Source organism: Bactrocera oleae, chromosome 2 (genome assembly GCF_042242935.1).
Source record: "Bactrocera oleae isolate idBacOlea1 chromosome 2, idBacOlea1, whole genome shotgun sequence".
Lineage (NCBI taxonomy): Eukaryota > Metazoa > Arthropoda > Insecta > Diptera > Tephritidae > Bactrocera > Bactrocera oleae.
In genome coordinates, this window is record NC_091536.1 from 16,208,021 (window position 1) to 16,496,378 (window position 288,358).

General features: G+C 34.4%; 1 protein-coding gene and 1 long non-coding RNA gene across 2 annotated transcripts; both read right to left on the minus strand.

The window, feature by feature from the left end:
• Positions 1-22,816: 22,816 nt before the first annotated feature.
• On the minus strand, positions 22,817-204,726 carry dpr11 (defective proboscis extension response 11). The gene is made up of 8 exons (XM_036378037.2): positions 204,589-204,726; positions 126,302-128,253; positions 81,267-81,466; positions 69,625-69,695; positions 53,221-53,381; positions 44,185-44,393; positions 40,647-40,752; positions 22,817-28,344 (listed from the first exon to the last, which is right to left on the minus strand). Exons 2-8 carry the CDS (start codon positions 126,381-126,383, stop codon positions 28,232-28,234), a joined length of 942 nt encoding a protein of 313 aa, XP_036233930.1. The 5' UTR covers positions 126,384-128,253; positions 204,589-204,726; the 3' UTR covers positions 22,817-28,231.
• Positions 204,727-274,153: 69,427 nt separating this feature from the next.
• LOC138857780 (uncharacterized) lies at positions 274,154-275,125 on the minus strand. The gene is made up of 3 exons (XR_011396963.1): positions 274,827-275,125; positions 274,455-274,739; positions 274,154-274,389 (listed from the first exon to the last, which is right to left on the minus strand). It is a non-coding gene; the product is annotated as an uncharacterized lncRNA (long non-coding RNA).
• Between the last annotated feature and the right edge of the window lie 13,233 nt (positions 275,126-288,358).

Below are 288,358 nucleotides of genomic sequence, written 5' to 3' on the forward strand. Positions count from 1 at the left end.
TTTTTACACTCTGAATATATTAAATTTGCACCGAATTTTATAGCACCCAGAAGGTAATGTCGGACCCTCATAAAATATGTATAGAAATTATCAGGGATGAGTGGATTTAACCATGTCCGTCTGGTTGTATATACGAGTACGCGAATAATTCCCTCAGTTTTTGAGGTATTGATCTGACATTTAGCACACTTTCTTTTCTCCCCGAGAATTAACTGCTTTGTCAAAACTGTCGATTTCGGATCACTATAAGATATAGTTGCCATAGAAACTAAACGATAAAAATCAAGTTGTATGGAAAATTTGTTTGTTTGACAAGTTATCTTCAGGAAATTTGACATGGATATTTGAAGAAATCGCTTAGATTGAATTTCGATAACATATAGCTGCCATACAAACTGAAAGATCAGGCTTTTATATGGAAACTTCTTTATTTGTGAAGGGTATTTGAGCTTCGTTGTAAGAGAAGTTAACATTTTTTTTTTGTTTTTGTAACTGTTGTTAACGAAATAAGTACATGTGTTACCGTTAAATTAAATATGCAGCTTAAAAGTTTACAATTTTATGGTTCAATTTTAATATTCTCCGTGCATGAGCTTTAATAGATATCTTCTGAAATCTCATACAGTTTTATGGTGTACCTTGCAGAGAAGTCATCTTCTTCTTCCATATGAACGAAATTACTCAAGATCTCAGATCGTTTCTTTTCTTTCTAAAGTTGGCAACACGTGGAATTATCCAATTGCTTTTCATTAACCATTCCCACGTCGGAGAGGTCTCTTTATTCACTACAACGATGGGTTCGGATTATATTAATAGCTTTACTAATACATATTTTTCTTCAACTCTCGAGGACACCACTTGTCCAAATGTCTTGCAATACATTTATCGCATAGCATATTCTAAAAGACGCCAACAGTCTTAAACGTGATGACGTGACGTAAATTAAACGTGGTCGCTCAACGGGTTTCGATAAGCCACACCCAAGTACCCGGCAAACGTTTACCACAGTAGCCGATGCAGTAATGATGGATACAGTCACCGACGCAAAACTGTAGACCGAATCAGCTTATACGACCCATATTATGAAAGCGTAAATGTAAATGATCACTCACCACCGGATATCCGCTGAAATTGGACTTTTCCCGTAGCAACGAGAGAGCTGATTGCTCTCTTAAACACCGGTTTGCCAACCTCGATATTTTGTAGTAACTAAAAAATAAACTTAAATGTACCTGAAATATTCTTAAACTAACTCTAAATTGGTGTCGAATACAATATTTTATTAAAAAGTAGAATATTTTTAATAATTGGATATTAGTTTTGATGTTTTACATTATGAAAAATTATAACTTAAAAGCTAGATGTATGCAAAACAATGTATACATATAGAACAATGGCAACATTGGTCAAATGAAAACATAACAGAACAACTGATTTCTACGTTGCCACTACGGGCATAACTTTTGACAAATTTTGTTTAATACGGACGGTAAGTACGGAAGTGCGGAACGTCGGTGACTGTTTCTAGCATAAGCATTAAAAACGACCACGTGGGTCATATTCTGAAGATGCAATGGTTTTGGAAGAATTTGAAAGGTGAAGTGTACTCACATGAACTTTTCCATCCATGTATCGAAGAGAACGATCCTCGGAAAGGTATTTATGATGAAAGCATAAGCTGAGGATTTCTTTTTTCCAGAAACTGAAATAAGAGTGATATAAAATCAACAGCGTTAGCACAGGTTTGCAATTAGCCAAATAGTATCAGCAATTAGTCGAATCAACTGTGAAATCCTCAAATTGACGAAAACTGATAAGTCTACAGACAAATGTTTTTATACGTTTGTATTTTCTACAAATCAAAGATATGTTTAAAAGAGATATATGAGAGCCATCACGATCCAAAGCCATTTATATACGAGTACACACATGCGCAGTGATTTACATTGTAAATCGCTAAAAAATCAGGAAATTACTTAATTAGTATAAACACTTTTTGGAAATAAATGCGTAAATAAACAAAAGAGTAATTAGCATTACAGAGTGTGGCTGAGCGAATAAAACAAAGAGTCGAGCGAAAACGTTAAGCCAGCCAAACGATAACAAAAAAAGCGAACAAACTTCAGTTCAGTCTATACAAATTCGTTTTACTCGCCAACCATTGTACTCACTCCAATACTCTCGTTCAGCAAGTAAGGACTTGAGTTATCGCCTCCCTTCCGGTAGCCACAAAAAATATTGCTTAAAATTTGTGAATTTTAATTATTTCTCCGTAAAACTTTCGCTGTTCGGCTGGCGAAAGTGTGCTCATTTATATTTGTGTGATTGTGTGTGTATATGTATATTTCTAATCGTTATTTTATGTAACCGCAAAAGTGGCCATGCTGCAGCGGTTGAATTTATACGCCGCCCTGTAGGCAGTGAAACAGAGGCGTGCGCTTTGACGTGTAATACGAGTATGTATGTAAGTTAATACGTTTGAGTACGTTTAAATGTATATGTGTGCCCTGATGTTTCGGACGAACTGCCGCAAAACAATGAGAATGACCAATGAAATTCGTGAATCTCGTTAAAACTTTTCATTCTAATTATAAAGCGGAAATTTGCTAATAGCCGTCGGTGTGGAAAGGGGTGTACTCACGGGTATTAGATAATCGCCGAAAAGAGCGAGAAACGCGAAAATACGACTGTGAAAATAACACAAACAAATTATTTCAAGTAAAACTGTTTTTCAGCTCTGTCACTTTGTCAGTGTGTGTGTGTCTGTATTTGTGTGCGTTCACGTTCTGTTTTGCGCTCCTTTGCTTTACTTCCAGGGATAATTGTTGACCCAGAATGCAAATACGCGAATGAAAACGAAACCGGCTGTGTCCCATTAACCGTCCGTTCTCACTTTTTTCTCGAGTTTCGTGCTCATTTAGTTGCCTTCATTGTGTCTTGCGTACACTGCTATGCAGCTTTTTGTTCAATTTATTAATTTTATACCCTGAACAGGGTATATTAACTTTGCCACTAAGTTTGTAGCAGCTGGAAGAAAATGGCGGAGACCGTATAAAATATATATATATATATATATAAATGATCGGCATGATGAGCGGATTTGATTGAGCCATGTCCGTCTAGTCCCTTAGTTTTTGAGATCTTAGAGTTTGCACCCGTCCTTTTCTCAGCAAGAATCAGCCACATTGGTTTCAACCGTTGATATCGGACCACTATAGCAGGTAGCTGTCTTAGAAAGTGACCGATCGAAATCAAGTTTTTGTATGCAATATTTTTTGTTTGTGAAGGGTATTATAGGTTTGATGCAACCAAAATTAACGTGTTTTTTTTGTTAATTTTTTTGCTGAAAACTACTACTTTTCCACAATGTTTTTATTCAATTTGAAACTTTATTCCATTCTTTTGGTGTTATTTGTTTTTTTCGGCTTAGCTTTTGGTTCTGTGTGTTTTAAGTAGGGTGCCGCAACACCCCTGCAACATATGATGGAATTTCCCTTTTGCGCTTCAGTGAATTTGTAATTAGATAACGGTTTGTGTTGAAATCTGTGTGTCCATCTGTCACCGCTTCCGGATGCGTTGCATGTGGCGGAGGCCAGTCGAATTTGGTGCGAATGTGACGCCTGTTATTCATCCACTAACAAACTGCTACTGCACAACATTTGTGCATTGTATTCTATAATAATAGTGATTCTGGTAATTATTTCTGTAAGCTTATGTGCGTCAGTTAAAATTTTAAACTATTTATGACATTCAAAAAGAGTTCGGGTTTTAATATTCAATGCGAAAAGATAATTAATTTTGATATGTTATTATATTCCATGTAATTTTTTTGTATTTTACGAGTGATTTTTGATTACTTTGAATCGCTGCATAATGGCTTTCATGAGACAAACTCCTTTTGGCTTCCATTGTCGGAAAACTCTTTGACCCAGAAAACGATGCATTTGAAATTACTTTCTGAATATTAAAGTAGGGTATGCTCTGATTTATTCCAACTACGTAATGAGTATTTGCGTTATAATAACTACCTTTTCTGTACCTCGCAAACTATATGATCTGTGAGCCAACATTTTCGATATACACCAATGCTAGAGCCCACCATTACCACCAACCATAACCACACTGAAACCTTACAGCTAGACAAGATTTATATATCCACTACAGAACAAAAACAAAAACCTCTTATTGCGCCGAATTCTATAAAATTTAACTGGATCAGCTTATTATCAAGCATAACCGATTGTAGATCGACTTTAGATCTTTTGCTAAAATTCATGTATGGTAGATAACGGATGGTTTGGGGCTTTTATAGTTCAATACTGAACTTCTGTATTATAATGATTAAGACTAAATCCTAAAACTTATTAAATAGCAACACAGCTTTAAACAAAAAATTTATTTTCCTCATAAAAAGATGGCGCTTCGGAGTCATTAAAGAAAGTAGCATAAATTTATGATTTTTTTACATTTACCACTAAATTAGTGACTGTCATTAATGTAAGCAGAGCAGTGAAAGCGTTGACGTGAAAGCTTTTGTAGAAAAACGAAGTGAAAGCTTTAGTTGAAAATGTAAGCTTTAGTGTAAAATGCCAAGCCTTCGTTACATGTTTATATGAAAGCTTCTGTAGAAAACCCATGAGAAAAATTATGTATAATATTTATGTATTCTTTACATATAACACCGAAAATATTAGAAAGCAGGCAGTTTAAATTGTATCACGGAAAAAAAATCAAAGTGAAAGCTTTAATTTATTAAAAGTTCTGTAGAAAGTTTCTGTATAATACATATGTAATCTTTGTAAATATATATTTAAGCTCTGGTAGATATCGCAAGTTTTTGAAGAATAATGTAGTTACAATAGTATCTAGCACTATATTTAGCAGTGAAATGATGAGATGACTTAGAACGCCGAAAATATTAGAAAGAAAAATCAAGTTATGTCACAGAAAGTTCAAAAAATCGAAAGTTTGTTAAATCTTAATTGAATGTCTGTACTTTACTGCAGTTTCGTCAAGTTTTGCCATTTAATTTTCCGATATGAGATATATTCTGAATCTTATCCAACAATGTTTGCGCATGTTTCAAATGGCTCAAGAATATAAGCGAGAGGCTTGAGAATATTTGCTGAGTGACGACTGTTGTGAATAAACCAGTTTTTGCGGTACTTTTGAAGTAAAATAACGATAAAAAGAAATATTTTTTTTTAAAAAGTTCACCAACGAAATTAGGTCTACTCCTTTGAAGGCTTAATTGCAGCAAATGCTTTGTTGGCAAGAAGTGAAAAAAAAATTAAACTACCATAACGCCAAGCAATGCCTTCATTTTTCTTTAAGTTATACATACATAACTTTTATTAAGAACGTCACAGCAAATGCCACACATTCAGCGCTACTTGAGCTCAACATGACCCATCCTCATAATGGTTTGAAAGTCGATACTGGACAGTCCCACTAACAGCCTATGTATGTAGGTAGGCCGATGGAAGGCGTTGGCATGTTTGCGTCATAAGAAGAAATTCTCAGTACAGAAGCTGACAATCATAGAGGTGATTCCACATGCATACACTTTCATTCTAATTTGTGCAACTAATTGCACTCCATTGGTTTGCTTTCTGAGTCACTTACTTGACTTTGTGTGCAGTAAATTGAGAGAGAACAGCAGCAGCAACAACACTACGGCAGTTGGCGACAATTCAATTGCCAAAGCAACTATTTTCCTTATGCCGTTGCAAGTGAAAGCATAAAAGAGTTGCAGTAAACACAAATACGAATATAAGGCAACACGAATGTCAGCAATGCAAGAGCAATAAGAGTATAATGAGTATACTCTCAAAGTCACTTTTGCTGTCTGTGAGAAGCTGCGACACTTATACGCCATGTTGACCTTTTAGTACATGCCTGCTCCCTAATGCAATGCCATTGCAAATTTTGTTGTTGTTGGTTTTTGTAAATTTTTGTTTTTTGTCAATTTCGGTTTCGCTTGGCTAGCGTGTGGCAAGAGGACAGAAGGCAATATAATTCGATATGTTACGATAAGACTTTTTCGATGTTGCCGCCTGGGCACAAACACACCCTACCATAAGTAGTTAAGGCCATAGATATTGACTGTAAACAGTTCCTATTTTTGCTCACTCTCCGGGGAGCTAACGTAGCAGGGTTTTACCGTTGTTGTTGGAATGAAAATTCACTCGGCGTGTACTATTTTCATTTGATGCATGGTGTTGTTGGTGATTTCTTGTGGAAAATGGCTGTGACATCATTAACTTTTAACTGAAATGCAATTGAAAGCCAACCAACAAGCTCCAGCTCTGAAGCTCAACTGGTTGGCGTTGCAAAAAGGCAGAAACCAGATTGTCAAAGTGTCGAACTGTATGTGGTCGAGTGGTGCTCATCACAAATGGTTTCAAAGTAGTGGCGATCGAGTGGTTTGTCATTATAAACTATCCAAGAAAGTCTTCTAGTTGCTGATACAAATACACTAGGGTCGTTGCAAATATCATTGCATTGAACATATAAAAACAGCAATGAAATATAAAAGATTGTTTTACACTAGTATAACTTTTTTCGAATGACGTGCGTTGCTTGAGCCAGATATGAACGCCTTAATTGATGATACTATATACTTAAACCACTTAAATACTGCTGATCAGTTAAATATCTATGAGTATAGCGAGGTATTTCACAAGTAATTTTTCCCTATGCTTCACTTGCTGGATCTTACGTGTACAGAAATATATGCCGATCACCCTAGTAATTACTTGCTATACTTATGAATGTGTTTGCCTGTCTTTGAGTGTATAAATCTATTAAATACTTAGAACTCGATTTTTGTGTGCAATGCAAAGCAAATCCGAAAATTGGTCAATTAAATTCTTTTACTTTTATTTCCTTTTGCTTATTGTAAAGGATTGAATAAAGCCAGATTTATGGTTTTCAATTTCTGCAGAAAAATAATGAAATCAAAAACCGCAAATCCACTGAGTGTTTGGTCTTTTCTTTCTAAGCAATAATAATTACTTTTCACATAGTATTAATTGGAAATGAAATTCAGATATTTTGCTATTATTTTTATTTTACATAACGAATTCTTGGAAAGATGTACTGAAAATTCGTATAGCTAAAAATGAAAAACAATTTTTTTTTTGGTAAAATTTAATTTTATTATGCAAAATAGATGTTGACGATGGTGTTACACCGATTACCGCTTTCTGGTGAGCACTCTCTTGAGAACAGAAAAATGTCAGTGGGATATCCAGAGAATACTTTAGATGCAATTTGAAAATTATGTGTGCTATGAACTTTCATTGTGTTGTAAATGAAAAGCTTTTCAATGAATTAAAAAGAAAACATACATGCCATGAACGATTCTCAAACCAACGCCATTTTATTGAAAATACTGATTAAATTGAAAATTTTTCCTTCGAAATTTAGTTCCAACTAACCTATGTATGCAATTAAAAGTTATGCAATTTAATTACATAGTGTTCACCTAAAAGGCAACACACAAGAGAGGTGATAAACAAATTTCAGAAGTAACGTAATGCTAAATACAAACTCAGTAAAATTATAGCAGAAAAACTAAAATAAAAGATAAAAAATAGCAAAAAATTATCTGTTCGATATTTGCACAAATACTAGAGGCGGTAAACGACAAAATATGAAATGAGAATTTCTACAAGTAAGAAAGGGCTAAGTTCGGGTGTAACCGCACATTTAATACTCTTGCCACTTGCAACGAACAAAGGCGGAATAACACCTACACGTTTTGGCAAAACTTAATATCAATCAATATATATATATAAATATTTATATATAACACGATAGCTATCTCGATTAGTTTTAGGTAATACAAACAACCGTTAGGTGAACCAAACTATTATACTCTGTAGCATACTCTGTATTATACTCTGTAGCAATGTGTTGCAAGAGTATAAAAATCTATGAAATGAAAATGTTAACAGTCAACCATTAAACCACAGCAAGCAATGAAGGTTGTTGTAGTTGTTGTAAATTAACTTACAACACACACTCTTACACATATGCTTAAGATAAATATGTGCAAACTAAATCAATCTTTCTCCTCTAGCCTTCCGCTCTGCAGCGTTTCATTAATGCATGGTTTGATAGTAAAACTTGAGCTACATCCATGCAAGTGAGGACAATTGACATTCTGCACTTTAAAGTAGCATTCAAGAGACAGTCAACATACTGAAGCATTTAAGCAGATACTCGTCGGTAAACGGGCACACAGGTACCTACAGAGTTTGAGAATTTTGATGGGATGGAGATAGTGACCTATTGAGCGCAATGCACGACATTTAGTTGGCTCAACCAAAGCTATGCAATGCGAGTAATATTATTGATTTAGCTCAGGATTGTTGGTTTAACACTGACGTGTTCACACATAGAGTGAAACTCTTGGTTAATAACTAATACTTAATAATAACTTATAACCAATAACCAATAACTTATACTTATACTTATACTTATACTTATACTTATACTTATACTTATACTTATACTTATACTTATACTTATACTTATACTTATACTTATACTTATACTTATACTTATACTTATACTTATACTTATACTTATACTTATACTTATACTTATACTTATACTTATACTTATACTTATACTTATACTTATACTTATACTTATATTTATACTTATACTTATACTTATACTTATACTTATATTTATACTTATACTTATACTTATACTTATACTAAGTAAGCTAATCTTGAGCTATGGTTAAATATAACACATGGCAAGGTATATTTTTACGTAATCCAAATTTTCACAGGCCATAGCTGTTTTAAAGCCTATTTGAAACGATTCAGTGACGAGAGTAATAACATACCTATGTAATATAATATAATTGATGTGAAAGTGAAGATAGAGCGTACATATGTATATGATTTAGTTATAAGCAACAAAGGCGATATCTGAAAAAAAAGTATTTGGTATAGACCGCAACTCTGAAAATATACTGAATCAATAGATATGCGAAAAGGTGTGTGCTAATCTGGAAACTAGGACACGGCCATATATTGAATATATAAACAAGTAAGAAAGTGATAAGTTCGGATGTAATCGAACATTTTATACGCTTGCAAATTGCAAAGGCCTAAGCAGGGAAAATACCTTTAGGCGTTAAGAAAACTTTATATTAAAAAATGTTGCGAAACAATTTAACATTCATTATTAGATGAAATTGTAAATGGATTACAAATAAATTTGGTATTTTATTAGGTTATATTGCAGGTAACAGACTCACTTAGGTTTGTTACTATATTTTATTTCACGTCAGCTAAAATTGTATTAAAATCAATTTTAAATGCGATATATGGGATATAAACTCAACTGAAGAAGCTAAATTTAATATAATGAGTTGATGTGAACGTCAACCAGAGGATCGCAATTCATTATTTTAGAGGTATAAGGATTTGGACCAATGTTTACACCAATTTCATTCATATTCCCACATAATTTTTAAGACAGCTTTTCGTTTCAAGGACTATGTGTACCAAGTTTCATCAAGATATCTTAGTTTGTGCTCAAGTTACAGCTTTCACAAGCAGAAGGACATATAGACAGACATCCGTATGTCAACTCTCCTGGTCATCCTGATAATTATATTGTATATATTATATATATACTTGTATATATATAACCCTGTGTTTGCCTAGTACATTTATCCAGTATATTTGCCCGCAGGATTATTTGCTCTTCACATTCATACTAAATTCCAATAACAATTGCTAATACGAGTTTATCTGCTTAAATTCGAAATGTCGTCGTATCACTAACGGGCAATGTGGCAGACATCAAATAAAGCCCGTAACATATATTATGTTTTATGCATGCAAATTTATGAAGATTTATGTGTATGGACTTATGAGAAGTCAATATAATTCATTACCAATACAACAGTATGAACCACTAAATAATAACAACAGATGTGTCTTTAAAGTGGTGCGACAGACTGCTGGAGAGGAGTGATGGCGGCCGATTGACGATGGATATGAAAATGATAGATGACATTGGCAGTTGTAGCATAATATCAGCAATCACAACAACAAGCAAAAACAACAGATTGAATAGCAGCAATGAAGTCGACATGACTGGATGTCATCATCAATTGTGCATTCAGTTGAGGAACAATGCACAATCACTGGCATACCACAGTCCACGACCAATAACAACAACAAGAACGGGTGGCTACAAGTCAGCCACAATGCAGCGTCGACAACCGCAACAGCGCAACATCCGACTGCCAATGCGACGACGGACAGACTTAACGGCTTGACGGGGCTTATACTAGTGTATGTATATGGGAGTGTGTGTGTGTGTGTGTGCTTGTTCCTACGCGGCTAGGAGTGAGAGTGTCGCTTCAGCTCAATCGCTTGCTGCTGCAGACTGTCAAAGTTGATGAAGCGCAAGTTATGTGGTAGCAAACTCAAATGTGTTTGTGTACTTACAGACACACACACACGTGCATACTTATTATAATATAATATACACGTATACATATAGATATACACATAATTGCTACTGAGTAGGCAGTTCTTTAAATATGTATGTTTACAGTCTGTTCTCACAACTGAATTATTATGCATCAAACTTTTACTTGTCAAAGTAGGCTGGGCGAGGCGTGGCAATTGACAACAACACACAGCGAATATGAGAAACATCGGCAAATGAGTTTGCGTGTTGCAAATATTGTCATATCATAAAGTTATTAATTGTATGGCGAATAACAGTATGATGCAACAACAACAAAAACAAAAATAACAACTATTTACTCAAAGGACTTTAAGGCCTTAAATATTATCGACTTTAATTACTGACACTGCGCACATACACAAAAACCAACGACTGCCTTTAAAATGCATTACACACACTGTCACACATACATACAAACGCAATATATGTATTTATTTGATTTTTTGAAGCTGTGGTCTACCCTGACGTTGGCTAAACGTAAGTTGTATGGTATGCTGCATGGGATCATTTGTCTTTTGTCACGTACCGTTAAATTCGCTTCGGCAACTGGAATGAGCGACAACAACAACAACAGAAACGCATATACTAACAATATACAGACACAATTTGTGAGCAAGACCGGTGCGTCATCGGCTACGCCGTGGGTTCGTATGGCTGTGCTGCTGGAGTTCAGCGTGAATGCAATTAAGTTTACAGACAGTAATCCGGGTAGATTAGTCAGCGATTACAGCGCACAATCTGCTAGCGATTTATGAGACAAAATGGTTGAGATTCGCAAAAATATTGAAAACTAGATGTAAACGTTAAGGTGCCCACATGCCGGCATGATATGCTGCACTACACACACACACAAACACACAAACAGGTATTTGCATGTGAAGCGTTGGCGCTCCGTTGGCGCTCCGTTTGCTGTGAGTGGACACTGCACTGGCAATTAATTCACAAGTGATCCGAAAATATTGCTATTTGCTCTTAATTTGGAGCGTCTGCAGTTGGCTAAGACTTTCGGCAAACAATGCGTTGAATTGCTGCAGCAAACAATGGACTTTTTGCAGTGCAAAGTGCAGTTGGCCCTCATTTACTATTCGTATTTATAAAGAATTTCTAGCTGGTAGGAATAACGGTATGAGTGAAGGACTTTACTTTGTTGAACTCGAAATGTTAGCATATACAATTTTGCTATGTTAGAACTTCTTATTGATTAATTGAAAAGAGACGGACATTTGGAATGAATTCAAGCTGCATTAAGAGGAATATATGTATAAAGATAGGATTATAGTTTTACTTTATGGTTGCGCACTTGCTCATATTTCCTTGTTATCGTCGGTGTAAGGACAGAAATATTTTTCAACTAATTGTCTTCAAATAAAAATTCAAGCTTACGAAAATCGAATTGTTTTCGGTGAAGCAGGTATTGTTGGCCCATTGGTGGAGAGATATGGTACTCGAATGTTGATTGCGATATTTGGACAGCGAAGCGAGCAGCAGCAGCTTAATCAATCGTTGCTGTTCAGCTTGAAAATCTTTTGAGTTCTAAAGTTTGGGTTCAAGTAGTTATCTAGCGCTGTATGCTTTAATTAAATATGTTAAGGATATTAAGGATATATTCGTGTCCTTTATAATAGGTATTTAGTATTTATTAGACCGATTTGTTTTATAGCTAGCGCAGCTTGTGAAGTCATTTTTGTTTACGCAGCAAACGTAAGTTCTATTCGCTTTATAAGTTATGATTCGATTATATTTTCCGCGAAATTTCACAACTTTTCATCACCCGCTTTGAATATTGTGGCTATTAATATTTTGGTTATTGATTTTTTCTGTCTTCTTCGGTCGTGGAGTGAAGTATAACGTTCAACGTATTGCAATAATTGGTAATAATCAATAAAGTGATTTTGTAGAACTCGACTATTTTGTGTATGAAGAAGCAATTAAAAATTATGCTTAACTTCATTTTTTCCGGAGTGTTAAATTTTTTCTGCCTGTTCTGTATATACTTGTAGTGTTTTATAATTTCTGATTTCATCAAGAATCGTACTTTGGTGTGGCAAAACTGACTAAAATTTTGGGTAAAATTTAATTTGTAAATTTTTGATTTTTTTTTAACTTCTAGTCTAAATTTTGCTTTAAGTTTTAACCACAGAGAAGGCCAAAATCACTACAGCAGTCAAGGAGCTTTTTGGCGCGCCATCAAAAATCGCATGTAGCTCGAAGATAATTAAATTTTTTCCTTCAAAATGTTTACTCTGTGTTGCCAGTATTTTTAATACATACGTACATTTTTAATTTTTTCTTTTAAGTATTTATATAGTATATTTTTTTTAAATTTTTAAAGTAGTTTTTTTTAATCCTAAAAGCTGCGCTGTTTTATGCTGTCGGACTAGGTTTACCCGTTTAAAGGTTGTAAATATTCAATGTGGATAAGTGAACAACAGAAGTCACGCTAGATGAAATTTGTTCTGATTTAGCTGGTATTTTATACTCTGGTCTTTCTTGCATCCGGTTTTGAATAACTAAAACTGTCATCATGTTAGAAACTTTGTAAGAAAGAATATCAGTATTTAAAAAAACCCCTGCCTTTGCAGAAAAATCACAATATTTATTTATATAAAAAAACACACCTACGCGTGTGCAAATGTATATGAAGGTAGCATGTTGTGTACTAAAAAAGCGCATTGCAGGAAATATAATATATGCGCGCTCATTTACATATGCATTAATGCACGTGCGCTTGTACCTACATTAGGCTGTCCGTTCTTTACTAAGTTGATTTTTTGTTTTTGCAAACACCTACTTGATTTTTCCATATACTTTACATGTGGATTTTTATCGTTAGCATTAAATTATTAAATAAACCTACAACTTTAAAACAATGATTTTTTAATACAAAACTTTTCGCTCTATAAAAAAAGTTTTAGTCCTTTTTTTTCATAAAACAATATTTTAAAAGTATTAAACAGTTAAAGTTATGTATCAAATGCACTGTATTCACAGAGTACACCATGTCGTATGAGTAACACAGAATGTATAAATCACTTGTATGGATGCTCAAGCCATTTGATGTATAACTTTAACTGCGTACAACTTTTAAGGAAATCTGCTTATGAAAAACATCACAAGTAGTTTTTTAGCAGAGCAGAAAATTTTAAATTGGAATAACACTTTTTTAAATTTTTAGATTCACTTGCTTAAGGGGGAAGAAGGTTTTAAAATTTTTTTTAATAATTTAATAACTTCAAAACTACTGCACCGATCGAGCTATTTCAAAACTAGTAAAAAAATTTTATTTTAAAAATTAATCGATTTGAAGTCGCGATTTTTCCTTCAAAGTGTTCCTAAAAAATGGAAAATAGAAACTTTACAAAATGCTTTTATTTTTTGGTTTCGAATGATCCAGCACCGAGTTATGAGGAACGCCGCAACCCCCTTTTTTTGGAGATAATACTTAAGGCACCGTTTAAGTTGAAAATAAAGATCTTGTCTGAACTGGATCATTCTTTTTGAGACAAAAACTGAAAAGGAGGTATTTGCAAAAAACAAAAACAATCAACTTGAGAAATAACGGACACCCTAATCTGTATATAGGTAAACAAACATATGTAAACGCGTTTTTCGTTCGTAGTTCGAGTAGTTCGAAGGTGCAGGTGCGATGCTGCCAACTTCAGGTCAAATGCGACTGAGAAATTGCACTAATTTCCAAGCCGCACTCGCATTAACCCCGAAAATCAGAAAATATCGCAACTGCAACAACAAGCGCGCAACCAAAAGCGCACACAATTCACGGTTTGGTACAAAGAAATACTAGAACAACAACTACAACAAAAATTTAACAACAGCGTGAGCAACGCCAACATGCTTTACGCGACAGCGGCAATAGCGTTTGCATGTATGTTGCACACTTTTAGGGTCACGATAATGTATGCGGGGTACAAACACAAAAAGATCGAGTCAGATTTGGAAGTGTACGCTGATCATAAGTGTCTTTATGTGTGTTTGGTTAAACTACTGGAGGGGTTGTGGAAGAAGCGGCGCTAATTTTGTAACGTACGCAGCTGGCGTTAGGAACTTGCTGCAGCACTTATAGTACAAGGATAACAGCGTATTACATTGGCGTTGTTGTTGCTGCTAACTGCATTGCACGGCTATTGTAGTGTTAACCTCAATGTGCAACGACAGCGAAAAGTGAAAGGCGAAACCGCACACAGCAGCAGCAACAACTTTACCCACCTAATGACAGTCAAGAAACAGGAGCAATACGAAACGTTCCGTTGACATTGGTTGCGCTGCGGTTGTTGTTTTTGTCATCTTGTCGTTCACCACCATGCATCGCATTGCTAACGCATGTGAACCGACTGAGGCCCAGCAACATCGCAATGCCGCTGCTGTGCCGTACATTATGACAATTGAAATTAGAGAGCAAGTGTAGTCCTGACGCTTTGCTGTGCAAATTGTATGTTGTCGGTGTAAAGTGTTGCACGTTGTGAGCCCGATGTGCGTTTGGAAACGCATTGCAAAAGTTTCTCACGTTGCATGCATGGTGTATGCAAAATGTGTTGTTGTTGTTGTTTAGGGATATTTCTGTGCTTTCGGCCGATGTCAGTTGCACATGTGTAAGTTAGTCCACCCCTCTCTCTCTCTTCGTCTCTTTCACCGTCAAGTTGCTTTGTGCCATTAAGCAACCTCTTTGCCTGCTGCGCGCTGTGCGTTTCGTGTGCTTCGTTACAAGTTCAAAATCAAGTTTTCTGTGGTCTCTCCACCGCCGCTGAAGGCAGCACTGACATGTGGGCGTATTTATGTATGTTTACAAGTATGTATTTGTATATGTTCGCTAGCTCATCCATAAGCACAACATTTCTACTTGCCATTCTTGAGCGGCTCTCATAAGCAAGGTGGGGGACCTGCATGTATTCACCGTTGTCCTTGTGTGCCCCCCTCTATTTGTACATGCAACTTTGCTTTGTGCACTTCTCTTGTGCGATTGTTGTGCTTGCTGTGGTGTTCACCTTTCATCCAGGAAATTGTGCAAAATATTTTCAATTGCCGAGTGCGCGTATGTGTATGTGGAATAAGAGGAGTGCTCAGACAATGCTTGGCCAGATGTCATATAGTGTTTCCGCCCTCATAAGATTGCACCACTTACAGTTATAAACTTTCGAACTTTGTATTCTCCTAATAGGCTTATCAAACTTTTGAACTGTCAAATATTCAACCGAATTCTGGCTCAATTCATTATTTCAAAATTCAGATTATACATAATAAAATACAGAATTATTAACTAATATCTGCATAGTCATGGCAAAGTTCAGAGCAATTTCTATACATAGCATGATGTGAATAATAGGATAATATAAAGCGTAACTATGTCAACCACAACCGGTGCCGGCGGCATTGAGAGTACCAAGTTTGATTCAGTTTGGCAAAGTGGAAATCGAGAAGCATACTAATTTGAATAACAAATTCAACAAAGTTTTTTTAACTTATATGTGTTCACCAAGGTGGCTGTCAAGTGTTTTCAGGTCTCTATTAGTCTTTGCTTTTAATTTTAACTTTTATTTCCGTATTGTTTTTGTTGTTGCAAACTCTTTGAAATATTATATTGGAGATTATAGCCAGTCTAGTCTAGAAAAATAATCAATAAAAATTTTTGTGAAGATATCTCGTCCAATAAGAAAGTTTTTCATACCAGAACTTGATTTCGACCGATCAGTGTGTATGACAGCTATATATATATAAATATATCCTATAGTAATCCGATGCTCCGATGCACAGCTTTTTGAAATGAAAAGTGTTTGTGAAAAATTTCGGATTGTTATCTCAAAAACTCAGTGACTAATTCGCATATATACAGACGGACTGAGGGATAGATGGACTAATAGACATGGCGATATCGACACGTTGATCATTTATATATATATAGGTGCCTTTTAGGTTCCCCGCTGTTTCTTTTCGAGTGTTAGAAATTTCGTGGCAAACTTAATATATCCTGGTCAGGATATAACAATAACAAATGAATAGCCTAGATATGTTCTTAAAGGGAGAAGTAGGGTTACATCGATTAGTATGAGTACCCGTTTTCGTATGGATGTTTTGATAGAAATGTAGCGAAAGGGTTTAAATTCATTGTGCGACGAAGCCGTGAATATAATACAATTAAATTTGGTATTTTGATCAATTATATTATTGGTTATAGACTCAATTATTATACTCTAGCAACCTGTTGCTACAGAGTATAATAGTTTTGTTCACCTAACGGTTGTTTGTATCACCTAAAACTAATCGAGTTATATATATATAAATATCAGGATGAAGATACGAGTTGAAATCCGGGAGACTGTCTGTCCGTCCGTCCGTCCGTCCGTCCGTGCAAGCTCTAACTTGAGTAAAAATTGAGATATCTTTATGAAACTTGGTAGACATGTTTCTTGTTACCGTGAGACGGTTGGTATTGCAGCTGGGCGTAATCGCACCACTGCCACGCCCACAAAACGCCATTAATAAAAAACAAATAAATTGCCATAACTAAGCTCCGCAATAAGATACAAAACTTAAGTGGGCTTGGTCCCGCCTCTAATAGGTTTAATGTGCATATCTCCGAAACCGCTAATGCTATATTAACAAAATTCACTGTAAGCAAATGTTTTTAGCACTTCTATTGACGGTGTGAAAAAAGTTGAAATCGGGTGGCAACTCCGCCCACTCCCCATATAACGGTACTGTTAAAAGCTACTAAAAGCGCGATAAATCAAGCACTAAACACGCCAGAGACATTAAATTTTATCTCTGGGATGGTATGAGATGACTTTATAGGAACCGAGTTCAAAATTAGACAGTGGGCGTGGCACAGCCCACTTTTAGGTGAAAACCCATATCTTGAGATCTGCTTAACCGATTTCAACCAAATTAAGTGAATAACGTTCTTTTCATATTTCTATGTTATATTGCGAAAATGGCCTAAATCGGACTACAGACACGCCTATTTCCCATTGAACACCATTTTCAATTCCATCTGATTCTTTCACTTTCCACTATGCATATCAAGCAACAATGATTATATCGAAGTAAAACTTTGCGTGAATAATACGTTTAAAGTATGCCACCTTGTGGCCAAAAATTGTCTAAATCGAACCAAAACTGTTCAAGCCCCCAAAGTACTAAATATGTGGACCCCAGTGCCTATAGTTGACCTTCTACCGAAAATAGCAGTCAATCCACAAAAAAATCTCAAACGAGTATACTATTTGACTTTGCGAGTGTATAAAATGTTCGGTTACATTCGAACTTAGCCCTTCTTTACTTGTTTTATAACTATATTTTATTTCCCGTCAGCGAAAATTATATTGAAATCATCCTCAAATGAGATATACATACGTACAGGTTAAATTTAATATATTGAGTTGATGTCAACCAAAAGTTCGGAGTTCATTATACTAGGTAAAGTTTATATGAGATAAAGACCTATGTCTAGCTCAATTCCATTCATGTTCAGCGCAAAAGCATTAATATAATAAATTTTGTTAGAATAACAGAAACTATTATATGTAATATTATACGAGTATAGTTTCATATATTTTCGGCATTCAACTAAAGTATATCCAATAATATACATAGGTATATTTTGTTATGATATCTTCCATATTAACAGATATATATGGTTTAAGACAACCGGAAGTTTGAAAATATTTTATTAGGTATATGGGAGTTGGGTGTAATATTGGCCTGATATTATTTGTTTTGGCATCACTAACATATATAATACTAACAAAAAAACCTGCTTTCTGTGTTTTATTAAGATACATTATACCCCATTACCAATATATGTGGAGTAACGTCAACAAGATGTTGGAATATCCTGACATTATTCATAAGGGGCGAGGGCAAGTTTTCATCCAATTTTATCAATTTTAAGCGCAGAGATGCACCGTTAAGAGAAAAACACGCTCACTCACACTTAAGAGAGAGAAGAGAGCTCACAAATTGGCCGTTATATATTATTAGGTATTTGGGAGTTTAGGGAAATATTAACCTGATTCAACTCATTTTTGAAGTAGGAATATTCTATTATCAGGAAAGAATTCTCTCCTAATTTTTATTATATATTTCACATAGTTGACCGATATTTTCGGCAAAAAGCTCTGGGGTCCATATTTCCGATATCTGGGCGCTTGCATAGTTGAGTTCGAGTAAGTCCGGATATATGTGTTTTTTTGTGTAAATGTGAGCGATGCCACGGCCGTCATCCAATTTTAACACTTTTCTATAAAGCTCTCTTGTGCCATACTGGAGTTTAATTTAATGTTTCTCATGCATTTAGTTATTGATTTAGCGCACCCTTAGTTGTTTTTAATAAAACCGTTATATGGGGAGAGGGCGTGGTTAGCATCCGATTTCAAATATTTTTACGCTGTCGTAACTGGAGTCAAAACTATTTGTCCTTTGTTAACGTGCTAAGGAACATGTGTACGAAGTTCCATCAAGATATGTTATCTTAATTTTTACTCAAATTACAGTTTGAACGGACGGACGGATATCCAGTCACCCGGATTTCAATTGTTTAGTTTCAGTTGATACATAACTATTATATTACTTTGTAGCAACATGTTGTTAAGTCAACAGAGAAAGAAGTGACAACAGAACAACACAACACAACAGAAGTGATCTTCATCAAGCTGTAAACGTTAAACGCATACAAGTCTTGGTAAACTTTGAGCTTTTTATAACCAGAAAAAATGGAAGAGCACACTTTAAGTGACTTACATAAAAGGCATAATCGCCTATGAGAACAAGTAGTAAAAGCAAAAATGAATTGCAAAGACTTGCAAGTACTGTTAGGCGTAGCATGGCTTCCCAGGCACACATACAAACGCACACTAACAGTAATGAAGTGATGACATACACACACAAATGCATTGAAGTGGAATGTCACGCCATTATTGAATGGACAGATTTTGCAGAAGGTGTATTACTGTATAACGGTAAATAAGTTGATAAAAGCAGGAGACAAGAGAAGGTGCAAGATTTTGCAGAAGGAAACTATAAGCCACAACACAACAAGGAAATACAGGAGAATTGCCAGAAGGACGAAACAGATGCACTGAATATGAATATAAATGAAAAGCAAAAGAATAACAAAGTCAACAAAAGAGAAACTGCCAGGAAATAAACGAGCAAAGCCTGCACATGGTAAGCCTGAACAAGAACCGTTCACCAAAATGTAAAAAAATAAATAGATGTGACGATGGAAAATAACCGCAGCAACAGTATCCGAGTGCAATGTAATCACCTGCGGCAAGATTTTCTTGCACGACAGCACAGCAGAGGCTGCAGTTACAGCAAACAGCAATGGCATGAAAAAAAAATAACCAGAAAAGCTCAATGCAAACGCTGTTGCAAGCAAATAGCCGCAACAACCGTTTCAACGATGGCAGCGTACAGCTTCTCGCTGCGACTGTACACAGCGGCGCACACGTACGCATTTGCAACTTCCGCAATATTTCGAGCACAATCAGCACTTGCAGCAACAACTGCCAACAGCATGATGCATGCCGCAATTGCCCCACTCGAAAAATATTCGCGTAAATGCTGGTGTACTGTGGCATGCGCTCGTCAGCATCATTATCGGCCATCCTCCGCCCGAGCGCATCCGCAGCACGCAGCGCAGTAATCAGCCTCCTCGACAGCCAACATCAACTTCAGTGGCGCTGATGATCTTCTTGCATTGCCGCTACCCATCAGCCGTGTTGCACGTGTAGTGCCAAGCGATTGGGCTAAGTGCATGTGTGTGTTTGAGTTTTGGTGCTGCACTCAATTTTCGGGTGTCGCTAGTTTAGACGCCTTTTGGTTGCCACTTAAATGCTGTGGCTGTGATGCGTGTATATGTGTCCGTGTGTGGGTGTATGGACGGCGGCTTTGGTCGAGTTCGACTGGGATTTGTAGCGATTACGTGCAGTTTCCTTGAGTGATGATTATGACGCGAGTGCACACGTGGTAAAGCGCTTCTGCTGATGAAGTAGCTTTTGATAATATTTCTATTGCCATTTCTACTACTTTTGCTGTCATTTCCGTTTGCCGGTGTGAGTTAAAGCACTTAATGTTGCTAGATTTTGAACTTACTGAGATTCTTGGTCATAATGATTGCCATTAGGTGGCATAAGAACTCAACGGTTTAAGCTAGTCGGAACGCTCACGAAAAATGATTTAAGCTAAATGGGTTTCAATCCAAAAATCTTTAATACCAGAAATGTATGATGTTGTTCGTTGTTTTTTTTTTTTATCTCACAAAAAAAAAGAATTAAGTTTAGTTGAAACATTTAACACTATACATTGTGAAAAGTGAGTGAACGTGGTTAATAGCCGTGATAGCATGAAAACACCGAAAGCGTTAAATTTGACGTAAAAGGCGTACGTTTGGCTTGCCCGTGTGTCAGTGTAAATATTGAACAATTTGCCTGGCACCAGCCACCACCTGCAGCCATATCATATGTTATCCCAAAACCTACTTCTACCAAGCTCAGTACTTACTTTTCCCTTGTTGTTCTTGTGTTATAAATACAGTTGCACCCTTTCAACTACCAGTTGCCGAGTATAAGCTGCTCGTTGCGTGGAATGGTAAGTTTTTGCTTGACGAACTGCACACTTGACCTTTAAATTGACTTTGCGCTATTGACAATAACGTTGACTCCACCTCCGGTTTTAAAAAAGAGAGCAAGAGAAATGTCTACGCTTTAGAAATGCCGTTTCAATGTAAGCTTTTGAATGCTTGTTTGTCTGAGCATATTTAACAACATGGTTGAGCATTTTTTATTTCAAAAATTTTGGATTTCAAATCATTTGGATTTTCATTTAAAAATATACAAAAAAAATTTAAAAATTTAAAAAACCTTAAAGATTTAAAAGAAAAAAAGAAAATTAAAAAAAAAAATAAAGCTGTATTAGATTTTAATTTTTTAATCCCGAATTTGGAAAGTGTTACCAAAAAAAACCCTCTATTGAAATGAAAGTCACTCACACTGTGTTACACTTTAAATATGATTGAGCGTTAATATACATATGTATGAGTTTAAGTCAATGTTAATGGCTTTATGTGACATACGCTCTCGCCTTGTATTAATACTCTTAAAGTTGAAATACAACAAAAAAACAAGAAAACATCGATAATTTTTTCAGAGATTGTAGCGTTGCATCGATAAGTACGGCTGCTCAAAATTCCAAGAAGATTTTTCTGTAGAACTTGTACTTGAAAACAATCAGCATCTTCGTAAATTAATAGTAAATTATCGTTTAAATTTTTGTTGTGAAAATGCTTCTTACAATAAAGCTTTGAGCTTCGGAGGGGGAACAGATAAAGGCTTTTGTTTTTTATTGCCTAGGGAGATGAAAAAACCGATAGGCTTGAAGCCTTTATACCTGCATGCGTCTAAAATATGTAGTCCGGAGGTCATTCACACATTATCCTTCCCTCATCTAAATGTGGTAAAAACCAGTTTTGGTTGTCTCTGATATAAACTTTTTTCCAGTATACTAAGTGCGCGCAGCCGGCTATAAATAGTGCTGCCTATTCAGACCTCCGAGGCAGATTTATAGCGATCATTACATGTGATGGGCTCAAAATATCAATTTTGTTTCAATAAATTGCTTTCTTAGCATGTCTAGAATACGATAGTAAAGTGAGATGAAGAGGGCAGTTAGAAGAAGGAGCTGACGGTGTCCGTTAAATGCATATTTCTCGAAAATGTGTTTTTCAAGTTTTTCTTAGATCGTATCTCCAAAACGGTTTTACGGAATGATTTGAAATTTGGAGGATGGGCTGAGTGTAGCACAGGTAAATGCATAGAATGAACTGTTTTCAAACAAAAATTGTAAAAAACACGCGAAATTCGCAATTTTTTTTCCAAATGTCTATCAAAATTTGATTTTTTTGGTTTCAAATAAGCCAAGCACCCGGAAAAGTGGAGGAATTGCGAGCCCACGGTGGTGTTCAGAGTGCTCTAGCTCTTGTTCTACAATTTTTCTTAGCTTAAAATGTTTATCTACATATGCTGTTGAAATATATGTTAATTAATGTTAATAAAATGATAATAAACCTAAAGCTCTATCTATTTACTGGTCGTAGAAAAATAATCCTATAAAATCCCTAAAAAACAGGCTGTCACATGAGTTGACCCGTTTAACCACATGTTTTATCACAGAATGCTAACAAAGGCTTACAAATTTATGCCAATATGTAGGGAATTTTCTTAAATATGAATACCTAATCAATAGCTAAGTAAATAGCACATATACATATGCAGTGAAAAAAAAAATGCCATAGTAGTTTTTATATTGATTCAATTTAATTGCATCATTTATTTAATTTATTGAATGTTTTATTGGAATTGTACATACATACCATACACTTATGTATTCTTTATTTATTATATTATATATTTGATTTTCTTTTACTCGACCATGAAATTTAGCCACACAGTTCATACATAATAGTTTTTGTTGTTGCCTGCTGTTTTTCATTTTGTTTTATATTTACAGTATTTTAAAGTTTCACCAATAGTAGTTTTTTATATTATATATAAATAGTATATGTAGTGGTACATACATATGCATTTATTGTAAAATTCTCTCAATATTTCGTGAATATGTTAAAGACTTGCGCTTGGCTATTTACCGTAACTATACTTATATACGCAAATAATACAGCAGTATTAAATAAATAGAGAAATACATACATTCATATATATACGTAGTTAATATTTGTGCTATTTACTGCACATTTCACTTAGGCGGCGTTTAGCTTTTATTGCACTGAAGCGTTGCCTCCGTTTGAGCTGCAGATCCATTATTGATTTTGACTAAGTAGTAATTTAGCAAGCAGCTAAGTCTTCAACACTATCAGGAGATTTTTCAAACCAGTTTTTTATATATAGCTTACTGTTTATTTATAATCTTTTGATTTTATATTCCTGCGCAACTTAGATCTACAAATTCATGATTTTTACAGTTAATGTTCAATTTGTATTTGTTTCCCGAAATATGAGGTAATATATAATTTTTTCACATATATTTCGATTAATAAAAAATTTTGTAGTCAGACCATTGGTGTACTGCATAAAATAACTTAGCGCACACTGACTTAAAAAAGGAAATTATTACAGCAAAATTATTTGTTTGAGTAGAAAGAAATTGCAAAAACTAGCTGCAATTTTTTGGCACCTCTCAATCAAACCTTGCGGGAAAAACATTGAAGTTTCACTTCGTTAAAAGACAGAGAGCTTCGATTTTTAGATTTTTCGAATGAAAATTTAATCTGTATTAAATTATATTCAGTTTTAAGCGATGAAGGTGTGCAAGAGGCAAAGTCGAACTATTTCAAGGACACATGAAACTATTTTTTAAAGCTTATGAAACAAAATAGTTGTAAGATGGGGAGAAACTATATCAATATTTACTTTTGCACCTTTTTCCATACATTTAAAAAAATTATCTCGCATATATTCTTATTTATAGTAAGAAATCATAGAAATGAATTTTGAACGCCTTGGCGTATGAGTAACATTTTTAATTTAAAAATATATAATTTAAAAGTTCTACTAATACCACAAAATTCTGCAAAAGATTGATTAGTTTAACAGCATGTCGGTACAGCACAAAATGTTTGTAAATAATATAGTCGTTGTTGTCTCTTTTAACACTGAGCTGTTTCAACTCAACTACAGCGTTGCAATGTCAGCACAAATTTTTCACTTTAGCAAACCTTATTGCCTCTGCTTCAATATTCGTTTCAATAAAGTGTGAAAAATTCACATCGTACCTCATTCCCCGAGCAAATGTTTTACAGCTAAATACTTATTTGGATGTATTAGTAGTTCTAAAATTATTTTACAATCAATTGTTTTAGTTAAAATTATTATTATTATTCAATTTATCTCTAGTTATTTTGTGGTAAATATATGTGGAATAAGTTTTTTTTCCATTTTTATGACTTTTCTCTGTATTTTTCTATTGAGAAAATATGCGGCATTTCATTTTGGCTAGGTTGGTGGCATTATACCATATTTTGTTAAAGAATTTACTGTCACGAGAGAATTTCTATGTACACAAATATTTTTTTTTTGGTTATTTTCATTTATTTTTCAACATATTTGGTTGTTTGTAGTTTTTTTTTTTTAACAAAATTTTTGATGTTAAAAATTTATTTGGAAATACAAAACTAAATGACAAAGGAAGGTAAAATTCCATGGCGTTTCAGAGCAGCTTTGTGTGGCCTATTTGCTCTCTATAGTTTAAAATACAAAATTTGCGAAACTAAAAAATGTGTGCAATTTGTCAAATGCCAGGTATGTACCTGGTATGCGTGGTTGAATATGTATGTAAGCATATATATATATACCTATATATGTCACATACGAACGAAGGGTCGGAAAGTTAAGAATACATACATATATTCACTTTTACTTTAGCAAACTTTACACAAGCTCTATATGCAATAGGTGTATTTTATTTCTCAAGTGATTTGTTTTTTGAATATTCTTACAAGTGATTTCTACATTCAGTGTTGGTCATACTATAGGAATGCAGCGCATTTGATGCATATAGTGTCTGAAACTTCAGGGGGCGTTTGAAAAAAAAATCAACTTGGGAAATAACGAACACCCTATTATACATATACTTGTGCCTATAACACAGCAACATAAAAGCAAACACACTTTTGCTGAATTAGTTAAATAATTGCTGTTAATTTGTCTTGCTTGTGTTGTGTAACCGCACATTGTATGAATACACATATGCGTGTCGAATCATTGATTTATAATTTCGCTTCATTTAAAATTCAAACGCTTTGTTTGAGAGTTAAAGCTTACTTTAGAATAAAATTAATATATTTATGTCAAGCTCTTCTAGCAAATTTGTTTCAAGTTATTCACATTGAAGCAAGTGGAAATATAATAAAGTACTGTTAACCAAAAGTACATTGGGAAAGGAGGAATATATCAAAATATTTAATTTCCCCACTTAAACTACCTTTCGTTGACCTAAAAAGGTTAGCTCGCCCATCTGTGGGCCAACAAAAGCTGAAACATTAAGTGTCTCTGAATAAAGTTGTCTCGTTTTACTGTTAGGGTAGAAGATAGGGCGAGACACACAGAGAGAGACAGATAGGTAGAGATAATATAATTTCGAAGTAGTCAAAACCATAAAAAAAGTATCAATGACTTAGTTATATTATTCATTACTTATCTTGGAATGGCTAGATTTTTAACTATTCTGTTCCAGTTTAAAGCAATAAAAAAAATATTAAGAATGAGACGACTATACCATGAGATCATAGCAGTAAGTACAAATACTGTAATTGAAGAAAGATAAAGTTTATGTCATTATATTTATTTCAAAATAATTTTTTTTGCAAAAATTAAAATTTTTATGTCATGAGATAAGTATTATATCAGCAGTATGTTTAATAATTCTGTGTTTTCCTTATTACGTTTTTGTTGAATGGAATATTTAGCTTGAATAGAATTTTTTTCTTACGGGGGAAAAATTATGAACTTTGAAATTTTATTTATAATTATATTTTAAACGATCTCACCAGTTTTCAGTTTGCTGTGAATTTATGTAATTTTTAGCAAATATAAGAAAATTTATGTCATGCGATAAATATTTTGACAATAGTTCCTACAAAAAATAATTCTATAGTTTAATTTTAGCCGAAAATAAAATAGTTTTAGCAGTTAATAAAATTGTATATGTCATGCAATAAAAAATATGTTATAAGTTTGTAAAAAGAAAGATTTTAATATTTTCAAATTAAATTATTTGTATATGTTCATTTTCTCATACTTTAGTGTGCTGCAGGCAAATATGAGACTTCGCATGTGCCTTTGTATTTGTAGGTGAGGGAATTAGGGAGAGTATACTATACCGCGGAGAACAACTCATTAAGGTAGAGTGTACATTGCAGATACAACTATTTGCTTGCATCTTATATAATATATCCATCCATATATTAATCCATCCAATTTTTAATACATTTTTATAATTTCGCTTACTATTTTATTAAAATTACGCATATTTACACAATTGCGGCATTTTTTAATATGTTAAATGAAATTTGTCTATGCATTCAAAGGTTAATGCCACTTTTAAGTAGCCTTTATTTATTTACTCGCTTACTTACTAACATGTATGTCCAATTTTTATAAGTATGTATATGCATATTTAATTTTATATTTGAGTGAAGTAATAGTATTATTCACTTTTTTTCTTAGCAACGTTTTTCATGATTTTGAACTTACTTTAATAATGTTTTTATGTTTTATAGTAAGTTGCAAGTTATTTTTGTTTTTGTAAACTTACCTAAGTCTGAAATAGAAGTATCTTAATTACACTTTTTTCTTTTGTTTTGTTTATTATTATTTTACTTGTTTTTTGTTGATTCCATATTATAAATTTAGCACAGTGATTTCTGCATAGAAAATCTATAAAACTAAATTTACATATGTATGTTTGTAATTAAAGTTAAATGCAATACAATACAATCATATACAAAAAATCGACCGCTGCCAAAATGAAGATTTCCTTGCGAAATCCAGCAAAATTTGCCGCAACTGCCGAAAAAAACCCAGTTAGTTCTTACAATGCTGAACACATACATACACACATAAATTTGTGAGTCTTTTTTTTTACTGTTAACACATTTGCACATACTTAGTTGTATACTTACATTTACCTAGCTTAGTTAACTTTTGCTAATGTTATGCTTAGAGCTTTTGGATTTTTTTCTAACTGTTTGTTGCTTGCTTTTCTATTGTGTTGTTGTGTGTGTGTGGTTGTATGCGAGATTTCCAATGTTTGTTAGTGTCTGTCATTGCGGCTTGTTGTTGTGGGCTGTAAACGCTTAACGGTATATGACAGCAGCACGCTTGTAAGATAACATGCCGCACGCACGTGTCAGCAGGTGTTTGCTGTATGGAATCTACGCGTCGTATGAATAACACTAATTCTCAGGCCGTATCGCACGCAAACAAGTGTAACAGTATAGCTGTAAATATGTGCACCTCTTACGTTTCAATTGCCACTACATTTGTTTATGACATTGTATGAGCGTTTGCCTGTATGTGCGGTATACTTGTATGGCATATAGGCATATACATAAATGTGTGTTTGTCAGTATATTTGTGTGTATGTGTGTTGCTGTTGCTTGAGTGTTGTTTGTTCGTGGCTATATCCTGTTGCTGTTGGCATATTTTTCCAGCTGTTTCGTGTTTGTGGGTTTTTTTTTTTACTTACCGCAACAACAACAATCACTACACCAAATACAGCTACGTTCTTAGCCTGTTTATTACTTTTACTGCTTGAAGGTGTGTTTTGTTGTTGTTGTTGTTTGCTTTGACGCTGCTTGTAGAACACATAAATCAATGTGTTGTTGTTTTTGTTATTGTATCTAATATCCATGAATACGGCTGTCTATATAAACTTATACGTTAAAGAAGAAATGTTTTTTAGTTTTTTATTTGCCGTATTAATGTACAGCTCCGTTCAATTTTGGTTGTTGTTGCTGTTGCTGCGATGTTTCTTTTATTTTAGTCGAGTGTTGTTGTGCGCACGAATTTCTCTTTGTGCCGCTTTTCATCTTCTTTTTGGATAGTACAATCTGTATTGATTTATTTTGCCTTATGCGCTTTTGTTTCTCATCTTCTTGTTGTTGCTGCTTTTGTTGTTTTTGTAAATTAACATGTCATGTGTTGTGTCCGCCAATTATAACGATACTGAAGAGCATGGCCAGTATGCAGGCTGTGTACGCTTTTCGTACTGGAGCGGATGAAGTGACAGCTGATGCGGATGACTCACCTGGGAAAGGGAGAGAACGAGAAGAGTAGAAGAAAAATGAAGAAAACTAGAAAAACCTTTAATCGGCAAAACTAAAGCTAAAATAGCCTTCACGTGCACATTTCTTATAACCAAGAAAAGTATAAAAAGAACTTTAACTCGATGTTGATCGGTCTGTTTGTATGACCGCTATATGCTATAGTCCGATCTAAAGAAACGTTGCTTTGGTTAATTATTCACCTTAAATATAAGAAAGATATTTCGTCAAATATAATAGTTTTCCATTTTAGAATTTCATGTTGTGGGGTATGTTTGTATGACAGCTATATGCCACAATAGTCCGATCTCAATAATATGTTCGGAGATTGTAACGTTGCTATGGATAACGATTTTAGTCAAATTCCATGAAGATATCTTGTCAAATAAAAAAGTTTTCCATCTATATGCCTAGAGTTTCATTGTCGGTAGTTCCGACAAATGCTTCTTGAAGAGAAAAGGACGTGTTTAAAACTTTAGAACGATATCTGAAAACAGAGGAACTAGTGCGCTTCTATACCGACAGACGAACAGACGGGCATTCCTAAATTTTCTTAGCTCAATATGCAGATCTTTTATATATATATATATATTTTATAGATTGTCCGACGTTTCTGGGTGTTTAAAACTGCGTTGCAAATTTACCATAATATACACTGTTCAGGGAATAATACAAGACTTAATACTTGTAAGATGAACGTAGTCATTTTTTGATATTCTTATGTCGGGGTAGTTATATAATCAGCTCTGAGAGAACTACAAGTGATACATATACATAAGTGATAGAAATAGATGCAACTCAATTATAGTCGATAGTCAAGTCTGCTCCCAAGATTTTTTTATGCTACTAAGCAAAAACAACTTATACATTTACATTATGCAGACGATATGTAGAAGATATTTCTTTAGAAATAGACTAGAGTCTAGACTGCGTTGCATTAACAAGAAAACACTATCTGATGTGGTTGGCATGTCTAAGGCATTACAGCTCCCTAATTTCTTTAAACTAACGATGGTTCTAAACTTGTGAGGATACATCAAGCAATAGACATAAAATAGATAGATGTAAGCACTAATTTATTGAGACGACATTTTCTTTCCAAACCTATAATAAAAATGGGCCTGTCATTTGGCCAGCTAGTTCAAGTAATTTAACTCCATTATAATGCTCTTTGAGTTGTTTCAATGCTAATAAACTAGTTTCTACCACAGAACAGTTGAAAATTAAAATTTGACAATTTATAGTAGAGATAGGGTTGCGTAACTGTTCGAAGACAAAATGCCGTAAATTTTTCAAGCTAATAAATATAAAAACTTGACTATTTCCTAAGTTTTTATTTGATAGAAATTGCTGTATCTCTAATAGAGAAAATATACACTTTACGTATTGATCTTTCTATGCTGTCTCTCTTACATGCCTTAAGCTCTAGTAAACTCTTTTTTTCGTTCATGCGATTCAGAAGCCAATTGCATCGGTCTTATGTGTAATAATTATTTACTCTATTAACAATAAACTTGGTGCCCATGCTAGGTGGATTATAAAGTTAAAAGTGTTAAAAGCGCTTCAAACGTTAATATTTTTAAATTCTAGCTGACAAAGTAGCAGAGGAGGACTATAAGCATTCAAGTGAGAGCGAAAAAATTATGATTTGAACACTAAACTTAAAGCCATTAATAATTGAGAGGCTTCTTTGAATGATAAATAGATTTTCGAATTTTACTTAATAATTTAACTAAAAATAATTGAAATATAATGATAAAAACAATTCAAATTGCATTTGTCAACCAAAAAGCTTATCAAAAACTATTTTCTTTTCTATAAACGAATTTATTATGACTTCATTTGAATTTATGAAGCATTTTTCTATTTAATTTTCAATTTACTAACCGCTGAATACTCAAAGCCCGCTAATATTTGACAATTTCAGTGATAAAACGTGCAATTTAGGTTTAATTGAAAACATAATGAAATGTGGCAATGCGCTATGAGATTTCAATGAATAAATATTGACAGCGACCACATTTTACAGTGTAATTGACAGCTAACGAAATGGTTAGCCACACGTGGCGCAAAAAAAAAATCGTGGAATTTCAAATAAATTACGATAAATTCATGCAGAACTAAATTAATAGTGAAGCATGAGTGCATAAATATTTGCATATAGGTATGTATAAAGTCAAGTAGATAGTAACAAATCGCATGTTGCAAGTAATTGAATGCGTAACGTGTGTGGAAGAAGAAATTAAATAAATAATTTATGTATTATGGTTAACCCATTGAAATATTTCTAAAATACGGCATGTGTAAAAATGCTGATTTGCTAATTGAATGCGGTGAGTTCAAATGTAGTGACTCTAGATCAAATCTGAGTTGACATTAAAATTAATTACATTTTAAATCGATCAGAGGCATATTGAGTACTATGACGCCGCTCCGAACCGATATGTTAGCACCACTACAATGGCGAATGAATGGATTTTCTAATTTTTTCGACGAAATTGCATAAAATTAAACGTGCTTCATTAACTAGTATGGTCTTTAAAAAAGAAAAGTACAGAGAGAGAAATTGGAAGATAGAAAATAGCAGACACAAGAATTGAGCAACCGAACGAGACAAAACGACAGATAACTGTTATACTATAATGGTGTCGCTGAAAAAGAAAAACGGAACACAAATGTTTGCTATGTTCATTATCAGCTCAATTCATCGCTAATTAACTGTAATTGTTGGCAATTTCGTTTTCTCTCAGTTTCACAAAAATAGCAAAGACATACTCACACATACACATGTTAACATATGAAAACGTATGTATGTATGCGTTTTCAGGAAAACGAGAGGAAAATTGGCTAACCATTAGAAGCGGAAAAAGCCAACTTCAATGGATTTTTTTTATTATTACAATTACTTCACCAACAACCGAATATCGTGGTTGTTAACCTACTTTTTGCGCATACTGTATGTAATTTAGTCTGTAGTTTGAGTAGCATCGCCACGAAAGTAATTTCGGCATTAGAGAAACACCACTTCAGGGACGATTCAATTGATAACGAAGCTAGTCCCATCAGAATTTGTATACGGAAACAGTATATGAAATAACATGTAACAACTATGAAAACGAAATTGTGCTTGATAACTAAGACTCCACGCTGAAAGAGTACTACTTATTAGTACACGTACCACTGGCTTCGGCTATGAGAGCGTGCTACGGGACGCCACACACCAAATTTTGTTATATACTTGTATATAGACCGAGATATAGAATTTAACCTAAAAGTGGGCGGTGTTACGACCCCTGACCAATTTTTACACCGGCTCCTATGAAGCCCCTCTCTGCCATCTTGGTTGCGAAATACAATGCTTGTGGCGAATTTACTTAGTGAGTTATTGCACTTTTATTAGTTTTCAACATAACCGTTATAAGGGGAGTGGGCGTAGTTATTATCTGATTTTACACAGAGTTTGAAGAGGCGCTCAAATAGAGGCGCTATATTAACCATGCTTGGTTTATATTGCTTAAACGGTGTGGAAGATATGTACATTAAATAATTACGGGGCGGGGCCATGTCCACTACAAGAATTTGGTGTTGATCGGACAGTTTGTATGGCAGCTTTATGCTATAGTGGTCCGATATCGGCGATTCCGACCAGTTAAAAGCTTCTTGGGAAAAAATGACCATAGGCGAATTTTCAGATTGATATCTCGAAAACTGAAGGACTTAAAATTTAGTTATAAATTATTTTTTTAGACGTATGGTTTTCAAAAATAAATAAAACACATGCGTCTGAAAAGAAACGAAAATAAGTTGCCATTTCGTCACTTTTGAGTGGCGTAACTACTTAATCAGTAAGTTATCGCACAACTTCCCCTTAACCTTTTGCTATTTGATTTTCTTAATACTTAACAAGTATTGTTTACTCTACAGCTGCTCGGGTTCAGCAGTTGCCCGCTACAAAAAAGATATCAGCGTCATTTGGCAAGCCGTATTTAGCTTAGGGAGACAAGTTTACGTTTCTATTGTAAATTCAAGAAGCCTACATCTTTGGAGAAATATGAAACTTTTTTGGAATACTCGTAAATATAAATTTTAGTGACCTACATTAACTCATATGCGGAGTGAATACAAAAATTTATTGCCATTTAGTTCTGTCAATTAAGTGCTTATAAAGCCGTGAAATCGATGTATTAAATTGTAAGTAGTGCTTATTATTATTTCTACGCTAATTGCTTAACTTAATTTGAATTTAATTGCTACGTTCTTTCTCAACATGGAAAGCTTCGTGTATTTTTCTCGACAAAACTCCTGAAACTCACTCCATTTGACCGACTTTAAAGCAAAATGTACACAGTGGAATCCTGAAGCGAAACATGTTGAAGCACTTCAATTAGAGAAACTTTGCTCTGCATTGAAATATTTAGTAGAAACTATTTCTATTGTGATTGCCTAAATGAATTGAATTCCAAGTAAGAATTAGCTGAAGCTTGAAAAAAGCTAATTACGTAAGCCAGCACAAACACATACATAAGAATTTTCAAATAAATACAACATTTGTACCAGCATAAATACACAAAAACATACATATGCACAGCGCAGCAGCAATCAGACCTGGCAGTTAGCGTCTACAGGGAGCTGCTCAGTTGACAGCTCGTAGAGTAGCTGGCAGCCAGTGATTTGCAAAAGATTTTACCACAGGTGTGCGCTAACACACACACACATCAAATCAAATCAGCGTTTCGGGCTTGCGAGGCTTTAGCGCTTACATTTGCCGACTGGCACACCATGTCGTATGAGTAACTTCGATGCCAGCATTTCAATTGGCAGGTAAAACGTAATCGTATACGTATGAGGGCAGACGGCTCTAGCAGAGAGGTAATATGTTGTAGCACACTCAATAGTACATTCAACGATGCCATAAGCGATGTTTGCGACGTTTACAAATAGGCAAACAAATTAAAATATATATTATGCACATTTTATTAATTGAGGTAAAGTAGTCGCAATTTTTCTTCTCAATTGCATTTGAAAGAAATCCACGCTGAATGGCGCAAGTCGAGAGTTGGCTTACATGCATATATAGTTGTACTTATATATATGCAAATATGTAAGTACATATGTACGTACTTCTATTAAGTGCCTGCATTTAGCTTGGGCTTGTGCAAACATTTAGCACAAATTGAGCGACAGTCGTCGTTAGCTTGGCTTGATTGCATAAATATGCTAGTACTTGCTGGTTAATTAGTTGTGATTTTACACATCGCTTTTCGACATTTATTTTCACTATACATTCATTTATTTTTCGAGTTTATTTATTCTGTTTTTTTCTTGTTTTTTGTTGCGTGTGACAAACAAGCATTTTCTGAGCTGAGCAATTAGTCTATATCTGTGGCAATTTCCCGTACTAAACTCTGCGGGATAAGTGTTTTCATTCATTCGCTCATTCATTCATTCGCTTCCTTGTGCAATTATCCCAGAGTATTTACAGGTGAATAGCATTACAAGCAATTCAGCAAGCAGCCAGTATATACATATACATATGTACTTGCAAAACAATCACAATACCCTCTATATAAAGCTTCCACACATACATATAGTTATTTATATTTGTATTTGCACGCAGCAGCTACAGCTTTTTGACTCGATTTTGGCGAAGTTCTTTGTGCGCCAGCTACCAGCCGGTTCTGTGTACTCTTTCAGTTGAGTGCATTTGCCCAATTTGTAATAGTAAAATTTAAAATTTCAAATGGCAACAGTTCCATACAATTAAATGCTTCCTGAAATATTTAGCCTGTTTGGTAACCAATATTTTTCTATATCCTTAAGCGGGAGAATTTTATAATTATTTGGGTTTTAGATAAATTCAAAATGAGTTTTTTCGGTTAATTTCCAAACGCTGGGTTTTGATGAGAACGTGACATACCTATATGAAATTAGAGATTGTGTCGATGGAAGGTTTAGGAGTACTAAATTCATACTTCATTTATTCAAATTTGTCATTTTTGATGTTATATATACTAAGAACGTTTTGACATACAAGCGCCAATTGTGTTGTTTACAGTAACATAAAATATTCATCTGGGTCATCAAAAACCTATCGTGAGGTTTAAACAACTATAGGCATTAGTAGGACTAGCACAAATTGAATATTGCATAACCATTTGAATGTAAAAAAAAATTGTTGACGTTGGATCACACACAATTTGTCAATCGCTCGAAACAAGGCTTGTGTCGTTTGGTCGAGAGAAATGTAAAGAATACGATAGCCGTGCTTCAAAACACGTCTATGTAATCGTAACAGATGGTAAGTCGTTAATTTATGCGTATGAGTAAAGTAAACAGTAGTTGACTGTATGTAAATTTCACGATGAGCCGAATCCAACAAAATTTTTTCGCGCACGAAGCAATTCCAAGCAAATGGTTGCATGTTTTTTTAGAAAAACTGGACATATCGCAACCGTACCATTAGAAAAATGCTAAACAGTAAATTCTGAGTGCTACACAACCATTTGTTTGCCAACTGTCTTTCAAGAAAAACCAACCGCCGAAAACGAATCACTGTTCACATTGTCGAGCTTTCACATATCGACTGAAACAACTACATTCTTGAGCAATCAAAACATCGATTTGATGAGTGATTCACCGTATGGCACGGAATGACTTCGTTTTAGCCCCGTACGTAAAAAATAAACTAAGAGGTCAACATTTTTCTAGTTCTGAAGAGACGGTTGAGGCGTACAGAACGCATGTTTTGGAAATACCTCAACCATAGTAGCAAAAGTGCTTCGTCAATGCTCTCGTCGCTGCTTCAATTTGCGAACAGTTTTTATTAGTATGTTCCCTTAGTTCTTTTCGATTTTTCAATGGACTGTAGCTCCAGTACAAGGTCTTCGATATATGAAACACTTGCTTTAGAAAATAAACTTGGTCTAACGGACTAACGTTGTGTTTAATATCTTTAGCTTAATGGAAAATCATACAAAATCATCACCGGGCAATGCTGCTTCAGTTTGAAAATACTACAACGTTTACCAAAAGGGATGACGTGATTTTGACATCTCGTGCTGGTCATGTTTGTTTACGGATTTTTGCAAATTTTGTCATTTTATCGTGTCACGTTTCACTTTTAAACAACGCTTAGAAATTGTCCAAGATTTTTATGCAAATTCACGTTCACCGGTTGCTGTTGTAAGTGCCCTTCGCGCAAAATACGGTCTTCTCAGACGAAGCATATTTCTGGCTTAATGGCTTTGTCAAAAAACAAACTTGTCGCTATTGGTGTGAGTTCCTCGCAGGGTTCAGGAAACGCAATTGCAGCCACAAAATTGACCGTTTAATGCGGATTGTCGTCTCATGTTTCACGTCTAAACATGGACACATTGCGTGGAAAGTTTGGCGACTTGTTAATTTCGGGAAATGGCACAGATTAGTTTCTCTGGGGATATGTTAAATCAATAGCTTACGCTAATTAACCAGCAACGCTCGAGAAACGCGAAGACAACATGATGGTGAAGATATACAACCGGAGCCGTGACATACATACAAATTTCTATATAACAAAGAAAAAAACAGAACCTATTTTAACCGAATTTGAGTGTTTAATTTCAATTTAACATCACGTTATTCATGTTGGTAAACCCTTTACTTTTGTCATCGAACGATCATATATCTGTCATGAGAACAAAGTAAAGTAAATTCTCCTTTTAAAAATTGTTAATCGAATCTGTTTCTTACAGTTGCCATTGAATTATTAATCGATTTAAAGTTCCAAGCTGAACACTTTCAAGACACAAACCTACCACGCATATCATTCAACCACACATGACTGCTGCTGTGCCCACATACTATTACCAGATTTATTACAAAATGTCATTAAAAAATTTAGCTGGATTTCTAAATAATCCGCAAGTGGAAAATTAAAAGAGAATGTTTAAAATTCAATTTGAAAAATATATTTAAATGTATTGCACTCTAAAGAATTGAAAAGTGAAAGCAGCAAATAAAATTTTCTAAATGTAATCAAAATCCTTTACTCACTCAACAATGCGACCTTAAATGTAATGAGATTTCTGTGGAGTACCGATTTTCATTTCTAACTAACCAATTTTTATTGACATTTTTAAATGAAATCTGTCAAATGTAAAGTGAAAATGTACACCAAAAATTTCAGCTATACAAAGAGGAATGAGAGAATTAGAAAACTGTTAAATCGGAGAGCTTTGCAAATGAATGTGGTGCAGAAATTTGCGAAATTGCAGAGATAAGCATGACTTCATGCAAACACTCGAATTAAAACAAGAAGTTTAAAAAATTAAGAGTGCTTGTCAACAGGATGAATTTTGGGTGCGACATTCTAAGCAAGCAGCAAATTTTGTTGCAAGCAGGTCACAATATATTTTGTAGCACGTAATACTTGTATGTTCAAGCATGTACATATGTATATACTTGTAGGTATCATATGTGGGTGTTTTTGCAAGGTAGCAAATTAAAATAGGACAATTTCGAGAATAGATCTATTGAGAACGGTACAATGAGCATTCATTCAATTCAGTTATTTGTGGAAAGGAAAATTAAATTAATTTTCATACCATTGTAAATTTATTTACATCATCCATACATGTGAACAGATACGCTTCAAAAATCTTTTATATTATATACATATGGCATTAGTGTATATATTGTATATATGCATGTATATCGAGAATATTTCAAAGCTGGTATCTTTGTGTGTGCTGACAGCTGGCTTTCGACATTTTGCGTTTTCAGTTGTCAAACAATGAATTTGCAAGTTTACCAAGCATATTGATTGTGTTTTTTACTCACACATGTATATATGTGCATATAAGGAAATACATGCGTTCATATGTAAATATCTAAATGTGTCATTGATGATGAAAAATTTGGATTGTGGCGCTGTGATTGACGATTTCTAAAACTTTTGAAGTTTGAGCCAAACTGAAATCAAACCAATTTCCTCGAAACGATATTAAAATAAAAACAAGAAAAAACATTAACTTCAACTGGACCGAAGCTCTAATACCATTCAGGCTCTTTACAAGAACTTGCTGCCGATCATTCAGTTTGCATGGCAGCTATATGCTATAGTAATCCTGAACTGAACAATCCTTTCATAGATTGTTGCTTTAGTTAATGATCCATGCTAAATTTCGTGAAGATATCTCGCCAAATAAAAAAGTTTTCCACACAAACACTTGATACCGATTGCTCAGTTTGTGTGGCAGATACTATAGTGGTCCGATATCGGCGGTATTGACAAATTGACAGCTTCTTCTCTCTATCTCTCTGCCTCTCTCTCTCGCTCTCTGTTTCTCTCTCTCTGTATTTACAATCACAACTAAATATGTTTATGTATATATGTTATGTAATAAACGTAAGTGAAGTGCTCGCTAATAAAATGTACTCGAACTCACTACGCATTTAAAGAACTTGAGTTGAGTTGAGTTGAGTTTTCGAAGAGAAGAACGAAATGAATTTGATTATATTTACCTCAGTATCATAAGCTACCGGATGTCTATTCAAAGATTCAGCTCCAAATGGTTTAGGAATAATAATTCTACCTAATAATACTAATAACTTAATAATGCAGCAATCGGGTTGCTCGACGTCGACTAATATTCTTATCAATCTGGCAAGTAATATCTATACAGCTTCCTACAAGCCGATGCTCATGTGCATGTAGCGCTGCCACATTCGGGCTTCACAGTTATCTAAAATGATCTTTCGTTTATCTTCATTTATAATATGTATTAATTTATGCAACCCCTTACACAACCTTACACAAGGGTATGTACAGTGTTCGGTTCCTTTTCATTCGTTTTAATGGGCTTAATCTGTCTTTTATGTTAATACGCTTTCATAACTGGCACGTAAACATTTCACCAGATCGTAATAGCCCGTAGCCTGGAGCGCACACAACACCCGCTGCCCAGTGCAGACGTCTAACAGTAGTTTTATCATAGTGAAAATTTTGATTATACCAACAACGCACTATTTTTATTGCTTTGTGTATGCGTAAGTCTATATTTAACTATATATACGCGTAACTGTCTATATAAATGCTAGTTTGCTAGCAGCTACTGCCACTCCCAGCGCCTTAGCTACTTCCGCCTTGCTGTAATGAATGCAAAGAATTAATCATTAATGTTCACCAGGCAAACAAGTTCCTAATTTAAGCGCAAATGTTTGTACATTCTAGGCAGCTTCAATGCCAGTCACCACATAGATAGCGGACACTACTATCGCACACACAAACATACATACATACGTACTTTATAAGGGATTACATTCATCAGCTAAATCCTTACTGATTTGCTGGATCAAGAGTATACACACAAGCACTGGCATAACTACTCATTCGTATACGCACCTAGAGCGGAGCCATGCATCAGTGGGAGTGGAAGGCCTTTGCTGGTAAACATAACCTTAGGACTTGTTGTTATAGCCTTCATCGCGTTCGTAGAACTCACGCTAAATTGTCATTACTGTGATGTTGATTTTTTACCACTTCAGGCTCTAATCTAAGTTACTAGCGCCCCGAGAGCACTGCAGATGCGCGCAACGCAAGTGTTGAAATAAATTGCGCGAATATTATCACAGTATTAACAATATGACGACTTAGTGTGCGGCGCAGAAAGCAAATAGATATGCAGATGATAAAAAGTATAAAGTGATAACACAACAAATACAAAAGTATACAAACGAATGTACAATAATATTTATCTGGATTGATGAGGCATTCTATTAAAGTAATTGCATGGCTGCTGAGTGAAATTGTAAACCGGAAGTCGTAACAAATCAGAATAGCAAAGAGAGGGAGCGAAATTAAACGAGCTTTTAATTTTAAACTCAAAAGGCAACTGTTGTACTTAGTTTACAAAATTTATTGCAATTTTTCAATCGAACCCACCAAATATAAAAATCTGTTGAAGAAAACCAGTTCGGTATTGCTGTAGCTCGCAACACTGCAACTTTTTATTCAAAATATTTGAAATTATAGCCAGGTTATTGTTTATGAACGCTATCACATGAAATAGCAAACGATTCACGACGACACTTACTCGATGCTTATAATTTTAGTATGTATTTAGTAAATCGTATACTTTAATTGAAGCAGACACTTTTTAAAAATCAGTTTAATTTTCTTCATTGTAGTGTCTCGTTATGAACTAAGAGTCATTAGCTTATGCATCTGTCAAGAGTCTAATACCATTCATAAAATGAAAATTAGAGAATAATTTGTATGGAAATGGTTCTCTGTAATCTTTAGTTTGATTCAAGTTGCTGCAGATGAGCTAAGCTAATTGGATATTTAAGTAAATCCTGCCTCAAGCAACTAATGTGTATTAGTTCAGACTTTCGGAATAATTAAGCTGTGCGTTTGGCAGAGAACGAGACGTCAAACACCCTGCTTGTGTTTACTTGTGAAATAATAAGAGATACGTCACCATTCTAGTATACTAAATTCTTGCGCCAGGTAACTCAACTTTTTCTGGCCACCACAAAAATGTTTGAAATACGAGCAAAAAGTTGGTGATCAAAAAAATGGTGAGAATAATATGGTAAATATATAATATTACAAGTATTTCTTCTATCTTCCTTAGAGTTTACTACTCTTGGTGTAGTACTATATATCTTTTAAATACAAGTTTATTACATTCGATGATTAGCAGCTCGAGTCGAAAGACGCAATATACAATTTTAAATAAATTTTTCTAATGACATTTGTTCTCCAATAAGCATCGATTCACCATCTAGAATAATTCTTAAATGAACGAAAAAACCATTCTAAGACAAATTAAAAAGAGAAGATGGAAAATGTGGCCAAACTTTTTGTAAAGATGTCAGCGTAAATTTGTAAATGGAAACGAACATTAAAGCTCTCATGCTCTGAAGCTCTTGCTATATAAAAAAAAAATGTTGAAAGATCTTGAAAATCGAACATCGGTTAAACAATACCTCTCTCTCACTCTTGCAATGATTGCGTGCCGGTTTTAAATCACTCTAAAAATCTATTACTTATACTTGTAGAACATGCTAAGACACTAAAATGTTATCTGTTGTAAAGATTTCGTGACTAAGAACTGCAAAAATCACCGCTCACAAGCGCAAGAGTTGCTTCACTATCGTTAAAGGATTAGCAATCAAGTATGCGAGCAACATAAAATACATATATATTTTTGTAACTAAAGCAGAAAAAGTATTCATTTATATTTTGTATGCTTGCTGACTTTTGCTGATTCACTTTTACATTTAACCATCCCTACGTACTCACCATTTATAACGTTGAGCATCACAGTCACACTGGGGCTATTTGACGGGCTACATGTGTAATTGCCATTATCACGTTTTTTAGCTGATTCAATGATTAATGAGCCGGTCTGCATGTGTCAGTTGAATATCAACCATGTAAAGTGGCAGCGTCGGTGTCGGTGTCGCAGGAGGCGGCGGAGTAGGTGGCGGCATCATTGAAAAACAAAGGCAACATGACAAATCCACCAGCAACGATGAAGAAAGCCAGTCGAACGCGTGAATGTCAATGACAAGCCACATATTATCCGACAAACGTTGTTTTTTTTGATTGTCAAGCCATTTGTTGTTGAACATGTTGAAGAAAAAAGAAATTATTATGAAATAAGGTTTATTTAGAAATGTGTTATTTTGTTAAATAGATGCCTATCACTTAGACCTTTTCGAAAACTTTTTATGTATCTAGAAATAATCACTACATGTATTTGTAAGAACTTCGAGTCATATAAATGGGTATAACGGTAAAATCGAATATGCAAAGATTGATGTGTCAAAGCATATTGGTGCTCGCATAGATTGATTCTGTGATTCATAGTGACTGATCTCAGTGCTATAATATTATGTAAGCTTTTCTAGGTACTTAGTATAGTAGGAAAATAGTAAAGGGTAAAATAATAAAATAAAATATTATATTATATTCAACACTTTTCTTGTTTTAAATTTTTTTAAGAATACGGCATTGAACAATTTCGTATTAAAATATTCAAAATCAAAGCTTTAAACTGTATAAAGAAGGTTTGAGCTATGAAGCCGAAATGAGCGCAATATATAAACATAACAGTAATGTTAACAAGCTGCAGTCAATTTTTGTGGAATCCAGCGAATACAGCTTTTCAATAACTCGATACAAAAAAATGCATTCTAATTTAAACTTTAAATATATAAAAAACTATTCTACAACTAACTACTATTTTTTCACAAAACTTATTTCTTCGTAGTGCTATTAAATGCATTCCTGTGAAATGTTATATCAAAAACCTTTTCGGGTGCTCTTAGAATTACAAAGAACATAACTATATGTATATATATATATAGTATATATTTATATAGTATATATATATATATATACAATAGTATATTTAGTCAAGTTTATTTATTGACTTTTAACTAAACTTATCAGTTTAATATATTGTTGAGTACTAATAACTAGTACTTCTAAGGTAAAATTTTAGGTTTGACGTATGGAAAACTTAGTAAGACAGTAGTTGTCGAATAGGGACTGTATGATGCCTCATCATATATTTGATGTTTTCGGCTTAAGAACTATACCTGTTTGACTAGAAGAACCTTAACAATGTTAATGTGTTACATTTATTCTTCTTATATTGTATATTGTTGCCAGAGCAACTATCGTTACATTAGTACCCGATATTAAGTTGATTTACCACCAGACGAGAATTTCAGTGTGTAGTAGCCTGCTGTGGCGGAATATAAGTTAGCAAAATATGCAGAGGTAAAAAAGTTATTTTAAATGCAGATCAAAAATCTAACGCCAAGCATTCAATTCTGTTAATGCAAATGTTTATTGAGCAGCGCTCGTGTAAACATCAAAAGCTGAATTGAATTTAATAACGTCCCCGCTTATTGCTTCAATGCTGACTTCAAGTGCTAAGTTGCACCAAGTTATAACGGAATAAAATCAAAGCTTTGCACGAATTCAGATTATTTTCACCCCCCAAAGCGATATTCCAAAATCTTGCATTGCAAAATTTAATAATAAAATGTAAAAAAAAAATTGCTTTGTTTGTTTTAACGCTTGGATTTAGCTTAACTTTATTACACATTCTGCCACAGCAGTCATTCGATATACCCTAATTGCTTGTCATAGCTGATGTTGACAGTCGTGCTGCTGTTGGTAAATAATAAATATGGATTAAATGCGGCTGATATGCGACAAAGAAACAGGTGACTCGGCATTTGCATTAAGTCGATGATCAAACAAAAATATTTGGTCATTAAGACGAGCAATTTATGGCAACACGGCTGTATGTGTGTAGTTGGATAAGCACATAATTTAATGTTCAATATGTATATATTGTATACATGTTCTTGTGAAATCACGGAGGGACTTACAAATACTTATATACATATATGCGTGTGAGTGTGCAATGCGTCTGACGGTAAAGCTAGCTTATTTTGGGTACATTTTGGATAAATGTAAATTGAAGAGCCTTTAATGCAACCCTTAAAGCGAGGAATGGAAGACATAATAAGTGAAATCCAATTGCTTTTACCACTTAAATGATAACTTTTATTGTCGGCGTAATGAGCGACCTCTTCACAATCAATCAATAGCAATGCTGCTGTATTATATACTCGAGAATATTATGAGAAACAAATAGAGATCTATCTTTATTGGTAAAAAACAATAATAATTTAGATAAATTAAATTATGGTATATTTTTTGGATACGATGCTGGATATAGCTGTAGTTATCAATGGCTGGCTTCATTCAGAAGGTTGCAGAAGGGATTCTTTCATATATGTAAGCATAATTTTTTAATTTCTGAAGAAAACAAGCATTATTTCTATTACAGCACTTGAAGTGAAACCGATCATAGCGAATAAGTTCAAAAACACCCTTAATTTTATTATTTCGGGGTCACATGAATCCAATAATATCTCTCCTGCAGTGACATGTGCAAGAGAAATGTAGCCTTAATGCTCACATTCGTCAAGTTGCTCTCTGAGAACAAGCATGTGATGCAATTAGTCGTTTTTTTGCTGAACTAAGATGAGAACTCGCGAGACTCTGAAGAATCACTATGCTCAACAAAAGTTAGTTTCGAATAAATATCTCTCTCAACACCAAACGAAAACCAAAATGGCGTTATTTTACACAACCGCTTTAGTAGTTGCCTCGAAAGCATGTAGATATTACGCTAGCAATGAGTTCCAAAACTCTTTCAGTAATGTTTTAAACAACCATCAAGGCGAGTTAGGGTTACTTGATAAAGAGTGGCAGTTAGATGCTTTAGTAGTTCGATCTGAACAATTTGTTCCGGTATTGTTGTGTTGGCTTGGATAATAATCCGTGCCAAATTTCTTGAAGATATCACGTCGAATGAGAACTTTTTTTCACATAAGCACTTGAATCCGATCGTTCTGTTTGTGTGACAGTTAGATACTATAGTGATCTGATATCGGCGGTTTGACAAATGAACGGCTACTTGAGGAGCAAAGCATGTACGCAAAATTTCATATTGATATCTCAAAAACTGAGGGGCTAATTCGCGTATATATAGACAGACAGACAGACTTTGCTAAGTCGACTCAGCTCATCACGCTAATCATTTATGTATATGCTGTATAGGATCTCCGATATTTCTTTCGAGTATTAGAAAACTTCATGGATATGGATATAATTTTATAGAGATTTGTATAGAGATTTATAAAAAACTAACACTTCAGAAATATACTTAAAATTTTGTCGATCTCGAACTCACTTTTACTTTACTTAAATATAATTTATTGTTTAATGGTCTCGCTAGTACTTCACTTACCGTACTATGGGCATCGCCTTCGATTTCGGGTATATTTCGGTCAACTTGTGTGCGATAACGTTTTGAATCGCTGGTGATTTGCTCCGTACTATGATACCACATTATAAAGGTGGGCGGCTCCAGGGCACCACGTACGATGCAGCGCAACACAACAGTGCTGCCAGCCTTGACCAAGCGTTCTGGTCCACCGACAATTTCGGTGCGTGGCACTAGAAATAGAATCACATGGGAATATTGTAAATATGAGTACGCAATGCTGAGGAGAATAATTTTGTGAAAAATACAGGTAAAGCAGCAGCAGCATGAGCGGCAGCGACAGCAGCTTGTCACACTTATAACAAATGAATGCGAAGCAATAAACTAAATTAACAACTGCCTGGCACGTAGGACACGTACGACGACCACACAAATACACACATGTAATATGTATGTATGTGGGTGTGTACACGCACACAAATGCAAGGCCACATGTTCGATGAGGTGTTACATGTGAATTTTTAAAACTTTTTTGCCACCACACACTTGTCGAATAAATAAATATATTATGTGTTGTTGTTGTGTATGTGTGTGTGTGTGTTGTAACTCAATTGCGAGAAATAAAAATGGGTGAAGATTTGGAAGATTTCACATTTGCAATGTGGCTGTAGCAATCAGTTGGCATTACGTTAAGGTAGCGTAGCGCAGCTGCTACGAATGCGCAAGTGAAATCTTTTACGGAACATAGCAGCTGTGGCATTAGCACGTACTAACAAAATGTAGCGGGAAGCGTGAATGCAAAATTTGCCGTGATGACGTGAGCAACAACAAATCGTTATACATATGTACAAATATATGCGTTTATATGCGGATTCAACTCGTATCTATATATTGCCTTGGTTATAGTTTATATCAATCTGCTTGCGCACACTTGTGCCATAAGCACGAGTGTGGATAAGTAGATGTATACAGGGTGTTTCATGTGGTGGTTTCCGTTTCCTTAATATGTTATTTTAACAATGACGGCTAGTGACAACGCTCTCCCGCTGGAAATCTTGACAGATGATGCGTATCAAAGCTCAGTGGCACAATTTTAGAATTTATTCAAAAAATTGTTACCAAGCTCATGGAACGAGCTGCTTAAAAATATTGTCCAAAAGTTTAAAGAGTGGCAGTTTATTGGACATTTAAGGCCGCCGCAATCGTTGGTTAGTACAAAACGCTCCCTGATGTAACACTTCAACTAATGGTTAAGGCTACAGTTCAGCACATAATTTTTTTGGTCTATGAGCGCAACTGAGCTTCGATTTTAGTGAGACGACTATGCATATCGCACAACCCATGCTAAACGTGATAAACATACAATATTGCAGCCAAGCTGGGTTAACACAACATTTGCCAGACTGGCAAGGTCAGCTAACCGTCACAGAACACGGTTAACACACAGATTTAATACTTCTTCGTGAGATGTTAGCGGGAATATCAATTCAAGATCAAAATAACACAAGTCGAAGGTGAAATTGATGCTAAAATCGAAATTTATAAAAATGTGCTGCTGTATTGCCAGCTATGTTAAATCTATAAGAAAAGTTGATTGCTTTTTGAAAACTAAAACAGTACATGTACCCCCTGCCTTTGAACACACATTTCTCTAACGGCTCTTTTATTTTTTATCAAATATATTGCTGTGAAATCCCGTGCGAACTATGTAACAAAATATTTTTTTTTTCACGATTTTCATTTCAAGCAAAAGTAGGCATTTTATGTATATTTTCCAGTTGCACATTGTTAGTATGTGAGCTTTTCGTTTACTTTTCACCCTGCGTAATGATTTAAAGCGTCTTTAACGGCTGGTTAAAAGTATTTATATATTTTATTCTACACATATTTTTTATACCTATAACTTCTTTTTCTTCATTTCAAAGTGAAAACCAAAAAATATTTTCAATAATTTATTTTTTATTTAACGTGGTTCGTGAAAAGAAGTTGCGCCGCGCAGCTTAATTCGCATAATCACTTCACATTTCCGACATACAAATTGAATTTCCGCTTTGTCCTTTTTTCACCCAATGTCATATGATTGTTATTCAGAGCCACATAGCCTGTAGTCATTATCATATTTGCATTTTTTTTTAGCATTGTCTCTGGAGTATCGCACATGTTGTGCGTAGAAAAAATACCATTATGCCTCTTGCCGCCATTTACAACGACATAAAGCTTGTCGCAACGACCACACGCTGTTTGCTTTTCAACTATTTAACATACACATATATACTCTTGTATAATAGTTTAAGTAGAATGTGTGTTCTGGCATTATCTCCAGCATTAATTTGTATATGAGAGCACAGAACGACTGCGGAAGTCACCAGAGCAAGCAGGTAAGAGAGAATATCTATATAAAGTACCCCATAGGAAAACGTTTTTCTTCAGTTTGATGCGTTTTGTTTGGTATCTTAGCAGCATATTTTAAGAGAATATAGTCCGCTGAAGGAAAGAACTATATCTGATCTTTACCGACTTGTCTTTTGAGTGCTATTAGGTTTATGTGCTGAAAAAAAATGAAAGCCTGCAACCTCGGGCAGTCACATAAATATAAAGCCTACATAAACTTGAACAACAAAGTTAGGCGACAATCTCAATAGCTTGTACTTGAAAAATTAGCCAGCGCAACTATTATTGTAAAAGGCCAAGTACAAAGTGTTTGGAATAAATTTTTTGCGAAAGTGAGACTAAAATTATTTTGTTTAAAAATACTTAGCTCACAATTGCATATGAAAATGTTTCCAGTAGGTCTTTATGTGCTAAAAAACTAATAATGTTTCACCCTTAACAGTCAATTGGTCACAGCAGCTCATTTTCCTTTCAATAAAATTAACTGTCTAGCTATCGTGTGCAATTTAACAAAAATTACCTTATTATATTTTTGCGCAAACCTCCTGCCGTGGTCTGTATTTACAATTCTTTTTGACAATATAGTATATAAAAGCCTTGCAGCCTCAATTACAGTTATACCTTATAATGATTTTTCAACGATAAATATCCACATGACTTTTTGAAAATAAAATAGCAAATTAAGTTAATTAATTAATTAATTTTGAGTTGACTTTTATGTGTGTGTACTCTTACTAAGTGTTGTGATTAAAAATTTCAAATACTATAATGAAGCATGGGGTTGAGGAATCCTTTCTTATACTATGATGTCTTAAGAATCGATTTTGGTATGTCAAATAAAAATTACTTATCTAAAAGGTCTTCAAACTCGTAAATGAATATGAATTTTTTTAGGAAATATAAAACGACAATTAGCCTTTAGAGAGTTTCAAAAGGTTTAGTTATGATTGTATATTTACGCATTTCCCAGGGACAATTCGGGAAGACCAATGTCTACCTGTGTTCGAACACAAATCGGATCGGATAGTCGCAAGACAGCTTTTGACAGCACTGGAGGTCATGTTTTAACTGACAGCAGAAGGGTTTGGCAGTGGGAAGGTATTCTCGTACCAACAAATCAAGACCCTACACTCGGCTCGAAAAAGTCGGGAGGAATTGCCGCGTACCAAACTCTCCATACCTATGGGAAGTTTTCCGAGCATCTTCCAAGCAGAAATCGCTGCTATAAGTCGGGGTCTAGAGATAAACCTTCAACGCAACTATCGCAACTAAATACGCAGCGATAGCCAAGCAGCACTTATGAGATTAAATCGCTACTGGTGCAGGAGTGCATAGAACAGCTGTATAGCGTATCAGATCGTTACCATGTGCACCTTATTTGGGTGCCAGGTCAGAAGGCTATAGCTGGAAATGAACGGCCGACGATCTTGCCCGCTCTGCAGTTCCCCTAGAATGGTATGACCGGAACCCTGTATTGCTGGGCTGCTATGTGAGTCGTTGTGACAGAGGGGAGGGCAGAATAGACCTTAGTTCGCGGTGCAAACATCAAATAATATCTATCTATCTATCTATGTTTACCAATACAAGGCATTGTTTTCAAGTAACTAGACTAATTAAACGGTGCTTTGATAGACATGAAATATGGCAGTAGTCCCTCAATTCTTTAGATTATTGTATTATTGCTGTGAGTAAAGGAAAACAAACGAACATACATACATATCAATATTTAAAAATTTGAACCACTCCTATATCAACACTCACTGCTATAGACTTTCCGCGGTCGCCAAGCAGGTGGCGGGCAATTTGCATTTATTGCCTTCGTTTTGTCAGTGGGACCCTCCTTTTGTGTGTTTCACTATTTTCACTTGTACGCCTTGCTGTATTCACTCGTTTTGTTGTTGTTGTTGTTGAGGGAGCAATGTTAAATCTGGTATTTCCGCTCGATTTCTTTTGCCAATAAATACATACATACATATATGCACATGTTTGTTTTTCTTTTCTTTCTTTCCAGTGGGTGGTTGGCTTTCGGTAGGGTTGATTTTCGGCCGGCTAACGTGCTTTCTCTGCCTCATTTGTGTACAAATTGCCTAAGTATTTGTGTTTATGTCATTTGCAGCATATTTTCCTCGGCTCATTTGTTTCGCTTACAAACAAAGGTGTCTAAAGCCCTTGTGAATTTTTTTCAGTCATATACATATTGCCATAAATGGGGGAAATGTATTACGTGACCAGAAATATATATGAGAATGCATTGAATAAAAGTAATTAAAATAATATGTTATGAATTAAAATGAAGTAGAATAAAAAATATATAAATGATAAAATTAAAAGTAAATAAAATTTAAAACATTATTTACTTTATTGAACAATTAAATTAAGTTCAATAAAGTAAACTAAAACAAGCAAGTAAAGGGTAAGTTCAGGTGTAGCCAAATAATACATAAGCTACAAAGACGAAATATTCTTTACAAGAACTTGATTTTGATCGGTCGGTTTCATGTCAAATTTGGTAGAGATATCTCGTCAAACGAAAAAGTTGTCCATACAACCGTTTCATTCCGATCCTTTAGCCTACTTGTATATGGCAGCTATGTGTTATACTGATCCGATATCGGCGCTTCTGACAAATAAGCATCTTTTAGGGGAGAAAATGGCGCGTAAAAAATTTCAGATCGATATCTCACAGATACAGAGAAACAGGCGGACATACAAATGAGTATGGCTAAATTGACTACGCTCGTCGTGCTCGTTTACATATATATTTTATAGGGTCTCCGAAGTTTCTTTTTGGATGTTACAAACATCGTAGTAAAAATACTGCTCAGGGTATAATTATACGGAGAAAAGTCAACAGATGAGTAGGATGTCTGCATGTCCATCTGTTTGCGTAAGCTAGTACTTGAGTAAAAATTGAGATATTCTAATAACACTTGGTACAAGTATTTCTTGGCAAAAGGTGAGAACGAGTTCCTAGATGGACACAATCGGACCACTGCCATGCCCACCAAATGTAATTAAACGAAAATCAATAAAGTGCCATAACTAAGCACTAGATTAAGGTGTAGACTGTAATTTGGCACAGAGAATCACAGCAGGAAGAGGCACCTGTGGGCTAAAATTTTTTTCAAAATGGACATGGCTCCGTCCTCTAAAAAGTTTAATGTAAATCTGCTAAACCACTTAAGGTACAACAACCAAATATGCTCAACACAAATCCCTTAACATTGTAAAAATGGACGAAATCGGTTAAAAACTACTATAAGCGCGATAAAGCAATAAATGAATACGCCAGAGACATTTATTTGTATACCTAGGATGATACAAGAAGACTTTATAGGAGCCGGGATCGAAATTGGATGATGGGCGTGACGCCGCTCACATTTCGTTGAGAACTCATAACTCAGGACCTATTCGACCGATACCGACCAAATTGGGTAACCTTTACATTCCTTTGTTTCAGTGAAAAAATTGGCGATATCGGACTACAACCACGCCTACTTCCCACATAACACAATTTTTAATTCCATATGATTCTTTTATTTTCTAGTATGCAAATCAAGCACCAATGAATGTATCGCCATAAAACTTTGCACGAAAAGTGCCTTTGAGGTTCGCCACCTTATTACCAAAAATTGTAAATCGAACTAAAACTATTCCAGTCCGCAGATACCGAATATGTATACCCCAGCTCCTACAGCGAACATTTTATCGAAAATATGGGTCAATCTATGAGATGTGTTATAGAAACTCGAAGATAATTTTTTTCTAATAATAATATGCCTATATGTCAAAATGGGTTGTAACGGGTCAATAAATTTCGTTAGCACCAATACACTAATAGAAAGATTTTCGAACTACTCGCAATTTATGTATATCGCATATATCGGCAAATAAGTTAGATACCTCAGCGAAGTTGACTGAACGTATTATATTGGTTATAATATAGTTTAATGCTAAAAATTTGTGAAATTGGTTCACAAATTACACAAACTACCTTATACTACATATACCTAGTAATTTCTGTTGTTCTAACAAACCTTATGCACCTGAAGGCTTATTCTTGGCTTTGATCCTGGCAAGTTGCAAGAGTATGAAATTTTCGGTTACAGCCGAACATAGCTCTTCCTTACTAGTTTCGACATGTTTTTTAGAGAGTTATCGTACTTTAAATATGGTATCGTACCTTTGTATGAAGAGTGGATGTGATTGCTATCCGACTTTACCAATTCTTACATCGCATACTGAAAAACTAGAATGAAATGTTTCGCTAATATTGATTTTTATGGCATTAGCAGTTTGTAGGATATGTACAGTAAACTTATTAGGGGGCCGCGTGTTGCGAGAAAATAACAATTTTTATTGGTTTGGATTTACATATATTTTCCTAAAATTATTATTTTATACTGAATTGTGGATAACTGTGATGTCACATGTCTGTAATAGAATATATAATTATGAGTTGAAAGCTAGCTTCCGGCACATTTAACGCACACGCATGTAATTTAATATTTACCAATAAAATGCTTTCAAAACTATTTCGTCCACACACATACAAGCACATATACATTTAACAAAATCTCAGTAATTTTGAAATTCTACAAAAGACCACTAAAAGTCAATTATCGGAATAACTACTGACAGCAACACACCCACTTTAAGCATTGCCCGGAGAAATATTTAAGAAACTTTGAAGCGTTCAACACTTACACTTTTCACACATGACCAAATATTAGTTGGAAGTTGAAAGTTGAGATTTCATTCATTTTCGTATTTTTTTTTTATTTATATATGTTGTTGCTTACTTTTGTTATATTGTTATTACATAACGGCGAAATTGAGTCAACAGCATCTGGCGAAGGACCCGAAGACACATTTGTGTTTGTGTATTTTTACCGACACCCACTCACACACACATGCGCACACGCAAACATATGCATGTGACACATGCAAGTGGCGACTTCTACGGAAGCAGAACTAAATAAGACATTCTTGGATGTACCATTAAATTCCTAACCGTTCCGAGTGGCGAAAAGTTTTCCTGTTAAAAGCTTTTGGCTATGCAAAAGTTCCCTTGTCATGACCGTTAGGCAGTTGGACTTTGACTTTTCAATAGATTCTAGCCACAATTAAAATTAAATTCTCAAAGTAAATTTTAATGCATGGCACCGCAGTGCCGGCGTATTTAAGTTTCTGAATAAATAAATGTGGCAGCATGTGTGCGAGTTTGGCGCTGCTGCTGGTTCACACATATGTGTGTGGAAAAATAGTGAAATCACAAGAAAGCACTAAAATTTAAATGAAAAAAGTAAACCCGCCAGGAAATTGAAGTCATAGGCGGTATTAAACAAAAACTACTTTACTTTCGAAGATTCAAATGTTTTCACGTATAAGCATACATACATATACTTTTCGAAAATTAGCCAATAGAAAAATATTAAAAATACTGCGACCTCAGCACCACAAGTTAGAGTGGTAGTGGAGACCATGTATTACGATAAAAAATTTACACTAGTTATATAATCTTGGGTTAAACTATGCTCTTTTGATTTGTATGTACCAACGAAACCCTAGAATATACAATACTCAGCATCGTAGGTAGCCAATTCGTTTCCGTTTAGGTTTGAAAGGGTTTACTAGAGAGTGCCGACTTAGGGTCGGAACCAGGAAAACATAGCATAAGCCCTTAGATTGTTAACTGCTTTTAAAGATCTCATTAACAAGTGCTTCAAATAGTTTCCTCTGAGCCAAACTATCTCAGCTATAAAAATAGAATAAAATACACAAACCTTACAGGTGTAAAAAAATATGTTACAGTCCAGACCATTTGTGCCGTTCTTCAATAGCCATCATATAAGTTATGTTACAAGCGGAAGTCGAAATTTAGGCGCTGGAACTCAGTATTTTTTTTTTTCAGACGTGTCACATGTAATAGTTTATATACATAAATGCTTCCCGAAAAAGATCTAAGCTTTTCAGGTACATACTATAGATCTGAATAACAACTTTAAGGCAAATACCTCAACTCAAAATCATATTTCTAAATAGTTAACACTACTCTAAAAACTAAATCGTTAAATTTGTTTATTTCGAATATTTTTCTACTAAAAATATGGTATTTGCTGTGGTGGAGTCAAATTGAGCTACACTGGATTTGCTACGACGCATAGAGAGCTAACTGAGTTAATGGCACTCTGCTACTCCATCAACTATAACTAAATAAAATTAACGGCACTCTGCCACTCCAGCAACTACAACTAAAAAAATTAACTGTACATAACTAAAATCAGTACTGTCCTGCCTAGTGACTGAGTTTTGAACTGGTTGCAAAACTTATGTGATTAACTCCAGAAAAATGTGAACATATGACGTGACATAATATACAGAAACAAATCGCTTGTGACAAAAGAAAAATGAAAGCAATAACATACTTGTACATCACGCCACACACATACACTATTAAACATGTGCTTGTGTGTTGACACCACACTTAAGTTTTCCTAGAATGCCTCGTTTGCTTAGAATTGACTTAGACTCGATGGTTACAGCCGCAAGCTGGAAGCAGAACTTTCTTTTGCTTTCACTTATTTAATTGCATAAGTTTTAGCTGCCGCTGCCAACACCGCCACCGTTGCTGCTGCTGCAATAAAATGAAAGTTGTTTGCAACTTACCAACCACTTGCAAGTGCACTCGGGCGCTAACTTTTGGCTCCGTTGACACTTGACATTCGTAGGCGCCCGCATCTCTTGCTTGTACATATTTTATTTGCAGCGTCCAGAATTTGTCCGGTTGCTTAAGCGCAAGAAATCTTTGGTCTGCAATGAAGACAGCTCTGCAAATACAAAGAAAAGTGCAAATAGAATGAGTTGTAGTTTATGTTTTTCTTATTTATTTATTTGACGAATTATTTACAAGATGCTATGTCAAGTAAATCGAAAGCACATTGTTCAAAATAATATATGGCGAAGAAAGTATTGCTCTTTCAGGCTAAACTGAAAGTTCTTTGTAACTGAGTTAGAATTCAAATAACAAACAAATTAAAAGCTTTAAGAACAATCCAAGCTAAATTAGGTTAGCTTAAGCTACAATTTGGCGGACGTTCTATGCACCAATTTCAGATATATTTGACTTGGGCGCTGCCAATCTAGAGAAGACTACAATAAAAAGTTCAAAAGAAGCTGTTACTGATGAATTATATTTGATCGAAATAGCTGTTTTTCTTATCATACTAAAAGAACGTATTGTGCAAAATGCGTGTAGACGATAAAAAAATATATATTCAACGAAGTTAGTTGCCAGCGACTTTTTTCTATTATCAGCCCTTCAGAGAGTGTTCACTGAGTGGACAGTTGCTGCATTAATTTTCTGTAGCTGTCGATTAACTCTTTTTAATTTTCCAAGCAGTTATGTGTCACAATGCTGCCTGAAAATTTTTCAAACTTCTGCTTGAAAAGAATCTTAACTTACCAACTCTATTTTACATTTGTAAATTCAAATTCTGCTGAAAAGAGAGTTTTTATCAATAGAATGAGGGAGGAATATTTCTAAGATAAAGTAGTTCATGATTTTTTTTAATCAGTTATTGGAGATTTTGTCATAGTTAATCATTCCTTATAAAGTTTAAGAGAATACTTCTAGTCAACATGGAAGCATGACTTGTGGAAGAAGGATGTCCTTGCTCAAATTCAAATTTGCGTTGGTTGCTGATAAGCAGATCAAAATGTCCACTGGCAATGTCTAAAATATTCTCATTAAGCAGATATAACATTTTTTAGACATCATAGTACATACATATTTACCAAGTTAATGATTCAACATCTGTACTTTATCACTATTGGAAGAAGTCGCATTTGCTTATTTGTCGCTATCAAAGCATCTACAGTTAAGCGTTTATAGTACTCATTTACATGCATTTGTAAAAGAAATGCTCTGGGAAGGGTTTAATGCTGAAAAATGTAGCATGTTGGTAAGGAAACCCTGGTCAAAAAGAGCTAAAAGCAATGTCTGTATGCTTTTTGATGGATCTTTTTTGGGGCAATGGTGCTAAACAGCAATTGTTAGATAGTTTTTGGAAAGATTTATAACCTTTCTATAGAACGAAAATAGTATATCTATTATGATTTTAGTAAGAGTCGGTTGTCTTCTTTCTTATGTACTTCCTATATTTTAGAACTAGCCATAAATAGTAAATAATTCAGCTCATATTAAGCACACTTTTTTGCCACCAACAATGTGTCTATTGTACCTACGCAGGTCTTTACTTAGTTTACTTTGAAGAATTTCCCAGGGTGTATCACAGCTAACTATTTGTGGGGTGCACTTTGATATTTACCAAAAAAAAAAAATGGTTGATCGATTTTATGGCTGCTTTTTCATGTCAGATGACTTAAGCTTGAAAGTGTCTTAATAAAACATATAATTTCCTTGTTTTCTTGGGAGTACAACATAATTTACTGGTAGTCATAAAAGTTTTCCGGTCATTAAAGCACCTGCTCTAATTTCGAACTAAACTGCTTGCGAAATCTAAATGTATGTGTGTGTGTGTGCATGATATTCATATGTGTTATAAAACTTTTCCAACTACTTTTGCTAATGCTTGAAGGCGTGAGCAATGAAATGCAAGCGACTAAGTGGAGAGAGATTATAAATTGCCCGCACATTCGAATATCCAACGTAGTCAAACTTTTTTATGCTTATTAAAAAGCAAGAAGTATACAAGTAAGAAATTTGTGCAACTTTTTGCCAGCAATTTTCAAAGTTTATCGGTTATGCCACAATAGCGGTGGCACTGAGCAGGTGTGTAGGCATGTAAAATGCATGAAAATACAAAAAAAAATAATAAAGAAACCGCTCCACAAAACTTATGTGAGAAATCTGGCAATATTCTTGTGCTTACACAATTCTCTCATTTTGACGATGAAAAACTTTAGAAATTACTATAAAAATTGTTGAGGGAATTCAAAAATAAATAAAAATAAAAACAAAACACGATCAGCAGAAATAGAATACACCAAAGAGTATGTAAAAAGTTGTACAGCGCAAGTAAAATTAAAGAGAACAAAATGCGAATGCAGGAGTACAACGAGTATGAAAGCTTGAATACTCGAAAGCTTGAATGCCATGGGCAAAGCAGTCGCCGCAAATGTTGCAGGAAAACATGTGAAATATGTTTTTTGATGCAACTTTTGGTGGGATTTTATTTCGCTTTGTTGTGGCAGCATGAATCTAGATAAGAAATTGCAGCAAAAAAAGAAGAAAGCAGAGAAAAAACATTTCAAGAAGCAGCGAAATGAAATTGCAAGTCAACTAGAACAGCAAAAGCCAGCAGGCGAATATTTTGCCATCGTTATTGTTGCTTGTGTGAAGCGACATTTATGCTGTTGCTATTTGCTATCACATGCATATGCTTGTATGTATGTGTGTGTGTTGTTGTTGTTATGTATTGTTGTCGTGGCGTACAAGTTGTAAGAAGGAAATGGCAAAAGTCATAAAATCTCAAGTTTTATGAGCGCAAAAGGTCTAATCTCAGCAGGCGTTAAACTTGTTAGAACGCCATCAACCCCTTCCGTTAGACTTTAAGGGTTTATAACAAACATGCATGTAACTTACCTAATTGTGGTGAATGGATACAAACCATGTATGTGGACATTATTTGCATAAATATTGGCAAAGTGTTCAGATTTACGATTGAACGGTATGTGTATATACACATGTGTTTGTGTGTGTTTCCAGAAAGTTAGCACTTCTCGATGGAGCAGTTTTACCAATTAAAATGGAATTGACTGTTGAAGCATCACGGTAAATTGAGAAACCCACTTTCTATACCGTATGCAAGCTTGTGTTTGCTCTTTATAAACACCATGAGGAGATTCGATTTTTTTTCAGCAGCGCAGTGAGTGGTGAAGTAAATGCGATTGAGAGTTAGACAAACTAAGTAGTGACTGCGTTAGACTTTTAAGAAGAAAAAAACTGCTTGACATAATATTTGTTAAATTAACCGCTTACTTCAATACCCCTGAGGGTATAAAAATTTCAAAGAAAATCTTTCGGCAAACGATGCAACATTCCAAATACTCGTGGATATTGATCTTTCCTCAACAACCGAGCAAAAGCTTTTACCATGAAGCAATAATAATTATAGGATCGGACTTTAAATAGTGTTTTAGGCGGATACTGCTGGCAGGCAATCTATGGTAAGCATTTCCAGTATATTTCTTGTATCTTTCGTGTACAATTGTAAGATTATTTGTCATAAATGTCGAAACTCCTATAACCACACCAACAATTAACACATTCTAAAATCCCGAAAGCGCTCCAAATACGAATAAACATAAAAACATTTACAACAATTGTAAAGTTTAAATCAAGAATTGTAAATCACGTCAAATCATAAAAGGTACATTCTTTTACATCTTTGCATACATGAAAAGCAGAGGACACAAAGTCAGCAAGCGTACAACAGTCATATCTACACAATACAATTCGTGCTCTGAATAAATATGTTACGATTCAATATAAAACTTAAAAGTGCTACAAGCAAATGCATAAAAATTCCTGCCAATATGCAGTCATACAAGTGTGCAAGCACGTATGTATATGTGTGAGCACGTGTGTGTGTGTGCGTGCAATTTAGCGGAAATGTTGCAAGGCAAACAAGCGGCTTAAGCGAAATTACATTCAGGCATATGTAAGCGATTTTCCACACTTAAGCGCAAACAGTAAAAATCGCATAAATTCACAACAACAATTGCCCGTATAAAAGTTCGAAATAAATAGCTTTGAAATCGCGTGTACAAGCAATAAAAGAAATTCCGATAGGACTCTCAGCACTTATGCACCGGTATTGTTTGTTGGTGTTTTGTAAACATGTCCGGACTACACTCTTGCTTATACAAGTATGTACATGCACTATGTGCATGTGTGGTGTATGCATATGTATATATATATATATATATATATATATTCGCTTGACAAACACCTGCGCATTTCAATTTTGATTGAAAACTAATAGATGCGGCAGATCGCGTTGTGTACAATACATTGATTGAACAGCTTTAACGATCCTTATTGCATTTTCGCTCGTATTGCAAGGTTGCGTACATGTGCTATTGACACTGTTTAGCCCTGAAAATAATACGTGCTTATGAGGTTCCTGATCAAGGATTGAGTTTATAGTGCAACAAATTTACTACATAACACTCTCCAGTTCCAGCGTGGCTCTCTTGGTTCAATTGCTTATTCCAAAGCGCAGAAAAAACTCATACGTCTACATTAATTTAAAAGTACGCCCCGTTTGTCTGGGTCGATATATCAATTAATATTTGATTTGGCATTATTTCGCGATATATAATATTGTGTCTCAAGTGATCTAGTGACGGCGAGGGATTTTGAAATATCGCGGAGTCTTAGCAATTTTACGGCAAGCTTTTGAAAATAGACGGTAGTGAAAGATGAGCTCAATAGAAAGAAAGCTAAGTTAAAAGATTAAAAACATCATATCCATATATTGAGCGGCGATATGCAAATAATTGAATAATATTGATTGCGAGATAGAGTGTTATCGCCATTTTGGGCATAACTGGGGTAAAGAAAGAAACGAAAGTCCTTTTGGCCAAATTAATCTCTCTTTTTATCATATAATATAATATATAATATATGTAGTGGTGCTTTCTTGAAGGAATATAATCTGTTTTTATTTATTTTTTTTCTAAATATGAGTTTAATCTGCGAAAAATGTAATTTGAAACCAAAACCGCACAATAAATGGCTTACATTTGCGTGTGCTGATTTTAAGTTACTAAATAGAAAAATTACTACTAGATATAAAATCATATTAGCTATAAAGTTGTTTTTTTTTTAATTATTCCAAATATGTCCAGATTTCATCTCCAACCGGAAAAAATGTTTTTTCGGCTCAGATTAAAACCAAAAAGCAATAAAAATTTGATACAAATCTAGAAACCTTTACAATATCCAATTTCTTTGCCTACAAATAAACAAAAAAAAATTTATAATCTATAAAAGTGAATATTGTGCCAATATATATGTTAGCATATGTGTATGTATGTGGACAACAGTGTTGGTCAGTATAATAGAAGCATGGAGCAAGCTATTACGAAATTGTATATAAATTTAGTACAGAATATCTTCGCACTACTCTGCTCTCAATGCGTTTTGTTGGGAGAGCGTGAGAGAGGGAGAGAGAGAGAGAAAGTTTATAGTGCAAATAAGAACACTTTGTTGAATGAAACATAAGATAGCAAGAGAATGCCAGAGATATCTACCAACTACTAGGTTGATACTAACATCTTTCTTATCTCTTATCTTCGAGATGGTTTAAACGAAACACCGTAAGAGACCATTTTTTAATGGATTAAATTTTCTAAAAAATCTAACAAACGAGCTAATTTTTCAAGTAGTTGGAAGCCAGATATGATTTTTTCCAACTGATAATAAGAAAAATTTTTACAAATACAAACGTTTCTTACAAGAACTTGATTCCAATCGTTCAATTTTTATGGCAGATATATATGATATAATGATCTGATCTAAACAATTTCTTCGAAGAATACGTTGTTGCCTTAAATAATAACTCGTTCATAATTTCGTGAAGATATCTCGTCAAATGAAAGAGTTTTCCATACAAGCACTTGATTCCGAAAGTTCAGTTTGTATGGCAGCTATATGCTATAGTGGTCGGTTATCGAGGGAAAGAACAGGTGGCAAAATCGATATCGATAGCTTAAAAACTGAGGGACTATTTTGCATATATACAGACAGACGGTCATGGCTAAAAATACCCAGCTAATCATGCTGATCATTTATGTATATATTTTATTATATTTATATATAAATTGTAAAGCGGAGGACCTTCCCCTTATAATTAAGAGCTCATACTTGGAGAGATTTTTGAAGAGGTGTCTAAGAACCTAGTTTTCAGAGTACCAAAAAAATATTCGTTATTTTACCCACCCAAATATACGAGTACATATGTATACGTACACATAACAATCGAGCTCTCAGTAGGTAAAATAGTAGAAATTATAGTATTTTATTAAAAAATTCTAAAATTATTCAATATTCCTTATACAAACACTGCTATTTTTTTTGAACGTGCACGTAAAACGAATCACTATGAATTTATGCCAACTTGGAAAATATTACGCATATATAGCTGTGCATGTACAATATAATAGTAAATACTAGGTCAGATAACAACCAACTTACACTCAGAAATATTTTCATATACAATGCAAAGTATAAATCTGATAAAGCTGGTGTATTTGGTGAACGTAGCATAGCCTTTGGGCAAAAGTTGATGCAGCTTGCTTTTCGGTGTTGTAGCACATGTACTCATATGGCGTGTTGTTATTATGCGTGTTGTCCCGTTGCCCAGGCGACGAACAAAATGAAATAGCATAGAGTAAGGGGCGCAAGGACGGCACAACTTCGTTTGCTGCATTTACATTATCCCGTTGCAGTTTCATATGCAGATTATAGCCCGAAGCTTTACAAGCTCAGATTCTCGACTTGTTCAACTTGCACAGCAACTGTGTGTGTAGCAGCCAACCGAAACGTTGATAATCTCGCTGGCAGAGATTTCTCTGTGGTATACATTTTGGAAAACTTGGAAAGTATATAAGATTTGTTCTGTTTTCAGTGAGATTTCGAAATCGTGTTATTTGCTTTGCAAAGCCACAAACAACCGTTGGCGAATTTTGCAACTGCACATGTGCAAATAAGCAATCATGTTTGTTGGCATGCATAAATATGTATGTACATATATAGATATTTATGAGGCAACATATCTCTCACAGCTTGCTTACGCACAGCCTGTGACCTTTAAATGTGTGTGCTTTTGCCGCTGTTTCGGTGAGCCAGTTGAAAATTCAAATAAAATGTTGGCCAAAGGGAAAAACTACGCACCACATGATTTTCATTGCCACGATGAATATGCACCTCCATGTGTGTGTGTGAGTTGTAGTTTGTGAAAGTGTTTCCTTTTACTTTTGTTGATTGCAACATGTTGTGCTTGTGTAGCGAAAGCCATGGTCGAGCGGTCTTCTGGCGCATCATCTAGTTTGTGCGTTTTGAAAAGATATTGTACAGTAGAGAGCTATCACCTTGAAAAAGTACTTTAGAAAACTGGTTAGTTCGCCATTTCGTTGCTCTCATAATAATAAATTTACAAACAGCAAAAACAAAGTTAGTGAGCTGAATTCGATGCTAATTATTGGTCCGTGATATAACCGCTTCCTTCAATGCTATTATATTTTGGACCAACTTTATCAACGTATATGGCTAAAATGACACGAAGTTTGCTCGAAACCAAAACAGATATCGAATGTGGCAATCGCTAACTCGCTAACGCTTGACTACTGTGTAGGAACTTTAGACGTGGTTTCGCTGTAGAAAACTTGAATATAATGCCAACCAAAAAACGATTTTGGAGGACACGCCACAGGCCCACGAAATAAGATAATGCGTTCACCAAAAGTTTCCTTCAATTAATTGATTGTTCCGCTGACTGTGTGACATGTAGCGCCTTCTTGTTGAAATCAAAAGTCGTCCACATCAACATTCTCCAATTCAGGCACGAAATGCGACAATTTTGTTTATTGACATATCCATTCAACCGAAACTGAGCTATATCGCTGAACAAGATTTTCTTGTGAAAATCGAGATCGGTGGCCATCGCGTGTTGGGCCCATTCACCGAGCGTGCGACGCGCTTTATGATCGCTCGGCTTTAATTCTTGCACAATTTGAATTTTGTTAGCCCGCAAGCCACGATACGTTCCGGAGTAGGTGTATTCATTATGAAATGGCAAACCAAACTGAGTGTAAGTCAAGTAATAGCTGAAATAAAGACCAATTCCGAAAAAGATGTTGCCTTATTGAAAACCTCACGTCTAAAAAAAACACCCGTTATATATTCACAATATAAATACACCTATACCGTATACCATACGCATGCTTCCACATTCGCCAAAGCCCATATAATTATGTCTATCTTAGAATATATGAAAATATACCTATGCACACAAGAATCTCTTTCTACCTCTCGATTGATTTTGCACGAACAAGGCAGGAAAATCAATTTCAACACTTTTATAAACTATTTGAAGTAAAATGCTTCGCCCGACTTTTATTTATTTTTTGCAGCGGCTCATTTTCAACTAACAGACGATGTGTCATTGATAGCGGATATCACTGGATAGTTGAGAAAACTTCAAGTTAAGACACACATAAGAGTATAACACAGTTTGACATTCATAGCGGTTGCCAAGAAGTGACAGTAAAAGAGCGAGTGCATAAAAATACATACATATGTAAGTCTGCAAGTTTAAGTAAGAGTTAACTAATACCGGGGTAACATTTATATATGCGAAAAAGTGCAGATGTTCGTGTGGGCTTGTGTTAGAATTTTTTTTTTATTAGAATGAAGTTTAGTATTTTTTCCTGAAATCGGATCCATTTCGAAATTCTGCAAGTTTTGTGATAACTAAGTACAAGTATAGTAAATTTTGATATGAAAAGCAGTGAAAATATCAAATTTAAGGAAAACTCATTTAAAACAGAAAACAAAAAAAGTTGTCGTTACTTTTGGCTTTTAAAGCAGCGAGACAAACAAATTTAATTAGGAGTAGAAGAACCGTTGACACAATATGCTGATTGTAAAGAGGTATTACAGTTATGGCAAAACCACGATTTACCACTATGAATTTACTGACTGGCTGACTAATTTTGATATTTTTATTTCCGCCGCTATATCTCAGGCTCTTTCAGATAAAAAATTTCTTCTTTGAACTTTCTTTTTGTCAATCTCATTTTTTCTCTCTCAGCAACATATTTCGAAATAATCTATATAAAATGTATGTCACAACCGCTCTACGATTCTTGAATAATCTCAAAAGGCTCACAAGAGATTTCATCTTAATCGTTACCTACAAGAAAGCTTACGCTGTGCTACAAAATTCACATACTTTCAAGTCCATAATTTTAAAAGCATATTAATTTTGCCACGATGTTTGTAACACTCAAATGGAAGTGGTCTCCAAGACCAGATAAAGTATATATTATAGTATTAAAGTATATAAAATTGATCAGCGCGACGAGCTGAGTCGATTTGTACACGATACAGTTCCTAGAGATTTTGACCACCTGAAATTTTACACACGTTCTTTTCTTACGCAGAAACTGCATATTTGTCGGAACCGCCGATATCGGACTACTATAACATATATCTAACTGCCATACGAGGTTTGTTTAAAAAGTATCGCGAATTTTGTACTCCTTAAGATAGTGCTTTTTTGTAAATTAATATCTATTTTGTCACCCTTCAAAGTAATCACCCCTCAATATGATAATGCACTCTCGCTATTAGGTAAGTAGATATCGTTGAAGATGCGATACACGATTAAACCAACCTCGTATAAACTGACCAATCCATTTAAGTTATGAATTTTTTTTTTACTTAATAAAGTATCTGAGGCATTGGTTCAATCTCCAAAGAAATGGTTTAGATCGGACCACTATAATATATAGCTGACATACAAACTGACCCATAAAAATAATATTAAGATCGTTTTATACTCCTTTGTGCTATAAAAACAATACACCTATGAAGGGTATTATAGCTTCGGTGTAGCCGAAGTTAACTTTTTATTTTCTCTAACATACATACATACACACACTCTCGCGCATAAGTACAATTGCCGGTATCCATTTAAGGTCATCATGCCAATTTTTTCGCTTTCCACTATTTCATTTATCAACTACTTACATTACGCTCTAATATACTTACAATCGGCGGAGAGAGGAAGAAACAGACGTTTGGTGCATGAGTGTTGGCGCCAGTGTGTGCCGAAGTGCAAGAAGAACCAATGAACCTGTCACATTATGAACAGTTAACCGAGCAAATGTGAGTAAAGTGCACAGCTTGCAAGCGCGGGTAAATATATCTACATATGTACCTATGTGTATGGTACCATAAGTATGTGTTGTTGCGATTGTTTGCTCGTTGCTGGCTGCCATCTGCCCAATACAAATGAAATGAAGCCCATACGCACACATGTGTGCACAACATCAGTGACATGGCAAACAATCAGCAACAATGCGAAAAAAATGTGAGAACTTACAAACAGTAGAAAAAGATAAGGACAATAGCTGAATTTGTTGACCGATAACATTCTTTATTACATAAATATGGTATACACATATGGTACATACACACTCATCTATGTAAACGCACACATATGTATATACATATAAAACATTGTTTGTACCATATATGTGTATGTGTGTTGGTAAACCCTTTTGGCATATTATATTTATATAACATAGTCTGGCCTTCTAGAGCACAACATCCTTGCTTGCTCCCACACATATTCGCAGACACATACACAGGCAGACGCAAACACATACAGAGACACTCACAGATCAACACACAGCAACTTACAGTCGCACACTGACACTTATTGCCTTCGCCTCGCCTGTGTAGCAGCATGTTGCAACTTCAAGGCTGCAATTTACTTCCGCTGTCAGTTGATTGTCTCAAGTTTAGCTCGCATTGTCTGCTTGCTGCACATCTGTCCTTTCCTTTGCCGTTATATTGCGCTTTTCTTGCTGTGTTTGTGCACATACAATGTCTGTTTGTCCTTTCCAACTGTCAGTTTGTGCAGTCAGTGCCGCAACTCTGCGTAAATAAATATGGACTCGTATGTGTGTTGCAAGTCCTTGTCCGTCTTATTGTTCAGATTTTGTTGCCGCCTTTATTCGCATGTGCTGTGCTGGATTTCTTATCACATAGTCGTATAAGTCTTACTAAATTGTTTTCTTGGCTGCTAACATAAGTGCACACACACACACACATCCATATTTACTTATATTTATATATACATTAGGATGGGCTGTATTTCCGTTAACTTGCTGTAAAATCGTGTGCCATTTCTGCTTCCTTATGAAATGGTCCATCCTGACGCCATGTAGCGACACATTCTCCTTTTCATAGAAATATTTATGTATTGTATTTGTGTTGGTAAATATATTTTAATGCCGTTCTTAGTGTCATTTCCTGGTATATGGTACTACACTCATGCATAAAGTGCTTACTGCGACATTAGTAATGTGATCGTCTAGTGGTTTGTTTAATAGTGATTACTTGCGTTTGCAATATATATAACAGTAAACTCATAAAAATACACAAACCATTTAGAAATACATATATACCTATAAGTACACTATGACAGATTCAACAAGTAAATATTCCGTATTTAAAGAGACTTAAAATTTTACTTAGCCGGCATACATTGAGGCACAACGTACACATAAATTTAGTTCGTTCGAAAGTGTTTAAAATTTTCATACTAGTTTCCTTTATTACTATACTTTTGTTTTACGTTATTGTGTAATATGAATAATTAAAAGCTTAGATATACATAATCGTTAATAAATCAAGTTTCTGTTATTAAATTTTCAATTTAAAGCCCGTCAGCAATATGATATTATATTGGTCATTTAGTGGTAGATTTTAATTTTCAAACGACACCTTAATTACTGTTCTTGGTTTCTTAGACCTACTACTAGAAAAATACCTGAAACATTTTTCACCAACAGCAATACTTCATTGCTGTTGTGACAAAATCAATACAATTTAGAAAATTATTTGCTTGAATTGTTTATATCTCAGCTTCAAAAGTATCACCAAGGTTAACAAAAATACATTGACTTTCACATGAGAGTGGGTAAAAAAACCGAATATTTTTTTTCCTTGATACACTGAAAAATAGGTTCTTAGACTCCTCTAAGAAAGCCTCTCTAAGTATGAGCTCTTATTTGAACGGAAAGACTCTCCGCTTTACCATTTTAAATTTTTTTCGTATTATCAGATAGAAAAACTCATAACTCGCTTCAAACTACTTGAAAAATATCTCGTTTCATGGATTTTGTTGGAAATTGAATGCTCTACAAAATGGTCTTATACGATTTTTTCCTAAATCTAACTATTTAAAAGATATTAACGGTTAAAATTTGATTAAATTAAAGCAATTTTATTTTTTTATTTTTTAATAACGCAATGAAAAAATTCCATTATAAATCGGAAAGATATAGTTCATCATAGTTTTGTAGGAAATTTACTGCCCTACAAGAAAGGCCTCGTAAAATTTTTCAATTAAGTTAAGCGTTTACGAGATATTCGTCGACAAACATTAATGTATATCATATATGTCTATACATATATTTTTTTTTGGGCGGTGTTTTCTTAATTATAAGAAACCATTGGTTGATTGAAAACTCGGTTGCGTTTTCGTTTTTGGTTGGTTAACCAATATAAAGGGTGTTTTTTTTTAGAGGTATAGAACTTTAAATTGCAATAAAACAACGATGGATTATTCGATTGACATGAAATTTTATTTATCCGAAAGATAATCTTGTGGCATTACAGTTTAAATATGATTTCTGACATATGACCGCCACGACTGGCTCGGATGTAAGCCAATCTGGACGTCCAATTTTCGATGACTTTTTCCAACATTTTTTCTTCCAAATAGTTAAGCGTTAGTGGCTTATGCGCATAGACCAATGACTTCACATAACCCCACAGAAAATAGTCGGCCGAACAGGTTCAAAACGTGAAATTAGGCGGTTACCAAACGTGTCTTTGAATAAATCGATGTTGGCACGAGCTGTGTCGTCTTGTTGGAACAGCTCCTGGACATCATGGTTGTTCAATTCAGGAATGAAAAAGTTAGTAATCATGACTCTATATCGATCACCATTGACTGTAACGTTCTGGCCATCATCGTTTTTGAAGAAGTACGGACCATTGATAAAGCGTACCAAATAGTCAGTTTTTCTGGATGTAACGGAAAGAAAACACCTGATATATATTATATTATGTTTTTTTTGCATCAGTTGTTTCCTATTTAATATAACATAGTGTACAGTTATATTACATACATTTCATCTGAGTTGAGTTGCGGGAAGACGATTTCTAAAAAATTAGTCCTTTTACAAAAAAGTGTTATGTCGATACAAGAAGAGGGTTTTTCTGACGGTGTTAAACATGCAAAAACCTCCTTTAAGATTATATAATTTTAGATTTTAATGCTGAACACTTGCTGCTTAGGCTATTAATTTTGATTGCAGGTAGTTCGTTAGTATGGTTGTGAGTTCAAACGTGTTTTAATCTTAGTCTTGCATGACCTGAACTGCCAGAAGTTAGTGCTTAGTTGATCTTAACTCGCCTGCTGCAAAAAAGTTTTCAAAAATCAAAATATGGTTTCATGCCTCACAGCATGGCTTTTGAGCACTGAACAACGACCGCTCAAAACCGCTACAACTGAGGAACTAACCCTGCTTTTGTTTTGAAAACACAAAAAACCAATAAAAAGTAGTAGCTCAGTTAAATATTAAGCAAAATTGTAATTGTTTTTACATTATTAGTAAACTATTATACGATTTCTGTTATAATTAAGATTACATGCCAAAGTCAGGATGTCAAAGCAAGCACGTATGCGTATACTCATACTCTAATACTACTTGTAGTTTAACCAAAATAATTGTGAGTTTTTAGCCGACTAAATCTAACCTAACTGACATAATCCATAGATTTTATATAAAATATACATATATATATAAATACATAAATATATGTATAAAGGTGTGTGACAATGTGTCATATACTTCAAATGTACAGTAAATTAAGCAGAAATACTGTAGGATTGAACAACGGATGCACGACAGGCGCAAGACTCATTTGGTTAACATACTCATACATCAACACCAGCAGCGTCATTGTGAAAATTATATGCTAACTGACACTGCATTTTACTGCAATGTTGGCTCGTGTATGTGCAAAATTGCTAAGCACACGCAACACCTATAATATATTGATTCGTATATACATACATACATAAACATGTACGTATAGATATATATTATATTTATAAAGCAAGCGCGTGCTCTTGATGTGCGACTAAGACGAGAAATTGCAGAAAAATTAAATTAATATGGCAAAGTGCTTTACTTCCAGTGTAATAAACAATCTGGTTGCTATGGCTGAATGATTGAATTCTAGATAATTTCTATCAATAGTTTCCGTATTGTAGTAAACATACAAATATACATAATAATATATAATTAATACGATTATATTGTAATATACCATACATACATATGTGTAGTATAATTATAAGCACTTTACTAGGCGAATTCCTAGAAGCAATTACTAATTAATGTTTCCATTATAAGCTTTTAAATGCACAATAAGACATTAAATAAGTGTAAGTATATACACATATGTTCTACATATATATATACATTTCATCACTATTCACCTAAATATTAGGCTCAACAACTTAATATTTTATATGCCGTTCTCATTATAAATATTTTAACAATATATATCAACTTGTAACGAAAAACTTTTAATAACTGAGACGAAACCAGTATTTAACTTAAATAATTAAATATGCATATACCTACAGATATGTATGTCTGGTACATAAAGTAAACTCTTCCATGCGTTTTTGTGGCGCTCTGATAACCTTTACACACTATATTTGGTGTAACTAAGTCTTTCACATACATATATGGTATATCCTTTTATATACATACGCGTATATATTAGGGTGAGTAAAAAAAAAATTTTAAAATTTTTTGCTTGGGAAAGCAGTAAATTTCGTACAAAACTATGAGCTTTCCGATTTATAACTTTTTTTCCTTGAGTTATAAAATTCAAAAAAAAAAATGTTTGTCTTAAAAAGTCGTAAGAGAAGTTTTTGTAGAGCAATTTATTTTCATACAAAATCAATGTAACGAGATATTTTTCCAATAGCTGAAAGCGCGATATGAAATTGTCTATCTGCTAATGAGAAAACAATGGAAAACTGTTCAGCGGAGGACCTTCCCGTTGCAGTGAAGAGTTCATAATTGGAGAGACTTTCTTAAAGGTGTCTAAGAACATATTTTACAGTGTACCAAGCGAAAAAAATAAATTTATGCTTTTAGACACACCCTAATATATATATTGATACATATATACCACAGTAAATGTATACAGATTGTTTTTTTTTCTAATTTGCTATATGTATCGGCAATGCTGCTCTCTAGCTTACTTACACAAACTCAAGTTTATTAGAAATTTTTTTTTTTATTTTGCATTAAACCCTATTTTAAAACTGGGTGGCCAGAAAAATAAATTTAAAACACGACGATTTCATACTGCCTTTATTCTTTATTAAAAACATATAAATGTAAATATATAAAAAATAAATTTACTCGCAGTAATGAGTATTTTGTGAGCAAATTTGATTTGGTCACACACTTCACTAAAGGATTGTATATATTAATTGCAAGTGTATTTATAAAATTATGCAAAGTAATTCTAGTGAAATCTAAACAATTCCGATTGCTATTTTATTCGTATAATACTATGGAAATACATATAGCAAATTGTTGATCTCTATTAAAAACAGTTTATAAATTAGTTGTAAATACAATTATATTATTGTGTTTAAATAGTAAACTTAAAATTAAACGTTAATCTATTAAGCCTAAATATTTAAGTAGCATTTTCGAAATAAGTGTCTGATTAACAATTGATTGTTGATGAACAATCGATTGCACTACGATGAATGTGAAACTGATGTATGAAGCCATGTAAATTTAAATACATTCCAACACCATGAAAATTTATTACACTTAAGCTAAATGCATTGTGGTAATTAAGTGTTTACTGAGCTAATAGTTTCCAATTAATCCATTAAATGCTTCAAAATCAAATCATATGGAATTGGACGGTTCTATGTGTGTATTCTGCCTTAAATTTATTATGTAGCGTATTTGAAATAGTTCAATATGAGATTAACATCCTTTCTAGCTCTCAAATTGGGGATCAAATCAGCCAGCTTAAAGGCTTCGGTTTATAATATACTTTGTATATGCATGTAAATACATAAAGTCATGCCACATATAACATATATTCTATACAAACGTCTCCACAAGTATATATAAACTTAGATTTATTGACTATACTTAGCTAGTCCGGCGAATTGTTAAGATTTTAATTACCTGTCAACAGTGAGTATATGACCATCACGCACGCGCACCCAGGACACTGATTTGTTGCCGAGCTGCTTCACCTTAAGGCAATGCAATGAAAAAGAAAGGTAATTGGAAAACATGTTAGTTCATATGACTGTCAATTTGGGCTGTGGGAAAATAATAAATATAGTGCTGTTAAAGGTAGAAAAGCTTAAGTTTAAATTATAAGTTTTTCATTGGAAACAATGAACCTTCGTTTATGCTGGCAAACATTATAAGAACATGTTTCGTAGCAAGCCAATAAATTTTTTTTAACAAAGTCCAGCGGTAATTTTTCTTAGACTTTTAAATAAATAACGTTTTAACAAATAAATTTGTGTCTCTATTTAATCATCTATCTTTTCTTCAGAATGAAAAACGCTTAAAACTTTTTATATATTAATTTCTATACCCTAAACGTATTAAGTATCGTATTAAGTTTGCCACGAAGTTTGTAATACCCATAAGGTAACGCCGGCGACGCTATAAAATCTATCTGTCCGTATATACGCGCATAAGTCCTTGAGTTTTTGAGATATCGAACTAAAATATTGCACACGTTCTTTACTCTCCAGGAAACTGATCATGTGTAGATGTAGATCTGATGTGTCAGAACGGCCGATATCGGATCGTTATAGCAAATAGCTGCCATACAAACTGAACGATCAGAATCAAGTGCTGTATGGAAAACTTTTGGATTTGATTGGATCACTACGGCATAGAACTGCCATACAAGTTGAACAATCGGAATCAATGTCATGTAGGAGTCTTTTACGTTTACTTGTTTTATTTTTTTTTTATTTATCGACAAGTTCATCATTTTGTACAAAAATTCACATTTGTTTTAATTTTTAAATCTTTGAATCGGATAAACAATAAATTATATAATTATACTTTAGTTTAACTCTTGTCTCTCTCTCCCTTATTACAAGTACCAGTTGAAGGAGATTATAAAATAGTTGACGCACAAGAAACTTATTTCCGTACAAAATATTATCACTATCATTAACATTTTGTGCTTTTTTAATACAAAGAAATTGTAACAAAATTCTCGTTAAATAATTCTTTTTACCTGTGGTTCAAAGTCACCTCCGAACGAGTATTACGGATAGCAGCTCTCATGTTAGAAATGGAAAAGTAAGTGTGATATTAACTACCGAGGATTGACTGTCGAAAAAAAAACTTTCTTTTACGTGTGGACTTTGGACCTTGAGTTGAATCTACTGTCAATGGCGTGCTAATAATGCACTCAGGCCACTTAAATACAGTATCGTCGTTGTATTATCAAATAAAAGTCATTACTACATACTTGTATGAAATATTACACAAGTCAACTTAAGCGCTTTTCAATTTTAACTCAAATTTCTGACTAAAATATGCTCAACACCAGTACAATTTATACATACTACTTCGCCTATTTAAGCATTATATTATAGTGCAGGGTTTGTTTTACGCTCAACACTTTTACACTAACAAAGCAGTAATTTCGAAATAATTTTCGTGCCAATCACGCCCACTCTACACAAGTATGTATGTACATGTGCATGTGTAATGGATATACAGCGTTGTTTTTAATGGACCGTTGACTTCACAAGAGTTTACTGGACACTCAATTAACCGGCTGTTGACTAAAGCCGTCTATATATTATGTATGCATGTCAACCCATGAGCGAGCCACACCTGCGCACATATATGTAAGCATAATTATATACATGTGTATGTATGTGTGGGTGCCGTCGCTTGTGTAGTTCTATGTTATTGTGTGTTATTTCTAAATTATTGCAGGTGCTGTTGCATATGTTATAATTCACACACACACAACAACAAAAACAACTACAACAATAATAAGAGCGGCAATATCCCCTGCATCGACTTTGCCTAGTTGGCCTACTCCTTATATCGATTCATTATTTTCTGCCAGCGAGCCCATAATTTACAATAGCTCTCCACCTCTCATGTTGTTGTAAACCAACATATAATAATCTATACCATATATACCATGCTATATATATACACGCCTATTGAAGTTAATCTGCTTTGACTTAACTCAACTTTGATCCCTGTTTTGTACATTTGACATCGGAGTAAATTACTGGCTTCGGATTTTGAATAATGAGTCAACGTGCGTAACAGTGATTTACTGTTATCCGAGTTCAGTGGGCCTAAGGCCGAAATGAAATGGCCAACATTGATAGGTTAAACTTTTTCTTTCATATAATTATTATATGCACAAGCATAATACAAGCGTATTACATAACTGAATTAAAATTGAGCTGAAATTACTGTAAATACAAAAGGCAGATTATTTATTGTAATTAGTGTTCATAAAGATGTGACAATAATAATGAGATGCCATTATTTCACGATTAAACTCTTACTTCCACTTAAAGCGAGCAAAAGTCATTACAATATTGTACATACATTTACTTATATTTATTTATAATAAGTAATATAAATGTTAATATTGTGTGAGTAATGTGCGCCAGTGTCATGCTATTTTACGATATAAGGACCTTAGAACATTAAACAAAACCTAGTTTCAATTTTTCGATTCGCTTTTAAGCATTTCCGCTCGTTTAAATATAAATAGCTGTAACGCACTTTGAAATGCACACAACAAACACAGAAGAACTGTAAGGTAAACCAACATGAAAATGCAATTAAAAGCCACGAAGTTTTAACAACCAGAAGGAAACCTGAGAAATCATATAAAGTATGTATGTGGTATGTATAAATGATGAGCCTGACGAGCTTAGTGATTTTAGTCACATCTGTCTGTTCGTCTATTTGCAGTATATACACGAACTAGCTTTTGAGGTTTTTGAGATCACGATCTCAAATTTGGCACACGTACTTTTCTTGCCAATAAGCCGCTCATTTATTGGAAGCGTTTTTGTAATTGTCTGAAAATTATCAGAATGTTTTTATTTTTTTTTTATTTTTATTTATTTATTTAAAGGTATTACCTTTTTAAGTAATCTAAAGAAATATTATCTATCTATCTATCTATCCTATCTATGCCATACCTCTCACTACTATATTTCTCTTTGATGCTTGTATTGTAATTCCAGTAGGTCACGCTTGCCAACAATGCCTAGAAGGGCACAACTTGAAAACAAGCGCTTGCACGAGTCTATCAAATTTAAGTTCCGAGCAAGAGATATATATAGGTATGTATTTTCCTAACTCACTACGCAATTAAACAATCACTGCTACCGCATGCAAGTTTTCCCCAGCACCACCTCCGCAACAACCAAGCCATAAAGCGTTTGAAGTTTGCTGAATGTTCCTACTCATGGTAAGCCTGAAATTAAATATGCCTATTTGTTGTTGCAACTGCACAGCGTGCTTACACATTTACATACATATACATACATACAAATATTCATACGAGTAAAAACGTAGCAGTGAACGAGTGGTTTCTGCCTGGTTGCTGTGATGCTTGCGCATACAGCACTTGCAGCGAATCACTTGCCATTGTAATCACTTTGTCTAATTAGCGGCTGCAAAAGTGGCTAAAATTGTTAATTTGAATAATACTAATCGAAATTAGCCTATACTATCGTGAACGAATGAATATTCAATGTCGGCTTGATAGGGCCGTTCGTCGGTGGTGTGCCCGGCAAGGCTTGCACTAACAACCGTTACTAACACAGTTACGACAAACATAACCACATTTGAGAATTGGCTTAATTGATGTAGATTTGTATGCGTTGAAGTGGTCTCATTTAGCCTCATTCGAATTCTAGCGCAAATGATGGTCTTTAAATTGGAAATGTTGAGCGCTTAATTATTGAGGCATATTCTTTGTTAGAGCTATTCGAACAATTGCATAGCAGAAGCAATTTAACAGTTACATTGTGTAGAATTAAATGATATTAGGGTTGGTTTTTGTTGCAAAGTAACGTGGAATGTTCGATAATTGTGTTTAAGAAGTACAAAGTGAAAGTGTTTTGGTTGTTTAGTGGATTATAGAATTTGCTGATAATACAAAAGGCCAAAGTTTTGGCATTTTCTCTCGAAGAACTTCTTCTTCTTTCTTAATACATAAATATTATTTCATATACCTTGGTACTCTTTTAAATAATCAGGTTAAACAGTTGTTTGGTATATGTTTTTTTGTGTTTGCCGTAATCTTCGGCCAATGGAGAGTTTGTGTAGTTTAAATTCCACATAAATCGTTAGAAAATATTTTGGAGAACGGAATCAGCGAAATTATTTATAAATGCTCGGTTGTATATTTCTAACTATCCTGAGTGTCGGCTCGTCAACTGAAAATGTTTAGCGTCTGTTTCGAACTTATAATATTTCATATTACCATTACTGTATTACGCAAAGACGTTCGTAGATTCAGATCCCGCGTTTGTATTGCACAGCTTTAAGCTTTTGACAACGAGACCCAATAGCCTGCTTAAAGGTCAATGAAATAATTTGAAACATAATCAACTAAACAAAAATGAAAATATGACCTAAAGTATAATGTTTTCCAACTGTCCTCACCGAAAAGTAGTTCAAACTCGAAATATACAATATATTTATACTCTCGCAACATATTGCTGCATAGTTTATAACAAGCCAAGCAGGCGATATCTTGAGCAAAATTAAGATATCTTGACGAAGCAAGGAACACGTATGCCTTGCCACCAAAAAGGGGTCGGCAGGCGGAATCGAACTATTGCCACAGCCCTCAAAATGCCTTCAGCGAAAACATATAAAGGGCTTTAACTAAGCTGCAAATTACGATACAAAATCGTCGTTTAGTACAAGATATTACAGTAGAAAGGGGCATTCGTGGGCTGAAAATTTCTAAAAAGTGGGCATGGTCTCTCTGCTAATAGGTTTAATGAGCATATCTCACAAACCACTCAAACGATTTCAACAAAACGTACTGAAAAGAATTCGTCGGCAAACTTTTTTTTGTACAGTAAAAATGGGTTAAATCAGATAATAAGCATGCCAATTCATCATATAACGGTTATGTTGAAAACTACTCAAAGGACGATAACCTTAAAATTATTGCATCAGAAATATTTCACTTTACACCCGTGATGGTACGGAAAGGCCTCATAGGAGTTGATAAAAGAATGGATAATGGTTGTGGCATGGCCCACTCTTAGATGAAATTCTATTTCTATGAGCATAACATTATTTCGGCATTTGTATGTTGCGTTGTATAAATGCGCGAAATCGGAAAAGAACCACGCCTACTTCTCATATACAAATATATATATAAACATTTAAAAAAGGTAATGGGAATAAAATTTTAAGCAAATAGTGCTTTTGAGGTATGTTACACAGTCCACAGACACCGAACATGTGGACCTCAGTGTCTATATCTGAGTTTATACTAAAAGCATCAGTAAAACTCTTAGCTATACGTGTGATTGAAATACAGAGCGAATCTACAATAATACATAATGATTTTCGTATATAATACAAATATATAATAGTATTTTTTCTTAAGCACGGTTGCGATTTTTTTATTCAAAAATTTGAGATTAAAAATTAAATTTTAATTTTTTAAACCATGATTTTTGAGATTAAAAATTGAAAATTGAAACGCGAAAAAATTTTAATTCTAAAGCAAATTATTTTATTGAATCTTAATTATATGCTTAAGATTAAAATTTTTCTTTTTTATTTTTCATTCCTCTAGTTGTGATAAAATTTTTTTTGTTTTTAATGCGGTATGCGCGATTCATTTTTTTTTTTAATTTTAATCACGTAATTGGGGTTACAAAATAAAAAAATATTTAATTCAAATGTTATTTCAATTATTATTTTAATGCAATATTTGCAATTCTGATCTTGATGATACTTGAGTATTGTGAAAAGTTAATGGAATCAGTGAATAACTTCCCCTGGCCCCTAATATCTTCACGAAATTTGGTATGAGTAATTATCTAGAGTAACAATTTAATCTCTGAAGAAATTGCTTAGGTCGGATCACTAAAGCTTATAGCTGCCATACAAACTGAACGAACGAACAAATAATTGTTTGACCTTTGCTCTATATTTTGCCACCAAATACATCGAAATAATTTCATTTAATATTTAAATCATTTCAAAATAATCATTTAAAAATGCATGAATAGAATCCAATTAATGAAATCATCTACATTATAACATATTAAATCACTTCCACACAAACACGTCGTCACACTGCTTCACGCTTAGACCTTGTTTTCAAATATAAACTTGCACTTCCCGCTTGACCCCTTTGTAAACACATCGCTGTGATAATAACTGCTGCCGCTTGTCAGATAAATTTACACAAATTGAAATTTCGACAAATTGGAACGCATGTTTTTAATTAAGAACTTTTCGAAAATCGAATCGATTTCACTAATACCACCAAATAAACCAAAAAGAAGGAAAGAGATGCTGCTATTAAAACAAATCCCCAAGTTGTTTGCATGTACAGAAACATACAAATATATAAATGTGAGAGTGAATCGGTACAGTAGTTGGAGTTGTTGTTGTAGTTGCTGCGATGCGACAGTCCAATTACGCGAACAAAAGGATATGCAAATCACCTGCTACGCTGAACTTAGTACGAATGACAGTAGTGTAGGGGAAATGTTGTTAGTAACTATAGGTAGCAGCCGTTAGCAGCTACAAATTTCATTAATTAAGTCGGCGTCTCCGTGCGACAGACAACACACACATACAAACATATACAGTAGTTACACACAATAACCATTCACCGAAAATTAACAACGCTGTGGGTGCAAGCAGCAGCTGACGCAAGACACAACCGAATTTGGCGTTAAATGTAAATGAGTTTTTGAATACAAAGACTAGCTTTCAATGGTTTCAATGGGCGAGGTGAAATGCATTGAAAGCAGATATTTAGCTAGAATGAATGTCGATTTGAAATTTAAGATTTGATAGCAGTAATTTGATAATAAACAGTTCTCAAAGAATCTACGCTCTGGTTCTACTGAATCGAATTGAAAACTTTGGATAGCGCTTTGAAGTCAAAAAGCTTTCATCGCTATATACTTGTACAATATTAGGGTTCGTGAAATTATTAAATTTAAATTCCACTGCTTCAACTTAGCGTTAAAAAGTTGTCAACAGAAAATTGAAAAATAAAAAAATTTAAATCATTTTCGTTATTTAATGACCTGCTAGAGATCACATAGTTACTTTTTGCCATTATGAAAGCTTAGTTATTCATTATTTCTACCATTGAAGACATGCAAAGCTTGCCACATATTTCTTTGTTGTTAATATCTTTCTATCTAATGCAATGCGAGATTAATAATTCATACAAGTTTTACAATTTGACTATGTACAACGCACTCTACATAGCATTACCATATTATATATAACATATATATGTATATATATATACATATACCATATATATATACACTTCTACGTATTTGAAAGCAGCGCTGTTGACTTTATGCCGTTAATACCCGGCAATAATCTTTTGTAATTATGAAACTCATCATCCGGTAATCCGAGCGCTTAAACGTGGTCTTATTAATTTTCCACGCTACACTACAACAACAAGCGCTCTCGGTTTCATTCCCAATGGCATACGCTTTGGCATCCTCATAGCTACTGTAAAGGCCACTTCTGCCTAATTAAATTTGTTTAACTTGTCTACGATGCCACGGCAACATTACATCACCTACTGATACACCAATTTTTTTTTTTTTTCATCTCACGTTTTACCGTTATTTTCATCTTGCTTGTGCATTGTGACAACCTCGTTAGCTGCAAAAATATTGTTTTTAGTTTTATTTCCTCTTTAGCTTCGCTAACCTTAGTTGGGTATTTCATTATTTTTTAGCAGCAACCAAATGACACTTAAGCTTTCATTTTCGTGATTTTTACTTTCAGTTTTTTCAACTGTAAATAATTTTTATACCCTGGGCATATATTTATAATGAATTTAGTCGGCGTTGGGACGGGTAAAATAAATTAAAGCACAACAAAAAAGCAAAGACGAGAGCAGTTGTTGCTTTAGTGACGTCATTTTAGCGCAAAAATGTTGCAATATGATTACATGACACTTTACTTGCGACCGTAGATGACAGCATAAGTGTTTGCACAGTACAGGTAAATATTTTTAGTTAAGAAAATATAATATTCCATAGTCAGCAGTCCTTTACATTTTTTGTATTTTGTTTGGTTATGGATTCCTTTAAAATCATATCTTTTATATCATAAAACTAGTCTACGAAATTTCGAACGTAAAGTTATCTATAACACGCCTTGCGTACATCTACTTGCATTGCATGGAAAAACTGTAATTTTTGCAGGGGTGCTGTGGAATCGCAGACATAATTGTCAGGATTACAAAAGATTTCTGGCTTTCAATGGTGTCACAAAGTCTGATTGGATTTTCGTCTTTTCGAACATACGTAAAACCAATATTCGAATCAGCTGTTTACTTATGTGACAAAAAAAAAAAATTAAAAAATTTGAAAGTGTTTGCTAAATTTATAGTACTGAATAAAGTCTATTAAAGTTTATAATGAGTTCCGCTATTTAAGCTTTTATTTTATTGAAAGAAATAAGTAACGAAAATATTAAAAGGAAGATATTAAGAGATCACCGTACTCAACTTGCAACACATGTGAAATTGGGCTTGCAATAACTTGTATGCTTGTATGCATGCTTACTTTACAATATCACATTATTGACTGAATTAAGACGCATTTGGGTGTTTAATAACGTTTGCTATATTTTGTAAATCTTCTTAAAATATCTGCATTTTTTATTTTTATTCTTATGTTTTCCACTTTAAAAAAATTAATTTCCTCTTGCCTTGTTTCTGATAACAAAATCGATCAAATTGGTATCCGTGACACCCAAAACCGATACAATTTATGTTTCGAACGTCAAACCAATAATATCTGAATTCATGACACCTACTACATTTTTTTACCGTTTTCAATTCTAATTCCAACAACTATCAGAATCTACAACACCCCTGATTATAAGATTCACCTTGACATTGTTTCTAATTAAGAGCAATTCATGTGCGCTGTTTTTATTTTATTGCCGTAATTTGAAACTGTTAATGCTATATGCTATTTAAGATGTTTCACGGTGAAATGCCAAGTCTGTGCTCACAAATGGGCACTGCTTTGATGTTATGATCTGATATCACTCCTGTCAATAAAAAATATTTGTTGCTCTTGAGCTTTAAATTTCAGTTTAGTTTTTTTACAGTTAATTTATTTTGTTTTCGTTTTACACAAAAAGAATTAATTTCGTAGTGTGTTTTGAAATACTTCTTCCATATATATTATTAGACTAACAACAACTGCTAAAGTAGTAGAGTCGAGAGAGATTGTTTTGCTATCGTTCCCACGACAGTCGGGTCTACGTAACCGGAACGGACCCGGATTTATTCCGGCCAAGGACTGTCAACTCGGCAGAATTCTGCCGCTACAACAACAACAACAGCATAGTTTTGCTTTACTCACGAATTTAATACGGGATGTATGCCTATTTACACCTAAATCCAAAATTTAAAAATAGTATATGTTACATTATAACCTTGTTACCATAGTCATAGCTGAATGGGGGAGGCGAAACAAGTAAATAATCACTAAAGATCCATTCAGCCTTTCTCTCTCATTAAAATGGCGGCGACTGGTGCTTGTTCAGCATAAATTGGGAGCCTTAAAGAATAAAATAATTTATGTTCTGAACAAAAGACACAACTCACAAAATAAATTATAGGAAAGGACATATTATACATACCTTATATCCTTATGCAAAACAAAACGGATCTTTCGAAGAAATATTTTTTGTTTTTATAATTTTTCCAAATTTTCAAAAACTCAGATTTTAAGTTACTTTATGATTCTACTATAAACTCCTACACTTTTTTTTTCTCTGTTGCTTAAAAAGTAATCAGAATTGCAAATAATGCATTAAAAAATCATTTATTTAACATTTTAATTATAGTTTTTTTTTATTATAATCCCAAATACGAGATATGGGTACAAAGAAACATAAAAAATGTAATCTCGCATACCTGATAGATAAATATAAAAAAAATTCAATCCCAAAAATCCTGTTAAAAAGTAAATTAAAAATTTGAATCCAAGAAACCGGATTCAAAATTTATTTTAATCTCAAGCATAAAATAAAGAATTACAAAAAAATGGTTTAAAAATTGATATTTTTCGCGTTCATTGAAAAAAATATTTATATATGTATATTCAATTTTCCTTTATTAATACAACTATCTCGGATTAAAATATTTTAATTTAAATTTTCATCCCAACATCAGCATTAGAATATTAAAATTTAATTTTTAGTTCAAAATTTTTTATATAAAAAATTCGGAACGCTGCTGGTAATACATAAATACAAATATTCTACTTTGTTGTCAATCAGGCAGATTTGTTTGACGTCAGTGTCCGAAATTAGAAATTTTTCAAACACTTACACACCTAAAAGCGCATATAAATAAATTTTCCAAGCATCCATTTAGGCTAGTCTCACGCTTCAGCTGTTCTCTAACATGGAATACATTCGAAGTTATAAATAACTAGACAAAGGAACTCCTACACACTTGAGTTTGTATATGCGTGAGTTTAATTGATTCCATTTTGTATTGGAAATAAAAATATTCGGTTAACTAGCACGCAGCGAATATAAATGTAGAAATAAAAGGCACAAACAGATCAAAACCAAATAAAGAAAAAGATTAAATGAAAAATGCTGCAACAAGAATGCGAGTAAATATTAAAGGTAAATATCTCTCGGCGGGTGGCAAGCGGTTCAGCAAAAGCTAAGCGCCTAAGAAACCACAAAAAAAAAATTTAAATAAAAAAATAAAAACAAGTAGCGAAGGGCGAAGTTCGGGTATAAGTCATGGAAACTTTAGGTGTCATGGAAACTTTATATTAAGAAATGTTGCGAAACAATTCAACATTCATTATTCGATGAAATTGTAAATGAATTACAATCAAATTTAGTATTTAATTAAGTTATATTATAGATCCTAGACTTACTTAGTTTCATTACTATGCACATTTTATTTTCCGTCAACTAGAACTGTATTAAAATCAATTTAAATTAGATTTCCGTTTGGGATATAAACTCAATTGAGGAAGCTTAATTTAATATAATTATTTAATATGAAAACGTCAACCAATTCTAGTTGGTGCTTTATTTTATACTGAAATTTGAAAGAGTCAGGGGAATTTAAAATTGTGTTATATGGGAAGTAGGCGTGATTGTGATTCGATTTTCTCCATTTCTTAATTAAATACGTTGTGCCAAATTTGAGTTCTGTATCTAAAGTAACGGTTTAGTTATGTCACTTTAAGGGTTTTCATTTGATACCAACCCCACTTGAGTGCCAGTGAATTAGTTTATCAATATCATGATATCTTAATTTTTACTCTAGTTATTGCTTGCGCGGACAGACTCTCCATATCTATCTCGATTAGTTTTAGGTGATAGAAACAACCATTAGGTGAACAAAACTATTACACTCTGTGCCATATGTTGCGAGAGTATAAAAAAGTATAGGGAGAAATTTCTTTTACTTCCGCAAGGAAGTGCTGCCTCGCACAGCCGTACGAGTAACCTGTGCATAAATACTTATTTTGCTACTAATTGTTTTTTTTTTTTTTAACACTTACCCGACATGGCAAATACGCGTGCGTACCGATCTGTGCGGTTACGTTTGTTGAGGCGTAGCCCTCCAAGTAGGGTTCCACGAAAGCCGACACTGTTGCCGCAGATGTGACACCCACTGTGACGCTGCTGCTGCTGCTGGTTAAGACGGAGGGTGAAGCGCTGTATTGTGGCGTCATATCGACAACTTCGGCATGGAGGGGTACTGTAATGTGAAAATAAATGCAAATGAAACATAATAGTTTAAAAAATGTAAAAGTTTCAGTTGAGAATTTCTATTTAAAAAACACGTTGTTGTATGATTGTGTGTGTGTACTGCTTTACTGCCGCCTTCAACAACTTTGCAACTTTTTAATTGTGTTACTCAAAACCGAAAATTGCAACCATCCATCAAACTGGCAGCAGCATGTTGCTGTCAATATCATGCTTAGCCGCAAATAACACTTTGTCGTGGCATTTTGCAACAAGCGTTAAATCATATACCCACACCCAAGGTTGTTCTACTAATACAAGCAAAATCGCAATTTCAAATCTCCATAGATGCTTGACTAATGACATACACACACTTAAACCTTTGTGAAATTTAATTTATGCCATAAGTGGTAACAAAGAATGACAGTTTGAAAATTCGTTCGAGCATAAACGCACAAGAAGTTTCCACTTTTATGAGCTTTCAGCTCATTCTGTAGGTTTTGTAATGACTTGGCAATTAGCTTCTTTCTCTAAGGGCATACAAGTGAGTTGTTTATAATTTTAAGACTACTAAATGATTATAGTATATTCAGCTAAGAAAAAAAATTTCTTCAACGCCAAAGCTTTCCATTTCCATGTTCATGTCTGGTGATTTCAGGATTTTATCTCATAAAAGCAGCTTTCTAGGATATTTTTACTCCAATTATGGTATCAAAACTGCTCTAAATAATTTTAATTTTGCGGCGTTTAAATAACTCGATGATTTCAAATCTGTTCACAGAGGGGAAAATTAAAATTTCTTTAGTCGAATTATAAATTGGTCAAAGGAATACCAATTACTCCTTATCCAACAAGACAATTGCCTCTCAGGCAGCAGTAATAACGAAAACTCTTTAACCTATAAAAACATGTAATTGCGGGGCAGAGTATTTTGTATTGTGTAAGATTGCCGTGAAGTTTTTACGGCAAACAAAAACAGTCGGAGACGCTACAAAGCATATATATAATTGATTAGCGTGACGAACTGAGACAATTTAGCCAAGTCCGTCCGTCTGTATATATGCAAACTAGACCCTCAGTTTTTGAGATATCGACCAAAAATTTAGCACGCGTTCTTTTTGCATCAAGACGCTGTTCATATGGCTGAACGGGCGATATCGGCCCACTATAGCACTATAGCTGCCATATAAAATGAACGATTGGATTCAAGTGCTTGTATGGAAATCTCTGTCATTTGATGTGATATCTTCAAGTAATTTGACATGGCTTACTCTCTAAAGAAGGAATGCAATATCCGAAGAAATTGTTCAGATCAGACTACTATGGCATAGAGCTGCAATAATAATTGACCGATCAATTATATTCAATGAGGCAACACTTTTTTCGGAGTTGGTACTTTGGACCGCTGTTACTTGATTTATTCTCAGTTTGGTATGCCATTTCATAATAGATAGACTTACTGAGGAATATCGTTTGCAAATCGAACAAATCTATTTTTCCGATCCGATTTTTGCAAGAAAATTTTGTTCAGCGTTGAAGGTCTTACTCTCGGTTCAAGTCATTATTGAGACGCCGTTACATTCTTAAAAATGTGCTGTATGAGCATATCATTGATTCAATCAATGGACAACGCTAAAGAGTACACTATTTAATTACTTTTCCATGTCTGAATTGGTGTATGTTGTTGTGGGGGAACTTTGGTCCCTACAATACGTCGTTTCATGTCATACAACTGACGAAACAATTAATTTATTAAAGTCAACTTTTGGTAAACACATTAACTCCCGTACGTGTGGCTCTCGGGGACTGCCGTGGTAAAGCTATTGCATAGCATTTTTTATCAACTTACGCAATTATGTTATAATTATTTATTTATTTTTTATGCAGTATTTTTTTTCTTTGATATTAATTCTAGTTCAAAAACATTGAATGTTACTTGTGTTTTCGAACGCACCTTTGGATTATGATTGGAAGTGTCTCAAATAAACCCTAGGCCGCAATATTCAATATTTCTTTCGAAAACATGAATAAAACCATAAAGCAACATGAAAAGTCCAAATAGCCCTAATCCTATGGCTTTTTGAGACATTTAAATAAAAAGCTATATAAATTAGCCGTTAAAACTTAGGCAAAAGAAAACTAAGAAGATCGTTGCTGAACCGGTTAACTTAAAAAAAAAATTAATACGGATTTGCTACTTAAATAGAAAGTTTTCTAATTAATATTCTTGTATAAAATTGTGCCAAATAGCCCCACCTTATGGTTATTCAATCAAAAAATTTGAACAAAAAGAACGATATTAAGTGTTTGATCATCGAAATTCGCCTCCATTTGTGATAATAATAAAATGTATACTTGTATATATAGAGTATTTTCTTTTACATTTTACGCGTACTCGCCGAACATGCGTTTACCTACAAGCCTCTTTTCACGACGATGGCACTAAAAATCATAAGTAGAACAACTTTCTGACGTTCCCTCTGGAAAGGAAAAGTGTCAACCCCGCAAACCCGCAAACACAAATATGGCATCATAGTTTTATTTAAAATACTTTACAATTCAAAAATATTTTTCCATGACTCGCAAAATCTGCGTCGATATATAATATAATTTATATTTCGCATGAATCAATTAGTTGCATGTAGACAGATATACAAACATTTACGGAAATTTTTTGATTCGGTCGCGGCGCTCAAAGCCTGCGCTTGAAGCTATGCAATAGCTTAAAAACATTCCACTGCTAACGATTTGGGAACCGACGACTCCATTTTTATTTATTTGAAAGTGGAGCAAGCTTTAAAAGTTAGCTATAGTCCAGAACTCTCGCGGCATAATTGGGAGATACATTCAAACGGGGATTCCATTTTGTTTATGTATCAACCATTTCCGTGGAAACAGTGGCATTCAAACGACTCGTGAAACCTCGCATATGATTTTTTGTCTATTGCAGCTGATCACAGTAAATATATTTTCTTCCCCACGCGTACTTTGAAATTTTTACTCATTTTACAAATTTTTGACACTGGTATTTACAAATCTTTTATAACAAAGTTTATCACTATATTCAACATCCTACTTTCATCTGCTGCTTTGAACTTTGGACTCCAACGTTTGATCTCTGATGTCAAAAAGAAAAATTATAAAAAACATGCCAATTTCTTAAGTTTATCATACAAGTTATAAATAGAAACGAAAGCAAAATCAAAGTGCGTAATTTTTCTACGCCCCGCTCTACCTCGCTATAGCAACGATTCATAGTTTGTATGACTACAATTACGCATTAAAATCTATTGTTATAAAATACTGCGCAATCATCATTAGAAATTGTATACTGATTGGGAATTTTTGACAGTCGTAAGTTGAGTGGGATGATTCCAACTATATTCGACACTCACCAACAGCTCAACGCATCTACATACATACATATATATTTTGTCAACTGCGCGGCAAATAAAATCCATGTAAGTATGTCGGAGAACGATAAATATCAAATAAATTCAAAGAAGCTATGTAACTTGCTAAGTAATTTTAATATCACTTTAAATACATATATACTGCACAATATTTCACCATAATATTTCACTGCCGGATATTCATATGCTCATTATAACGGGTTATCCATTTCGAGTTTTCCTACAGAAAATTAAAATTTGATGGAGAATGTTTATTATCATTCGAAAGACCATTCTTTGGCATTTATTTTTTAAAGATTATCTCTTTCAAATGTTGGCCGCGGCTACGTCCCAGATGGTCCATCCGTTGAGTCCAATTTACGATGACTCGTTCGAGCATGTCGACTGGTAACTGGCGAATGACGCGCGTGATGTTTTGCTCTAAGACCTGAATCGAAGCGGGATTGTCTGCATAGACCTTAGGCTTTACATATCCCCATAGGAAAAAGTCTAACGGTGTGATAACAAACGATCTTGGTGGCCAATCGACCGGTCCAAAACATGAAATTAACTGCTCACCGAAGTGTACTCTCAATAACTCCATTTATTAATGCGATGTGTGGAAAGTGGCGCCGTTTTGTTGAAACCAAAAGTCACCGAGATCACGAGCTTCAATTTCAGGCATCAAACAGTCGGTTATCATGGCGCGATAACGGTCGCCATTGACGGTTACGTTCTCACCGGCATCATTTTTGAAGAAATATGGACCAATGATTCCAACGGCCCACAAACCACACCAAACCGTTGTTTTTTCTGAATGAATTGGCAGTTCTTGAATCTCTTCAGGTTGCTCTTCGTCCAGAATGTGGCAATTTTGCTTGTTTACATACCCATTGAGCCAGAAATGGGCCTCATCGCTGAACAAAATTTGGCTCGAAATACATTCTTTACAGAACGTGAATTTTCGTAATAAAGTTAAACAATTTGTAAACGTTGTTCAAGCGTAAATCTTTTCATGATTAAATGCCAAACAATACTAAATAGAAAAAAGATGACAACTTGACACGACTCACGCATGATCTGTCAAAAATAGGCTATTGAAAAAGGTACCTCTTCCTAGATCACCCGTTATTTATGAACAACCTTAATTAGTCAAATGTTTATTAGTTGAGTCCATGATTAGGAAGTCACACAAATACATATTTAATTACATATGTACACACATACATATATGACCGACATACACATATAATTCTCTAATTATACTGTTCAATAATGATATGGTTCCATTACATAATTGCATCTTACTACGCTCCTTTGAATTCATACTAATTTTGTAATATCATGGTACATGGATTCAAATTAACAATGTGTGGTAATTAAATTAAGCACTTATTCAATGGATATTGTGCTGCAAGAAAGAGCTTGTATATTAGGAATAAAATTTACAATTAAAATGAAATTTTAACAAAATAACTGTTATTGGTTTTGCTATTAAACAATAGCACTTAAATATGCACAGATAATAATAGCCACGTGCTTGTAATTTAATATGGTATTTTTGTAACATTTATTAATTGCACTAAAAATTCATGTTAAATGATTGATTTATCAGAATAAAGCTTCTGCTTTTTTGTAAAAGATTTATGTAAATAAAAAACCATAGACATTATTTAAATTTTTCACATACGTTTTGAGAGTGAGGTGAAAAAAGTTTTAGTACAACAACATTGCCACATAACCTTTTTATATAGGACTGGAACTTCGCCGTGAATCGAGATAAACTTTTCTAACAATTAAAAACTAAACCACCCGCCCCGCTTTCGTTTTTGCGACCACAGATCGCTCGTAAATTATTATACTCTCGCAGCCTGTTGCTACAGAATATATAAGTTTTCTTCACCTAACGGTTGTTTGTATCACCTAAAACTAATCGAGTTAGATATAGGGTTATATATATATAAATGATCAGGATGAAGAGACGAGTTGAAATCCGGGTGACTGTCTGTCCGTCCGTCCGTCCGCCCGTGCAAGCTCTAACTTGAGTAAAAATTGAGATATCTTTATGAAACTTGGTAGACATGTTTCTTGGTACCGTGAGACGGTTGGTATTGCAGATGGGCGTAATCGGACCACTGCCACGCCCACAAAACGCCATTAATCAAAAACAAATAAATTGCCATAACTAAGCTCCGCAATAAGATACAAGACTGTTATTTGGTACACATTAAGGAGGGGCATCTGCAGTTAAAATTTTTAAAAAGTGGGCGTGGTCCCGCCTCTAATAGGTTTAATGTGCATATCTCCTAAACCGCTAATGCTATAATAACAAAATTCACTGGAAGCAAATTTTTTTAGCACTTCTATTGACGGTGTGTTATATCGGGGTAAAACTTTGCGTGAATAATACGTTTAAAGTATGCCACCTTGTGACCAAAAATTGTCTAAATCGAACCAAAACTCTTCAAGCCCCTAAGTACTAAATATGTGGACCCCAGTGCCTATAGTTGACCTTCTACCGAAAATATCAGCCAATTAACAAAGAAATCTCAAACGAGTATACCATTTGACTTTGCGAGAGTATAAAATGTTCGGTTACATCCGAACTTAGCCCTTCCTTACTTGTTTTTTCTTTGTTTTTGTTACTTTAACTTTTTTTCCTATGGGTTTTATCCTGCTATGATTTTATTTGCTTTCAAAAATTATCTGCCCTGGTCTAAACAACGTCCCAGCTATTTTTTCACGGTGTAAAGAATACGGTGAGTACGAGAGAGTTTTGAGTGAGTGTATCAATATTTCAGAGAGGAATTTAATTTTTAGTTGTAAAATTAATCCAAAGCACTATTTTTAACAAGAATGTTGCTACGTAGGATTGCAAGCATAAGCAAATTTTTAGCGTTTATACTAATGCTCAAATTGTCGAAAATTGTATATAACCTTCAATAACAATGGCAGCTGGTATCAAATGCGCTTGACAATATTTGTTGACAGCAGATACTACGAGAGACCTCAGCTTCATTAGTAATCAAGAGGTCAATTGTTTCGATTTCAACATCGGGTGTTGCTGTTAAATGCTTTAGGTATACTTTTTGATTAGAAAATACCCGATCTAACAGTTTTTTTTACGGCTAATCGTCTTATGTCTTTCAAAATTTAAGAAAGTGTAAGTATTTTGCACGATAGAGAAGAGCTTTGACTCCTCTTTAATATTAAAAGGCGAAAAGGTACAATTTCCTATACCAATAGAATGCCTAGCTTCGCTTTATTTTATTTAATAAGGCCGTACCAAACTGGCGCTGATCCGCACTTTGATAAAGTGTTATATATGTATGCGAGTAATTCTTGATGAACTACATATTTAACTTAGTGATTAACTTTAAAAATCTAACAGTAATGCTTATCTTTTTTGCGTTTAGGTATAGCTCTACATGAAAATACGAGCGGAAAATTTTATAACCAACCTACCCTATGCAATTTCACTTTCCGAAACCGACAAACTAACATACTATGGCATATAGCTGCCATACAAACTGATCACTTAAAATCAAGTCCTTAAATGGAAATCTTTTTTATTTGACAAGACATCTTCACAAAAAGGCGTACAATCTCCGAACAAATTATATTGAGATCGGATCATTATAGCTTCTAGCTTCCAGGAAAATAATTCTCCTTACAGAGTTTGACGATTCTAGCGTACTTTTCACGAAAAATACCATTCTAAGAAAGATGGACTTGGCAATGCTATTTCAGAGGTTACATAACTATTTATTATTTTGTTTGTTTTGGTAATTTTAAGTTTTTCTTTATAATTTTAAAATTCCACTTCACCACTATCAAAATAAAATGAGGAAGAAATAACAATTTAGTTCGACAGCTCGATAAGTTAAATAAAATGTGCATTTCATTTATACAAAAAAGCAGAATATACATATGTATGCATAATCAAAGCGAGCGCAAAGGGCAATGCGGCCAAAAGACGCTTACAAAAAAAAAATCCAATTAAAACGTTGAGTGTTGCGTAAAGTCATTTGAATTTGCAACGTTACGAACGTCATTTTAATTGGACGACCTATAGGCGACATTTTTTACCAAATATTTACTGCAATGTGTGCGTGTGTGTGCATAGCTAAAGCTATTGAGTGTAAGCATACAGTACCGGGTAAAACTGAGCAAATGTTCCGTCATTTTATTTTAAAGCTATACAAAAATACTAAAATGCAACCAAATTCAATACTTGTACAATTTTGAGTGTTTTATGCATTAATTAAATTGTATGCAAATATTTTACAAAATCTCTTAAAAACTAAAATATAAAAGGATAATGAGTAAGAAACTTATGAGATACTTAGTTTTATCTTCTTCTTCTTGCACGTTCCGCAAAAACTAGCTGTTCGTGTGTTTTTAGTGATTAGTCCAGAGTCCTTTATTTCTAATGACGCTTTCAACACGTTTCGGTATGCTTTTCACGAGATTTGAAAGAAAATTGGTTCCACTCGTATTGTACACGCTGCCATAGCTCGGTTTTGCTCTTAGGTGCGCTGTTATTTTTTCCTAACCGTCTTTTTAATATTGCTCTATAATTCTCAATTCGATTGCGATCGGGGAATTTTGCGAACCACTTCGTTACCTAAAAACTATACTGGACTAACCAATCTTTAACTATTTTAGCGGTGTATTTGGGATCCCCGAGACTAGACGTGCTTTAATATTTTTGTTCGATAAGACCGGCTTTTTCTTCCGTATAGCTGATACCAGTCCGACTCTATGCAACGCTCTAAGCGCGGTCCATTCGCTGACTGTCTTATTTATTACTTCTTCAGATTGCTTTTTTGGTGTTACTGAACTATTTTTACGCATTTCCCGTTCCATTGAACGTGCATCTTGGTCTGAGAGTAGTTTAGGCCCGACATTTCGCGCACATAAAATATTTCGCCGTGTGAGCACACTAACTACAGTACGTTGGCTTATAGTTAATTTTTCGGTTATTTTTCTCAAGGAATTTCCATCTTTCATGAATACCAGAACGCTGTTTTTTAACTCGGCACTTATTTTTCTCATTATTTTCTTTTTAGTTAGCAATGCTTTCAGTTACTTTTTGACGACTTATATTAAAGGCACAATGTGCGTATGTAAGAAATCAATGTTTCAAAGAAATAAACCAAACTAATAACGATAAATAATTTTTGCTAGCTCTCAGTATCAGTGCGAACGTGCAAAACTATATAAAAACTGCTGTTTTTTAATTTTTCTGTGGTTCGTTTTTAAAAACTTTGTATTGTTATTAGAATTATGTTACGAATAAGGCGAATCAAGTTTATTTTGGGTGTGTATTATTATTTATATATAGAGTTAAAATAAAATTTTTGAACACTTGCTCGTTTTTGCACGGCACTGTATAGCTGAATATATATATATATAAAGTTCAAAGTAAGTATGAGAGAAGCGAGTTATTTCGTTATTACTGCTCTTCCGTTTTTTATTACACATTAGCTCAACAGATGTTAGAATAATAAAAATATTAAGTAGTTGCATATAGAGAAATTTAGAGGCTTCTTTTTACATTATATTATTTGAAGAGTGTAACCACAATTTAATGTTACTTTGGGGGCAGAAAAACTCTAAAATGCTTGTTATACTCGTATTTCGTCTAAGAGGTATTTGAGGCAAAATTGTTAGTTTTCTCTCAGATATTAGTAGAACAGCTTATTGTTTGATGATTTCGAAGATCAAAATTCTGTTTCAAGAAACCCTAACTTTTCGATAAGAATTAACAGTAATGATATCGGTTTCAACTTTAATGGCATTAGCTTCAGTTGGACTATTTTAAGAAACAGAACCATTAAACATTTATTAAATTTCATAACATAATGAATCCTCTTCGTTAATTTTATTACATAATTCATTAATACAATTTTAATTTGCTTTAAAATAAATCAGATTTTTTTGAGCAAATTTAAAGAAAACAAAGAAATATCATGAATATTTTCTGTGAAAAAATTGTTTTACACCTTAAATGATAAAAAACTTTTCTCAAATTAAAATGCATAAAGCCAATTTATACCTCAACCATTTTCATCAAGAACACTAAGTATAGCTTTAAGCCACACCCTTTTAGCGTTCGGATGAGCTTGAACGCCTAAAATGCACCAACAATAATTGGTCAATACCTATCATCAGACACGTACACAAACAAAACAAAATATATAGGCCTACAAAAAAGATGAGCCAACAGAACAGCAGAACAAAATGCTGAAAGTTCAGAAAAAGCACAGCAAGTTTTTGTGAAAGGGAAGCGAACAGCACATAACAGGAAGAGGAGCCATTATCTGGCGGCAAAAACGCGTTTAATGAATATTCGAAAAGATGGCTGCTACTGACAGTTAATGCACAGCGACACACACGGTTAACACATACTCACACATACATATGTATATATGTATATTTACACATTTGAGTGGGCATCAAATAAAACAAAAAAATTTAAAAAATTGCAACATAAAAAGCTTGATTGCACAAAAAGCATAAATACAATGAATATGCTGTTGCAGTCCCATTGACTTCGTATAAAGTATTTTTAACCAACCATTTGCTGTCGAAATTAATCAATTTCAATGTCGGGATTATAATTACCGTCGGCGCAACGATGACATACAATAATTCATACTGGGCAAGTGTGAGGAAGAAAAAAGGGAACGGAAGATTTTTGATGTCAAGTTTTTGAAAAGGAAAATTAACCAATATATATAGACCCTCTGCTAAATTACGATAAACTAATTTATTGTAAGGTTTTCCGAAGCTTTCTGAACTCTATATAGCTTTCATCAAAGTATGACATTTTAAAAACAAATTATTTAATATTTTCTCATTATTTTTCCAGCTCTTTAACCACCTCTCATTATAATGTATATTCACCGAGACATAAACGTATGTTCATACGCCAGTATGATTTATTTATAGCATTAATACATATCATTAATATGGAAAATTTGAATTTATATTGGATATGTCAAGGTAAGCCGCATTGTGCTGCGAATTAATTAAATTTTGTGCATCACTTTCAGTCCATAAAGTCAAAACAATTATAACTGAGCATGAGTTGTTGGTAGCTGATTTCATATTGGTGAAATTTATAAATAAATTTATATGTACATACATAAATGAAGCAGGTAGCAAGGCTTACCAAACATATTATCGAACTGAATACTAGTTAATGCAGAACGCATTCAATAAGAGGTTGTGCTAGTCGTCAAATATATTTAATTTTAAGTGGATAACCTTAAAAATAAAAAAACTTTTAAAGAAAGTGATGACTATTTGACCTCCCTCTAGAATTTTAGAAAGAACAAATACCATAAAGATTGTACGGAAAGAGAACTTTTAAAAACCAAATAATGCTTTGAAACCATAACTATTATTATTTTTTCGTATCTATAATCAAGCCGAAAGTATTCAGTGAAATATTTCTACACTTCAGTTGGTTTTGTTGGGTATATATGTACGTATTTTACCGTTTTTGATTGAGGTAAATGCTTGCATATCATTTAAAGGCGCGAGCTTAAAGCTCGATACAGACAAAATATAAAATTGTAAAAAAGCTCTACAGATGAAGCAAAAAGATTTTCAAAAAATCATTTAATTACATATACATACATATAGGGCTTTCAAAGATCTTCAATGTTGACCGAGTTTTATTTAAGCGGTAAATTATTATTGCTAACCCCCCATTTTTTACTGTTGGGTGTAACTGTTCTTAATATGCCATATATATTACGTACATAAATTAGGCCATCCAGCCACACATAGCGATAAAGCTACATAAATGTGAGTCAACACATGGGCTTCTTACGATCCATCAGTTGCGCTAAGTACAGCTCCTCTTGTTATTGTTAATGAACTTAGCCGAATTGCTCAACAGCACACGCATTATAATCCATATACACGTCTGTTTACAACGAAGAAGGATGGTAAGGTGTAAAAAAAATGTGTACATATTTCAAACCCAAATTTGTAAAGTATTTGTGCGTTTTAAATTCATAACATTCTTTATTTATTTTCCTTCTCTCTGCATAACAGAAGGTATACACAAAAGCAAAGGAAATATTGTGAAGCAAATTTGTATACAGTGACTCTGGGCATATACCTATTTTATATATGTTATGTATATATGTAGTATATAGCATATATTTGCTATGTAACTGGATATTACGTAATCGCTGTAACAGCTGGAGTTAAGGTTAAACACATAAATAAAAAAGTTTAACAAAGGTGACATCATTTTGTGTGCATAAAAATTGCTGAACGCATGCAAAAGACAAATTCTTTCTGACGGTGTGTTAAAAAGCGAAGTTATATAACAATATTAAGGTGTTGTGCCGTATGTACATCCATGCGATCTACGCAAAATTTATACAAACTTTTTATGAATTTTTTGTGTTGTTTTGGGAAAGTTAAAATTCACGTAATTAATTCAATAAGTGAAAGTAGCATTTTTTTTCCAAAAATGTTTACTTCAAGCAAAATGTTCTTCATCACTCTGAGCATTAAGTTCCGAAAGCAGTTGCGCGTGTCTGATGAACCTTTTGCCTACAATGTCTATGCCAATTGCAAACTTAACACTCAGCTGGTTGACTCCGTAACTCGCTCTTCTGTGCTGCGATAACAAAACAAGCAGTTCTTATACAATATATAATGTAGAGAGAATGACTGTTAATGAAAATGCCGCCGACATCAAGGGATTGTTGGCAGCTAATTTAAATTTTATAAAATGCAAAATCTCCTGTAATTAATTTAATTTGTAATCATTATGATTAACTAAGTTGTTTTAAGTGTGCTTAGAGTCTATTGTCTTTTTCAATAGAAGTTTGATGCTGCCATACACACAAGCTGTCTAATATGATAAGAAAACAAAACAAAAAACAAAAATTTTAACTTCGGTTGCATATTATTTTCAAACACAAAGGTTCCTTCCAAGAACTTGATTCCAATCGTTCAATTTCTTTAGCAGCTATATGATATAGTCATCCGATACATACAATTTCTTCGGTGATTACATTATAGTCTTAAATAATAATCCATGCCAAATTTCGTGAAGATACCTTGTCAAATAAAAAGTTTATGCAAGCACTTGATTTCGATTGTTCAGTTTGTATGGCAGCAATAGGTTCTGACAAATGAGCAGCTTCTCGAAAAGAAAATTACGTGTTCAAATTTCAGATCGATATCTCAAAAAATTAGGGACTAGTTCGCGTATATATAGACAGAGAGATGGACATACCTAATCGACTCAATTCGTCACGCTGATCACTTATATAAGTACTTTATACCTCCAAAATTCCTTATGGGTTTTACAAACTTTGTCGCATACTCAATATACACTATTCAGAGTTAAAAAACCAAGTTTGCAGAACTAACAGTTGATGACAGTATGATTTTTCAGAGTGTAGGATATGAGTGGCGAGTTGCTCTGACAATAAAAGGATACATTGCCTTATACTTTCGTTTGGCAAGCACTTTCATGCACCGGTTTTTACTTCATGATCATCGCTTATAAGTGCATAAGAGCTAAACTTAATAGCGTGTGAAATTTGGAGTCGTGGATTCTACGCTCTATCTTATGTAAAATACTTATATTTTTTAATGCGATATAAAATATAAGTGGTTACCTCGATTAGAGGTAAATGAGCACTTTTTGCAGGTGTTTCGGTTTTCATTCGTATTCAACACGAGACACATCGAACCACGCTAGTGTTTAAGGTTTGACCAAAATTCTCCTTCTGTAAATGTTATGAAAAAACTGGAAATCTTTTTAAACTTACTCGAAAGAGTTTTTCGAATATGACTGTTGAAAGAAAATGGCTATTGAGAAACACTTTTTTGGTGGCGGTCTATAATGGAACCGATCCCAGAAATCACGTAGCGTTAGTAAATTACATTAAATAGAGAAAATTTTAAATCATTTATCAATTATCATTACAAAAACAATTTAAAACATATATATAAGTATTGAAAATAGTAAGGAAATTACTACGAAAGAAAAACATTCTTCTTTTTAGTTGTATATTGACTCACCCTCGTACTAATAAATACATATAAAGTAATTGAAGAGTAAATAGCCCCATATAGACAGCAACCGCACTCAATTCGAATTTAAAACTATGCCAACTAATTAAACTAATAACAAATTTCCGCGGAGGCAATCGACGTCAAAGAAAACTAAATTTCACTAATAATGAAACTGCCGCAGGACAACACGGAGAGATTTGAAAGCAAACGCTAATTGCGTTTCATAAGCACGAAATGGCAAAGCACACAATATGGGTATATATATATATATATATATGTAGAAGTATATATAGTATATATATAATATATATAATATATATATATACTTAGGGTGGTTAAAAATAAATGAAGTTTTTTTCGCTTGCTACTTTGAAGAATAGGTTCATATACACCTCTCAGAAAATCTATCCAAGTGTGAGCTCTTAATTGTAACTAAAAGATCCTCCGCTTGACAGTCTCATTATCAGTTCATACCTTGCTTCCAAAAAAAAATTTTCTGACCCACCCTAATATACATATTTAGATATTATGCAAGAAAATATGCAAGTATACATATATATATGGGCATAATTATTCTTAAATTATTATCCAAAAAGCAGTTTGACTCATTTCACTTCAAAAGCTATCAGCAACAAAGTGCCAACGAAAGTACCGTTACTTTGTTGAAAGCGAATTCGGAAAAGTGAAAGGCGAAAAGGTGAAATAAGGTTAAGTGAAAATTGCAAATTTGCCAAAAGGCCAAACTGCCATCCGAAAGCTCGAGGCGTTGAAGCTTTTTCTAAATGAGGCGTATGCAAAGACAAAGAAACGGCACGAATAGCAAATAACAGCAACAACACCACAAAGTGAAAAAAATCACAGCGCCATCACCGATAAATCAGCGTTAACAGCATTCCAGCTGCAATCGGCCGCCGCCTGCTGACATCCGCTCGCTAGCAAGTTGGTGCCGCCCATACAACATTGTTTACCCAACAGTTTCGCACAGGAAATTTGCATATCATCAGGCGTGTTACCAAACAGCATTAGCCATGTTGGCGCAATGAGCTGACGAACGCGCGTTCGCAACGAATACGCACACATACACTTGTTCACAAAATATATCGTGGGTACACATACCCAACTGTGTGTGGGTGGGCCAACAGACGGAGTGTTTGGGCAATCAATATCGCGTCGATAGAAAGACAAAGCGACATTGATGATAGGCCACTTCCACTCTCGCCTGTACAGCACTATAGCTGCTTTGTGTGTGTTGGTGTGGCCGTGTTATGTTATATTTACGTCACATCACAACCAATCTCATTCTAATAGCATCAAAATAACAAAAATAAAAATACTTAAATATAGCACTGTCAGTTAGTGTGGACGACGACAGGCGAGGCAACCTTTACGTTGTACTCAGGCTAAAATGGCTATTTACATATATGTACACAACTGAATTTTCATACGTTTTAAGTCGCACACGCAAACATATATGTTTGTAAACTCACGCCATTTTGCTAACTCATCTCTTCTTTGCCATCATATCGATTCGTTGCGGGCGCATAGGGTCACATCACAAATCACATCGAATCAATTTTGATACAAATTTATTACATAGCAGGCTACAGCATGCACCCACACACATATACAACCAGACAACAGCAACAAAAGAGTGCCGAAAGAATGCGAAACGAAAATCAATAAAAGGAGAATAGTACAATATAAAGAGCTGGTAAAATTATTTGTAAGTCTACAAACAAGAAGTGGCATGAAGAAGACGCACTGAAGTTTAATGTTCATGAATTGATTGCGTCAAAAAATCATGTCTTCTCCAACCCCTAGTCCTGCCCAAAACATCCAATTTTGTGTTGTGTTTTGAATTTTTGCTTTTGAACTTACAATGTACACTGATTTGCCGTTATTATATTTTGGTGTTTGCTACTTTCTCTCCTTTGTCGGCACTTTGTTTGCTTGCAAGTTTTACAAGAAAGTAAAATACCTGACAAATCACTTTGATTCGTATTCTGTGCATTGCTCGTGTATTTGTTTGTCGCCCCAATCGGGTAGAAGTTTAGTAGAAGCGCTTGTTAGAAAACAGATACACATTATTGTTGTTCAGGGCTTTAGAAAATTATAAAGACAGGATATTGAGAAAATATGATATCCGCAAGTAAACACAAATTCAAAAAACTCATTATTGAGTTACATAATTTTTCAAAACAATATTTATTAAGTCATCAGCACAGCGTCTATGTAAAAAGATGACGTGATTTTGTTGGTCATGTCTGTTTACGGATTTCTGACAAACTTTGTCAGTGTGTAAGTTTGCCATTATATCATGTTACGTTTCACTATGGTACAAGGTTTTGAAATTTGCTCAAGTTTATTACGCAAATTCACGTTCTCCGAAAAATACACAAATTCACGTTCTCCGAAAAATCATCTAATCAAATGAGGCCCATTTCTGGCTTAATGGCTTTATCAACAAACAAAATTGTCACTATTTGGGCTAGCCAAATTCTCGTGTCGTGTCAGGAAAAGCAATTGCATCACCAAAAACTGACCATTTGGTGCGTATTTTGCTATGGCGGCATCGTCAGGCCTTATTTCTTTTGAAAGGAGGTAGGAAATGCCGTTACCAACAATAGCGAGCGTTATAACACGATGACGACCGAATTTTTTTATCCGTAATTTGATGAAATCGACGTGTACGATCTCTATTTCCTAGACTACCTCTTCACTACCTTCATGAATCCCTAAGTATTTATTACAATTCTTTGGAAATATAAATACTCTGTATCGAACTCCAAATCTTTAAGTGATTATTTTATATTACTCGTAAGGGAGGATAAATACCTTTCTGTAGCTTTATTGGTAGATAATTACTGCCTTGGGGAGGGAAATTTCACATAATTTATGTATTTGAAATTTTTTTTTCTTTTGTATCGGATAATGTTTAAATTATATATGTAAGGTCCCCTGTGGCTATTCTTACATTCTTTACGTTACAGTGATATGTAGCAAGGAAGACGCTACGAAGGCCTTGAAATAAGATGAGCGTACTTTCTTTCGTTTAGTTCTAAGTGCGATATTGTCAACCTTTTTCTAGGCACTCATCCCTTACAGTTGACTAAGTAGTTAGTAAACGAAAACCACTTATTGTTTTTAAAGCAAATAAAACTATAACAAATAGGAAATTCACTCCATGAGGATGTCCCGTACTAGTATCGCTAAGCGAAACATCAGCCAGACTGTCCCAACCGCTTAAAAATAATTCCCACTGTAGTAATTTCATCACAAATGCAAAAAGTCACTGAATGGGTACATTAATAAATTGTCGCAATTGGAGTGATCATTCTCAAAAAGTCACTGTTTGAGGTGCTCTACGGTCGGCCATAATGTTACAGTCTATAGCGATATGATTAATGATCTGTTTTTGTCTGAATTGGTGAATGTTCATGTGGTCGACCTTTAGTTCCAACAAGACGGTGCTACATGTCATACAGCCAGCGAAATAAACTACAAGTATTTATTGAAGAAGACTTTTGTTGAGCGCATTACTTCGCGTCGTGGACCTGTGGCGTGGCGCTCCAAAATCGTGCAATTTAACACCGCGCGACTAATATTTGTGGAGTCATGTGAAGTTGCTTGATTGCACAGATAATTACGAAATGATTTACGCCTTGAAAAATAATATTCTGGGCGGCCACAATTGCTGCAAAAACTGGTCAAAAACTGCGCATGTCGGCTGTAATTTTTTCGAGCTGGCCGCGGCGATAATTTGCATGTAATTATTTTAAAACATAATGGCAAACGCTTGTCGTAAAATAAATAAATATTCTTCCTGAAAACCACCTATCTAAAAAAACACCCCTTAATGCAGAAGTATTATAAGAATATGAACATTAAAAATACGGTTTTTGTTTAATTGTTTCCTGAAAAGTAAAGCTAAATGTACTAATATTTAATTAGCAAAGTTTTAAATGTGAAATGAAAACTGTTTTTAAAAATTCAACAAAAAAATTACAGTTTTAAAAAGTTTTATAAGTCAATTAACATTAATTACCAAGTTAATGTATTAAAAACCTCTAAATTACCAATACCAAACGGTTATTTTGTTGTTATATCACCCTTTATATTATATGATAATATTATATATTTATTCAGTTAGTTTTTCAGTTTTTAATTTAATTTCCACATGCCAAAACAACGAAAAAATTCTAAAACGCCGAAAGGGTGGGTGACATTTGCTCTGACGTTAAACAGTTTCTAATCATTTACGGCAAAGCCGCAGCATATCACGTAAACGCAACATCACCGGCGCTGCGGTGCGATTGTGGTGAATTATTTGCAACCGTGAAAACGAAAAAAAAAACGCTGGGTATTCAAAAACTATGTAAACATTTGTGCACTTATTTAATTTTGTGTTAATAGCAAATTGCTAAAAAAAATACAATTTCGACCGCAAATGAAGCTAAATGGCGCTACCGCAACACGTACAGCCTGCGCCGCGACAACATGTGTACATATGAATTAAGCCAATGTGTGGCACAAAAACGTGCAAATGCTGCTACGCCGCACATTAGCAGCTCATTTGCTGCGTAAACCGCGGAAACCTCAAAATGTAAAAAATAAAATATCAAAAAACTACAGATATACAAATGTAAAAATAAACGGCATACTATTGCATTGGCAATCAAGTGATTTTTATATTTTTGCAATCGCAGTTCACGCCTACTGATATGCGTATAGTTTTTTGCATTTTAGAATTGTGTATGTAAATAAATTGTGGCTGATAAGTCATTGATTTGTAGCTGATGGCTTTGAAAGTGACTTTTTTAAGGAAGGTGAAAAAATTGTAGTGCTTATATGTTTGTATAGTAAGAACCGCCTTCAGATATTGATTTGAAGAAAACCCCTGCTTTTAATTTCTGTATTTTCAATGCAACTTATTTGCTGTGAGGATTTAAAAAAACTCAAATCTCAAAGCAAGTAAATAGAATAGTAGGCACAGTAAGATCTCTTGCGCATCTTAATCGTCCAAGAGGAAACGTCGGAGACCCTATTAAGTATTTATATATATAATATATATGTACGAGTATATAGATAAATTAATATCGTGGCGATCTGAATCGATTTATCCATGTCGTCTATCTGTATATACGCGAACTAATCGCACAGTTTTTGAGCTATTGATCTAAAAATTTTCACACGCTGTTTTCTCCCCATGAAGCTGCTCATATGTCGGAACCGCCAAGTGGGAAAACTTTTTTATATCCCCAGATATCTTTACAAAATTTGATATGGGTTATTGTCCACAGCAATAGTGCAATCTACGCAGAAATTATTTAGATCGGATCACTATAGCATATATCATTTGACAAAATATATTCATCAAATTTCGGATGGTTTGTTATCTAAGATATTGGTGCAATCTCCGGAGTAGTCGTTCAGATCGGACCACTATAGCATATAGCTACCAAACAAACTGGGACAACAAAATTAAATTATTAAAAGGAATATTTTGTATTTGTGAAGGATATTTTTTTAGAACTTCGGTGTCACCTCAGATAAAAATTTTTCTTGATTTTTTGAACTTTATATGCAACAAAAATATTTCGTAATTTTTTAAACGAATTTCGAAATGAGCAGCGCAAAGGTTGCAGTCCTAAGATATTTTGTTAAAACTTTACGCACAAGTCTTCTAACATAAGCATCACATATACCTATTTCAAATAGGTCTCTCTCTCTCTCTGAAAATTAGCAGAAATTCTAATAAGAGTTAAGTAAGTATGTTGGTAGCGGTTAATTAAGTTATGTTATGTGGAGTTATTGCAACAAAAGTACGTAATTGAGTGTGATTTAAAACATTTCAATTTGATAATCTTGCAGCCATTTGTTTCATAAAAAAAGAAAAAACAGTAAAGGAAAAGCATTTAAAAGTTACTAAGGCAACTTTGCAAGAAGATTCAAAAGTGATCTGGGGAACTCCAGCTTACTTTCAATTTAAGGAACACATCTATCTATTGCCATGACTATAGCTTAGCTTAATATTATCCCCTTTTATCACCTGCTAGTAAACTCACTGTGCAAATGTAAACATTAAAAACGCCTTCTAAGCATTATTGTCTATATTTTGAGTTTTTCAAACAGAAATGTCATGCTGGAGTTGACAGATCCTCGCTTAAACATAAGTATATTCGGCGGGTAAGTACGTGTACGTGGTTGCCTTCAACGTGCGCTCGTAAATTCCTTCAAAGAAATAAAAATTCCACAGCGTACGCTCACTAGCGTTCACACCCACCAATTACTATGCATATATGTCACATATGTATGTGGTACATATGGTACATATGCAACCTACATGGACTGGTATGTGCTTGTTGAGGTGCGCCTTCGCCGCGGCAGCTAAATTGTGCCACTCATGTTGTTTGTTGCCACCAGGTTGTCAACGGCAAATGTTATCTTATTTGTTTTCATGCAGCGTTCCTTCAACATTTATTGTTTTTGTTGTTTCAGTATTTTTTTGTTTTCTTATTGCTACTAGCATGTTGTTACCGCTTGTGTTGGTGCTGCTCGTGTCATTCGCGACATTTGGGGTATGTTGTTGTGGTGTGCGCTGCAAGTGGCACAATTTGTTAGTAGCATGTAAAATTGTGTTTTGTGGATTTTATGGTTGTTAGAAAGGATTTAATGATGCACATGAAAAAATTACGTATTGTAATGTTGCAAACTTTTTTTCATTGTTATTTGCATACAACCGCAGGCAGCGCTGTCATACACGTATACCTACTATGTAGGCGGTGAGTGCACAATGTATTTTCTCCTAGTCGGTGTTGTGATTTATATGTGAATGTATGTACGTACGTTTATGTACACAATTATATATTATATTATATAGCCACAATAAAAATAGCTGCTGTGAAATGCATATCTACAAGCTTACTTGTACAAAGTATGAGCTATAGTTGGATAAGTTTGAGTATTGGATTACATGATCTTGTTTGCTCAAAATTGAGTATTAAGATGTGATAAGGGTGTAAATTTAAATTACAGCTAAAATTAAATCCATATAAGTTTTCGATCTTCCTCAGATCTTCTAGACTTCAACAGGTTTTTTACTTTAATTTTCTATTATAAATTAGATTTTCATTTTCCATTAGTTCCGTCTCGACCCAATTTTCGGCCACTTTTTGCAGCAATTGGGTATGTCAACAATAACGCGCCGAATATTATCTTCTAATGCGTCAATCGTCTCAGGCTTATCGGAGTAGACCAGCGATTTCACATAAACTCACAATAAATAGACCAGCGGTGTTGAACTACACGATCTAATAGGGGTAGTCGGAGGCACGAAAAAATAAGAATTTTCTGTAATTTTCTTTTGCTATTAAATCATGTTATTTTACAAAAGTGGTAATATGACATTATTATACAATTATTTTACTTGAAGTCCCGAAAATTTAAAAAAAAAAAAAATTTATTTCCAGAGTTATAGCTGTCTGTGTAGACCCCGTCCCAAAAAAAAGGTCCTTGCCATGACAGTAATCCTTCTTGGAGATTCATCTAAAATCAATCGGATAGAAATAATTAGTTTTATAAATAGATAATCCTGGGCCTGATCGAAGCTTTTTTTTCAAAAATTAACAAAATGGTGGTCTAAGGAATTTTTTTTTCGATTTTTGGGAAAAAATACTTGGTCTTAAACACCGAAATTTTTGAAAAAAAAAATTATTCGATCAGGCGCGAGCTTATTATGTATTCTAAAACCTGTAAAAATTTCATTAAAATCTACTGAGCGGTTTTTGAGTTACAGTTGTCACCAGTTCGAAAAACATAGTTTTGAGAAAAACGCATTTAAAGTTTCTTGCAGCTGTCGCTAGCTAATTGCTTCCGAGCGCTTTGAAGTGCCCGAGCGCTCTTTGTTATTTGTCGAATAACTCAAAAAGTAATTTATAAATAGTCGGATCAACTTGAAATTTTCAGAGCATATTTTTAAGATATTACATTAACGAAAATGCAAACAAAAAACAAATTGATTTTTTGAAAATTCTGATTACCCCTAACCCCATAATGCGCTCAACGAAAGTCTCCTTCAATAAATTGCTTGTTTCGCTGGCTGTATGGCATGTAGCGCCGTTTTGTTTGAACCAAAGGTCATCTACATCAACATCCTCAAATATAGGTCCGTGTCATTAATAATCGCTCTATAGCTCTATCTTGGTTATTATAGCTTCAGTGGTTTATAAGATAATTCCCAGACTCCCCTTGCTACTACAACCACCTGTCCGATTACGCCCATCATAACTTTTTTACCAAGGAATACGTGTACCAAGTCTGATTAAGATATCTTAATTTTTACTCGTCTCGCCATCCTGATTATTTATATATACATAAACCTATATCTAACTCAATAATTTTAAGTTAATACAAACAACCGTTAGGTGAACAAAACTATTATACTCTGTCGCAACATGTTGCGCGACTATGAAAACATGCGATGGATTTGGTGAGTTAATATTATAACACTCGTCAGTGAGTACTTCTTTAAAAATTTATTAATATAAATTTTCATTTAAGTAGTACCTAATACATGTTTCGTTTATAAATATAATACATATATATACAGTATATTAACACCATTAAGCCCCTTGCGAATTTCAACGAGATGCTTGCAACTAAAATGTTTTCAACATGTGGTTAGAGAACTGATTGTTGGGAAAACTAAAACTAACAATAAAAGTACGCAAAAGGAAGAACCAATAAATTATTAAGACAGTAACTAGAAAGCGCACAATATTTTTGCAACACTTTTGTGCCGCAACACAGCACATCAGTCTTCCATGTACAGACAGACCATAAATTTACAACGTCATTTGGCAGACAACTAAAAATGAGTTGAAGCAAGCTCCGAGTTGACTTTGAGTTGAATGGAACAGATGCATTGTGGCGCTCCAAAACAACTGACCGCAAACGAATGAAGTGGCTGGCGAAAGTGACGTGCCGTTGAAAGCACAAAAGAAGTTGCAAAAGCTGAAAATAAAGTACTGGGGGCATGCATGAAACGTTGAATGAAAGACACATCGCAATTCATATATTTGTATAACTTGGATGTAAAAATATAGGCATCTACAGAAAAGATGTTTCAGAGCAGACCTATGGGACTTACCGGCCGTTTTATGTGAATTAAACTTTGTTTTCTTTGAAAAAAGGTTTTTGTGGCAAATTTTTTTTAGGTTTTTACTATTTTTCTTATATTTTATATACAATATTTGCTTATATCAGAATAAATGACTGGACTTCGTTTCAAAGTATTATACATCACCTTGAATATATTTATAACACGCCGCAGATTATTTTGAACGGCGTATGGAGCTTTCATGTTTCGAAGCTTTATCTAAAGCTTTAGCAAGAGGCTAAAGTTTTTTTAAGAGTTGGACTTAATTTTAAGCCAAATAATGATCAAACAAAAAAAAAAAGAAGCCAAAACTGTAATTTGTTGCACTTATCTGCTACTATTTAGAAAATTTCAATTATATGTACACGTACTTACACATATACATAGGTGCAAGTTTATGCTATAAATCTACGCTTTGTTAAATTTTCATATATTTAATTAACAACCAACATATCTCAACAGCTCTATGAAAAAAAGTATCGTAAAACTCAACGGTATGATTTACTTACATAAATGAAATCTTTTTTGCACTTTTAAATCACCAGCTGTGTTGCTCTAAGCTTAAAAGCACAGTTACCTCAACTTTTTTGCTATAACGTCTTGATTCTGTTTCATACTTTTTTAACTTCAGCAGTTAACAGCAGGCAAGCCTACTGGCAGCAGAAGTTTTCATTCACAAAAAATAAAATGAAAATATTTTGAATAGCATTACTTCTATGGTCTGAACTTTTGCAGGCAGTCTCTCAATCTGCCATTGAGTTAGGCTGCTAGTGACGATGACAGTATCATAAATAAATTATGCTAAAAAAAATTTTACATTTTTGCTCGTATTTTTAGCATGTTGCAACAGCAAGGTGACCGCACTCTCAACTGTCAGGCAAAAGCAGCGCCAAAGAGTGAATAGAATTGTGGGCTGAAAGCCTCGTTATTTTCTACTTATTATAAAATTCATACTGCTGGTTGCTCACATTTTTCACTTAACTGACACAGTGGCATCTCTTTCCGATCCCTTGCTCTACCCAACTCTCTTTCTTCTTATTCTTTTCTACTTTACTTTTCTTTGCTATTGTTTTGGTTGAACTGTTGGTTTTAACTGCCTGGCGGCGTGCTTTGTTTTGCTACCGTTGTACCAGATATATATGTATATGTATATTTATATGTATATATGTATATGTATATGCACATATTTTGTACTTTTCGGTTACCAAAACTGACCTAAATTGCAATTTACAACGCTGCTGCGTTTGTTTACATAAAACTTTGCCACAACTTTTCTGCACAATTTTGCTTGAGCTTCAGCTTCAGTTGCACCTTCCGCCACTGCCACAATCGCTGCGACTTCTATGTAGTGGTGTCGCTTCTTTTACTACTATTTTGGTTTAGCTAGTTCTTTTCTGTGTTTCATATTTACTTATTTTTCGGTTGTGAATGTTTCATTTTGTTGCTAGCAAAAGTCGCCTTCTGCGCTCTTATAAGTGACCTGTGTGCTGAGCTCAACATAGTGGCTGCGTTGCGTTGCAGAGCGTTTGTCTCACACTGCTTGTACTTAGTGGCATGGTTGGCAAGTTGAGCGCTCTCGCATTGCTCTAAGCGCTTGCCGTCAAGTCTTTAAGCCATTGCAACGGTAAATAGAACTAATTGAAGCAAAGTGATTTAAGGGGAAACGTCATAATCTTTCTTTTCTCTCGCATTTAATTAAAATGAAAAACAACATTCAATTGGGTATGAAAAAATGCTGCTGAATGAATTTTTCACATCATCGTTTTCTTGGTATTGTTGTGTAAGTCAAGTTGCCTATTTATGGTACTGTTAGTGTGCTCGAGTACTTTCACTCTTTGGTTTTGTGGGTAACCGCATGTGTATAAAGGTGAAAATGATAAGCTGTTTGAGTGAATAATTCGTCATGTAAAAATAGATATACATACATGCATTACTTTTAGCGCATTAATCTAAATACGATTATACAATATTAGATATATATGTTTGTTTACCTAACTGTTGTTTCTAATGCTTTAAACTAATCCAGAAATTTTGATTTTCGGATGTACGGCTCTCATAAAATTAAGCTTATGGAACACAGAATGCTTTTTGGCTTTGGCATGGCAGCCTCATATTAGGGCAACTACCCATATAAACTCAGCTACTACTCCAACGATTTGAAAAAAATTTGGTAAATAACTTTCATTTGATATCTATATACATATTATGGTTTGAAAATGGGCGAAATTGCTTTACAAACACGCCTATTACCAATACGACGTCAGGAAAAACGGATTTTAAATTATTATACGTTGCAAAATATAAATGCAGATTTCGAAAGAAAACTCAGAAAGCCTGATATATGGTCACTCTCATTTAAATATGGTTGCAAACGGGTCATACGTTTTCTAGCCTCATATATCGAATATAATGCTTTCAGCGTCTGCGGCCGACCTTATATTGACAATCTCAGTCACTTTGTTAGATTCCTTTGTGAAGTTAAGTGTGCATATTTTTAATAAAATTGTGATAAGATTTGGTGCAAAATGTCGTTAAAAATAACAATCAATCTCCTAGTCCCAATATGTGCTTATATAACATAGGAACATTCGATCTTGCGATTAACTTTATATCACATATATTGGTCTAAATGTTATAAAATTAAAAAAAATCTATTGATCAAATGTTAGGAAATAAAAAATACAGGTTTTCTGGACTAGAATGTGAAAAGGCGACAAAATTTAATGATATCGGTTTAGACAGTGTTCTAACGTTCACTTGTATACCTAATTTATTATTACAGTCCACTTTTTTATTCTATTGGAAATATATCATTTAACATGTAAAATATTTTATTATCACTAAGTGTGCATATAATATCCAACATATTGTAATCTCATGCTAAGAATTAAGAAATCATTCCTTTATCATCATTATAAGTTTAAGGAATACCCTAACACATGAGCGCATATATATAGAAATATATTGCTCTACCATTATTCTCGTTGAAGCTTTCATCTCTTTTCACTTCTCATTTCATATAAAACTGCGTTGCTTCTTAATGACCAACTGACGCTGTCATTAAGTCATTGTTGTTATCCGTAATATATTGTGTATTGTATTTAAAATCATTGATGACGCTGATGTCTTCATGACTATTGTTATAGCTGCTGTTATTATTGTTGTTAAGCGCCCGCTGACGCATGCCGTTAGGCACCGATTTCATTGTGAGTTATTATGTGAAGACAGGAGTCCATGAGTAACTGCTGTATATATTATATGTAAGTTCCTTCGCACATATGTATGTATAAGGTAGTGTAAAATGTCACTCAATGAAGCGTTTTAATGGTTTTCTTAATCACCACTTCTCAGACGGATGTAAAATCCCATTTATTTGCTTGCGTATTTATGCACAACATCTGATGTACTTTAATCTACATATTGTTGATGGCCTTAATAAAGAAATATATACTATATATAATATATTAAAGTGGGTCAAAAAATAGAATATAAAACGGAAAAATTGTGCAGGAAATTTACTGCTCTACAAAAACGGTCTCTAATAATTAAATTTAAAAAAAATAAAAATTATATATATATATGCACTGATTGTTGATGATTAATATCTCGTTAGCGCTTAACTTAATCGAAAAATTATGCGAGACCATTTTTGTAGATCAGTAAATTTCCTACAAAACTTTACTGATTTATATTAAATTTTTTTACCCGTCTGAATATTTCGATTACAGTTTGTTCCAAGAAATAAAGAGCTTCGTGGTGAGAAAAGGACGTTTGAAAATTTTTTTATCGCTACCTCAAAAACTGAGGGATTAATTCGCGTATATACAGACGGACATTGTTAAATCGACTCAGCTCTTCATGCTGATCATTTATATATTTTAAGGTTTTCTGACTTGGTTTTTGGCTGTTCCAAACATCGTGGCAAACTTAATTTACCCTGTTTAGGTTATAAATATATACTATATATATTTATATTTCCAATTTACATATATATATATAGTATATATACGAAAGAAGATATCTAATAAATGTAAAGTTGAGAAAGCGTGCATTCTATTTTGTCCAATTCAAAGCAAACACACCTAGATTTAATGCACCTAAACCAGCGTTTTTTCCAATTCTCAAAACTCTTAAAAATTTTTTTTTTTTTTTTTTGAGCTCGTTCAGCGGCTCCTTCGTTGTAGTTTTTATATCCTCAATCGTAGCGTAGCGTTGTCCTTTCATGGGCCTCTTCAGTTTTGGCAACAAAAAAAAAAAGGTACAGGTGGCCTGGTCTGGCGAATACGGTGGATACGGCACCATTAATGTGTTGTTTTTAGCCAAATACGAGGTTTTTTCAAAAAGTATCGTGAATTTTGAATTTTCGCGGGCTAGTGTACCGTATCTGCACCAATATATACTTACCTAATAGCGGCAGTGCATTATATCTAGGGGTGATTACTTTGCGATAAAATTCTGTAAATATCATAAATTTTAAAGTTTTGATAATTCGTTTTGTGATTTTAGTACTTTTGGTTTAATATTCACACTACTCAAATTTCACAAAACTATTATTTATATTGTTGTTTTAAAATTTATAATATGGACTACGTAATTGCAGTTTTCCAATAAATCTTTTATTATTTACATCAAAACTATCAGCATTTAATAATGGTATTAATGCAGTGTGTTCAACACCACAACCACAGTAAGCTGCTAATTGGATTTGCACCAACAGTCCGTGAATAATCTGCATTTGAAAACAGGCAACAATGCAACCCTGTCAGCGTCCTTAATGCTGCCAGCGCAGTGTGTGTGCAAGACGAGCGAGTGATGTGCCGAATTCGCAAAGCAATAATGGGCGAACACATCTAAATATACCATTAGTTACATACATACATATGCGGCAACTTGTCACATATGATCATTTGTGGCATTATATAGTTCGGCGTTTCTTACCATTGACCAGCATGCCAGAGGCTATTATCTAACAAAGCAATACACATGCGGCGTAAGCGTAAGCACCCGTGGTACAGGCGTTGTCAGCTGACCTATAACTGACAAGTAGGCAAGCGAAGTTTTCGGGCGCAATCGAACTTACGCTTAGTCGCTTAAAATTTAGCTTCAAACTGAAAAGGCTTGTACTATTTGCAACATTGCCTAAATAAATGTCATATTTTAATACTTGAGGTTATGTTGTACACGGTCACTACGTTGGACTGTGTAGTACATGTGGCTGCGAAAAGCTTCCAAGGACATGCGGTATTTCTCTGACTTCGACTAAGTTCTCAATTTATAAATGTAACCTCAAAATGTTTCAAAAAAAGCCACACTTACAACCAACCCACAATACCCAGCACAATCGTGCGCTGGTATTAAAAATACACCAAAACCGACAACTGACAACCGAAAACCAACAGTCGGCATTTACAAACCGCTGAGAAATGCGGGCGATATGTGGATTTGTGTTGAACGCGTTGGTCCATCATTTGACACTCACATTTGGCAACAACAATAAAAAGGAAATCTGTCAACTGTTGGAAGGGATTGTGGCCGCTTTGCTGTGGAAAATAGCGACAAATCATTGAAACTGGGGAATTACATTAGCATTTTGTGTGAAAAATATGTGTCAAATTGCTGAAAGAAATGAGGATTAGAATTTCGTTGAATGTTGCTGAGAATGGGCTTATTCAGTTTGCAAATTTCACAAGCATCTGTCATATGTCACCCTGGTTTGTGTCCAGTTGTTTGTGGTGTTGTTGCCTGATTTTCGTTGAAAAGCTGTCATAATTGAAAATTTAAAGAGAATTCAGAATGTAAAATGCAAACGAAGGGCGCAAATGAAATTACCGAAGGAGCACACATTTACCGAGCTAGTGTGAAAACAAGTTCTAAAAAATGTTGACTTCCATAAATATTTGGAATTTCATCAAAAATTTTACGTAGAAAAGTAAAGACTGTGTTAAAAAAAAATATAAAATATTGCTAATGTACTTATGTTATTAAGCCATATTGAAAAGCTGTGCAGTGCGGAAAGCATACTTCAATAAAATGCAAACATAAAAAACCAACGAAAGCGTTTTAAAATAATGGTGACTGAAGGCTTCATCAAAGTTTTTTTTTTTTAATTTTTAGTGTAATATAAAAGAATTATTTTTGAATGTAAATATAAAAAACCAACAAAAGCGTTTTAAGCGTTTTTAAATAATGGTGAAGGAAGGCTTTATCAAAGTTTTTTTGTTTAAGTTATAGTGAAGTATAAAAGCATTATTTTCAAAATGAAATCTGAAATTGTCAAACTACCATGCAGGTTTCTGTCGTCATGTGTCTTAGGTCTTCGAAAAGTAAGTCTTATGTACAGAGTCCTTAATAACATGATTCAAACTAATTTACCCACCGATTACTGCTAATAAGTTTTTATTTTTAACTCTACAGCTGTATTCCATATACCCATATTTTATTTTTAACTGATTGGACTTTGTGTATTAGAGTGGAGCGAAAAAAAAGTTTATTTTTAGCTAAGTCTGAGGGTAAAATTTGTAGATTATAAAAAAAGAAAATTTTTGGAAAAAAAAATTTTTTTTTGTAACATCTCACTTTTAAAGTAAATTTCGAGTTAAAATTTTTATTTCGTAAAAATTTTCAACAAGTGTTCCAGAAGCTGTGGAGAGTCCTCTTTCTGGCCAATTAAGAGTTATCAAGTTAAAAAAATTTTACTTGCTGTTTTTATTCTTGGTAAATAGTGCATATTAATATGGGATTTGGTAACATCATTAATTCATCAGACAAATGCTGTGTAATCATCGAGTGTCTCACTATCAATTGGTTTTTCTTTCAATATGTTTGCAGAATTTACTGATAATCGCTCATTTATCATATGAAATATAGTTATGAATGACATTGTATATATAAAGTTAAATATAAATTCCATATTGTGATGCAAAAACTCAATATCATATGTTTATGTAGTATAGGTATTTCTTCGGCATCATGAAGTATCGTTATATGGTAGATGAACTTGTTTGCAGAGACGCTGCCCTTCAAACACACAAACATATGTACATGCATAACACCTGTCACACCTATTAATGTAATAAATTACTGTATATATTGTATATGTATGTATATAAAATCACTGATGATTTTTTGCTACAAAGATAACGGTTGCCTATGAATCATTCGCGCAAGCACTTAGTTGAGTTGTTTGAGTTGAGGCAACTGATTTGAGTTGTTATAAAAAGAAAGCTATTGACAAGAAATACATTGACAAGGCAACCGAACAAAACCATTTATCACATCGAGTATGAAATTATCGCTACTGTATAAATAGGGCATTAGAAATAATGCGGAAATATTAAGCTCTAAGAGTTATACAATATATACAAACAAATCTACGAGCATATTTATAATATAAAATATGACTTTGTGGAGGCAGATGCCAGAAAACTGTGTGCCATCATTTAAAGTACACGCAAAGCTGAATTCCGTGGCAATGGCAACGCTCATCTGACGCAAACGATGGCGGAGATGAAAGGTAGACAGCGTTGATGAGCTTAATCCATGGCGACCTGTGTGCGGTCCATTCAATGTAAATGTCAAAAAGTTCTAGTTGTGATAAATGACAGTTTGTGAATGCAGTGTGGACAATCAGAACAACAAAAGCGTATAACAATAGCAGAGTACCGATAGCCAGCAAGAAAAGAATAATTGTCATTGTCAAAAAGAGTTAAAAGATAGATAAAATTCTTAAAAAAACTCTATTGAAGCATTCATTTATTTTATTACGTCAGAGGCAGCCTCATGAAATAAAGCTTTATAAGACCATATTAGAGTGATAAGACATGAGTGGTGCCAGAATTTTAATATTACCTACTAGGGTCGCCATTGGTCGAAATTCGACCAATAGATAATACAATTTATTAACAATGATATTAGTATTTAAATTTTATTGAAGAGTTTGAACAATATGTGAAAAAAAATCTAATGAAAGCTGAAGAAAACAGTTTAGAACAATAATATAAAAAAAAAATTAAAATTTATAATTCATTCTCGTGCAAAATCATTTGTTCTATCCAACTCAACAGAAATTTGTCGCATTAAAATAGCATCGCAAATTTTATTTGATTGCTCTCGCATTTTATTTTGAACAGCAGTATCGACATCGTAAAAATACTACTGGCCATAATTTGGCATACGACCATAAGCTGGACCATAAGTCCTGCTGCTCTGTGCTAAAATATGTTGTGAGTTTTGTGTCCTCTTAAAACTGTGTCAGAAATGTTAGCTTCCGAACTGACCTCAGAATAGCTTCGACTATTGCCTAAATAATTTTTTGATTTAGGCAAAAAATCGCCTACCATACAAATTATGTTCACAATTTTGTTTACAAATTGAAAGTAGAGAATAAACTCATTCAAATAATAAAGGAAACAAAATACACGAATGTCGATTTAACCAACTTATTAAACTTGGGAAAAAATGGTAAAAAATTCAACTAACAAACAATGCACTTGAAAATTACTTAAAAATTTCGAACTCACCAAAATCCAATGAAAGTTGTCAAATCAATCTTCGTTAAAAATTCCAACTTACCAACCGCATTCAAAAAAATGGGAAAAAATCAATTACTTACTATTTCGTTGTTGCTGTTAATATTGTCGATTCAACCAACTACACAAAATTGAACTTGGAAAAAAAAAATTCAAAAAAATAACTATCACCCAATGTATTTGAAATTAATCTAAAAATTTCCAACTCACTAAAATAAAACGAATGATATCGAAGCTTATTTGCACTTCAATGTTTTTTTTTTTCACAAACAATGCTTGAAATTTAATGTGTGTTAAAAATGTAATTGTAACAGAATACAATGTTGCAAAGTCCAAAACAATAAAAAGTGGAAAAAATCGCACAAATCATCCGTAGACGATACACAATTATTCGATATATGTCTTATACAGAACAGCGACGAAATGTACTTCTGAATACGACTGTGTTAAGTGTGATGCGCAAAGGAGAAATAACATCGAAAAAAACGCGCCACCACGCTTGTAGTTGTTGTAGTCGCTTTTTTTGCGCCAACGCATTTTGACCTGTGAATTTTACCTATGTTGACACTTCTGCTCGTCTTTTCTTTTCCAAATAAATAAATACAAACATTGTATATAAAGTATAAATCTTATTCATATATGCCAATGGCAACACAGTCAAAAAAGTGATCACAAACGTTGTTAGCTAATTGTTGTTAAATATTTCAATATTTTATGTTACTCATGAAAAGTTTTAAACACTTAGTCTGCTCTTCCAATGTAACTGAATTATTTTGAAAAACTAAACATTGGAATCTATCCTATCTCTCGACAATATTTTATGTTATATCGAGATGACAGCATTGTTATACGCTAAACATGGTATACTTAGTTTAGCACGATATTTGAAACACCCAGAAGGAAACGTTGAAGACCCTAAAGAAAATATTATATATAAAAAAATTATCAGCATGACGAGCTGTGTCGATTTAGAAATGTCCGTGTGTCGCTTCGTCTGTCTGCGTATAAGAATTAGTCGCTCAGTTTTTGAGAAGTCGATCTGAAATTTCACCTATCCCATGTAGCTGTCATACAAATTGAACAATCAAAATAATTTTCTTGTAAGGAAAACTTTTTTATTTGACGAGTTATCTTGTTATCAAAATTTGGCAGTGATTATTGCCCACGGCAACGGTACAATCTATAAAAAATTGTGTAAATCGGAGTACTATAGCTTATAGCTGCCATACAAATTGACAGCTCAAAATTTAGTCCTTATATGGAATATTTTGTATTTGTGAAGGGTATTATAGCTTTGGTGCAACTATCACCATCAACCAAGTCATCGCTCTGCGTCCTCAGAAAGTTAAATAGCCAAGATAAATTGAATGTCCAATTTCTTTCTACAAGCAATTGGACAGTTTGTGTGGTATGACTAAACCCCAAGATGAGAATCGTATTTGTACTACTAAAGACAGTGCTTTGTGAAACCTCTCGAGCTCCTATGGATGAGTTTTATACTTAAACAAAGCGATATAAAGCTATTGTAATCAGAACAAGTACAAAAGGAAGTGGACATCCATTATGGAATACGAATATATTTTACAGTCGCTCTCTTGACGCAACCTGAGAGGCATAACCACTAGTCCTGCTTTATTTGTCAATATTTATATAACTTTATTGATATTTCGACACTCACACGGATAAATATTTATGTATTTGTATATGTGTGTGTTTCTTTTATAGAAAACTCACCTTTGTGCCGGCAAGTACCACCGCCACTGAAGTACATTGAACAAGTGTTTGGTATAAAAAAATTTGTTTGCTTCTAGTGGGTATATTGTATGCTTGGCGAGAAAGTGAAAATTGAAATTTCTTTCACAAGCAGTAAATGGCTTTCCAGCCAAGTTGAAGTGCAAATGGTGAAATGAGAAGAAGGGAATTTAAATGGATTTTTCGGACATTTCAATTGCAGCGATTGTGAGTGGAGCATGTATAACGGTACGTTGCTGCAAATGACATTTCAATTCAATAAACGTTGCGGCACTCAGCGCCTCGTGGCATCAACCAATAGTGAGATAAGTCAAAAGTACAACTATTCAGCAAATGATCGATTGCATTGCATTGCGAATAGTCCGTGCGAAATCGCTTAACCGGTTGTTTGTAAAATTGTACACCTGTATGTACTGTGGTGTACCCCACATAGGATAAGAGCTGTCAACCTCATATCATTGGTAAATGCATGCTTATCGCCCTTGTGTAGCTGTGCAATGGAGAAGTGACAAATATATTATATATATATATTTTTTTTTGTTTTTGTCTTCCTCTGCAGTTGGTTGCACAGTCAGTAACTATATTTTATGGCGTCCCAAATGCATTATTGTGCGAATCTTTATTTCGTACTTGGTCGCTTTTACGTCACACTATTTTGTTGCATATGCATACAAATTGGCGATCTTATTGTTATGGCTGCTTGTTTGCCTTCTAAATCTATTGCGCATAACTTCCGCTTGAAAATTTTTCCATGTTTTTTTTTTTTGGTATTTTTTTCTTTTTAGCTAAGGCAGCGCTTTTGTAATATTTCTTTCGCGCACATTTGCATTATCCGTGTTTTATTATTTTTCTATGCTGCTATGCTTCCGCGTACAAAAAAAAATGCAGGACGCTATTATTCACAGCCAGCGCGCGAATTGTAGCTCCGCGTGTAGGGCATTAGCGTGCAAAATGCTCGCGCTGTCATGGTGTAATGGCGCACAGTTTTCTTCTTTTTACCATGACTGAGCAATTTGTTTGCATCGAATTTTTATTCAACATTGTGGTTTTACCTGCAAGTACAAATTTTGCCGACGGCAAGTTTCTCATTATTTTTGCAAATGTTTAAATGCTCGCTGATACTGAAAATTCAAGTTAGGGTCAATGGATTGACTGTATTCACGCCGAAACAGTTATAAATTACAAAAGTGTTCATCTGCTCAAATAGGTAGCAAGTTTTGGAAAATTAAAAATTCTGTATAATATCTTGTGCATATATAGTATTTATAACTCGCTCGTATTTCACAAAATAAAAAGAAAATTAAATATATTTTAGGCTATATTGACTCTTAAATAAGTGAAGAAAAGTATGTAATAGTATCCTTATACCTTATATATACATGTATTAGTAACATAACTATTTTAAAAACATATTTAAAATACAGTTTTATGATAAAAAACTCAACCGGTTAACATTATTTTCTTCAACGAACTCTTAGTTTAAAGTCTATATAAATTTTTAGGACGCAAGCATAGTCCTAAAATTTAGATGTATATAGCAAGCAGTTGGAATATTTTAAACTATATGTACATACTTAAACACATTCATATAATATCTTCCTTCAGGGGTTGAGTTCAGTTACACACCCCCGCCAAGACTCAAATAGCAATAGTTTTAATTTATTTTTCCCTCGAAACTCATCTAATTATCAAACTCAAAGCAACCTCGAAAGCGCATGATATGTCAAATATTATATATGCTATTTTCATGTTTCACCTTACAATCGCTTAAATTATATAAAAAACATATAATAAAACTTAAAGTTCAAACTAATTTCAACGTAAATTTGTAAGCAATTTGAATATAAAAAATGGATTCACTGAAGTCAGTGTCATTTGTTACAATATTTCGTTTATTCTGAAGTGATGCTATCTGAAATAGGACAACATAATACAACCAGTTAAAGTTATTGACAAAAGGTTAACTTTGGTTGTACCGAATTTAAAAACTTAATTTTGATCGTTCAGTTTGTATGGCCGCAATATCATATAGTAGTCCGATCAGGAAAATTTCTTTTTATATTAAAGCGTTGCTTTGGACAATAACCTATGTCGAATTTCACGAAGATATCTTGTCAAATAAAACAGTTTTTCAGATTACAACTTTATTTTTAACATTCAGTCTGCATGACAGCTATACGAGTATGCTACATAGGTTTGACCTTAAAAATTTCTTTGGATATTGTAGCGTTTCCGGGGACCACAACTCATGGCGAACTCCGTTAAGATATCTTGTCAAATAAAAAAGCTTTTCATACAAGCACTTTAAACCGATCGTTCAGTTTGTATGGCAGCTATAGTTGTTCAATATCAGCGGTTCCGACAAATAAGGAGCACCTTAAAGAGATAAAAGGGCGTGTGTCAAATTTCAGAACGATATCTTAAAATGGGACAAGTTTGCGTATATACAGGCAGAGAGACGGATATCATTAAATCGACTCAGCTCGTCATGTTGATCATTTACACATATATTTTATAGGGTTTTCGACGGTTTCTTGTGGGAAATCCTAGTAAACTTAATAAATCCTGTTCAGGTATCAAAACTTCCATCTTACGTTTTAGTAAATGTGAGAAAAATTAAGCACTGGGACATTTTATTACAATTTTCTCGACCTTTGAAAGCATTTTATAGCAATTCGAAGATATCTAACTAACAAATAATATGTGAGAACTCTTTGCTTTCATTTTGGCTTATACATAAACATCAGACAAAACTTTTACAGTACTGTAAACCTTTGTTTTTAGTATCGAGATGTGTAAAAATACTCATGTAAGTATATAAGTTTGGGAAATAGAAAGATGTCTCACATTGATGGAACAACTCATTTATTTAGAGTTACAGTCGGAACTGCTTTACAATGAGGGGTTATATGAGTTTCAAAGGTTCAAGCAAGGATATTTTCACGCTTTTTTTAATATATAAAATCATATATTTTAGTTAAGCAATTCAGCATATAGTATTTTGTGAAATTTTTATATAAATCTTCCGAAAACTCAGCCCTTCATACCTCATCTTCCATGACGTCATAAAAAATAAAAAATTGCTCTGGTCGTGCACAGCATAACTCATTATAGGGGCATTTAAAATCAAAAAAAAACAAAAATATGTCGTTAGTACATGGATAAATCTCGTAATTGGACGCAGAAAAAAAATTAATTACAATTTGAATAGTTGACAGATTTGTAACAAAAATACAAATTTTTGGTAAAATTTTCGCCATGAAAAAATTTGTTGTAAAAAATATATTTCTTTACTTTTATAAGATAATGTTATTTCAAGAAAATCGCTCGAATAATTTTTGAAAACGTGGCCAGTTGGGCAGAACTTCTGATGGGTTTATCACTTAGAATTTTACACGGATCTATTTAAAATTTTAGGAGAATATTTTAAACATATTGTACTTTTAATAAAACAAAAAACAAGAAATCAATTTTATGAAATTTTAAAATCTAATTAATCCTTTAATTCAGTCAAAACTGTTATGTGTAAATTTTAAGTGTGTTGACTTTTGACTTGAATTGCTAGAAATGAAAATGCAATGAAATGTATAAATACATAGATTTTAATTATTTTTCATTGGATGTGTTCTTCCAAAGTAAACATATATTATATATATGTATAATAATTTATACAAGGTAATAATTTTTTCATACATTTCGCCAAAATGACACTCATATGCTTCGCACCAACGCAGAACAGCCTCTAAATGTATAAATAAATAAAAAATATATATATCAGTTATTTTTTATCAATGCAACTACAAAAATGTTTTTAATACGTTTCTAAAAATAAAGTTCGATTTTGACATAATCACGCGCGTAAAAATCTTTCGAATTTCCAACCAACACAATTATTACCTAATAAAAGTAAATAAAAGATGGACTTTAAATCGCTCAAAATCGCATTTCACTCAGCAAATTTCTTCAAGTGGCATCCTTAGAAACAACGCGCATACACAAGCTGCTCGTAAAGGCAAAAATCTCCACAGTTTCTTGCACATAAGTGCTCTTAAAGTGCACATTACGGCTTACGTCGCCCAAGCCACCCTTGCCGCGCTTAAAAACCGTAATGTGCCCACCAACGTGTACACAGTGTTGCCACAATTGCAATGGCAGCAGCTATTTTCTTCATAAGCTGGCGGATTGTTGTTATTGTTACTGTTTTGTGTTGTATTTTATTTTTTTGTACATACTACTTTGGCAGCGCGTATAAATTATGGTAATAAAAATAAAATCACCATTTCATACAGACTTTCCCCATTCAATTTTTACAGCGCTGTGTATCTGCAAGACTTTACACACAAATACGAGTACACCACCACATGCATACATGCTGCTTTACTACTTGTATAAACAAATTGTCGATATTTTTCGTAGATTTTCAACATTTGTATTGTTTTCCTGCCAGTTGGCTATTGGACGTTATGCTTTTTGTGTTATATATCAAATTGTTGTTGTTTGTTTTTCATTGACTGCTTAAATATATATTTGCTGTCATTGTTATTTTTCGTTTGTTTGCTTTCTTCCAGCGTTTCGTATTTATTGTACACTCTTTTTCCAATCGCACACACATTAATAAACATATGTACATTTATATATAAGTGCCGTTAGCTTGCGCTTGCTTCTGCTTCAACTGCTGCTTGTTTACGTTTTGTGGCACTTTATGAATGCGCATTCATTATGTGTATAAAAATGATAATATTTTGTATAAAAATAAATTCGCTGATTTTGTTTCATGTTGTTTTTTTTGTTTCTATCGGCGATTCGGTTAACATACATTTCAATGGAGAGTAACTTCTGCAAAGATTTCTTTCTACCGATACTACTTATGCTGTTTTTACATAAGCACTTAGCAAATAGACGTGCTTTATGGCGCTTTCAAGCTTAAATATGTGCTAAGCCACGAAAAAACTAGAAGCTGTAAAACTTACTAGTTCAATGCGCACATGAGTTAAATTTTATTACTGCAACAGCCACTGGTAATAACATAGCATAATTTTAACAAGAAACTTTAAACAAAATATTCTTAAAATTATTAAATGTCCTCTTAGTATATGATACGTGATCTTGTCATTCAGTTTGTATGGCAGCTTTATGCTATAGTCGTCCGATATGGACGGTTTCGACAAATGGGCAGCTTCTTGTGGTTAAAAAGACTAGTGCAAAATCTCAGTTCTGTAATATTAATATTTATAATGACTTTTGAAACTACGCTTATATTACAATATAATTTTTAGAAAAAAGCATAAACACTCAATATAGCTTTTATTTCGGTAGAAATTGTGATTTAACCACACTATTTTTCGAAATGAATAAATAAGTTACTCTTCACAAAAAATGTGGGAGTAGGGTGCGTATGAGTAACTTTTACGATAGGCATTTCAGTCACACTCAAGTTGATTAATATCAAACATATTTCGCAAAGAAAACAAATGTTTCGATGATTCTATTTTTCGCATGTTATCTTGTTAGAAAAAGATTATAAAAACATGAAATACGAGGCGTGTTCAAAAAATAACGGGAATTTGGAAATTAAAGTTTTAAGGGTTTGGAGAGTTTAATTGTAATTTTTTTTTTTATTATGCTGATGTATATGCCTCTGAAGTACGATAAAACTTTGAGCTGCATTCATTGCCATTAAGGTTAGCGGTGGTTTTTTAGCATTGCGAATTTCTTTTGCTAAAAACTGTGGATCAAAGAATTTGTTCGTGAATTCTTAACCAAAAAGACAATGCTCAGCCTTCATATTTGCCAGACATGGCTCCGTGTGACTTTTTCTTCTTTCGGAGTATAAAGAGAAGTTTCCATTTTAAACAAACTTATCCTCAAAAACTTGCAGCAAGCTATAAAAAGCACACTAAACTTGCTTTGCTTAAGCAGTAATTTTTGCCAAATTATGCCGATATTTTTTGAGAATTAAAAAAGTTTGCCATTCTGGGAGGTGACTTTGGTGAGTTAATTTGTAAGGTGTCTCAGGTATATGCTGTAGTGATCTGATATCGATGGTTCTGACAAATAGCCAGCTCCTTAGGGAGATAAAGACGTGAGCAAAATATCAGATCGATATTTTAAAAACTGAACGGTTTATTAGAACGTAAATAGTTGAAAACAAATATAAGTTAAGAAATTCGAAATATTGGCAGGCACTTAAGTACTGCTTTAAAATATATATACGCATAAAGTCTGCTGCTACAACATTCCTAGTGCGGTATTAAAAAGCATGTACACCTTTGTTTTATACAAATGTTTTCAAAAAGAGCGAAAATTCCTGAAAATTTCACATATGGCTATCACTCGAAGCCTATATGATTTTTTTTCTATTATATAAAAATTCCAAAATTATGCTATTTTTTATTAATTTATAGACATTATGAGTCGTGTTGCCGCAAAGTTACGTTTGGAATTTAAAGAAAAAACTGCGGTTTAAAGTTTTTTTTAGTAATAGAAACAGAATAACCAAATATGTAAAATATTTTGACTGTAATGCCAACGCTGGCAGCTCTAGTTCCATAAATCAGGGATTCAGCTTAAACTTGCACAATTAGCTGCAATTTATTTCAATTAAGCAAACCGGCGAACTATGTTTGAAACTGGAACTTCTGCATGCGCTTAACGCTTAAAATATTGCTCGTACTTGCAGCATATAAAATGGCGCAAACATACACATATAAATACGGCGAGCTGCTGCAGACCAGTGTATGTAAAGTAGAACGAAGAAAAGTGCTGAAGAAACCAAGTAGAATATGAGATTGAAGTAGAAAAAGCAAATAACCTTACACAAATAAATCAATTTTGCATGCAATTTCGAAAGCCAGCCCGAAAAGGCAGATAATGTCGAGCCAAAATTCAATACAACTGAAATTACTTGCAGAAGATGGAAATATGTGTAAAGCATATTTCTCAAATACAACATGGGAGGTACGCATGTGCTTGAAATCGTGTGTAAGAAGTTTGCTTATATAAAGTTTTATAGCGATACATTTTTGGTATTCCGATCAGAAGACATACCTTAAGTGCACCATGGCGTATGATTTTTCGCTGAAACCGTATGCAGAAGAGAAGCTTAAGCGTGCATATAGTCTATCAGCGTATATTACATTTATAAAGGGTGTTTAAATATAATTTTTAAAATATAAATATAACATTTATGTATTTGTTTTTATTTCTACTTGTGGTTAATTTTGCTACTAGAATTTCCAAATATAATTTTGATATATTTTATTTCGGAAAGTTGCAATGTTGAGCGTGAAGCATTACAAATAAATTACAAAAAAAAACAAAATATGTTGAAATATTTAACTATTCTAAACGTGCACCCTTTATAAACAGATGCATACGCTTTCAATCTTATTCCGAGTGAAAAATATTTCAGTTGAATGCAAAATTTGGCAGAATTTCGTAATATAGCTTTCTTTATCGCGAATTTTTGCTTTTAGATGCACATATACATATCTATGATTCTCATATTTGATTGTATAGCTCAGCGACTCAACCAATGCTTTTCTACGAAATCTTACGTCAGCTGCCCTCGCCGTTCTACTTTTGTGATGCTGCTTATTGGTATCCATCATTTATTTCCATTTATTTGCTTGAAGTGTTAGCTATTTGTTTGATTTATGTTTCAGCATTGTTGCTGGGTCTTTAGCACTGTTTTCGCTTAAGTTTTTTTTTTTTTGTGGCAAATACCTAATGTGTTTTTACAAAAACGAGTTAAGTGGCAAATGTTAGACATAAAGATTTTAGCTGAATTGTTAAACATATCTGACAAATCGGCATTAGTCACTTCTAGGCTAGAAATTGAGCAGTTGCCATATTAAACTCCATTTAGCAGCATATTATATTACTTTTATATCATTGTAGTACCAAAAAGTATAGCTAGCAACAAAGATATTCAATTGACCTTTTCAAAGACTTCATTCTTATCTAAGTATCATTCTTATCTCCAAGTAATTTTCACTTTTTAAACTATAAAATAAAAAAAATAAATAAAAACAAGAAGAAACGGCAACTTCGGTTGCCATACACTCTTCGCGAAAGCTATAATACCTCTCACATATACAAAACTTCCTTAGAAGAAATTTGATTGGTCAGTTCGTACTGCATCTAGTATAAGCGACTCCATCTGAATAATTTGTTCGGAGATTGTACCGTTGCCTTAAGCAATTATTCATGTAATATTTCGTGAAGTAATCGCATCAAATAAAAAAGTTTTACATAGACACACTTGGTTCCAATCGTTCAGTTTGTATGGAAGCTCTATGCTATAGCAATCCGATCTAAACAATTTCTTCGGAGAATGCATAACTGCATCAGGTAATAATCCATTCTTAATTTCTTGAAGATATCTCGTCAAATTCCTTAAAAGCTCTTTAGTTCTATCGTTCAGCTTTTAGCAATACGCTGAAGTGTTCCGATATCGGCAAATCCGACAATTGAGTAGATTTTTGGAGAGAAAGGAACGTGTGGAATATTTCTGATCGATATCTTAAAAACTGAGGGACTTGCCTGCGTAATATATATAGAGACAAACGGACGGGCGGAAAGACAGGTGGATATAGCCACTTCGACTCACCTCGTCACACTGATCATGTAGATATATATTTTATGAGGTGTCCGATGTTTCATTCTGAGTTACAAGTTTCGTGGCAAACTTAATATTCCCGCTTTGGGGTGTAATGTGGTTATTAAAACTAAAATCGATTTTCAGCTATTACTCTTTTACAAGTGAAGGTGTAATAGGATACGTTTTTTTTTCAAAAGAAACTCATGAACGTCTTATACTTTTAAATTGAAACAAACCACGAGTTGTATATTATGAATTTAATTCGCTATAAATATTCGTTAAAAAATAATTTTTAAAAAAGCTACTTAATACATATAACCTCACTAAAATTTTTTTCATTAAATTTTATATTAAGGGTTTACTCTTTACGCAATCCAAAAGTATCGCCAACTACATAAGCACGTACGAAAATAAAGAAATATTGGTGTGCCGTGGCGTATGAGTAACTTTTAAATTAATGTGAAAAGTAAAAGTGGACTTCTAATAAACCGCTCATAGCGTCGCAACTGTCGCCTTAGCAAAATTCATAAAATTTTTATGTCACTTTCAGTTTGCGCCACCCTTACCACTGCTTTCGGTCAGTTCACGTTTGCAACACTTCAGAGGCTATAAAACATTTTGAAATGAAAGCGCTATGTATGTATTGTGAAAAATGTTGGCACGCCAAAAGGTTATGTGTGCACAGCAATTTCCGGCCTTTGTTGTTGAGCGCAGTGGGGCTTGCACTCATCGCACTCAACTCGCAACTCCACATCGCTTAGCTTAGCTCAGCTTTCGCTTGTCCGCCACAATAAATCTCGACAATGTGCACAATTTAGCATTTTACAATGCGTCACTTGTTGTAAAACAAGCGTTTGGGTATGCACTCTACACTTTGCTTTATGTTGCTTGCAAGTATTTGTATGTACATATGTGTAAGCGTTTAGGCCATCGAAGTAACGCAATTAGTGCAACACTGTCCAATGCCATGCGCTATTAGGTGTTTTGTTTTTGTGCGATCGCATAGCGGAGACAGCAATAATTTCTGCATATGATTGGGTATGTGTATGTTCATTTGTGTCTATTTGTAGGGCAAAATGTAACCGTTTTGGTGTACACGTATGTATATATTGGTGTTGGTATGCATAAATTGAAATCAATTGAAGTCTAGCCATTGTTTCCAACGCATAAACACATACATACATGCAAGTGAAGTGACGTTCGTTGGGCGGCGTCAATTATCATAAATAGACATTTGGTTGCATATTTGATATTTGTCCAATTTGTAGCTATAAATGTTCGCCTGGCTTACGCTGCCATAATTTATGCACTTTAATATGCTTTGTTGCGCTAATAAAATAAATTTTACTTCAGACATCCTTTCAGTTTCATATGCAGTAAATCAATATTTATAGCAGTTATAAATAGTCGTTTAAAGTTAATATTATGCTGTTATACAAGAGTCGGCTGAAGCTAGTGAAAATTTATTTTATTGCTACGAGAAGCTTAAATTGCCATAAAGGGTATGAAAGCTGAACTAATGTTTCTTAATAATGAAATATTTTGTAATTTTGGGTTGTGCACGCATTACAAATTCAATAATAAATTCCGTGCAAATTTTGAATTTTTTGTTTTTATGTGGCGCTATTTAAAACTTAACGAAAAATAAACATGTGAATTTAAGTAGTATACGTATTAATTTTTTAAATAAAATATAACTGTAATATAGTTATTTGAAATACAATTCGTTTATATTTAAAGTTCATTTATTGGCAGCGAAATTTTTTGATTCTGTTTTGTCAAGTTCATGAGGGGTGGTAAATGATAAATAACAATTTTAATTAATTAGACAGACGTTTAGTGTGCAACTAAAACAAATCAAATTTTTTTTTTGTTTTTCATTTTTATAGAATATACCTTTAAGAACAACATTTTTTTTTATTTTAAAACGATATCTCAAATAATTTTTAGTTACAGCCTTCTAAGGTGTAGCCGCTCAGTAAAATCAACGCCATCAGTTTGGCTTTAAAGACGTTTATCTCAAATTTGTTTGAGTGATTACTCGTTAACAAATGGCCCGATCGCTATCAAATTTGTGTGCATATTCTAAAGATACATAATCCACAGTACATTGACCTACAAATTTTTTTATCTGATTGTTCAGATCCGATTGTTATTGCATATAGCTGCTGTACAAACTGCCCGAACATCGAACTCATGTTCTTGTATGGAAAACGTTTTTTATTTGTCGCGGTGTCCTCACGAAATTTGGCATAGATTATTATCCAAGAAAACGGTATAATCTCTGCAGAAATTGCTTAGATCGAGTCACTATAACATGCGGCTACGACAGAAACTGAATGATCAAAACCAAGTTCTTGTATGAAACTTTTTTCCAATAATCGTAATTTAGGCTGTCATATAATATGACCACACATAAGCTTGAGGAGCTTGTCTGGATTTTGTGCAAAGCAGAGTAATTCAGAGCATTCGTAAATGGTTTGTAAAATTCTGTACAGGTTTTATGAGCAAACGAAAGCCTTTAAAAAATTCACCAAACGGTCTTAGATAACCGTAAAATGTGTTTGATAGATATGGCTGATATTTTAAGCGCATCAAAGAAACATGAGAGATATATATATCGTTGACACATATTTGTGACTGCTAAAGCTCTTCGCAAAGTAAATTAATGACTCCGAAAACTGTTCATCGATATGTGCCTATCGATGAAATGTCATCATTGCACAGCGGTATACAATCGATAGTCCTCTAAGGAACTGCATGCGTCGAACTGCGCTATGGGTCTCACCGTCAGTAGTAAAACTAGTTTTTTGTTCCTTTAAAAAAAAATATACATTTCTCAATTATTTTCAAGAAGCTTACACATATTTGAGTTGAAAATTTTGATAACCACTAGCACAAAAACCTTTTATGAAAAGGTATACGATTTCTGTTGCAGTCACAATTTAATTAATTCTCCAGCAAATGACAAGCTTAACGCATACTATAATAATGAAGAGATAGCGAGAGCTTGCAGCAACACAAAGAGAAGTTGTCTAAAAAATCAGGTGCGCTGCAAACTAGCAAAACTGACAGCTTCATTGCGCGCACATAAATAAGCATGAACGCTTCAGATACATGCGCTAATTTATGGATTTCTTTTTTCACTTCAACCACTGAAGACAAATAGCTTCGTCGTCATTACAGCAACAACAGTGGCTATTAGCCACACTTGTGCGTATGTGTGTGTGAGAGTTGCAGGCTGCAAGCAATTTAAATGTCATTCAAGTTACTGGCGCTAAAAGTTTATTTCATTCCGCCTTAGTTTCGCAAATTATGTATTTATTAATGTATTCAACATGCACTTTTCACTTACCTATGCTAAGCAGCGAGAAAATGACAGCTGGTAGCAGCTGTTGCCACATTGGCGCGCGCACGTCTGGCTGGCGCGAATGCATGCTGTCTACCGCTGCACTGCCGCTCTGCCGGTGTTTGTGTGTGTGTGTGTTAGTTAATGCAACGGTTACTGCTGCTACTACTACTGACGCTGCTGTGGCGCCTTGGTATTCACAATTTCACAAAATTTCTTTTATAACGGACGCTGGCGCGCAGCTAACGCTCTGCCTTACTGTTGCTTGGCACTTTCGATATATATATATATATATATATTTGTATGTGTTTTTTCAGGCTTACTTTGTCCTTCTACTTTACGCCACTGTTGCACTCACTCAGTTGTGTTTGTGTAATGGACATAGTTGTCGTTGTTGTTATTGGCGTTGGGACTGGGAAATAGTTGTATTCGCATTGCGGATTTCTGCACTAAATTCTTCTCTATTCACACGGAAATAACGTCAACTCCCCGCACCTCAGTTCATTGCACTGCGCTGCCGCTGAATATGCCGCATGCTCACGCTATGTGCCACCAACTGACAGTCTAGGCTGTTGTTGCAACAATAGCTGTCACAATCTGCAAACGCTGACGCTAGTGGGGTTAACAATGATTTGTTGTTGTTATTCTTATTACTATTACTAGTATTGTTGTTATTCTTATTGTTTTTGTTATTATTGTTATTAATGTTGCTTTTGTTGAGGGTGCGAAAGTAATTATTATGATGACTGTCAGCCTTACTTATCACTATCATGCTGCCACTGTCAGTTTGAATATTTTTCACGTCAGCATAATGCCGTTTTGTTATAGTATTTTATTTATTACTGTATGTGTATGTGTGTGTGTGCGCGCATTTATTTTAGTTCATTTTATTGCTGCACAGTCTATTTGTGCCACTTCCTTTTCGAAAAAGCTGAATCTACAGCCCATAAATAATGTGTCATAAAAATTGAAACAATAACAAAATATTTGTATAAAATTATATTGCACAATTTTATTGACCCAGTGAATGGGCTGTAAGACCTGTGCGCCGCTTCGCGCTCTAGCAGCGTTGTAGACGGCCTGCTTTACGATTGTTTTATGTTTTACGAATTTTCAGTGGCACTTCAGTGCGCTTGGCTCACTTGTTTTTTTTTTGCAACAAATCTTTCTGTGTGTGCGTGTATGACAGTTGGCAAGCGTCACTTTAGGCTTCTACACGCACACCCCCTCGTCGTTGTAGATTGCGTCGATAGTCGCACAAATAAACTGACTTCAAGTTTTATTGCGCGCTGCTCATAGTTTGACTGCCACTTTGCCACTTCGCCACTTTTATGGCTTTCGTGTTCGTTGGTGCGCTCAAGTGTTGTTGCTGTGTTTTTAAACTTTGTTATTTGGCGCTTGCTGTATTTGCACCGCTTTTGTTCGAAAAGCTCTTTTTATTGGTGTTTTAGTTGTTAGCTTAGTTTTTGTTGTTTTTGTAGTTGTTTCTTATTGTTTTTCGCTATTTGCTTTGCACACTTTGGCCTTTTCAGTTCATTTACGTAGCTAATGTAGATATCCTTGCTACGATTATCGATAAGTTTTTCTTGGTCCTGCCGGATTAGCCTGTCGCTGCATGCATACACATTTATATATATTTCTACATATATTTTCGTACATATGGTATGTTTGTAAGTACACTCACTCCACTATTTATTTATATTTGTACACTTCACTCGGCCGCACCACTTTTTTACTTTTGAATTGTTCGGTCATTCAACATTGCTTGCGCCTTTTTTGCCGCTTGGCTGCGTTGTCGTTATGTTTGCGCCTCTTATTTATATTTGCTCCAGTTTCACCATTCGCTTTTGCACAACACAACAATGGCACTATGCTGCCATTCTATCGTTTTAGCATTCTCTCAAAGGACTTGCGATTTATTGTTATGGTTCATTTGCTTATTTGCTCTCCGAATTTATCTACAAAGAAAGCGTGAGAGTGAAGAAAAGAAAAACAAGAAATGTTAGCTTCATTTTAGCGGAAAGGTAAGAATAAACAATAAGTGTTTGTTTAATAATAAATGGTTGTGCTTTTGTTGAGCTAAGCAAACAGGAATTTAGTGCCTATTTACTCGGCAGTCCTTATGGATTGCCATGATTGATTAAGCCCTGCCTTTGCCTATCTATGTAAATCATAAATATTGTTTTTTTTATGAGATTTATTGTTAAACCTATTCAGGTGGTAAGTATCTGGTTTATATTAAGCATATAAAATGCAGCTGGTTAAGAGTTTTTTAAGTGTATGCATATTTGTCCTATTGGGAATTATTTAAAATATTAAAGTACATGGCAATAAATCTGCATGAATTATTTACTCTTCGCATTCACTCGCTAAGGGTATCATTAAAATGTCACATGATTTCTTAAAATGTATTCTTATTTATATAATTTTGTGAAATACAGACTCTTTTAGCATTAAACTAAAGGAGCTGCAAGCTTTGGATTATATTGAAAAGCCGCCTGCTGATAGCATTGAATATTTTCTCTATACCCGTTTAGTTTTAGAGCTTAACGATTGCTGAATTCGCTGGCCTTTTATGGTTCGACGACTGTTGGCCAGCTACGCTGAGGGAATATTTTAGCTTGGATATTTAGGTATAACGAGAAGTCAAAAGTAGCCGTAGTTTTTGGTTTTTTCTTTGGCAAGCACCACTTTTGCGAGCTCTAATCGATATATGTTACTCATACGCACTGTCCAATCTTTTTGGTGAAATTAATAGTTTTTATTATTGTTGGAATCAGAAGTTAAATTAATTTTTCATTTAAATATTATTGATATCAATATGCAAAGCCTGAAATTTAATTGATATATTAACGAGCAACAAAAATATTGCTTTCTTTCCAAGCTTAGTTAAAGGCATAGTATTTAGTTTTTAAAATATAAAAAAGGAAAAAAAATTATAAAACCTGTAATTATGAATTTAAAACAAAAACACAAGCAAAAATTTTAACTTAGAGTTGAAATACTTTTTGGAAATAAATAAGTTTCCATGCAAGAGTTGGATTTTGACGGTTCAATTTGTATGGCAGCTATGTGATATAGCGGTTCGATTTGGAAATTTGTTTCAGAAATTTTAGCGCTACATCGGACAACAATCCTTGCTGAGTTTCCTTACGATATCTCGTCAAAAGAAGTAGAAAAGTTTTTCATACAAGCACTTGATTCCGATCGCTCAGTTTGTATGGCAATTATATGCTAAAGTGGTCCGATATCGGCGGTTCCGACACATGAGCCGCTACTTGGAGAGATAGGAACTTGTAGAAAATTTCATATGGATATATACAGATACTTTATGCTGCTTTCACTCTTCATACATCTTGTCCTTATCACTGACCACAGGACACACCTACACATTTAAACCAAATTTGCATACATTTGCATATGGTTGGTTGGTTGAAAAGGTTGGTGCATGAGCGCCAGACCGCAGCAGCATCTACCTAGTTAAAAAAACGAATATACATGTTCCACCGAAAAAAACCAAAAAAAAAAAAACGAAATGTTGCACAAACAGCAATCACAAAAACAAATATGAACTAAATAATAACAATTTGCTTTACTTTGTACTAAAACAAATTTTCGCAACTGGAGGCCAAGTTGCCGACAGACGTTGCACGGCGCACACAAGCCAACCAACTGAGTATATACAGAAATGTCAGCAGGAAATTGCGTTTATTCATACGGACAAGTAATATGTTGTGTAATGTCTTTAGTTGTGTCAACTTTCGTTTAAGTAAAGACGAAATAATTCTACAAGTGAAAGTTTTGAAATAACATTAAGATAAATTTCCCCGGGGAAGCAGAGAAACAAGGCAAGGCTGCGGTGTAGGCGACTAAGTCTGCACACTAACACAAACACTTATATGTACATATGTGCATATATAGCTCTGGGGAAAAAGTGCGTTTTCGAAAGCATTCGTCTCTAATTCTATAGGCTCAAGCGTGTATATTTACTGAGCGTAGACAACAATAGCAGCAGCGAAAGACGACAAGAGGATGTCAACACTTTAAGCTGTGGGAGTGCGCAGCAATGTGCCGCTGGCGGTTATCAGGGGACGTGTGTGTACGTAAGTAACACTCAGACCTAAAGCAAGTGATAATCGAAAACAAGCACAGGCAATTTTATCACTTTTAAGCGTACGCACACACACGCTTAGCATAAACATATTTATCTTTCGCATGTAATAAAGTGTGTAGTAAAATGAAAGTTTAGCCGCATGTATGTGTGTGTGTGTTTGTCTGTAGGTTGCGGCAGTTCATATTTAGCATTGTTGTGCGCATACTTTGCCAAAACTCACGCCTAATCGTCTACACACTGTGGATTTCACTTCAATTTATGTGTGTTTTCAAATATTTTAATTAAATAACTGTAAAAAATTATGGAACTTGGAAGCGCGACACGAGCGTTTAAAGAAACTTGTACAGTAAAATTTCGGAAAGCTGATTTTCAAGCGTATTTTTGTAGTCAATAAGTAATTTTATGTGTACCCAATGAGCAACTAACTCCGTTAATAATAATAGTAATAATCCAACGATTACCCGCCTCCCGCCCAACCGACGCGAGGTACGCAATCCGTATACGTGCGGAATTAGCCGAGTCAGAAAAGGCAAGCGAGTTTTTTAAGTGTTGATCTAAAATTGCTCAGCTACAGAAGCAAAAATTTTCAACAGCTAAGACTTATAGTTGCGATACAATAACAATGTTTACATTCTCATTTATTAAGAGAAAACAATAAAGTCTTTTCAATTTTGGGCAGCGAGTCAAGTAAGTCAAATGTGCTGGAGTGAGAATTAAAATCATGACATGGTTCGTTCAGTTCGAAATTTGATCTACCGCTTCGAAAAGCGAACCGGGATATAAAATTTAATTTCAGACAGGTGAAAAGAACTGCAAACTGTTCCATTCAAGATTTTCACTAAGAATACTATGCCAAGCATTTACCTACGACTAGAAAGTGTAGGTAGATTTATAAGTTTTAAGCGACTAGTGTATGGAGGTAGACTTACCCTAGAATCCCATCGGAAAAGCCCTCAGGGTGAAAAGTGAAAATTATTTTTGAACAGAATTTAACTTGTCAGAATGGATTTGGTAGCTAGGGTTCCATACAACAGAGCCGTATTCCAATATAGGTCTAACCAAAGTTGTATAAAGTGTTTTAGTAATATACGGATCTCTAAATTCTTTAGACCAACGTTTAATAAAACTGAGGACAGCTTTTGCTTTTAAGACCATGGTGTCAATATGAAGACAAAAATTAAGCCTAGAGTCCATATTGACTCCCAAATCAACATAGTTAAAAACGTGCTGTAGGCTATGGTGCTGTATTACATAAGGAGAGGGCTGCATTTATTGATATTAAATGGCAAATTATTTCTATCACACCATGCAACCAAATTGTTTACATCTGCTTGCAACAGACACCTTTTCTCAGTTGAAGTGTACGGTTAAAAAAGCTTTACGTCACCGTATAATAAAAGATATGCCAAATCTATTAAGTAAGATATATATTTATGAAAAATATAATACGTAAAAAACTTGTACAAAATGAAAAAGTAATATCAAAAACCACAGCAAACTGCGCGTTATCATTTGTATAATTTTTTTTTTCGAACTAAGCAAATTGCCTCAAGATTGTATTTAGCAACATTTTTGGCTCATGTGACATCGCAAATATTTGCTTACTAAGTTCTGTTGCTGTGTGTGTATGTATGCGGAAGTGTCAAAGAGTCAAAACGCAAATAGCTGTGTTAGAATTGTTTACAACAATACACAACCGAGAAAGGCAGCAGCAGTGTTAGCGGAAGTTTGGCAGGTTGGCAACATTTTCATTGTATAATTTTTAATGGTCTGCCATTGTGGTTTCTTAACGCGTTTTTATGTGCTATTCTACTTTTGTGTAAATATTTTAAATGCGCATTAGTTTATGAACAGCGTGGCAAAATGCTTTGTTTACATATGCTCATCTAAGTTCAAGACTTCTTTGTAAAAAAGAATGAAACTAAAAAATAAAATTTCATTGATATCACGTCTAAAACGTGAATCTTAACTTTAAGCTTAAATTTAAGTTTATATAAAATTATTTTAATTGATGGCAGTCACTTATAGTAAGCGCTTCATGCTTGCCTTTCTTATATATTTTATGCTTTATGACATTTTTGTTTTCATAGGTTTCATCGGAAATAATTTTTGAAAATATATTTATATACTACCGAAATATTAACCACATTTGTTGTAAATTTTAAATACTTTTTTGGCGTAAGCATTGGTAGCTCATCTTTGAGGTATTGTTATTTTAATAGTAAACTCATTTCTACCTGCATTTTTACTCTTAAATATTAAAATATTTTCATTCTACATTATACATCTAGGGTGACGGTGCGTATGAGTAACATTTGCGTGAAATATATTATGCATGCAAAAAGAAGGGAAAATATAAACCTAAAAAGCCTAAAAGCGATTATAAAATATTTCAAAATATATATTCAGTATTTAGAGTATACTCATGTACGCGTATGTGACTAAATAAAGAAAAATTAATTTAAATTTTTGTTAAAACTTAGGAATAAAACTGAGCAGAATGATAACTAAAATAATATATAAATTTTTAAAATATCGCTATCGTTCTTAAATTAATAAAAAAACGTATGCAGACAAGCGCTGAAATGTCCAACGAATTAAATTGTATTTAAATATGCACGAACACTTTCAACAGTTAATATTACTGCGCCTTTTAGTTTACTCTAACTTATATAAGCTTAATTTTAAGCATCTATATATACCCACATTTAAAAAGATTTCCAAACGCCTGCGCTTTGTCTCACTACAAACGTGCATATCACATATATACCTATGTGTATGTATACATACTTGCTTATGCATATAGAATCACACACAATGAATTTATTATATATTCAGCAGAGAATTCAAAATTTGTGGGTCAGAATAACAATATACGCTTGATTACATTCGAGCAGAGGCGAAGCGCCAATTTAAAGCTCCACCTTATGCGTCATGTGCTGATGGTGCCATCTCCGTCATAACAAGCATGATAATAATGATAACAACAGCAACAAAGGTGCTTTATTCCTTTATATCTGGGCAGCAGCAGCTTCGTTGCTGCAACAGTCACAGCAGTGTGTCGACATCCGGCGCCAAGAAGCAACCAGACAGACAGACAGACAGTTAGTTAGTTAAACTGTGATTGAGCGAACGAATGAAAAAGTGAAACGCCAACAATGCAATTTGCTGCATGCCACATCACCAATGTAGCAGTCTCATACCAGCAGCTCTACGATCGTATACATATTTAATGTGATTTGGACGCGCTGCTCTTCCTCTAATCGCGTACATACACATATTAAATAAGGCTGCACTGTAGTTGTATGTGTGCGCTCATATTTACGTTTGTGCTCAGCGCTGAAATCAGGGCAATGGCAGCCATATCTTCTATTCTGCACGGTGTTGTTGGCGAAATGTCACGGCACGGCAAATAGGTTACCCGAACACACACACACATATACTCATACATTTGTATTAGTATAAAAGCAAGTTCACTCACCCACACCCACATATATATATTCATGGTTGCATTATTTGGTGGCAGCATATTGATATGGCATACGGGGCATAGCGTATGCAAAGCAGTTTCCTCGCATTCACTAGCTCGCCTAAATGGCTTCTACACTCCAACATGTTGGTGGTGCGGCTAGAAACTAGGCCACTGGTTCCAGTGGCGGTGACATTAATGCGCCTGAATTTATGCAGTTGACATTCACCGCTGTCAAGATAATGCAAGCATATGCAAAATTTATGAAATGCGCAACAGTAGAAGTGATGACAAAGGCGACAACGCGTTACAGTAGTACGGGTAGGTTCAAGTATGTTGTAAATATTTATTTAAAACACAATTTGGAAACACTTTCGATAACTATTTGGAGACTTTAATATTTAGAAAGAGCCGGTGATTCGACTTGCTTGTAGAGAGTTCCTCTCAGGGAGATGCAATATGTCACTTTGCAAAACCAAACCAACTAAAACTTCATTTCAAATATGAAAAGTAGTGCCTCTTTTATACAGTAACTCAAAATACATGTTTGAATGTTGTACATATACGAGGTATGTTAAAAAAATAACGGAAATTTTTAAACTTCGAGTGCTTGTAGAGTTCAATTACAAAAAAAAAAAAAATGTATACTAATATATATGTCCCTGTAAGTTTGCTTAAATTTTCAGCTGTATTCATTGCTTACTTTGTCTGTAGCAGCCGTTAAGGTTAGACGTGTTTTTTAACGCTTGGCGATTTTTGTTTGCTAAAAGATTTGGATCCAAGAATTTGTACTATCTAGATCCCGCAAAGCTGTCAAGTACTCACAAGCAGCTCGAACCTGAGTTTAAAACAGTACAAGAAATTCCCCTTGGAACGATTTTCTATAATATACACTCTTTTGAGAATGTTTCATACAACTACAACAACAACTACTAATTTTAAAAATTTATAAGTGCGAAATAGTCGCAATTATGTTAACGGACAAAATCCCGATGAATATTCCCTTACTTATAGCAAGCACAAAAGCTGCTCTCTCAATTATTTTAACGCTATTTTATGCTCATACAAAAACAATCATTAGTCAAATGCTTTGGTTACAATAATTTAAAATTTTTTTTTATTTACTTTTGGTCGCAAAAACAAAGAGCGCATAAGTTTCTTGAGTTTCTATGAATTCTAAGTATCGAAATGGACAGCGATCGATAGCCAATTAAGCACATTAGGCACGTAGGTAACATGCTTTTGGCAACTATTTTAGAAGTGCTTCATGTTATTAAAATAACAACAAAAAAGTAAAAAATTTTATCAGTGTATGTTTTGCTAGAAAATTAGAAATTTTAAGCTTCATTTTCTTCATCATAATGATTTTACAGTTTTAAAATTATTTAAGCAATACTTTACGCAGTTTAAGCTACTGTGCATTCACCGAAGATGTGAGTGCAAAATGTGCAAAAATATGAAATGCGCGAAATGAAAAGCGTAGCAGTGGAAAATTAGAGAGGACAAAATTAAAAAAAAAAAAAAAATAGCACACACTGTACAACGTCAAAGCAAAGGCACATACACATACATAGTAAATATACTAAATATATATGTATATACAGAATACACGCTTACTTTATTTATACTACTTTATTATCTTTATACTATATTTAATGTGGGTGTATGTAAATGCCAGAGCTATGCGCAACTGAAGGTGAAAGCAAAAATGAAAATGAAGTGCGTATTTTTAAAAATGATTTGCAATAGCACTACTTGTTTGTAAATTAGTAAGAAATATTTAAATCCACTGTTAGTTAAGTTTAAGAATAAGAAGTGACAGCATTGTCTTCTAAAACCCCTCATCTTCCACTTTCACCCCTAGCTTGAGTATTTTCTAGCAACTTTATATATGCAGCTGCCGTTACGGGTATGTCATTTTGTCATTTCAATTAAGCAGCTTTTGCTTTGCTTCAGCATCGAAGCAATTTAAAGTCATACGATGCGTGAGTGTGTGAGTTAGTTAAGCTGTAGTGCTTAAAGGGGAAAGTAGAAAATAATTGGGTTACGTTGCTAATTTCTTACATGCATATGTAACTGTATTATACTTGGTGAGTGTGTGTATGCCAACTTGTGCTTTTATTGTCTTTTATTTTGTTCTCCTCTTTTCTTTCTATAATAATTGTGAATTTTTTCTTCCTTTTTGCTTTCACTTTGTGCTACTCAAATCCAATTACTCTTTCTATTTAGGCATGAAGGAATGAATTTATTATCTTCTACGAGAAATTGGGGTGGTTAATTGTGGGGCTATTAAAGGCATATTTACTTGAGTAAAATTGCACAGACACTCGATAGCTTTAGATTAAAGTTTTTAGATTAAAGTTTTTGTTTCGATAGCCTAAAGCTCTTTTTCATTCCTTGTGGTAAATTTAAGAGTTCAGCAAAAGCTTGTGAGTCTTCTTGACCGACAAACTCAGTTAACTTGACTGTGTTCTATCTAAAACGATATGAAAACCATCAATGAAGTCAATTATCGAACACCATTAGTGAACATAAAAAAACATAAAAATTTGTACCAGGCAATAGTGTCGATTTCAACAAAATCACATTTTTTAAAATTTTCAATATTATTATTCAACACAGTTCACACACCATCGTAAAGAAGTTGTGATTTTTATACTCTCGCAACCTGTTGCTACAGAGTATAATAGTTTTGTTCACCTAACGGTTGTTTGTATCACCTAAAACTAATCGAGTTAGATATAGGGTTATATATATATAAATGATCAGGATGAAGAGACGAGTTGAAATCCGGGTGACTGTCTGTCCGTCCGTCCGTCTGTCCGTCCGTCTGTCCGTCTGTCCGTCCGTCCGTGCAAGCTCTAACTTGAGTAAAAATTGAGATATCTTTATGAAACTTGGTAGACATGTTTCATGGTACCGTGAGACGGTTGGTATAGCAGATGGGCGTAATCGGACCACTGCCACGCCCACAAAACGCCATTAATCAAAAACAAATAACTTGCCATAACTAAGCTCCGCAATAAGATACAAGACTGTTATTTGGTACACAGGATCACATTAGGGAGGGGCATCTGCAGTTAAAATTTTTTTTTTAAAAGTGGGCGTGGTCCCGCCTCTAATAGGTTTAATGTGCATATCTCCTAAACCGCTAATGCTATAATAACAAAACTCACTGGAAGCAAATGTTTTTAGCACTTCTATTGACGGTGTGAAAATAGTTGAAATCGGGTGGCAACTCCGCCCACTCCCTATATAACGGTACTGTTAAGAACTACTAAAAGCGCGATAAATCAAGCACTAAACACGCCAGAGACATTAAATTTAAAAAAAAATAAAATAAATAGGAACCGCGTTCAAAATTAGACAGTGGGCGTGGCACAGCCCACTTTTAGGTGAAAACCCATATCTTGAGATTTGCTTAACCGATTTCAACCAAATTCGGTGCATAACGTTCTTTTCATGTTTCTATGTCATAGTGCGAAAATGGGCGAAATCGGATTACAACCACGCCTATTTTCCATATGACACCATTTTAAATACCACTTGATTCTTTCACTTTCCACTATGCAAATCAAGCAACAATGATTATATCGGCGTAAAACTTTGCGTGAATAATACGTTTAAGGTATGCCACCTTGTGACCAAAAATTTTCTAAATCGAACCAAAACTGTTCAAGCCCCTAAGTACTAAATATGTGGACCCCAGTGCCTATAGTTGACCTTCTACCGAAAATATCAGTCAATCCACAAAGAAATCTCAAACGAGTATACCATTTGACTTTGCGAGAGTATAAAATGTTCGGTTACATCCGAACTTAGCCCTTCCTTACTTGTTTAGAAACAGTTTGATTATTTTTTCTTTCCGTTTTTTGACACAAATTTTTAGATATATTTATGTTAAATTTAAACAGCATATATGAATATTCGTTACATATGAGAGATTAATGTAGTGGTATAAAACTATTGTATACATTTGGGCGCCCAAATGAAAAGGCCGTCTTATATTTTAGCAACGTTTTGAAAAGTTAACCAATTCAGCGGATGACGATATGTTCGTGAACTGAGGGTGAACGAGTATATAAATGTGAAGCGATGTCACCATTTTTATTATATAACATTAGCAAAACAGAGTAACCAAAATTTTATTACACTTCCTAATGCTTGACATATTCCCTGTAAACTAAAGCCAGCTTCTGGAATTCAAACGATTGCTACTTTCGCTCTCTAATTACAAAAAACATCATACGCACGTTGCACATTTTATTCAAGTCGATCTTTGAGTTATGAGTATTTACGAAAAATGACCGTGCCACTTTACGACTTTATCCCGCAGAAATTTGAAAATTCCCATGTTGTTTTCCTTTGTAATGGGTGCACCACTGTGAGTGTTCATTTCTTTTTATCCTAATTCCGAAATAAATGCAAATCTCTCTGAACACCCAGCACTCGATTCTAATCACCTAGAGCGTCGATAAGAGGAAAAGATAAAGCAGTAAAGTGGAGTAGTAGTAAAGTACTCATAAATTGAAATAGCACAATGAAATTCCTTGAAGCAATTAAACGCATAAGCAGCATTAATGGCCTCACAACGAGCAGCAGTGCTGAAGAGGTATAGGATAATTCAAAAACCTACCTAAACCCCTACAGTGTGTTATCCAAAAGCCAATAAGTAAAAGCAAAGACCGGTGCAAGTTTTACATTTCCGCATAGATTATTGCCTGAGTGCGGAAGAGAGTTTCGAAAAGAGCATCCAATTAGCTTCCTCATACATGCCAACTGCAAGAACGCTTGCATACTTCACAACAGACACGCACTCACAACGCCAAGCTCATTTCAAGTGCAAATGTATATATACATATATATATATATGTATGTTCGTATGTATGTGTGTGTGTGTGTTTGTCCAAAACAGATATGCAGGAATGCAGGAGGCAACAGCAAATTTCTCGGACAGTTTCAGGCGTGCCAGTCATTGTTCTTTTCCAGCAACACACACACTTGCTAAAGTAAAATGAGTATCCAATAGCAATTATCACTACAATGCTGAAATGCACTATGGCCAAAATGCAAAGCACACACACGAACGAACAAAAAAAGCACAAAAACAACATCGACACGCGCATACACGAAACAACAAGTTGTATTACAAGCACTAGCGGCACTGTCATCATCAAGCTGCGTTAGCGCTGTTGTTGCTGTAATTGGATTTCTCTTCCTTGAAGTGTGTTAAATTTCTATTGTGCATACAAGCACATAGCACGAGCAGCATAATACGAGAACCAGCACGGTACAATCTAGCACACAACCGCACATACTAGTACAGTAGCGGTCGCTTTGTCCCTTGCCGCATTCTGTACTTTAATGCTGTGTAATTGGCTAGCATACTTTAAGAGTCCTTCCCATGCTTCTTTGCCTCTTACTGCGCTCTTGTGCCAGTTACCGTAAGTCGTTCGGGTAAACCTTGAGCATCTGCAAGTGTCTCTTTGGTTGCCGACTTTATATACATTATAAATGAATGTTAGCCCGTTGGTGTTATACATAAACAAAAAATGTACATATTGCAAATATATTGTACATATATAATATGAATATATAAAAAAAAATATATATATATATACATTTTTGCTTGCTGGCTACATTCACAATCCAAGATGTGTTTATAAAAAAAAAAAATTGCAATGTTTTCTGTGGGTGCAAGAATAAATATTAAAACATATAGCAAACAGTTGTACAAGCTCATGTTTATGCACAAGTAAGCAAGTAAGTAAATAATATTGAACGCTAGATTTTCCGTACCAAACAATCATCGATGAACAACAGCGCAGTAACACATTTTGAGTCCCCAAATTCAAACAAGCTAAGTTCGATTTATGAAAATCAGATTTTATTAGTATCTGAATAACAAAGTTAACTTTCTTGTCTGCGACATAAAATACATATCTTGTGACCAGAAATTTTTCGGAAATTGACAATAAAACGAAAAACTTTTAATTGTTATCAATTTTTTTTTGTCGCCTTCAAAATATGCTCCTTCTGAAGCGATACACATACAAGTATGCCACCTCTTTTTCCAATCATGGAAACATGCTTTGTAGGCATGTTTACGGCCTCAATCGAGTCGAAACGGGTTCCACGGAGTGTTAAGTTTTGACAACAAAATCGTTCACAACTGTAGTCTTTTTGCAAAAAATTCAGCTCTTTTGCAACAAGCCGAGCATTGACGCGTCTCATGCCCAAATTATCGGTAAAAATCAAACGAGCTGCTTCACGACCAATGTTTAGCTTACGTGCTATCTCTCTAATACTCGCATGACGATTTTCAAGCACAATTTCCTTTACATTTTTGATATTATCGTCAGTGGTAAACATCGAAGGATGACCGGAACGAGGCATGTCACGCACGGTTTCTCGATCAGCCTTAAATACTTTTTACCAGTCGTAAACTTGTGTTTTCGATATAATAGATTAACCATAAGCTTTTTCTACACGAAATTTGGTTCGAAATACAAAATGTTATAATGTTATACAAATTCTTTGTTTAGTATTTTTTTCCAAATCGCAAAAGACCATTGAGAACTGGTTAACAGATCGCGCACATTTATGGCATAGTAAGTAAGTATAGTGCTACCAACTTAACAAAAAAAGTGCTGGCAAATATTCAGTGCGGGCAGTTTAAATGACAATTTCCGGAAAATTTCTGGTCACAAAGTATACAGCGTGCGCCTCTTATCGGTTTATGTACTATGATAAATTTCTGGAAAAATTCCAAACCATTCGTAGTCAATTGCCTGAAAAATGGCAAGAAAGCTTACGATCGTTTGCTTTATAACCTCTGGGATTATACTTGATGTCTTACAGTACAAATTTTCAACGCAACCATCTTTCAGATAGAGTTCCACATTTCTGTTATCTGAAACTTGTTAGACAAAAAATGGTAAATTCAGAAATAGAGTGATCAATTCTATCGAGGTGAAATCGTAGTCATTAAAAATCACTCCTAATTAATTGCTCATAGTTTTTAGTGGCCACCTAGTAGTTTCTGATCTTATATACTATATATTATATGGTATATATTTTATAATATATATGGCTCTCGGTTTACGTCAAGAATTCTTTTTTTATCAAAAAATTAGCTTATAATAATTTTTGGCACCCCAAGAATTCACTTATTGTTCATGCAATGTCGTTTAATTTTTTTCAAGCACGTTTTTCCATACACGAAAAATTTGTTTATTAACGTCGCTAGAGGGGAATGTGAAACTATAAAATCTAGTAAGTGACTATCGATGTATGTATGTAGTCGTACGTTATCAAGATGGTATACAATTGCTCTCCTTTGCCCAAGGCTGGCTGCTTCTTGGCGATTGCTTTCTTCAGGCAACCCAATTGTTGACAGTACATATACGAATTAAGTGTTAGGCTCACCAAACACATAGCAGAAATGCCCATCAAACCTGAAAGAACAATTTTTACTAGACTATGTACGCGTACATACTATGAGTATAACCAACCGCCTTTTATATTCTTCGAATTTTGTTAGAGGAACGCAGCTATTATTTTTCAAGGCGCTTGAGTTCTCCTCATACTTAACTGTTGTTTATTTGCAATAGTTCGAAAAACTTGAGACCTCCCTAATATTTAAATAATATAATAATAATCTCAACAGATATCGTATCTAAATAAGTCAGTTGTTGCCTTCGTTACATTTATTCAGCGGCAATGCAGACGAGCTACCTTAGCCAAGTTTAAACTCACCTTTGTGCTGACAATGAAAACTTAAATTATTTCATTTACATTGCACACTCTTTTAGCACAGTTAGTACAGCATTTTAGATTCGAAAAGTTTCACTTAACGCCGAGCAGCTCAATTGCTCACGCGCTTATACCAGAAATTCGCACCTTTTCCATTTAACGTCTTCGTTAGTGGGCTCGAGCATGCCTAATTGTGTTTTCACTTTTTCAAGCAACACTGCGCATTGTTTTGAATACTACAAAAACAAAAACTAAATTACCAGCATGAAAATAAAATGCTGCTGAAATGGCAAGTCGCAAAAATAAATACAACATTCGAGCGAAGATTAGCTTTGCTCTTGGCAATTGCGATTTTGCGCGAGAATGCTGGAAATTGCACAACTTTTGTGCTTTGAGCGCACGAAAACATAAACAACGAAGTGGAAACTTTGAAATAACCCGCCGCTGAAGTGAGCATTTTCGAATTCATTTCGAGAGCACATTTAGCCAACAACTGCTTGTCAAAGTACAACTTTTTGGTGCTGTATCCTTCCGGCTTCGGTGCTGACAAAGTGCACACAAATACTCGAATTGCCTATTTCAGCTGATGGCGACGACGACGACGACGATGACAAAAGTTTCACGGCATTTCACTTCAGAATTTTCCTTTCCCACATGTGCTTTCGCTTTACTTTCCATAGCACACATTTACATACGCTACCGAGTGATACAAACACACACAGACACATACATACATATATGTTGGCACTCTCAAACACGCATAACGCCTACAAACATATGCATACAGAATGAGTGATATGTGATTCGGTTTTTTTTTCATGTCAAAATGTTTCCGTGCGCGTTGCGACCGAAAGCGAAAAGTTTTCAACACTTTGCATGAGTTAAAAAATAAATATGTACTCAGCAACATACAAAAACACACACCAGCGCAATTGAATGTTTTTGCGCGTTTGTCGTCACGCGGGACGGAAGCAAAGTTCAGAATGGTAACATGGTTCTCTATAAGCCAATCGGTCATACACTTAAGCGTGCAGACGCACACACAACACCCTTTAACATACAGGTTGGCTGAACAGTACTCACCAATAGCTCCAAATCTTTTTTCTCAAGTTGGTATATTTGTCTTGAGAACACATGCAAGGTTAAAACTCATTTTGTCAATTAAATCTTTGCTACAAGCCAGTTGAAATCGGCGTGTCAGAGTATTTTTTAAAATAGAAAAAATTTAATATCGCGCAGTATTTAGATTCGTTGTTTTGAAAGGTTTAAAATCAAAGGAAATTTATGAAGAATTATTAGAAGCGTATAAGAAGGCCTCATCTTCAAAACACACCTTTGAATTTTGGGCTGGTGAATTGAAACGTGGTCGTACCAGGCTTGAAGACGAAGAGACGAAGAGAAACCGCAAACGCACCAGAAATCATCGAGCAAGCTCATAATATTGTTAGTGAAGATCCAAGTTTGACTAAGTGTGAAATTGTTACTGCCATAGGTATCTTAAACGAATAAGTACTTCATATTTTACATGGCTAATTAATGTGTTTTAAAAATGAAAAAAATCAACGAATTTTTTTTTAATTTTTGTTTTTTTTTTATTTAGTTTTACAATGGTACCTAGTATATAAAAAAAAAATACTAATTCAACGAAAAATCAGAGCTTCCGTAAAGTCATTATAAAGATGACAAAAAATTATTAAAGAATCATTGGAATAAGTGTATAGAAGTTAAAGGAAATTATATTGAATACAAAAATATATTGCGTACCAAAAACAGTATTTTTCATTTCGAGCGCCGAAACTTTTCAACCAACCTGTATATACTTCAAACGTTCGAAAGTGTGCAAATGAATAATCCATGCGAGAAATCAAGCTGGTGGTGCGGGACATTTATTCGTACTTGAACATTATTGCACACATATTTTTTTGTTTTCAAAATAATTTTGCTTCTCCTTATAAATTGCATTTTATCATTTAAAAACCACAAAGCATCTTGATGTTTTCCTTAAAAATCATACATCTGTTTTAGCTGGTTGCATATAGCATTGCTTTTTCAGTTTCCAAAACCTACTTTCAGTTAATATCTAAATTTTAAATTCGAACTTGGAAAAAGTTTTAGTTAAAGGAAAATTAAAAGTAGTATTAATCCGCTATTTGCATAACAGCTATATATTACAGCTGTCCGATCGAAAACGCTGATCATTTATATATATAACATACATATATAGTTGATTTTTTACCGACGCTTACTGCTGGGTGTTACAAACTTCGTGGCATACTTAATATATCTTGTTCAGGACACAAAAAATGTGTTACTGTGTATTGTCAAACAGTGGTAGGGCAAAGTAAAAACTATTCTTGACCTTTGACAAAATGTTGCATACTTCTCTCTCCCTGGTTGTGCGAAACATTTGAATAACTTTCAGTTATATACCCTATTGCATATTACATTTATACGATAGCTTTATTAGAACCTAGATCAGATGATAAAAATTTCAACAGATAAAAAATGAGTTGCAAGGACCAGCATCATAAAGCTTAAGTGCAATAAAATTTGACTTAATTTAAGAAAGGAGAAGAATAACTCAGATATCACATATTACCTGAAATAATATTGAATCAAAGGGTAAGTGACTCAAATTCCGTATTAAATAAAAACGTGTTTAAAAAAAATTGTAAAGCAATTATTAGCAAAGAATGTTTCTAACTTGATTACGTCACGCAAAATGAGCACTATTCTTTCATGCGTTCATTTTATTTCAATTTTATTTCAATTTTGAGCGAGCAAAAACTATGAAACCGAACGCTAATTAAAAAATATGTAGGAGTTTTGAAAAAGGCTTTCTAAAATTAAGCAGCAAAGCTATGTACTCAAAAGGCTCACTTTTCAAAGATAATAAATAGCTGAAATATACTATTCATGTGAAGTGAGACACTGAAAGCACTGAGCAAAAAAGCATACGTAGAATAAAAAGCAGAGTTGAAAAAAAGTTTAGTATACCCACAAACATATTTGTTTATCGCATAGATGGCCACCAAACCTAACCTATCTATATTCGCATACATCCCTCACATGTATACCATATACGAATATGTGCTCTTATGCAAGTTTGTGTGTTTCTACACATAGAATCAAGTTTTTGTTACGCATACAACGTTCTCTGCTAGGAAATTCTTCCGTAGCTTGTGCGTGAAGTTATGTGCACTTTAATTTGCTTAGTTTATGCGATGCGTGAGTATTTGCATGTGTGTATGTGTGTGTGTGGTAAACTTTTATTCACTCAAGAATGTGGCAGGTTTCTTTTTTGCCCCTTCTAGTGATTCAATTGACTGACTGGCTGACTTGGCATTTTATAAACTGAATTTTTGCTGGTGTATATCTGCTCACTATCTCTCCCTGCCGCGTTTTTTTTTTTTTTGACGTTGCCTTTCCTTGTAGTTATGCCACAGTTCATGCGTTTTTCATAGCGCTTACCGCAGCGATTATGAAACCAAATGGAAACTGGCAGATGTCGAGAAAGTGTACGAGCGCACATGTGGGATTTCAACTAGAATCTTTGGTTTATGCAAGCAAAGCTTTTGATACGGCCAATAGAGCGTTCTGAGCCCAGCGTAAAAAAAAACGGAGAGATGTAAATTTTTTATCGGCCGTAAAATTTTGCACACACCACCGCAGTGGTGGCAATGTCCAGTCGTGTAGTGTGGCTTTCAGTTTAGAGTTTTCCATACATATCTGCTTCGCTTAAATATTCGCCTACAGCAAAAAGTATGCAAGCTTGTGCGGTAACCTTGCAGATTATGCAAATTTTGTGAAGAAAGAAACGTCGAAGCGCCTATAAAATGTATATATAAATGATTAGCGTGACGAGCTCAGTCGATTTAGCCATATCCGTCTGTCTGTCCGTCCTTCTGTCTGTATATATTATACGCGAACAAGTTTCTCAGTATTTGAGCTATCGCTCTAAAATTTTGCACACATCATTTTCTTTTCAGGAATCTGCTCATTTGTCGAAACGGCCGATTATAGACCACTATAGCATATAGCTGTCATACAAACTGAACGATCGGAATCAAGTTATTGTATGGAAAACTTTTTTGTTGAGAGATACCTTATCATTTCGCATGGAAAATTACCTTAAGCACTACCACAACATCTGAGTAAATTTTTCAGATAACAACTGCACAGGTGGACTTCTAATAGCATAAATGGTTAAAAAAAAATCTTTATCTTTATTTTGATAGGCCAATTTGTGTAACAGCTATATGCTGATCCCATCATCTGAGCAATATATCTAATACAGAATATGGAAATTGTGGCGTTGACTTCAAAATTGATCTATGCCAAATTTCGTGAAGATATCTTGTTAAAAAAAGTGCTTCCATTTCATTGAAGTAGAAAGTCATTTCCTGTTTCCGATGCCACTCTACAGTAATCAATATGCGAGTATATACATTTTTAGTTAATATATTTTTAGACCATCAAGAGCGAACAAAAGCTTTTAAAATTAATGAAAATGGTTTTTGAATTCGAGCGGCACAAAAGTTTTAGCAGCTTGAGTATGGAAAACATGTTACAAAAAATACAAAATATTTAAATTACGTATGTTATCCGTTTAAGTAGTCATTATTTTAAACTCAACTTTACTATAATAGGCTTGCCGCTTAACAGTGTTTACACAATCATTACGCAATATTCAATTTCCGTCACTGAGGGATCCATGCATATGAGATACACCTAACTTAATTTTGCAGAAAATAAAAATTTGCACATTGACAGTATTTATAAAATTTACTTTACTATTGGTAAATACATGCGCTTGCATATAAAACTACATTTTGACTTTCTGCAAGTATCAGAAGCTCCAGCTTATGAAGTTAAATTTCAAGCTGGACACAAAATTTCTAACGTAGATTGAACGAATAAAAAAGCAGTTGGCAATAATATTTATAGACTTAACTGAAAGTTTCAAACTAGCATTTAAAATTCATTTACGGTTGGAAAAATGTAACAAAATCTCGCTATACTCGCACACAATATAGATATTTCACAATTTTTCGCTTCGAACACTAAAATTATGTAAAAGCAAATAACACATTTACATATTTGTGGATAAGTGAATATGAAGTAGGTTTTATAGAAATTAAACTTAATGGAAAAAGTAAAATAACTTTCTCCTTAGGTTATAGAATCATCTTAAGACAAAGCTATTTCGCAATTACTATATCAAGTTCTTCTGTTCAGAAACAAATATTTGTCAGCAACTTTTTGTATAAGAGCCGAAAGTTGTTAGCGAAATTCTTATTACAATTGTACAAAAACAAAGCTGATTTCTAATTGAAATATTGTTATCGACTTCTAACACCGAACTTATGATTTTAAACGCTGGCAAAAAATTTATTTAAAAAAAATTTTTATCTGCGTAATAGATATTGAATAGTACAAAATTATCTTTGATATATATTCAAAGAAATCACTGGTTAGTTGATTCACAAAGATGAGTTGAAATTAAGAAGAGCAGAAATATACATTGATTCTGATAGCTCACGGTTTAATAAAATATACCTAGTATTCGTATTTCGATAGCTACCTCATTAAAAGTATTCAATCATGAGATAAACTAGACATGCCTGCTGCAAGTGATGCCTTATCAACTAAAGCCACGAAAATTTAATTACTAAGAACAATTACTAGTATACGACCGCCGGTCGCTTTATGTATGACGACTTATATTGAGCAAATTTATTTTTTCAAATAAAATAAAATATTTTAGCGACTGGGATAGAAGAAAGCAATTTTAAATTTTTTACAATATACGAAAAGCTCCGACTAATTTCTAAGCTCAGATATTAAAAGCCATTTTTCACTGTATATTTTTGTTGAGAATAATGCTTGTCTCTATCAATCTGCTCACCTTATCAAATGTGCTGTTGAATTTCTTGCCGAAACGAGGTCTGTTTTGTAGTTGCGCGTCATATAACTCAATATATGTATTAAGTTTCATCAACTAGCAATCTTCAAATACTACCACAATTTGTCATAAAACATATTGGCTCATGACACTATGAAAAATAATTCCAAATAAAATTTATCAAATTATGGTACATTTTAAGTGACCTACAAAGGGCGTAGGCTTAATTCATGTATTCCATTAATTATCACCACTCCAATTAGGTGGTGCTATTTGGGCAGTTAAAGTCTCTTGTCTGCGCTTTATATACAAAGTTACAAAGTTAAGCTAATTCAATCAATTTCAATTATGTCAAATCTTATAAGTAGTTTAATTGTTAATAAATAACAAAGTTGAAAATACCGAAGAACCCAAAACTCAAACAGCAATCAGTGGAAGTATCTCTTTTCGAAACCAAAATTCAATTGACATCATTTGAAGGAAAGCCTTTAAAAGATTTGCATTCAAAAGTTTCTAATTAAATTCAATTTCATAAATTAATAGATACACTAACCCAGCAGCACATAAGTGTAGCGACCGCAAGACAACATATGTATGCACAGCATACAGATATATAATATGTACATCAACAGATGCAAGTGAAAATAAATAAATCTAGAAATAGACGTATGCTTTTAGGCGCCCAAAGTTCTCGAATCGAACTAATATATGCAAATAATTCGTTCAGGCGTCCAAATTGGCAACATACGCGCATACATTTATATATGCATATATTAATATATGCTATACAAATCTGTGTGCATATGTTTCATACGAAGATCTCTAGTGCGCCTTGCGCCGCCGCTGCCGCCTCCATCTTCAGCACGTAAACAAGGCAAACTTGTTTACCACAAATGTTATTCAATTTTCGGAAAACAAGCGAAAGTACAAGAACAACCACAGCAACAATAGCTAAGAAAATAATTACACTAACAGCAAAAGTGTTGAAAGCAAACATTTTGCCGTAAAGTAGACACACACACACACACAGTTTTACAGATAGGCGAGTGTCTGCTTTGTGGGCGTTGCAACGCAAACAGAGCATAGAACACTTTGAGCGCTTTCGAAACCATTAAACAATTCAACGAAAACTACTTAATGACAAAACCACACTGAAGCAGCCCACAAACCTTAAGCGCACACACATAAAGCACAACACATGCGGCTCTGCATGTGTGTAAGTGTTTGCACAGTCAAGCCTTCTTTGTATTTACTTGAGTGTTGGTAAGTACTATTACTTTCTATTAAACTGCTAAAATTCACACAAAAAATGTTGTTGTAAAACACTGAATGAATCACAGCTTTTGGGCAGGGATTAAATGTGTACAAACGAGAGTGGGTTCTTATATATATATGTACATAAACATATGTATATATATTTACGGCTGGATAAAATTGTGCATATTCCTGTTTTATTTACATAAAAGTATTGAAGCTGTTGCATAAAAAAGCCATTTTATTTATTTTAACTTTTGCTACGAATTATAACTACCTGGCTGAACCAAAATTGTTAGGTCTTAGCTTTCTTTGATCAAAAAGGATTTCTTTAGGTATTACATCGAATTTTATTTGTAAAATTTGAACTACAATTACTACAAAAATGTATGTACCGACCAAAAATTTAGGTGTAAAATGACATAGCTCGCCTAAAAGTATGCAGTTCAATTATGAAAGATCAACTTACTTAAAACAGCTAGAGGAAAAATTTTCTTTACTACCCCAATTATTGTTGCTGTGACGGATATAACGATTTTTTTTCTATTTAGTGTTAACTTTTTCTATTAAAAATAGCTTACCTTTTTTTGCCACAAAAATTATGGCATGTTTTTAGGATGATCTTACCCGATGCTAGTTGTCAAAGTTGTATCGAGGAGGGTGAGGTGGAAACATCCAGGCACTTTCTTCTCTACTGTCCGGCTTTTGCAAGACTCAGACTGAAACATCTCGGTAATCGTACATTCGGCGGACCAAAAGACTTAGCCGCAACAGATATTAACCGTCTTAAAAAATTTGTTATAGGTTCAAAGCGCTTCGTCGAGCTGTAAGGGTCTTTTGATGCAGTTTTATAGAAGTTTTTAGGTAGCACAACAGACCGGCGTTCTGAGCTGTCCAAGTGAGATCCTTCTTAGGATCGACCTCTCAACCTAACCTAACCTAACCTAGGATGATTGTTGTCTTATTTATTAATTTGCCGTCTTTCAATTATTTCTTATTTGCAGTTATGGACCTAAACGATATAAAATACTTTTTATTGAATAATCCGAAAAACGTACGTCCGACTGATAAGTTTTTTTTTTGGAATATCTACCGAAAAGCTAACCAGCGGTACACCTGTCGGGAGTATAAGGCCCTAAGCGGCAGTAACCTAAACCATACAGGTAGATAGATATAAATTTAGGTTTGCACCGCGACCTAAGGTCTATTGTGCCCATCCCTCCGACTCATATAGCTCCAGCACATTGAGAAATTTCAATATACTGCTTTGAGACAATGTGATCGCTATTTGCAGACATTGATCCGAGGGCCTTTATCAGTGCAGTCTATCAACAGGTGCTCGGGAGTTTTTATGCGAGTTAGCGAAAGTTTAATATAGGATAGTAAAGTCAAGCGAGATGGCTTCACCTACAGGTTGCTTATCATTCACTGACTTTAGTGAGCTTTTGAAGGTTATAGTGGTTTCTATGACCATAACTTCTTATAACAACAATAATAATAATCTGCATTTATGGTCAATGAAAGATTCCTCTGTCAAAGTTTACTTCATTCAAGGCACAATTTCGACGATCTTCCTGTCAAATCATTTCGAAAGCTGTATGCGGACGGCCCTAACGAGTGCTAATAGTGCGGTGAAAGTAATAATAGAGAAACTATCATCAAACAAAGTTGTGCGTGTGCGTTTAACGGCATATCAATCTAGAAATGAAATAAATGGACTCCCAAGCAAATCCAAGCTCAGCATATTAATAACATGGTCTCACATTATAAGCACTTTCACGACCAAAACCACACTACTCAGTTTAAAACAATAAGCTCGTTTTGTTAAATGGATTCAACGAAACCGCTAACCACAAACAGTTATTTCATAACAAACAACAACTGAAAAAGGTACGAAATACTTTATTCCTGCTTCTATATGAGTTACATTGTAACCGAAAAACTGTCTTAGCACAACAAAAATTCAACAACAATAATAATAATAATAAATGTGACCACAAAACCAATGCTTGAGGCAACTTTTCCCCCCACCGCAAAGTGGTGCAGTTTGCACAGGTGACCCATTATGAATGACATCGGTGGCTGGCTTTGGTTTGACTGAGACAAAAGTGAAAGTAGTATGTAGAGTAGAAGCGAAGAGACAGCGAAATATCTCAAGTGTATCCTTAGGTGCTCTACAACCATTTCGTCGCTGACGCACACTAAGCCAGTGCTATCAAAGCCGAAGTAGAAGTTTTCTCGTATCATATGACTACGTGAAAGTACGAGCATTTCTAGTGTTTTGGCCGCTGAGTGCTCTTGGTGTGCGCGCTTGCAGCTGGACATTTATAATTTACAACTTAAGGTTTTTTGTACTCCTCACAAGATAGCGGTGATGTAGGCCGTTCGACTGAAGTACACACAAGCATATGCATGCATTTATGTAAATGTATTAGGGTGGTTCATAAAAAATTTAAGTAGCGCCTTTTATTGTTCACACAATCTGTAATATAACGGTCAAGGAAACCACAGTCTTTTCGCTTCTGGAACCAGTTAAGGCTTGTTGCAAAAGGGGAACATTTCAGATCGCCTTAAGTATGCCTAACCAAGACGAACTTTTTTTTATATGTGATATATTTTTTTAAAGTAGCTCCGAATTAGCGATGATGAAATTTAGTTTTACATCGTAGAAAAGCCTCGAGTGAGACATAATAAAGCCTCGAGTAAGACCGAAATTTACACGTAACTTTTTGAGCTATAGTAGAACAAAGCTAGGTGTTAAGGTTTAGAAAATCTTAGGTAAAAAATTTCAAACTTAAGTACCACCCTAATAAGCATAAAAGTATTATTTGCCTATTCTTAGCTCTCTATCCTCACTTGTTGTTATTGTGTCTATGCTGAAAGACTCAGTCAGCCGTGCACATTTGTAATCTCACCTTAGGCCAAAACTAAGAGAGCTTCGCCGTCTACAGTTACTTATTCGTCTCAGTATGTACTCTTATACACACTCGCATATATTTAGTTGTATACATACAGATATAGAGTTATGAACAGTAGTCTTGCCGGCGTTGTCACTGCTTTTGTCTATGCCTCGACTTATATTTTATTTATTGTCGCTTTTCCGGCGGGCATTTGCACATAAATTTTATTTAAAAAAAAAAAAATATTCAAAGCAGAGGAGCAAGCTGCCGTCTGGCAGGTGAAATTTTAAATAAATATGTTGGTGTTTGCATACCAAAAGCTTTGAGCAGAAGCTGTAATTAAGTTTTAAAGGTGTATGAATTGTGTTTTCGCTTTCGTGCCGCGAGCAAAAGAATTCAGAGCAGTAATGTTAATATGAATTTATACTAAGGCAGCTTGGCACACGCCTCCACATTTGCCACGCCAGCATTTGTTAAGCGATACACATGTACAAACAGCTGTGCTTCTGCGTATCTCTATCGACTATTAAAGAAGAGTGAGTTATCAAAGTTAACCAAAAAAAAAACCAAGCTCACTTGGATCAAGCATTTTTTGGTACTCAATGTAGGTTAGCTGTGTCGAGATGGTGCGCTTTGTCAGCGAATGGCTCATAGCTTTTGTCATTACAACATGAATCCTCAACCACATTCAGCATGAACGCTTTATATACATACATACGTGTAAAGCCGCTCGAATACACAAATTAAAATTTATTTGTGAATATCTGTAAAGCTGTAGCGGAAATCTACTTTCATTAATCAATTTGCTTGCTTTGGGAATTACGGATATATTTGTGGCAGTGCAGGCATTTATTTGAATTAGGCTTTGTAATCAGGTATATCACAAAGGCATAAACATATGCGTCACAAGCACGGAGATAAAATATGGACTAAAAATAATTTTTAACAATTTAGTGATTTTCATATTACAGGCAGCTTAATTTTTTTGAAAGTTACTAAGAAAGCAAAATTTTTCTTAATAATATTAACATGTTTTATGACGAATGTATGAGAAACATCAAGTTATACAAGTGGTAAACTTTCTTCGAAATGCATTTCCAATATTTCTAATGGAACGCAACATAAGCTGGTTAAAGCTTTAAAAATTGCTGGTGGTATTTGTTTAAAAATAACTCGCGTAGTCACAGCAATATTTCGATATAACGCGGTTTTATGCCAAACTTTGCACTTTAGGAAATTTAACTTCTTTGCTTTCAAGTTGAATTAAATTCCTTTCAAGTTGAATTTATTAATCATAATTCATATGATATATTTCAATTAAACTAGCGTTCTCTAAAGTTTCGCCTTAAGTCTTTTCAGTGCATCTATCACTTCTTTTCAGTAGTTTTGAGACAACGGTTTTGTAGAGAGCGAGAGATCACATCTCGCTTAGCCAGGTGATTGAAAAATAGCAGTAAATCTACACTTTTAATTAAGTCATATTTTATATTATTATTTTAGACGTAAATTTTCTAAAACTCAACTCTGTTTCATCTCTATATTTATGAGTTTAACAGCAAGCTTAGCTCCTATCCATTTAAGTGTGCTTTTAGGCGCAATGGTTTTGCTAATATTATGTTGTTTTCCCGCTTTTTACAAAATTTATTTTCTCATGATCCTTTAAAGAGAACGTATAACTTTGAATTATTGAAAAGAAATTATAAGCAATGAGCGTACAAAATTTTATAAATGTCGAACCAAGGCATCGAAATATAAGGTATTTTGTTAAAATTTCCCAGACCCTTTATGTCCAAAACTCTATTCAAACGCTATGTGCCACAAAAATTTACGATTTATCTAAGCAAACATTTTAGTCAAGTTATTTATTTCTGTGAGCGTAATATCAACTAAATATTGTATTTCCCTAAAAATACACCCTCTATTTGATAGGAGTCATAAAAAATGTATTTTTAAGTGGCTTAGTTGAAATAAAAGTTGTATAACGACAACTTGTGTATATATAACAAGTAAACTATGGAGCTCTAAAAGCACACCCTATATATGACAGTAAGGTGGATATGCTGTTAGAAGTACAAAAGGTTTTGATAACACTAGCTTTAAGTGGAAGCTAATGGCAAAATCGGATTATTGCAATTCAACACAATAAACAGTTGAATTCAGAAAAGAATTTTAAAGCAGATTTCAGCTTGCAGTTTAAGAATGCAAAACGCTATCAAAATATGTCTCGCTTTAAGTTACTGAATATTTGTTTTATTTTTTGTTAATTTTTTTACACAAATATATAAGTACAAATGCTCTTAACCCAATTATCTGCCATATTAGCGCCAAGAAAATTTCCAATTATCTCTCTCGCTTTTTCGAAACTACGCATCACGGCTTAACCAAAACGCTGTTACTTCATCATTCCACTACTAACGAGACTTGTATAGTTCTACGTATAAATATAAAAACCGTTCAAAACTCCAGATCGAAAAGCATTTCAGTCACATGTGCAACGTCTCGCAGGACGAACTTTCTCAGCACAGTACGAAATTGTTCACTGAGTAAATATCACGTCCAGCGAGTCGAAAACACACAAAAAAAAGCAGCAAGAACAATGACAGCACACCCTCCCCCCCCCCCCCCCCCAACCAAAAAAAATTAGTGCAAAAAATATCACACAAGTTGCTTTCGCAGAAAAGTTTACTGTCATGAACTAACATTTTTGTCTCTACAAACACACACTCACACCACTACATGCATACGAGAGCGTGATGAAGTTAGATTTTGTTCGAACATGACCCGGCACTCCATCGCCTTCAATAACTCACAAAAACCAGCTGGCGCAGTGGTGCTGCTGCTGCTGCTGTTGCTGTTGCTGTAGTTCTTATTGTTGTTGTTGTTGTCGTTCATTGCTATTGTTATTGTTGTTGTTACCGTTGCTGATGTTGATGATAATGATGATGATTGCAATTGTGATGACCGCATTGGTGGTGACCGTCGCTGCGATAGCTGGTGATGATAATGGCGATGACGATAATTATGCTTGATTGCTGGCAATTTACTTTTTGGTGCGCGGACGATTGCTGACAACAGCTTTGTTGGCAAACGTTCGCCAGAAGTGTTTCTAATTCATTTCAATTTTAGCGCGCCCACAACGCAGATTTGCCGACCACCGTGTGCAATAAGAATCATGCTCGCATTACAAGTTCGCACACACACACAGACACACTCTCAAACTAATACATGCACAGTTGCAAAGTTGGCGAAGTTTTGAAATGTTCGCTGCATTGGTTTTAATTATTATTGGCTTAGCACGCGATCACAAGGGAATAACGCGGGCGTTCTGTGGCATTGCGAGGGGTGCGCTGTTCGCAAAGTTTGTGTGGTGGCAACTGTCGGCGGTGAGTTCTGGGCGCAGTTGCATGTTTGCTTCACGTTTTCATATGTGTGTTGATTGTAAAGTGATATGTTTGTGCGTTTTATTTGCTTATTAATCTTATATGCTCGTGCACAAATACACGAAGGAAAGTTTTGCCAGCAACAAAGTAAATAAACTAAAAGTTTTTTTTATTTCTCTGCAGATTTGTCAGATAAATACTGAAGGTAGGAAGCAAAACTAATGTGATGATTACTAAGAATTCACTAATTTGTATAAATGTTGAATATTTATGTCAATATGGTTTTCTCCACAGCAATTGTGATAGTTTATGGGGAAGAGTGATAGGTTTAATATATATTTTGTTGGTTAAATTTGACTTTCTTGCTCTATACAGTTATCACCGGTAGCGCTACAGCATTTAATAGTGATCTTGATAACTTTACGTGACCAATATCGCCGGTTGTTTTCGAGCGAACATTCTCTTTCGACATGAGAACAGTAAAATGTTGGTGTTGACCAGTTTCGTAAAATATAGAGAATGCGGATCAGCTAGAAGAATAAGTCAGACAAATTATGCCTTCATTTTCGTTGAAATGTAGTACTGGAAAATTTAATTGCAAAATTGTAATACTTAGCACTCACTTTGCTCATAGCATTCTTATATAAAATTATTCAGAAATATGTCAAGAAAGCTGCTTTGATATCCAACAATTACTGGTTTTTGGAAGTTTTCAAACATAATAGCCTTCTTTGAGTGTCCTCATTGTTTTCATAAACGCTTAAGAAGCGAATTTCGGGTAATGCGATATTTCAAATTTTGACTCCTTCCGACAAATGAAACTACACTCCGTTAAAAAATATGATACTATTAAGTCAAAATTTACTCATTGCTCTTCCCGCACTAACTGTACATACTTCGCTTTAAAATATCCTTTGCAGAAATGTACTTTAAGATATTTTAGTCAAAATAGTAAAATTGTGTTACTAAAATCAGAAAAGTTAACTGATCACCTATATAAGGTAGTACTAGTGGTAAGTTTGATTTTGGCAACTAGTGGCCAAATGAGGAGACACGAGCACAGATTTTTGAATTTTTTAACTTTGTACCATCGCAATTGATGTGGATACGATATTTTGTAAAGCATTTTCGACAGCCTTGGATATGGCGAGCAATTTGGAAATGTTTTATACCCTGAACGTATATTAAGTTTGCCACGAAGTTTCTTCGATAAGAAATTTTGCAAGCGGCCAACAAAAAAAATTAAAAATTAAAAATAAAAATATTTATAAATTTTTCCAAAAAATATCATGCTATTTAATTTATATAGTAGTAAATCAACTTATATGAGAAAGTAAATCTTTATAGGTGTTGTTTACTTACAGCCGTTTAATGCGGCATAAAAATGAAAAATCGTAATTCAGCAGCAAAACAGTGAAAACAATTCGCACAAGAGCGCCTCTACTCCACAACAGCGCGCCGTTGCCATCACACCCAGCGCCTAAGTGCACACAGCCTTAATTACTTTTGCGTTCAACCGCAAGTTGCAGAAAAAACGCACGCGTACATTTACAATTCTTATTCGGGCTGGCATCATTTATTTACATGTTTCTTCAAAAGTAGAAGTGAAAAAAAAATGAAAATAAAAACGAGAAATATAAACTTTTCCTTCTAACATAATCTCCTTTGTTTTTTTTTATTTTTTAATTTTTTTTTCATGTGCGCTAGCATTTAAGCAACGGAAAATTACGAGGTTAGAGGGGTTGGAAATGAAATTGAAAAGACCTTGTTGTTAGGTATTTGTGGTGCGAATGAGCGCGGCGCACAAACTACCATTTATCACGGCGCTATTTTAATTCAATATTTTCTGCGACTCCGCTAAAACTTACACAGCTAACGCCTGCGTCTGCGCCAACGCGGCGTTTTTACTTTTCGCGCCCACACCGCATACAGCAAAGCGGCTTATATGAGCGCTTTTAATTTTTCGCATTTCATACAAACCGCTTTTTTTTTAGTATTGTATTTTCTGCTTTTCGGCTTGCCTTCTTTGCTGCAGCGTGTTTGCTTTTTGCGTATTAAATTCAAAATGGTCCAAGTCGTTAAGGTTTGCTTGTGAGAAATACTGTTTCTATGTGTACGTGCGCATGTGTGCTTGTGAAAAAAGCCGCTGGAACATCAACAATGCTAACAACCTGCGCTCACACAATTTACTTCCTCCTGGTCGCCTGCTGGTCCGTAAGTCACTTGCAGTCGCCGCTGCACTTGCGTTGGCCGCGTCCAAAGTAAACCGTGGGGAAAAGAGCATGTAAAGAATAAAAAAAAAAAATAGAAATAAACACGCCTGCGAAAGTGTGAATGCGCAAAAGCGTAGAAGTGAAATGTGTGGAAAGCGTGCTAGCGAGCAGGTGGGCGCGGCGAACGCAACGAAGTGCGCATTTAATGATTTTTTAAGTGGTATTGATATTAACAGGACGTTGGCGCTACGCTGCCTCGTAGCTGCCGCGCCCTTGCGTAAATATAATATAAAAGGTAAACGCGTATTAAACGTAGCGGTTAAAATAAACGTGTTGCCAACAACACCAACAATTGCAATACTAACAACACTGCTTTGACTGAGTTGCAGAAGTTATTAAAAAGCAAGAAGAATAACAACAAGTATTATGTATTTAATTTTAAAAGTGAGTATGCATGTTCTTATTTTACCAAGCGCCACACCCAATTTCCGCCTTCTGCAAAATTATGATTCACCCTTTTACTTGTTCATGTTGTTGTTGTTGTTATGCATAACTGCACATTGCGGGATCGAAAAAGGTTGAATAAGGTATTTCATAAAAAATTTAATGAGCAAACAACAATACAACGAAAAATAACAACATCGTAATCATGCTCTCTGGGATTTTATGAATGAGGATGAGCTAATGTGAAAGCGGCGCAGTAATAAAGCATCCTAAAGAAATTAAAAACTTTATACATTTTTCAAAATTTCGATGTTTACACGGGGCGTATGATCAACTTTTCCTTACTACACTTACAAATTGCCGCAACATTTTTTAATGGCCTATTAAACACTCAACTGACCAGTTTATATTTTGTGTAGGCGATTTATGGCAGTAAGTATAAGTATCTGTTGGAATCTAACTTCATAGAAAATTCAACAAATTTGTTTCTTAGAACTTTTACAAGCACGCACAGACAAGCGTTATTTGTAACCACATAAAGGCATTGTGCTATAATTGAAGTGCTTGTGAGTGAGTATGTAAATCAGTGTATCAACATGTGTTCCGTAAAGAGGAGTTTTTGAACGTTTATATCTTTTTTTCTATTTCAGTACAGATAACTTGACAACATATGCTCAACACCTTTTATCTTATAACACAACTCCGATGGCATGACAAATTTTGTCCGAAATTGTAAAAACAAGAAAAAGCATTCACTGATCTGAACAATTTCTTAGGATATTTCTGATTGATATCTCAAAAACTGAAGGACTAGTTCGCGTATATACAGACAGACGGACATAGCTAAATCCACTCACCTCGTCATGCTGATAATGTATATATATATTTTATAGGGTCGGTTCATGGTGTAAAAATACACTACTAGCAACGTTTTTCTATGCGGAATGATTTTTGATGGTAGAGGCTACAAAATTTGGAAGAATAAAAATTTTAAATGAATTTGGGTTTCACTAGAATCTGATAATTGATATCTCAGACACTTACTGCAAAATCAAAGATTCATAAGGCCATTCTCGAGATAGGATCACAATCTGTGTGGCAAAAAAATACTGGCTAGCAACTTCACTTTCTTAAAAAGACAACTGTTATCGTTCATTATTTTTTTTATTTTGTTTCTCTTGAAAATTTTTTCTTACACAATAAATTCACTGATTAACACTTCACTTCATTTTATAAAACATTAAACGAGCCTTTTAGCTTAACTAGTGTACCTATAAATTCATTTCAATGTCGAACACTTTACCCAAATTAGTTTAAGAAATTGAGTAGATATCTAGGTTCTCATTAAGTCACATTGACCAATTATTTTTACTCTTTTAGAGGAACATGAAACCGTTAACTTGATTAAAAAGTTGAAAAAACTGCTAATTGGAAGACTTTATATGAAGTAAAAGAAAATTAGGCTTGTGTTTAACAGTTATGTTCCATTTATCTCTGGTAATCGATTGTAGTTGCTCAAACACTTAGAATAGTGCATGCTTATTAAATAAACCTTCTGGATTGTATACGTATTGGCATTCGAGAGAAGAATAAGAAGAAGAAGAAGAAGCGATCTATCTCAAACAAACCTAATAAGATTTCGCCACCAGATATAATTTTCGTGCACAACTAACGCTCATGAGTGCTGCCATTATAACCAGATATAAATATATAATTTTAATGTCAACTCATTTGGTAAGACCACGTGCGGCGGCAAACGTTCCAACAATAGCAAAATACTTTAATATCCTTTACGCATTAGCACATTAAACGGATGACATAATAAATGCGTTGTTATTGTGACTTAGCAGCAACAAAAACTACAAAGTAGCACAATGCAAAAGTAATAAGATTCTGAATGGCGCAAGCATAGGAGTAAATTAATGTGTGTATGTGTATGTATGTGTGCTGAAATTTATTTGGCGCTATTACAGAGCATATATAAGTATGTGTGTTTATTTATGCATGTGTGTGTATGTAAGGCAACAGTAAAAATTATAAGCAATTATATGAAGATAGCGAATAGTGTTTCAAGCAAAGGGTGTAGGGCAAAGCAATCAATGCACGATGAATGTGAGAGGGGGAGAGAGATAGTGCGCAGATCACGCATGACACAAAAACGTGGTGTCATTAAATTATCACCACTTGAATGGATGACCAGTGGGGCAACGACCACGGCAAAGGACGCAACTACAAACTACAAATGCGGCGAAATCTTATTAAATCTCCCACGTGTCGCCCTGCCATTTTGCAACGTTGGCAAGACATAACAACTGCTATTAAGATAGTAGTGCTCGTTAAAATGCTGCGCGCCATGAAAGTCCAGTGGGTGCAGCGTACAATGTGGGCGAGGCGAGGGCGAGGAGTTAGTTATTGAGTTTATTCAACACAACTGCAGAGAACGAGTAGCCAAAGGATTGTTCGAACGGTGGCCGCCTATTAGCAGCATTATTTCGAAATCTTATGAGATTTACTTGGCTTCAGCGAGTCTTAGCTTTCACTAAGTCGTTGCTTTCGTTGTTGTTGTTGCTGTCAGGCACTTGGGTTGTTTGTGGCAGAGTATCAAGCGCAGCGATACGAAATGCTTGCAAGGTTGCGCTTATCCCAATGTACCAGCACTTGAAGTAGCTGCACGCTAATTTCACTCCACTTGGCTGGAGATAATGTAGTAGGGTGTATGTATTATGTGAGCAGATTCGTGCTACACTCCTATTGCCATCCATATAACTACTACCATATGTATTAGCTTACTATTATTACCACGGTGTTTCCTACACTGTGGCCAGCTTATAATCATCATCCGCATTACTGAGGTTTTACGTGCTCGTTACGTACTTTCGAGACCTGAACTCAACTCAACAGAGCTCAACTCTGCTTTGTGGGATATAAAAATTCATTGGCTTTTGTGTAATGTGAAAAAAGGCAATACGGCTAATGCTACAAACTATATAAGCGTGTGTTTCTTGAGGCAGTGGCGTAGCTGAAATTGCCGTTAACCCTTATTTGGTGTAAATTAAATGTCAGTCAGTCACAATTGGTGGACGGTAAATGTTTCGTACAAGTATATTTACAAAAAAAGTGATACTATGTTAAATAATTTGATACAAAAAAAAAAACACAAAAACAAGTAAAATGTTATACCACTTTTCTTTCAATTCTTTATTTCATTTATGATTAGCTCACAAATATTGTGCAATATGAACATTACTTAACATATAATTTAAAACTACCAGAAAAGGGCTGCAGTTTTGATTAACATAGTTTTTATGCTTATATAATCGATTTTCTATAAATTAAAAGCTCTCGTAAATTCGCATCTCTATGGATTGGGTGCTCTCTTTTGGATTGGGTTACCTACGCCTGATGTGAATTATTGAAATTAATTTATTATAAATTACTATTAAATGACCAATTTTACTTATACAGTATGCCTTCTTCTATGAAGACTTGTAGCACAGTGCCTATTTATGAAATTGGATAATTTTAGGTACTCGGTTTATAGAAGTGACCCACAGCTGTACTAAGATCTGACAATAGCGCAGAACTGCTCTATTAGACAAATATGCAAAGTTATAATTTAGGAATTATATTCAAAGTGCTACGCTGATTATTTAAATAAATTTTTACATGCATTTGACAAATAAGGAAAAGCAAAACTTTTCTTTTAAGAAGAAGTAAGTGATAATAGTGAAAGTAGGATTATATAACAAATAAGAGAAACAGTAGCAGAAATTATACTTGTCTAATATTGTGGCTATCCTAGTTCACTCTCATTACGAACTAGCTCATACATAAGTGTCTAATAGAAAAGTTCAGAGATCTACTTGAAGTGAAACATGGTGATTCTTTAACATCATTTATTTTATCAAGTAAGTAAGCTGATCTTGAAGAAGTAAACTGTTGTTGAAGAGCCACGTTCTGAAGCATTAAGTTAAGTGTTTCTAGTTGTGAGCCCTTTGGTTGCTAATTTTTTTTGATTTTCGTAGCAATATCAATGATTTGGTAAGTTATCAATAATATTTCATGAAGCATGAGGCAAAGACTTTCCAGCATTTCTAGCATAATTTTCCATTAATACCCTGAGCAGGGTATATTTAGTTTGCCACTATGTTGTAATATCCAAGACAAAACGTCAAAGACACTATAATATATATATATACTTATATGTATATAATTGATCAGCATGAAGAGCTGAGTCGATTTAGACATGTCCGTCTGTCTATATATACGCGAACTAGTCCCACATAGAGATATCGCACTGAAATTTTGCGAACGTCCTTCTCAACCCAAAAAGTTGCTCATCTGTTGGAACTGCCGATATCTGAGAACTAAACCATAGAGCAGCCTTGCAGGAAAAACTTTTTCATTTGACACGATATCTTCACGAAATTTGGCTTGGGTTATTGTCTAAGACAATTGTGCTTTCTTTGAGAAAAAATTTTAGATCGGATTGCTATAGCATATATTATAGCTGCCATACAAAATGAACGATCAAAATCAAGTGTTTGTTTGGATATTAATCTATTATTACTATTTAATTTGACGAGATATCTTCAAACAATTTTTAATGCAACTGACCGATTAGAATTAAATCTTGTTAAGGAATCTTTTGTATATGTGAAGGATATTTTAGCTTCGGTTGACCCGAAGTTAACGTTTTTTCTTGCTTAGACTATGAAATCCACTACCACAGTTATCTTTTGAATGAAAATTTATTATATATAAAAAAAAAATTAAAATATAATGATCAATCTCCTACCGAACCTCCTGCCACTTCTTTTGCTACGTTACTGGTCGCTGTTGTTGTTCCTAAAACTACTTCTGCCATTCTACGCTTCTATTGTGCGTACAGATGTTGTTATGCGTGTTGTTATGTCTCGATATGTTATAAGAGTTACCGTAAACCGCAACAAATTTACAACAAAAAGCAGCCGAAAATTCGAAACCAACAATGGTACTTGTGTATATAGTGCAAACCAAAAATTGAAGAACTTTATCCAATACAAATAACAACCGTATAAGCAATATCTAAACGAACTATAACCACAATGATAATTTGCCGCTTGTACGATATCAGCTTTAGCATCAGCAATACGAACATGCATGCATTTCATTGCTCCATGTAGTTATGACTCGGAACTTGCAGCGGTTGGCTTGCATAATCAAACTCTTCTTATCTGCATACGTTGGCTTCTTGGCAAGCTTCAACGAACGCGCTGCTTCGTTAGCTCGTTAAGTTGCTGCGCAAATATCTCGTTACGGCGAACTTAAATTTTTTATGCATCGAAAATTTGTAGCTCGGCCAATTGTTGCGGCAAGCCACATTAAACGAATATAGTATAAGCATTTAATACTAGACATTTGTAACTACTTTTCTACACCTCCATTTTTCTACTTCCTTTCTCACACTTTTTTCACAGACTACTTTTATGTTCGTGCCTGTAACATGCCATTTCGTTAATTAGCAGTTTGCACTCACATTTCTTCACATTCAATTCATTGGTCCGTTGCCACATGCCAACGAAACCCTCAATTCATAAGTATATGGCGTTATTTCTTTACCTCCCGCCGCACTTTGAACTTGAACGAGTGCAAATGTCTGTAATATTTATGTATGTGTGTTATACTTACTCTTTTCGTTATCGTCGTTTCTGTTTTTGTTGCACGAGCATGTTGATTTGTTGCTGTGTGCTTCGTAATTAGTGTATTTGTGTATTTGATATGCAATCTGATTTAACTACTTTTGGAAAAGTTAATATTGATTTCATTCAGTCTTCACAGGCAATAGTGAAGCCTTGCAGCTGTTTGCTCCTGTCATTAAACTGTCAGACAGACACGCTCGGTTGGCGTGTGTACACATTTCATTAGCTACTTACCATGGTAGTTTTGCATATTTTAACATTAAACTCATGCAGTATGTACCTGTAAGTAATTAGAAAAAGCATGCGATTAAATTGCGTTATATTAAAAGGTAAAGCAAGTAAATAAACAAATTTTACAATTGTACAACAAATTGAATTTGTTAGGTCGGTTTACATGGCACCACTTCAATATAAAAGTCTGGGCCATAGCTTGTCAAATTAAACAGTTTTCTAAAAATTTGTTTAAGTTGATAAATTGTAATTGGCTAGAAAGAGGACTCTCTACAGCTTCTACAAAACTTATCAAAAATTTTAACGAAGTAAAAATTTTAACTCCAAAATTTACTTTAAAACTGAGTGCGCCGCCGCCAGATGTTAAAAATAATTTTTTTTTTTGGCCAAAAATTTTATTTTTTTCAATCTACAGATTTTACCTTCAGGTTAAGCAAACCAAAAAAATATTATATGAGATTCAAGTTATAAAAGCGCCAAGAAAAGAAACTCCTTTTTGAAACAGTTCGAAAAATTTGATTAAACTGTTTAATAAGCAATGTCTCCATTTCTTATCTCTTTCCTTAGCCTCTTCGGTCATTCTCGGCAAATTTGTTGAGTTTATCCATAAAAGCTATTCAGGTATTCCATTTTAAATAAGACTAGAGTGAGCCCAAAGGCAGCTTGCGACCACGAAAGTACAAGCAGCGACATCCATAGACCAGCTAAGAGAAATTTTTACCGACCACGATTGAGTTTAGAGTTAAGTAGACAATTTTCAGACGCATAATATTACACAGAACTAAAATCGCTTAACACAAACGGCTTATCGAAGAAGTAAATGCCAAAAGAACACTAAATTCCGCCATACAACCACATTTCAGATTTAGTGTCAAATTATTATGTGTAAGGATAGTGGCATATATTACAAACCGCACGGTATAATAAATTGTTGTAAATGGCTTGCATGAGGGTAAAAACATATTTCCATAAATTCCCGATTTCATGGGCAGATTCCCCTTTGCATGCGCATACAACATTTTTTAAAGAACATTTTCATTTCATTTTCGAAGTTGTGACTTAACGAAACTGCTTTCATTGGTGCACGTAAGGAATATTCTGGACTTTCCATCAAGCTATTCTCGCAACAGAAAAAGTATATAAAAATATGTTATACTCATTATATACGCGTTAACATATTCAAACGAGTCTAACCCGCAGCATCAATGGTTTCAGTAACGTCTTTTTTTTTTTAATTACTAACACATACATACACATTATTTTATGGAAATATATTTTCATATAAGTGAATCACCTTTTTTAAATTAACTTTTCAGTGCTTCAAGGTGAAATATGGATTAAAAGCAATTCTGCCAGAGCTGACCTTTAATTGAGACCTCAATGGGGCACTCAAATTTCACAAAAAATAAACAACACGCAGCAATGGTTTTAATTAAATTAATTATACTGTAAAGCCAATTACAGAAAACCTAACATGAAAAATAAAAAAGAAAAACCATGAAAATAGCATTAAGAAATGAAATTCAAAAGCGCTAAATGCTGTTTGAGGCAACTTGTTTCCTTTTTAGCCAAGTTTTCAATTGATATTCACACATACACGCACACACACACACACACGTATATTCAAATGGTGTTTGCGAGGCCGTAGCGTGTGTTTTTCAATTAAGCTAGCGCGTTAATTACAGTTTTTGTACTTATGATGAAGCCTACACATGCACTTACGTGCTGGTGCTAAAATTAGCAAGAAAGTAAGAAAACAATTTCATAATATAAAAAGTGCGTGTGTGCGTGGGGCAATGTTGTATAAATTGCTGTTTTTAATTTTGTAAATCAGTTTCTTTTTCGCATTTCCTTTGTGCGCAATGATTGTTGTTATTAAGTGGGCTGATATGATATCACTCATACGCCATGTGGGCCACATAAATGTGTGAAATTTGAAAGGTAAACAATGGAAACGAATCAAAAGTCAACAAAAGCGCAAACAAAAAAAAAGAATTACTGTTACGGCAATGTGGTCTAGATAAAAGCGAAAGCAAACGTAAAGCAAAGTAAGATGATGGCTTCTATATAGAGCTTTCAGCACGACGCTTGTCTCAGCGCTTACGCTCATTCATTATCATGTCACGTCAATCGAAAACAATCTAATCGCTGCACATGATGTTTATCTTAAATGGAAAGACAACTCAAGTGTAAAAATCTAATGGAAAAACAAAAACCAATAACGAAGATGAGCAAAAAACGGGGCGAACAAATTGCGAAATGACGGCGCTGGTGACAGCATGGCAGTGCCCCACACCCCAGCGACCCCGAAATAAGCGCGAAATCGGCGAAAGTCAGCAAGGACTACAACAGCAATGAAAAAATCGTTGCTGCGCAAAAGCAGCAACAAACAATGATGTCGCTGTCGATAATGTAGATGAAAATGAGCAAAGTGTATTAGTTACGTAGCCGTAGCGAGACTAAATTATGAAGTCAACTGTGGGGTAAACACACACACACACATACATACATATGTATGCATATACGATGGGCACGCAAAGTACTTGTAGTGCAGTTCATAATATATCTAGCTGCTTATATATAAATATATATGAATATAGCCACTATATATTTATGCAATGAGAAGCCAATGTAACGTATCAATGCAGGCGTTGGTGTGCGAGCTCAAACAGAAAAGGTTAAGGTCGTTATCGCCCCATATCGGCCTCTATCAAATCCGTTAACTTTATGTCAAAAGTACGTGATCTTCGTGGCATTGTAGGCCGTTGTGGTTCAAATGCACAAACACATATATATACATATCCATACAAAAACTTTTGTATTGGCGCAAGCATAAACACAACTACAAGTGTGTGTCCTACGTTTTGTGGCAAACAACTAAATGCAGCACGTTTTATACATTATTAGTTTGAGTTTTTTCAACTTGTCTACTTTTTTGCTCTTCTTCCACGTCGCTGAGGCAAAGCGTAAAAAGTTTTCATGTGCAAACATTTTTTTTTTGCCATATTTTTATTTGTAATATGTCTTTTGTTTGCAATATTGTAGTTAGCACGAAATTAAATTGTCGCATTTGTTATGCTTTTTCATTGGTTGTGCTAATAATTTATGGCTATTTTTTACTTTTAAAAAATATTTCACTTTTTTTTTTTATTCTGAGATTGTAGCGACAGGGTGCAAAGTTTAACGGATATAAGTGTATGTATGTATATTAGGGTGGGTCAAAAAAAGTCGAATGTTTTTGTTTCGCTTCGGACTCTGAAAAATTGGTTGATAGACTGCAGTCTTACAAAGGATCTCCAAGTATGTGCTCTAATTTGTAACGGGAAGGTCTTTCGTCTAACGGTTTTCTATTTTGTATTCAATTTCCTACAAAATCTACAAAACCAAATATGTTATAGAGTAGTTGGAAGCGAGATATGAATATTTTTGTCTGATAATAAGAAAAAATAGAAAACTGTTAAGTAGAGGACCTTCCCGTTACAGTTTTTCAGAGTACGGTTCGAAAGAAAAAACCCTAGTTTTTTGTCCCACCCTAGTGTTTATATACATTAGAGTGAAACAGTTTAGCTTTACTAAGTTATTAAGCAAATTTTTATACCCTGCACAAGGTATATATGTTTATCATGAAGTTTGTAGGACCCAGAAGGAAGCATCGGAGACTCTATAAAATATATAAATGATCAGCGTCGATTTAGCCAAGCTCGTTGGCCTGTCTTTATATACGCAAACTAGCCCCTTAGTTTCTGAGATATCGATCTGAAATTTTGCACCCGTCTTTTTTCACCAAGAAGCTGCTTACTTGTCGGAACCGCTTACATCAAATCTCTATAGCATATAGCTGTCATACAAACTGAACGATCAAAATCAAGTTAAAATATAGAACTTTTTGTTTATATTTAAAGGGTATTATAACTTCGATACGTCCTAGGTTAACAGTTTTTCTAGTCTCATAAGAAAGCTTCAACATCTATGAATTCTAAAGGTTTTTATTATTTTCGAAGGATATTTCAATCTTCGAACAATTAATTTAAAAGATTTTCTATAACCACATCATTTCCAACGCACTTTACACGCTGCTGTAAATGCACTCACCCTAATGCAAGCAATTTTCATAAAGCTGCAATTATACAAGCGTACATGTTACTTAAGCAGAGCGTGTAATTCTGTAATATTGCTTGACTTTAGCTTTTAGCTTAATTACAACACACTTTATAGCGAATACCGGCGACGTGCCGAGTTTCAGTTTCCGTTATTCGCATTTAATTACCGGATGTTTACTTTTCACTAGAACTGCTGGCATACGTTGCGACGTTTATGAAAGGCCGTAAGAGAGGAATTAATCTCTTGACAGCAGACTCTTAAGTTATACTAGAAAGTGAGTTGAAGTTTTTAATTGCCTCTTTGTTGCAGAGTGTAAGAATTGCTGTAGAATTTTTGTGTTTGGTTGAAAGAAATGTTGGACTTAAACGTAATACAAACAAACCTCTTCTAAAGGAAGGTCTTTAAAATATGAAAAAGGCTGAAATAAAAAAAAAGTTAAAGAAAATAATAATTTGAAAATATAAGAAATCATATATATTATATGTAAACAAGAAAAATTGCCGTATTTGGGACGAAGCGCAATCTGTAGAGATTCAAGAGCTGCCATTTTCTCCAGAAGAACCTACGGTTTGGTGTGGCCGCTGGAATCATCGGTTCATATTTCTTCAAAAATGACGCCGGTGAGAACGTAACCGTCAATAACGACCGTTATCCCGCCATGATAACCGACTATTTGATGCATGAAATTGAAGCTCGTGAGCTAAGCGACATTTGGTTTCAACAAAACGGCGCCACTTCCCACACATCGCATCAATCAGTGGATTTATTGAGAGAACACTTCGGTGAGCAGATAATTTCACGTTTTGGGCCGGTCGATTGGCCACCAAGATCGTTTCTTATCGCACCGTTAGACTTTTTCCTGTGGAGATATGTAAAGTCTAAAGTATATGCGGAAAATATCGCTTCGATTCAGGTCTTGGAGCAAAACATCACGCGCGTCATTCGCCAGTTACCAGTTGAAATGCTCGAACGAGTCATCGAAAATTAGACTCAACGAATGCACTGTCTAAGCAACATTTGAAAGAGATAATCTTTAAAAAATAAAAGCCAAAGTATGTTCTTTCGAATGATAATAAACGTTCCCCATTTAATTTGAATTTTCTGTGTTTTTTTCTTTAAGAAGTAGGGAACCTCGAAATGGTTCACCCTTTATATAGATGATCCAATACCCTTTTTAAGTCCTCTCGTATCAATCGCAATGCTGTAGTACATTAACCCATAAACGTTACGCCAAAAACTCGAGTTTATCAGTTGATTTTGATTTTATTAGTAAACTTTTTGTTTGTTGAGACTTCGAACTTAAAATTTTCAAAATTTCGAAAACTGTCTTATCATTACTTTTAACAATTTGAACTTAAAACTCATCTCCTCAAGCATATTTTTTACAGATATTCTCAATGCTGAAACTGTGAACAACTTTTAGTTACAAAATACAAACACATGTCGAATGAAAACTGGTGCAATTATCCACTCAACATTAGCTAACATTTCAGAAGCAACTTTCTAAAAGTGTGTATACCGTTACACATATGTAGTATACACTCCTGTTCTTATGCATATATGTTTGTGTGCCATCGACTAATGAAGCTTCAGCTAATATCAACTCTGTAATACCTGCTATATATTAGCTACCTAAGCGTTCTATATAACTCGATTCATTAAAAGTACAAACTAGTTCGCAGCATGAACACTAAATACTTAACACCTACGAACAACAACACCAGCAAACAGTTCATTAATGGCCTTAATATGGGTGGCGTGTTACAAATGACATGCCTATCTAATCCCGTATTCCACATACCTTTGTCAATTTCGAAGTGCTCGCCGTAAATTACGCATACAACGAACACCTGCAATACATTTGTATTGGCAAATATGTATGTATGTATAAGAGTGGGTTTGATGTTTAATCTGGTTTTTCTTACTTCGTGATCTCGCTCGCTAAATACCGTCGTAACAGCATACGCTGCCCGCAAATGATGTACAATTAATTTGATGTTTCAACGCATTCTTTCATTTGCATTTTACCGCATTTTACACTTTCCCACTTGCACACTCACGAGGTGAGCGCGAGCATGCATAAGCCTCGCATTTAACTGTACTTGTATTTACCTACCATTTTGCATGTCTGCTAATGCAAATAATTGCCATGTTAATGACTTTGTAACATTCGGTTAGTTGTTATTGTTGTAATAGTTGGTAGCATTGTTTTTGCTTTTTCAACTATACTGGTTAACTGGTTTGCCAGTCGATTGCGCGCTTTATAAATCCAGCAGCTGTTCATCAGCATAAAAGTGGTGTAATTATGCAAACGTAAAAAATGAGAGCGAAAAGAGCAATTGCACCGGTAATTGAAATTAATTAAATTACAACCACAACTTTGTGCGAAAATTAAGCTGAAAATAGTGTGTAAAGTTAATATTTTCGCTGTGGCTGGGAATTTTTAAAGTTGGCAGCCGGCTTATGTATAGAGCTTCTGCTGATCGTCATGACTGTTGCTGCGCTAATTTAGTGGAGTTAATTATTAACCGTTCAAAAGAGAATCAAAACCTTTTGTGAAAAATAAATGACGTGTGTGTTGGCATGTAAATTAAGGGGCGCCATTTTATTTTGCAATTTTTGTATACTTCTCGGAGCATATGAGAAAATTTACGGTTTCCCGATGAAAAATTAAAGACTTTTTGAATCATAAATTAATTAAAAACATTTAAGGCTACCCGAAAACGTTTAGCAACTAAGGTAAGGATAAGTAGAATTATAAGGATAAAGGATAAAGGATAAGTACACAGATCAGGATAAGAATAAGCATATGGATAAGGATAAGGATCAGGATAAGGATAAGGATAAGAATAAGAATAAGAAAAAGAATAAGAATAAGAATAAGAATAAGAATAAGAATAAGAATAAGAATAAGAATAAGAATAAGAATAAGAATAAGAATAAGAATAAGAATAAGAATAAGGATAAGGATAAAGATAAGGATAAGGATAAAGATAAGACTAGGGATAAAGATAAGGTCAAGGATAGGGATAATGATAATAATAAAAAAACATATAAAGACAAAGATAAGGTATCTTTTAGGTAAAGATAAGGATAATTATAATAATAATGATAATGATAATGATAGTTATAATTATAATTATAATAATAATGATAATAATAATGATAATGATAGTTATAATTATAATTATAATGATAATGATAATTATAATGATAATGATAATGATAATAATAATAATAATGATAATGATAATGATAATGATAGTGATAATTATAATGATAATGATAATTATAATGATAGTGATAATTATAATGATAATGATAATGATAAAGCTAAAAAGTTGTTCCAAAGCGCAAATGTATTATGAAGCGATAAGTTTACAAAAGAACACACAATAATGTGGCTTAAAATTAAAGCAAATAAACTGACATAAATTTCAAAAACATGCAAATGTTTAGCACACACTTTTAAAATTTTTAACACGACAAAACCTTTAAATCTTTGTGTGCAAAGCATTTTTGAAAATTCTTTTGAAGATTATACATAGATGCTGGTAAACAGTAAGGCATGAAAATAAACAATTATTAATGTTTCAAAGAATACCTAAAGTATAATTACACCCATAGCATAAATCAACAATGTGAATATTTACCGAACTGGATTTATCATTTCTGAATAGATAATATGATTGGCGCAACAAAAGCCTTTATATACTGTAGAAGATACAAGTTAAATGTCAGATTGTTTACTCAGTAGCTACTCAAACTGTAAGACAGCTAAAGAGCAGTACGTTAGGAGTAGATCAAGTAGACAATCACTGTCAAAGCTCTGTAAAAGCTGCAGGTGGCATTATCAAAGTCAATGTATTAGAAAAAAATTTGAACGGGTATGAGCTATATGTACGTAAATACTTAGCAACAACCACGTTTGTTAGGTGCTGTGTCGCAGACGATATGCAAAAACGCACGAGGCCCTGCCGTGTACGTGTACACAACAGGAAAGCTCAAGTCATGCGTAGGATTTTATTTCACGTGGCTTTGCTTGACATTCACTAGCAGGTGCAAATATCTATAAAGGAAAGGCTATAAAGGAGTACAAGAAAAAACAAACGGCAAAGTATGTGTCACAGGCTTGTGCCCAACCAATCGATGTAAAAGAAGCGTTAAGTGTGCAGCACGTGGAAAGAAAGCAAAAAAAAAGGTTGAAAAATTAAATACAAATTGGAAAAAAAAGTTTATGTAAACGAAACAAAAGCCAAAGTTGCCAAGCATCGTTAAAAGGTTGACAAACGATGCTGACAGGCAAGCAGGCAGGCAATTGGCCAGCAGTATCCAGCAACAGTTTGCTGTTACAGCTGCCGTGCAAGGCGTTTATGTGCCAATTTTGTAGCAGCCTCTATATATTTTTCACTTTGTACTGCTTGCCACTTTCTCCTTGACTACGCCGCTTGCTGTTGACAAACGTTTTTTTTTCGCCAAGGTTGCTCGCTACGCTTTATATAATACATAAATACACTTTGCCGCCTAAGTGAGTGCACGTTGAAAAGTATTGATTTCATTCGGGCAACCTGCTGTTCACAAGGCGGCGCGGTGTTGTTATTTTTTTGCTGTCCGGTTTGTTTTCGATTTTTAATTTTTGCTCAATACTTTCATGACTTGTTGCTTATTAACCTAAGTGTTGGCAATGCATTTGCACTTTACTTATCATACTTACTTATGTATGTCTGGTTTTATGTGCCAGCAGCACCACAACACTCGTGGCAAGTCAGCTGGTATGACAGCGCTTTGAAATTTGATTTCAGCTGTAACTTTTCTCATACAACTCCCTTTCATCTGACGTATTTGACTACCCATCACTTACATTATTTTGCTTTTCCATGAGTTAAATGCAACGAAGCGGAAAAAAGGTTGAACCATCTGCACGTTACTTGTACGCTACATATCGACAGCTTCCACGTCAATGTACATATATATGTATGTTGTTGTGTGCATGCATGTCTGTTTACCAAGTTCAATTTTTCCAACACATCAATTTTTCGCTCTTTACTTCTTTCCACATTTGTTCGCCTACACTCTGTGGCTCGGTTTTGTTACTGCAGTCATTGTTGCATGAAGATTGGCTTCAGTTTATCCTTTTAAACGTGGCTACGGACATTTGATCTAACATTTCACATCTCCTTTCAGCATTGTTGTTGTTATAATGCTTATTCTTGTTTTGTTTCTTTGTTTTCTGTTATGCTGCGAAAGGGATCATAAAATGTACTGCTGCGGTGAAATAAAAATAAAAATAAAGTTAATTCAGTTCGGTTCAATCCGCAGTCAGTAAATGTCAATCAGACAATGAAATGTACTTAGCTAAGCTAGTTCCATTCTTCCTTTCGTTTGTGTCCATTTGATTTTCTGCGCGTACATTTTGTTATTGCTCCGCCTTCGTAAGTGCCTCGCTGATATTTAGGTCGTCAACCGATTTTTTCATGCATATAAACATAGCATAGACATGTTCATCAAATTTACCCCTTTTCGTCGCTGTATAGCTTGTCAGCTTCACCCTAAATCCGCGCTCGCCTCCCCGCTTTGCCTCGACTTCTAGTGTAATGCTTTATATTATTTTCTTCGTTCATTTTTTCCTTTTTTTATTAGCGACATCCGTCTTAGCTTACCGGCAACAATTTCATTCATTTCTTTATTCTTTTTTCATGTCTTTTTTTCTTTCTTACTACTTACGATTGCTTTTTGTGGATTTCTTAGTGCTGCTTGGAATTTCTTGAATTACTTTGTGGTATTTTATGATGAATATAGTTCGACATTATCCGTTTGATAATACCAGTACAAAGTTCACTTCTTTGTTGATGGTAACTCTGAAAGTGTCCTTTGATTGCGATTTTTATGCAAGTTGCTTTATTAGTAGTTCGGTATTTTATGTTTAACTGTATGTCGAAGACTCAAATTTGTCGTAGGTCATACTCGAATTTTATTTTAATCAGTATTGTGAAAGGTATACTCGCATACAAGAAATATCTGTATATGTATTAAAGAGTAGGGTGGGTGGCAAAATAACTATATGAGCAACTTTTTTTATCACTTTAGCGAGCACAAATCTCCGTGGATTACTAAGGTAGACTTTGCTTTTCAAATAATCCTATCAAATGTAGTGAGAGGGCGTCGAGTATGGAGTTGTAGATAGGTGGTCAATATCTGTCATTCCTTTATGATTTTTGGCTACCAGAAATGTTTAGTTGGAGGAACAGCATAGTTTGTTGCGCAGTAGGGCACGGCGTCTCGTTGAGTTGAAACTAGTTACCATCAATAATTTTTTACAATTTTACAAACAGAAATATTCGGCCAGTTCTCTCGATATATATTTTTAACAACTCAATTTAAATTTGCATTTGAAGCAGTATATTATCGTTTGGGCATAAACGCTGTCTAACACAGTCACGTTTGTGTTCATGTAAAATGAGAACTTTTATATTACCAAACTTAAGACGGCGGAAACCAGTTAGACTAGACAGAACTCTGCTTATATATGTTAGTTTTTTTATACAAAGTTTGTAAGACCCAGAGGGAAATGTTGGAGACCCTATAAAGTATATATATAAAATAAATGACTCTCTCTTATGTCAAAAATATATTGAATGGGTTCAATACTTCCCAATGTGGGAGTTATTATAATGAAATTGAAAGAGCGTATTTTTTTAATAATAGCGTATCTTTGTGCCTAAAATGGCTAAAATCGGGCGAAAAATTGCTTTAGCCCCCATTTAACTGATATTCAAGATTTTTAAACATCCGGCCGACTTTACTCCATCTATATGTTTCAACAGTACTTGAACAATGCCCAAAATTAATGCAATCAACACTTTCATCTCTCTGCGGTGAATGTAAATTATGTAATGAATTCCGACTTTCCTCATATCTCTAATACAATGATGAACTCAATATATTAAATTTAGTCACTTCGGTTGAGTTTATATCACATATATCTCATTTGAGTATGATTTAAGTATAATGTTTGCTGACGAGAAGTAAAATATAGCAATAAAACTAAGTGAGTCTATGACCTGCAAACTATGTTAATATGATACCATACTTGATTCTTATTCATTCAAGATTTCGTCGAACCATCAAGTTTAGCCATCTTTTATCTTTGCAAATTGCAAGAGTATACTATTTTCGGTTCCACCCGAACTTTTCCCTTCCTAACTTATTATTATCAGAAATTTTACGTTTAATTGTGGCACTTTTTTCCCAGAGACCACTGTGTATTTGTATAAAATGCTATAACTGCAGATTACGCCACATCTAAGGGTGATAGCCACACACACAACATACTCGCAAGGCCACTGCTATCAATTACCGAAAATTACTCACAAAATGGTGTAAGCAACTGATTTACATGCATTGCACATTCACACAGAGAGAAGTTCATGAAAGTGACTAGTAATTCATGGTTCAGCACCACTTGAGATAAAAAATAACTGTACAACTAACATTTTAATTGCTATTGCAAAAATTATGACCACTCCCACCACTCCAACTTCCAAAACAAAAAATATGAAAATATGCCATATATTCACATACAGACACTAACAAAGAGGCATGCAAATAAATAGACTTGTAAATAGAAATGTAGATGCAGCGGATAAACTAAAGCGCGCGCATAGCATGCGAATGCCAAAAAATAAATTCAACTAAATGCGGCAATGCAAAAACAAGCTAATTTCTAGTGGGCGCTGAACATTTCACGCCGCCACAGACACAAATAAAAAGCGCACTAAACGAAACGACTAACGGTTAAATTCTTAATTGCCAATTTGCATGCGGCAGTGCATAATTTCAGCAACAACGCAAAGCTTAATAGGCGCGCGTCCTCTTCCGCTGCCACTAACGCGCGCATACATGCATATAAAAATGTATATGTATGTGTGTACTTTTTTTTATTTAATGGCGGTTATTTATTTGTGGTGCTACATTTTGGCAGCATTGTTTATTTGTCAGTAACACCGGCATTTCGAATGTTTATTTTTATTTGTATACATATTTGCATGTGCATGTGTATGTATGCGTATGTAGGTGTTTGTGTGCGCGTGCCATGTTTTCGACATTTTTGCACAAATATTAATTTCCGAGCTTCCGTTATACGAGTATATTTTTACAGTTCAACGCAGTGGGTGTGGCATTTACGCCCACAAAATTTTTGCCACCCACCTTATACCTTCAATCATTAGTGAGTCATTGACTTAGTCATTTCAGTGGCTCACAATTGCTGTATGGCGCATGGTTTAGACACACGCACACTCACATACACATTACTAACATTTTTGTATGCGTAGTTGTAGGTGTTTTCAACTGAGCGCTGCATATTTTCCGCAATTCGCTTTCAATTTATCTAATTCAGCCAACTTGACGCAGGTTATCTGCATCATTACTACTTCACTCATACACACATGCACACATACACAAATACACATATGCATAGCTACATATGTACATACCTATATACAGTATTATGTTAAAGCATAATTTTACAGCGTCCATTTGTGGTTGCGCTATTTTTATGCAAATTTTCAAACATCCTTGCGTTCATTTACCAAGCGCTTTATTTGCACATTTGTTGGGTGTTGTGTCCGCAACGGAACGCTAGTTCATATTAAATTGGTCAGTTGGCCTTTGCATACCATGCTTGACAGGCACTTTACTGCCTCTACATATTAAAACATATATGCTGGTTCATAAACATAAGCTACACAAGCGAAGGTAGTATGTATGAGTATATATAGATATATTAAGGTGGATCAAAAAAAATATAATATTTTATTTTGCTTAGGACTTAGAAAAATAAGATTTTAGACACCTCTGAGAAAATCTCTCTAGTATGCGTTCTTAATTGTAACGGGAAGGTATTCCGCCTAAAGACGATATCTTTTAGGTATCTAAAAACATTTTTTTTTTCAGAGTACCAAGCGAGAAAAGAATACTCTTTTTTTATGTGCCCACCCTAATATATATATATATATGATATATATGTATATACCAATAACTATGTGTATATTCAGTGCATTGCAAATAACGGTAGTCAATTACGTATTCATTTCAGTGCCTATTCAAACGAATTGGCGTTATGACCAACATATCGACTACACTTCGTGTAGCGCTTTGCGCAACCCTTCTGCTGACCCATAGTTTTAAACCAGCAATTATGGAATTCCTAGAATTCCGTTAACTCAATGGAGCCACATTGTGGAGCCACCGATAATATTTTGCTGGTATTTTTCTGCGTTTTTGTTTTACATGTGAATTTGTTGGGTATTCGTATTATTGACAATTCATGCTTCTTCATGGAAGGCGTTTAAAAATGTTAACATCGCTTGCAGGACAGTAAACGATTCTGTGGAGTTTAGGACTCTACTGCATGAAGAGTAATTTACTGATTGAAATTTAGAAATGTTTACTTACTTTTCTATTCGTTAATTTGCCTACTGATTTCAATCGAAATATTAAGATCAAACTTCAAATGTCAAACATAGAAAATAACGACTAATGAAAGACCAACGCATTTATTGCCATATAGCTCGCCACTAGCGATATAGAAATTTTAATAGAGCCTATAGCGTTAAAGAAATGAGGTCACAATTTAGTATATTTTTATACACTTGCAACATGTTGCTACAGAGTATAATCGTTTTCTTCACCTAACGATTCAATAATTCCCATAGTGCCCATATAAGTAATACAAACATTTTGAACTTCCTGCTAACTTCATACCGCAAATATTGGTCAATATGCGAGTTATCTCAATAAAATTAAAAGGTTGGATAAAATAAGTTTAACTTGACTTACAAATCAATTTATTCCGCATATATTTGTGATGGTATTTGAAGTACCATAATCAAATGAATAATGGCAAAAATAGATAAAAGCGGTCCCTATTTCTCATATCAGATTTTCAAACTTCTGATTGACTAATATTGGAAATACTATCGTTTAATGCCGAAAGTACGTAATAATGGTATAGGAATTACCCAAACACTCATACATCATATCTAAAAATTTTCGTTGTTTTAACAAACATAATGCTCAATATGGCGGTGAGTGTATGAGTTATATATTTTTAAAATTAATTACTTAAAGGAATTTATGAAATTTTCGGTTACTACCGAACGTGGCTCTTCCTTACTTGTTATTTAGAAATAATATCTTTATGTTTATTATTATAATTTGTACTGATTTGTTCCGAAATATTCTGAATTAACAACCAGTCGAGTATTTGGGTATAATTTAAAGTTAATTATTTTTCTGCAGTTTTAGTTTTATCCTTAAACTAAAAATCCAATGTAAACAAGCTCTTTATTTTCAATTTAAGCCGTGACTAAATCATATTTCTCCTTCCATGTATATAACCTCAAATTTTTTTCATAAATCCACTCCTTAAAAAGTTATGCGCCAACTGAGCACACCATTGCGTATGAGCAACACAGAATTTCTAAGGCACTTGTATGAATGCTCAGTAAATTTTATGCAAAAGTTTAATTGCATATAACTTTTACAGAAATATTTGTAAGAAAAAAATCATTTAAATCTCTTTTATAGAACGATAAATTTTGTACAAGAATATTATATTTTCAATTTTTTTTTGTTTATTTTCTTAAGAGATAAAAAATGTATTGCAAAAATGTCCCGTATTGAATATCTATGTATATGGGAAAAGTAAATTTATTTACGTTGAATACTTTCTTTTAAGTTAGAAAATAATGGGCACCGTATACATATGTAAGTATTTGGATTCTTTTATGCATAATACATGAGATCACTTAGGCAAGACTATTCATAATGCTCTTTTGGCACGGTCAATAAGGAATGCTGGTATGCTGCATATGCTTATATACATATTGAGAAAAGAAAGGGTGCAAAATTTCAGAACGATATCTAAAAAATTAAAGGACAAATTCACATACATACATACAGATGGACATTGCTAAAACGACTCAGCTTGACTCGCACGTATTTATACTTTATAGGGTATCTGACGTTTTATTTTGGATGTTATCAACTTCGCGGAAAACTCGATATACCCTGCGCAGGATATAAAAATGGCAATAACAGTAATCATTACTTCACAAAAATTAATGAGAATTTCTTAATGATTGCGTACAAATCAATCACAATATCAGCAAGTTGTAACTTAGTAATTAAATAGAAGCTTTAAATACAAATTAATTTAAGGTTTCCAAATTTGGTTTTTCTATTTATAAATTTAGGCATTACTCGTGTTTTCAGATGTTATCTGAAGCTCATGCTGGAGATTTAAACTGTGTTGATAAGAGGTAATGCGATGTCTGTTACAAAAAAATACCATCTATTTCGACAGAAAATTTTAATTTTTCCACAATTTTCAGCGTGCATTTACATAACAGTATGAAAACTGCATTGACAGACATACCATGTACCTAACACACTGTAGATCGTAGAGCAGTATTCTTAAGCTCGGTGGAAAAATTATTAACAAAAAAATTCTCTCTATCACAGTTCCTTTGCTTTCACCCATACATACAAACAAATCGAAAGGCTTTAAGCTACAGCAACTCACGCACAGCGACCATGAGTATGTATAAAAACCTCAATAATCACTTATATAGTTACTCCGGCCTGTTACTCCTGACATGTTTTGCCATTTTCTTAAAATGCTTGTCAATCACACAGTACACCCTTGTCTAACATTTTGTAGCCAACGCTGGTTGTGGTTATTGGCAAATGGCAACCCGGTTCGCTGAGCGATACATTTAACATATCGATTTGTGGTATTCCCGCAGTGAAAGTGTGCTCGTTTATTTCTTGGTTAAAACTTTGCTATTGTTTTTGAGGCATTTCTGTTGTTTGTCGTGTCTTGTGGTATTTCGAACCAGGTGTGTTATATATATATATACATATATATGTATGGGTACATGTAGAAATCGTTTGAGAGAAAATGCGAAAATTATTCAACATAATTTGCAGCGACTTACACCAGCAAGCGGGAAACGGGGCAGATAAGGTTGTGCAAATAGCTCGCTGCTGGAAAAACAACGCACAAATATACGCAACGAGGCATATAACAGTAAGTACGTGAGAAACGGTGGCACTTAAGAACTGCTGCAAACAGTGAAGGAAGTGAAAGTGGCGTTAAGGAGTGAAAAGGTTTTCAATGTACACACATACAAGTATATGCATATACGAGGTGAGTAGGTATATGTGGTTATATTATATACATATGTGTACATAAAACAATTTGTTGTGTATTAGGAAAAGAGAGCTCAGAATTTGCCTTAAAATGTATGCATCAAGTTCCACCGACACAAATTGGCACACACTAGTGAAGGGTGATCCATTTCGAGATTCCCTAGAAATGGACCTCATCGCTGAACAAAATTTGGCTCGAAAACATCGGATCTTCTCAGAGTCGTATCGACTCTCCACAGTTATCATGTACACTCTCAGCTACGGCCGCTATATTTGCTTCACTGCGTGCTGGACGTTCGCTTTTCGGTTGAATATTATCCAACAATGGGTGATGGTTTTGCGAATAGTACGCTCAGTAGGCCGATTATGTTGAACATAAGTTTTCGTAATAAAGTTGAATAATTTGTAAAGGTTGTTCAGACGTAGATCATTCCATGATGAAATGCCAAACATTATTAAATAAAAATGATATGACAGCTTGACACGACCAACGAGTGACCTGTCAAAATAAAGCTATTGAAAAAATGCCTTTACTTGGATCACCCGTTATTTGCATAAGCCATATTTATGCCGATTCTATAAGTAAACTGATGAACATATTAAAGGCATTGTTATGAGCACAAATTGATGCAAGGAAATCAGTTTAAAGAGTTGGCCATGTTAAGAATAGTATATGGTAATGTGGGTGAACACGCTGCAGTGTGCTTGAGCGCACATTTTCAAACTTCACCACCATCAAGCGACAACGGAAACAACAACAAAGATAATAGCGATAATAATTACGGTGTGTGGCAAAGCAAAAAAACCAAAGTGTGTACGAAACAGTAAAAGGTAGCGCAAATGAGACTACTTTGCTTTGGTCGCAAAGCAGCAATGGAAAGTGGCACACAAGTGGTAGCTCTGGGTGGAAAGTGGGTTGCAGACATGCTGATATAAATAGCACTGCCCTACATATATGCATATGCTTACAATATATGCACGTATTTGTTGCGCTCAGTAAAAAAAAAAACAATCTGTGTAGCGCCTTAAAGTATGCCTACAAAGTCTCAAGTATTTTCGTTTTCTCATTTATATGCATATATATATATATATATATATATTTAAATATTACATTGCATTGTACGTGTTTTTGGTGTTTTCTTTTTCACGCATTAATATATTTGGATAAAATCTTTTAGCATTTTCCGCCATTGAGCTCACAGGAAAATTGAGAAAAATGGTGTCAATGATGCTGAAACTGACGATAAATGTAATAAGAGCAATAATAATTGTGATAATGATGATGTCATTTCGCTGTTTTATCACAAAGAAAAAAACCACAAGCATAAATAAAACTACACAGCCACACGCACACCAAACAAGCCAAGTTAAACAAGGAGGGCAGCAGGCAAACGTTTGAGGAAAAATTTTCTGTGCCGGCGCAAATGAAGCTGAAATGTACCGAAACTGTAACAACGAACGCGTACGTAATACTCATTTGCTTTTCTTATTTTTATTGCACTACGAAAGTAACAATGCCATAACCGAGCGTGAATACAACAAAAGTCTGTCTACTTATATAAGTAAGCGTTACATTGGCAGCAAGCAACAAACACAAAACGCTATTTCTACGTTTGCGTATAATGCATAGTCCAGTCTTTTCGTATTATTAATATTTGTTTTTTTTGTTTTTTCTTTTCTATTTTCTTGAATTCATTTTCGCATACTTTTTTTGACATTTCATATTTTTCCTTTTCTTCGACGGAGTTTTAGCGCCTGCGATCAAATCTGCCTAACGACTGCAGCAACAACAGCAATGCAAATGAAACCACATATATTTATGATTACAAGTCAGAGCAATAACGCTGATTGCATAATAAAAAGTGGTTTGAAAGGTATGCAAAAGCAGCACAGATAATGTCATTTTGAAACTGAAAAATATAGAGCAGTAAATATTTTCGAAACAAATGAAGACATCGTCATGTGGAATGTAGATGAAAAAATTTGTTATAACTGGAACTTGTTATTGTTCTAAAGAAATTATTTTAAAGTTTTGTAAAAGTTCCAGTTTCAATGTGAGTAGCCAGAACACAGACCTATAAAAAAAAAAGATCTGAGTTGGATCCATCTTGGTAATATGCCGTAATTGTGAACTTGCTTCGGTTCATCCATATAAACCTCATATTTTATAAGCTTGGTAATAGTAATACCAGATTCATTTGTGATATCTAGTATATGAGTTCATATAAAAGGCAGCTGCACGCCAGAGAAATGTACTGAAAAGTAAATAAAATGTAATAATAAAGAAAATTAAAAATTAAAAAACCGATAGGAAAACAACTAAGGAAGGGCTAAGTTCAAATGTAACATTTTATACTCTCGTAACTTACAAGGATCGAAACCAGGAAAATACCTTCAGATGTTGGCAAAACTTTATAATAAACTAGAAAAAGTATTACAAAGTTTTCAGCCATTTTGAGTTAGATACGCTGTTATTAGAAAGAGATTATTTGCGAATTTCATTAAGATTTCAGACCTATTGACCGATATATACGATATAGAGTCAACCGAAAGTTCGAAAATATCTAGGAATATATTGACCTGACTTTAGCCGTTTCGGCACAAGGGCATGCTCTGATCACAAAAAAATTCCCCCCGATTTTCTACACTAGACCTCACGGATTTAACGATATATTTCGTAACAAATCAGCCATATACACTAGCGTTCACATATTTGGTGTTTGGGTCCTTGAAAAATTATTGTCCGATTTCGACATTTTTTGGACGTAAGACGTAATACCTTGACGGCCTTATTTATGCAAAGTTTTATTTTGTTAACTTTATTCATGTGTGATTTGTATACTGTGAAAGTGAAAGTAAAGTGAACAGATCGAATGAAGTTTAAAAGTTTGTTATATGCGTAGTAGGCGTGGTTGCCAAACCGATTTCGCGCATTACCACAATGTCTGATAGTAATGAATGGATAACCTCACACACCAAATTTGATTGAAATTGAATTTTTCCTGATATATGGGATTTGATCTAAAAGTGGGCGGTGCCACAATACAATCTAGGCTGCGAAATTTAACGTTTGTGGCTCGTTTATGCAGCGAGTTATCGTACATTTAGTAATTTTCAACATAATCGTTATATGGAACATGGGTGTGGTTACTATCTGATTTTACTTATTTTCACAGTGTATGAAGAAATATAAAAAAAAACTTCTACTCAACATGTTTGGTTGAGTTAGCTTTAATGGGTTGGAAGATCTGCACATTATCGGCTTAGAGTACGGGGCTACGCCTATTAAAAAAAAAATGTTTAGCCCATTAGTGTAGTAAAAATGTTTCACGCAATATAAACTGAGTTCCTCGGCACTCTCACTAAGCACAGCTATGCAAGCAATTTCAAAGGTATTTTCAAGTTCATCTTTGAAAGGAAATTAAATTTTACAATTTTCGTAAAAAAGTCAAACGAATTTGAGTGAGTTGAGTGAGCGAAGTTCATGCATAAGTATATTTATAAGCAAATATGTGTGTATAAACACGAAAAACATTAGCTTCGCATGCACTGAAGCTATAACACCACATCACAAATAAAAAATTTTCCACACAAAATCTTGATTTTGATCGTTCAGTTTGTATGGCATCTATCTGTTAAAGTGCTCTAATATGTACGGTACAGATAAATGAGCAGCAGCTTGAAGATAAATAGACCTGTGCAAAACTTCTGATCGATAACTCAAAAGTTGAGAGACTAGTTCGCATATATACAGACAGACAGACATGTCTAAAACGACTCAACTCGTCGGGTTGCTCATTTATGTATTGTGTAGAGTCGCCGACGTAGCCTTCGGAATGTTGCAAATTTCGTTCAAACTAATTATACCTTGTTCAGGGTATAAAACTTTTAAATGCCTTCAAATATTCATATAACTCACATACAATTATAAACAATACAAACACATCGTTCGCTGAACGTAAATTTCTGATGGAAAATATTTCTGTCTGACATTGTAAAAAACAATAAATGAAGCGTTATACACGCGCACGTTGGCTAAAGCAAAGTCAAACTTGGCTGAAAACCAATGAGCTGTAGCTTTGGTGTTTACTCATAACTAGACGCGCCCCTGAAAACGAGCACAAAAGTTATGTTTATTTTGGTTTATTTCAATTTTAATATATATACAAGTCCGCCGCTTTGCTGTCAGCTTGTTTGTGCGTGCGATTGACTGAAATTGATTTTTTTCCCAAATTTGTATTCGCTTTGTCTGTTATTCACGCTGCTTCTTCTTAAATACGCCTGTATTAGTGTCTGCATTTATCTTTGGAAATAGTCACACACACATATACATACATAGAGCCAACGAACGCATAAAAAATGGGAACAGGCAAATTATGTTCGAACACGTCTACTTTTTACTTGCCAAACACACAAAGTAAACGAACGCAAGTAGGGTGTGGAGTAAAATATGGAGCACCAATCGTGTTGTAGTGTGTTTTGTTGTTGTTTTTTCTTTATTGTTGAGACATGTAGTAAGAGTCCTTTAATAGCCCTTGATTTGCATGCGACTGTCGCAGTGGGAGTTCAACCAGCAACGGCGCTAGCACAGCACCGCTCTTGTTATTGTTGCTGTTTATGTTGCTATTTAAGCTTTTTTAAATAAGTATGAAATTGCTGCTTGTCTGTAAAGCTGTGCTTGGCACTATCCGATCGACGACTCACGGCAAGTTAATTAATTGAAGTATTTTGCATAAATACGCTTTTAGGGTGAAATATGCCTTTGATGAATAATTTCAGTTTATAGCTAAGTGGCTAACTGGATAAAATTTTATTACTATGAGAATTGCCAACGAATGGTTGCAGCTGTTAGCGATTGTCATAAATATGTTCATAATTAGCAGCGATTTCGAAAATTTTACGCAGTCCAGCAAATAACTCTTTATAAATTAGATTGCAAACAATCAACATAGTGACATGAATAGCCAAAACAGCTGTAGAATAACAGCAATTTTGGGATTATTTAATAATAATCGGACCACTGCCACACCCACAAAACGCCATTAATCGAAAACGTAAAAAGCGCCATAACCGTTAATTAACTGCAGTAATCAAATTTGGCGCAACAAATCACATTTAGGAGGGGTATCTGTGGTTTGAAAAGCTTTAAAGAGTAGACGTGGCCCCGCTCCCTCTAATAAATTGAATGTATAATATATATCTTCCAAACCAATAAAGCTAACATATATCACCCAAATTCGCACACGACAAATATTTACAACCCTTCTTAGGATAGTGTAAAAAAAAGGTCAAATCGGATGATAAACGAACCGAAACTGTTCAAGCTCCTAGCTACTGAATATGTGGTCCGCAGTGTTTATAGTTGACCTTTTACCGAAAATATCGGTCAATGTTTAAGACACATAATATGAAATTCAGAGAGGATCGTTTTCTGATAATACTATGTCTGTATGTCAAAAATGGGTGGAATCGGGTCAATACTTTCCTTAGCGCCCATATACCTGATATAAAGATTTTTGAACTTTCAGGTGACTTTATACCGCATATATCAGCCAATATGTGAGTTATCTCCATGAAAGATAGAGGGCGTATTTTGCTAGTTACAGTGTAATTTTCTACCTAAAATGAATAAAATTTGGGCGAAAACTTGACCATATAACTAATAAAAGGAATTCCGAACATCCGGCTGACTTTACTTCATATGATTGGTGATGGTATGTGAGGTACCTTAATGAAACAGTGGGAGCATTTTACTAGTCTGTAGCATGTTGGCGAAAATTGCTAAAATCGGGTCAATACTACCCCCAACTCTCATACACTACTTATAATGATTTTCGCTATTCTAACGAGTTGTATGTCGAATATGTTGGTCAGTGAGTTTAAATAAAAAATTGTTTCATAATATGTTATTGAGTATAACTGAGCCATGTTCAAATTAATTCAATCAACCAATCCCTTACTATACCTCTTACATACCCCACATAATTATTTTCGTTTTTCCAACTGACTTTAAAATGTTCAGGTTGGTCAAAATGATGATATTTTAATAAAATGAAACGTGTCGATTTAACGTTTTCTAAAAAGTTTTGTGGTTTAGCGCGGAGTTAAAATGGAATTGGTCTCTTCATAATTTTAATCTAATAAATTTAGATCCATTAGCTGACCTTTTCCACATAAACTCAATATATATTAAATTAAGCCTTATCACATATTTATATCTCATTTAAAAGTGTTTTTATTATAATAGAATAAAATATAGCATTTTATAACTTCAAATGTCAATTCGTAATATGCTTACAATGCTAATTCACGCATAAATACATAAAATTTTCAAATAATTTTATCATCATAAACCAGATTTGTGTGCGTAGTTGTGTGCAAACTTATGAAATTATGGCGCTTGTTTTTGAATGCATAATAATACACCTAGCTTGTAAGCCGAAAATTTGCATATAAATGCAATAAATTTTATAGATAGATGCATATTTATTAATAATATATTTATAACTAATATTTCTTTTACAAGTTTACGACGAATTGTAGTTTCATATTAATTAATAATGGCTCCGAGCTAACTGCAATATGCATATCAAATAGTTCTCGTAAAGCGGTGAGCGCTGTAAGTAAAATTTTGCGGAAGCGGGAAGTCAAAGTACTTTATTTATTTATAATTATTTCTATACCAATTTGCATACATTAGTATATTAATAGCTGTTATTTGATATATGTTATATCAGAACGCAAAAGCCTTCGAAAATCGAAAAAAAATAAAAATACATTCGCGAATCTTCGTAAAAGCCAAAGTCAATTAATTTCTGCATCTGTTTTTTTTTACAAAATTTTAGTGTTTAGTTCCATTTTAACATCGCATCGTTCTTGTTGGTATACCCTTTATATGTATATTGACAAGGTATGGGGTACTAAACTTGCTAAAAAATTACCCTCAAAGGAAAGGAAAACGGCTAACTGGCACCACACAACTAGTATATTACATAAATATATATTATATTTTAAATTTAGAACTTATCTATGTATATTATATTAAAGAAATAGGACTTGTTTTTTTTTTATTCTTTTTGCGCAATATACTATATCAATTATTGGAAGTTTAATTTTAGTTATTTTGTTTTTAGTTAGAGTGGTTTCTTAACTCTTTTAGAGCGTATAGTATTAAGCTATATTCAGATTAGGTAGAGACCTGATTAAGTTGAGTTGATAGGGATGCTTAGCTACGTAGCCCACGTTGTATTTACGATTACTAAATTTATATATAGGGTACTAGAACAATGTTCGTTATTTACACTATGCATCAGCTGTAATTAAGATGTTTCATCTGCCTATGAAAATTCGATTTTGAATAAAATAAGGAAATAAACTATAGAAATTCAGAATAATTTATGATAAACAGAAATATGATATATGAATGCCCGCAGTATTTTGAAGATAATGCTTAGCAAATATATTTGATTTGGTTGAAACGGATGACAGTTTTGACGTATAATGAATGAAAGAGAAATGAAAATAGTAATTTTTTGTCATATTGAGTCATTTGTTGCTATACGGACCACCCTAATGCGCATATAACCGCAAGTAATATATTTTTTTTAATTGACTGCCGAATTCAATCTTGTCTTAAGTAATATATATAAAATATTGTACATTCAATATACTTAGTACATATAAATATGCGTATGCATTTCACTTTGTATATACATATGTATTTCAGTTTATATATCCTTGTTTGCTGCAAGCACATGGCTAGAGTCAATAATTTGAGAAACAAATCGGAGCTTTAACGACAAGTGTTTAATCAATTTTGATTTAGACCAAATACTACTTCGAATTAGTTAGTTAAAATTGTACAAAGAAATAAAACAACGTATTACATACTACAGGCAACATGTAAACATAGGTAAAAGTTTTGCACTACTTTCATGGCAACAAGCTTCGATTTCAGAGCGATATCAGAATTCACTGAGCGGCGTAGTGTATTGTCTTACATTCCTCGGAAAAGAGTTTGTAGTGACAATGCTTATATATATGTATGTGTGTAAAAGAATTTTTAAGTATATTTGAAGATAATTGACAGTGTTTGACAATACATTTTTATGTATATATGTATATATGTGTAGAGGGAAAACAGTTTGATGTTGAATTTTTCAAAACAGCTAGACCAATTTGACTAGTAATGTGCCTCATATTCGTTTGTGCATGTATACATACATAAATATCTAAATATATATATGCATAAGAACAGCTATTAATGTCTGGCTCTGGTCTATAAAAAGTCAGCAAATAGTAGCAAATAAATTATATATACACACATCTGTATGTGTCCACCATAATACAAGCAATGAAAGCGAGCAAGTAATTAATAGCATTCGATCTCATCGCAGTAATTTCATTTTAGTCTTCTGATAATTAAATGCTATATATGTATTGAAAAGTTTCCCGACAAGGGTCATAGACGCAATATTAGAGGTCAATATAATTTGTGGGAATGGCAGCTGTCACATGCACAAAGCACATCAATAACAACAAACTCAAGAAACTAAGGCATGAAGAGGCGAAATTTATAAACAGATAACATAAATTAATACAAACATACACTCTTACACATGTACATACATATAAACATACAATTATGTACAATATATATGTATATGTAAAATAGTAAGCTCATGCAGCACGGCCAAATTCGCCTTCTTCTCCTCCTCCTCACAGTGTTTTTGTTGCCACACACACATATACACAAACACCAAGCTATATACAATATTTGACCTTTGCTCGTGAGGATGACAAAATGTAAAGTTGCTGCTTTGTAAATGTCACCAGCTTCGATTTCGTTTTTATCATTCAAGCAAAGCAGTCTCAGCCGACACGTGAATGTGACAAACGCATTTTGTCTAGCTCTTGGCCTCACAAATATAAAATAAATTACGACAATGTGTTAAGGCAAGAAACGAAAAAAAGCAAAATAAATACGAAAAATAAATATAAACACTGCGTGATGAAAAGGTCGAACTTGCGCTTTTCTACAGAGACACAACAGTGCCTTCCTTCTTCAATTTTTTTTATTTTTTATTTTTTTGTCGACAGTACGCAGATAATTTAAAATAATGAAATATTCATACAAAAAGGAGCGTGTCTCTAATGCCAAACCACGGCTGACACTTGTCTGTGAATTTGAAAATGTATACATGTTTATCATTTAAATTTCATTTAAACTGTGAAGTGCCGATGAAATGTCGTAATGGCGCTCAATTTTGGATCAAGAACATCAAAATTTTTTTATTTTTTAAAATCAAGCCATAGCGGTGTAACTATTTTTAAAACAAGAAAAAACGTTAATTTGAGTAGCAGCGAAGCTAAAATACCCTTCACAAATATAAAAGGTTCCATACAAAAACTTGATACCGATTGTTCAGTTTGTTTGGCAGCTATATGCTATAGTGGTCCGATATCGGCGGTTCCGACAAACGAGCATCTTCTTGGAGAAAACTGAGTTACTAGTTCGTATGTATACAGATAGACAGATAGACAATCGAACCAACAGACGGGCATGGCTAAATCAACTCAGATCGTTATACTAAAATGTATATACCATATTTTATAGGGTCTACGACGTTTCTTTGTCGGTGTTGCAAACTTCGTGGCAAACTTAATATACCCTCTTCAGGCTATAAGGATAAAGCAGCAGAAGAAAATACATAATCAAAGAGTTTGAAGATCATGAAGCGATTCCAAAGCTGCCAGACAAATAAAAGTTTCCGATATTTTCTTTATAAAAAGCAGTGAGAAAGTATGCCGTGAGGAATTTGGAGGCAAATAAGTTTAACGAAATAAGTTAATAGATAACATCTCCTACTAGGTAAAAAAAAATATGAACGAAAAAACAGTTGTCCGGATTTGAGCAGATTCCTGATTTTGTTCGGAAAAGTTGACACCTGCAGTAAGCATTACAAAAATGTTTTCCGAAACTGCTCGAGCATATTAGTGTGTCTCCAAAAAACAAAAAAAAAACTTGTATAATCTCAACTAATAATACTAGAAATAAATGGGTGACCCGTAAACCCAGTTAAATCAAAGCCAAGGTAGGTAAGAGTGCTGGTCCTTCTAACTCAATTAGTGCTATGTGCGCCATTTTGATACACTATCGTAAGACTATTGAGTAAGCCAAAGAAAGAGTTTTTAAGACGTCTGCTGTTTACTTATTTAAAGCACGTGGTGGGTCGCGTGCCTTTGCGGTATCCACCCTTTTTTAGTGTCACTTGAAACCTTCTCTTTTAAACAAAGCGTGAGATTTGTGATGTGCGCTCACATTAAGCTATTATATAATGGTATTACAATTACAACAAAATTATATAGTACAATTACATCTTACAAATAAAACATTTTTCTTAATATCTACGAACCGCATAAACAAATTAATTGCAAAAAACATAAACAATTCTATGGCTTCAAGAAAATTTTTACGCACAACAATAACAAACACAGAACTTGCAAAAAATTTGAAAAAATCATAAACATTTAAAATGGTGCTTTATTTGCTAACTGCTGAAGCTACATTGAATTTTTCTTCAAGGTAGTTATTTTTATTGGTTTTATTTTGCGTCCTTTGTTGATTCGCATACGCTTTGTTCCCTATTTTATTTGCATTTCATCCTATTGTTTTTGGAATGTAAGTCCTTGTCGTTATCCTTTTTACGTTTGCGAATTGTCTGTGTAATTTCAGTCTCGTAATTATTGCTGTTGTTGTTGTCGTTTTTACGCCTTTGTTTACTAAGCCTTTTGTTGCGTCTCTTTGGGCATAAAATATGGTGAAATGGACGTGTAGAAGGACAATTTTTGTGGCCCCATTGTCTGTCATCTTTTCAGCCGAGGATTATGTACTAAGTTAAAGCGGTGAGAGTGCACACGTTACGATTTGTGCTTTTGTATAGTTTTTGGACGATTTCCATTTTGACAATCTTAGTGTCTGAGTAATGACTTCATCTACACCTTGTTCTATTTTACCTTTGTTATTGTTTGATAGCAGTTTTTCTGATAATCGATATTTCCTGTATATATATATGCGGCCTCTACTGTTTTAATAAGTAATTTCTACTTTTTTTTTGTGTATTCATTAAAGAGCACTTTTTTTCCAATTTGGTCGATCAGAGAGGAAACGCGTTCATTCATATCTATTACAAAAAGTAGATTGTGGATCTGTAAATACTATAAAATCACTGGCTTATCGCATGTGCGAAGGTTGCATTTTCAATGTTCAGTTAGGAAATTATAGAAAAAGTCTATGACAGCCGTTATTTGGACTTTGCATACAGTCTTTTCTTTTCGGAAATCGCATACAAAAGATGTTATTTGGCATAAAACTCGTAGAAAACTGGTATAAAATTGGTATAGAATGATTAAAAGCTTATACAAACTGCAGTTGGCTGTGTCAGTAGAAAATACTTTTTTTTACAACTGGGGAAGTCACTCCTAATTTCTAAGTGATTTCCACGAACTTAGTTTTAGTCAACTCCTTAATTCAATTCTGCAGAAAGTAATCATCTCAAAGTTACTGCACCACTAATTCCATATTACCAATTTTTAATTTCAAATCGAAAGTTGTATTACTTCGAAGTAATTTCATATGCCTGCCGCACATAAGTCGAATTTATACCACTTTAATTAGTCGCCATAGCTGAGTTCTACTGAGAATATTACCACGAATTTAGTTTTAGTCAACTCCTTAATTCAATTCTGCAGAAAGTAATCATCTCAGAGTTACTGCACCACTAATTCCATATTACCAATTTTTAATTTCAAATCGAAAGTTGTATTACTTCGAAGTAATTTCATATGCCTGCCGTACATAAATCGAATTTATACCACTTTAATTAGTCGCCATAGCTGAGTTCTACTGAGAATATGTAGCTCAACAAAAAATAGTTCATTATTTTTGCCTTTTGCTTTTCCTATTACGAAGTGCAGTTTTTGAAGCTGCCTTTCGTTTTCTTGGAAGCAACTACGTTTCCACTCTTCAATTAACCACTGTTTTTGTGTTTATATATCCACTTTGCTTTTACGCAAATCTTTTTCAAGGAAAAACAGCATAATAAGTGATTTCTTTGCTTTAATTTTTTCGCATTTTACTTTACTACCAAAACCGTTGAGCTAGGCTGGACACATTTTCAAATATACAAACACGTATAAGCATACGAGTATGCATATGTATGTATGTGCTTTTAACGTTGTGTAAACTTTCGCCAGCCGCACATACACGTCTTAATTTACATTGCTTGCTTCGTTTTCTACCTTTTCCTACTTTCCGGTTACACAACTCAACTAATTTCTCTACCTTTTGAATATTTCTCTCCACGTCTACCGTCTACGTTGCACTTGACATAACTGTACATATACAGTCATACACTTATTTAGCTGTTTACCTCCATCGTGACGCACTTCACCTTCAAAAGCTCGGCATGCAAGTGAAAACGAAAGTTTGGAATGTCATTAAAGCGTTGAAAATAAAAGTAAAATGTAACGGAAATGTTGTCTATCAGTACCATTTTAGGTCTTTTTCCACAAACCTCCCGACTTTTCGCGCTACTTTACCAGTTTGTTAGCTTAATGCCATTAAAAGCGCTTAGTCTTTGCTTTGCCATATGACCTCAACAAGGCTTCTTGTCGCTGCGGTGCGAGTTAAGTAGTTGAAAAATCTCAATTTGGTTTATTTGCATGAAAGCTTTTCAGCAATACACAAACAAATACAAACTAAGTAATGCACTTAGATACTTATTTAAATTTCTACAAATGTTCAAGTAGACCGCTTACCAACAAACCGACCGAGCCAGAGCCAAGTTCACACTGTTTTGTCTGCGGTCGAAGGACGAAAATGTGCGAAAATTATTTGACATTTTTAAATGGCATGGGCACATACATACATATATATGTAAATTGCGGTAAGCACACACGCATATATATACATAAATTTTTATGCATACATATATATATATGATAGTGAACTGTTTGCGGAGGCCCTTTTCAATTGCTTTATTTTCCTGCTCTTACTTTTACTCGAAATTTACTAACAAAATGTGTGTATATATACATACAAGTATATATCCATATCTACAACTACGAATATATATCTAAAATATTTACACTCTTCTCTTCATGTACATACGTTTCTAACTGTATTGTAGTTACAACAATTCCAAATAACTCAGCGACATGTTCGACGTTGAATACGTGTAAATGTCATGTTAACGGTATTTCTAAAGTAAAAACATAACATTTGTAAGCTTAGTATTACATATTTAAATTATATATGTATCGGTATATACATACACAGGCCGAAACGAGAGAGCGCGAGAGGATGTTAGGATGATTTACCATTGAGTGCACATTTTCAAATAATTAAACCTGATTAAGTTTAAACTAATTACTAAAATTTGTATAATTGTATTTATTATTTGCATCTTGTCGAGCTTCTCTTAACGTTTCTGCTGGAAGGTAGTTTTGTTCAATCAGTAAGTCAGTCGTCCCTAAAACTTAGAAAATATTTAAATTTTTATTTATCTTAAAGAACTTTGAAACTAATATAAAAATTGGTATAAAACATGCATAAACTGGTATAAACTTCATTTTTTAATCCTTCTGCCATAAAACTGTTGCAAAACTGGTATAAAACTTCACTTATGGTTTCTGTTTCACGTTACTTGTGTTCAATCAGTTTTTCAACCACCCCTAGTACTTAGAAAATATTTCGTTTAAAAAAAATTTAAACTGGCATAAAGTTTGGTATAAAACTGACAAAAAACTTGTATAAATTTTATATTTTAATTTTACTAATGCCATAAAACTGATCTGGTATAAAACTGCGATTTCCATTATATTCTCACCGAATTCAAAGTCAGTATTTTCCAATCCTATTTCAGCAAACTAAATTAATTATTTTGCAGTTTTTAATTTAAACACTTTCAATTTTTAAATACCCAAATAGTACATTACTAAAAGCGACAAAATAATAATTTAATCATATAATAGATTCAGCGGCATTAAAAAATTAATGACATACACATTTTGGTGTATTATAATATATGTATATAAATACACACATAATATCTCTATCCACTACAATTATATTTTCAGTAATTTTAAATATACATAAGCGCATAAGCACATATTTGCAAACACAGTGTGTTTCCATGATTATTTTAAGCAAATAAGTGCAAATAAATAAAATCCAATTAATTTACATTACTAATGTAAGCGGTAAGTAAAAGCTCAAACAAAATACAAAATACAGAATACACACTAAACAAACATAAAAAACCGCATATCTAAGTGTGTATGCGTGTGTGTTAATGTCGGTTTGGTTACACACGCTGTACGTGCTAATGCGCTACCGAGCGACCACGTACTTGTATAAGTGTACAAGTATGTGTGAGTTTACGCAGGTTGATATATAATCACGGTGTTTTCATTTGCACAGCTGCTAGCATGTAGCCAGTAAACCCAAATTGCTGGGTTTTGAAAGTTTGAGCGGGTTATTTCTAAACTTTGTTCCCTTCGTTTATTAATGGTAAGCTGGAATACGAAATATTTACCGTTTTTAATGCAACGTTAGGTGAAATATTGACGAACAAATTTGAGGTGGTAAAACTTGTGTCTTCTTTGTCACAGCGAAGGATGTTGTTAATGTCAAAACAAAACAAATTAATGAGGTATTTTGAGTTTTTTTTTTATAAAAAATGTATGATAGTTTGTAGACATAAAACAAACTTTATAAATATATATAATTATAAATAAATACTACATAAAATTTACCGATAATTTTAAAGATTGAGAAATCCAAAATAAACTCTCAATATTTTCACTGGAGTGACTATGCTCGAAGGAAGCACGCAAACTGTGCGTAGTCGCTGAATTAATGAGGTTTGATATAACGGCTGATTATAATAATCATTGTAAAGCCTATAAAACTTAAATGTTTACCCACTTCAACAAAAATTTATCATATTCACTACCAAACCATTAAATTATTACTAAACCTTCACAATGCAGTAAAGGCAAATAATATTCAAACAGAGTAGAGAGGACAATAAATTATCGCCAAGTGGAGTGCGGATCGTACTTTAATTCAAAGCAAAACAGCTATATTATAGTAAAGAAATGCCTTTACAGTTAGCACAAGTTTCTTACTTTTTTAGTTGCATAAATCATACGTCAAAATTTAGCTCTGAGTTTTATCCCTAGCAGTTTTTATTCACTCTGCAGCAGTAATCTTTGTAGTTTGAATATCGGCATAAAAATGCAATTTCATTTAAAATATTGTATCGAATTTCCAAAAATAAGGAAATACCACAACTGTAGCAACAAAAAACAACAACAAATACTCAACAGCTTTACCATCAAAACCATAAAGTATCTTACTTCCTTTTTAAATCCACTCAATGCTGGCCTTATACGTATAGTATTTATGCGCTTCGATAGCTAAAAACCCTGTAGAAAATATTATATATGTGGAGCTGCTTACTTTTATCACATCAATTAAAGGCATAAGCCTTTCCATACAATCACTTGATTCCCATTATTCAGTTTGTATGGCAGCTACCTGCTATAGTGGTTTGGTGCAAAATTTCAGACCAATATCGCAAAACCTGACGGACTATTTCGCATGTATACAGACGGACGGACCAATGGATACACACATGGAAACGGCTAACTCAACTCAGCTCATCATGCTGACCATTAATGTATATACTTTATAGGGTCTTCGACGTTTCCTTCTAGGTGTTACAAACTGCGTAGCAAACTTAATATGTATACATTGTTCTGGTTATAAAAAGCACACCCAAAAGCATTTGATATTTTGACAATTTATTAAGAAAGCAACTTCTTAGTTATGACACAAAATAAAAAATTATTGGATATGGATCAATTAGTGAGTGAGTGCATTTATCAAAAACACAGAATAGAGATTTCAAACTAGCATAACATCATTTTTAATACTTTTTTGTATAAAAATGTTTAAATATTAATAAAATCCATGACCAACATTTATCGGAGTGTTGAAAAATACTAAATTTCTCACCTCAAATTTAAATACACCATTTTATTTTCTCTTATTTTTTTTTTTAATTTTCCTGCAGGGCATGTAAGCACACATTCGCAACAATTACACATCCACATATGTGTGCACATTTCCAACTAACCATTTGCAATTTTTGTAAACACTTATTTCACTTTTATAAATTTTTTTCACATCCATTCTTCTTATATTTGCATTTGTATAAAATCTCTCTGTGTGCGCTTTGTTTGTTTAATATGGTAATTTGTTTACCTATACAGTGTTATTGTGCCTGTTGTTACTCTTTATTGTTTTGCCGCCGTTGTTATCATTCGCATTTGTTACAAAAATACTCACAATTACACTTACTATGTGTGTGTGTGGGCAGAGCTCAAGGCTATGCATGTTTTGTGCGCATTTAATGCAATTTTATGCAATATTTTTGCAAATAATTGTTTATACAAACATTATTTTACATTATTTACATAAGTTATCAATGCCGTAACAGCAAGTTGTGCACTTTGCTATTTACATTTGTTTATAGTAGATGAAAATCGATGATATTAGTACATACGATATTTTTAATGAATATGAAAATGTGGTTTGCTGTAGTCAGCTTATGCACATTTCTGCATGCTTTTAAATTAATACACATTTGGTTTGCGTAGGCAAAGAATTTTTACCCGCAGTTTAGATTGAAAAGCTCTCTTTGTACTAAATGGTTTCACTTTCTCGATCCATTAGTTAGAAATGTATTGTATATCGTATAGCAGTGAAACTCAATATTTCGAAAATTTTTCGCAAAATATATGTATTATAAATATATTTATTACAGATATAACTAACCAATCTACATATATATTCGTAAACTACTACTGCAAAACTTTTTTGTCAGACCAAATATCTTCACAAAATTTCGCATGAAGTATCAAAGTATAGTGTGGTTATCTAAATAATTACTACAAGAACTGTAGACATTTTTTATATCGGATAATAATCGCATATATGTAGCTGCCTAAAAACTGAACGCTCGGAATCAAGTTCTTATATGGGAAACTTTTTTTTCGAACAACACATCTTCAAGAATTTTCACAAGGATTATTGCCTATGGCATTACTGCAATATCTGAAAAAAATTTTTAGATCGGCTCACTATAACATATAGCTGCCGAACAAACCAATCGATTAAAATCAAGCTTTTGTATGGAAAACTTTAATCTGTGAAGGATAAGTTAACATTTCTTCTTGTTTTCAAAAACTTTTTCTGCACAATACTGGTTTATCCGAGCATTTTGTTATTTTACTTATTTCTGCTTCGTTTGTACTTCTTTATGGACCATAATTATGTTTAATACTTTTTAGAAATGAATCTATCTTTAGGTTAAAAGGGAGTAAGAGAGAGAGAAATGCAGCGAAAGAAACAATGGCAGAATGAGAAAAATCTCACTATCGGAATATGTAATTTTAAATATATTTTCGATTAAAAACACGTGACAATTTCCAAACGCGAACGTAGTCTCAATAAGAAAAATTAAAAAAATTAAACTTCACCCTAAATTTTCTTTCTGATGGTCTCAAAAAGTCTATACTGTTTTTCATAAATTGTTTTCTTTACATGTCTAGAAAACGGTAGTAAAGTAATTTTTAAAAATTCGAAGTCGTGTTTAAGATCAACAGTTAGAAGAAAAAGTTGATGGGAGCACTGAGTTGGCAGTCGGAGTCCTTAAGCGCGTTTTTCTCAAAACTGTGTTTTTCAAACTTTACTCCATCGTATCTCCAAAACGGTTTGACCGATTGACTTGAAATTTGGAGGGTACTCTCAGCATACAAGTATATATGAATTGTCAGTCAAAATTACAAAAAAAAAATATTCCCAACTTTTTTCAAATGTCTAACATCCGTATAATTTTTGGTATATTCATATGATAATAGTTAACTCCGTGCATTTGAGCTTATATCATTATATAAAACAAAATTTTATAATATTTTAAAAAATTTTTTTTTTTTGTTTCAGTTAAGCCAATCAGCCAGAATCGTGGAGAAATTGCAAGCCAATTTTTATAGTACGGGCGTAATCAGAATGCTGTAATGCCTGTTCTACATAATACATTTTGCTTAAAATTTATATCTATCTATATGTTAATAAATTATAATGAACTTTATCTATATATGATCGTAGAAAAAATAATCATAAAAAATAATCATAAAAAATCCCTGAAAAACTGGCCGTCATATGGGATGACCCCCTTAAATGTTATTTTGTCTGCTGAAATAACAATAATTTACATTAATTTACTAATTAAAACTGAACTTTTTTATTAAGCATGTGTATGTTTATGTTTAAACTTGATTATCTCACTCAGTTTTTGTTTTTTTTTTAGTTTCGTTAAAACTTCCGTTGACACGTGCGTGCTTATTCAATCATTTTAATATTAACCGCAAGCCACGATAATAGTTCCAACAAAAATAACAGTATTACACACGTTATACTACATGTTTTTAATGTTTTTACTTTTGACCGCAGTTGAAATATCCATAAACAGACAATAAAAATGCAATAACGCAATTCGCGCGAACCCCGTAAGGCGCTCACGCGGGATGTGCGCGGTTGCGGTTGACAAAACCAATAGCGACAACAACAAAAACACAACAATGCCAACAACACAACCAACACAAAATTCAGCCAAAGCCAGAGTACTGTATCAACATAAATAACACTGTTTTTGTTTTGCTCTCCGATCGGGCTGTGCCGCCGCAATTGACTCTGGGGGTCACAGTACTCCCCACGACAACTAAATTATTAATATCAAATGGACTGAGCGCGGAAACAAATGCACGCATACGCAAATGAATATGCAACTAATGCACACAATGCATTTGTGTCTGTGGGTGCTGTTCCGGTGTGAACAGGCTCCCCGTCTGCATAAATAAGAGAGTGCTGTTGTTTGGTGTGCATACATACTTATATGGCATACAAACATATATGGCAATTTAAAATTCCAAAGTTTTTTATATTTTGCTCATTGGCTCACTCGAACACGTATGTCGCAACCACCCATGTCGCAACCACCCATACGAACACGTCGACATGGAAATGCATATAAATTTCGCACCAAAATTTCACAAAAATTTGCCATAAATGGTGTGGTTGTGTTGCTGATGAAGCTGCACTTTTTCTACTTTTGATCGCTTAAGAATGTATGAAGAATTTGCGTAGGTGATGAGGTGACATATTTTTTTTTAATAACTGTGCGAGTTTTATTTGGTATTACAGCACCACGAGTTTTAGGTGTTTTTTAAGTTATGAAAGTCTTTTTATTGAGTAGTCGGTAAAACTTAATTGCTGCAAATTAAAGAGTTGAAATTTTGTTGGAAAAAAAGCTTTGCATATTTTAGCACAGTTACGAAATTAATATTATATTTAAATAAGAAAAAACGTTAATTGCGGTTGCACGGAAGCTGGAATACCCTTAACAAATAAAAAAGTTTAGTTACAAGAAATTCATACTGATCGTTCACTGTGTATGACAGCTATATGTTATAGTCATTCGATCTAAAATATTTATTCAGATATTGTAGTAATACTTTGGATAATAATCCGTGACAGATTTGGTGAAGATACCTTGTCAGATAAAAAAGTTTTCTATGCAAGAGTTTGATTCTGATAGTTCAGTTTTTATGTTAAGAATTTCAAAGCGATATCTCATGACTTGAGGAACTAGTTCGCGTATATACAAACACACAGACGCACGGACGGACAGACATGGAACGGACATGGTTTAATCTCATTAGCCCATTATTCTGATCAATTATATAGGTACATATATAATTTGTAGGGTTCGCGAAGTTTTTTTTAAGCGTTACAAACTTCGTGTTAAACTTAATATACCCTGTTCAGTTTGAAGTTAATAACTTTAATATGTTAAAAAGCAATGTCAGAAAGGCAGCTGTGTTCATGAAAATTTTCCCTTTAATATATTTTGCAACACTATTTTTGACACTCGCTAAAATTATTTACAAATTTAGTCACGTCTTCATGAAATCTAACCGAACCATTTACTAGTTTCCTACATTCTGCGAGCTGGGAACTACATTAGATGGATAGACAGCAACAATAAAATAATCAAAAATTATTTATTGGAAAAATTGCTTGTTTAAAACATTTTTCATAAAAACTTGCCTGCACGCAAGGAAACAAAATAGTTCGATTGAAATATTATTTAATGTTAAGCTCATAAAAAGCTTATTCTAAAAAATCAGACCTATGTAAAAATTTCGTATCGCTTCTTGCTAAGAATATGCGCTGAGTAGAGCATTGTATATTTTGTAAGCACTGAAAGGTATTTTCAAAGCCTTCAGACATGTTTCATACTTAAATATAAGCCATATCGTCCAACATTATGTAACTAGTAACTAAGTTGTGGAAATATTTTCTGCTATCTCCAACCTACAATTGTAGCGAGTGCTCGTTATAGCTAGAAATCAAACCTCAATGCTTAGTTAGCCAAATTTTGGTATCTTTACGGAAATAGTGAAATAACTTAAAATACAGAAACCTCAACAAAAATTCTCCTCAATTTACGTTCAAACAGCTACAATATTATCACGCTACAATTTATATATTTCCCATTTCATATTCACAGCAAGGTTACATAACCCATAAATGACATTTATCACAAATCACTTGACATTCATAATTCACCATCATTCCCTACGTACTCGCACTTCATTGACTCAAACGGTTAAAGTTCTTGACTTTTTGACGTTGGATTTTAATTGAAGTCAATTTTCTTCGAACACACACACACGCAACTGTACACAAGGTCACACAAATACATATGTAATTAAATATGCATGCTTATGAATAAATAACCGTTTGAATTTGCGCGCCCTCAACCATTCGTGCAGATGTCAACTTCTCGATCAATCAATATTGGAATATGTTGATGAAACTTGGTATACGACTTCCTTCATACCCTGAGGAAGTTGGCATTGTAGATAGGTAGAATTTTACCGTTGACACGCCCACAAAGTGCCGTTCGGCCCGTCCTTACTTTAGAAAGCTTATACATATATAATTTAAACAGTTGAAATAATTTGGTTCATCTGTATGTATGTATAAATATATATACATATATATCATATAGGCATTTTTGCTCTGGTCAGCATTTACCATATACATATACATATATTTATATATGCATATAAATAATATTTAAAATTAAAACATGCGCTGCGATGGACCATCTTGGCTTTTGTAGACTTTTGTGAAAATTTATATTTACAGTTTCAGGCAAATGAAAACAATTGTTTCAATTTATAAACAGAATCATCATCAAATCTAATTTAAAAGTCAGCAATTGCGCATACACACATACATAAACATATCTTTATATGCTAGTAAACCGCTTTGTTATTAGCAATGATTTATCTACTTATATAATATATGTATGTTTGTGATTATACGCATGCCTCACATCCTTTTCTGCCTGGCTTCTCAGAAACAAATAAGGTTAATTAGTCTAAATATTTGTACAACAAATGTCATTTATAATATGTGTACGCATAAGTTAATTAATAAGTACATGTGTGTGTATGTATTATGCTTTTAATGTACTATAAGCAACTATACCATCAATTATGCAAAAATCGAGCGCATGTATCATTAGCAAATTCTTAATACGACTGCACTTATTTGAAAATTATCTATCAATGTAATTATACTGCAATATTTATAACTAAAATGTTTTGCATTAAATATTCAGCACATTTGCTGATGCATTTTCTAATAATATACTCATATCAGGTAGCACTTATGCCGCACATGACAATAGCATAAAAGTTAAGCAATGATAAATATGCACATTTGACACATATAAGCATTAAACATGTTATTATTTCAAATATTATTTTACGCACATTCTTATTAGTTTATTAACGTACGCAAACATATTTTATTGCAATAATATTGAATAAGTTGAAAAAGGCCATACAAGCATTTGCATAAAATGCGTTTATGAGGCAAATATTTTATAACAATATTTTTCGAATAAAATATGTTTTAGAGTATCTAAAAATATATTTTTATTGCGCTTAAATTACATCTTTATGTAAAATATGGCTTTGATAATTCCAGCTTGCAAAGCAATTACTGTGCGTCTTGTCGTATACGCAACATTTTGTATTAGAGAAATTAGAGATAAGATCATACTAATTATATCTTTACATATAACTTGAGCGACATATACAGTTAAGTATATTAGCTAATTATGAACTTATGTGTTTGAGCGATAAGTACAGTAATGTATATTTACATTATATATACCAAATTTAATTATTATTTTGAACTTTTTTAGATAGGTTTGGGCAAACTTTTTTCGTGGTGCTTTTCTGGAAATTGCCACCAAAAGCTATTGGATTCTATCCAAACTTTTTTAATTTTAATTAAAATATTTTTATAAGTGTTAGCGAGGGTGGATCTTCAATTAATTCTTGAAGCGCTCATTTGTCATGAAAAAATAATGAAAATAGTCAAGGAGTCGTTTTTTGCCTGCGATAGCGCAGAAAACATTTTACAAACAATTTTATGGAATGCTGTCTGAAAAATTTATTTTCGTTGTAGGAAAGAATTATTTCTGATCATTTCCTGTTAATATTTACGACTTATTTCATTATGAGATGAAATAATGTTAAATTTCTAGCAAACCATATAACTAATATGCAAACTTTGAAAGTGGCAGTACTTTAATCTGACATTAATGCGGGAATTTGACGTAAGAAATAAATTAAACAATATCTGCCGTATCAAACTATATTTTATACAATTACAGTTTTATGTTGAAGTCTACAATTCGCCATCCATAAACAGAAACCGGCACTGAAAATGCTAAGCTACTAAAAGTGTTCGTGCTTGGGTAACCCAAAATTTCCAAAATGTTTTTAGTAGATACTTCCAGAATTAATATGCTAATACAATTGCATTACGGTGCAGAAAGATAAATAAAATAAAATAAAATAAATTTAAACGAAAGGAAAATTTAAATTTAAATAAAATAAAATATTAAAAATAAAAATTAATATAAAACAAAAAAAAATAAAATAATTATATATAAAATAAATTTATATAAAAAAACCAACATAAAATAATATGTAATTTATCTTAATTTGATAAAATAAAATTAAATTTAAAAAAATTTAATTAAAGCAAATTATATTAAATTGAATTAAAAATTAAATTAAATTAAATTGAACTAAATTAATTAAGGTTAAATAAAAAAACATTAAATAAAATTATATAAAAAAATAAAATAATATTAAATAAATAAAAAAATTAAATTAATAAAAATATAATGAAATATAGTTATAAAATAAAATAAATTAAAATAAAAAAAAGTAAAATAAGTTATGTAAATTAAAACAAAATGATATTAAGTATAATAAAATAAAATAAAATAACAAATAAAATAGTTTTTTAAATATAATAAAAACAAGTAAAATAAAACAAAATAAAATTAAATATACTAAAAAACTAAAATTTAAAAAAAAATAAAATTAAATACAATAAAATAATTTAAAATTAAATAAATTTTTTTTTTTTTAATTATTATTATTTAACTATGCGTTATAAAAATAGAGTTAAAATAATAAAACAATTTAACTTCGTCTGCACCGAAGCTATAATACCCTTCACAGGTGCATTTTTGGTAGCATAAATGGTATAAAAATATACTTATTCTGACTTTCATCGCCCAATTTGGATGACAACTATAAGTTATAGTGATCCGATCTCAAAAATAGGTTCGGAAGTTGTAGCGATGTCTTGAAAATTGTAGCGGATCTCGTCAAATGAAAAAGTTTTCCAAACAAGCACTTAATTCCGACCGTTCAGTTTGTTCAGCCACTAATGTACGTGTGCAAAATTTCAGACCAATAGCTCAAAACATAACAGACTAGTTCGCGATATACAGACGGACGGATGGACAGACAAAAGTACATGACAAAATTGACTCAGTTCATAATGCTGATCATGTATATGTATATATATATATTTGTAGGGTCTCCGATGTTTTCTTTTGGCTGTTACAAACATCCTGTTCAGGGTATAATTATTATGAATACACAGCAGCTGCCATACCGATATGGATTTAATATGCAACAGATGTAAGTAAACACATCTAGACATAAATATCAAACAAATTATATTTATCCACATATGAACGTAATTTTGAACAAATTGGTCATTTATATCATATCTTGATATTATCGGTAAGGAAAATATGCAAAATGACAGTATGCGAAACTGAAACTGAAGTTTTTTGTAGAAATCGAACAAATAATTAATTTTCTTTTTAGTTTCAAAAACAAAAGTAAATAATGAATTAATTTCTATTTTAAAGCTATACAATTTCGAATTCGTTAAAATGTGATAGGCATGAGGCATGACAGCTATATTCACCACCATCATCTACTAAATACTAAAGCTTTATCAAGTTCAGCTTACACGTTTACAGTATTAGCTTACATCTTATTTTGTATACAAAGGAAAAAACAGTGCTTTTGTTACTTAATTACCTGTTTAATTTTCAAAACAGCATAAGTAGATATTAGTGAATTTGTGCAGCACCCTGTGACTCACTTTTTTATTTGATTTGTTAAAAACTTAATCCTTTCAAGCAGCGTTACTTTGTTGTTGTTTTTATTTTATTGATTGTCACCACGTGAGCTTCAAAATTTGCCAGAACACAACACTTTAATAGTCAAGTTGTAAACAGTATGAATTAAATGCACAGCTATAATTGAAATGAGTTGACCTGTGGCGCTTTAATTCGCTTTTGATTATATGCTTTGAACTGCTGCAAATACCAGAATTGTAGGTGGAACACACTAAAGTATGTATGTTTGTATATTATATGTACATTATATATATCTTATGGCTATAGCATACACATACAAGCTTAAAACACATATTACTCACTTGAGCTTACACGTATGTGTGTTTATGTGTGTGTATGTGTGCTATGGGCAGACGATTTCAACTTTCGCTTTTTGCCAATTTATTGCTCATACGCAAAGCAACAACAACTTTTTCACCACAGACAGAAATAAATTGAATGGCAAACGAATTATCTTACAGTATTGTATGGCATCGAATTGAATGGCATGGAATCAATTAAATCACTTCGACCGGAAAGCATATACACGCTTCACTGCTTCACTTAACGTATGTTTGTATGTATGTGTGTAAGCGTATATGTCGGATATCTCAATGTTGTGACACGCTCAAGCTCAACATAACACGGTAACACTGTTTGACACAGAGCGCCAGCACAGGAATGGTTTAAGAAATTTCAACTTCACACATACTCTTATATGACCGTGTGTGTGGTTGTCAGATTGATTAAACGCGCCATACAACAAATAACCACAGGCGCCAATTTGTTTTAATTCTTCTTAAATAAAAGACACACGCTTCAACGCACCACGCAATGTCTACGGCGATTAACGGCGTTGGCTAACTAGTTAACGGTACGCAAACACATTTGGTCACATTGGCGCCCAGACGCTTACACCAAACTTAGGGCCAGCCGAAAGCTGTTGGAGCACTTCCGTCACACGTGTGTTAATGTTTCTTTTGTGATTTGGAAAATTCTTTAAAGAAATGGGCGACACTACGCGACGTGTGTCGTAATTACAGCTACGTTACTACGGATAAAAACGTGTAAACAACAGCGTTAATGACGAACACGATGGCTACGCGTTGAACAGAGACACGGATACGGACGCGGGCACAACATGTACGAACGGCGACGACATTAGTAATGCGACTAGTGGCTGCTGCTGCTGCTGTAAAGCGTTAACCAACTCCGTCGACACGCCGAAGACTAGGACAGAGGCCTGGAAAAATTCACACGCACACACACGCGCAAGCAGGAACAATACGGCACAGCAAGGAAAAAGTCACAGCACGTTAACATAAAAAATCAGCCGAGCACAGGCGACGAAGAGTTTGCTGGCAAACTTTGTTGTAATTGCAGATTTTGTTGTGATTGTTTGATATCCTTACTCAATGCCTAGCTTTATGCTGTTGTTATTGCTAATGCGACGACGACAGAAGAGAGACATTTTCATATATAACTATATACATACATATACGTTTGTGTATACGTATTAGCCTAGAAACCGGAGAAATTTCAGCGCGCAATAGCTATAATGAGAGCACAGTTGCTGGAAGTGTTGCGAGCTCAAGCGTGCTTTCGGCACATTGTGTGCTAAGAGCACTTACATCGTTATGGTATATGGCATAATTAGGCTGTGAGAGCGGCAGGTATGCCATAAATGCTGCTTTACTGGCGAAAACGCCTTAAAGTGTGCTACAAAAATACTCGGAACAATGTTTATCAGCCACATAGTGTGGCGCGTAGGCCGTTAGTGGCGCTAGTTGCCACTGCTTTGAGGTAGCCAAAACAGATACGAGCACAGCAGGGCAACACAAGTAAGATATGCGCCTTTAGCCGCACTATGAATGTGGCGTTACGTAGTCTCACGTGCCGCTCTGACGCTCATGAACATGTGGTTTCTCTTCTCATAAGAGCATGACTGGTACTCGCAGCACAACTCTGCGCTCTTGCTGCTTATGCTGAATTATGGGTGTTGTTCACGCTGAATGTTAACATATAAATATTAAGCGCGCTTGCGCCACTAGCTGGTGCAATACTACTACACTAGCAGGTGCAGTAAGTGTTTAGTTTGCGAGTAATTCAGATGCAAGCGAGTGTTTATTAAAATATAAAAATATGGTTTTGTTTTATTTAATATTTTTAATTTTCAAAATGTTGTTTTAGTTGTTGCTTAAAATAAAAATTTATGCTTAAATAAAATTTTGAATTGTTTGTATTTTAATTAAAATATTAACTTCTAACACCAAATAACTACTTATAATTTCGTGCTTTTCTTTCTACATTTAGTATTTTGCCTTATTGGATTTAAACATCATTTGCTTTAACAGTTACTCTCTCAATGCTCACAACCTTCCAATGTCACACATTCGAAGCTTTGTCCCAAACTGTGTTGGAAATTCTTTTTCCAGAGCCTGCTCACACTGCCGCATCGGTAGCCATGTCCCAAAGAGCGCCAACGGAGTCCCAAAGTCTCACTGAGCGTTAAAATTTAGCGCATTTCTCTTTGCTTTACACATTGTTTGTATGTTACGCATGTATGGGTGTGCATGTGAGCATGTGAGTCGGGCAACTCACTTGTGCTCGTGTCAACCACATTTACACGCATTAAATAAACGGCATTCGCGTCAGTCGTGCACCACAACGCTGCAATAACGCTCCGCATACGGTCGTTTTATATTCGTAGTGTCTTAGGTCAGCGCAGTGAAAGCTTGCTAGGTTGCCAGCTTCCAGCATGTCAACCACATAAGTGTACTCGATGACGTTGTTGGCGTGCGTGTTGACTGTGTTTTTAAAAAACGATTAACAACGCCATGTGCGCCAGACACTCATGAAAGAGCTGCTTAATTATGATTAATACCACTCACACACACATACAGACACCACATACTCTGCGGTTTCTACGTATGCCACAATTTTTTATTACGTTTACCGTTTAGTGGGCTTCCACGTGCTTTACCACAAATATTTTATAATAAATTCATAAACTTATTTGCATTTTCACACACAATTTTTATCTCATTTCATTTGCAATTAAATCTAACACACATTCGCCTAAGTCCGCCAAAAGTCAACAACCTTAAGGTGATTGCCAATGATGCCTTTAGCATGTACATGAATATACTTAAGTTTATATTTTATACCACACTAAATTTTTATATATACATACATATATGTACCATAATATATACTTGTGTGCATTCTTCTATATATTCAACTGGGCAACTGGGCTCAAATAAAACTTCTGACGCTCCTGCTTATGTATATATATATATATATACAAATGTATATATTAGGGTGCGCCGAAAAAATATTTAAATTTTTTTCCTTAGATAACGTGAAAATATCGTCTGAAATGACGTATAATATTTTGTAAAGTTTGAACTCTTAACAATAGATAATATAAGCAGCTGACAAATTGCAATTTTTGATTTTCCTTATAAATAATATATTCTAATAATAATATTTTCTTAAAATATTTTAAAAAAAATTTTATTGTAAAAATTAAGACTTATTCTTACAGGGGATTCAACGGCAAAAAAAGAGCTTAGAAAGTGTTTTGTACATCAACTCTTTTAAAAGATAGTCAAGGTCAAAGTCCAACTTTAAATCGTTAAAGACATATAAATTTTTAAAATTTTTTACTTTATTTTACAAAAAAAAGCCTCAAAATAATAAAATTGACCTTTGTTGTTTATATTATATTATATATTCATAAAAAAAATTTCATTTAATTGCTGTATTATTTTTTTGGAAAATAACCTGCTAACAACAATATTAAAAGCTCAAACTATGTTGACAATATTTTTGCATTAATCTCTAGATTAAGAGTGCAGCAATATTTTACATCTTATATAAAATAATCGTTGGCCAGTGCCAATTTTTTCAAATGATATTTTCATGTTATCTAACGAAAAGAAATTAATAGTTTTTGTTTTTTTTTTTTTGGTTCACTCTAATTTTTATATGTATATATTTATGTAACAGCAAAATTATTTATAATCAGCTTCGCACATATACCAGCATATATATATACAAATGTGTAAATATACTTTTATATAAAGCAATGTTATCTCTATTTCTTGGCAAACTCACTGCCACACAGACCGAGCAGCATATGAGGCACCTAAGCGCCTGTCGTTCACTTCAAAAAGCAAAAAAACAAAAAAAAAACAAACAAAAAAAAAACAAACAAAAAATAAATAAAACAAAAGCAAACACGTCAAATACAAAAAACCAGGACAAATTGGTGTTGAGTTTTAATTAGGTTCCATATAGAATAATTGCTCGTACACTGGGGAAAAGTTGTCTGATAAACGCCATGTTGCTTATTAAAATGCATGCAGTTACTTAAGCATATTCATACAATATGGCAAATATATATATTGTACATATATGAAGATATATTGCTCCAAGCGAAAACTCTCGCAAACGCTTATAACACTTTTTCTCTTCACGCACACACACACCTACACATGCACATACCTTATATGCAAGCATGTGATCTGCCATTATATTTTGCTGCTTATGAGCTATTCATTTACACGTGTACATACACATACACATTTATACATACTCGCAACTGGTTTGCCTGCGCGTAATTTCGTGTTTGCAATGCAAAAGTATTGTATTGCTTCTAATTTTATTCATAGCACAAATCAGACCTTGACATTTGTATGCAGATTTCATAATTTATGCTATTTGCCGACACAATTGCATACAAACAAATTCTATTTGAGTTAATTTTCATGTCATACAATATAAAAATATAAAATGTTCACAGAATAAATGAAGGCATGCATGTATTCAGTGTCTGCATATGAAATGGCAAATAATTATGTTAACTCAATGCAAGCAGAATCAATTGGTAGTTCACAGTAAAGCATTAGCACGCGAATGCAGTGAATTGAAAAATTTTAGAGTTGGTAACACACAAACATGCGAAAGAGAGTTATGTAATTTTAGAATTTAAATATATTGCTTTAAAGCAACCTTATATAGGGTGTAGGATAAGTAATGAAAAGTTAAAAATCGCTAAAAATTAATGAAAAAATTTATTATTATGAAAACTTTAAGAAGCCTTAAAAAAGTACTTACATATTCTGTATACTGTTGTGATAATTGCAACAATAACAATAAAAAACGTTAACTTTGGTTGCACCGAAGCTATAATACCCTTCACAAATACAAAGGCTCTTTACAAGAACTTGATGCTGAACGTTCATTTGGCAGCAATATGCTATAGTGATCTGATCTCAACAATTTTTCAGAGATTACATTGTTGCTTTAGAAAATAACTCATACCAAATTTCGTGAAGATATTACGTCAAAAAAAAAAGTTTCCCATTCCCAAGTTACTTGAATCCGATTGATCAGTTTGTATGGCAGCTATATGCTATAATGGTCCGAAATCAGCGGTTCCGACAAACGACCAGCTTTCTAATGTGTAAGGGACGTGTGCAAAGTTTCAAACCAATAGCTCAAAACCTAACAGACGAGTTCGCGATATACAGACGGACAGACATGGCTAAATCAACTTAGCTCATCATGCTGATCATTTATGTATATATTTTATAGGGTCTCAGACGTTTCCTTCTGTGTGTTACAAACTAACGTAATTTACCCTATTCAGGGTATAAAACTGGTTATACATTAAGTCAAAATACAATTGATTGTCTGCTTCTCTCAAGGCTTGCTTTCTCTGTAAAAATTCAACGAAATATATTTCTGGAGGCGCAATTCTTTTAGATATGAATTATAAAGCATATAATCCAAGCACAAATCAAACAAAAAGCTCATAAATTTGTTTGTTTCCTAAAAATAAAAATTAAATGATGAAAGTTTTTGCCGGTAGGTTTGACAAATATAATAATGGCTCATGTAGAGTGAGTTCTGAAACGAATAAAATCTGGTAAATGTACACGTGGCGTATATGCCATGGTGGTTTTAACTGAAATACGGGAATTAAGTTTTTTGCAGCACACTTTGTAGGGTAGAGTTTTGAAAATTAAGTAATATGAGTTAGGTAGAGCTAAGTTCGGGTGCAGCCGAAAATTTTGTACTCTCGGAATTTAGTTGCATTCTACATCTAGTTTTACTTCCGCGAAGGAATTTTCCAGGCATCATTAATTCATCTAATTATTGAGCTATCAAGCGCTAATACCTATAAATGCGATATGAAGTAAACCAAAACAAAATAAATTTAAAATTATAGATAAAAATGAGAGACAGAGACAACAAGAATTTCTAATTATTAGCTATTAAATACAATACGCATACGCCAGGGTTGACTTAATATGAACACTGAAACTCTAGTTTCTTAGTTTTTTAAGATATTGATTTGAAATTTTGCATCGGTCAAGAAACTATGTTTTTGTCGAAACCGCTGATAATGGATAATTATAGGGTAAAACTATGATACCAACTGATTCATCATACAAACTAATTGAAATCCAGTCATAATTTACATATGGCAGTTAAAAGCATTGGTATACATTGAGACCAGAAAGTTTTCGGAAATTGTTTTCGTGCAAGCACCTTAAAACTCTCAAATAATACTCATCATGAATTCGTCATTGACCATCTGTCCCGTTGGAATGAATTCATGATGAAATAAACCGCGAATATCAAAAAAAAAACAAAATTATTTCCAGAAACCTTATGGTTTCATGGTACAACATGTTGCTACAGAGTGTAATGAACGATTTTAAGACACCGGATTTGGCCCCATGCGACTGTTTATTGTTTCTAAAACTCCGTGGAATCCGTTTCGACTCAATTGAGGCCGTAAAAGAAAATTCGCAAAGGGAACTAAAGGCGATCCTGGGACCAGACCTATAAAGCATGTTGCGATGATTGGAAAAAGAGGTGACATATGTGTATCGCTTCAGAAGGAGCAACTTTTCGTTTTATTTACAATTTCCGGGAACTTTATGGTGTTAATGTAAATATATTCACAATTTGTGCTTTTTAAACTTTTCGAAAGATCTTGGTTCTTGTAAATGTTTTTTATTAGTAAAATAAATAAACTCATATTTATAATATATTATATATATATTACATAATTTAGAATATAATTAATAAAATTTGTTCGACACAACCTAACACATTGACAATATCGACGTATGCATTTTATAAGAAATATATATTTGTCAGCGCAAAACCGATGTAAATTGCATGAATACACACCATATCAATATCCACCACACAATTTGACACATCTTATGCTGCAGCAATGCTGCGGTGAATGTCGTAAAATGCAATTTGTGCGCGATTTGAATGGAGCGAAAATAGATTAAGGGAAGAATAAGCAAAACTGCATGCATCTAATAAAATAAAAATTCGCAACGCAATTCAGTGAATGCCACGCTATACCAAAATTTCTAATATCTACAGCTGCCACGACGCAAGCGCAGCCAGCAAGACGGAGCTAAACAGAGCGCAGTGCATTAAATGTGCAAGATGAGCACGCTAGACTTGCGTCAAAAGTCGCCTGTGAAGTGGGAGCTGAGTGCCAGCAAAAGTTGCAAAGGCAGCTCAAAAGTGGGACGAAATATAAAGCATTTGTTAAATAATTGAGAGTTGCGCGCGCCCAACGCTTATTGTTGCTTTTATTAAATATTTAGTTGTAGTGAGGATTTTATTTCCGAAGGCTTTGTTGTTTTTGCCAAACATTTCTAGCTGAAAAGTTGAGATTGTTATGCTTTTATGCACGGCATTCAAGAAATAATACAAAGTGCAGGCAAGCAAACATTAGTGCACTAAAAGGCACGACAACATACACACACAAACACCGCCACAAATGTGTATGTTGGTTTACTTGTGTATTTTTGGAAAAATATACAATCCTACATTTATGCAGTTGCATAAATACAGCAAAATTCCCGCACAAAAGAAGCGCATTTAGTTGCAGTCGCTGCCCATTTTGCTGCAACAGACAAAAAGTGCCCACATACACACACGCACGCAACATATGAAGCACATGAGTAATTGTATGTGCTTGTGTGTGTGTGTGTGTATGGGCTGTTGCTTGTTTTTCAATTTACCGCCATGTTTAGTAGGATAAGAATAAATGTGTGCACTCGAATGCAAAATGGAAAATGGCTTTCTTTCGCAAATATCTTTCGAGTTGCGTATACGCCACATCGCACCGCATTACTACATAGCAATATAAATGCAGCGCGTGTGTGTAAGTAACGAAATGCTTTTGTATGCACTCAGAAAGAAGTAATAGAAATGGTAAGAGCCGAGCAAAACCGCACAACATTTACACAAAAACAGAAATTACTACGGATAACTTGGCGATTTAAGGCATTTTGCAGTAAATGGCAGGCGGGAAGCGGACAGTACAGCACTAGCAAGTAGCAATTGGCTGAAAAGCGGATGCACTGAAGTAAGCAAACTAATAAGAAAAAACAACAACAATAACAATAGTATGGGAACCAAAAGCCAGCGAAAGGCATATGCAGCAATATGAGGTATGCGGAGCGTTAGTGGCAGCGGTTTAAGGTAGCATCAGCATTTCAAATGAAAGAAAATCGTCTAGTACTTGGAGAATAGACACATTTCGCTCGAATAGCGTTCAGATTCACTTATATACTTTATGCAACCAAATACAGTGGCGTGCAATAAAATGTAGTTTATAAGAGTTTGATTACGAAACTTTAGATATATTTTTATATTTAACTATCGGGGATGGCAAAGTCTGCATTGTCTGAACTGAACTGAAACCACATCTGCAAAGTATTACACATGCCAAGTCAAATCTACTGAGATGAACGATATTGACAAATGCTTACAAAAAAGTTCGAAGAGATCGCTACGAATTTAGAATGCCTCCATTACATGCCATCATTAGATTTTTTTTAATTTTTAATATTTTTATATTTTCTTCACGTTTCTTATCAACTTCAAGCCAAACAATGATATATTGGCTTAAAAAGAAAAGAACGATTTCTAAGGAGAAAACAAAATATTCAGGGCAAGTTTTGTAAACAAATAACAAGTGGTATTGGTTTTTTAATAATTAGCTAAAATAACTGGCATAGAAAAACAGCTATTTGAAAATTGAACAACAGTACTGTAAGTCTTATCATCAGGGTATAAAAGTAAAGTGAAAAGATTTATAAAATTTGCTAACAGAACTAACATCCAAGTAATCCTGGTATTATCTTCATCGTTCAGTGCATACAATTTGATTGACATTTCCAAGGTCGTTCAATATGTAGAAAGGAGTCAAGGAATAAGGACGTTAAGATGTATCGATTGCATCGTACACGTAAGAACTCACGGTTGACTACAAATCAGCAGTTATTTCACCGCTTACTTTTGAGTTCAGATTCTCAAATAACTGGTCAAAGAAACTTACTTTGAAAAGAAAAAGTCGATTCTGATAAAATCGATTCTAGAGTTACTTGAATAAAATTCGAATTTGTTTTTTAATTTATCAGCTTAAGCTATTTTAGTGAAACTTAAATTTGATATCACTACAATTTTAACTGAATTTCGATACTTTAATTAAGAAATAAACTAGTCAAAGGCAAATTAATAGATTCTATGTTTTTTACAAAATATTTTTCATTGTGAGAAGGCGGTGTGTGTAGAGGGAGAGTAGTCTGGCGAGTTTGATTAATGATAATACTATTTCTTTACTTATTATAATTATATAAAGCTAAGAAAAAACTGACACTTTGATATAGTCAGTGGAAGTATTTTTGGCCGCTGGCTCCATACAACACCGACCACTGTGCATCAGAGAGAAGATATGATTAGACAACATTTTTTATGATGCCTTTTCTGATCAAACGTTTCGTCGTATTAAGAAGAAAAAGATATCGAGTACTAAATTTTCATATTATATCTTTGCGGTTTAGTGGTATTTCTTAATCAATTTTTTTATCTATGATTTTTTTATTCGAAAATTGGACAAGCTGCAGAGACTAATAACGTCGGCCCTATTACAAAAATCAGATACGGTGTGGGCAATTCGGAGTGTAGCCCGCAAACAATATTTTTAAATTCAACTTGACTTTATAGAAAGATAACGGCGAATCGACATTCAAAGATGCTTAGTTATATGCGTAGTTGGGTACTAATATTACTAGTGGTACCACTACTAATATTCAGCAATTTAAAAAAAAAACCATATAGTATAGAAGTTATCTCGCTTATATTCAAAGCAGCTTGTCAACTTATTGTACATATTATAGAAACTAAATCGATTTATCAAATCTCTTAATTCTTCTTCGTAGGCATATTTCGACAGCTTTGTGCCGCTACATTAGATTTGCTAAAGAAGAGAGCTTAGTAGTATATAGTAACATCCCCAAACAAAAAGTAATTTTAGACTACAAATTTTATTCTTTAATAATACATTTTTCGCACACAACTGTAAGCGAACACTACTCGCATTTTAAGTCTTTAGAAAACCGAACTCACGTCGCTTTGTGTGCGTGTAAGAGCGAATTTTCTTTACAGCCATCTTGCGGAATGCACGCATATTTTAACGAAAAAGCAAACAAGAAACCGTACGGAACACGTTTAGTTACACGCCAACACACACACACACAAAATATACCAACAAACACATACAATGCAATTTTTCCGAAGATTTAAAGTTTTCAAATGAATTCGCGGCAACGTCGATACATACACACGCACACACAGTTTGGCGGCGCAACTTTCAGCCGATTTGTGAGGATTCATCAGCAACTACTGTTTGTATGTATGTAGCCGCTGAGCATCTCCACAACTTGAAGAATAACTGAGAATATAAAAAATATATATATTTTTGGTATTGTATAAGTGTGTGGGTGTGCATCGCAACAGCGTGTACACGACTGCAGTTGGGCAAAATGAAAATAAATGCACAGATTTCCTATTTTTCACTGTTTGCATTTTATCTCACTCAGCGCAGCGCACACAGCACGTCCTTTGGCGCACATCCTTGAGGCCGCCGCCGCTGCTTTGCTATTCTATGCACTCGCTTGCATGCGTTCGCATTTGTAAGTGCCGGCTTGTAAAGTGGATAAATAATTCATTTCGTTTGTAGCGTTCGATGATCTTTCGAGAAATCTACTGTATACACATAGCGACACGCGAATACACACACCCACTCAAACTACCACAAGCCGATGTGACAGTCTGCATGCAATTGCCACCTACACACACACACACACACACAAGCATTGCCATATTTGTTTATGTATGCGTTTATGTTAAATCGTGTGTGTATAAGTATACGCTCGTGTACGTGTGTTATCTTGTGTGCTTTGGTTTTCTTCCGCTATTGTATTGTGTGGCATTACTCTTGAGTTCTATCCATCCAATTTATATGGTTTCAATTGGAAAATCACTACATTTTTCTACGAGTGTATTCAATTATCTGCTTTTATTCAAAGTTTGCTTAGCTGCCGTTAATGTGCTGCATTTATTTCGTATGAAGAAGTAAGGAGGCGAGGCAGAAAACTTTGAGTACATAAATCAATTTGTTAAAGCAATACGAAAACATCAAATCATAATATATTTTTGCTAAGTAACATTCGTTGCTATCCACAGCATCAGTCGGGCCAGCATAGCGTGAGACGAAGTGACGTCTCGTTGCCAATGTAACGATGTTTAAAATAAATTCACAAACTTATAATTAAAAGTGGTTAACCTTTCAAATTGTTTGAAAAGTATTCAAAAACAAAAAAACAACGTTCACTTCGGCTGCACTGAACCATTCACAACATAAAATGGTATAAAAAGACCTTTACTTTGATGTTGATCGTTATAGTAGTCCGTTCTAAACAAATTCTTCGGAGCTTGCATACTTTTCTTAGACAATAATCCATACCAAATTTCGTGAAAATACCTCGTCAAATGACATAGCTTTTCATACAATCACTTGGTTCCTATCGTTCAGTTTGTATGGCAGCTATATGCTACAGTTGTTCGACCTGCACAATTTTTTCTGAGCTTGTAGCGATGTAGTAAGTAATAATCTCTGCCAAATTTCATAAAGTTGGAAAAGGTTTCCATACAAGTTCAGTTTGTAAAAGAGATGTATGCTATAGTTGTCCGATATGTGCGGTTTCGACAGCGCCTTGGTGAGAAAAGAATTTGTGCAACATTTTTTGGCAATATCTTAAAAACTGAGGGACTAGTTCGCATATATGCAGACGAACAAGCGGATATGGCTAAATTTACTCAGCTCGTCACGCTGGTCAATTATACTTGTATATATATACTTTGTCGGGTATCCGATGCTTTTTTTGGGTGTTACAAACTTCGTGGCAAACTTAATATACCCTGCTCAGCGCCCTGAAGCTACATATACTACTCTTCACAAATAAAAGTTTCTTATTAACGGCTGTTGAAAGCCATTCAAACCACAATAGTGAGATCAAGATGCTATTATGATCGGCCTACAAGGCGCAAGTAATAGATCTTATGCTAAGGTTCTGAACTTTGCTTAAATATGAGATCATAATATTATTTCACTCAAAGTCATAAAAACAGACTACCCATCTGATATTTTGAAATAACTGAATTCAACTCTTCTAATGTTCTATGCAACACAGGATCATGTTGAACAAAAAATAACTAGTATACAATGTCAATATATAACATCTATCATATACCATCCGAACAAAAAATATTCCTCATATGCAAGTATATAAACATCAATTCTTATTACACAAACTGCCCAACTGGAAAACTTTGCTTCGAACAACTCGAAAAATTTAATTATTTCAATAAACTCTCTGATAGGGTATCTTCTATAGCTATATAAAGTAATGGATATCAGTAATAAAAAATGTTAGCGGGGTAAGTTTTCCCGCGAAAGGATAGCTATTATTCAGCTATTGAGTAAAATGTAGTCACCATGGTCACCATGAGATATTTGAGAACACCCGAGCAAATTTAAATATATATTTCTATAATTATAAATATCGTTTTCCACAGTTTGTCATAGGAGTCACATTTTTGTTACCATAACCGAATTTTCTATTCAGATTTATCCTAAGCTGTCATTCATTTTGTTTTTTTTTTATACAAAATGTTCAGGACCTTAATTTACCCATGTCATGCTAGAAAGAAGAATGAAAGAGTGAGAGACAGCGAAAGATTCTAAAATTCTGAAAACATGGATTAATTATGATAAACTATGGCCGTAACACACACGAGTATTGCTTTTTAGAACCTCTTTTGGTCTTTTAGTGTAAGTCGAGGGTTTACTGGAGATGCTGACCTAAAAACTGAACATATATTTTTATCGCAAAAACACAAAATTTGTTTTTTCAGTTCAGGGTACTCACTCTCAGCTTGAGCAATAATTGCCTTCTAATTTCGTGCTGCTCTCTCTTTTACTCAAACTACTGGCATATACCTATGCATGTAATTAAAGTATATATCAACGGCGTATGCAAAAAAAAATTTCAGTCGGGTTTTCTGTTCAAATTAAGCATCATGTTAGAAAAGTTATAAGAGAGATAAAAATAGTTAGTGCTGCCAACGTGTATCTTTCTATTTTTTAATATAATGCACTACGCCAAATATTTATTAAAATATATTTACTTTTCAACCGAAGAAAATTTTTCGCAAATGCAAAATGTGCTCATAAAATGATATTCAGTCTGCTGGGCAGTGAAGCCATGATGTTCAAAATTTCTGCGCTCGAAACAACAATATCTCTATGGATATTGAAAAGAGCAAGGCCGATCAATCTGTCAGCGCTAGTCACATTACGGAAGTAAGCTTTCAGCCTGCGAAGTGTCGAAAACGTTCTTTCACTGGGAGCAACTGATACCGGTAGAATTGCAGCGTTCTGCAGATATCGATGTAGTATAGTTGGGTAGAACGGACTCCGAGCACACGCACGAAATTTGACGAAACCTCGGAAAGACTTTTTTCCGAGTTCTCTCTTCTATGCAAAATCGTCGATAACATTTCATCGCTAAAATAGAATACCGGCGATTGCAATGCAATTAAAATATTCTATAGAAATATCTAATTATTGTAGAATTATATATAAATATTCAAATATTTATTTGCACAAATATCGAAACTTTAAATATAAATAATTTAAGCCCAATATTAGCGAAATATATAGATTCAGTTTTTGGTGTAAATTAAATTTATAATTTTTTGACCGCTGGAACTTGAATACTTTAAAAACTTAACATTTATTCTAAACAATTTGCGGGTGGGGAGTGTGCTTTTGAATCCCTTAAAACTCCCCTTTGCGTACGCCCCTGGTATATATTGTATTAAACAACTATGTATATGCGCATATTTTACTGTTTGTTAGATAAATTTTCACTATTGTTGCTGTTGATTTACTTTTATTTGACTTCACTTTATTTGAACTGATTTCATTACGACGAATTGATTGTGCAAAGCACTTGTAAAAACTGATTGGAATATTTATTTTTGGTTTTTATACCTTTCATTTTTTTCTGTTGCGGTATTTGTTTTTGTTTTTGTTTATTTATCTCCTTGTGTTGTTGTTACCTATTATCGAAATGATTCTTATGAGGTAATTGAATGACTTGTGTCGAGTACTTACTTTTACGCTTGTTGAAATTGAAGTCAGTTAAATATTTTACCGTTATTACACACAGTTAGCAACTGTTTACTGCCGGCAACTTGCGGTGCAATGATGCGGAAAACTTCAGTTGGTTTTTACTTCTGCTCCATAGAATTAGTAAAAGTAAAACATTATACTCGTATATGTGCATACATATTGTACGAAATTTATGTGGTGAAAATATTGTGAGTTTATTGACTGCACATGCACTTTTTGGTTTTTGCGGTTTTATGGTTTATTAGAAGTGCGTATACATACAGATGTACTGGTGTTATTTCATGATATGGTTAATTTAGAGCTATACATTAAAAATAAGTATCAAATTTTTAAGCGCTTCAGGGTATAATAGTTTTGTACACCTAACGGTTGCTTGTATCATCTAAAACTAATCGATAACGATACGTATATCGTTATATATATATGCTACATATATACTTGTATAAATGAAGTAGATGACGAGACGAGTTAAATTCCGGGTGACTGTCTGTCCGTGTAAGCGATAACTTGAGTAAAAATGCGAATATCTTAAAGAGGCTTCCTACATATGTCCCTAGACAATTCCTGGTCAGTATTACAGATGGGCGTAATCGGACCACTGGACGCCGTTAAGCGAAAACATATAAAGTGCCATAACTAAGCACTAAATTAAGCTACAAAACTGCAATTTCGTACAGTTGATTGCAGTAGCAAGAAACATCTTTAACATAAATATTTTTTAAAAGTGGGCGTGGCCCCGCCCATAAATGGTTTAATGTACATATCTTCCGAAACACTAAACTATCTCAACCAAACTTGCTGAGAAGCAATCAAGTTAGCATTTCTTCAAACGCTATGGAAATGGGTAAAGTCAGGTTATAACCACGCCCCACAAACCACAAGCCACAAGCGCTAAGCTAAACAACCAGAATGATAGGGATAGTATTTATAGGAGCAAGTGTAAAAATTAGAGAGTGGGCGTGACAGCGCCCACGTCTAGGTGAAATCCTGTATCAGGAACTACCGAACCAATTTCAACCCAATTGGGTTAACCAGCTATTCCTAACATACACTTACTTCCGATATACATATGGCTCATTTTTTACCGAAAATATCGGTTAATCTGTTAGTTCTACAATAAAATCAAAAATCAGACAATATTTTTCTTATGCCCTTGTTTCAAAAAATATGTAAAATCGGGTCAATACTTCCCTTAGCAAGCTTAATGAAATTCAGATTCTAATAGTAGAGTTTTCTTGCCTGTGATTGTAAATGCAATACTTCCTACTTTTAATTAAAATATATACGAAAATCCCATATATCACTCTACCTTGCGAGATTATAAAATGTTCGGTTACTCGCAAATTTTACGCTTTCTTAATTGTTTTTATTTTAGTTTTTTTACTAATGGTGAATAAAATATATATATCTTATTGACGGTGTTCAAATAACGAACCTTACAACATAAAATTATAACCATATTTTTCTTAGGGGAGTTGCCCTCCTGTTAAGGGGTTTGAGTTATTCGACAAATAACAAAGAGCGCTCGGACACTTCAAACCGCTCGGGAGCAGGTAGTTAGCGGTAGCTGCAAAAAACTTTAAATGCGTTTTTCTCAAAACTATTGTATGTTTTTCGAACTTATGACAATTTTTTAATACCAAGTAATTTTTTCCCAAAAGTCTGGAAAAAATTTCCTGAGGCCGCTATTTTCATAATTTTTGAAAAAAAAACTTGGATCAGGCCAAGGATTATCTATTTACAAAACTAGTTTTTTCTATCAGATTGATTTTAGATTGAATCTCCAAGGAGGATGATTGTCACGGCGAGGACCTTTTTTTTGGAACTGGGTCAACACAGACAGCTATAACTTTGGAAATTAAAAAAAGTTTTTTTTTTGAAATTTTCGCGACTTCAAGTCAAAACATGGTATAATAAGGTCATATTACTACTTATGTAAAATAACATGATCTAATAGCAAAAAAAAATTACTGAAAATTCTCATGTTTGCGTGACTCCGACTACCCCTTAAGTATTGATTCTTAAAGCCCCTTCAAATAGGTTGATTGTGATAAGCTAGAAGCTAAATTAACAGCGTTTTGCAAACATAAAATGCGGACCGTTCTAGTAACGCTCAAAGACTCTCTATCTCTTCTTCAAAGAAGTTTACTTGACTCAAAAGCTAATTAGCGCTCAGTTCTACTTGAACAAATTTTTACTACTATAAAGTATACTCGTACATATAAATGATCATCAAGACGAGTTGAGTCATTTAAGACATAAAATGTTTCTCGATCTGAAATTTGCACACGTCCTTTTCTCCACAATAGCTACTCATTGGTTAGAATTCCAGATATCGATCCACTACAGTATATAGCTGCCATAAAAATTGAAAAAACCAAATCAAGGTAAAGATTTTCCTAAAATGTCTTTCTTACTTGTTAGGTAACCTTAAGGGGTTATATTCAACTGCGAATTTCAAAAATCAATATTTTTTGCATATATAGCGAATGTACTTGTATATATATTTGAGAATATTCTTCTATTCTATTTGAAATTGATCTGGTAAATAGTTTTGGAGGTATTACCCTTTTTGTTAGAATTTGTTAGTGTAGTATAATCGGTTTCCAAAACTTGCTATTTCTCGAAACATTGTTCTCAAGGTCAATGAGCAAATATTCTTCAAAACGGCTGCACCGATCGCCTTCAAATTTTCACACAACCTTCTTAGTTATATATGTCAAGCAATGAGCGAAAAAGTAAGATTTACCAATAAACAATAAAAAAAAATACCAAAATCACCTTTTTTTAAGTGCTCATACTAGAGTGCCTTTTAACAAGAGAGTGACATGTAGATTATTTTCTCGCCTCAAGTTAGTACAGACTTTCGGTCAAACGTGCTGCTCGTTATAATAAAATTATAAATTGCAGTATTTTGATGTTATGTGAAAGGTGCACCAATAAGTTTCGAATTAAATGCATAAAAGATTGACTTACGATAAAATTATTTCATTTCAAATAAATAAATTTATGCATTTGCAGTTTCACTTCTCTATAAAAAGCCAATAAAATAATATAAGTGAGTTTATTTCACTATAATTTAAGTTCTATTCATAATTCATATGAAATTGACCAATGCGCTTATAAAAAATAATTAAATGAAATTATTAACTTATTTAATCCAACAAAGCTGAAAATATAAGCAAATATACAGACTTGTATATCAAAAAAAAAATATTAATAATTGTATTGATGTGCTTTTAAATTCAAATTTCAACTATATTTTTTATCGAAATTTTTTCGAAAAGTGAAAATTTTAAGCCGAAATCTGCACTATATGCATAACCACGCTCTTAGCCGACGCGACAAAAAACTGACTTCATAAAACCGTAACACGTTGCTCGGTTGTGATTCTAAAAGTCAAATGAATAGACGTTATCATAAAAATCTGGCATTTTAAAGTAAATATGCATGCAAAAAATTGCCATTAATATAAATTGTATTGCGAATAAAATGCTAAAATAGTATATATAATTTAAAATTGGTTTTCACATACGGCCACTGCACAGCAAAAGAGCATCGAATTGACAAAATGCGCTTCTCGCCAAATAAAGCATAAAACGAAAAGCGCAACGGGTAGCAAAACAGAGGGTGTGAAAGGAAAAAAGCGCGCAGCGCAGCGAGATAACCATTGGCTATTTTGCTTTTAGACATTTTTATGCTATTGTTTTTCTATTTTCTATACTCTTTTTGCAATTTTTCTATTTTCTGTTTTCAGTTTTTATTTTATTTATTTTTAATTTTTTTTTGGTTAATTCTGCGCGTTTTAGACATTTTTAGATTTTTCGCTAACTTAGTTTTTTGTTATCTGTGCACATGCATGAGTTGACATGGCAGCTATGGAGAGTATTTCTCAAATATGAAAAACGTCAAAATGTATGCAACATTTTTGCACAATTAAAACCAGCGCAATCGTACTATACAAATCTATATGCATACATAAATGTAAATGTATTTGTGCAAATAGGCTAATCGGCATTCCACTTTCATGCCATTTCCTAATCACGTGCCTTTTCAGCGCTTTCGTTTTTGTTTTTGTTATTAAAGCTAAGAAGTCTTCCGCGAAGGGCAGCTGGCAAAGCACAACGCTATCACGTTTATTTAAATTTCAAATAGATTAGTTGCCATTTGTATTTAAAATAAAATGCGCATGCTGCATATTTGGGCCAACATGCTGCGGCTTTATTACAACCGGCAACAGCATTATATAAATAAAACCAAATTTGTGACAGAAGAGCAATTGCTATATGTACCCTTGTGAGGGCTGCGGTGTTTATTGTGGAATCGCGCCAAGTGTTAACCTCGCCAGCGATCATTTGGCTTACAACACACTACGGAAAAAAGCACACGTCTACAAATATACTTATGCAGAGGTGTGTATACTTAAACATACACATACATATATACTTTTCAAAGTAATTGTGTTAGTGCTAGTCTTTCATCTTATTAATCTTCAATGTTATTTTGCCCAAAGTGTAATATAATATCACCCGTTGTTCCCACTCACTCTGGGCTTGACGAATTCTTCATCTCCCTTATTTTCATAAAAGTTTCTGAGAGTCAGCACTAATACTTAATTTTTTAACACTATTCCACGCAGCTCCGGTGACCTCAACTTGAAATAATCTGGTAGAGTTGGGCTATAAAAAAAATACTATTATTTTGAGGCAATAAATTTTGATTGAAAATTAAGTTCCTTTCGATTTTAAGTCGAAATAAGATAAATAATACTTTAAATAAAAAGTGTGTTTGTGACATAAAAATGTAATTTTATTATAATTTATTTTTGCAAAAGATAAAAATTAAATACCCAAAAATTTGGATTTTTTAACACACAAATTGTAGACCTTTCCTTACCTACTACTTAACCATATAACTTTTTACTATCGAGGTCGTAATTAAATATTATTTTTCCTTTAATTTTTGTTATTTTATCTTTCGTTTCTAACGGCTTTCAAACTGACATGACTTTCATTTACTTTTTACAATTTCCAAAGTATTCTGCACTGGTCTAAAAAGTTAAAGAATAATAATAGAAATAAAATAAAATTATTATATAATTAACTAAATTATGATAATTTGAAATAATGAAGATCTTCCTCCATGATAACTCATTAAAACCGACGTGTCTGCATACCTTACATTTTCTTCTAGTCTCCCTACCAAATATACCTGGCATTGCGTTAAGTGGCCGAATCATTGTATGCTTTAAGATATTTTCATTCAATCCAACTTGCTTTAATCTTCCAACTTCCAGCAATTGTACTGTTAGTTATGAGTAACATCATGTCCCATACCAGCAAATCTTCACGGAAAACGCTACAAGCAAGCGCACTTTAAAACAAACAACAAGACTAAAGTGGTTGCGAGCACTCATACCTACCGACCGCAACACGGCCCCTATCAGCACCATTAGCTCAACAGTCCGCGAGGCGACACAACGAAACACTTAGTCGGGCTACGAACGCCTTTAACTTTTCAACTTATTTTCATAATTGTATGCGCGCGGATTTAAGTGTGAAAAAATTAATTTAATTTCTTGTTTGCTTGTCGCCTCAATTTGCGCCAACGGCAGCAACTCGCCACATTAATGCGCCATCAATGCGCGCTGATACATATCTACAAGCATATCTTTGAGCGCAGAGTGTCTAAGTTGTTTCAAATTGTAGCGACGAAATGACGAGCAGTCAGTTGTTAGCCAGACAACAAAACACACCGCCTGCCTGCCCGCCCACTGCTGTATATCAGTTGCTAATACACAAAGTATAATGTTGCTATGTTCAATTGTTGTTGTTGGTGTTGTTGTTGTTGTTGTTGCTTTGTCTTTCCGCTTGTAATCTCCTGTCTGCGCCGGTTGTTGATATGGCTGTCGAATTTCTGTGTCCTACTCTAATTCTGGTATTTGATCTCGCTTTGCTATTTGTTTTTGTGTCTTTGTGTCTGTGTTGTCATTATCGTAAACTTTTATGGTAAATACATTTCGTTGTATCGTAAAAAATTTTCTTTTTTTAACTTTTACCATTTTTCTCAAATTTTTACTTGACTTCTGCCAACTTTTGTTGGGTGTGTGTGTTGTTGTTGCTTTCATTATTTGGCTTTTGAAACATTTAACGCAGCTGCTGCAAAACCGCTTGTGCGTCGCAGTTCAACAGTCCGGCAACCAGGGGACGTTGTGGTGTTGGTCAAGCCAAAATGCACACACACACACACACAACTCATTTCTCATTGCCGCACAGTTTGTCGCATGTCGCACACATAACTGAATAAGTGAGTACTCTCTCTTTTCCGGACTCTTGTGCACCATTTGAATACGGTTTTGGCATCAGTGGCCGCGTTGCTTGGCGCCGGCATATGGTTGAGCTGCTTCCGAAGGTGGGTAAATGGCAGTTGTGCAACTAAAAGTGGGCAATGCAATGCGCATGAAACAAATTGTATTTGCTTTTCGAATTTGCAATGGTAATGAAGCTAATGTGGTCGTTTTTGTGAGCGTATTTGTGTGTGCGTGTGTCTCTAATGATGACATTGTCCGTGTCGAACATTCGCTCTTTTATTCATTCCAAGTCCATTCGAGAGATTTTGCCCTCTTTTTTTTGTGTCCATTGCTGTATACATAGCTGTCTTTACGACCACTTATAGTTATCTGCAAATTAATTAGGCCAACTGTTATATTTAAGTGCAATTTAGTTATTTAAATGCTGGTAAAAGCAAAACACCTTTGCTAAAAAGGTCTTATCGAGTAAATGCCGAGCATGCAAAGCAATTTTATGGAGTTCTTCCTCAAAAGTATTTTTATAACTTAAGGAAATTCGAAATCTTAGTGGATTTAATGCCTGGTATCAGTCTGTGGGTCCATCGTCCCCATCCAAGGTTTGCCACCATTGCGGCTACATTGTAAGGCTCTTGGTTTTCTCCTTTTTTTAATAATTCAGCTTGATGGAAGGCAATTATTACTCGGATACGGAAAGCCTATGCACTGCATTTGTTGGTCTAGCATATAATTTTATGTCTAGCGCCTGTATCCATATTAGTGCTGCATATAACATCACGAAACTCATTGTTTTTGCTATTAAAAACCGTCGGCTGTAACGCATGCAGCCCCTATTGGCCGTCATTTTCGATAGAGCATTATAAATTTTGTTTGCTTTACCGCCAGGAGTTCCTTAAATTTTAATTTGGAGTCTAGTATTACTCCCAGATACTTCAGCTGCGGCTGTGAAGTAATCTTGCACTTCCATATGGTGATAATCTTTTCCGTTTTCTATCAAATTTGATAGTAGAGGACTTAAAACCAAGCCTTACGGTACTCAACTCGAGATAGTGTAGCTCTGAGTGCCTCTCGTGCTATGGACCTCTCGGTTGGAATTTATTCGAGCCAGCCGCGGCGATCGCTTGGCCGAAATCGTTATTAGAACATAATGGCAAACGCTTATCAATGTAATAATAAAAAAAATATAATATTATTGACCTTAACACTAAATTTTATATATTTATTTTATTAAAATAAAACATACTACTAATCGTATTGTTTCGAGAAGTAGGAATATCGCTATAGTCGAAAAATGTTGAATAACATAAGCCGAATTTCGCAAACAAGGTTTTATGCTTATTAAAACAATACGAACCTTTTATGTTACTTATATAACAGATTTTGTTAATTAGTATTATATTCCATTAGCTCCGACTATATGTAATTTTATCTACAAGTAGTATATATCTCTTTTATCACTAAGCGTTATTAATTATTTAATTTGCGAACTAAATACAGCATAACATTCATATCTGCAACGCATCGCAAACTTTTCCACGCTACGCTATGCGATCGAGTGGGCGAGTCAACCGGTGGTGCAATGGTTTCGCTGCAAACTTTGCGTACACAGAAATCTAAATCTACCAACTGTTCATAATGTGTTCTCCCGCTCAATTATTATCACCACACGTTTGCAAATATGCGAATTTTTTTGCCCCATTTTGGTTTTTGGTTGGTTTTCGGTTTCAGGTATACCATGTAGCCGAGAAAACTTTTTCATTGAAATGTGCTGCATTTGATGGGAATTTTTAAATGTGCAAATAAATGCAGCACTGACTGCGCGGTATGTCAAGTAGACGTAAAGAGCGGCGGTATAACAAGGAAATTGCTCAATTTCGGTTGCAACCGTGTGCCATATTAAATATTTGATGGAATCTGGGTAAAAAGGTGTGAACTAATGTGAAAGCTGATGGAATATGTAATTACACGATAATAAGATGGAGAATACAAGTTTTATGGCATAAAATTGATCATCCAAGGCGACCATTTAAGACTGTCTAGTTCGCTGATACAATAACCGGTTTGCCACACAATATTGCCGAAACCAGGACCGAACATGTTTAGGTCTTCAATTTTCAAAACGAATAACTTTACGTCGTGCAATCCAGGGTTGACTAAAATGGTGGTCTTAGGAAAATCCTAAGCAGCCTAATAACGCTAAAGCATAAATTCAATTTGAGCTTTCCGATATAAAATAAAATAGATTTGCTTAATAGAAGAAGAAAACTGGTTGGCTAACTGCGACACAATCCTTAGTAAGTAATAAAAATTGATGCATTTTGGAAGGAGTTAGTTCAAAGCTAATACGAGCTCAAGGGAAAGTGAGTAATGTTTATAATGCGAGCAGTTGCAAAAACATGCTTAAAAGTGCCTTCGCGTTGTCCAATCTGGATCAATAGTTGAAGAAAGGCAGGAATGCATACTCATACAGTCAAAAATAAGCGTAGCAAAGAGAGCAGACGCTTTCAGTAAAGGTAACACTTAAGCTACACCAATGAATTTAATAAGAAAAAGAAAGACCTTAGCAAAAAATCTAGCGAGACATAAGGTGATTACCAACCGGTAACAGAGGAAAACAAGTTTGTTGAAATCTAAACTCTAATTTTCTTGGCAGAAGCAACTGCGTAGTACGATAGATTTATGATAAAAAGACAAACCGAACACCCAGCCGAAGATAATGTATTTTATTCCGATTTTTGTAGTAAAAGTAATATTTTAGTCTAACTACAAGGGAGTAACCAGCGCACTAAAAAAAGTAACCTTAACCTCTAAAAATAGCTACAGAAATTGACCGATTATAATCTTTTAATATGATTTCTGCCTCAAATAGGCAACTTAATAATTTTAAATTTTATTTCAAAGCAAATGACTCTATACTTCTATTGATTTGACGGACAATTTTGACAATTTGATATAATGATGCCTAAACAAGTTCATTGTGTATTTGGAATACATCTCAAAACATTAAAGCTTCCTTTTATACCTTTTGCCCCTACATAAATGTGAGTTTTCATTGGTTACCGAAAATTCAACATTTCTGTAATTCAGGGTAATATGCACACCTATTTACTTACATTAAATACATACACAAATGTTTTTTCAAAAATTTAAATTTCCCTTTTCGATTTGATAATAGAATCAAATACTGATTTAATTTGCCAAAAAATTGTCAACTCCCCCTGCTTGAGTACATTCTTATACGAAAAGATCCGCAAACTGTCTGGGATAAAGTGAAAATTCTACTCAGCAAAGCAAAGCGGAAAGCGCAAAGACATTTTATAATGCTGCCAAAATGGCTAAAGAGTTGAATTTTCTGTGGAACAACGACAGCAGTAACAGTAAAATGCGTGTTAGCGACTGCCGAACACATGCACATATACATACATATATATGCACATATATATAGTAAATTCGTTACGTGGTAGTTCCAAGTTTTTACTGGGTTAGTAGCGCCAAAAAAGAGTATGACTCCAAAAAAGTATTATACTCTTTTACACACAGGCAGACATACATAACGGCAAATGCAAGTATATGAGATGTAAGTATGTATGTATATGCGTAGAAAGCAAACGCATACTTGAGTAAGCTCGCTGGCTTAATTTTCGTATTTCTCTGCGTGGCATGCGTTTTTGCAGTGACAGTCTTTGTGCTTGCTTTATGCACTGCTGAGCAAATTTTATGTTGTGACAGCTGCGCATTCAATTGCCAATGAGCAAAAATTGCAGTTAAAAAGCAAAATTAATACATTTTCGTTGTAAATATTCAAAGCAATAACAATTTCGTCAACGCAGGGTTTCTGCTTTTGGATAAGTTTCTTGTAATTTTCATTATTTATTAGTTTACTCTGTTACGTGTGTGTTGAAAAAATTTCTGGCAATCGGAGTGATTCCACCAACTGAGTTTGTTATTCTCGCAAAACTTAAGCGAATATAGATAATCATTTCGTTTGCTATGAGTTTGCAAGTACTTATAGCATCATAAATATAATAACTAAACTACAGATGCCCCTCTCATATTGGTGCAAGAGCATAGACCTTGCATAACATTTTGACCAAAACGGCAATCTTGTAGGTGTTGAAAGGAATCGCTACCATAGGCTAATTTAACGGACACTCCTGCTCCGTTTGGTTCCGGACTGAACCAGCTCTTCATTCATCTTACAGCTCTTAAACTAACTATAGAAATGTCTGTCTGTCTGTCTGTCTGTATATACGTGAACTAGTCTATAAGTTTTTAAAATATCTTTCTGAGTTTATGCTCACGTTCTTTTCTACCCAAGTACCTGCTTATTATTCGGAACCGTAGCTATTAGACCACTATAGCATATGCATAGCTGTCATACAAATATATTCATATAAATGTATATAGAAAGCCTTCTCATTCGACTAGATATTTTCAAGAAACTTAACATGGATTATTATTTTAGTTTATGGAACAATTTTCCAAGAAATTTCTTAGATTGCATTGCTATATTGTTATTTTTCATTTGACGAGGTATCTTCATGAAATTCGGTATTCTCCTAGACAACTGTGCAATATCCACTAAAATTGTACAGATCGGATCACTAATGCACTTAGTTGTCACACAAACTGTCACTTAGTTGTCATTGTACATTTTACTAGTTTTTAGCGTTAAAAAATTCAACAATTTTTACTTTCTTTTTGAAAAAATTAGGAAATTTAAAAAAAATAACATCTCTTCAATACTCATTATAACATACAAAAATTTTAAATTTTAATATTTTAGCTCCATCAACATTTCCTTGCTCTGATAATTCAGCTGCTGGCAGCTGCAACACCAGCACACTGCCATAAATCAAAAGTTTTGCTTAGAATTTTTCAAAGTTTTGCACTATTCACACACTTGATAAGGTATGGAAATGAAATGATTCGAAAAATGTGGGTCAATTAAGTTTTACGCCTGAATTACCACTGTCACATGCAGCGCGCAAAAGCCAGAGCCGCGCAGTGCGGCATAATGCTGACGAGCGCACACCGAAAACGGAAACACAAAAATACCCGAGAAAAAAAAACAACAACAAAATGGCAGCAACAAAATAGCTGTGAAAAAGCAAAAACTTAATTTCAGCTACGAGTATGTATACGTTTGTGTTGCGAATTTCAACTTTGTCACTTGCAATCATTTTGGATAATTTTGCGCGGCATGTGCCAACCGCAAGCTCGTTGCTGCACAACTCACGCCATCGCACAAGCGTGCATTCGACCGTTCACCAGGCGCCTACAGTCGCGTCAATCCACTCGCAACGAAATGGGTTAAAGCGCACACACAGACAATGGTTCACAGCATACACTCGGTTGTGTCTATGCAAAGTGGGTTGCGGTTTGTGGGCGTGCCATTCGTTGGGTTTTGGAGTCTCTCAAAATGCAGCATTGACATAATAAATCTTCGTCATTCAAACAAAATTGACATTTTACAGCATGTCGGAGTAGCGACCAAAGCACCAACAACATATTACTTACACATATACTTACATATATAAATTGATACATATACATACAAATAGGCATGGTAACGTTAGAGAATAGGGAAGAATTAAACGAGCGGTAACCGCAGCGTCATCTATGCTGGGCTGTCGGATATTTTGTCATCGATAGCGGCTTTGAATGATGCCTATTCGAGCATTATGCTAGCTGGCTGACTGACTGACTTGCTGGCGGACTAACTGGTTAGCATTCGATAGAGCAGCTTTGTGACATAAAATGCATCGGCATCTGCATGTGTCATATGCCACTAATGTACCTTTGTAACTTGTATCTGCTCTTGCCATTCATTTGTTGATATTGGTGTGAGAGAGGAGAGTGTATAGCATATGGTCATTACAGCATAAATTTGAATGCACCAGCTTTCACTTTATCCAATCGTCCGTTATATTCTCCGCTACCATTACGCACAGTGGAGAGAAAATGCTTTGAAAATATTTGTCAAATAAATAAGAAATTTCGTGAAATGAAATGAGCGTAATGAGCAACAATGCCAGATTGAGCGCATAAATAATGAAATTTATAAGTTCTTAGAGTAAGCAAAAGTCGAAGAGTTTCATTTAAAGCGCTGCGAGTGATAAATGAATGAGTGAGAATGTCTCTTCCAAAAGCTTACTTTGGAATATGGCAATTACAAAGTTGTAGGTTTTCCTGCGTCACTAACAGAGAAGTCAAGTGAAATGCATTAACCATTAAGTGAAAAGTTTAGCTGTTGATTGCAGAAAAATTTCTTTGCGATTTTGTTGATCAGAGTTCGTTCTGGAAGCAACCAACATTTAAGGTTCTAACCAGAGAAAGGCAATTTGCTCTCTCTATCTCTTTATCTCTTTTTAATACGCCAGAAGACAGCTCGTATAGGTTTTTAAGTCAATTGTGTGTATTTAAAAGAAAGCATTTTACCGTGACTGATCGAAGCAACCAGACATTGGAAATTCTTATTAATTATGCCTTATTTTGAAAACACCAAGTGCTTCAAGAACTACTGAGTTGTGAATGCATTTGGTTTTATTTCCTTTTGCAGATTTTATATATCAGCTTATCCTTGCGATTGCTTTTCATCAAGCCAAAATATTTTTATACCCCGTACAGGGTATATTAAGTTTGCCACTAAGTTTGTAAAACCTAAAAGGAAACGTTGGAAACTCTATAAAAAATATATATAAATAAACAGCATGACGAACTGAGTCGATTTAGCCACGTCCGTCTGTCTGTAGGCATGCGAAGTTCTCCCTCAATTTAGCGATATCGTTTTGGAACTTTACACACATCCTTTTCACTTCAAGAAACCTTTAATTTGTAGCAACCGCCGATAGCGAATCACTATAGCATATAGCTGCCCTACAAACTGAACGATCGGAATCAAGTGCTTGTATGGAAAGCTTTTTTATTTGACAACTATCTTCACCTAATTTGTCATGGATTAGACTCAGATCGAGTCAATATAGCGTATAGCTACCAAACAAACTCACTGATCAAAATCAGGTTTTGTAAATAATATTTTGTATTTGTGAAGATAAGTTAACGCATTTTTATATAAAATGTATACCTGTAACTTCACTAATAGTTATCCACTGTGCCGGTCGTCCATTGGAACGTCCCCTTTCGTTCACTCACATACGAATATATGGTAAGTATGTATGTCTAAGTCTGCAGTTATGCATTTATTACCCTGCAGTAAAAATTTCTACACAAAGGACTACTCATAAGCAATAAGCTTATCGATTGCATGGAAAATTAATTGTGAGAGTGTGTAGTTTCCTTTACTGACATATATATGGATATGGGATTAGCGTGTAAGAACTTTTTGTGAGCCTGCTATTTCCTTATCATACGGCTACAAAAATTCGCTGTCACTCTTTCCAGTTTTCAAACAAACTTCAGCAAATATAGCAATCGATGAGTGCAAAGCAATAATTTAAAATCTAGTCAGTTACCTGTTGGAATTACAGTGCCGTTTACTGCAGGGTTCCTTCCACATAACCATACATTACATATTGTTAACGGTACACCATATAAGCATACACCGACTCATTGACATATGCAAGCGCACGTTAATCCATTCAAACAGCCACACTCATCGCACATATAACTTGGAAGGCATAGCTCAACTCTTGCTACCACTTACAGAGCCCCTGCTTACACTCACTTTCACACGCTTCTTTGCCACACCTCACGTGTAAAGTATGCCAGTGCTGTTTGTCCGATTAATGCTCTTCTGCTGTCAACACTAAATGTTGAAATTGTTTTGACGCACAACATGGAAAATCTGTCGACGGCACAATGCACCACTGCTTCGGCTATTTGCAGTCTCTAGTTTGCCAATTGCTCGCTGGAAATGTGTGCAATTTTGAAATGTCGGCATGTATGTAATTTACTGAGGTGTGTTGCTGTTCCATTTAGGTGTAGTTTAATGAGCTAGCGGCATAACTAATGCTAGCGGTTAATTAAATGACAGTTATGCTACATATCAGACCGGCAGAGGTTGACTAGTTAACTAACTTCGGTATGTCAGGTGTAAATTGCCAACGGCATAATCTGTTCATCGCACGTCTGAATAAACGCACTACCCTCTTGATTTAAAATGAAGAAATTAAATTATCAAGTGCGGATATTGAAACTCAATTTGAGTTTAAATTTTATTATCAAAAAGCCCAGCTGCTGCTGTCATTTGTACAAAATCTTTCATTTCCACATTTTGATTTAAGTTACCTCGAAGTTTAACCGTATGTGTCATTTCACAATACTAAATGAGTTTTTTATGGAAATGTGTGTGGAACTTATGTCATTTAGTGACAGTAATCAATGCAACGAAGCGAGATGAATATGCATTAAAAAGTTCAGGTAAATTCAAAAATGATTTATTTCGATCGCGATGTTAACATTAAACTCGAGTTTAGCGCACAGTTCAGTTTTTAACTTTAAAAGAGTATATATTGCTTCCTACCTACTTTAAAACACATTTCATTTTCGGCATTTGTGGTGATACAACCCCGTTTAAGGGGGTCGGAAAAATACGAAATCTTAAACTCGAGTTTGGGAGAGAAGTACTAAAAACTTTCGACTTAAAAGTCTCCGTGGATAAATATCTAATTAGCACCTAACTGTTAAATTTGATATTTACCTATTTAAATAAGGTAACTAACCCACGTAATGAGTTGATTCATAGCTTCTCTAATGGCTGCTTTCTCTAATCCTTAGGTATCCTCAAACTTACCTGATACGGTCTTCTAGTGACAGAAAATTATACAGTAATCTCTTCATCTAACTTCGAATCTTTACAAAAAAAATTAAACGTTTTGTACATTCCACTGAATAGGATTAAGCAGCTAAAGGAACTTTAAAAGGTATCATATGAAACAAGTTGGCAACCAAGCTTTTCGGGATTTCTGAGTCTCCAATGCTACTATGAAATCGCAAATCATTACGATTTAAATTACGAGCGGTTCAGGCACTAAATTTCTATTACCATATACATACGGTAATTATATACTCAGTAAGTATATAATATGTTTGTAAATAATGTTTCTAATTGACAATAACCGATTTTAAGCATTTATATATATTTTAATTTAACTACACCGTTTACGCTGTTATAGCCGAGTTAACAACAGAACGTCAGTATTTTCTTCTCTCCATTATTTGGTGCCAATTGGAGATAATAAGATTCTTTTCCACCTGATTTCTCCAACGCAGTGCAGGTCTTCCTTTTCCTTTGCTTTGCTGGAGTGTTCTCATTCACCCGGGCAACATGAAGTAGCCAGCTTAGCCGCTGTCTCATAATTCGCTGAACTATGTCGCTGTATATTTCATACAGCTCCTCGTTCTATCCGCTGCGTAATTCGCCATTGCTAATGTGCAAAAAAACTTAAATCTTCCGCAAATCTTTCTCTCAAACACTCGTAACGACGACTCATCAGATGTTGTCATTGTCCATGCAATGTTTCTATATAGCGGATACCACACCCAGCACACAACCTCGCTAGGCGAACAGCCTAAAGTTTTGTACATATTTATATATATATTGCTTCAAGACTGACGCCCGCTCGCAGCCGCACTTCTGGTGAACAGACGCGGCAATAAGACTTCAGCGAGCCCTTAAACCGAATATGTCGGAGTTGCTCCGTTGAAGCTTATTCTCTTTTAACCGTGTCCCCAGGGTCCACACGCAAGAATTGGAATTGAGTATAGCCCTACGACTGTAACTGCATACCCAGACGCATGACTACACGCCATTAAATCCTATCTAGAGACTGCTCCAAGTACATTTTTTCTGTATTTTCGAGAATGACTTTCTGATACCAACGAATTGATTTGAGCGTTCTTATTTCGAAAATTTCTCTTCAAATTTAAGACTTTGGACTTTACCAAGGCAGTGACTCAAACTCGTAAGCTAAGGAGTGTCAATCACGCATTCGACCCACTCAGCAACCCTGACCATCACAGGCGAACAATGAAATCACAAACACCGCTAAACAGTAAAGCCGCTAAGCGCGCACTGCGAATTGTGCGAAACAAATTACAGCGAGCAAACAATCATTAGACGAGCAAAAAAGCACATCAACGATCCTGTTCGGTTGCAAAGAATATCAAGCCAAAAGGGATGCAAAAATTACTATGCTATGCTATCAGTTTCATACGCTACACACCGGCGACGCACACATGTTTTATGCAAACGAGCAGTAATACTCATATCTGTGTTTGTATGTATGTGTACAAGTGTAAAACGATACATAACAGCAAGCAAATATGCTTGCTAACATACTAACTGTGTATTGTATTGTACTTCACGCATCTGTATATATATGCTTATGTGTGTGTGTGTGTTACAAATGTAAAATGAATGACTTCTTACGCGCATAATGTGTCGCCCATTTACCATACTCCAGCAGACATTTAATGCCAGCACCGAGAACCAATCACACAAAAATGGACTAGCGAACCGCATACGCACCGTTGACCCAGTATACTCTGGTACGGCAGCACAGTTGTATCATTGTGTTGTGCACATGTACCTTACACTGTTGAGAAATGGATAACAGATTCATGAACTGATTACTGTTGCGGCGCTAGCGTGTTTGTGTGTGAGTGTGAGTTGGTGCATGTTTCTGCAGCTGTTGCGGCTGCGGCTGCCAATAATGATTGCGACACAACTATAATGATGAAAATTACAAAAATTACTAGCCCGTATGTGTATGTGTGAATGTTTCGGTGCTGCTGTGAGTATTCGCAGCTGTGGAGAAAAATGCGTCGCCAGTCAATTGCATTGGTTAGTTGCGTCATGCTTTCTTTTTTTTCTCTTTGGTACTAAATATACCGCTATTTTTGGTTGTGTGTGTGTGTGTGTTTGAATGTAAGTACCAGCGAACCTATAATGATGATGCTGACAAGCCCTAATTGACAAATGCCAAGCAGATAATGAATTCCTGCGTTGCCTGGTTGGCATATATATATATATTCGGACAGTGCAGCATTTGCGCATATTAGTTAAATAAAAATCTAGAATGTTATTTGTTAAGGTTCGCTTATAATTTTGGCGCTGTTATAAGAGTCACATAGAAGTCCAGCTTATTTTGACTAACTTGATGGCAATTTTTGACGCTAACTTAGGAATATCTGGTTGGATATTCGTCTTAAGTAAATTCGGAAACACTAAAAGACACCGATCGTAACATCGCTCCTTTACGGCATCTGCAAAAAAAATTAAAGGTGACAAACCATGCTTTGGAGATATCCATATCATCGGAAAATTCTTAACCCAATTACTGAACTTGATATGTGAAAGTTCGATCTTAGCGCTTTTATTTAAAAACTGAAGAAGCTGTAGTCATCAATTTCCGGTTTTATGCTTCTGCGACGCTTAAATGTATGCAAAAGAGATTTTTTGGTCAGCATTTTCAAAGAGCAAGACTATCTCAACTGCAAAATCAGTACTAAATTATCATTCATGGAGAAAAAATTGGGAAGTCAAGTAGAAATTTTCAAACATAGCAGTTTTGAGACTTAAGATTGCAGCTACAAAGTCTAATTCATAGTTTTAGACAATTTGGAATGCACGACGCATAAATTGGAAGCCGCTGTTGCTTAAAGATGCGAAGATTGCAAAGAAAGGCAGAATTGTCAAGTTGTTAATTCCTCCTCGAAGTATTGGAATCGAACAAGTTTCGGACCTTCCAACAAATTTGCAATTTTTTTTTCTTTTTAATTTTTAAAAATAAATTGTTAAATTATTAATATTAAAATGGAGAATAAAGAGCCCAGACATCTCAATCACAGCCACATTCAACCACTTACTTGTTTATTACTCTGAACTCAATTCAAATTTCATTCATCATTATACAAGTCAAAATTACTGTGCGCTCATGCATGTTAAACACCGAAGCTCGGTCACATGTTCATTTACTAGCAACGACCCAAACTGCAGTTGTTGACTTGACGCGACCAAGTAAATATCGCACATGCGAATGTGCTTCTGTGCGTGCTGAAGTAACATGTAATGGGTCAATATGAAGTTATGGGTTTGTAATTGGAAGTTAATATGGAACTGCAATTAAGCACTTAAACGCTGGGTAATAATTTCTCATTAAATGCAGGTGAAATATTTACTCGCATATGTGAGCACTAGTGAGTGAGTGGCACGTCAGTTGTGTGAGATGCTGTTACAAATATAAGGAACTTCTTTCTTTTGGCATAAATATACAGTAAATGTATAATAATTGCGGTTATATATTGTTATTGCTTAAAGGCAAGTAATTCTAGCATCAATTACAAAGTGCTTGGCTAATACTTGCACGTTGGTGGTTCAAGTTTCTACTTCTCTAGTGTTTACTTACTTTTAAAAGGTTTTAAATTATTTTCCAAGATGCAATAGATTTATATTTTCTACTTTACTTTATGGCACCGATCTATAAAAATCGAAATCGGCCAATAACCATGCCTACCTTCTATATAATGCTTATGTTCGAAACTACTAAAGATCGATGATTTGCAGAATAGTGAAACCTAGCTACTTGGATAATACAGTTGACTCTCATGTCATAGTCTGTTTAAAAATTGTACATTGGATGTGGCACCGCCTACTTTTAGTGCAACTTATACCATTTTAAGCACACTCTCTTTGAACACTTTGAAAGTGAAAAAATCATCCCTCTACCATTTCTCAGAAGGCCGTTTTGAATTCCTCCAGCTTATTTTACTATAGTAGAGATAACTCAATCATACAAATTGTCGCAATTGGTTCGTACCTTCCCTAGTTTAAATATTTCGTATATGAGTTTATTGCCAAATATGTATGGAAAGGTAACCACTTTTATCGATTCGCATAGCCCCATATCTTTGAATATATATTATACATAAGGAACCCACAAAACTAAAATAATCTGAATAAAAGATAATTGGCAAGAAATACAACCAATTTTTCTATATACCGTAAATATAAATACTGAAAAGATGGAGATAAAAAGTTTACTCTCTAGCATTTAATCAAACTCCTACAAAGTACAAAATATTTACCATATTTGTTGTTACTTCCAAGCTTAGAGAGGCAAATTGACATATATTACGTAGATATCCGTGCAAATGACGAAAAGACACATAAAGATTAAAATAACGGAAATAAAACATAATTGCCAACTGAATGCATGTACGTGTTTTTTTTTTTAGATACCCAAATACCTAGATACATATCTCGCCATTAAAATATGTACCATATGTATATTAGGTTGTTCGTTATATACCAAGTTCATTGTTTTATTGCAAACGCTCCTTGAAGTTACAATTTTTACCGAAATAACAAGATTATAAAAAACAAGCTTCTTATTTTTAATTTACTCCGTGCCCAAATAACTTAATTTTCCCATATATTTTATATGGAATTTTTTAATTAAAATTTTTATCTCCAAAGCAAACAGGTCTACAACTCTGAAAAAGTGTTACTCTAACACAGAATTTTCCACTCTAAAAATGTTCCAAAGTTCCATTCCACAGTTAAGCTTAGGCATTAAATGTGCTGTATTCATATAGTACACCATGCCGTATGAGCAACACAACATATAGAAATCACTTGTATGAATGTTCAGGTCATTTGATGTATCACTTTTAAAGAAAATGTTTTAAGAAAAAAATTACTACAACTTTTTTTGTAGAACGTAAAATTTTGAATTAGAATATCACTTTTTCAAAATTGTAGATTTAGTTGATTAATGCAAAATTTAAAAAAATCTAAATCAAAAAAGAAAAATTATTTACGCACGGTTTATATTACAAATAAAGAGTTTTTTTTCGTTAGATCCTTATTTTTTGCGCAAAAAATGAAATTTAGGGGTTTGTTTGCAAAAACACAATCAACTTGGCGAATAACGGACACCCTAATGTATATATATATTTGTATATGAAATATTTACAGCGCCTGTGGTTTTTCAACGCTTAAATGCGCCAAAGCGTATAAATCAATATTCAAAATCATTCGGGCAAAATGTAATGCATATGGCTTTAGAAATTGGGCTGATGGCTTCATAGATGTACAGCAACAACAAGGACCACGGCATGTATGAATATAAAAAAGCTGCAATAGAAAATTTGATCTTGTATTTTTATTATTGTTGCAAGCAACCGCTTACTTTTTGAAACCAAAAATAAAAATATGTGCATTAAAGAGCTCTAACTGTTACAAAGTGACTTTGCTAAAATTCATACTGTGGTATTCACAAAGAAATCCGCTTATGTTCGGGTTTAATTGACACATTTTTTACGCAGCAGTGTTAAGCAGTTTAAACTTTTTACGTCTTTTTGGAAAGTTTTACAACGTTTTTTTTTCATATTTAAATTCTGTATTTATTATCATATTTATGTGATTATTTCTTATCGAATGAACTAACGATTATTGTAGAGGAATGGAATTTCAATTAAATGAAATCAGATTTATGAAGCGGTACCGTATAATATTAATGTTGATTTAAAATGCATTTGCACACTTCACTGGGTGAAGAAATTTAGTAATATTCACAAATGAAAGAGTTTACTTTCCAAGAGTGCGAATACGGGTTGTAATTTTTCATTTTAGTTCATTCGGAAAAGATTTTATTTATTCTATTGAAGCAGATACTTACATTTCTTTTCTATTAATAACTTTGATTAAAAATGTACACTACAAAGGAAAATAAAGAAGAATTTAGAGTCATTATCCCTCACGAAAATTATGATAACTTACTTGCGCTCCAACTGCTGAATAATAGTCAATAATGTAGCTGACTTAAAATATATTATCCATTAGATCTCTCAACAGAACAAACAAAAAATCAAATACAAAACGTTCCTTACAAGAAGTTGATTTCAATCGGTCAGTTTGTATGGCAACTATATGCTATACTGATCCGATCTGAACAATTTCATTAGATATTCCATTAGATAATAATTCGTTCCTAAATATCATGAAGTTATCTCATCAAATGAAAACGTTTTCTATACAAACACTTGATTACGATCGCTCAATTTGTATCGCAGCTACATATATGCTTTAGTGCTCCGATCTGAATAGTTTCTTCGAAAATTGCATTATTGCTCTAGGCAATAACCGTTGCCAAATTTTCTGCCGATAACTCGCTAAAAAAAAGTTTTCCATACAAGAGCTTGATTCCGATCGTTCAGTTCGTATGGCAGCTATAAGCTATAGTTGTCCGATATAGGCGGTTTCGACAAATGAGTAGCTCCTTGCTGAGAAACTGAGGGGCAAGTTCGCGTATATACAGAAAGACAGACGGACGAACAGATAGACGAATATTGCTAAATCGGCTCAGATCGTCATACTGAACATTTAAATATATGTATATATTACAGGATACCCGACGTTTCCTTCTGGGTAATACAAACTTCCCTGTTCAGTGTATAAAAAACTGCAATTTGGCACAGAAAATTTCAATAGTAAGATGCAACTGTGGGCTAAATACAATATTTAAAATAAATATATAAATAAGTTCTAATACCTATAAACCTATTTAGATATCCACCACTAAACCACTAAAGCTACAATAACCAAATTTGCTTAGGACTAATTCTTTAAGAATCACTAGCAACCCTGTAAATATGGGAGAAATCGGACTCCGCCTACCCCCAAATAACGGTTCTGTTAAAAACTACTAAAAACACGCTAAATCAACGCTAAACATACGTCGGAAACATTAAATTTTATACCCAAGTTATTTTATGGGAGCCGGGGTCAAAATAAAACGATGGTCGTGAGACCGCCCACATTATTTGAAAACTCATATCTCAGAACTTACTTCACCGATATCGACCAAATTTGGTACGTAATATTACCCTGACAGTACTATGTTTCAGTGTAAAAATGAGCGAAATCGTGGCTAGTTCCCATAAGACACAATTTTAAATTCTTTGGGATTCTTTCACTTTCCAGTATACTAATGAAGCTCCAATGAGTGTATCCTTATGACCAAGAATTATTAAAATCGGACTACAACTGCTCAAGTTCCTGAAACCGAATACGTGGACCCCAGTTATTACAGCGAACATTTCACCAAAAATAACGGTCAGTTTGTGAGATCTGCTATTGAAATTCGGAGGAAAACCTTTCCCTTTTAGTACTTATGTATGTCAAATCGGATCAATACATCTCTTAGCGTCCATATAACTTATACTTATATAAAGATTTTCGTGCTTCCGGCTGACTTTATACCGCATATGTCGGCCAATATGTGAGTTATAGTAATACAATTAAGTGGACGTGTTTTTCTTTTAACGGTGTATCTGTGTATCTAAGCAATAATATATATATCAAATATATAAACATCCGTTTAACTTTACTATCTCTTCAGCAATACTTCTTTAAATCCATAAGCAATTTCTGATCAAGAAGTTAATTGAATTTTAATATTTCTTTGTGAATTTTTAATTCTTACGTATTCCCAACCGTCTCTCACAGTTTTTCTTCCCTTGCAATCTGTATCTTTCGAAATATCAGTCAACCCATTTCAAAATCGCAAAAAAATGAAAGTCAGCTAATACATTCTTTAATCCCAACTCACATACGAGTACTTATTTGAAGCATTCAGCTATTCGAAACAGCAGTAGATTATCGCGAAGTCATCAGCGTATGCTAAGAGTGCGAGTATAATGTGAAATTGAAATTGAAAAGCAAGCAAATGAGATCCCAATGGGGAAGCGACTGTGTGACACAGAAAACAATTACACATACATGCACTTATGGCGGTATAGTATGGCAGCGCTGTAGATATAGTTACATATACATACAAAACAAACCACTCATACACACACATCTACATAAATGTAATGCTAATCACATAGCATTCAACGCACAACAACACCTCCTAATCTATAATGAAGAAAGCACCAAGGTGTTGCTTTCCACACTCAAGAAATTCGAAATTTAAATAAACCTGACAGTGTAGAGGAAATCTTTCGTTTGAGCGCAGTGATAATCAGCTACGTTAAGGTTAATTTGGAATGTGTGATAAGGAATTCAATTTTTTCTTGCCGTCGTTTCAACGGAAATGCAGAGGCACGTTAAAGCCCTTGTGGCCTGATGTGCCCCCGACCGAACGCTTATGCTTAACGAGAATAGCAATGAAAATCAAATGTGCAAAATGCTGCTGGGGAAATCCCTTCGGGTTTTTTTTTTTGGTTTTTTTTTTGTTTTGTGTATTATGCTTTGTTGTTGTTATGCTGTCAACGCCGCAAATGTAATATGCAAAACAAATAAATACAATTTTATGCATATAGAAAACAGATTTCGTGTGTCTGCCGGCGCATATGCTTAAGTTTCGATATATATACATATGTACGTATCTATGGATGTATGGATGTGTGTCTATACATACTTATATTTAGCAATAATGCATAAGAAATAGCTTTGCGTCATTTCGTCGTTTTACGCAATTCTAACTCTGTAGTCTTACTCAGTGGCTCTTAAAAGTACCAAAGTAATATGCAAATATTACAATCATCTTGATTCCCAATTGGCGCTGTCAGTAGAGCAGCCCGTATGTATGACTGGCAATAACTACTTTTTTGCATGGCCAAATATATATTTACTGAGATATCGCAGGTTGTGCATCAAATACTTATAGACAAAAAAAAAACACACAATCATATAAGCTTGTTAACATGCCAAATTTTGCATAAAAATTGTATTCAACTTCGACTTTCCTAAAAGTAATTATTCAAGGTTTTCAATTTAGCTTTGTAATTTACATTGGTATTTCAAAGCCAGTATAGTATCTTGCCAAGATTAATCTAGAAGTTCGAAAACAAATATTTCACATTGAACAACTTCTAGGGATCTTGGAACATTGTTGTCGATAAGTTAGATTAGAATCTAAGTGTCAAAGAGACTGATCCTAAGCGAAACTACCTAGTAATAAATCTCAAGATGGAACCTAATCAATGGTTTTCATTCGAAAACTGCAAAAAACTGACAGTGTTCGCTTTATCTGTCCTATTTAGCAATAGATTATTTGAAGTGGCCTCGAATATCTTTAACAGATGCAGCAATTGACGCAAAAATTTCAATAGTTCCTAAACGGTGGCCCTATGCGAGCTAACTTTTTACGATATGGGAAAGCAGTTTAACGGCTGAACCTTAGGAACTTTTGGACCGTCCAAGTTTATAGTGCATATATAAATAATAATTTTTTTTAAATATTTAAGTCTCAAATAAGTTATACATTTTGCGAAAATTTAAAGTTTTATGACGGTAATAAAGTCGAACCTGGAAAATATCCAAAACATTTAAAAAAATTACTTGCATCAGTTTAAAATCCAGTATTCACGGGGCTCTCCAGATGTTATACAACTAACGTGCCATAGAGAAAAAGCCAAGATAAGCGAGTGAACGTCGGACGAAGTGCCTTAATAAGAGAAATGAACAGCGCGACTAGCAGATGAAGAACGCCGAATATCAAACACCACAGCCCAGTGCAAATAAAGCGCGGAAATACAAAAAAAAACCCCAAAAGAAAGTTGCTGTTTATGAAGACGTAAAACCTAGATGGGAAGGAATTTTCAATTATGCGCATTTAATTATGGTCATGCGGCATACATAAATGACAGCGACGCTGCCAGCGGCGCTGCATGACCTAATTGGTGAATAATTACAATGGAATGTAGTTAAACTGCCACTCAATTTTAAAATGTACAATAAAAAATTTCTGTTAGAATAAAAGTTAAAGCAACTGTTGTCAAATATCGCTTTATTTCTCTTTGCGCGTCACGCTTAATACAGTCGTATAAAGAAGTACATTTCGTCGTTATTCTGTATAAGTTGCAAATACATATATCGGATAGTTATGTATCGTTTATGGCTTCCCTAATTTCTTTGCTTTCAGTGCATTATTTCGTGATAGCAAAAGATATGAATTTGTTTGACAATTGTCGACGGGAGCAAGATGTTGTGCAAAGTCACATTTTTGAAGTTGTGGCTTCATTAATTTAAAAATTTGAATAAATGCGATCAAATGAAAATTAAACGCGATTCATTTAATAATAACTGCTGATCAATTCAATGTTTAATGCGATCAATTGAATAATCAACGTTTTAAATTGCGTCAGAATGTTGAATTTCTTCAGAAGAAGCTGCTGTTCTACGAAATTGCTTATTCCTATGGCTATAACTTGCGGATATCACCTCAAGAACAAATATACGCAGCAGAAGACAGATAATTTCTTTGTTGAAAATATTTCAAAACGGAGCATTAATTCGAGACTTCATCGGTATTTCATTCAAACAGTTCATCAATATTTAATGCTAATTATTTTGGCGTCCTTTCGCAGCTGATACATAAGACGACAAATGTAAACTGGTCGATTTGATACGATTGTTCATTGTTCAAGGTTGAACAAATGATTTTGGACAAGAATGAATTATAATTTTTAATTTATTTTTGTAAATTTTTTTACACAACTTTCTTTAGATTTTGTTCACATTTTATTCAAATTCTTGTATTTTCTGTTGGTCGAATTTCGACCACTGGCAACCCTAGTAAATATAATATATTTTTATAAATATAATATTATATTATAAATTAATATATAATGTTTTACAGATAATATTATATATATATATATATATATATATATACGTATATATATTTTACCTAAGATATATATATCTATTGCAACGAAAAAAATGTAATCCTTTCAAAAAAAATCTTTCAAATGTACTCGTATTGCTTGCTTTATAAAATTGCAGCCACTGTCTCAACTCAAGGAAAATAAATTTTCTGTTTGATATGTGACACTTTTTTCTTTCTGTTCTTGCGAATGACCAAAAGTTGTGAAATTTTACGATTTAATTGCGCGGTCATTAAAAAACACGCTTAATTTCCATCGTCTGCTCACTTTACCCTCTGTACGAGAGGGGGCACTAAAGTGGGGACTTTAGGCGCTTAATCACAAAGTATGGCATTTCAACGCCTGTGTTGAGAAAATAAAAATACGAAAAATAAATAAGATAAATAAATGAAGGATATCAACATTACCAAAGTGCGAATGCTGAATGCCACTAGCGCACAGTGAAATGAAATAGTTAAACATTAAGATAAAGAAGAAATGGTTACTTGAGCCCCTTTCGATAAGTGTAGTAGATCTGTAAAACATATAATCTCGCCGTGATCTAAATATAAGATAAAATGTTACAGATGAGTTGATTTGAAGAGTGTGCTATCGGGTCTCACGGAACAACATAGCATTTTTGTCTTTCATCGGTGAAGCGTTGTGTTTGAAGATGCCAGTTTCATTCTAAAAATTAATTCAGAAACATATGGTTAACACAGACCAACCATCGTAATATATTTTGTCAAATGTTTTTAGGAGTCGGTTTTGCTTTAAGAATTGCTGCTAGTTAGACTACAACCAAAATAGCACGATATATAGCAAAAAGATGTTTGGGTGTTAAACATAACAAACAAATATTGATCGTCAATCTCAATTCCGATAACATACGGTACTTTATCGTTGGTGGGAAAGCTGCAAGCCCTACATTCTTTACGTTCTTTAATTTATCTGCATTATATTAAACCGATAACTAGTAAATATTTTTAACTCCAACTTAAACTAAAATGATCGCGCAGTTGGGAAATTTGGCTCCAAGCATATAATTATTTCTGTGGATTGCTTTTAAGATCTACAGAATTAAAAAAAAGAAGTACTTTTATATTGAGGGAAATCATTATAGGCATTATCTTTAACCGGAATGGAACCAAGTATATCTACTTTCTCTTGATTTTCTATACAATCATCTGTATAGAAATACAAAACGATTTTTATGAAACAGCCAACTCTGTTCAGCTGAGTTAAAAGAATAAATTTATTTTTAAAAATTCCTTATTAAGTATGTGTTTATATGGACCTGCAAAAATTCTTATTTTATCGAAGACCTCTTTCATCTTTTTTTTTTTATATGACTTTTTTATCAGTGACAGTCATTACATTCGAATTCAGTTTCGTAAGCCAATTTTGCTTCACTGTGCCGCGTCTGCCGGATTCAACTCAATTAACAGTTGAGTCCTTCTGCTAGCGAGCCAACGAGTAAAACAAACAAATAACTACTTGACTTCCACGTTCGTTGCTCCTACACTATCCCTTTGCCCAAAGTAATTATTTCTGTGGCGTTTTATCTATATTATTTTCATAATTTCACGCTTAAATCAACATAACATGCACTGCAATTATCTACTTCACCTCCGCCATAATGAGCCAAAATTGCACGCAAAAGCATTTACATATGTACATACACAAATATACATGAATGAGTGTGCATATACATATATGTATGTATGCGTGTGATTAAGTGAATATTTGTGCAAAGCTTACTTTATAAGTACTAATCAAATTGTGTGCATATGTGTGGAAAAAACTCGCATAACTCAAGGCTTTTCTGCGATCCTTTTTTTTTTTTTAAAGAGAATTTTATGCATTTAATTTTCTTGTAATGTCATAATTTATTTCCTGACTAAATTTCATTGTAATTTCAAATCCAACAATTTTTCGTAAAGATTTGCTTTGGCAACTACATTATTACGAATATTTTGTTTCTTAATCCATAGTTGTGCTTGGTTGCATTCTATGCGAGTGTTTCTAAATATTACTTTTTGAATATTTTTCAATATTTTAAGTGTAAATTTAAGTTCAGTTTTGATCCCTAATCGACTTTTAATATTAGAAAGCTGTGGGGTATTTGTATAAATCCGAATAATACCACTAATCTATATTAATTCTGATCTCTTGTTGTATACATTTCCAATATATGTATAAATATGTATGATATTCGCATACCGCCCTCAATTATTGAGAGAGACTGGCAGCTTTTTCTACAGTTTGAGTTTAGATTAAAGAGTTAATTGTAGAACAGTTTGATTTTTATGAGAAGATGCATATGAAAGGCACAGCTTTTCCAAAAAATTACTTAGGTATTTACTGATTTGAACGGTATACATATATTATATTATACGATATTCATATATAATATTATACTTACATATTAAATAGGAAAAAATCAAACCCAAACTGAGGTTACTTACGAAGTAATCATTTCAACATGAATGCAGCTAAATGTTGAATGCCCCCTAATTTTGACTCAAAAGAGTTGCCAAAGTTGGAAAATTGGGAGCAATCAGTACAACCCGCTTATGCTTTTTGAAATCTAAGTACAAAGCGCTCATAACCAGAATGAGATTACTTGACTTTGAGTGGCATATTAATCAGTATTACAGCAGTAAATTTCAGGCATCAACTACATCACATATATACACACATATTAGTTGCATTACACAACGTAATTTTGCATAGAGGCACAATTTGTATAAGCCAATACTGCCTTGACATATTTGATATCACAAATCACTTTCACAGTTTAAACTCATAGCACACTATTTTCATATTGACCGCTTAGATGAGAGCAAGAAAAAAAGTTAACTTCGGTTGCACCGTTTGTATGGCAGCTATATGCTATAGTGATCCGATTTAAACAATTTCTTCGAAGATTGAATAATTGTCTTTTGCAATAATACAAGCCAAATTTCGTGAAGATATTTCGTCAAATGAAAAAGTTTTCCATACAAGTACTTGATTTCGGTCGTTCAGTTTGTATGGCAGCTATATGCTATAGTGGTCCTATATCGCTGATTCTGACATGATCAGCTTCCTGGGCGGAAAGAACGTTTTAGATTGATGTCGCAAAAATTGAATTATTATTTTGCGTATATACAGACAGACGGACATGGCTAAATCGACTCAGTTCGTCATACTGTTGCTAAGACTACGACTAAATATCTAGCGGTTTCTCCGGGACAGAACGGATTTCGAATTAAGCGTTCCGGGCGTCCCAGGCTTAGAAATTAAAAAACAGAAAGAATGACTTAAATAAAATTGTGCTGCTCTCTCACCTATTATATGTCGCGATTTTCAGTAAAATATATGCAAAAAATCTAAAAAAAGCGTCCCAGATTTTGCCGAGCCAAATATGGTCACCTACTCTACACTATTCTGGCTGCACCAGTTACTTGCGTTTACAGTAAACATTCTTTGCGAATACTTATTTATTGAAATTTTGTATCCGACCTTCTTTATCGAATTTTTTTAACACACTCGTACAAGTGAAGCTTTTCGGTTCATATCAAAAGAATGTCAATATTTTTGCGCTCAGCCTTGAAGCTATTTTATTGCAGCAGTCAGTTTTGCTGGCCCGCATGCTGTTATTGCACTTTTTGACTTGACTTGAAAAAGTAAACTACACACAAAATGTAGCGAGTCATGCACTCGTACGGACGCACCGACCGAGCCACCGACCGTTCTATCGAGCTACCGCAAACCGGCAGAACTTTCAACTTTTATGTCTTGGCAAACTCGGTTGGTTGCAAGAGCCACCACCACAAAATAAACTAAACACCCTAAAGAAATAATAAGAGCCAGTGCGGCCTGCAACAACAGTGATTGCACAAGATGAGCATAACACAAAAATCCACGTTAGCTGCGCATAAATCAAGCTTAAAATACGTGCCAAGAAAGCAAAATGACCCGGCCAAGAATGCGTTAGCGATCCATCGCCACAACCGCACACACACACAAACACACTTACACATACAAAATATTATATGCACATAACCACTTACGGCTATATGTTTTTGCAGAGTGTAGGGGCCAACTAACCGGCCTGCGGCTGTTTACTGTTAGCCGCTGGTTGCAGCACGACGCAACTGCAGTCTGGCTCCTGGCATTTCGACCAGCGGAAGCACATCGGTATTTGGTGTCCTCTATAGTGTTGTGGCATTTGCTGTTGGTTGTTGACTCCTGCCTGCTCGCTGGCTGGCTGGCAAATTTCATGCCACTGTGCGTTTCGGTGTGGTTCCTAGCTGTCGGCTGCCGGTTGTCGGCTGCTACCGCTCAAATTGTTTACAACTACATAAAATTTATAATATTTAAGCATTATATTTATTCGGCACGTTATGGATCGGTTGACAGCCAAGTTCGTAGGCAGTGAGCAGCAGGCGCAGTGGGACTGTACGGAAATCAAGTGCGACAATTGCGGTGGGGCGTTTGATTACAGCATCCTCCGTGCAAGCAGTGACATCTGTTATATTTCCTGCTGTCCATTCTCTATGGTCTACGAGTGTTGAGCAAACATAACAAATTATTTATCTGTGTGCGCTGCAAGGAAGTTCCTCTTTAAGTATGTAAATGTATGTGTACTTATATATATTTAAGTGTGTAGTATAAATTTATACTATTGCAACATGTTGCTACAGAGTATAACAGTTTTGTTCACCTTATGGTTGTTTGTATCACCTAAAAATAATCGAGTTAGATACAGGATTATGTAGGTATACATAAATGATCAGGATGACGAGACGAGTTGACATCCGGCTGAGTGTCTATCCGTCGGTTCGTGCAAGCTGTAACTTGAGTAATAATTGAGGTATCGTAATAAAACGTGTTTCTTGGCAAAAAGTAGGGACGATTTCGTAAGTGGCCGTAGTCAAACTACGCCTACAATACGCCAGTTATCGAAAACCTATAAAATGTCATAACTAAGCACTAAATTAAGACATAAAAGTATAATTTGGTACGCTTGCAGTAGCAAGGGGCACCTGTGGGTTACAAATTTAAAAAAATGTAATAACTAAATTTAAAATGGATGAAATCGAGTGATAACGTCGCCCTCTCTCATTCTCTTTCAAAGACATAAATATTTACATCCGAGTTGATACAAGAAGACTTTACACACCACCGCCCACATTAGATGAATATCTCGAGACTAAATTTGGTATATAATATTATCCTGACATTCCTGAATTACAGTGTGAAAATAGGCGAAATCAGACCAAAACCACGCCTACTTCCTATATAACAAAATTTTTATTTCCATCTATCGCTATCACTTTCCAGTATATAAATCAAGAACTAATCAATGTATCCAGATAAAATGTTGCACAAAAAGTGTACCTCAGGGTATTTCATCTTTTACCTAAAAATTGTCGAAATCGGACAATAGTTTTTCAAGAACCCAGATGCCAAATAAATGAACCCCAGTTCGTATGGTAGAGTTTTTGATGTAAATAACGGTCAATCTGTGAGATTTATTATTGAAATATATTGTTCTTTGGTAATAATATACCCTTGTGTCAAAAATGGTTTGAAGGCATTGAGCCGGCTTTGATCCTTGCAAGAGTATAAAATTTTCGGTTAAGCCCGAACTTAGCCCTTTCTTACTTGCTTTACATATGTGGTATATATTTTCGAAACTTTTACGTTTTGAACAGCGATACTTCTAGGCAAACGACCTGGTCGGCTGTGTTACATTCGGAACTCTCGCTATGTGGACCTTGGGTTCTCATTGGAGTCGGGACCAAATTTGAAATGTTTTCTGCTTCCGTAATTTTTTCCATAAGCCACACAAATAATAGCAAAAGCTTCGTGAATTTTTCCTTCCACTTAAAGAAGTGTCTCAAAACTCTAAACGCTGTCAAATTGTTTATAAGTTAAATGAATATACATATATAATTCAATTCTTGTTTCTGACGTGTAGAAAAGAGCACAAATGCTGCTTTTTACAGTTTTTAGTGCTCTCTCAGAGAAATTTTTGGTTTACCACTTTGCTTTGTGGCAACTATTTTCAACGTGATTTTTCAGCGGTGCTTCGGGAAGACATTGCTGCTCTCAGTTGTGTATTGAACGTAGAATTGCCTCATTATACTTTTATCTTTTAAATCTCTGTTTACTGACAAATGTCCGTGGTGCTGCCACATATTTGACTTTCAACAGCTAATAATCTATCAGATTTATTAAAGCTAAAACCATATTTTATAAAAACTCAAAAGCAAATATATTTACGTATGTATATTTTATTTAGATACTGTATCGAAATGTAAGCGTAGTGTATGTATATTTATGTATTTATATATTGACCGGTGGTATATAAAAAATAATACATTTTGAGTGACTGCATAAATCGGAAGACAGGAAATTGGAAAATCCTTCTCACGGGAAAAAAATGTATATAAAAATGTATAAAGAAAAGGATGTGGGGGCGTACAAGAAAAGGAAGCTGGCAGCGAAGGCAAAGTGAATAGAAGGAAAGAAATTAAATTTATTTGAAAACTCGGCGCACTGGTCGTCAGCAGCAGCAATGGCTGCTCACTGATGCGTTTATATATTCATTACTACCAAGAGTATGCTGAGCACTTATATTTTATATGTATTTTTGTATGTACACTCTACATGTAACGATGGCTGGCAGCCAACGCGTGCAATGAGTCTTTATTAGAACTCGACTCGTGATGTGACCCCTGACACTAGTGATGACTCTGCCTGAGCAGTGGCCAACAATCATAATCGGCACATAAATGCCGGGGGCATTCGAGAGTATTGCTGAAGCAATAAAAGTTCGCAAAAATTAGCAGTCTGTTTTGACTGAATAAAATACCAACGTCTTTTTTCTTTGCTTCCGTTGTTTGGAAAATGAGTGGCATCCGGACCAGCCGCATCCTTCTTTGCAAGAAGTTGATAGATTTGCCAAAAATTTTACAGCAGCGTTATAGAGAATATAAGTTCTAAGTCAAGTTAAATTCTCTATATTATTTTTTACGCTACTAATATAAGCTATTTCAGGTTATTTAATATGAAATTTGTTTATAACCCTCAATTTAATGAAGGTAAAAAAAATAAGGTTCACTTTGGCTGCACCGAAGCTATAATACGCTTCACAGGTGCATGTTTTATAGCATAAAGAAGTATCAAAATATCTTTATCTTGATTTTGACTGGTCAGTTTATATGACAGCCATATGTTATAGTGGTCCGATCTCAACAATTTCATTGGAGATTGTATAACTGCCATAGATTGTAATCCATGCAAAATTTCTTGAAGATATCTCGTCAAATAAAAAAGCTTTCTATGCAAGCGCTTGGTTCCGATCATTCAATTTGTATGGCAGCTATATGCTATAGTGGTCCGATATCGGCAGTTCCAAAAAATTAGCTACGTCTTAGTGAGAAAAGGACATGTACAAAATTTCTGGTCGATTTCTCAAAAACTGAGGGACTAGTTTGCATATATACAGGCGGACGTTGTTGAATCGACTCCGATCGTCACGATGATCAATTAATTAAATATACATATGTATATTTTGTAGGGTCTCTGACGTTTCCTTTAGGGTATTACAAACTTCGTGGGACAACATTTTAAGAGATCATGCCATCTTAAAAAACAGGGGTATGATCCAAGGTGGATCGGGAGTTCCAAGTTAGGAACATTTTTCAATCTACAGACTTACCACTATTGTAAGACATTTTCGACTCCAAAGGAGCATAAAAATGATCTCCTAGACACTGGATCCAACCCATTTGCAGTAATACCCGCCAATTTCGAGCTTTGAAAGCTACAAAGGAAATAATTTATCAACTCGCGTTCTCAACTTAATTTGATAACTAACGTAAGTTGGTGGCTTGCTACTTCTATAAAACTTAATTATTCGGAATATTCGTCTTAACTAGTTTGTGTCATCTAGCTGTTAATTACTGACCTTTGTTGCTTACACTCTTTGACATCATGTTCTTCGAAGATCAAAAACAGCAACAAATTCCAAATAATCTTATATTTTTTGATATTTTGTTCGCGTTAAACTCTCCGGAAATTGCTAGTTGCCGTGATGTCTTACTGCGCTTGATTTTCTGTTATGGACTTGTGAAATTCGCGATAGCCCAACGTAGAGGTGATAATGGCGAAAAGCAAAAATGCAGTATAACAAAACAAAACACTGCCAAAGCTTTACTTTCAACAGACGGTGTCAGCTGCTGCAGCTGCCATTGACGTCTGCACTAAAACACTGCTATTTTCTGTATTTCGACCTCCGCTGTCTCCTTTCAACCGCAGCACAGTGTCAATTTAACGAGATGCCGCTGCTAAATGATAATAAAATAATAATGACTGCACTTTCACGAGTTTGATGTATATTTTTAAACGGCAAATGAATATTAGCAAACCATGGGAGAATGCTGGCAACATACTGTACATTAAAGAAGTTGTACAACAAGTCTTCCATTTAATTTTGCTATTAACATATGCTTGCAGTTTGGCATTATTTTATTCCCGAGATTAATACGTCGAAGAAGATCACCCTCGTACCCCAAATCCGAGTTGTTCGAAATTTGTAATGTTTTATTAATTTGTTCGGTGTTCGTGATCACCAAACTCTGTCGCTTATTTTCAACAACAGCAGACGGATTACGGTTTTTGTTCGCATCTAAACCCTTGTACTAAGTGAACTGAAAATAATTGAGTTCCATCTTATTTATTTTCACTGTAACAGTTATACCTTTTTGGAAAATATCCAATGAGCTTGAAACCTTAACACTGTGCTTGAACTGAATTGTTTGCGTTCTTACTTATCTGCTTTGCTTAATTTAATATTTCCCTGCAACTTTCACTGCTTTTCAAGACTCTCTTGACTTTTTTCTCTTGCTCCCTATGCAACTTTTGCATCGTTTTTCAAGTTTGCCAAACTTTTAATTAATTTTCATATTTCGTATTCACTCCAATGTCCGAAATCACATTGCCGCTTCGCCCCTTGCTGCGACTGTCCACTCACGTTGCTATTATCTGCGGCTTTTCGGCTTTCTTTTGCTTTGTATGTGCATACATAAATATGTATGTCACTCTTGAATATATTTGTTTAGCCATGTATGTGTGTATTCGCTTGTTATCATCATAATTTGATGATTTTCATCGCCTAGCTCATTTACCTGTTCCACACTTTCTGTCTGCTTTTCATCGCCCCCAAACATACCCTTCTAAATCTGTCTATGTGCTGCTCGGTCCACTCATCGATGTTAGTAAACTTTATTAAATACAATATTTGCAAACTCGTATTTATTTTTAAAACTTTTGCTTTCTGCGCTGATTTTTTATTAAGCCACTGGAAACTTTCTTCGAATTGTGTATACGCTGAGCAATTTTCTCGTTAAACGAAATTTCGTATACCTTCTTAAGATTGCCAAAATCGGCTTTTACTCCTCCCTGCGCCGTGAGATTTAATTTAAAGAGCGGATATTAAATTCATGCCATAAATCCAAATTGGTATTTCAATGAATTATATAAGAAGTCAGTGTAAGTGTACTTCATAATCATTTTAATATTAATTTGATATGATGTTCATGTTTTAATTTTAGTACGATTCACAAAACCACTATATATTCAAGCGTGGTCCTGCTTTTAGGAACAAGTATTCTGCGTCTTTTTAGAGTCAATCTGTCCCTATTTGCAATCCGGCGTTCCAACTGTTAGCTTAGAAACTTGTTCATCCGTGTCTACACCCGTGTTGCTTAACCTCTGACCGATCGACCAATTTTCCTTTAAATTACAAAAAGCCTTTGTTATCCCTCAAGTTATTTCACAGTGGCATAATTCTTCCGCTGTTCCACATTTGTTGTACTTCAAATAAAGATATTTGCAAAACATTTTATTACAACCGAGTTTCGATATTAAAATAACCTACCCGACACTAAGGCTAATAGATTTAAAAGTTACTATCGCAATGAAGACATGAACTTCCACCGCTGAGAAATTTGGTTAGAGCTAGATACCTAAAAATGAATTTTGGGTTATTGAATTATATTCAGGAAAGAAGACACAATTTAAATAAAGGAATGATTAAATAAAAACGAAGTTTAGCTATTTCTAAGACCTAAGTGGTCAGATATATAATATGTATATTAAGATCCAGTATATCAGATTCCAAAAATTGTTGCGGGAGACTTTGTTATGCATTGTACTCGAACGCGCAACTTTTCAGGGCTGTGTCTTCAAAATTATTACTCGTATTAATTTAAGACACCATTCTAGAAATATTATAGAATTAAATAAGACAATGAAAAATAGATTTTTTGAAGCCGTGAAACCCATGTGATCGCTTACATGCTATGACAATAAGGTATTATTTGTGTTTTGAACCGTACTGAAATTTCCATATGTAAAACTGAAAGCTCAAAAGTAAGTGAAAGCTGAGCTAAACAACTAAACTGGCTTCTATTATAGATAATGTTTTATATAATGAAATATTAAAGCTATTTTAACTGTTAATGATACTTGTGATATATGATTTTAACTTTTAATGATATTTTTCACAAAATAATAAATCTGATAACTCAAAAGTAATGTGAAAGCTCAGGTGAAGAACTTAAAAAGCTTTTGGTTTAAATAATGTTCAATACAAATAAAATGACATATGCTATTTCATAACTGTTAATGATATTGTTCACAAAATAATAAAACTGAAAGCTTAAAAGTAAGATGAAAGCTCAGATAAAGAACTTTAAAAGCTTTTAGTATACATAATGTTCAATACAAATAAAATGGCATAAGCTGTTAATGATATTATTCACAAATTATTAAAACTGAAAGCTGAAAAGTAAGATGAAAGCTCAGATAAAGAACTTTAAAAGCTTTTAGTATACATAATGTTCAAAACAATTAAATTAGCATAAGCTATTTCATAACTGTTAATGATATTATTCACAAAATAATTTAACTGACCTTTTTCAGCAGTATTTCTAGCATAACAACTTTTTCTACCAAACTTTAAGTGAAAATATTTATTTATGGTTTAACAAGTATTTATAGTTTAGATATCTATAATTTTGAAAGGAAATTATAGATCTTGGTCTGCCGTATATTATCTGTAATAACAAATCTTGGTCGATTATTTTGTAAGTCAGGGCAATACACAGATAATCGCGTATGTCTGGAATATATCCCACAAGATCTACACTTTCAAAGCACGTTTGAGAAAAGTTCATAATGGCAAAAGTGGAAGTTTGTTCACTCTCTGCGCTAATTTCAGCATATGAGAGCAAAGTTTCTTTAATACTTTAAAATTGCCAGCATTTCCTTAGAACTGTGTCAAAAAACCTAACGCACACACTCACATACTTGCACATGTAGTATATAAAACAGCAGACATAAAGCAAATGTGTGCACTTGTCTTTCGGTAATTTACACATAAACTATGCGTTTTATTTACACTTCTCTCTTTTCCGCCGCTAACACATACTCATAGAAAGCAGCGTACAGCTTCAACTTCCGTTACTGCATTTCCGTTGAACCGAAATTATACAAAAATTTAAGTTTTTCCACAATTGCCACTGAAAACCCAGTGCCAGTACTTATATCAACAAGAGCAAACACAAAGAAGCTTTCGCAAAAAGCGATGTGCCACTAATACACAGACGCACACATACATAAGTACATACTGGCATGTAGCTATGTGAGTGCACAGTCGCCTAGTCGGCGTGGCAGCGACGCATTTGGGTGGAGGCGTTGTTGTAATGTCTGTATTACTTACGAGCTTGTCGCCGATGGTGAAAAAATAGTGGAAAAATATTACAAGTTTTTCCTAATTGGAATATTTTTATGCGCGTACAACAAAAAAACACACACATACACAACACAATATACATGCATACGAAAAAAATAAGCACAAAACAAAGAGACAGACAAAAAAAGTGGAGATTTCAGAAAGTTAAGCAGCAAGTGTAGAGAGAGAAAGAGTGTGAAAAATGGGTATACCCGCCCAGCTATAAAGTGCCAAAAGCACGCCCAATGTGTGCACACACACACACAAATGTACGGTAGGGTGCAAATAAAACAGCAAAGTGAATACGAAACTGCCTTACCGACTAGCCAAAGCATTTCCGCTACATCGCCTCTGACGGCCGGAACTTTCTGGTGCAATATTCATTTGCATTACAAACACGCGACCACATACAAACACACACCCAGCGCCATACGCATCAGCAGGCATATATACATATGTATGTACATACACGCCCAACCGCACGCACACTTGCGCATGCATGCCCCCATTTACGTAACGGCAAATGCAAAATGCAAATTCAAAGATGGAACGTTGACGATGAAAATGCAAATGTGTAAATACAAAATGTAAATGTGTTCGGTATCTTTGCAGCAGGAAAAACTGAAGCGAAATGAAGTTCGTGTATGTGGAGTGGGTATAATAAAGAGGAGTTTGTAAATTTTTTTTTCACTTCTTGTCTGCCTGATAACGAACGAACGACAACAACAAGCGGTCTGCATATATATAAGTAAGTATATAAGTAAGTAACGGTGTATATATGTATATATGACCGGACACGACAAACTTGAACAAAAGAAAACTGCTGTGCAAACTAACACAAAAACAAACGCCCAGCATACACCGTTACAAATCTATACAGGATGTCAGTCGCCGCCTCCAACTCGGACTACGACTCCATTCATCTCAGCAGGATTCGTATCAAAACAAATTATAGCAAGCTTACTCTCTAATCATCATGAATGATTGTAACCCCTTTTTACAGCTTGTGCGCCAACATTTAGTTACTCGTATAAATTTTACTATTGTTGTAATTACCATATACAAAGGGACGGAAAAAACTTTGTGATTTACGAAGGCATGATGCACGGCATTAAGGCGGAAGCAGAACTGCGATTATTGAATTACAGATACCTTTGAATGTACATATATATATATATATATTTATATATATAGGTATATATTGCAATCGTGAGATACTGACCAAGCGAAATAAAATCAATATTTTTGGCACATGTAACATTCATTTGGATTACAAGAAGTACAACTTAAAGGGCACACTTACTGTGACAGCCTAGAAAAAAATCGATTTTTGGGAGCTAATAAAAAAATTTATGTAACGATTGTTTTGAAATTTTCAGGGTATATTTATGCATGTTTCAGAATACAGCAATCAATTAAAACAAAAAATTTAATATTTTTGAGTTCTACGAGATCTTGAAAGGCGCAAAAAAACAAAAGTTCCTCCACTGTGACTGTGATTCCGGCCTTCTCCGTAGATGAAACCTAAAAATAAAAAAATTCTGATTAAGCTAGTAATTATTCTCCATACAATGACCTACGATCAAAAAAAAAAAAAACAAAAAAAAAATAATCAAAAATTAACAAAATAGCGGCGTTATTAGAAAAAAAGTTTAATTTACCCCACATTTTGATACTTTTTAGTTTGCCAAACTTGATAGATCATTACATATAGAAAATTCGAAAAATGCTGTTTCGAGAAAAACGCGTATGAAGATAAACTACAGCTGATTAAATTGAGCTCCTAACCTTTGGAAGGCTGTAACTGAAAAAATATTTAAAATATTCATATAAAATTTTGGGCTCGTCGTGCCAAAAATAAAGCTTCTTTAGAAATGGGGAACAAAGAGAGAGAGAGACACTCTATTTTTATTCGCATACGTATGTGTAATCGAAGTGAGTCAAACAGCATTTTAGATGTCAACATTACCGGCGAATACTTTATATGTAATAAAAAGTCAAAGATGTTTTTATATCGCGTATATTTCTGGCCACAAGAGTTAAGAAGAAGTTGTCTGTAGAACCAAGAAAGTTATTTAGAGGCTCACTGCCACAATACGGTCCGATAGGTACATAGCCTGTAATAGAAAAATGAAATATTTGTGAAAAGGCGAAATATTTCCCAACATAGTATACTTATAGCTCCATACACTTGGCCCAGCAATGCAGTAAACTCTTTTACCCCAACTGAAAAATACGTGCTTTCAGACCGCCAGAAAGGTATGCCTATTCAATAAACTCAAAACTCTGTCAGGCGTATGACTTTATCCAGATGATTTATCAGTGCATTGTCTTGGTGGTGGTATTCGATATTTTTGTTTAACAGAAAATGTGATGAAGTCCACAGCTATCTCGCGCACCTTCAATACTGTCACTGATTTCATTACACAATTTCCCTTCCAAAAACATGAATCGAATCACCGAACAGTATTGCTTTTTTCCAAGTGCCTTGCTTTTTAAACTAGAAGCCTTGACTTTCTCTGATTTATTTTAAAATTGCTTACGCTTTAGAAACACCACTTAAATAAAGTGATTGCCTTGAATTTGTTGCAAATTATACGTGAGACCTGTGAACCGACAATATCGATGCAATTCAACGCTAATAAACCAAATATATTAACAAAATGTTAAGTCTATGTTGAAATATAATGCCTAACTTTAGCCAAGGTGCACGCTTACGCACCTAATTGAAATTTCTCCTGTACATCCCTAGTCGCTTTGCCCGCATTAAGTATTTATGAAATTTTACACGAGCAGTAACTTTAAGTACTTCGCCTCTCTACTAAGCCGATGTGCTCTCGATTTCTTAGTGCACTTACTAAATAGGTTAGCTGTTAGCTACAGAAGAACGTGGCTAATGAAACGTTTTCGAAGGGAACTATTGCGGAAATTAAATAGCAATTAAAATTCAAAAACTTTTACAACTTTGGCATGTTGCAGCATTAATTATGGTCCCCTGTGCAACGGCAACGCATTATTTTTCTCTTCCCTTTCTCAGCTTTTGCTTTTTGTTTAGAGCCAAATACGAATACCTATGTACGTGTTAATCTCGCCAAGGAAACAGCTTATAAATATTAAGTGCAGCGTATCTGTAAACTGCCACGAACTGCGAAACCTTGCAACATTACTCTAATATTACTGTATGTACACACCCACCCCTCCCTCTCTTTCCCGTACTTTTGTATATTATGTATATGTTTAAGTGTATACATATGTATGTAGATGCTTGTAATTGTCTGAGTTGCAATTTTCAATAAACTCTATGGCCACGTTTTTACTTTGCCTGTACATCTGCTGGTTGGTAGAACAGAATGTTCAAAGTTCATGGATTTCTTCGCAAACCAAAAGAAATTAATATTATTCGGAGTTTATGCTGTGCAAAATCTTCTGCAACTACAACAACAAAAACATATGTATACTAACAAATTCCATATACTAGACATGTATACATATACTTGTGTGTATGTAGCTAAGTATAAATGTTCACTTGTCTATTGCTGCGCCCGCCTCTTTCAAGTTTAACCTCACTGTTGCTTCTTTGGAGAAGTTGCAGCAGATTTTTCCCAGGCCAATTAGTTGTGTGCTATGTTCAATACAGCTGCGGCAAACTAATTGAAGTTGTTTTGAAAGAATACATATGTGTAAAAGTGTGTGCACATAAATTTATGAACCCATGTACTAGCAATGATTTATGCTTCACATTAAAAATGGTGAAATTTTGTTTGGTAAGAACTTACAGTTTATTAGACCTTTTATCACTATTCAGTATAACCGTAACTCCTACGCTGAAACTTATTTTCGAACACTATCAGAATCACCTCATCAATTGTTGATATCGTCCACGATTGACACTCATATATAATATATTATTAGGTAATAAAAATTGGCATACATGGCGCTATTTAACGTCGTCAACAGAATATTTTTATTTCAAAATTTGTAATTCCATCTGTTAGCGATGTCGTTTATATGTTGAGTTTAAGCTTATTTTTGTCACATATGCTGATTCCAAGGAAATATTGTCTACAACTTAAAAGTTTCAATTATGAACACTTCACAAGGACCGTTATGACAATATAATTTATTTGTACTGTCGTCCTGTTTTCTCCAATATTAAATTAAAAGGGCCGCTTGGCATAAAGATTCTTTATGTGAACTGATATTTGATATACAAATGTTTGAAGAGGTTCCTTCCATTTCGGATGAAGGTATTTTTATATTATCCAAGAATATATACAAGTCAATAAATAAATGGTGTATGCCGATCCGTTTTTCTCTGCTCGTTGTCAGTTCTTTATCTAGCCAATAATAAATTTTCCAACCCGAAGCAGAAGATCCACACAGTTTTTTGATGAAACGCTATACTCTTTGAAACAGTACTGCGTACAGAACCTTTTAAGGTATTTGTATAGGACTAAATCATGATTCAGTATATCAAGAATAAATTATGTAGACTACGATTTTTATCGTCAGCACAAGCTACATATTACAAATTATAATATAAGTAAAGTTTAAACTGCAATTTTTAATTTTTTTTCCTCCCGTGAATCGTCTTCGAACGCCCCAATTATTTGTTGGGAAACATTTTATCAAAAATATATTATAAATACTACTATACTTCCATAATATCTTAGTCTTTTTTGGCTTTAACCGCATTGATAGGAAAACTGGGCTTCTTAGTGATGAAATTCGGACCTCTTTAATATATTCTTATCAAGTCATAATGATAAAAGATTATAAAATTAGGTAATTCTAATACTAAAGAGAGAATATGATGAGAGATGCTTAAATTAAGCATTGGTTGCATGAACTTACTTCCTTATTGAAAATTAAATTTTTCATATTTCTCCTGGCTTGAATTGTAAAATATGTGAATTAATGAAAATATTATTGCAAGAATGTTTGCTATTAGGCTTTTCGACAACAAAATTAAGTACTATAATATCAACCCTTTGAAGTGACTATGTATGTATATATTCAAATGCAATTACCTATGAAATAAAATGCATTCAAAATTATATGTATAATATATATCTATATCAGGGTGTCCGTTATTTTCCGAGGTGTGTGTTTTTTAGCAAACGACACCAGAATTTTAATTTGTTCGCTTTAAAAATGCATTCAAGTGATTTCCACGTTGCTCATACGACATGGTGTACTGTATGAATGCAGTATATTTGATGCATAATTTGAATTGCGTTTAACTTTTAAAGCATGTTTTTATGAAAGAAATTATTTGGAATTTTTTTTTTTGTGGAGCAAAAAATTTTACATTAGAATATATTTTTTTAAGGTGTAGGTTTATTTGCTTATTATATATAAATTAAAATGATTTAGACAAGGTTTAAATTGAAAAAAGAGCTTCTTTATATTTTATCCTCATTTTTAGGGCAAAAAATGAAACTTTAGAGGGTATTTGCAATAAACAAAACAACTTGCGTAATAACGAACACCCTAATGTATATGCTTATGCAAGTTTCTTCGAATGTCCTCCGGCATGTTCTGAAATATTTTACAAATTTGTAACTTTAACATATAGATTTCCGCTCCGAAAATTGTAATCAAATTATTTCAACACACACTAGCATACGCAGCACATATATGCGTACATACATAATACATGTGTATACTTCATACAGACATATACTACGCAAACATATATATCTGCATAAGTGAGCAAATTGTGCGCCAGCGCATTTAAGCAAATTTAAACCAGCATATTTACATACATACACTATGTATATGCATATGTAAGTGTGCCTGCTGGTTAACTCCCCAACACATTCACATTAATATATTGGTATAGTTTGTTTGAAAGTAAAAGTTTGAAAATAAACTTTTACGTTCAATTTCCATTCAAATTGAACCAATTGAGGGTATACATTTTAAGCATTCTTTACGAGCACTTGATTTCGCTTTACCCACAGTGGTCGAACTTATGCGAAGTGTATGTAAGTACATATGTATGTTTGCCAGTCGTGTGCTTACATATTTGCATATTTCGAAGTATGAATATCATCAAGCAGATTTGTTAGTGCGAAAAACTGATCAAAATATTTGAAATTAGAGTAAATTATCTTTTAGAAATGGTTTTTATATTGACAGCAAAATGTATGAAACTTTTACTGAAAATAAATTTGCAAAATTTCACAATTTGGGCACCTGTTGTGGTCACAACGCAATTGGTACTTTTATGTACTAATAATTTGGTTATAGTTTTCTACATAGTTTTTTTTTCTTGATAAAATATGCTTATGAGCGACTTTTTACTATTCAAGCATATATGCATATAGTTGTTGTATTAAGAAAACAACACATTTTAAGAAGATCTTGATTTACTCGGCCAGTTTACTACAGTGGCAGCAACAATCTATAATGGTCCGATAGCAGATGACAAATGAGAAATTGTGCGAAATTACAGATCGAATAGTATTGCAAAAATTTTCGTCTGATTGTGATTATGGGGTTGTTAATGTAGTCAGTGTTTTTCAAAAAAATTTTATAGTATGTATTTAAATTAATTAAAATTATAAAAAAAAGAGCTTTGAAGAAAAACTGAATTCTCAGTCTATTTGTCTACTAGGAAACCATAATTCGGAAAATTACTAAAACTTAATAAATAAACTTATTATATCATATAAAGCTTAGTGGTGGAATATGTCCTTAAAAATACCTAAATACTTATGCTGGACGCTCATATGGATTTCTTTCCGGTAAATTTATGTATGCTATTAGTGACGAATAAAGCGCGAGTTTCCATCAGGACATATCCTTAATGGAGAAGCACTATCAAGAGAAATGGAGCGCTGGAATGCTAGCGAAATATTATTAGAGACTTAAAAAAACCTTCCAGTAGTCAAATATTTTCCATTCACATATTATTGTTAACTGGGCTCTAGTACATTCTAAATTTGGTATTAGTTCTCATGTGACAAAAACAAGTAAAAATTTTGTTAATCAGGCTAATTATAAACAAGAAAAATGTTTTATAAGAAAGTGTCTAATTTTGCATCTTTGCTTGCGAATAAAACTAGTTTACTACAATTGAAATAAGGGATGTAGAGCAGGTTCGCCTCCACGCGGTGCATCCTGGGTAACGCTAAATGACCTGCGACCTTCACGGCCTCTTCTAGAACTCCTACGAATTTGACCTTTGCTCGACACGGACATAGCTTAGACTCTTAGATGGATCGGTTTGAACCCTGGGCTGGTGGTCGTGGTATTCTGTCACCTGAGTATGCAGGGGTGACACCCTGCAGAAATGGCTGATGGGCTAATGTCAAGGCCGCCTCCGTCCCGTTAAAACCATGGCAGACCACGGAGTACGTTCCCCTCCCGTCATCATTAAGATGGTGTGGTAGGTGTTTGTTAAGATGACTTCTTCTTTGCGCTGGTCGGCTCTGAACGCACTGCCTCATAAGGGCGTGTGTTAACCCTCGCCTTGGCCTCGTAACCGAAACAACCTTGAGACCATTTAAAGGCGATTACCTTTCCAGGAGACGGATAGCGGCTCTGAGTGGGGACCCAATTACAATGAATGCTAACAACTTTACAACCAAGGACGAGGGAAGAAGCGGGTCGAAACCGACCTCTTGAAAAGTGGACAGTTCCCTGGGGGGGGGGGTATCCTCACCTATGGGGACGAAACCGTCTCCGCCTAAGGGTGAGGAGAAAAATTCCGGGTTGCCCGGCTTACCATCACTAGGGGCGGTAACGCGGGGGTAGTGGGCAAGAATCTGCCGACTGACACCTTAGGCAGGGCAGAAGTGCGCGGCGGAATCGCCAGCACTAGCAGAGGAACCTCTGTTAAGTACATGGGGGGCGCGGGGTCCTCAGCGAAAGCTAAGGGTTCCGGGGGGAAACGCCTGGCCACAGCTAAAAAGTTGAAGTCGGCTGGCTACCAAGATTTTGGAGCGTTACGGTGGCAAGCAGGCTGACCAGAAATCTGATCAGCATGCTAGCGCACTTGAGTGGGCCAAAAGGGTGCTAAGCGACGTCAATGACGGGAAAGTGGGGCCAATCGAACCCCACACCTCGATGAAGCGACAGAGATCGCAGGAGGGGGAATCCGCCCTCGGCAAGAAGCTTCGAGTCGGAGCGGCACCGATGTTTAGCGAAATCGCTAAACTCGCCAGCTCAATTGAGCTCAGGGTATACGATAGCAGCAGGGGAGATGGAGCCATCTCCCATGATGAGTGGAAGCGAGTAGCGGCTGCTATATCCGCTGTGTTCAAGAAAGTGGTCAGGGGAAGCCCTGGACCACCCCCTAGATGTGAAAGTGCCGGGTGGAACCTCGGCTTACACAAACTTATAAGGTGTGCCAACGAACGGTCGGCATTCCTTTATAAGGAGGCGGTAGCCAGGATGGGGAAGTATGGAAGGGAGCAAGGCTCGAGGCGGTGGCCAAATCGGATCTTCCGATGCGACCTCGTTCTCGTGTCTGGCTTCCGACCGAACCCTCTACCCCGACCGAAATTGAGGAGATATTGCGGTACTGCAATCCATCTCTTCCCACCCAAGATTGGAAGGTGGTTTGGCTGGAGAGGACCGTGGAACCATATCGGCGAGCGCTGATACTCCTAAACAAGGAGTCCCTCTCTCCTCTCAGCATTGCAAAGGGGGCCATGGGAAAAGCCCTACCTTTGTGACTGCTAGCAGGGCGGAAGTCCTTGACGTTACGCTAGCCTCTAGGGAAATCGCTCCCTTGACTTCGGAATGGAGGGTTCTAGACGCCTCACGCCCGGAGCTCAAAACCTATAGAAATTTTAGGAACATCAACTGGGTCCTGTACTGCAGGAAGCTTCGATCAGCTCTTCCAATCGCACCCGACAGGGATTCGATCCTATCGGCGGATGCGGTCGATGAGCTCGTCGAGATTTTCAGCTCTGTTAGTAGAACTACTCTTGACAGCTCCTGTCCTCTGAGAACTCAGAAAATCAAAGGCAAACCCCCTTGGTGGACTTCGGAGCTAACGGAGATCAGATCTTCGAGCAGAAGACTTTTCAACAAAGCCCGTAAAAGCGGCTCTAGTGACGACTGGGCGTTGTACAAGGCCGGACTGACCATCTACAAGTCCGGGTTGAAAAAAGCCAAGAGAGCTTCGTGGAGAACCTTCTGCGGTAGTGTAGAGGGCTGTCATGAGTCCTCACGATTCAGGCGCATTCTTGCAAAAAATTCTACTCCAGTGGGGTATCTAAAAAATGCAGATAGTAGTTGGACAACGAGCAGCGAGGAGTCGTTGAAACTACTCCTGGATTCTCATTTTCCACTAAATCACTCTGCTGAAGAAGTGCCACTGGGGGAGCTGCAGGAGGGCTGTAGAGCTTTCTTGGACCTTCTGGACGATCGTCACCTTACCTGGGCGTTGAAATTTTTCAAACCCTTTAAGTCCCCGGGGCCCGATGGCATTATTCCAGCGCAATTACAGCGTACGATTAAGATGTCATTGAGCTGGCTGGCCCCCATCTACGCGAACTGTGTCAGATTAGGCCATGTCCCGAAGGTCTGGAGACAGGTTAAGGTTACTTTCATTCCGAAAGCCGGCAAAAGCTCTCACGTCGGTGAAAAAGATTTCAGACCCATCAGCTTATCCTCGTTTCTGTTGAAAACATTAGAGAGGCTTATGAATCTGTACATTAGGAGCAGAATACCAAAGGGTAATCTGCTACGGGCCCAGCATGCATATATCAAAGGCAGGTCGGTCGACACTGCTTTGCATGATGTAGTGTCATGGCTGGAGATAGCTCTCAAGCACAAGGAATTTGCTTTCTCGACATCGAGGGGGCCTTCAACAATGTGCGACCAGAGGCAGTGGTTAAAGCCCTCGAAAAGTTTGAGGTGGAATCTAACCTCAAGCACCTTATTTTTAGTCTTCTTTGCGACAGAACTGTCGCAGCGGAGTGGGGTAGGGCCAAGAAAACCAGAAAAGTGAATAGGGGAACTCCGCAGGGGGAAGTACTCTCCCCACTGCTCTGGATAATGGTGGTAAACGATCTACTTATAGAACTCGAGATGCAAGGCTGTTGGGTGACAGCCTACGCTGATGATGTGGTTCTTATGGTTAAGGGAAAGTTCCTGAATACCGTCTACGAGCTCACCGAGGGGTACCTGAACGTGGTATCTAGCTGGGCGAATAGAAGCGGCCTAGCCGTCAACCCAAGTAAAACCGAAATGGTTTTATTTACCAGGAGGTATAAGATACCAAATGTGCCTCTCCCCTCCTTCGGGGGTTCACTTCTTCAACCTGCTGAGAAAGTGAAATACCTAGGGCTCATCCTCGATGGAAACTTTCCTGGAGGCCAAACATTGAGGAGAGAGTTAGGAAAAGGTGGGGACTCTCACCTAAGGTGGTGTTCTGGCTCTACGAAACCGTAGTTAAGCCAATAATTTTCTATGGTGTGTTCGTCTGGTGGAGGGCGCTCGAAAGATCCACACTGGCTAAAAAGCTTGAAAGGTTCAAAGTGCGGCGCTCATCGGAATCTCCGGTGCACTGCGGACCACACCTACAATAGCTCTTAATGCTATTTTAAACATAGCATCTGTGGACATTGCCGGTAGGTGCATTGCCGCGAAGTGTGCTCTAAGGCTCAGGGAAGCTGGGCTTATGAAGAGGTCCGAACAAGGACACTCCAAAATTCTTTCCTCCTTCAGCGGCATTCCGGAAAGTATAGATCACTGCGTCACTGAGGCCACTCGAGGCGGCTCCTTCTTCGCTCATATGCCAACGAGAGACATGTGGATGGGAAGAAGCCGCTGGAAAAGAGACGCGGTGAGCTTCTTCACGGATGGATCGTGGCTAGGAGGGAAGGTTGGAGGGAGGATTTTCTGCAAGGAGCTCTCCGTCAGTCTTAGCTTCAGGCTACCGGATTACTGTAGTGTTTTTCAGTCGGAAGTGGCTGCTATCAAGGTGGCGTTAGAAGTACTGCTGCGTAGTGCAGCCTCGTTTGTAGAAATGAGCATCCACTCCGATAGTAGGGCGGCAATACTAGCTTTGAGCGCGCGAACCGTGCAATCAAAGCTAGTCAAGGAGTGTCTGTCCTCTTTAGAGATAGCGTCTGGCTATTTCAACATCAGGCTCGTTTGGGTGCCTGGTCACAGCGGAATCGCTGGAAACTGCAAAGCCGATGAGCTAGCCAGGGGGGGCACCTTTGCCCCGCTCACATCGGAATGGAATTAGGTCCTGTGCGACCGCGAGATCCTTCTGGCCAAGAGTGGATCGCAGGAGGTCGGGGGAACTTCTCGCCCTGAGAAAAGTGCATCTCGCCGCTATGGTTGTAGTTCTCACTGGACCCTGTCCAATGGGCACTCATGCGGTACGGCTTGGAGTACTACCCGATGCTAGTTGCCAAAGTTGCATGGAGGAGGGCGAGGTGAAATCATCCCGGCACTTTCTCCTCCAATGTCCGGCTTTCGCTAGGCTGCGATTGAAATATCTCGGCAATCACACTTTTGGCGGACCTGAAAACTTATCCGAAATGGATACTGGCCGTCTTAACAAGTTTGTAGTAAGCACAAAGCGTCTCGTCGACTTGTAAGGGTCTTTTGATCCATATTATAGGAGTTTTGTAGGTATCACAACGGACCGGCGTCTTAAGCTGTCCAAGTGGGATCCTTTTTGGGATCGACCTCATAACCTAACCTAACCTAATTGAAATAAAGAAATATTGCTTAGTTTATTTCGAGTTAAACTGAGCATAAAAATTAGTATCAAAAGTTATGCCTGTTCACTATAGTTTTTCAGCTACCGAGAATAATAAATTAGAAGAACAAATACTTTTTCATTTCCTTAAAATTAGCCTACAACTCACAAGTGTTTGAACTGACCACAACATTTGCAAAGCAAAAAACTTAGCGTATCTGCAACTAGTATTTGCCGTCCAATATTTTCTTACAATTACTCATAAACAAAAGTAATACTTGGAACCCTCACCAAGTTAACCAAATTAATGCATAGTTAATTTTCCAACGCAATGCACTTGCAAAGTTATTATGAGGACTTGTGCAATATTACTTGTGGCAGTGTCCATTGTCTCCTTGCTACGAGCTTAAGTCAGTGATAAAGTAGTTGCTTGTTACCTAATGGTCAACGCAGTCAGCTTAGTTAGATGGAGAAAAAAAAGAAAGCGGAAGAACAATGCATTACTCCTCTAATACCAAACGCTTGCCTCCGCAACACTTGCAGGCAGCAACTGATGCTGATTATTAGGTACATATTTCCACATACACTTGTATGTATTTGTGTGTGTGTACTTACGAGTATTCACTTGTGTCACTTCAGTTGGTTAGAGCATACCTTGTAGATGACTAGTGATACGAAATATTAATTATAATGAACGACAGTAATTTTGACGCTCAAGCCATACACACACACGCATAGACACATATACAAGCACAAAAGTGCGTAAACAAAGGAACAAAGCTGGCGAGCAATTCCATGCTGGCGTTTGTATGATAACTAAATATCATACGCCATTAATGCTTAAGGAGTAGAGTAAGTCAGTTATAAGCATGTGGGTATTTAATAATGTATATATGTATGTGTGTTAGCGTTATCTGCAGGGCATACACACTAGCAGCATTTCAGAAGCAAAGTATTCACTAAGCCTGACTAAGGCAGCCGTTGAACCTCGAAATAGCGGTTACAGCATAACAATATTGAATTAAGGTGTGTCCAGCTGCGACAAGGCAGGGTGTTGGCTTGCAGCCGCTTATGAATTTATCTGGTATGTCTACGCAACATACAACAGTTTATCGGCTAACAGAGTTGCTGCCTAAAGCGACATTAAGTGCAAAAACAAATGCATGAGCTAGCACTGTCACCGAGCGAAACAAGCATATCGGTGTGTTGACAATGCAACAAAACAATATATCGTAAGTATATTTGTACAGAAATACACATACATATATACATGCATATAGATTATATAGCAGCAGCAATCAATAGTAACAGCTTAGTAAAGCCGGCAATAGTCATAGACAATATATAGCAAATGTATAGCGTTAGAGAGGGAAGAGCAGTTTGGCGGCAATCAAGGAAATAGCGTTGCCATGGGGCGTATGAGTAACCTCAGTGGCCGCATAGTGTTCTAGGCCCGTATCATTTCTCATTAGTCACTCGCTGCACTGCTTCACTGTTTGTGCAATGTATATATTAGGGTGTGTCGAAAAATTTGAATATTTTTTTTCGCTTGGCACTCTCAAAAATAGGTTCTTACCATAGACTTCTCTAAGAAAGTCTCTCCAAATATGAGTTCTTAATTGTAACGGGAACGTCCCCCCTTTTGCGTTTAAAAACTCTCTTTTATTTATTATTAATAGATAGAAAAAATCAAATCTCACTTCAAACTACTTGAAACAATATCTCATAGGCTTTGTAGAAAATTTAATACTCTTCAAAAAAAGTTCTGCTGCAAAGGGTTTTTCATAAACCTGTCCGTTTAAAAGATGTTAACGGGTGATGTTTGATTATTTTAAGGCAAATTTTTCCCATGAATTTTATAACTCAATGAATAATAAGAAAAACCGTTTCGGTTCGTTTGAACCGAAGCTATAATACCCTTCAAAAATACAAAAGATTCTTTGAAAGAGCTTAATTTCGATCGTTCGGTTGTATCGCAGCTTTAAGCTAGAGTGATCCGATCTGAATAATTTGTTCATAGGTTACATTATTACCTCAAAGTGCATTATTGTGCAAAATTTCAGATCGATATCTCCAAAACTTAAGAACTTCTTCACGTATATATAGACGACTGATCATTTATATACATATATTTTATAGGGTCTCCTTCTGGGTGTTTAAATATTCGTGGCAAACTTAATCTACACTGTTTAAGGTATAAAAATCATTTTAAATTACAAAGTTTATAGTTTTGTGGGAAATTTACTGCTCTATAAAAATGGTCCCTTGTAATGGTCTCTAAGAACCTATTTTTCAGAATACCAAGTGAAAAAAATAATCGGGTTTTTCGAACCACCCTAGTATATATATATATCTTATATATCTACTTGTATTAGTTTGTAAATAGTCTGTGCACTCGAGCATTGGTTAATGTGGTGTGTTCAGCGTTGTGGTTTAAAACCGTTCACAGGCATTTATGACCAGTAGATAGCGACAACAATGACCACAATAACAAAAGCGACAGCAAGTATATACATAAACGGATCCAGGCATGTCAATACCTATGTATACAAGTTTGTATATATACATATAATCACACTTAAACTTCGGGCTGTGCGACAGTTGTCGACGGAAACGGAAACGCCCTACAAATCGTACACTAATGACCGAGTCTTATTTAATTAATTGTTGATAACAATATTATTCCCACTGGCAATGCGTCACCCAGCAACACAATGATAAGCAGCTATTACTGATCAGCAAAAGTCAACAACCTGCCATCATTACATTATAACCGAGCATTTTGGTATAGGTTATTAATATTAAGTATATGTAATTCAATATTTACACCGAGAGATGTGTGTAAGTGAATGTTAACAACTATTAAGAAATGAGCTATAGAGCATTATATAATATATGCATATTAAGTTTTATTACGTGTCATAATTGTAAGGTACAGCTGAGTTTGTTAGCTCTAAGTTTTCGCTATTGCAGCGGTGTTAAGACAATATGTTTACAGCTAACTAAAAATTAAAATCTGAACACGAAATAATTTGAGTATCTTTGACATAAGCACTACCAAGGCGTTTCAGTTAGGTTAGCTTTCAGTCAGCACAGCGGGCACACTTTGTCACAACGGAGTTTAATTTAAACTAAATGAATACAGAATGAAAAATGAAAAGGAAATACTTCTAATAATAAATAATAGTTAGAGGAACTTAAGCACTGAATACTTTTGTATTAGTATTTAAGTATATAATTCAGCATTGCAAATATCGGTATTGCAAGAGTACTAAGAATTTATCAATATATAATTACTTTTAGGGTTTCTCAAAAACGCTGTTTTATTTGTTATACTCCAAAACCATAATACCATAAAGAAGCGAAAAAATTTGAAATTTAAACCCTACTTTTAAAAAACCACTAAAAAGTTTACTTACCTTTAACGAATAATCTTTTGATGCCAGTCAATTCCCATAGTTTCATTTTCGAACTCATTATAAATTGTATTTAAACGATTTCCTATTTACGTTCTTTCATCTTTTCTTGCTTCCTTTACTCTCTATATCTGCTGAAAGCTCTCTTGGAAAAAGCAAAGAAGGCATCGGTTGTTCTCTACTACTGCAGAGGCGCCATGGGCAAAAGGTAAGGACTCTCAACAAAGGTAGTCCTTTGTCTATATGAAACCAACATTAAATCAATAATTTTCTATAGAGATCCTCGGATTTGCAAAAATTTAACGACCATCAAGCTTTCATAGTCATCAGGTGATTACTTTATTATCTTTGATATCGATGTCCTCAACAAATGTCAGCCCTTAGCCTTATGATAGTCTCTGAATATAGGCATTTCCTAAAAGAATACAATAATGACGCATTAACTTCTGCACGTAAAAGTCTGATTGCTTGCCATTTTCTTGTGTTCTCTATTTGGTTCAACAAATCCTTCGCTAGTTGGCCTGTTCTAACTCATAACTTACAAATACATTGAACTCGTGTATTACTCTGATTAATAAACTAGTACCTTATCTACGTACATTCATACAAATATGAGACATAGCTTTTCATTATGCTATTAATCATACGGTATTTGTATACATGTGTTTATTAACATAACACAAACTGATTGATTTCCACCAACACGCCTCAATATATGAATGCGCACGTACACACACATCCATACAAATATTTTCACACGCACTAGTGTAAGCATAAATTCAATTTCCGCCTTTGAGTTCACAAATAAGCATAACTACAGAGATGTACATACGTCTGCATTATATTCGATTTCATACATGCATGTTAATTACACTAACCTTATCAATGCATTCAAAGCTGTTTGCCGGTAAATGCATTGAATTACTCAATTTCATACCCAGCGGAGTTGGCGCTGCCCCATGTTACTACTTAATCGTTGGGTTGGTAAAGAGGTCGTTCAACCTTGTAGATGTGCATGTGTAAATGTAGGATTAAGTGGCAGGTAACTGATCGCGATATGAGCAAAACCATTGTGTACTAATGATCTCGGTCCTTTTAACAACACTCAAGGACATATTTGTATGTGTATATGTAAATGTTAATGCGATGATAAGCACACGCATGCTGATGACTTGTAAGGTTGTCGCTATTATTATACCATAACAGGAAAAAACGTTAACTTCGGTTGCACCGAAGCTAAAATACCCTTCACAAATACAAAGGCTCCTTACAAAAACTTGATTCTGATCGCTCAATTTATATGGCAGCAATGTATATTGAGTTGATGTGCAAAACGTCAACTAGAGAACCTAATTGATTATAATGAGGATTGGATCAAGGTCTAAGTCAATTCCATTCCTATTCAGCGCTAAACCATAAAGTTTTGAAAAAAGCGTGTTCGCTTAAATTGATTACAATATTACGCATTTCGGCTAAGCTAAACGGTTTAAAGACAAGTGGGAAGTCGGAAATCATTTTATATGATTTCATTAACTTTTTACATTGCTCAGGTATATTCAAGAACATATTCAACATAAAATTTGTTAGCATCATGAAAATCATTACATTTAGTATATGGGGGTTTGGGTAATCGTAGTGCAATAACACATATTTTCGGCATTAAACTATAGTAGGTATATTCAAAATGTTAACATCTACAGGCGGCTCTACTCACTTTTAAAGTAAAATTTCGAGTTAAAATTTTTATTTCGTGAAAAAATTTTGATAAGTGTTCTAGAAGCTGTGGAGAGTCCTCTTTTTGGACAATTAAAAGTTATCAACTTAAAAAAATATTTGTGGTCATTATTGGAGTTTAAGAAAAAAGTCTTAAACGACAACGCGTTAAAATAAATTTTGAGTCAAAAACCCTCAAATTCGGTCATTTTTATATAAATGTGAAGAGTTTAAACCAAAAAGAATTTGTTTTTGTCAAAAAAAAACTTTTAACTCGAAATTTGCTTTAAAAGTGAGTAGGGCGCCTCTAGGTATTAAAAAAAAAATTTTTTTTCAAAAATTTTCTTTTTTTATAATGTATAAATTTTACCCTCAGGCTAAGCAAAAAAAAATGTTTTTCGCTCCACCCTAATCTACATATATCTATATCTATCTCGATTAGATTCAGTTGATACAAACAACCGTAACTTTGTAGCAACATGTTGCTAGAGTATATAAATATTTACAATAAAAAGTCATATTTTACGCTTTCATCCCTTTGGTCTGCAACTGTCATAGTCAAAAACCTAAATACTCGTAGTTAGCCATGGTCACAGTGCACCTAAATAATATTCATACAACGGTGCGACTGCCAAAATAAACGAACGTTTTCAAATAAATACCAACCTTCACTTAAACTTTGAACAACGAGAAAAAAATGTTATCCATTAAAAGTCAGAACACTTGACTTGTTTGTTTATATTTTACCGCTATTATAGTTTCCCACTGATTTTCTCTTCAAGTATTTCGCACTTTGCTTGGTGAAAGCGCTGTAATGGCGCAGTGTTATAGCTTAAAACATCGAAACATATTTAAGTGTGGCTTCCAGCTACATGTTTTCAGTTATATATATGTGTCGACCTCTGTATTTTCTTCCATATATGGCAGTACTCACACATGTCTAAATGTACCCTGCAGTAAAAATGTAAGAAGATAAGGAAAAGGGTTAATTAAGGTAAACTAAAATACCATATGTGTGGTAGTAATAATTCCACTTACCACAATTTATCTATAGCACAAAATTAGTATAAAATTGGCCAATAGTTTTATTTACAGTTTCGTGACTTACTAGTTCAACGAAAAATATAGGATTTTTTTAAAAGCGATTTTATTTTTTTATGTTTCATTATTTTATGTTTTATTAATTTACTTCCCACAAAAATAAATATATATTTTCGGACAAACAAATTTTAAACAGCGCAAAATCTCAAAATTTCTTACAGGCCACATCAATAACTACAAGTGTGACCAAGTGGAGTGGCATGAGGACGTTCAGTATTTTTCTTTACGACGTGACAGTGCAATGCACGTTTGCGATTTTAAGTGCAAACACTTTTCAACTGCACGAGAAGCACTTCTGCAAACTCTGCTGCAGGTACGATGCAATGCGATTGCCAGTGCTGCCACTATGTTGCTTTTGTTTGGCGAGTTTTATTTTTAAGTGGTCTGTTGGCTACTTAAAATGACGGTAAATTCGAACAGAACAAGCGTTGATGGCAGCAACAACAGCAGTAAAGCATATCAACAACAACAATAACGGCAAACAGATCGTAGAAAAAAGCAAAGTTTTCGAAAACAACGACCACACGGTCCATTGGTTGCGTGAGTGGTCGCCGCGACTCAGGTGTAAAAAGTCAGAATGTTGGTAGCGAAATTAATTACAACACTCGCCACTGGCGCTCGCGCTGTGGAAATCGAAATGGAATTGCACGAGTGTGCAAAATATTGAATTCAAACTCATATCAGCGAGATAAAGGCTATAATGAAAATGTGAAATATAACGAATAAGCGAAATTAAAGTTCGTTTCGCATGAAGTTTATTAATGAAAATATTGCAGTTGTCATTTGATGTTTAAACGATTTTTTAAATGAATTGTATTAAATGTCAGTTGTCAATCAACAAATAGTAGCTGCTGTGAATGGACTGGAAATTATCAGCAATGAATTATTAGTTACACCCAAAACAGGGAGATTATAGAAAACACTTAACAGAGAAATATTTAAATTAGCTGAACAGATAACATTAAATATACCGTTAGTAAATATTAAAATATTTATTCTGTTAAACTTTATTGTTTCCCCAAAAATATGTGAGTTATTGATTTTTAGGTATGACTCCCTGTTAGCCTAATTTCTTATATTTTGTACAAACATAAAGCTGATAAGAAAAAAGATAAAACCAAATTATTTTTTTTAGGTTTCTTATATTACAAGAAAGACAGACTTCCGATACTTTCCAAACTACCATAATTTATATAAAGATATTTTTTAAAGATTGTATAGATCGGCTCGTCTTTTTCGGGTATGGCCCAGCGAGTGTTAGTTTCCAACTGTTCAGTCGAGCTAGTTTATAAGCATAGGCCCCCAAAAAGCACTCGCATCCAAATTGACAAGCCCTTTTCTTGACATGATTCTCTCGCGAAAAAATCATTTCCTTAAGTTAATGGTTCCACGCGCTCTATAGGACATATAACCCAAGGAAATTTGACTCCCTAGATCTCTTAGGATGGTTGCGATGCAACAAACATTTAGGGTAAATATAGGTAAAAATAAAAAAAACGTTAACTTCGTTTGCACCGAAGATATAATACATTCATACAGGAACTTTGTTTTTTTGTTCAGTTAGTTTTTATGACAGCTACATATGTATACGCAATAGTGGTCCGAGCTGAACAAATATAGCACCGCTGCCTTGGATAAAATTACTTGTCAAGCTTCGTAAGGATATCTCGTCCAATGAAAAAGTTTTCCATACAAGCAGTTGATTCCGTACGTTCAGTTTGTTTGACAGTTATATGCTCTAGTAGTAAGATATCGGCGGTTCCGACAAATGAGCAGACGAGTACATAGACTCATCTCGTCATGCTAAATATTTTTCATATCTACTCGTACATATTTTACAGGGTCTCCAACGTTTGCTTCTAAGTGGCGAACCTAATATAAACTGTTCAGTATATAAATAACTAATGCTTGGTAAACGCCCTTTTCCTTTTTCTTGATGAAGTTCTCTGTTTTAAAACTAAAATACTTATTTCAAATTTCGTCTACTTTAATAGTTTCAAATACACACTTCCGTTGGACGTATTTCGGATATTTCCCTTTCGAAAAATTTGCATACAGAAAGAAAATTAAGTGACGAGTATAAAATGTTGGCGAATGCGTGAGCACAAAAGAGAACGAAAATGATGCCTACACACACACGTCTCAACATTAAACGCCTCTGTAGGTACGTATGTGTTGACGTTAGGGTTAAGGTCAGAACTGCCATTACGATTTTATTGAATTTAGCAGAGATAATGACGAATGCTCTCGATTTAAGCATATACGGGTATGTGCTCGAGCGCACAAATATCCGTCGGAAGGTTTGGGTAAATATGCTAAACATTTCGGTAATCCAACGAGTGAGTAAAGCGCATATTTGAAAATCGTTTTCACAAATAGCCAAAAGCACTTTTACAAAAATAGATTTTCGCTTACAACGCTCGCATGGAAAAAGAGAAAAATAAACCACACATTATTGTCCCAGTAGGGAGTGGCTGATAAGAGATATTATGTAGGTTAACGCTTATCCTACAATGGTAAACCAAGTTGTAAGCATCTATGTATTTTGTTTATGGTTCTAATACCGGGCAGAAGCCATAGACTAGTGGACAGGGACCTGGTTGGAGCTAGTATGCCAAGACCGGTTAGGCCTCAACCCAAAATAATTGAGTTTTTTCTGCTAAAAAAGCTAACCAACCATTTAAATCTTGGACTCGAATTTTCTATAGCAAAGATGAAGATATATGAAAACTGTCCAAACTTAAAGTATTTTTATAAAGTTTTTAAGTACATATCACATACTTGATCAAAACAAATTCAGTATTACCATAGTGAGAAAAATGGGAGGAAGTATCTGAGAAATGGCACCAAAATCTACACAGCTATGTGAGTTTGAAAACAGCACTCTGACTAGAAATGGGTTAATAAAGACAGAGAGGCATACTCTATATAATACTGTTCAAGATAAAAAATTTATTAGAGCTACCTTCTGAATTTATTCTATCTGATCTACTTCTTATTTGTATATATCAAGATCTACGGCTCAGAAACTATGACAAAACTAATTCGAAAGGTAAAATGTGAAATTTTGTAACGAATCCAAGACTTAAGGGATTCGCGGGATCATGAGAATATAAAGTACTTGTCTCGTCTTAATCGTCCTCTCTGTGGATATGAAGAGCACCATTAGTGTACACAAGTCCTATTATGGTTAATATAGGGCTAGAAAAGACTATCTCTTTGAATCAACTAAACAAAATACAAGCTTTTTTAAATAACAGATGTCGCAAAAGCGCATACAAGAGAAGGTTGAAGCATGAGAAGCTTTTTCTGAAGATACTAAGAGCAATTACAGAGCAATATTAGTATCTCATTTTATTCTTTAAAGCATTAAGTAAAAAAAAAACCGGTTTCGATTCGAAATGAACTACAAAGACACCAATCTATGCTTTGCTACAGTACACACCTTAGGAATATAATATTTAAAAGCTTAAAGTATGTACCTACTATATTTACACACATACATACATGGATATGTGGGCGAGCTTTGATCATAATTTTTGTAAGCCGCTGGCTTCAGTTACATTTCGATGTTATCCACTTTCTTCTGCCCTTTCTTAGAAAAAAAACTCTTTTTATTTACTTGTTTCTACTTTCTAGCTATTATCATTGCACTCGTAGCACTTTCGTTGAGGAAACATCATCCAAACAACAAAAACAACATAATAAAACTCAAAGATTTTTGCATAATATTCTGGATAAATTGTTTCCGATACCCTTCGGCAATGAAGACAATCAAAATTCAATACTATAAACAAGTGGAAATAAAAAGTACGACAGAAAAGAGAACAGCTGCGATGAAAAACACACGTAAATACAACTCGGCGTTGCCAGTATTGAGTGACATGAGTAACGAACCGAAAGGCTTTTGGCTGACTGCCCGACACGGTATGCCTTCCGCTTGACTAGAATGCACAACTTATAACTCTTCACATGTTTACGTGTATGTGTGTCTATAAACCTGCATATGTATATGTATGTAAGTGAGTGAATGTGTCTGCAGTTGTGCTCTAACAGCCGACTCGCTGCTTGTAAGATGACTGACTTGTCGCACTGCCAAGCCGTTGGCACGCGTTTGCTCGCCCGCATGATAGCCATGGCCTGCCTGCTTAACCCCATAAAAATAAAATTGCCTAAAATGTATGTTAAATAGGGGATTTACGTAAATGGATTTTTTCGGGTCTCGCAAACAATGCCAAAACTGTCGCTGACAGTCCAACAACAATAACGGCAAAAGGCGCACAGTTGCCAGTGCAATCGTATTTACCTACAACAACAATGTCAAAAAAGCAATGCTGATAAAAAACAAAGCCAATGCAACAATAAAGCTGCGGGGAATTCAATAAAAGCCAACCAACCTCTTTTGCATTCAGTCAATAGGTTTGCATCAATTTGAAGTGAATAATGAGACAATAGTGGATTTGATGTTATTTTGTGGAAATTTACCAGTTGCCAACTTATCTGCCATTTGCATTTGAATTTGATTTTGAATTTAAATTAGTTGTCGAAAAGCGTTTTGCTTATTTTAACAACTTTTATGAAATATGCTATGTAAACTTGTCGAATTTAAGTGTAAGCTTTTCACTTTTCATAAAAACTGTTTGCTTATTTTTACAACTTTTATGAAATATGATATGTAAACTGTAAAAAATTTTTTGTTTTAATTAAAAGGTCTGTGGTAAATTTATATACAACTATAAATTTTCTACTACAAGTAGTATATATGGTAGACTTTATTATTTGAGTCGAACTAGTATATAATACCACGTAGCGAATGCGTAGCTGAGCCTTTAATGGCTATAAATCCAACTATAGCAACACTTTAATATTTTTTTCTTTGAACCGTGCTTTCTATGGTTCCCTTAGTATATTACTTTTAGGTACATATAATATGAAACTGGGCGATTATCTATAGTCGACTGGGTACAAGGCAGAGTGACTAAAATGTGAGAGACGCATTTGCAATGGACTCTTAGTTCTGCGTTTAACATATTTGTGAGAAAAAGAACTAAGAGTTCATTACACATATACGCTTCTCAACTTTTACTCACTGTACCCTGGCCCTGACTACGACTAATCTATTTATTTCTGTTTTGAAATAAATTAGAAAAAAGTTTGCTCTCTTTACTTTGTTCTAATTTTTAACAAGGTTGCATTCGTACTTAACTTAAGTTTGAATGTGTGGGTTAGGAATGTAGAATATAATTATTTAAATATTCTGCGAGCAAAACCAAATAACAATATATTAAATACCTAGAAGATCCGTCCAACACAAACTACCAGGCAAAGTAAGACAACACCAAATTTTGTTGCTGCCATTTAAATCTTGCATTTTTCTGTGCAATGCTTCAAGGAATTGTTGGGATTTTATTTCTTTCTCGGCATTCTACGCAAAAATTTAATTATTTTTATTTTTGTCTTTTGAACACTTGCTTATGTATGTAAAACATATTCAAAATATATAATTTTTCTATTTATAAATTATTTGGTTATAATTGAGATATAAACTATCCTATATTTTAAGCTGAATCAAACTGAACACAGTGTGTAAAATGTAACTAAAGTCGGTTTAGTAGTTTGGGAGTTTACTCCGGACAAAAAGTAACAAGTATTTTTTATATAAAAAAGCAAAAAAGATTTGACATATGGTTTTTAAAAATAAGTTTAAAGCATATTATTTAATGTTATGGCCAATCATTTAGCTTTATTATAAAGACAAGAGTTTATCAGTATGTTTTAAAAATGATTTCGGGCAAGTGAACGCCGCGGCTGCCTCGAAGAAATTTTAGCCGAGAGCCCAATTTTCAACCATCTTTTGCAGCAATTGTGGTCGTATGTCAGCAATAACCTGAATATTATCTTTCAAGGCGTCAATCGTCTCGAGCTTATCTGCGTAGGCAAGCGAGATAATGCGCTTATCAAATGCGTCCTTCAATAAATTGTTTGTTTCGTTGGTTGTATGGCATGTTGTGCCTTTTTGCTTAAACCAAAAGTCGTCCACATCAATATTTTCCAATTCAGGCACGAAAAAGTCATTAATCATGACTCTATATGGTGCTCCATTGGTTGTAACATTACGCCCGGCTTGTGGATTATTTTCAGTCTAAATGTGACAATATTGTATATTAACGTACCCGTTCAACCAAAAGTGAGGTTTATCGATTTGGTGGGCACGAAAACCAAGATCCTTCCGCAAAATCTTTCATAAAGTGAATGGGCACAGCTCCAATTGTTACGCGCGATGGCGCTTGGACTCATTCGGGTTACAGCAGGAATAGCGTCTTCGGTGCGCAATGTACGGCATCTCAGAGGATGCGCATTATACACTAGATTACATCGCGATAACCAAAACATTATTTTGGTAATAAATTTCCACGATTTGCGAACATTCTTCCGGAGTGAGTCTGTCCAAACTGAGTATAAATCAAGTGACAGCAGTCAAAAAGACAAACGCCTTATTGAAAACCACACGTCTAAAACACACTCCCGTTATTTACATTGATGAGCGATGTAATTCTGTATAATAAAGTTCAGTTATTATAAATAAACGAAATTTTACTCAATTAACTTAATACCTTAATCCTTTAATCGTATCGCTTGGAATACGCTAAAGGAAGCTTGCAAATTAAAGCCACTTCTATTTAAGAATAAAAACCCCGTTTCTGTGTGTAAGTTACAATGTGCTAGGCAAGTTTACCTGTCGCATTAGCACAGTCTAAACAGTTGGCTTTTTCCGAGTCAAGTAGCTGGTTAGTTACTGCGACAATCACTTTGTCCGCTGCTTGTGGGTCGGTTGTTCGGTTAGTTAACTGGTCACTTTCTCGGCTAAATAGCTAAGGTTGACATATTTTTAAAATTATTCTCATTTTCCTTTTATGCTTTCGTTTCGCTTTCTTCTCGTGTATGTACATAGGTTCGCGCGGGGCAACCTTTTTGCTTGAGTAAATGTATTTTGCAAAATGCTTGTATAGCGCAACAATACCGCAGCAGCAGCGCTAAGAGGTTGAGCAGAAGTGCTTTCCTACTCAGCACCGGCACTTCTGAAAACATTTTGTATGTACGTGTGCGCCTACTATGAGAGTTACTTGCTGGGCCACTATTTTGCTTGCGGCCTTTGCTAATTCTTAATGCCTTTCTTTGCGTTTCACATTAACGCAATTACAATGACATTGTCGCCACCAACATCATTTCCGCTTCCTTCACAGCTGCCTTCGTCATCGGCTATGTCCTCGGTATTGTTGTCGCCATTGTCGTCGCTGATGGAGATGGACAGCGTTTTACTTACTGTAGTATGGCTTTATGGCTCGTACACTCACCTACTTACTTACGTACCTTTTCATTATTCCCCGCATGTCACGTAGGTACTTTCACTTATCTCAGTAAACTCTTCTATACGCTCGGCACGCTTTGTGTTCCCACTGGGAACTTCAAGTAATTATCTACATTGTTAGAACGCAGCATTTCATTGCTCTTGAGGCCACGCTGGTTGGGCGCTGGCTTAGCTTTTGCTTATACACACAGTTTTCACAATCATTTTTTTTTTCGTTGCTGCATTTGGAAAATTAAGTAATTTCGCATTTCACTGCGTCTTGATGATTGTGCGCTCGGCTTTTGCTCGCCGCAGGCCAGTCAGGGAGCGTGGTACCTAAATTAGTACATGCTCGTATAATCATTGGGGATTACACTAATTTAAAAGAAAGAATGTTGTCTAAGCGCGGCGGTAATTCTTTAAAATTAGCTCATAAAAGGTTCGGTAAATGCTGCATGAGCATATTTAGAATGCTTAGATGTGGCAAGACGCTAGTAGTGTGTACATAAATATGTTTTGTGGCTTTCTTGTCAATCCTAGTTGAAATGTAGATTTATGGGTGTTGAATTGTGAAATGATAATTAGCTTCCCCACATCGTGAGAGGGATAGAGTCGATTTTAATTTACTTATGGGTAAAGGCAATGTATCGTGTGGAAAGTGAAATAAGTAGGCATTTTGCTGAAATTAAATTTAAAATTGAATTTGAGATCATAGCAGCAATAGTAATTGTAATAACATACTTGTATATACTGGAAAAGTATATTGAAGAGAATCTTCGTCGTAAATCCCTTTTCCTCAAAAACATTGTGTTTTCGGAATATGCTTTAGTTTCGGCAAATGACAAATTTTAATTCTCCGTTGACATTTTTAAACTAGAAAAGTACATACTACAGCTAAACGATAGCTGCATAACAGTATTTATAGGAAAGCATTAGCATAACGCAATACAAGAGTTTTATCCCTGCTCTGACAAAGGGTATATGTTAGCATTAGACAATTTTTCTAAAAGCGATCGTTCATTATAAGGTTCATCAGCCGTTCAGAGGTGATTTACACTTTATCCGTTTATATGATATATAGGATTACATGACGGTGACCATAAATTATTTGCCTTGTCTAAAATTAATCAAATACTCAATTGCCCAACAAAATATCATATCGCTAAACATATTCTACCTAATTGGTTCACAGAGTGCTAAGTCTCCTTAGGCGTAATAGTTTTCTTTTTTGTTGCTGTGTGACGAATTATTGGCACCAAACCAACAATACACACTTAACTCACAAACTCTTATCTTTAAGTTAAAATAACTAATTATGGGGAAAATAAACAAATAGTATTTTTAACTATATATAGCACCACCTATCGGAACCAAAACTATTTCATCACGAAGTTAAGAGCAACACATTTAACAAATTTCGGTTTCGCTGCTTCGGAAATTCGCGTTAAAGAACACAGTGCTCGTGAATTCTTGACCAAAAACAATAACTATAACGATGCCCCAGCCTCTATATTCGCCAGACATGGTTCCGTGTGACTTTTTCTTATCTCCAAACATAAAAAGAACCTTAAAGGGCCTTTCTTTTTCAAAAAAAGTGAGTAATGACTTATTATGTGACCGCGGAAACGAGACCGTAGAGAGCATACGCTGTTTCACTCTCAAAAATATATGCAAGAGGCGATATTTGAAAAATACATTTGGTACAAATCCCACTCCAGAAACCCGGTATACCTGCCGAGTGGATCGGTACATAACGGTAGGATGTTTAGCTCGAATTAAAGTTCCACACTAACATGCCGTACAGGCTTCCGATGCTTCCTCCTCCAATATCGAATATCAAACATACATAGCAGAGCTATAGACATACTTACAATAAATGAAGCAGTTTTATTGTTTATCAATGCATGCGAATGTACTCATTGTATATACGTACACATCATTGTATATATGTATGCACATATGTATATCCACCATGGGTATTGAGCTCACTTCTATTATATTTTCTTGCATTCTAGAACTGCAATTACGCGTAGTCTCAGTTATTGGCATGTTTGTACGCTCCTAAGGAATATTCACGGTAAGTGGTCACATTCAACGATTACAGAATCTTTTATTCATTTCACAAAATGGTTGAACTTGTCAGCAAAATAGATATTACGTTACAGTAAATGGTCATTCTCATCCTTCACTTCAACTTCACTACACTTCAGGGCAAAACGTTCGTGCAGCACTGCAGTTGTTGCAGCTGTTGCGTTTGTTGCCAATCGTGTTGCAGGTAGTCCAAGTGGCAGTCTTTAGTTGAAGGTATTTATGTAATTTGAAATTCAGTGAAATATAAGGTATTTCTCTAAATATTGAAAGAGTTCAATTGAATAAACAATTTGTGAGAAAATCGTATGAATGGAGAAAGATTTGTATTTATGAGAAGTTTATGGAAAAGGCAGCCATTCTAAAACTATCAAAAAGGACGTGTTATTTTAGCGTTCACGAGTAGCGTTTGAGTATGCTCTGTACAAAATGGGTACCAGGCTGCTCCTAATCGAACAATTCAACGTGCCACAATAAACTCGATGGCATATGGCATAATTATTCTTCGCATCGGATCTCAGCGCCTTTTTTTGTTGTCCTCAGCCCTCTAGAAATTGTTTCCTGGAAAAAATAGCCTTATCTAAAAATAGTACCAAAACCTCGATGACCACCATGTACAACAATAAAATTAAATTCTATCAAAAAATTCCCTCGAGTCTCTTCCGAACCCAATGTATACTTGGAATCTTAACCCAACCCAATTTGTTGTTGTTTTCAATCCACGAGAAATGTTTGCTGGATGGAAATTGCCGGGACTATACTTTTATTTACAAATAATATCGAAAAGTTGCCAAAATTATTTGGCTCCTTAAAACGATACGAACGTTAGCAGACATGACCGTTCCCTTCTTTTTATATTTTCAATTTGGACCCATGGTTAAAGCGAAATGGACATGGATTTTGCCCATCAACCTTAACGCTCTAACGAAGGCTAATAACTACCAATTTAGTGTCGAATCCAATACATCTGCAAAGTGGACTATAGAAGAAGTACAAAAATATCAGTTGGGAAAGTCGATAAAGTATTATTTTGGTCAACGATGGGACCTGAAAAGGCTTGGTGGGCGATTTTTATGTGCAAGTATAAAAAATATATACTTCAATCTTTGATTTTAGCAGAATAACACACTGTCTCACAGATCATGTCAAAACCGATCTTCGGCGTAAAGAAACTTTTGCAATCTCGGTTATACATTAGCTACTTCTGAGCAGGTAGTGAAGGATCTGTAATACAAAACATCATAGATTCATTATTTTGTGCAAATACCGAGCAAACCACATGTGAGATAGAGTCATTGAGGTACACATAACTATTGTAGATTAACGGGAAGAGCATCTATAAAACCAATTGAGACTTTTTAGTTAAGAATTTTGCTGCATAGAAGTCACTACATACTTGTACAAGTATAGTATGTACCACACACTCTAGAAAATTAAACAATAAATATTTATAACAATTTGCCTGCTCATACCCACCACCACAGATACTAAGCGTCGGAGTGCAAATTGTCGCGTTGCTTGACTAAATAACTTTAGCTTTAAACATTTACATATGTACGCTGTACGTAACATTTCTAGCGCGTCGCTTGACCTTCTGGCCCGCAGCTGTGCAGTCATTAAAGTAAATTTGTGGTCATCTGCTTTTCCGTTTCCGCTTTGACTTCTATGTTTGCTTTGGAATTAGCTGCAAATTCGGTTTCCGCTCTGCTTGTTTGCATTTCAGTTTCGCATTTGTTTTTGTTCGCTTTGGCGTAGGAGTGTGTCTCTGTGTGCACTTGTTATTGCCATTATTGTTCTAACCGAAGTCATTACTATTGGCTTTCGATTCGTTGCGCTTGGCGTACAATTAGCTGCATACGGAAAACATGCGAAAGTAAATGCACTAAATAAATTATTTTCAATATCTCAATGGTTGCACGCAGTAAAATTCCACACTTCTGTATTTATATGCAAATATGTATGTATATAACCGCATATATGTGCGTGTGCACATCGCATTCGTATCTACTCGAAATGGTGGCGTTGAGACTGTAATTAGTCGAAATTTGCGTAATAAGCATTTGTATTGTCGCAATAATAACAATGCATTCGTGTACATAATAGAATACGCATACTGCTAACAACAATGTACAGTGATGTTCATAAGTATTGTCGCATCAGACCAATCAGAAAGTAATAATATTCGTTGAAATTCATGATCTGTAGAATTCCTTTACTAAATAATCTGCAAATGACTAGATATTCACAATGGACCAAAACTTGGAAAAATACTGCAAATAACAGATCGAGATCTTCTCGAACTCCAAAGATCAATAGGAGACTTTGATAACATTTGAACAAGGTAATTCTTTGCATTAATTTAAGTCATAACTTTATTGAAAATTTTTTCAACTGAGGCACATACAACAAAAGCTAACTATCGGCCTTGAAACTTGAAATGACTCTCCTAAATAAAATTTAATTTGATCCAAACGAAAGTAAAGGGCTCACTCGTCGAATGCAAATTTTAGTTTTTATGATTATAATTTTTTACTACCGAATAATTATTATATACATATGTTGAAGTAGCGTTGATAATTTCAACATCTAATGTGGCAACTCTCGGAATATTTGAAATAGGCACTCCAAATTCGGCAGAAATCTATTGGTGACAGCACAGTAAGAACATATGAGTTATCATTCAAAGAAACAAGTTCATTCAACGCTGCTCTTATTACAAACGCAACTGTAAACTCAAACTTGTATGCAGTTAGATATATGCTAAATAACTGATGCACATGCCCATCCTATAGAAATCGATGTCAGCCTATTATGCGCATTTTGACTACTTTTATAAATTATACGGTAATCGGATTATTTATTTAATGTAATCGAATTTATTTTCCAAAATAATTAAAATTGCTGTGCATATTGTAGGACATGTTTGCATGCCAATTTGTCAATATTCTAAAATTATGTTATTTAATTTTTTAAGCTGCAAATATTTAATGGAATAATTTCTGCAGCAAAAGTTGAAAATTTCTCTAATTAATGTGAGTGATAAAAACATATTTAAGAGGATAAGGAATTTAAAAAAAATACTCATATCTCACAGAAAACTAGTGGTAGGGCGTTTAAGTTACAACTATCTGAAATACCCGCCAAAAATAATTAAATCAGACTAATAATATATAATAGTATATACTATCACATTTTTATAAACAAAGTCTTAAATAAACTAATGAGACATTCACTCAAGTGGAAGTCAACATTATTTAATTAATAATGTACTATTGCATCTCCGGATCTATCATTTAGCGATGAGGGATATGCATTAAATCGTACGAAGTACATGTTGGTTGAAAAGCTACTAGCTCAATTTTTTTTTTTTCAAGTTGGTACATCTGTCGTGAGAACACATGTAAAGTTACAAGTCATTCTGTCAATTAATTCTTTGTTTACAAGCCATTTGAAGTTGACGTGTCAGAGATTATTTTTAATATGGAAAAAATTGAATATCGCGCAGTGATTAGATTCTTTGTCTTGAAAGGTGGGAAAGCAAAGGAAATTTATGAACCATTGTTAGAAGTGTATAAGGAGTCCTCACCTTCAAAACGCACAGTTGAATTTTGGGCTGGTGGAATTTAAACGTGGTCGTACTAGGCTTGAAGACGATCTACGCGAAGGGCGACCAAAAATCGCAACCATACCAGAAATCATTGAACAAGTTCATACTATTGTTAGTGAAGATCCAAGTTTGACTAAGTGTGAAATTACTAATGCCATAGACATCTCAGCCGAACGAGTACTTAATATTTTGCATGGATAATTACATATGAAAAAGCTGTTTGGAAAGTTAGTGTAGCACATGTTAACAATTCAATAAAAACTGGATCGAAAACAAATTTCTCAGCATAATTAGAAGCGTTTTAAGCAGAATAAAACTGATTTCTTGCATCGTTATATAAATATGGATGAGACTTGGATCACCACCATGATCATAAATTGAAACAAGAATGTTTACAGTGGACTGAGGCTGGTTGTTCAGCTCCAA

Coding starts and splice junctions, on each gene's coding strand:
- dpr11 (XM_036378037.2), bottom strand. CDS start 126,383: ATGCATTCGCGCCAGCCAGACGTGCGCGCGCCAATGTGGCAACAGCTG. Junction 44,394..53,220: donor AGTGCACTTGCAAGTGGTTG/GTAAGTTGCAAA, acceptor TTCTATTTCTAG/TGCCACGCACCGAAATTGTC. Junction 40,753..44,184: donor AAGGCGATGCCCATAGTACG/GTAAGTGAAGTA, acceptor TGACACATGCAG/ACCGGCTCATTAATCATTGA.